Raw genomic sequence first — 288358 nt, forward strand, 5'->3', positions numbered from 1 at the left:
GCTCAGTTGGTGAAGTGTCCCCATTCTTGGTTTCTGCTCGGGTCATGATCTCACAGTTTCGTGAGTTCAAGCCCTGCATCAGGCTCTGTGCTGGCAGCAAGGAGCCTGCTTGGGATTCTCTCTCTACCCCCCCCGTCCCTCCCCCACTCGTGCTGTCTGTCTCTCTCAAAATAAATAAACTTCATTAATTAAAAAAGAAATCCTTGAAGTTTGAGACTATAGAATACTAAATGTATATGCCAAATAATAAGTTTTCAGAACGAATTCTTCTGGACACCCACTATTATTACAAATGAGACCTCAAATTAAGTATAATTTATATCATTTTTAAAAAGATGGCAAATTTTAACTAATTTCATAATTTTCTTTAAAACTAAGGGCATTAGGGGCACCTGGGTGGCTCAGGCATTTGAGCATCCAACTCTTGATTTTGGCTCAGGTCATGATCCCAGGGTCGTGGGATTAAGCCCTGCGTCAGACTCCGTGCTGAGGGTGGAACCTGCTTGAGATTCTCTCTCTCTCTCTCTCTCTCTCTCTCTCTTTCTCTCCCCTTCTGTCCCTTCCCCGCTTGTGTACGGGTGCATGCTCTCTCTCTCTCTCTCTCTCTCTCTCTCAAAAAATAAAAATAAAATAAAGCTAAGGGTGTTAGGAATATTGAATGCATTTTAAAAATAAGACAAATTACCAAATTATAGACTCTGAGTGCCTAATATAAATAATAATAAACAGCGAGTCTTTTTATGTATCAGGGATTATGCTAAAACTACAGATATCATCTGGTCTAATCCTTTTACTAGCCTTTCAAGTATACGTCTTTTTTATTCCTGTTGCCCAGATGGGGACACTGAGGCAGAGAGAAGCTACCTTGCCGGTTACTAAGTGGCCGCACCCAGATGTGAGCTGCTGGTCCAGTACTCTTTCTTTCAGCCACTATCCTCTGCTGCCTCCATGTGCCCGGCGAGAAACTTGGGTGCTGGGAAGGAGCGATGTTTCAGCCAAGTTCTTCACTTCAGGGAGGTGACTCTAGAGGTGAAGAAATCAAACAGCTCAACCCAGCCCAGCAGCAAATAGTATAGACCATACTTGGTAAGACAGGCTTTTACCAGTTTGGGGTTAGATAAATTCACGTGACCTTTGTCTTGACAGAATTTTGGGTTTAACATTGCACACTTTCAAACTTAGCCAAAAGAGGAGAGAATAACATATTGAACCCCCATGTACCCATCACACAACCACCCAGTTGACGGCTCATCTCAGTTCCTCTATACCCCACCCACTTTTTCCTTCCCCCACCTCTTCCCTGCTGGATGTTTTGTAAAAAAAACAAAAACAAAAACAAAAACAAAAAACATGTTTAAGATTTTATTTTTAAGTAATCTCTATGCCCAACATGTGGCTTGAACTTACAACCCTGAGATCAAGAGGTGCATGCTCTATGGACCGAGCCAGCCAGGTTCTGCCTTACTGGATTTTTTGAAGCAACCCTCAGCCACCCTATTCTTTTATCCACAAATACATCAGTATGTATCTTTTGAAGATAAGTAATCCTTATAAACATAACAGCAATACAAATACCTCCCGTCAAATAATTAACAATGAGACCTTAATAATCATTCAGCCTGTAGGGGAGGAAAATTCATTTTCCCTCTACCCTTCTAGGTTCTTGGCTGATAATAAATAATAATAAAAGAGTAACAGGAGAGAACCAAACATGTCTAGTAACGTGTATACATCCTATATACATGGGAGAGATTCAGGAAAACTGAGTAACTTCCCGACACTGGGGAAGGGGAAGGTCAGTTATGGGCAATTATCAGGCAAAGCATATTAATCAAGAGTATGGTTGTTATGCAGATTTAGGTCACTGCCTTCCCCACTGATCAATTTCTAGAGACTGAGTCATCCTAGTATAGAGAGGGTGAAACCCTTACAAATGGAGATTTCCCTTGTACACATGATTTTCTCTTACGAGACGGTAACTTTCGCTGGACTTTCAGAGCTTTTCTTCTGTCTGCTCTTTCTTAAAAAAAAAAAATAAATAATAATCAGCCTAATGTAATCCTTTTGCCAAAGACACTTTTGGGGATGGCAAATTCTGCTTCCCTTACAAGTCACTTACATATTCAAATTGACTGCTTGGGGGGTCCAGATGAATAAAAGCCCAGTTTCTCTCTTGGGGCTCCTCTTTTGGTGAATTAGCCAAGACACCGGTCCAATTCCATTGTGGTCCTGCTTCCAAACACGTGGAGGAGAAAGAACTGGAGAATCTGAGCCATCCGCTGACAGGTACCCTCTTTATTTGCTGCCATGGCTGCCTCTGAGTTTTGCTGCTGGAAACCAGTGATCTTGGTCAATCCAACCACCCTGACTCACCGCTAGTCAAGCTTCCGTCTAGGCCCCGGTGGCTCTCCCAGGAAGGCCGACCCTCTTCCTCTGGGGAACCCTTGGGATAGGTGCCCAGAGTGGGGATTCCAAGTGTCTGGCTCTTCACTTTCCCCTGAAACACTCAGCCCTTGTTTCTACAACACATCTGGGGCTTGCAGGCCCAGCCCCGACCCTGACCAGAATCCACCTTCCCCAACAACGGCCAACACCAAAGGTATTGATTGCAGTCAGCCTTCTTCCTTCTTGGTGCACTTCCCCAAGTGTTCCCGTGTCCCCTCTTCAGCCAATAGACACCCAGCAAGGACTCTTTCAACCCATCAGAGAGGGGAGATGTCTCAGAAGTGAAGGACTGAGACCCAGTTCCCTGTAATGTCAGGAACCTCTCGAGCCCCACACAAGTCTGCCCTGGGACAGTCTCTGCAACCCAAGGCCTACTGGAAGAGGCAGGCCACATCCAGTCACAAAGAAAGGTCATGTTGGGGCGCCTGGGTGGCTCAGTCGGTTAAGTGTCTGGCTTCGGCTCAGGTCATGATCTCACAGTTCACGAGTTCCGGTTCTGCATCAGGCTCTGTGCTGACAGCTCAGAGCCTGGAGCCTGCTTCGGATTCTGTGTCTCTCTCTCTCTCTGCCCCTCCCCCACTTGCACTCTGTGTCTCTCTCTGTCTCAACAATAAATAAACATTAAAAAAAAAAAAAAAGAAAGGTCATGTTATACCCCTCCCCTGGGCTACCTGTCACCGTGCATTTACATAAGTAGGAGAGGTGGTTTAAGGATCTCTTAGACACCGGTCAACTTCAAGGTGACCTGTTGCCTCCTCCTACACAGCTTGTGCAGTTGTTTCGCCTTCCTTTTGTTTTATTGATTTCCATTTTGTTCATTTATTTTTGGAACAGGTCAGACATTGGCATGGTTCAAACTTCAAAAGGTATCAACGGAAATGTAGAGAAAGCCCCCCACCCTGCTCTCGACCCCCCAGGTCCTCCCCCCAAACAGCCAGTTTTATCTGTTTCTTGTGTTTCCTTCAGAAATATTTTCTGTAGAAGCCAATATACGTATATCTCTAGATTCCCTTCCTCTTTACATAAATGGTAGCATACGTTACACAATGTTCTGTACCTTGATTTTTTTTTTTCTTCACTTTACAGTATAATCTTTACAATCAATCCAGGGGGCTTTCTGGTCCTATGACAGCTGCAGAGTATTCCATAGTGTGAATGTACTGCAAATTATTTAACCTAAACTCTTGCATCGGTAGGCTCTCTGGTTGTTTACAATCGTTTCCAATTATGAATAACGCTGTACTGAACAAACTTATAAACAGGACCCAGACAGCTTTTAACAAGCAACTTCTCTTGCCTGGAAACAAATTAACATTCTAACTAAGTAGGCACCCTGCTGTATAAGATAAAGGATGATAAAATACTCTGGAGGACCAGAAAAGATAGAACTTACTTTTTAGCTGTCTGGGGGCCAGGGAGAAGAGATGGGTGGGGTGGGAAAGACGGAATCTACACGAGGGGAAATCACAGAGGAATTCATTTGGGAAAAAATTCAGTTACATTGGACTGTGTATAGAATGTACAATAAGGAGGGGGGCAAGTTGTTATTTCAATTAAAAGAACAAACCTCCTCGAACTTAAAAACTCTAGTGTTAACATGGCATTATATATACTGCTGGCCTAAGAATGTAAATATCAGGCACTCCAAAATAAATTACAGACATAATGCAAAATCTGACCCAGTTCTTAGGGACACAGACCATAAAACACTATAATGAAGGCAAAAATCCACATCAAAATCTCCATTGTCTCAGAAAATGGAATTTAAAGAAGTCCCTTCCCTATTCAGCAGCGTCATCACCAGCAAATTAGAATAATGCTCTTCCTGCCCTTTGTCATTAATATATGCTTGCCACTTCTTGGCAAATGTCTCTGGTTTGCCTTTTGGTTGGTGGGTGAAAGGTGATTGTAATGCAGTTAAGGTAGCAAATTTTCCCACAAACAGGCAGTGCAGACATAATATCTTTCCACACTGCACTTGATGCTCTGAATTATTAATTAGGACGTTAAATATATTGCTCAGTGCATGAGGTTATATTTAACTCCATATACTGACAATCTGAGCTTTGCACCTTCCTGGGTTTGAAAATCGGATTTGTAACATACAGGATTTCTTGTGTTTGTTCAGAAAAATCGTATCTGTAACAAGGGTGGAGAATCGTTCCAAGCTGCCCCCAACAGGTGAAAAGTCAATTGAGGTCTGGGATGAAATGTCCACATAGGAACTGGGAAAAGAGCAACATCCACAATTAGTTCCTGGCTCCTGCACTCCCGGGTTCAGTCTTCTCAAAAATTCTGTCGAGAGGTTTTGGGAAAGACTTGAGCTTCTATCAGCCGAAGCCAAATTCAGATCTAGATTCTGCCAAAATCTAAGATACAAAAATAGGGGATTAGATCGATAAATTAGGGTACATCCACACAATGAAATATACAATTATTAAGAAAGACGTGTGCAGTTATTCTGTTAAATGGATGGTGCTGCAGCTTTCCATGTAAAGGCAAAACATTGAAATATTAGAAATGTCTGTTGAAATGGGTTTGGAAAATTGCAATACATCCATAATGTTGTGAACTGACAAAGGCCGATTTGGTCAAGGCACTCATTTTTTTTTTTTTTAATGTTTGTTTATTTATCTTTGAGAGAGAGAGAGAGAGAGAGCACAAGTGGAGAGGGGCATAGAGAGGGGGAGAGAATCCCAAGCAGGCTCTGTGCCATCAGCACGGAGCCCAACTCAGGGCTCGAGCTCACAAACCATGAGATCATGACCTGAGCCGAAATCAAGAGTCGGAAGCTTAAACTGACTGAGCCCCCCCAGGCGCCCGGTCACAATACTCTCATGCCTCACCTTGCCACCGGCTTTTGAGGAAAGTGGGTCTCAGGCCCACATCAGCCAGGTATATATTAACAAGCAGGCCTAGCAACACTGGCACAACATCTTCTGTGTATGCAAAAGAGTCCCAGCTCTGTCCTCAAGTGCAAGATTCATTGCAGGTGAAGGCTGTAGTATCCTAGAAGCTGTATTCCGTTAGCCTTGTAGGCTCTGTCAAGCAACCAGAATGTCCAAATTCATGGTTAGGTCAGGCCCCTTTAGAGATCAAGACTTAGGGGCCACTGAGCACAGCTATACGCCTGCCTAGATTCAACCACCCTGTGCGTGCAAGTGTTAGGAGCATCTCCCAAATAGTTCAGCCGATCCGTATACCTTGAATACCTCTCAATTCAATGATAAGAGCCCCTTTGGAAAAGCATAGCTTAAACTAAATAACACACACATTAGTAACACACTGCCTATATTTAAAGTATAATACAGGGGCGCCTGACTGGCTCGGTTGGTAGAGCATATGACTCTTGATCTCAGGCCCATGAGTTCAAGCCCCACGTTGGGCATAGAGCTTACTTAAAGAAATATTTACAATAAAGTATAATACACTGTAACACAGCGGAATATTATGCACCTATTAAAAAGAATATATGACATCTCTACATCCTGCATGGGAAGATAGTTGAAACATTTTAAAGTAAAGCAAGCAAGAATATATAACATTTATTTTTATTAAAAAAATAAGAGATATTGGGGCGCCTGGCTGGCTCAGTTGGTGGGGTGTGCGACTCTTGATCTCGGGGTTGTAAGTTCGAGCCCCACGTTGGGTGTAGAGATTACTAAAAAATAAATAAAAATCTTTAAAAAAAAGAGAGAGATAGAGGAAAGTCTAGAAAGACATAGAACCTATTGTTACCCCTAGAGAGTGTGATTAGAGGGAAGAGAAGAGGGAACTATCTGCTTTTTTCTTCATGCATTTCTTTATTGTGAATTTTTTATAGTGAGTATGTATTTGATTACATGAATTTTAAAAATGCACACTTTTAAAAACAAGTTTCTTTATTTTTCAAAATTTATTTCGAGAAAGAGAGAGTGAGCAGGGTTGTAAGTTTGAGCCGCATGCTGGGTATAAAGATTACTTAAAAATAAAATCTTTAAAAAATTTAGAGATTAGAGGGGTGCCTGGGTGGCTCAGTCGGTTAAGTGTCTAACTTCGGCTCAGGTTATGATCTCACGGTTCATGGGTTCAGGCCCCTCATCGGGCTCTGTGCTGACAGCTCAGAGCCTGGAGCCTGCTTCGGATTCTGTGTCTCCCTCTCTCCCTGCCCCCCCTCCACTCAGCACTCTGTCTCTTTCTCTCTAAAAAATAAACATTAAAAAAAAATTTTTTTTAAAACCTTGGAGATTAGAAATGTAGAGATCACTAAAAAAACAAACAAAAAACCTCTCTACACCCAACGTTGGGCTTGAACACATGACCCCAAAATCAAGAATCTCACACTCTTCCAACTGAGCCAACCAGGTGCCCCCCAACAGGCAGTTGAATAACTGAATTTGTGCTCTTATGAGTTCTTTACCCAACACTGTTGTTACATGCCCTTAGATTCTGCCAATAAAGGACCCCTGTTTTTGTTCAGATCTTAATGTGAGTAAATTCAGGAGAAGAGGATGGAAGAAAAGACATCAAAACTCCAAGCTGGATTAGGTAAAAACTGAGGGAGTCTGGAGTATGGGCTTTAGTTAATAATAATGTATTAATATTGGTTTATCAGTTGTGACAGGTATACGACACAAATATGAGATGTCAACAATAGGGGAAACTGGATATGGGACATAGAGGGAACTCCTGGGGCGCCTGGGTGGCTCAGTAGGTCAAGCGTCCGACTTCGGCTCAGGTTATGATCTCATGGATCGTGGGTTCGAGCCCCACATTGGGCTCTGTGCTGACAACTCGGAGCCTGGAGCTGGCTTTGAATTCTGTCTCCCTCTCTCTGCCCGTCCTCTGTTCATGCTCTGTCTATCTCTCTCTCCCTCAAAAATAAAAATAAACATTAAAAAAAAAATCAGAGGGAACTCTGTACTATCTTTGCAACGTGTCTATAAGCCTAAAACTTTTTTTTTTTTTTAATTTTAGAGAAAGAGCGAGTGAGAGAGTGTGAGTGGGGGAGAGGGACAGAGGGAGAGAGAGAGAAGCCTAAGCAGGCTCCATGCTCAGTGCAGAGCCTGACATGGGGCTCAATCCCACAATCCTGAGATTATGACCTGAGCCAAAATCAAGAGTCAAATGCTTAACTGACTGAGTCACCCAGGCGCCCCTAAGCTTAAAACTATTCTAAAATAGAAAATATCCTGGGGCATCTGGCTGCCTCAATCACTAGAGGGTGTGACCCTTGATCTCGGGGTTGTGAGTTCAACCCCATGTTGGTCACCCAGAGACAGGTCTGACTGCAGAGGAAAAGAGAGAGTCAACCAAGAAGTCCGAATGCAGGCTGAGTTAGGACTGTAATGCTGGGTCTGATCCACCTTTCTCTCCCCAACCCCAGCTCCACACCTAGCCCAGGACACTTGACGCCCAGATAGGGCCACACGTGAGCGCACGGACAGTGCAAGACCAGGCTCCGATGCTCCCCTCTCGACTCTCACTAATCTCGTTAACGACCGGGAGTGGGTCAGTACAAGGCACCCCACACGCTGCTGTGTGCAAGGTTCTTGGTGTGGTCCTCCCGAGGGTGAGGGAGGGTATCGCAGCCTGGAGATTTTTCATTCATAAGTCATCGCGTTCATAAGGGGAAGTAGCTGCCAGAAGTGATGAGAGAAGACAGAGCACAGTTGGTTTCCTGATGCTGGTAATGGATCGGTAATGACCAATTCACGCTTCTCAGTCTAGACTCTTTCCCCTTATGGTCAGGACGATGGATGCCCAATGGCTGGCTGGAGCTAGGTGTGTAGTCTCCCAAGGGATTGGGGGGCGGATAGGGGCTTGAAGGCATTGCTGGAAGCTTTAAATAGCTGTAGAGGTGGGGGAGGAGGGAGGAGGCAGTGAGTAGGTCAGGGGAGAGGATGGTCAGGCAGGTCTGAGGGCCCAGCTGAGAGCCAATCCTAGGGGTAGGGGCATTTCCACAGCAGCAATCAGCAGCCTGTTATAGGAAGAGAAGGCAGGCAGCTACATGGTTCCAGGATCAGGGTTTTGTCTAATAGGTCCAAGAGAAGACAGAGAGGAAAGGGAATCGGGGCATGTTTAAGAGAAAGAGTGAGGAGGGGTAGTCCAGAGACAATCTTGAAAACACTTGTGGCCGAGGCATGGTCTTGCCCTGTTTTTTGGTTTTTTTCTGAATCTTGTTTTTTTCTTTAAATGTTTATTTATTTAACATTTTATTCAAATGTTTATTTTTGAGAGAGAGAGACAGAGAGAGAGGAAGGAGCAGAGAGAGATGGAGAGAGCGAATCCCAAACAGGCTTCCCATTGTTAGTGCAGAGCCAGACATGGGGCTCGATCTCACAAACCATGAGATCATGACCTGAGCCAAGATCAAGAGGCGGCCGCTTAACTGTTTGAACCACCCAGGTGCCCCTGCTTTGTTTCATCTTGGTTTTTTTTTTCTTAAAGTAATTTCTACGCCCAATGTGGGGCTTGAACTCATGACCCCGAGATCAAGAGTCACATGTTCTTGAGCCAGGCACGCATCCCAGTCTTGCCCTAGTTTTGCCTTTGTAAAGATCTGGAAATTGAATTTACTGTGATCACTTCACTAGCAGAAGATTCCTTCCATTTCATTCTTCACAGATAAGTAGAAGCCATCATTTGTTAATTTGTTCACTCATTCATTCGTCCCTATATCCAATGTTGTGTTTGCAATGTGCTCTGTGAACATGGGTCCCTGCTAACATAGAGGTGAGCCATATGAAAGGAAGCTTTTTCCCCTCTCTCCCCGCAAATAGGACATAAATTCTCAGCTTATTTCCCCAAGGTTCAGCTCTAAGTTAGCAGAGCCCAGAGTTCACAGAGCACATTGTAAGTGTACAATGTTGGACACACGAATGAATGAGTGAGTGAATGAACAAACTAAGTGAACAATGGCTTTTATTCACGTTAGTTTCAATATGATCATCCACTAGGTGCAAAGTGTGAATACTCTAAAAATATTTCAGGTATAATTTGCATGTAAAATGTATGAATCTTAAGTGAACAGCTTATTGTATTTTCATTTATGTATAGCTTCCATATAACCACCATCCAGATCAAGATATAGAATATTTCCATCACCCTAAAAGTTTCCCTAAGCCCTTTATGAGTCTACCTCCCTCACCCTCAGAGATAATGAATATTCTGACTTCTATCATAGATTCAGAGGACACAGTGTTTTTGATTAGAGTTTTCAGGGGAGTTGGAGAGAACTATCCTAAAGTCACTGTAGTTAGTATCCAGTGGCTCAGTGAGATAAAGTGCCCACTAAAGCTTGGAAATGAGATTGCCATGTCTTGGGGCGCCTGGGTGGCTCAGTTGGTTAAGCATCCAACTCTTGATTTCAGGTCAGGTCATGATCTCATGGTTTGTGAGTTCAAGCCCCGCATCGGGCTCTGCCCTGCATCGGGCACTGACAGTGCAGAGCCTTCTTGGGATTCTCTGTCTCCCTCTCTCTCTCTCTGCCCCTCCCCCACGTGTGTGTGTGTGTGTGTGTGTGTGTGTGTGTGTGTGCGCGCACGCGCATACACACACATTTTCTCTCTCTCTCTCTCTCAAAAATAAATAAACATTAAAAAAAAAGATTGCCACATCTCAGTCAGGGTTTAATCAGGGAAACAGACATGGTGGGGAGTATGGAAGGGGGTGGGGAGCTCTCATGAACGGAGAGGTATGGTCTGTGCAGTCACCCCAAAAAAGTGGCTTATTACAGTGCCCTTTTAGTCTGACACAAATATCCAGCCTACCCAGGGAGTATATTCCAGCTGTGGAGATGGGCACAACAGAATGCCATGCGTTAAATATTTGCTCTGATTGCAAACTCACCAAGTTGATTTTGCATGACTGGGATTCCTGTGGCACTTCCATTTTTGGAGAGAATACACTGACCCGGTTGATATGAATATGCAGATTACCACATGCTTATACCTCATTGTAAATTAACAAAATGCTGTTTTCAACATTAAGATCTTCCAAGTTTTTTTGTTTTAGGTCATTGTCATAAAGTCAGATTCACTCTTGAGACAGTCACAGAACAGGGGTTCTCAGGCTGGAAGGCTGAGGGCTAGATTCTGTCCTGTGGTGAACTCCCACGATAGATACCACCTCTAAGATGCCAACCGAACTTTCTTTGGAAACTTCCACACTCACTGAAGACATGTTTTGTAAACACAAGATTCTCCAAACATACACTGAAATCACATACAGGGGCGCCTGGGTGGCTCAGTCGGTTAACCATCAGACTCTTGACTCCGGCCTAGGTCATGATCTCACGGTTTGTGAGTTCAAGCCCCGCATCAGGCTGTCTGCTCTCAGCACAGAACTCACTCTGGATGCTCTGTCCCCCTCTTGCTCTGCCCCTCCCATGCTCGTGTTCTCTCTCTCTCTCTCTCAAAAATAAATAAAACATTAAAAAAAAAAAAAAGAAAATCACATACAAACAATTCCTACCAAGTCAAAGGAAGATACATCTTCTTAAGGTTCAAAAAAGCAAACTAGATTTTTTAAACCTTTTTATGGTAAAATATAACACACAAACATACAATATCAATGTTCAGAATACGGATAATTATGAACTGAACACTAGTGAAATAACCACCATCTAGGTCATTAAGAAACAGCCAGCACCCCCACATCCTTGTGCATGTCCCCTTTAGACACGTCCCTGTCCCTACCACCCCATGCATAGGTAACCACTATTAGATTTTTATGATAATCACTTCCTTGCTTTTCTGTATACTTTGAACGCCTATGCTATATCCCTAAACAATATACTTTCTTTTTGCCTGTTTTGGAACGTTACATAAATGGAATCACATTGTTCATTTCTTATTTACATTTATGTATAATATAATATATATGATATATAATATATATTATTCGTATTTCTTAATTTTCATTGTGGTAAAGTATCCCATTGTATGGAATATACCACAGTTTGTTATCCATTCTATTGTTAATGAACATTTAAATTGCTTCCAGTTTTTGGCAATTATGAATAGTGACCAAATGAATGTTATGAACATTTTGTACGTGTATTCTGGCACATGTAAGTGCATATTCCTATAATATTTAATACATGGAATGGAACTGCTGGGTCACAGGGCATGTATATCTTCAACTTTAATAGAATAGGCAATGTTTTAAAATTTTTCTTTAATGTTTTATTTATTTTTGAGAGAGAGAGAAAGACAGAGCACAAGCATGGGGGAGGGGAGCAGAGAGAGAGGGAGACACAGAATCCAAATCAGCCTCAAAGCTCTGACCTGTCAGCACACAGCCCGATGCAGGGCTTGAACCCACGAACCGTGAGATCATGACCTGAGCCAAAGTTGGATGCCCAAGAGACTGAGCCACCCAGGCATCCCAGACTAGGCAATATTTTTAAAAAATCATTGTACTTGGGGCACCTGCCTGGCTCAGTCAGTAGAGCACGGGACTCTTGATCTCAGGCTCGTGAGCTCAAGTCCCACGTTGGGCATAAAGCTCAGTTAAAAAAAATTTTTTTAAATCATTGTACCAATTTATGCTCTTACCAACATGTTATGAAAGTTTCCGTTGATTCACATCCTTGTCTACACTTGGCATGGTCAGACCTTTTAACTTTTGCCCATCTAGCAGTGTGTTGTAATTTCCCCTGGTTTCAAATTTGCATTTCCCTAACTACTAACGAGGTTGAGTGGTTTTTTTTATATGTAGATTTACTGGCCTTTTGGATTTCCTCTTCTGAAAAGTATCTGTTCAAGTCCATTTTTCTATCAGGCTGACTTTTTCTTTCTCCTTTTTTAAAATATTTATTTATTTATTTTGAGAGAGAGAGAGAGAGAGAGAGAGAGCAGGTGCAGGCAGGGGAGGGGCAGAGGGAGAATCCCACACAGATTTTGAGCGGTCAGTGCAGAGCCTGACATGGTGCTTGATCACACAGAACCGTGAGATTAAGACCTAGGAGCCAAAACCAAGAGTCCGACGCTTAACTGACTGAGCCACCCAGGTACCCCAGGCTGACTTTTTCTTATTGATTTGTAGGAGTAATTTATATAGTCTGGATACAGCTTATCTTTTATTTTCCCATTTTGTGGTTCGTATTTTCTTCTTCTTCTTCTTCTTCTTCTTCTTCTTCTTATGTTTATTGAAGTGAGAAAGAGAGAAAAGGGGGAAGGGGCAGAGAGAGAGGGAGACAGAGGATCCGAAGCAGGCTCCGTGCTGACAGCCTGATGTGGGGCTCAAACTCACAGACTGCAAGATCATGACCTGAGCCGAAGTCAGACGCTTAACCAACTGAGCCACCAAGGCACCGCTGTGGCTTGTATTTTCATTTACTTTACTTTCTGGATTTTTTTTATTGACTTTATTTTTTATTTTTATTTTTTTAATGTTTATTTTTGAGAGAGAGCGGGCGAGCGCATGAGTGGGGGAGGGGCAGAGAAAAAGGGAGACAGAATCCAAAGCAGGCTCCATGCTGTCAGCGCAGAGTCTGATGGGGGGCTCGAACTCACGAACCATGAGATCGTGATCTGAGCCAAAACCAAGAGTCGGACGCTTAACAGTTTTAGATTTAGAGAAAAACTGAGAAGATATACAGAGAGTTCCCATATGCCTCACACCCAGTGTTCTCTATTATTATCATCTTACATTAGTATGGCACATTTGTCACAATTAATGAACCAATATTGACATATTATTCGGTAGAATCCATACTTTACTCAGATTTTCTTTTTCAGTTGCAGGATCCCATCCAGGAACTCACATTACATTGTCATGTCTCCTTAAGTTCCTCTTGGCTGTGACAGTTTCTCAGACTTTCCTTGTTTTTATGAACTTGAGAGTTTTGAGCAGTACTTGTCATCAGATATTTGGTAGGATGTCCCTCAGTTGGGATTTGTCTGATATTTTTCTCATGAGTAGACCGGGGTTATGGGTTTGGAGAGGTAGGCCATAGAGGTAAAGTGCCATTTTCACCACATCGTATCAAGAGTACACACGTGGTTTGTCACTATTGCCATTGACCTTGATCAGCTGGCTGAGGTGGTGTTTGTCAGGTTTCTCCACTGTAAAGTCCCTCTCCCCTCACCCCCTCCCCTCCCCTTTCCCATTCTGTATATGGTATCTTTTGAAAAGAAAAAAAAATTTTAATTTTTTAATGTTTATTTTTGAGAGAGACAGAGTGCGACTGGGAGAGGGGCAGAGAGAGAGGGAGACACAGAATCCAAAGCAGGCTCCAAGCTGTCAGCACAGAGCCCGACATGGGGCTCGAACTCACAGACCATGAGATCATAACCTGAGCCACAGTCGGACGCTTAACCAACTGAGCCACCCAGGCGCAGCTGAAAGAAATTCTTAATTGAGTGGGGACTGCACGTTCTGGGGCATGGCATGATCTTGGGCTCCACAGGGCTCCTGGATGGCTGATTTGCAGGGACCGAGCCACCTCAAAATGCTGCCTCTGGGATCGCTCAGAACTTCCTGCTGAAATTAATGGGTCAGGGGGACAGAATGAGGGAAACAAACTGAACTATGTATTCTTTCAAATCCGAATCCTGGACCTCTCCTTTGAAAATTCAACAGCAAAGCATCAGCCACCTTTGTCTACTGGTTCGTCTCTGAGAATCCTCCCCTCAGGGCAGCGAATGACAGGAGTCTTGGCTATCTCGCCTGGGAGGAGAGGTGGGACGGAGGTGGAGGGGGCTTCTTTTAGGCTAAATGCGGGTCATTAGTTCCTGTATTATCCTGACACACATATATCTACCTCTAAATGCTTCAACGAGAAAGTTAACCGCACATCCCTGATTGTTTACCAAGTGCAAAAGATGGAATCGGAGGGGCTACACTGAGGGAGCACAACTGCTGATGATTCAAAATGTGACCTTGAGTACCTACACCCTTCCCCAGGTTTCAATCTCTCAATCTGTGAAACAAAGAGAAAGCTTCCTACAGTGTTTATCTTGCTGGATTCCAAGGCTATAAGGAGCAGTAATGCCCCTTGGAGGCCTCAGAGGAAAGGGGGCTTTAAAGGATAAGGCCAAAGTCGGCCGCTTAACCGACTCAGCCACCCAGGTGCCCCTCCTTTTCCTGTTTCTTTAGGCTGGATGAAATGGCAGGAGTTCTCCACTTTTAGCTGATTATGCTCCTAAATAAGGTTTATTTTTTCTTTCAGGGCCTTTGGTTAAGAATGTGTTCTTGGGTATGAAGCAAGATGGACAAAGAATACAATTTTAGTTGATGCAAAGAGAAATAATTCCATCATGCGTAAAAATGAATTTTTAGGGGTGGCAAGGTGGCTCAGTTGGTTAAGTGTCTGACTCTCGGTTTCGGCTCAGGTCATGATCTCATGGTTTTGTGAGTTTGAGCCCCGCATCGGGCTCTGTGCTGATGGTGTGGAGCCTGCTTGGGATTCTCTCTCTTTCTCTCTCTCTCTCTCTCTCTCTCTGCCTCTCCCTCTCTCTCAAAATAAATAAACTTAAAAAATTTTTTTAATTAATTTTCAAAAAATGATTAAATTCTTATCGATCTTTTTTTTTTTCCAAGCCAGTCGTTTCAGAGTTGATGCTTTGGAAATTAGCTGCTTTAGACATTTTGAGGAATCTAGTAATTTCACTTTCCTAATGGAAAAATTTCCCTTCCCCTTTCAGATTTCTTTAAAGTCACTTTTGTGTAAATTCTCCTCTGAAAGAATGCAAATTTGAGAGTCAAAAGTTTCCTGAAGTTGAACGAGGAGATTCAGATTCCATTCTATAAATTGAGAGTGGCTTTGGTGAGTATAGTGGGTTCCATAAATTGAAAACTGAGTATTTGGGGAGTGTTCTGATTCCAGTTTTGAGTAGGGCAAGTTTTTCCTGGGGTAGGTCTGCTACCTGAACAACTCCTGGGATCACTGCTTCCAACTCACCTCTTTTTTTTTTCCCCCTTCAATTAATCCCAAGAAGAAAATGGAAACGGGAAACTGTAAACAGTGGGGTATTTTACCCCCAACAAGTCTGTCTTGTTTTTGTGCACTTTACAAAGCTCAAACACCTTCCATGGCTCCCCATTTCCTGCAGGTTGATGTGCAGTTCTTTTATTTAGCATTTAATATTCTCAATAAACAGGTGCATAATTGAACATTTTAGCTCCATGTCCCCCCCCCCCTTCCCCATATAATCTCTTCTTTCATTAAATCAAACAGTTAATGCTCAACCTGACAGGCTTTCTCCATGCTGCATCTCACGGTTTTTGCTAACTGCCAGAACCTCTTCTTCTCCTGTACTTGCATATTGAAACCACAAACATCTTTCAAGGTCTTGGGCTGGGGCATCCTTTTCTAACCTTAGGTGTTAAACTGTGTCTCTTCCTGCAAAAAAAAAAAAAAAAAAAAAAAAAAAAAAAACTAGGCAAAAAAAAAAAAACCTGAAAAGGGGGAAGAATGGATGCAGGTATGATTAGTAGGTCTAGCCCTCACCTAACACTGAGCAAATGGATGAAGGAAATAATTAATATTCTTGTCCCATCACTCCTGGTGACAGGAGGGTCTTAGGAGATAGGGTTGCCAGATTTAGCAAATCAAGATACAGGATGCCCACTCATCTGTGAATTTCAGATAAACAACAACAACAAATTTTTTTAAGTAGGCTTCACGCCCCATTGCAGAATCCTAAGTGGGGCTTAAACTCACCATCTGAGATCAAGACATGAGCTGATATCAAGAGTCAGAGGCTTAACCCCTGAGCCACCCAGGGTCCCCTATGAATACTTAATTTTTTTTAAGTTTATTTATTTTGAGAGAGAGAGCAAATGGGGGAGAGGCAGAGAGAGAATTTCAAGCAGGCTCCGCACGAGCCCAATGCCAGGCTCAAGCTCACAAAATCATGACTTCAGGACCTGAGCTGAAAGCAAGAGTCGGCACTTAACTGACTGAGCCACCCAAGCGCCCCCCAATACATATATATTTTTAAGTATAAGCATGTTCCATGAAATATTCATGACATTTATAATAAAAAGTATTCGCTGTTCATCTGAAATTCAAATTTAACTAGGCGTCTTGTATTTTATCCGGTACTCCTACTTGGAGGGCCGGGGTTCCAAGGCGCCTGGCTTCCAGCAGGTGCTCAGCATCTGTGCAATTGTTAGAAGGAAATCCAAATCAGCCCGTAGCTTCCACAGCTGCACTCGTAGCGGGGCGGAGCCATGCGACCAGGAAAGACAGACACCCCGGTTGGAGACCGTCACCAGAGATCGGCCAAGGGGTCCGCACCTGGGAGCCAGTCCCACCCCGTGGGCACTCAGGATCCCTCGACTGGCTCCGTCATCCCCCACATCCCCGACCCCCTGCCCTACCCTCAATCTCGTGACTGGTGGTCACGGGCCGGGGGGCGGAGCTGCTCGACTCTTCAATCGCTGCCTACCATTGGCAGGTCCTCCCATCCATCACGTTAGGCCCCGCCCAAGAGCCTGACGCTCCCCAGCCTACGCCTCTCCCGCAGGCCGCGACGTAGCTGGCGATTGGTGGAGAAGGCGCCAGCCGTCCCAGCGGAGGCGACGACGGGGCGGTCTCAGGCAGTCGGGACGAGCCAGAGAGCGTCACCCCCTCCCGCTGCGGTGGTCGCTCGCGTTCAGCCGGCCGGGTCCGTGCCGCCCTGCACTGCTGCGGCCGCCGCGGAACCATGGCTGTGCTCGTGGTGCTCCTGCCCTTGTTGGCGGCGGGTGAGGACCGGGGCGCGCTCGGGGTGTCCGTGAGTCTCGGGGGTCGGGGGCGGCCTCAGGTGGGCGGCAGCGGGGTGGGTGCCGCAATGCGGGCAACCGGAGGCGGCCTCGCCCCAGACGCCTCCCCCTCGACCTTCTCTTCGGACCGACCTGTGGCGGCGCAGTCTGGAGGGCCGCCGGGGCGGGGCCGGGCCGGGCCGTGTGGGGGGCACCTGAGCCGGCCTCCGCCCGCCGCCTCTTCCAGGAAGGCGCGTCCGCCGGTCCTGCCGCGGGTCTTTTCCGGCTCCGGAAGCACGGGGATGCATTTCCCAATTAACTGTGGAGCCGCAGCCCTCTGCGAGAAAGGGAAGGCAGACTTCTTAGCTGCCATCAGATGCTGCGTTTCTTGGCATTTTTCTGCCGTCTTCCTTTCTAGCGGTTGTCATCAGTAATTGATGAAATCCCCTCTCTTCCCTTAACGTGTTTCAGGATACAAAAGTTGGAGGTGGAGTAATTGTTTCTATAGGATTCTTTCTAAAGGCAAATTCAGAGTACCTCTCAATAGTTTGTCAGGGTTCTCCATTTTAAGGATTTGGAAACTAAGATGTGAGTCACGTTCTTAGGGTCACATGTCAGGTAAATGGTAGCTTTCAGGGTAGAACCGAGGTTCTCTTGTATTCAGCAAGTCAGCTAATGTTTGGCGTCTTTCTGTGTATCATGGAATTCATTTAATTTTATAGCAGTTCTTAAAGAGGACATCGTCCTCGCTTTACAGGGTGGTCAAGCCTAAATAAATTACCCAACACCATGCAAGTAGTAGGCAGCAAAGCTGGAACTGAACCCACGACAGCTGGCTTCAAAGTGTGGGTCTTTTCCATTATGTGTGTTGTGGTACAGGTAATGGAAATGCTGCTACTGCGTGGGAATGATGGGGCCTGGGGGCTCAGACAGTGGCCAACAAGAGGCCAAGTTGAGAACAACTTAGAGAAACGGGGCTCTGTTCCCCAGTGTGCCTAAACCTGTAGGTTAAAAATCTTTGTGAGGTGCTGGGGTGACCCGACCCACTTTTGGAATGGTGGTTTAATTCTGCATGAGGGTATAGACCACTGATGTTCTTGAAATCTGTAGGTCTTGGCCATCCCTGGAGGTGTGCTCAGGGTGGTGTGTTGATGATAGCTATACTTATTTTCATACCCCCAAGTTTTAGGGTTGTCTTGTTCTTTTCGTTTCTGCTCCTGGCTCTGGAAAATTCATCCTGATCTATCTGTTACTTTTTTCTTAAGGGTTGTTTATTTCTTTTGAGAGAGAAAGAGTGCGCGTGTGTGCACGAGCGGGAGAGAGGCAGAGAGAGGGAGAGAGAGAAGCCCAAGCAAGCTCTGTGCTGAGCCCAACACAGGGCTCAATCTCACGAACCATGAGATCATGACCTGAACTGAAATCGAGTCAGACACTTAATTGACTGAGCCAGCCAGGCACTCCTAGTAAGTTACTTTGAGGGATGTTTTTAATTCAGTTTTTGAAATTTCTTCTTTAAAAAAATTTTTTTAATGTTTTAATTTATTTTTGAGAGAGGGCAAGCACGGGAGGGACAGAGAGAGAGTGAGACAGAAACCGAAGCAGGCTCCAGGCTCTGATCAGTCAGCACAGAGCCGGACATGGGGCTCGAACTCGGGAAGTGTGAGATCATGACCTGAGCTGAAGTCGGCTGCCCAACCGACTGAGCCACCCAGGCACCCACAGATTTTGAAATTTCAGAATCTTCCCTTTGATACTGGGATTTAACTGAGTATCTGTTGAAATTCCGTCTTTTTTTTTTTTTTTTAACGTTTATTTTTGAGAGAAGAAGAGCATGAGTTGGAGAGGGGCAGAGAGAGAGGGAGACACAGAATCCGAAGCAGGCTCCAGGCTCCGAGCTGTCAGCACAGAGCCTGACGCGGGGCTCAGACTCACCAGCGGTGAGATCATGACCTGAGCCAAAGTCGGCGCTCAACCGTCTGAGCCATCCAGGCACCCCGAAATTCCATCTTTTAATGTTGTGACTGATACTATTTTGATTCAGTGAAGTTTAGGTGTTTTTTGTTTGTTTTTGGTCTGAGGCAAAGTAATTGCTTCTGTACATGGTTTGAATATGCTTTCCTAACTAGAATAGTCTAGTTCATACAGACTAAGAATCAGATCTTGTCAGCTCTGCATTGCTTGGTCTTGTCATGTGAGGTTAAATTACTATTTTCCACAATGACTAAATGTGATTTAGTGGAAAACATCTTTAAGAGATTGGGCTTCTCTATTTGAGAAAAAATAGAAGTCCTTTAAGATGGTGTTAACTAAACTGGAGAGAGACTAGAGGAAGGGAACTAGGGTTATCAATACCATGTCTTGAGGGGTGTTTGAAAAACTTCAGGTGTTTAGCCTGGAGAGGAAAGGCCAAGGGCAAACACGTGGAATTTGAAGGAGTGTCCTGTAGAAGAGGGGTGTGATGTGGTCAGTGATGCCCCAGAGGTCAAAAGTAGGACCTATGTATTATTTTTTTCTGAAAGTTTATTTACTTATTTTGAGGAGGGGAGAGAGCTCAGTTGGGAGAAGGGCAAAGAGAGGGGGAAAGCGAGAATACCAAGCAGGCTCTGCACTTTGAGAGTGGAGCCCGGTGCGGGGCTTGAACTCACGAACTGAGCCGAAACCAAGAGTCAGACGCTTAACTGAGCCACTCAGGGGCCCCTATTTATTTTTTCTCTTACTGATTCCATCCACCTTTCATTGATCACAGCATAGTATGGTGGGAGTTCTAGAGGGAAGGATACTTAACCCTTTCTCCCAGAATGGGGAAGCTGAGGGAAATTTCCCTGGGGGGAGAGGGGGCAAATGTGTGAAAGGTTGGGGTGGGGGCAAAAGGCAGTTTAGACAGAAAGGCATGTGTAAGCACAGAGATGTGAGTGCAAAAGAACCAGTAGTTTGGTGGGGCTTGAATGTATAAGAGTTAAGTTGGGGACATCCCAGAAGAAGTAAGTTTGGTGAAGTTCCTTGGGTGTTATGTTTTGGGTTGTCTCCAAAGCTCTGGGCAGCAAGTGAAGGTGATTAAACTGGTGGGTGAATGAGCACACCCTTATTTTGAAAAGGTTCTAGAAAGGCTGGCTCGGAGAATGGTGTTACAGGTCATAAGGCGGCCAGTTCTAGCAAACCCGGTAAGGACCTGGAGGAGAAGGGATATATGAGATAAGAAGAAAAAAATCCACAGAATTTGGCAGTTGATTGGCTGTGGTGCTGAGGAAGGATTTAAAGACCTGTTTGAGCAGCTGCATGAAAGGTGGTGTCATCCTTTGAGATAGAGAATACTGAAGGAGCCTGTGAAAAGACGGTCAGTTCAGTTTGGAACCTGTTGAGTTTGAAGGGCCCGTGGGACTTAGAAGGAACTGCTCAGCTGACTGTTGGGTCTGTGGGTCTCAGGCTCAAGGGAAGAATCTGGGAGCCATCGGTGTTGTAGTGTTTGCAGCCTGAGGAGTAGCTGGGCTCAGCCAGGGACAGGGATATAGAATAGGAAAGCGGTGAGGGTCAAGAATGGAGCCCTCAGATCTCAAAAGAGGGGTCTCTTGGGATGCCAGAGGAGGGTACTAGAACGTCCATTTTAATCTCCTGTGTTTGTTTTTTTGTTTTTTTTTTAAGTATATCTATTTATTTTGAGAGAGACAGAGACAGCGTGAGCTGGGGAGGGGGAAGAGAGAGAAAGAATCCCAAGCGGACTCTCTACTGTCAGAGTCCGGTGCGGGGCTTGAACTCAGGATACCCGGAAATCATGAGGTGAGCTGAAATGGAGTTGGACACTTAACCAACTGAGCCACCTAGAGTCCCCGTTGTTGTTTTTTTTTAATACTAACGGTCCAATATTTCATAGAATGTCCCTCCATTTGAGTTTGATGTTTTCTCATGGTTGAATTGGGAAGAATATTACACAGTTACCTCATCCTCTTAGAAAATTTTCTGTTTTGGGGGTACCTGGGTGGCTCAGTCGATGAAGTGTCCAACTCTTGATTTCGGCTCAGGACATGATCTCACAGTTTGTGAGATTGAGATTTGTGTCAGGCTGTGACCTGACAGTGTGGAGCCTGCTTGGGATTCTCTCTTTCTCCCTCCCTGCCCCTCCCCTGCTCCTGCTCTTTCTCTCTCTCAAATAAACATTTTAAAACATTTCTATTTTTGTGTGCTTTGTAATATATTATCAATGTATAGTCTGTCCTACACGTGTGTACTTTATGTGTATATTGGGGCTACTTTCAGATTTTGTACTGAAACAGTTGAAATCTAAAAAGTTGGGACATCACTGTTTTAAAGGATGGAAGAGAAAGAAACCAGGTCCCAGAAGGACTGGGGAAAAAAACAAACAGTAGCCCGGGCTTCATGAGGGTCAAGGCAGGAAGATTTTTAAGGAGGGAGTTGCTCAGTATCAGGTGCTTTGAGAAATTAAACGAATTAAGGGCTGAGAATTGTCTTTTGGATTTGGTGAGTGGTTTCAGTGGCATGGGGGGGTTTAGGTAGTAATGTGAGATGAAGTAGAGAAGCAAATGGTGGTTAATTACTCTTCTAGGATTCTTCCTCTGAAGGGAAGCAGAGGCTGGTAGGCCCAAAGGAGGGTTTTTTGTGGTTGTAATTTTAGAATGGGAGCACTCTAAGTGTATTTTTATGCTGAAATGAAAGAGCCAGTTGAAAAGGGGAAGTTGGTAGTGCAAGGTGTGGCTTTTATTCATTAACTCAGCAACTATTTCTTGAGCACCAATGTGTCCGCCACTGTTCTCCCGCTCATGGGGATATTGTGTGAACAAGACAAACTGAAATCCCTGCCCTCGTGGAGCTTATATTCAGCAGGGCCAGCTTTTTATGCTTACAACCACATAGCCGCCTGACTCCTGATCGGTTGTCTTCCCAGAATAGTGGCATAATAAACATTGAATGACTAATAGGTGAGCAGATGAAGGTCCCTAAGAAGGCTGAATGCCAGGATAATGTCAGACTCTTGGAGGGACGTCCCTGCCAACATCTGGAGGGAGAGGAGATAAGGCTAGGAGCTGGTGCAGATAAATTTGTGGTAGGGAGAGGAAGCAGGCAGTGGGAGGGATTCCTCAGTTTTCTCTTGAAACTGGAGGTGAGGTTATCTGTTAAGACTGAGTCGGGGTGATAAAGTAAGTTGCAAGAAGCTGGGAGGCTCATTTCAGTTCAGTACAAGGAAGGACTTTTCAGGGGACTGGAATGTTGGCACAGTGGAGATGACTGCTGGCAAATGTAGGGTTTGTAAGTTCAGGTGGTGTCCTCCCTCCCTGGTTATATTCTGGTAGAATTTCTCAGTCTGGGAGCCACAGCGTAAGGTTTTCTAAAGCTCAAGACTCCTGAAGGACTGTTGTACAGGCACAGAAGTGGGGGATCTGCCTACAGTGTTGGGGGCAGGGGCGCCTGGGTGGCTCAGTCGGTTAAGCGTCTGTCCGACTGCAGGTTGTGATCTCCTGGTTCGTGAGTTCGAGCCCTGCATCGGGCTCTCTGCTGTCAGTACAGAGCCTGCTTCGGATCCTCTGTCTCCCTCTCTCTCTGCCCCACCTCCCCCCTACCCTGGTTCTCGCTCTCTCTCAAAAATAAGTAAACATTAAAAAAAAAACAACAACAACAATGTTGAGGGGCAAAGTCATTCCGTATAGCTTTCTTTGCCAGGGTTGAGTGATTAGGGTCATATTGTAGAACAGGACTGTCTCCAGACCCAAATATGTGTATGGAACTTGGAAAGTATATGTCTCTTGCTGCCCCATTTTCCTTAGTGTTTGCAGTAACCACTACTTGAGTGAACCAAGGTGTCCATCAGTTACAGACAGCCATCCCATTCTGCTAATTTTTTTTGCCTGCCTTCGGCTAGAACATTTTGGAAATTCCTGCTCTGGCGGCTGCGCTGAATTGAAACTCATAACTCTTCATGTTGTATCAGCACCATCCTGAGGCCTTTTATTTACTGTCAGTACTGCAACACCAAAACATTTATTGTTGCTTCCAACTTTATTCCCATACCCCATAAGTGATACTTTCCTGAGGTCAAGAGAATAACAGTGATGCTTTATTAAAGTCTAATTTTCTCATACGAGGTAAGCATGGCTAAGATTTGTTTTGGACTTGGAGCTAATCTTTTCATAGGAATCTGAAAGTTTCCATTAGTTACATGTTCTTGTGTAAGCTAGACATCATGGGTTAACACAAAATGGCTGAAGAGGCCAAAGACCTCATCCTCAGCCCCCGGAGGGCTTATCAAATAGTCCCTTTATTCTCATCCTTCACCTGTTAATCCCAGGCTCCCTAGCTAGACTAGTGGGCTTTATTATTACAAAATACCTTTTCTCAGCCTCTTGATACACCCATCGGAAATACTATTTCATAGACTACTTTGCTTCTGAAGTCTGACGTGTTCATATTCTGTCTGGTTCATATGACGTGTTCGTATTCTGACTGCCTCTGCCCGGTGTCTGACAGTCCTTATTTGCTTATGAGATGTAAAGAAAGATCTCCATCCTAGGATAGGCGAACTTGCTAAAGTTTCAGAGTGGAAGACTAGGAATTTTATGAGTTTGCATTTTGAAGACAGGGTTGAGGGCAGACATAGGGATTTCAAGTTTCTTCCTTTTTAGTCTGTGCCAGGGTTTTGTTTGCATTTTTAAATGCTGGAGAAATCCCATTGATTTCTAATTCTTGCTGAAGTACCACATGCCCCCCTGTTTAAGGGCCACCTGTAGGAAGACATGTAGATCATTAGGAGAATCCTGTTTCATAACTGTGCCTCTGTTAGAGCAGAATGTATCGACTTAGGTTCTGAGAGCAGTACTTTGAAAAATAATTTGATGTTTTTGATTCAGTATTTTGTCTAATAATATATAGTATGCTAAGTCAAGAATGGGGAAACGTTCTATATTTAATAATTTTCAACGTGGGTGCAAAAGATTTATGATGTTGATCACTCATTTATTAATCTGTTTTCTTCCAGGTGTTTTGGGGAACGAGTTTAGTATATTAAGATCACCAGGGTCTGTTGTTTTCCGAGACGGAAATTGGCCTATACCAGGAGAGCGAATCCCAGACGTGGCTGCATTGTCCATGGGCTTCTCTGTTAAAGAAGTATGTGTATTTAAAAAAAAGATATTGGGAGCTAATTCTGAAAGTATTTTTGCTGATTTCTGCTAATAGCCCAAGAAAGCAACAAGCAAACATAGGTATATTGGGTACAGATTAGAGAAGTAAAAAAGCTCATTTGTAGTTGGGGAGATTTAGAGATGTGCTATAAGCTTGCTTATGAAACCCAATCATCATAAGTCATTAACCATGTAATTTTTCAGAGTAGTGATGTTCTTTGTATATGAGAGAATGCCTCTGTCCAATTCATAGGATGTATAGTTGTACCTATTTTTCAGTACACGATATATTTTTTTGTCTTAGTTCGGGCTATTATAAAATGCCATAGACTAGGTGGCGTATAGAAACAACAAACATTTATTTCTCACAGGTCTGAGGGCTAGAAGTCTAAGATCAGGGTGCCAGCCCGGTGGGATTCTTTGTGAGGGCCCTCTTCGAGTTTGCAGACCCCTGGCTTCTTTTCATGTCCTCAGATTGGCGGGGGGAGGGCTATAAGGCACTAATCCCACCCTGAGGGCTGCGTCCTCATGACCTAATCAGGTCCCTGAGGTCTGTCCCTAGTACTACCACATTGGGGAATAGCTTTCAACCTGAATTTGTGTGTGTGTGTCGGGGGGGGGGGGGCACAAACGTTCAGCCTACTGCAGTTTATTATGAATGATAAAATGCATGTGCATCTTGCCTGAGTTTAAGAAGATAGTGCGGTCAGTAGCTGTGGGATAGCCTAGGACCTTGGTTTCCCACAATGAAGCCATAACCTGTTGAGTAACTGGCTGCTTACATGATGTAGTAGAGGGGGCCTAGATCCTGTCAGTGTGAGAGATCTGAAGTTAAGGGCTAGAAGATAGGAGATGCAGTTTGCTCTGTCTTGCTGTCATTATCTCTTCCCACTTCATAAATTTGGTGCTTTTGATGTGGCCTCTAGATACCATCAGTTACTCAAAGGAACTTTCCTCCTAGGTGCTGAGTGCCCTTGAAACCAGAAGCCACGCTTGGGAGCTACTCTCTACTGGGCCTGTGGGTGGAGCCCCTGAGCTCCCTGTGTGGCCGGGACTGGTTGTTTACGTATAAGGATGAACTTTGTACCTAATTCTTTACAAACTTAAAATCGACTACAATGGCTGTCAAAATAACCCTTAGAAATAATTATTAGTAAATTAATATGGGTTACTTCCAGCAGGAATTTTTTTTATGAAGAGCTTAGTCTATAGAGAAGACTTTTGATGATAGTTTTGCTGCATCCCTGTGAAAGAGAAGCCATGCTGTAGATAAGGGCAAGTGATGATGTGGGGGAAGAAAACGTCCATGTTTATATGAAGAAGGAATAGTTTGTAATCTGGAATTTGAAAAGTGCCTGCATTTTGTTTACTTGTCTGTTTTCTTCCACAAAAGGTGTGAGATGACTGACTTTGTCCTCTCAGATCCATAGAAGTGTACGAGCATGAAGGAGCTTGAAATCTGTATCCTCCATTAGATTACGAACAAAACCTTAAACGAAACCTTTGCTCTCCCTGTGAATTTTCATTGCCAGTGTCATCCCAGAACCCCTTGGCTCTGCTCAGTAGATGTTACTGAGGCAGTGGTTTCTGGACTTAATAATTAAGCACCGTTTCATGCTTTCCAATGTTTAGGACCTTTCTTGGCCAGGACTTGCGGTGGGTAACCTGTTCCATCGACCTCGGGCTACTGTTATGGTGTTGGTGAAGGGAGTAGACAAACTCGCTCTACCCCCAGGCAGTGTCATTTCATACCCTCTGGAGAATGTGAGTATTTATTATAAAAAATTAAAGGCATGCATTTTTAATCTTGTCAGCTGTCGTTATGAATTGTGTTCTAAGCACACTTCTCTTGTCTACGTTTTCTCGAGCATTATCTTGTCACTTTCCCTTCCGAATTTTACCTGATTTTTGTGTAAGAAGGAGACTGGAGGCTATTTTGCTGCTTCACTCTTTCCTTCACTGGCTCTTCAGGCAGTATGGCTGGCTGAGCTGTTGTGAGAGACCCTCCTTCCACTGCTGGCACGTAGAAGTCACCAAAATGCTTTTATGTGCGTAACTGAATTTTCAGACAAGGAAGAAATACACCCAGCTGCCAGATAGGAATGGGAAACTCAGACGCCACAGCGGTGAGCAAGAGCTGAAGCTGGAGTTATGTTCCTTGCAGAAAGCCAGGGGCTGTAGAGTGCTGTCTCGTCCTCAGAAGGAGGACTGCTAAAGCCCCAACTGCCCCAGGGCTGCCATAGAGGGGCTGGCTTACTGCTCTCGGCGGTGGGACCCAAAGAGTCTCCCAAGAGAAATCAGAACTACAGGCTTGTGCTGTGCAGAGTGCTGTGCTCCAAATTCCCATGACCCACTGCATATGGAACCTCCACAGCCCGGGGCTGGTTTGGTTAAAAAAAAAAAAAAAAAAAAAAAAAAAAAAAAAAAAAAAAAATTGAAAATGAGTTGAATTTACAAAGCCCTTGCAAGAAAAAAAAATGTCATGAGAGAGTCAGCAGGTGCCACAAACCAAATTAATCCCTAGAGCTACAGATAATTGACCAATCTCAAAGACATTTGAAAATACATACGTTAAAATTGTGAAGGAGTTAAAGGAAGGGATACAAACTATGACACAGTTAGATGATGCTTTTGATAGGTGATGCATTCATTGATAATTCACTTCTAAATATTTCATAATTTATATTGTGATTTCTTTAACCCATGAGTTATTTAGAAGTGTTTAACGTGTGGGTTCTTTTCAAGTAATTTTTGATTTTTCAGTTTCTAATTTCATGGCATTGTAAGACTGGTCTGTATGATGGTTTGGGAGGAATTTTGCAGACTTTCTGTGGTCTAGTATTTCCAAAGCACACGTGACGTGATTACAAAAGGCCATGTACTAGACCGCGAGGCAAATCTCAACAAGTAATAATTAGTATCAAACCACTCTCTCTGACCACAGTGCACTTAAATCTGAAAACCACATAACAATACCTTAAAAATGTATTTGGAGGGCATCTGGGTGGCTCAGTCAGTTAAGCGTCCAGCTCTCGGTTTTGGCTCAGGTCATGATCTCATGGTTCGTGAGTTTAAGCCCCGCATCAGGCTCCACGCTGGCAGTGTAGAGCCTGCTGGGGATTCTCTCTCTCGCCCTCTCTACCCCTCCCCCACTCATGCGCTCACTCGCTCTCTCTCAAAATACTTAAAAAAATGTATTTGGAAGGGTAGGGGGGATGAAGGAAATAGGTAAAGGGGATGAAGAGGTACAAACTTACAGTTATGAAACAAGTCATGAGGATGTGAGGTAAAGCAGAGGGAATACAGTCAATAATATTGTAATAACTTTGGTGACAGATGGTAACTAGACTTGCCATAGTGATCGTTTCCTAATGCATATAAATGTCAAATCACTGTACACCTGCAAACGAGTATGGCGTGTCGACTACGGTTCAGTAAGAAATAATAAATAAATGAAAATGTATTTGGAAGTGGTAAAAACAAAATAGATGACTCCTCAGGCTTAAAGCACACTGAAAATCATATAAGCTGTCACAGAAAAGACATTGACATTACAAAGGAATGAGAGTAGAAAGATAGCAGATTTCCTATTGCCATTAGGGACTAGAAGAGCAAAACCGAAAAGCAGTAATTGTCTAGTATAAGGCTGGGCTGAGAATATTGTGTAATCATCATAATAATGAAATGATATGGATCCAGTGAAAGTTATGACTGTTGGGAGGGTGAAGATAGAGAAATGGAGTGCATGTATGGGGCTGTGTGGTTGGTGACGTGGGAGAGGTAAATCCTCATTTTCTTTCTTTCTTTTTTTTAATTTTATGTTTGAGAGAGAGAGAGAGAGAGACAGAGAGAGAGAGAGAGAGAGCATGAGCAGAGGAGGGGCCGAGAGAGGGAGACACAGAATCTGAAGCAGGCCCCAGGCTCCCAGCTGTCAGCACAGAGCCCGACGCAGGGCTCAAACTCACGAACCATGAGATCATGACCTGAGCTGAAGTCGGACGCTTAACAGACTGAGCCACCCTGGCACCCCTAAACTTTGTATATGGTTTTCTATATATCTCTTGAAAAAAAATTTCTTAAGTCAACAGGAAAAGTTAGTTGGAATAGATGTACTCCCAAATAATTCATGAGTTGAAGAGAGAATCACAGTGGGAGTTTTGAAATTATTTGGAACTAAATACCAGTGAATGTACCATATATTAAAAAATAGTGGGGTGCAGCTAAAGTGATAAGGAAAATTTATAGCCTTAAATGCTACATGTTAGTTTAAACGATTGGAAATCAATGAGCTAAAGAAACCAGAAGAATCTCAGAACAAATGGAAGAAAGGGAACAATAAAAATCAAAAGGCAGATTTAGGGGCACCTGGGTGGCTCAGTCGGTTAAGCATCCAACTCTTGATCTCCACTCAGATCTTGATCTCAGGGCTGTGAGTTTGAGCCTCGCATTGGGCTCCACACTAGGCATGGAGCCTATTAAAAAAAGGCAGGGGTGCCTGGGTGGCTCAGTCAGTTATGAGTCCAACTTCAGTTCGGGTCATTATCTTGTGGTTTGTGAGTTCAAGCCTGATTCGGGCTCTGTGCTAAAAGCTCAGAGCCTGGATCCTGCTTCAGATTCTGTGTCTCCCTCTCTCTCTGACCCCTCCCCATTCATGCCCTGTCTCTGTCTCTCTCTCTCAAAAATAAACATTAAAAAAGAGGCAGATTTTAAAAATGTTTTAATCATAGTAAGATTATTAAGTATGCAATTTCTGTGAAAATCATTGTGGAAGATCCTTTTAAAATAAATATATAGGGGTGCCTGGGTGGCTCAGTTGGTTGAGCATCCAACTTTTTATTTCAGCTCATGTCATGATCTTCTTGTGGGAATCAAGCCCGCATTGGGCTCTGTGCTGACAGCATGGAGGCTGCTTGGGATTCTTACTTGCCCTCTCCCTCTCCCCCATCCCCCCATTCATACCTCTCTCTCTCTCTGTCTATCTCAAAGTAAGTAAATGGTAAGACATTTTTTTTTTTAATGTTTATTTATTTTTGAGAGAAAGAGCGTGAGGGAGGGAGGGAGACACAGAATCCAAATCAGGCTCCAGGCTCCGAGCTGTCAGCACAGAGCCCAACACGGGCTTGAACTCACAAGTAGTGAGATCATGACCTGAGCTGAAGTCGAACACTTAACCAAGTGAGCCACCCAGGTGCCCCTAAATAAATAAACTTAAAAAAAATTATTAAATATCCAAAATGCTACTAAGAATTTAAATCACATACAATCTGAAACTCAACATTTTTAACAGACCAGCCTCATTTTACATGAGTAGAAGCTGTAAAAAGAGCTCATGTTATTGCTTGACCCTGACTGACTGCTCCTAATACTTTTCCTGGCAGTAGGTGGTGAATGAAATCCAAGGCTCAGAGGACAAAACCTACAAAAGCAGAATGTCTTAGAATTCCCCTTAATGAAGCTTCTATTTGATTAGCCAGCTGTTCTCATTAGAATGTCAAGTCTAAAGATACAGGAATTTCATTTTCTCCGGGACAAACACACACATCCTTCTAATACAGTGGAAGAAAATGAGCCAGATTTTAAGCAGCTGAGCCTTTTCCTTTCTGAGCTTAGTGGTCTGTGTGATTTTCCCTTTACAGTTTGGCTCTTATCTGACTCTAGCTTCTCCAATTTGATTGCTAAGGATATGTTACCTTTAATCTTGCACTTTCCTGACACAAGTGCCATTTGACAAGGGGGAATGAGGCTGGAGAGTGTGTCACGGCTCCTGTGTTCCCTCCAGAGCCTGAGGTGAACTGTGTGACTGCAAGAGGAGAGCACTCGGGGCCGCCTCGGGCACCATGACAGTGTGCATTTGCAAGTGTGACTCTTCCTCCTTCTTCAGTGTCTCCAGAACTTATTTTAAGAGAATTTTGCGAAGAATTAATACACAGCTGGAGTGAGAAAAAGTTGGTTTTATTTCACAGTGTCATGAAATTGATCGATTTCATTTTGATGCTGGGATTTCATCTAAGATTTATTAATCATATTTCTTTCTGCCTGTATACCATGTTAGCAAAGGGAATTACCGGAAAACAATCACTGTAAGAAATCTCCATTAAAAACAAAAATGCTATTATAGTGCTGTTTTACTATAGTAATACTGAGGATAGCATAATTTTTTGAGGGGAAATGTTACTGTAACTTATTTTTAAAAATAACGTGGGGTTGGGGCGCCTGGGTGGCTCAGTCGGTTAAGCGTCCAACTTCAGCTCAGGTCACGATCTCGCGGTCCGCAAGTTTGAGCCCCGTGTCGGGCTCTGGGCTGACGGCTCAGAGCCTGGAGCCTGCTTCTGATTCTGTGTCTCCCTCTCTCTCTGCCCCTCCCCCATTCATGCTGTGTCTCTCTCTGTCTCAAAAATAAATAAATGTTAAAAAAAAAAAAAAAAATAACGTGGGGTTAAATTTATGCGGATGGAAGTCAATTTTGGTTACCCTTGGGCGTGGAGAGAGTGGATGGGGAGCCTTCTAGGGCTCTGATAGTGTTCTCTCTTGATCTGCCTGGGCTTTATGAGCATATCCATTTGTAAATATTCCTCGAGCTGTTACCCCAAGATTTGTGCCCTATTATATGTATGTTATACTTTTAGTAAAAACAATTTCAAGAAAAAAGTAGATTTTGCTACAATTGGTTCTTTTAATTTGATGTGGTCCCAAGATAGAGGCTTCAAAATTCTTATGACATACTTTATGCCTTGTCTGAGTCTTCATTCTATCTGGAGATAAACCCTAAATTCAGCATTTTAAAAATTTTGAAATGGAAAATGAAGTCTAGTTCTCTTTCAATTAAATTCTTCTGACCTCCTCTTACATACAAGTTAATACCTTTTAGTAGAATATACATTCATTGTGACACACTTAATCCATATTGAAGCCAAATTACTTCCTGCTTAAAATACATGACCTATGACCAGAAAATGATGGTTTGTGCAAGAGTGTTGTGTCCTTCATGTTGGCAAGTTATTTCCCATTAAGGCTTATTGGGAGATACGTACTCCTGGCCCACTAAGGGCTGTTTTGTCTGCACCCTCAAAAGGCTGTTTATGTTTCGAAATGATGGGGGTCTTTTGAATTTACATAGGAAATGATGGGGTTTTTGTTTGTTTTCTTTTAAGGCTCTTTTGTTGCTGAATGATTTTTCTTACCCCTTGGGTTCCAATGATAATTGAGGTCTTACTCTTAAATTTCAGGCAGTTCCTTTTAGTCTTGACAGCGTTGCAAATTCCATTCACTCCTTATTTTCTGAAGAAACTCCGGTAGTTTTGCAGTTGGCTCCCAGTGAGGAGGTAAGTGATAGTTTTTACTGAAGATGCTTTAAAAACTAAGCTTCCTTGGGGCGTCCGGATAGCTCAGCCGGTTAAGCCTCCAACTTTGGCTCAGATCGTGATCTCACAGTGCCGTGAGTTCAGGCCCTGCATCGGGCTCTGTGCTGACAGCTTAGAGCCTGGAGCCTTACTTCGGATTCTGTGTCTCCCTCTCTCTGCCCCTCCCCTGCTCGTACTTTGTCTCTCTCTCTCTCTCTCTCTCTCTTTCTCTCGAAAATAAATAAATGTTTAAAAAAATTATTTTAATAAGCTTCCTTATTTAATGAAAATTTAAAACTACTTTTATGGAGGTGCCTGGGTGGCCCAGTCGGTTTAGCGTCCATTTTGGTTCAAGTCACGATCTCACAATCCATGGGATCGAGCCCCATGTTGGGTTCCATGCTGACAGTATAGAGCCTGCTTGAGATTCTCCCTCTCTCTGCCCCTCCCATACACACGCTTTCTAAATAAATTTTTAAAAACCTACTTTTATGAAAGATTGCATATGCTCTGTATATATATAGTATATATAGCCTATATTGTATTTTGTATTTACTTTGTATATTGGAATTAATCTGCCGACTGTAAAAAAAAGTTTGGATTCTTCTTGCAGAGAGTGTATATGGTGGGGAAGGCGAACTCGGTTTTTGAAGACCTCTCAGTAACGTTACGACAGCTCCGCAATCGCCTGTTTCAAGAAAACTCTGTTCTCAATTCACTTCCCCTCAATTCTCTGAGTAGGAACAATGAAGTAAGTGGTGCTGTCACCGAATGAATAAATATCATTACTAATTTCCCATTCCTTATGCTCTCTGACATGAGAGCAAACTTGCAATTTTAGGAAATGACAAGTTTTACAAATTGACTGGAGTAGATTCTTTTTTTCCTTTAGTGTAATTTTTAAATGAATCTCCTGACTAGACAGACTCTTTTTTGTGAGTTGAGCAAATGAGTATCGCGTTCTCGTGCGAGGGCTGCCACCAGTGAATGCAGACGGCCAGAAGTCACACAAACCACCCGATGGGTGGAGCTGTGTTGATCTGGTTACGTAGAGGCCGATACTCGTTACTCGCTGCCATTTCTGATGCGGTGCCTCCTCTTCCTGATTCTCAGCAATACGGTGGAGGGAGGCACTCACTCTTCACTCCCATCAGCCTCCGCACGCGGCATGCCACCTCTGGCAGCCTCCCCTCTTCACCTCCCGTGGCTGAGCAGGGCCACCATCTTTTCTGCTCTGCTGCGGAACATGTTCAAGGAAGGGGAGCAGGCGGGGCCGCTGGCGGGATCTCACTGCAGTGTGTCAGAGTACTGTGATGCCCTGAGGGAAGGCCCCTTGAGACTTTGGATGCTTTCTCGTGCCTTTATCAGAAACACAGCTGTTGAGTGGTAGTCCCTGTGCTGGGAACGACCATCACCTTTTTGTTAGGAAATAATGTTTTTATGTGCATTTTCAATTGAAGTGAACCTGCCAAATGGAGGACATTTGTTGCATGAAGTCACGTACTGTGCTTAACATTTGTAGTATCTTGTTCCTTACGTGATAAATGGCAAAACGCAGATCTCTGGTGCCGATTTAAAATAATGCTTATTTCCTTTGGTTCTCTGCAGGTTGATCTGCTCTTTCTTTCTGAACTGCAAGTGCTACACGATATTTCAAGTTTGGTAAGTAGGCTACTCTCGTTTTTCAGTTTCATTTATTTTGGTTCCAAAAGACATTTCCTGAGAATCCTTGAATGATAGTGAAACCAACTGAAGTTTGATTAAGTATGCCCTAGAGTTATGATAGCACTAAAATTGAGAAATCAGTGGTGTTGGGAATTTTGAACTCCTCTCTTGTTACAGTGAAATTATTTTGCATTTTTGCTTTTAGGAGAGACAGGGAGTATATCTTCTAAGGACACAGGCCTGGGAGTAAGGCCACCCTCACTGTAGTCCTGACTTGGCTGTTGATTTCTTGAGAGACATTAAGACCCGATTCCTCTATCTTTATCTTTGGGTCCAAAATAGAAATAACAGGGGTGCCTGGATGACTCCGTTGTTGAGCATCTGACTCTTGATTTTGGCTCGGGTCATGATCTCACGATCATGGGGTTGGGCTCTGCACTGAGCGTGGAGCTTGCTTAGGAATCTCTCCCCGCTCTCTTGCTCGTGCATGCACGTGCTTTATCTAAAATAAAATTTAAAAAACAAAATAGAAATAACAGTTTGGACTAATAATGCTGTCACAAGGAAGGAAATAAATATCCCTGCAGTATATTGTGTGTGTGTGTGATTTTTTTTTTTAAATACTTTTGAAATTTATTTATTTTGAGAGAGTGAGCGAACAGGGGAGGGGCAAAGAGAGAGAATCCCAAGCAGGCTCTGCACTGCTAGCGCAGAGCCCGATGAGGGGCTCAGACTCAACGAATTGTAAAATCACGACCTGAACCAAAATCAAGAGCTGGATGCTTAACTGAGCCACCCAGGCTCCCCTGTGTGAATAATTTCGAAAAGATCCTCCTGTTACTGAAATAAGAAAACTTACCTGTATACTGTCTTCTGAATTTATTGCCCAAAGTTTTCAGCAGGTTGGTTTGGGGAGTCTAGAGGTGTATTGCTAGGGGTCAGCCCAGGTGGTCTAGGAGGGCATCTGGGAGGTATCTGCCCTCTGAGCACTGATGGCTCATGCTCTCTTGGGATCGAACTGGTCCAACTATCTGTTCTTTCATACACCGGCTCATATCTAAGGTTTTTTTTATTTCGAGTTAGCTCTGCGTAGGCCTGACGTGGGGCTCCCAACTCCCAACCCTGCGATCAAGCACTGCATGCTTTACTGACTGAGCTAGCCAGACATTCCCTCCTATCTGAGGTTTTTTAACTAAGGAGTTTTTTAAAGAGTTTTTATTAAATGTTCAAGGAGTCTTAAAACTGCTCTTAAAAATGAGATTTGTGTTGGGTTTCTCGGAAACTCCCATTTCAACTGATTCTGTCTGCCACCATTTTAGTAGACTATTTGTATGTTGTGGCACACTGGTATGGTTCTGTTCAGCCTAGTCTAGGTATAAAACTTCAAGTGGCTGTGTCTGACATTACTTTATCCACTTCCTTTTGTTTGTTCTCCTAAGTTGTCTCGACATAAGCATCTAGCCAAGGATCATTCTCCTGATTTATATTCGCTGGAGCTGGCAGGTCTGGATGAAATTGGGAAACATTATGGGGAAGACTCTGAACAATTCAGAGATGCTTCGAAGATTCTTGTCGATGCTCTGCAAAAGGTAAGTTACTGAGCAGTTAGAATGTAACCATCTCACTTTTAGCCTCTCAATGGAAAAATCCATTTAGTGAAGTACCATTGATTGAAGTTTCCCCTTCTTGGAGGACCTCTCATTTTCATGTCCCAGGGTAGAGTGGGTCAGAGGTGTGTGCCAGGAGGTCTCTCTCTAATGTTGGCAGATCACTAACTCCAGCACAGTACTTTTTTCTTTTTTTATTGTGGTGAAATACACACAAGACTTGCCATTTTGACCATTTTTAAGTGTCCGTTTCTGTAGCATTAAATACATTTACACTGTTGTGCAACCGTTACCACTGTCCATTGCCAGAACTTTCTTCTTCCCTAACTGAAACTCTGTCCCCATTAGCCCTATGGAAATCATCGAAGGAGAACACTTAGCACAATCCCAGACACTGAGTAGATGTGTGGTGCATGTGTAATAAATGCTAGTTTTTCTCTGCCCTTGGAGTCGCTCCCCTGCAAGTCTTCGGTGAGTTAAACTTTCTAGGTGTTTGTGATGAACCAGAGACCACTTAGGAAGATTTTCATTTCCCTTTCCCACTTCCCTTCCCCCAATTTACATGCCAACAACTTGTCTCTTCTTAATTTCATTTTGAACATTTGAATATATGTTGAAGGTGAACTTTTCTGAATATTTTAACATAATCAAACCTTTAAGACATAGTGTATTTCATTAGCCAATAGGCAGGTGTTCTTGTAGGTGCACAGGGCTTTAAAATTATTTTAATAAATACATGTTTGTGATTCCTAGTGATGGCAGTACCTCTTCAGTTTGCAGATGACATGTATAACCTTTACGGTGGGAATGCTGTGGTAGAGTTAGTGACTGTCAGATCATTTGACACATCTCTTGTGAGGAAGACAAGGACTATTCTTGAGGCAAAACAAGAGGTGAGTACATTTTTAGGTCCTGTTTTAAAACTATAAAGTTAAGAAAACCCACAAAGTCCTAGATCACCTGTGGGAGACATGGAAGAACAGTCAGGAAATCTGAAAAACGATTTAAATGAAAACACAGGTTGCTTATTCACATAGACATATGTGTTTTGCCAGGATTTGGGGGTTGTAATCAGATAAAGCAAGAATTTGAGTTCGGGATAAATGTGTCAAAGCCGGTAAGAGAATTCAAATATTGCTGTCGCAAGGAGTGGTAGGATTCAGCACGTGGAGTCTGCTTTTCCAGGAGGTATGCCATCTGTGTGGCATAGTCCCTCATTTGCTACGATCTGCTCTGTATACTCCTGATAATGTACCACAAGTTTTTGGCCTGGATCTTGCTTTAAGCGTTTAGAGGGTCCTGGGCAAGAGTGCCAGCCATAGCAAAACATGTGCTTTACATGTTATACATGCACCTATACGAGAGTAGCATCGCGGATACTCCCAAACGTCATGTGGCCAACGTTATTAACGCTTGGCTTCATAGCGTGGAGCAGTTAGCTACCCCGTCATTTGTAGACACTCCCTTTTGGACCCATTTGCAGCTGCCACCGTGCTCAGTTTTACTGAGTGCGGTGTGGCACTTAAAGATGGTCAGAGGTAATGCCTGTTCAAGGTAAGCTAGAGGTGCCTGGTTTGAGGTGGTTTCATTCTGTAATTGGAGTTGGAGGACCTGATTTAAGACAGCATGGCAAGCTAGACAATCCAACAATTTTTCCACTGCAGAGCACTTAGAAATACTCATAAAACATAAACAGCTTTTTGAATGCACAGCTTAGCTCTCAAGACAGGGAAATTCTTAAGGAGCAAATAAAGAAGAGGTACTTGGAAACTAGTAAGCAGGCTACCCTAGGCACATTTCCAGTTGGGCTACCAGGAGACCGGAAACAAGGCCCTTGGCTCCCTGAAAGGGTGGGGTTTGAAACCGACCCCTCCATATAAAACTGTGAGACTCTGTCAGGGCTCTGCCCTTAGGGAGAGGGTAGACCAGAAAACCGTCATCTGCCCACCAGCAGGAGACCGAAGGGCAGCTTGGGCCCTATGTAGTCGGGGTATATGTTGGGGATGGAAATGTCTCTTAGGGAATTCTTAACCACAGGACCACCTTCCTGTTGGTGTGCGGCTCAAATTTCTATTACCTGCAAGTTCTGGAAAGCCCCAGGCCAAGAAATTAATACAAACCCTGGTCCCAAGCTGGTAAAGACCCGCGGTGCCCAGCAGGAGTCTGTGTAAAACCTCCAGTAGGACATTCCCTCCCCACGAGCCACAGTGGAGGGGGCATCCCCAGATGTGAACTCAGAACACCGTAAAGCAGGGGGAGCCAGTCCACCGTGAGTGCAAGGTAGCTACCAAAGCGTCCGTTAGACCACCAAAAACCTCAGAAGAATATGGGTATAGGCTACAAAACAATTGAAAGAAATAAAGGAGTCAAGAAAAAAGAACTTTAAGTTTGTTTATTTTTAGAGAGGGACAGAGAGAATCCCAAGCAGGCTCCACACTGCAGAGCCCGATGTGGGGCTCAAACTCACAAACTGTGAGATCATGACCCGAGCCACCCAGGCAGCCCACAGGACACTGTTTTTAAAGGAAGATTTGAATGTAACCAGAGACTTTAAATACTAGATTCTTTCAACATTGTCCACGTCAGGCCCGCTAGTTTTATGTGAAGCAGTTCCAAAGACAAGTGTGCCAGTTTGAAGAAGGTACCCTTGTTTGGGGAGTTTGACAAACCAGTTTTGTAGAGGTGAATTGGCTCTGAGGTGTTAGGCTGAACTTATAATGGATAAAGTGGGTTTATTAGGAAGTAGTTTCTGAAATTATTATGCACGTGGTGAGGAGCAAGAACCAGGTGGTGGTTGTTGGATTTTCTTTACCTACAAGGTTGTGAATTAACATTTTACATATGTAATCTGAATTTTTAAAGTTTCCTATCTGTTAATACTAATAGACGAAACCACTTGGAGATGGGAGACTGGTACCAAACATTCCTGGGAATAAATACCATTCTGCCCAGACCCGTGGTCTGTGTCCAGCGTCTGCCCCTCAACTCTGTGCTGACAGTCTTGCCAACCTCACTGGAAATGAGGCCTTGAGCTTGAGGCTCTTTTTACGGTCATGGGAACGTTCTACAATTCGATTGTGGTGATGACTGTGCGTGATGACCTCTGTGAATATATGAAGATGCAGGGAGATGTACACAGGGATAGGGAACCCGTTTACCCCGAAAAAAGAAAGGTCTTCGAGGGTGAAACCCCTTAACGTTTGCCTCCTCTCTAGGCTCCCCCCATGTGTGTGTACCCACCCTCTCTCTCCCAACGGAAATCACTAGCTTGCTTTCTTAGTTTGAAGTGTTTAAGGAAACGTTTGCGTGCTTACAGCACGCCAGGTGCTGGGGCTGTGGGGCTACAATCTCTTCTCTCTCAAGACAAACCTGGTCCTGTCACTCACTTCCTGCTTGAAACGGGTCAGTGCCTCTTCGTTGCCCATAGGCTCCGGGCCAGATTCTCCATACTTTCCCTCGAGCCACATCTGCGGTTTCCCTCCTTTTGTTCTCTAGTCAGAATGAACTGTTTCCCAAACGGTGCCTTTGCACAGGCCTGGAATAGAGTCCACCTCCACCAAGCCCCAGCTGGATGAACATGCGCACAAACATGTGATGTGTGTGGTACTAGTTAAGGAAAAACATTTTAATACTGTATAAAGCGGAAGGGAATATTTGTTCCTAGGAACCTCGTCTTCTCTCTCTACCCTCCCCATCTACAGGTAATTGCTGCCCTGATATGTTAATCATGCCCTTGTTTCTTTACGGTTTGACCACTTAATGGATTTATCCTTAAGCAGTGTTGTTTGGTTTTGCCTGTATTTGAATTTTACATAAATGGAATCACACTATCTGTATTTTTCTGTATCGTTTGCTGCTCATTCTTGTTTCCAAGGGTCACACAGGCTGTAGTTCAGTCTTCCCTGCTGTGGGTTCCGTCGTGTGGATGTGCCGCATTTTCCGTGCTGTTAATGGATGTCCTTGTGCGTGTCTCTTGGTACATACAGCAGTGGTTCTTAGGGTGTGGACTGGCCAGATCATGGGATATTCACACTTTCAACGTTACTGGTGTTGCCCCATTTTCTCAAGCAGTTGGACTGGTTTATACTTCCACTGACCATGTGCTTACCTTTTCTGGGAAAGCTCCCCTTCTTGGTTCCTCCTAGTATAAGCATGTCTTGATTCCACCTAGAAATAAGTGATCGTCAGATAAATGAATCATAGCTACCAAACTGGGATAATTTCCTATCTTAAAATTCTTCCCTTTTGATATCTTTCTTTTCTTCATTGTAGAGGAACCCACCAAGCCCCTATAATCTTGCATATAAGTATAACCTTGAGTATTCAGTGGTTTTCAACATGGTACTTTGGATAATGATCGCCTTGGCCTTGGCTGTGATTGTCACCTCTTACAATATCTGGAACATGGATCCTGGATATGACAGCATTATTTATAGGATGACAAACCAGAAGATTCGAATGGATTGAACTTTCCTTATGCCAGACTTAGAAAAGGGGTTTGGAAATTGGCTGTTTTGTTAAATCTTTTAGTGTAGTTGAAAGTAGATGGTATACTTTAAATTTATAAAAAAGAAAAAAATTTTTTGTTCTGTGTGCCTGTGATGTTCTTTTAAAGTGATTTATAATATTGATGTGAACTGATTTGTGTGATTAGATTCCATAATATGCTCTAATATGATATAACCATTTAATATAATTTCATTCCATTTAACATTTGGAAATGTGCACTGAAATAAATGTAAAACATTTAGAATAGCTTGTGTTATTTATGTTGGGAAAATGCACTGAATTAGAGAAACTTATGAGTGTTTAATAACTTCCTTACACAGGATAGGTGAAAATATTTCAGTTGTTACATCCTATGAACTATGTGTAAATGTCTTAGTTTGATGTAAATATCTCTGCAACAAGATAGAAACTTTTTAACTTCAAGTAGCCCTAAACTATAAGAGTGCTTCTTACACAGTTACTTAGATTGGGCGCTGCATCTGATGGACAGAGGATAGCTGTTTTTTAACCTCTCCTGAAAGTTGGGTGATGCAGGTCATGGTGTGGGTGTTAAAAAATACTACACTGATCTAAAAAGAAACTAGCTTTGTGCAGTTATAGATACCTATAATTATACCCACAAAAACCAATATTTGGGGGACATCTTGGGGCTTGAATATAAAATCTTTTAGTAACTTTTCCCCCTGTGTAAGTTACTATTAATGGTTTGTGGTACAACGTCATTCTCTAGAATATTAAGTGGAAGGAGATGCTCCCTACTTTTCATGCAGAAGTGGACCAATGTCTATAAAGAGTGACAAATAAAGTTAATAATGATTCCAAATTTGTGTCATTTCAATACTAAATCTATTTTGTATTGTAAAAACCTAACTAAACAGGGTTTTATTTAATCAGAATTGGCAGTTTTGTTATACAAACGGTTTCGTGGTGTTTTTGTTTTTGTTTTTTTTACATTTGTTTATTCTCGCTGCCTCTGAGATTCGGTATCAAGACAAGGAAGACATCTGAATTACCATTCTTGTTACTGAATTTATACAGGATATGTGGTGAATTCATACTAGAGGTAGGAAAAGCTTAAATTTCCCTATGGTATTTAAAAGACGAATAAGTAATCGGTCAAAATAGGAAGGACTAAGATAAAGTCTTAAAGGTTATAATTTTATTTCTTAAAAGACTTAATAGAATTTCGAATTTCATGATTATGTAGCAAGATTACTTGAGTTGGAGAGTTATGCTGCCCTGCCCCTGGGAACCCTACTTGGATTTAGTGTGAAACGTTTCTGTGCCTCTTCTTCGGAAAGATCATCAAATCATTTCTAAGTAACACTGAAGTTGGCAGGTTGGAAAAGATGGAGTCTAGTTAGTGTGTTTTCTACCACCTAATGCAAGACGCCTTTAACAGTTACAGCGTTAAATGTCCATAGAGGAAGGTTTTCTTCTTGCCTCTCATTTAACCATAAACAGTCAAGCTGATAACTTCACCAAGAAAAGAAACGACACTGTTCTAAAATCACATGTGTATTCTCCACTGTTACTCCCTGGCAAGTTTATGGGGGTGAAGGTGTTTTCAGCTGCTTAGCCCCAGAACACTGACCTCCACAGAACTCAACAGGGCCTGTGTTTGGGGAGCCAGGAATGTATAATGCTACAGAGTAGTTAAAATCCACGTTTCTTTCACAAGTTTCTTATATAAACATTGCCATAGAAGATTACGATTTTATAATGAGGTAAACCAATGCCTTTGTAATTTAAAACTGATGAGACTAAGTTCTAGGGGAGAAAAAAAATTACATGACCGCACTAATCCTTATAGGGTAGATGGCATCAGCACCCTTCTGTTAGGCAGAAAGCAATTAATTAAAATAAATGTTCTGCCAAGATTATTATACCTGTTGCTGATGATTTGCTCTTAAATTAAGTCTAATTTGTTCAGGAACATAAATCACAGTGTCGAGATTTGTGTGAGAGGCAGGAAAGCTAGACTCGTGACAGACTATCTACTGACAGATGGGAAAAAAAAAAACCCAATCACCTTTTATGTAATTAGAATATTCCAGGTTTATAAAATATCTGAGATTCTACATGTGTTAGGTACTGCTTAAGGCCTAATTCTATTAGGAATGATATAGAACTGATTTTTATTTTCTTTCGCTATGCTGTTTGGAAGTAATGGTAATCTGAATACATTTTCATTGATACCAAATAATGGAGAAGCCATGAACTTACTTTTTAATGGATGATCAAACCAACAATTTGCAAAGGACATAGGAACTGGGGTCAGTGAGCAGGCCTTCTAACCTTAGGCTCAGGCAAAGTTTCTAGCCTTTTTGTGACGGAATGACTATGCAATGGTTTCTTGGAACAACAGAGTTGTTGGAGAAGGCCGTTAGTAAGAAGTACTGTGATTAAAATGCATCAAGGGTCCTACAGATGAATTCAGTTTGCCATGTCACCATTTAATTGCTGAACGATCTTGGGCAAATCCCTCAATCTCTGAATTAGTTTTAAATCTACATCATGGGGATGGTAATACTCCAAGTTTGTGGGAATGAGCATTCAGTACACTATCATGTTCTAAGGGTTGTGAATGCTTTCTAAAATAACAGTGCTAAATCCCAGGAACGCTGCTTGGGCCTATGGTTGTACCTTTGATGTGTCCTCGCCAGTTTCTTGGTTGCAAACAATGGTAACAGTGGTTTGGTTGAATTACACCAACTGTCCTACTAAGAGCCTTCTATTGGCTCAGAATCCAATTCAGGAGCACACAATGCATTTAGCTCTCCTGTTTGCATAGGCTCCGTTAATCTGGAACAGTTTGTTTTTGAAGTGTAATGGACAGTTATTTTATAGAATGTCCCTCAGCTTGAGTTTGATATTTGCTCATGATGAAATTCAGGTTATATGTTTTCAGAAAGAATACCACAGAAGTGGTGGGTCCATCTCCGCCTGTCCCTGTCAGGAGGCGCATGGATGTCAATGTCTCATTTCTGGTGACATTAGGTTTGTTTAAGGTGGTATCTGCCAGTTTTTTCCCCTAAACAGTTGTTTATTTTTTCTTTTGTAATTAGACACGTTAAGACTATTATTTAGAGGCACCTGGCTGGCTCAGTTGGTGGAGCGTGTGACTCTTGATCTCAGGGTCGTGCATTCAAGTCCCACGATGGGTGCAGAGATTAAAAAAATTTTTTTAACATTTATTTTTGAGAGAGAGAGTGAGCGAGCAGGGCAGGGGCAGAGATGGAGACACAGAATCCAAAGCAGGCTCCAAGCTAGCAGCACAAAACCCAACACGGGGCTCGAACTCAAGGACCACGAGATCATGACCTGAGCCAAAGTCGGACACTCAACCGACCAAGCCACCCAAGTGCCCTGAGCTTACTTAAAAAAAAAAAAAAAAATAGGTGTATATCTCATTATTCATTTTACTGTCACCCGTTCTAGCATCCATTGATTCTTGCCTGAAAGAATTATTACTGTGGTATTTACCAAATAATGCTTTTATTATTTTTATTTTAGTGAGTGCATGCAAGCAGGGGAAAGGGGCAGAGAGAGAGAATATCTCAAGCAGGCTCCATGTTCAGCATGGAGCCTGACACAGGCCAGCCTGGAATCATGACCTGAGCCAAAGTCAAGAGTCAGATGCTCAACCAACTGACCCACCCAGGCGCCCCCAAATAATGTTTTATTTCCATCATTCCCTTTTTTTTTTTTAATGTTTATTTTTCAGAGAGTACAAGCGGGAGAGGGACAGAGAGGGGGGAACAGAGGGTCCGAAGTGGGCCCCGCACTGACAATAGAGAACCCCAATGTGGAGCTTGAACTCACAAACTGCAAGATCATGACCTGATCTGAAATAGGATGCTCAGCCAACTGAGCCACCCAGGGGCCCCTTCATTGTTCCTTCTTACTTATTAACTGGAATTCTATAAAGAAGAGCTTTCCCTTCTCCCCATTTATTTATTCCATTATTTATACCAGCACGAACTCATGGATATTTTAGGTTCTGTGTTACTATTATTTATTTTGTTCCGTTGTCCTAGATTTGGCCATTGGGAGACCCTTGAGTTGGTTCTTACGTCCTTTTGACATGTCCCCATCATTTTTGGGGCACTTGTTTACTTTCTGGCACCACATATTTATGAACTAAATTTTCAAGTTCACCACCACCAGCATACCTTTATGTGACGGGGAGAAAGATGGGTGGGGAGAGGCGCAAGTAAGGAAAGAAGCGGTACCAGTTGGAATATGTAAACACATACATAACAAAATGAGGAATTAGGAGAGAGGGAAGTGGGACTCACCCAGGGCTCACGTTTTCACCCAAAGTGGGGCTAGAACTCACATGACATGGGATCTGAGAATCATGACCTGAGCCGAAGTCGAATGCTTAATGACTAAGCCAGGTGCGTTTTGTTTTATTTTTAAGCACTCTCTACACCCAACGTGGGGCTTGAACTCACAACCCTGATATCGAGGGTGGCATGCCCTTCTGAGCCAGCCAGGCACCCTAGGCAGATGTCCTTCTTATAAGAACAGTCCTATTGGATGAAGGGCCCGCTCGACTCCAGTATGATCTCATCTTCACTAATTACATCTGCAATGACCCTATTCCCAAATGAGGTCACTTCTGTGGTACCAGGGGTTAGAACTTCAACATCTATCTTTTTGGTGGACAAAATCCAACCCGTAACAGGATCATAAAAATGTCAGCTCTCTCCAAGTTAATTTAATGCCATCCCAATGAAAATAAAAATGTTTTGGGGGAGCCTGGGTCGTTCAGTTGGTTAAGCATCCAACTCTTGGTTTCGGCTCAGGTCACGATCTCACAGTTCATGGGCTCAAGCCCTGCAAACCATGGGATTTTCTCTCCCTCTCTCTGCCCCTCCTCTGCTTGCACTCTCTTTCTCAAAATAAATAAACTTAAAAAAATGTTTTTATGGAACTAGAGAAGTAGATCCTAAAGTTTATGGAAAACAGAAAACACCAAAAAGAGGGGTTATAAGGCTGAACTAGTGCTACCAGATATTAAAACCAGAAGCCTCTATCATAGAAACAGTATGGTACCAGTCCATTAACAGGCAAACCAATGGAATAGAATAGAAAGTCTAGAAATAGAAATTTAGTATATGATAAAGGTAGCATCTCAAATCACTGGGCAAAGGTAGACTTTTTGATAAAAGGTGTTGGGGCAACCCAACCCATTTGAGAAAAGAAATTACATCCATATCTCCTAGCACATATAAGAATAAACTCCAAATGGATTAAAGATCTAAACTTTATTTAGGGCCACCGAGGTGGCTCAGTTGGTTAGGCGTCCGACTTCGGCTCAGGTCATGATCTCGCAGACTGTGAGTATGAGCCCTGTGTTGGGCCCTGTGCTGACAACTAGGAGCCTGGAGCCTGCTTCAGATTCTGTGTCTCCCTCTCTCTCTGCCCCTCCCCAACTCACTCTTTCTCTCTCTAAAAAATAAACATTGAAAAAAATAAAATTTTTATTTATTTTTAAAGACCTAAATTTTAAAGAGAGAAACCACATAAGTACTAGAAGAAAACACGGTTATTTTATAGCTCAAGTGTAGGAAACAACTTTTCTGTTGGTATTGAATCAAAATCCAGATGCAATAAAAAAAAAATGTTGATAAACTTGGAGATCTAAAAATTTGAATTTTAAAAATTTTACTGAGGCATATATGAGATACCACATATCTATTTCAAGTATATAATTTAATGCTTTTGTAAATTTATCAAGTTGTACATCACTATAAATCAGTTTAGAACATTCTCATCAACCCAATAAGATCCCTCATATACAGTTACTGTTAATCCTATCCCTGCCCCCCTCATCCCTACAACCACTAAACTACTTTCCATTCTACAGATTTGCCTTTTATGGACATTTTATATAAGACATCATATGATATGTGGTCTCTTGTGTCTGGCTTCTTCCACTGGGCATAATGTTGCTTTTTTAAATGTTTATTTATTTATTTATTTAGAGAGCACAAGCATGCATGTGTGAGGTAGGGAGTGACAGAAAGAGGGAATCCCAAAATGCAGGGCTCCCAACTCATGAACCGTGAGATCATGACCTGAGCGGAAATTGAGTCAGGCACTTTTTTTTTTCCGGGAGAAGCCAAGGTGGCAGAACAGCATGGAAGGTTTTTTTTTGCACCTCGTGTCCATGAAATACAGCCAGATCAACACCAAACCATCCTGCACACCTAGAATACTGATTTGAGGATTAACACAACAATCTGCACAACCTGAACCACAGAACTCAGCAGGTACTCAGCGTGGAGAGGTGAACTGGGGGAGAGAGAAGCCACGGAGGGCAGGGAGCTGTTTTTGCTTGCGGAGAGAGGAAGGAGATTGGGGGGTGGGGGGCAGGGAGAGTATGGGAAAAGCACCCAACCCAAAAAGCGGCTGGAGAGAAAGTGGAAAAGTGGAAACAGCTGCAGGGATTGAACAAAAAAGGGAGAAAGGAGAAAAGAGAGAGTTTAAATTCCATTAAGACTATATAAACAGGGGGAGTGCAGAGTCTGAAACTCCGCAGATCGATACCTGGCTGTGCTTTGCTGGGAAGGGCAAAACCCCAGGAGCAGAGTGAAGTCTGGGGGGTGCTCAGGCCACATGGGGAGAGGCGGCTCCCCTGCTGGAAGGACATTTGGTAGAGACTATGCAGCCACCCAAGCAGACCCCAGAGAACAACCACATTTGCTGGTACTGGAACAAGGTCGTTAAGGTGAAGCCTGGTGCCAGATGTGTGTTGTGATTTTCCATAATCTCTGAAATGCTCCTGCTGCACGATCGCACAAACTTTTTCTGGGGCAGGCTGGCACCCAGCCACAGTCTCTGGGTATCAGCAGCAGCACGATCCCGTGAACGTTCCTGGGTGAGGCCGATACCCAGCCATTGCTCAGTGAGACCCTCCTGCAGAGGGTCAGAATGGATCAAAACCGCAGTCCCTCAGAAGTGAGGGGTCGGGAAACACAGCCCCATCTGAGAGAAAACTCAGGAAGGTGGTGCTGCCTGGCAACCTGACGACTTGGTCACGGACAGCGTAAAAGCGGGGAATGGACAAAAGCTGGAGACAAAGAACGGGTGCACAACTGTTGATCAGGGAGAACAGAGTTCTGATACTAGAGACTGGGTAGCTGGGTGATGCCATTTTCACCCCTCCCACGCGTGCGCATACACACCTACAAGTGCCACAACAATCCACCCCAGTAAGCTAAGCAGCGCCATCTAGTGGAGAATGGAGCCGTTACACTAAGCCCCACCCAACTGGGCCAACCTCACTCTTCAGGAACACCACCAGTCTCTCCGCCTGCTTACTTTACGGCCTATAAAGTGCTTCACAGTCTGACTTCTAGGGGAAAACAATGTAATTTCAATTGTATTTTAGTCCGTTCATTGGTCCATCTATTCAATTTTCTTTTTTTTTTTTTCATTTTCGCTTCTTTTTCTTGAATACAGAAAGAAAAAATTCATTTTTAATTTTTATTTAAAATATTTTTAATTTTTTTCTACTATATTTTTTACTTTTTTGTAAATTTTTCAAATTCTATTTTACTTTAATCATTTCATTTTATTCTATTTCATTGTATTCATTTTTTCAAATTTTCAAATTTTTTTTTTTTTGCCCTTTTTTCTCTAATCTATCAAGCCCCTTTCAACACCCAGACCAAAACACATCTAGGATCTAGCATCATTTATTTGATTTTGTGTGTGTGTGTGTTGTTTTTAATTTTTTAATTTTTTTATTTCTTGCCTTATCAATTCCTTTTCTTTCTTCAAAATGATGAAATGAAAGAATTCACCCCAAAAGAAAGGGCAGGAAGAAATGACAGCCAGGGACTTAACACAGATACAATCAAGATGTCTGAACCAGAATTTAGAATCATGATAATAAGTATACAAGCTGGGGTCGAAAATAGATTAGAATCCCTTTCTGTGGAGATAAAAGAAGTAAAAGCTAGTCAGGATGAAATAAAAAATGCTATAACTGAGCTGCAACCTGGAATGCATGCCATGGCGGCAAGGATGGATGAGGCAGAGCAGTGAATCGGCGATACAGAGGACAAACTTATGGAAAATAATGAAGCGGAAAAAAAGAGGGAGACTAAGGCAAAAGAGCAAAATTTAAGAATTAGAGAAATCAGTGACTCATTAAAAAGGAACAACATCAGAATCATAGGGGTCCCAGAAAAGGAAGAGAGACAAAAAAGGGGTAAAAGGGTGTATGTGAGCAAATCATAGCGGAAAACTTTCCTAACCGGGGGAAAGACACAGACATCAAAATCCAGGAAGCACAGAGGACCCCCATTAGATTCAACAAAAACTGACCATCAACAAGGCATATCATAGTCAAATTCACAATATACTCAGGCAAGGAGAGAATCATGAAAGCAGCAAGGGAAAAAAAAATCCTTAACCTACAAGGGAAAGCAGATCAGGTTTGCAGCAGACCCACCCACAGAAACTTGGCAGGCCAGAAAGGAGTGGCAGGATATATTCAATGTGCTGAATCAGAAAAATATGCAGCCAAGAATTCTTTATCCAGCAAGGCTGTCATTCAAAATAGGAGGAGAGATGAAAAGTTTCCCAAACAAAAATTAAAGGAGTTCATGACCACGAGACCAGCCCTGCAAGAAATTTTAAGGGGGACTCTGAGGGGAGAAAAGATGAGGGGGGGAAAAAAAAAAGACGAAAAGCACCAAACACTAGAAAGGACGAGAGAACACCACGAGAAACTCCAACTCTACAAGCAACATAATAGCAATAAATTCACATCTTTCAGTACTCACTCTAAACGTCAATGGACTAAATGCTCCAATCAAAAGACAGAGGGTAACGGAATGGATAAGAAAACAAGATCCATCTATATGCTGTTTACAAGAGACCCACTTTGGACCTAAAGACACCTTCAGATTGAAAGTAAGGGGATGGAAAACCATCTATCATGCTAATGGTCAACAAAAGAAAGCCAGAGTAGCCATACCTATATCAGACAATCTAGACTTTAAAATAAAGACTGTAACGAGATGAAGAAGGGCATTATATCATAATTAAGGGGTCTATCCACCAAGAAGACCTAACAGTTGTAAACATTTATGCTCCAAATGTGGGAGCACCCAAATATACAAATCAATTAATCACAAATGTAAAGAAACTCATTGATAATAATACCATAATAGTAGGGGACTTCAACACCCCACTTACAGCAATGGACAGATCATCTGAACAGAAAACCAACAAGGAAACAATGGCTTTGAATGACACACTGGACCAGATGGACTTAACAGATATATTCAGAACATTTCATCCTAAAGCAGCGGAATATACATTCTTCTCCAGGGCACATGGAATGTTCTCCAGAATAGATCACAACTGGGACACAAATCAGCCCTCAAGAAGTACAAAAAGATCGAGGTCATACTGTGCATATTTTCAGACCACAATGCTATGAAACTTGAAATCAACCACAAGAAAAAATTTGGAAAGGTAACAAATACTTGGAGACTAAAGAACGTCCTACTAAATAATGAATGGACTAGCCACGAAGTTAAAGAGGAAATTAAAAAGTACATGGAAGCCAGTGAAAATGGTAACACCACAGCCCAAAACCTCTGGGACGCAGCAAAAGGTGGTCCTAAGAGGGAAGTATATAGCAATCCAGGCCTTCCTAAAGAAGGAAGAAAGGTCTCAGATATGCAACTTGACCCTACACCTTAAAGAGCTGGAAAAAAAAAAAAAAAAAACAGCAAATAAAATCCCAAACCAGCAGAAGACAGGAAATAATAAAGATTAGAGCAGAAATCAATGCTATTGAAACAAAAAAAACAGTAGAACAGATCAATGAAGCCAGAAGCTTGTTCTCTGAAAGAATTAACAAAACTGATAAACCACTAGCCAGTTTGATCAAAAAAGGATCCAAATAAATAAAATCAAGAATGAAAGAGGAGAAATCACAACAAACACAGCAGAAATAAAAACAATAATAAGAGAATATTATGTGCAATTATACACCAATAAAATGGGCAATCTGGAAGGAATGGAAAAATTCCTAGAAAAATATAAAATACCAAAACTGAAACAGGAAGGAATAGAAAATCTGAACAGACCTATAACCAGTAAGGAAATCGAATTGGCAATCAAAAATCTCCCAAGAAACAAGAGTCCAGGGCCAGATGGCTTTCCAGGGGAATTCTACCAAACATTTAAGGAAGAGTTACCACCTATTCTCTTGAAGCTGTTCCAAAAAATAGAAATGGAAGAAAAACTTCCAAACTCTTTCTATGAAGCCAGCATTACCTTGATTCCAAAACCAGACAAAGACCCCACTAAAAAGGAGAACTATAGACCAATTTCCCTGATGAACACGGATGCGAAAATCCTCAACAAGATATTAGCCAACCAGATCCAACAATACATTAAAAAAAATATTCACCATGACCAAGTGGGATTTATACCTGGGATGCAGGGCTGGTTCAATATCCACAAAACAATCAATGTGATTCATCACATCAATAAAAGAAAGGACAAGAACCACATGATCCTCTGAATAGATGCAAAGAAAGCATTTGACATAATATAGATCCGTTCTTGATAAAAAACCCTCAAGAAAGTAAGGACAGAAGGATCACACCTCACACCTTGAGATCATAAAAGCCATATACGAAAGACCCAACACTAATATCATCCCCCATGGGGAAAAACTGAGAGCTTTCCCCCTAAGGTCAGGAACGAGACAGGGATGTCCCCTCTCGCCACTGTTATTCAACATAGTATTGGAAGTCTTTGCCTCAGCAATCAGACAACACAAAGAAATAAAACGCATCCAAATCGGCCAGGAGGAGGTCAAACTTTCACTCTTTGCAGATGACATGATACTCTATATGGAAAACCCAAAAGATTCTACCAAAAAACTGCTAGAACTGATGCATGAATTAAGCAAAGTTACAGGATATAAAACCAATGCACAGAAATTGGTTGCATGCCTATATACTAACAATGAAGCAACAGAAAGAGAAATCAAGGAATCGATCCCATTTACAATTGCACCAAAAACCATAAAATATCTAGGAATAAATCTAACCAAAGAGGTGAAAAACCTATACACTGAAAACTATAGAAAGCTTATGAAAGAAATTGAAGACAACACAAAAAAATGGAAAATGATTCCATGCTCCTGGATAGGAAGAACAAATATTGTTAAACTGTTGATACTACCCAAAGCAATCTACATATTCAATGCAACCCCTATCAAAATAACACCAGCATTCTTCACAGAGCTAGAACAAATAATCCTAAAATTTGTATGGAGCCAGAAAAGACCCCGAATAGCCAAAGCAATCTTGAAAAAGAAAACTAACGCAGGAGGCATCACAATCCTGGACCTCAAGCTGTATTACAAAGCTGTAATCATCAAAACAGTATGGTACTGGCACAAAAACAGACAGATCAATGGAACAGAATAGAGAACCCAGAACTGGACCCACAAACATATGGCCAACTAATCTTTGACAAAGCAGGGAAGAATATCCAATGGAATAAAGACAGTCTCTTCAGCAAGTAGTGCTGAGAAAACTGGACAACGACATGCAGAAAAATGAATCTGCACCACTTTCTTATACCATACACAAAAATAAACTCAAAATGGATGAAAGACCTAAATTTAAGACAGGAAGCCATCAAAATGCTTGACGTTGGCCACAGCAACTTCTTACTCAACACATCTCTGGAGGCAAGAGAAACAAAAGCAAAACTGAACTATTGGAACCTTGTCAAAATAAAAAGCTTCTGCACAGTGAAGGAAACAATCAGCAAAACTAAAAGGCAACTGATGGAATCGGAGAAGATATTTGCAAATGACGTATCAGATAAAGGGTTAGTATCCAAAGTCTATAAAGAACTTATCAAACTCAACACCAGAAAAACAAATAATCCAGTGAAGAAATGGGCAAAAGACATGAATAGACACTTCTCCAAAGAAGACATCCAGATGGCCAAGTGACACATCACAAAATGCTCAACATCACTCATCATCAGGGAAATACAAATCAAAATCACAATGATATACCACCTCACACCTGTCAGAATGGCTAACATTAACAACTCAGGGAACAGCAGATGTTGGCGAAGATGTGGAGAAAGAGGAACCCTTTTGCTCTGTTGGTGGCAATGCAAGCTGGTGCAGCCACTCTGGAAAACAGTATGGAAGTTCCCAAAAAACTAAAAATAGAAATACCCTACGACCCACCAATTGCACTACTAGACATTTATCCAAGGGATACGAGTATGCTGTTTCGAAGGGGCACATGCACCCCAATGTTTATAGCAGCGCTATCAACAATAGCCAAAGTATGGAAAGAGCCCAAATGTCCACTGATGGATGAATGGATAAAGAAGATGTGGTATATATATACAATGGAGCATTACCTGGCAATCAAAAAGAATGAAATCTTGCCATTTGCAACTATGTGGATGGAACTAGAGGGTATTATGCTAAGCAAAATTAGAGAAAGACAAGTATCATATGAGTTCACTCATATGAAGACTTTAAGATACAAAACGTGAACATAAGGGAAGGGAAGCAAAAAATATATAAAAACAGGGAGGGAAACAAAACATAAGAGACTCATAAATATGGAGAACAGAGGGTTACTGGAGGGGGTGTGGGAGGGGGGATGGGCTAAATCGGGGAAGGGGCATTAAGGAATCTACTCCTGAAATCATTGTTGCACTATATGCTAACTTGGATGTAAATTAAAAAAATAAAATAAACACTTCAACAACAAAAAAAAAGAAGAAAAAAGAGTCAGATGCTTAACTGACTGAGCCACCCAGGGGCCCCTGGGCATGTTTTTGAGGTTCATTTATGTCATAGCATGTGTCCACGGTTTGTTATTTTTTACTGATGAATAATATCCCTTGTATGGATATACCACATTGTGTCTATCCATTCACAATTTGGGGCTATTATGAACAATGCTGCCAAAAACACCATAAAAATGTCAAAAGACAAATGATAAACAAGGAGAAAATACTTGCAACATACACCACAAAGTACTAATATGTCTAATACATAAAAAAAACTTTCCAAATTTGAGGGGAAAGTCCAAAATTCCGATTTAGAAATGAGCCAAAGACATGAATAGACAATTCACCTAAAAAGATACTAAAATGACCCTTAAACATATGAAAAGAAATTCACTCATACTAAGAGTGCAAATTACAAATGTTATCGAGAACAGTGACTAGGATGGGCATGAAAAAAGGCAGGTAATTACAAGTGTTGGCAGGGATGTGCAGAAACGAACCCTTGTGCGCTGCTGGCAGGACTGTAAAATGTGGCAGCCTGTTTGGAAGACAGTCTAGCAGTTCCTCAAAAAATTAAAGAGTTACCATATTATCCAGCAATTCCACTCCTAGGTATCCAACCACGAGACACGAAAACACACACCCACACAAAAACTTGTACGTAAATGTTCACCGTGGCATTATTCACAACAGCCAAAAGTAGAAACAGCCCAAACATCCATCCCCCGATAAATGGATAAACAAAATGTGGTCGATGCACCTAGTGGAACGGTCTTCTGGCACAAAAAGGAATGGAGTATCACTACATGCCACAACATGGATGAACCAAAACAATATGCTAAGTGAAAGAAGCCAGACATAAAAGCCACACTGTATGCTTCCATTTATACAAAATGTCCAGAATAGGCAACTTCTTAGAGTCATAAAGTTTACAGGTTGTCAGGGGCTTCAGGGAAGGAAGAATGAGGGGTGACTTACTACTAGGTACAGGGTTACCTTTTGGGGTGATGAAAATGTTCTAGAATTGATTGTGGTGATGGAGGCACAGCTCTGTGAATATTCTAGGAACCACTGAATTGTGCACCCTAAATGGGTGGATTATACAGTATGTGAGATATGCCTCGATACGGCTGTTATATATATATATAAAAAAAAAGAAACTACCGGAAAATACCATTTCTCTACTGTCACAGCAGCAAACATTCTAAAGCTTGATAATATACTCTGTTGACAATGCCGTGGGGTAATAGACACTCCTGTACATTGTGAGAATGCAAAATGGAAGGCAAATTTGATCATAGCTAACAAAATTAAATTTATATTTACCCTCTGACCCAGCAACAACAGTTATAGGGCCTTGCTCTTTTTTTAAGGTTAGTTTATATATGTATGTATGTATGTATATAATCTCTACACCCAATGTGGGGCTCAAACTCATGACCCCAAGCTCAAGAGTTGCATGCTCTTCCAACTGAGCCAGCCAGGTGCCCCTCTGGGGCCTTACTCTTAAAATACACCTGTAACAACAAGAAAATACACAAGCATATTCATGATTACTCACACCTGCAAAACAGTAGAAACTACCTAATCATCTAAATGAAGGATACTGGCTACATAAACTATGACACATCCACATAATGGAGTACTTTGTAGCTGGAAACAAAACAAAAAAGATGTTGGGGGGCACCTGGGTGGCTTAGTTGCTTAAGCATCCAACTTTGACTCAGGTCACGATCTCATGGTTCACATGTTTGGGCCACACATCGGGCTCTGTGCTGACATCTCAGAGCCTGGAGCCTGCTTCAGATTCTGTGTCTCCTCCTCTCCCTTCCCCTCCCCCACTCACGCTCTGTCTCTCGCTCTCTCAAAAATAAACACTAAAAAAAATTTTTTTTTTAAAGATGTTGGAAGATCTCTAGAAGATGATATGGTCATTTCCAAGAAAAATTGTAAAGTGAAAAAGAATATAAATAGTCTGTTCCCATTTGTGTAAGAAAGGGGAAATAAGTAAAAATGCACTTTATCTCCTTATTTTTGCAAAAGGAAACACAGGAAGGATGAACCAGAAAAAAAAAAATGAAAGTAGTTACCTATACGTAGTGTGTGTGTGTGTGTGTGTGTGTGTGTGTGGTGGGGTGGACAGCATGAAATAAATTGGGGAGGGAACAGCCTTTGTAGGGTATATCATTTTGTGTAGTTTAATGCTGGGGTCAGAGGGGACAGCTTCGAAGGGCTGCCACTATCCAAATATGGACCAACTGGAGCATCAAAATTAAGATGACAGTAAAGGATTCTAATCACTGAATAAAACAGGAATCCCGGAGACCAATTTAGTAATAAACAGGTAAGTATATACATGGGGGGAGACGGGAGGTTCTTCCTTACAGTAATGCTGACATATATATGGAAGGACTGGTAGGATTGGAAAATCTTCACCTTGCTTCCATCGTAGTAAATATTGACTTGGATGAGACTCATCCATGGATGCTAAATCTCTGGGAGATAAAGTCTGATAAGGAGCAGGGTATTTATATAGTTTTGAAGTATCTATTGACCACTTATTAGCTCCAAGGGGCAAAATTGTAACTACAGTGGGGAACCTGGCCAGTGCTTTGACCAGCTGATCAAAATGAACATTACAACCATGGGCAGGTGCACACATGCTTCTGGATGCAATCATCGCGGAAGGACACAGATCACTGATAGTATTTTGGCTGAGAAAGTATAATCTTTCTGAATCTGTGAGGAAACATCAGGCAAGCTCCGACTGAGGAACAGTTCTATAAAATATCTGGCCTGTGCTCTTCAAAAATACCCATGTCATAAAAAGTGACCAAAGGCGAAGGAACTGTTCCAGATAAAAGAGGAATATGAAATGCCCTGCATGACACTGGACAGGATCCTGCATTGAAGGAAAAAATGCTATAAAGGACATTATTGGGACAGTTGACAAAACTGAAATATGGACTAAAATCATATAAAGCATTGTATACAGTGTTACATCAATGAGTACTGTGGTTACATGAGAGAATCTATTTGTTCTTCTCTCAAATGGTTCAGACAAAATACACAGTAATGTATGCTTGGACATACATATGTAATCTAACACACACACACACACACACACACACACACACACACGCCTAGAAAGAAAATGATAAAACAAACATGGAAAAACTTTTTTTCTTTAACATTTCATTTTTAAGTAATCTCTACACCCATCATGGGACTTGAACCTACAGCCCTAAGATCAAGAGTTGCACACTCCACTGACCAAGCCAGCCAGGTGCCCCAAACATGGAAAAGTTTGTAATTGGCTGGAATGGTCTGTACTGTGTCAACCTGGTTAAGCCAGAACCCTGTTTCCCAGAGTCACCTTTCCCATATGTTTCCATGTCTGAGACTGGACATACAGAAGTAAAACACGACTCTCCAAACGCATTCGGGGTTAAATGCAGTGCAAGAGGCAGAGGTGTTGGCAGATTCCAGCTTGTTCTATTCTCTGCTCCATGGCCAGCTCTTCTTCCTAACTGCAGGTCTTACTGACCAACAGTGCCGCCCTCCCCAGGTCCATCACCGGACTCTTGGCTGTAGCACCTCAGAGGCAAGAGTCCCCCAGGCCTGTCTGCCAGCCTCCCTTTCAGTGCCCCAGGCCCTGCTTTGGCAGCTGAATGGGCCAGAGTCTTCACGATGACCTGACCAGTTGGTGACTCCTCACCCTCCAAGTTCCCCTTTCAGACACAGTCACATCCCCAGCTCCTCCCACGGCTCTGTTCTTTTCCCTATAATAAATCCCTTCTCACTCACAGTGGCCCTGCCTCCCTGACAGAACCCTGCCATTGGTGAATCTGAGTAAAGGGTATATGAGAGTTTTTTTGTATTCTTAAAACGTTTTGGTAAACGTGAAATACTTTGAGAACAAAGTTTTCAAAATTCAAAGTTCTATTTTGGTAAAATTTTAAATATTGGATGATCCATTCACTAAAAGGTTAAAAAAAAAAAAGGTTTTTCGTTTCTGGCGCCAAGACTATGTAGAAGTAGGCACAGCTATTTCTGATGACAGGTTCCTCCAACGAGGCCCTGGCAAGAGAGTGGGTGGAGGGTGGCTTTGCAGCCTCCTGCTCTGTTCTCCACAGACTTGATGGCAGGACACGTGAATAAGGCAGACATCACAAAAGATTGTAAGCAGTTCGCTGGAGGCTGGACCCTGGACCCAACCTACCCCCTTCCAGCGATGTGATTGCACCGAGGTACCCAGACCAGGCTATGACATGCTTTACAGCTGGAGAAAGGGGGACACAGCACACTTAACTGGTGTTCTCATGGCTACTGAAAGATGCACCCACCCAGCCTTCAGCCACTGTATTCACATAAGGAAAAAAGAGCACACAGAAAGGCAAAAGATTAGAATCAGGGTCACAGATGGCTCTAACATTACTTTCAGCAGTAACTGAAAATAGCGGAGTCAATATATCCACCTACTGTTTTATTCATCTAGTTTTAAAAAAATTTTTTTAAGTTTATTTATTTTGGGGAGAGAGAGAGAGCGAGCGAGCGCACATGCAGGGAGGGGCAGAGAGAGAGGGAGACACAGAATCTGAAGCAGGCTGTGCTGACAGCACAGAGCCTGACATGAGGCTTGAACTCACAAACCGTGAGATCATGACCTGAGCCGAAGTCGGACGCCCAACCGACTGAGCCACCCAGGCACCCCTTTTTAAATTTTTTTTAATGTTTATTTAGTTTTGAGAGAGAGAGCGCACGCAAGCACAGCTTCTTTTGAGGCACTATGCTATTTATTCCCTTTGGTAGAATTTAAGAGCAAATACTCCAAGGAGATCAGCATAGATGTGGCAAAAAAAATTTTTTTTCATAAAATACCCAAGTCCTAAATGTTCGGTTTTCGTAGCCATAACTCAGGAATAGTCCTATGTTTTGTAAATGTTGGCCAGCATTCCAGGACAACTTTAATGAAATACATTTCTGACTTTTGTTTTAAACCAGAAGACTAAAATTGTTTTAAAAAAAAGAATGCTGCCATCTTTAGAGTAATACTGAATTCAGGCAAGAATCGGCAATGGGTGCTAAAATTAGTAGCTTAAGTATTTGATGAGAAAATAGATATTTACATAGTCTCAAAGTACCTCCCCACAAATTACTTATTACAAAGGGGAAAATACTGACTTTACAGTGATGAAACCTGGCAAAGACTGCCTTACTATTACTAATAACCAGACACAGATATCACATGCCTGCCTCCTCAGGTGACGCACTGGTGACAAAACATCCCCTTCGTGGGGTTCCTGCCCAAAATGAACACCCTGAAGATGGGCATGAAGAAACATCAAATAAACCCATAATGACAGACATTCTATCGAATATCTGGCCCGTACTCTTCTAAAATGTCAAGGTCATGAATGGCAAAGAAAGGCAGAGAAAGGTGGAACTGTTCTAGATGAAAGGAGGTAAAAGAGACACCACGATGAAATGCACTGTATCATCCTGGTCTGGATCCGGGACTAGGAAAACGAAATTGTGAGCAGGACATTACTGGGACAATGAACAAAGTGTGAATAAGGACCACAGATTATGGTATTATATTGTTAAACGTCTTGATTTTGATGGGTGTATTGTGCTAATGCAAAACAAAGTCATGGGTGTCCATGTGCTGAGGAAATACACACTGACATTCTTAAGAAATACCCTTAGAGGTAGAGAAAACTTTACAGGGACTGTTGCAAAATGTTAGAGTTGGTAAACCTGGGTGAAGGATAGGAGGGTGTTCTTTTGACACTTCTTGCTTTGTTACACTTGCTTTAAGCTGTTTTAACTTTTCTGTGAGTTTGAAATTATTACAAACTAAAAAGTTAAAAAGAACAGGTAAAATAAAAAGGCATGCTCTCTATGGTCCACTGCATTGGAACTCACTGAAGGGTCGTGTACTGCGAGAATTGTTAACATCAGGCAGATTTCACAGGACCTTGTGAGCTGGCATCTTGGTTAGAGGAGAGGACTGGGCAAAGGTCTGAACCCACCTTTGTATTTGGTTGTCTTCTCCCATCGTTTTCCTCTGAAAGAGGATAGTGAACTGACTGATCAAGTTCACGTAAGTGTCTCCAGGCTGAGTCACACAGTAGACCCTGACAGCTTTATGCTGGGAGAGGCAGCACGGTGGGGAGAAACACCACTTCCAATAATATTAATGGTAAAGAGATAGTATTTAAAATAATGATAAACCTTCAGCTGTTTAGTCCCAGCTGTTAAAACACACTGGGATACACAGCAGGGCTCACTTACCTGTGGGGAAAGGTAGTCATTGGCCAACATTAACTGTAATAGCACCCGGCTGGTCTTAAGGGTTAACCTGCTTTCAAGTTAACACACTCCTCTCTTGCTGACCTAAGGCCTTTGATCTGTAACAGAATTGATTTACTTTCTTTGAGATATGCAGACCACTGGCCTTGGGAAATGAAGGACCAGAACTTTCCCAGGCCATAGAGGCCAGCAAGTGTGTTTGAGGCTGCGTCAGCTTTCCGATTAGCCCAGCAATTTTTTAGCAAAATGTTTTCTTTTTTTAAGGTCACATAAATGACTTTACTGACCTCCCTTTGTGCATCTGTAGACCTTGCCCTCCTATGCAGAAAGAACAGGATATTCTTGCACAAGACCCTGAGTACCAAGGAACCAGAACTTCTTGCACAGCCCGCCCTCCTGCCTCCCGGGCACCAAGGAACTAGAACTTCTTGCACAACCTTCAAACACCAAGATAACTCTGTAGCTGGCATCATCGAGGTGCACATAATCAAGGAATGCCACAGACCACCTCACTCCCTTAACTGATTAAACTCCTTTAAAAATTTCTAGGCCAGGCAGAAACCTTGGAGTTGGCTTTTGGACAAGAGTCCACCTTCTCCCCAGGCGGCAGGCCGTGTGAATACAGCTATTCCTTTCCAATCAACGCTTGTCTCTTGAGTATTGGCCTTTCAAGCGGCAGGCAGCCAAACTTGGGCCTGGTAACATCACTTATGTTCTCTAATCCTAAGATTGTTTTGTCACCATCTTTGCTTCAGCCAGGAAGAAGTCTCTGTAGCTGTGCTCACTCCTAGCCCTGTATCTTTCTCCAGTTTCCCTTCAAGTGCTGGCCAAGCTCCATTACTATGTCTTACCCTCCGCCTGGGCCACTCTCATAACTGTACCAACCAACACGTATCTACCAGGCACAAACCTTATACAAAGACATTATTTAGCCCGCATCTACCAGCCTGGAATCTACCAGGAAAGCCACACATTGCGTGTACCTCCATTTCTCTAGCTGTAAAATGCTCCACTGAAAGGCAGACCCTGTCTTGTTCAATTTGTTTTGGGCCATATCCAGTCCGCCTATTAAAAGGGCTCACGGGGAGAAGGAACAGTTTCTTTGGTGATGTCTTCCCTGGTCTGAGGGAACTCACAACATGGTAGGAAAGACAGAAACACATCAGATGTTAAAGTGATTTGTGCAGAGGACTGATGTGGTCTATTGCAAACTCACTGTATCACCATGGCAAATGACATGATCTCTTAAGGCTTCATGCCTCATTTGTAAAATGAGGGGGTTACAGTGGATGATAAAAAGGTAACAGAAATTCACTGAACACTTGTTATATACCAGATCCTATACTAAGCCCTGAACAAGGATTATCACATTGAAATCTCACAATACTGCTGTGAGGTAGGTACCACTGTCCACATTTTACAGATAAACTGGGAGATCCTTTCAACTCCAATGTTCTATAATTCTGTGATTACAAGTAACATGGTAAACTCTGTTTTCCAAAGGCGGCCACAGTATTTCCCATCCCACATGCTCTTTTTTAAGTTTATTTATTTTGAGAGAGAACCAGCAGGGGAGGGGTAGAGAGAGAGGGAGAGAGACAGAATCCCAAGCAGGCTCTGTGATGTCAGTGCAGAGCTCAACGTAAGGCTTGAACTCACGAACCGTGAGATCATGACCTGAGCCCAAACCAAGAGTTGGATGCTTAACCGACTGAGCCACCCAGGTGCCCCTCACATACTCTTCTTAAAGTGTGACTTTGGCACTCACACTCCTGCCTTTGCGAGGTGGGTCTGTGTCCTCTCTCATTGAATTTGGGTGGGCTTATGATTGGAGAAAGCGATGTTATGTGACTTTAGAGACTAGATCACAAAAGCCAATATAGCTTATATTAGTTTTCCATTGTGGCACAACAGATTACCACAAACTTAGTGGCTTAAAACAATACCCACTTATTATCTGGGTCTGTAGGTCAGAATTCTAGGCACAGCATGGCTGGGTTCTCTGCTCAGGGTCTCACAAAGCTGAACTGAAGGTGTTGGCTGGACTGAGTTCTCACAGGGTCTAGGGGAAAATCCACTTCCAGGCTCACTCACATTGTTGACAGAATTCAATTCTTTGTGAGGACAGAGGTCTGCCCCTCTTTGCTGGCTGTCAGCTGGGGCTGCACTCAGCTCCTAAAGGCTACCCAAATTCCTTGCTAATATGGCCACCTCCACCCTCAAAGCCAGCTGCAGATAATCTCCCTCACGTCAAATCCCTCCCACACTTCAAATCCCTTGATATCCTCTACCTCTGGCTTCTAGAATGGACCCAGATTTAAATGGCTCAAGTGATTACTTGAGGCCCACTTGTAGAATCTCCCTAACTTAAGGTCAATTGATTTGGGACCTTACTTACACCTGCAAAATCCCTTCTGTCATATAACCATGGGAGTGAAATCTAATCATATTCATAGATTCCACCCATCCCAATGGGAGATGTGCCAGGGCAAGGGTCATTGGGGGTAAAATTCTGCCTACCACAGGGCTTCTATTTGATTCTCCTGTTACGCTTATTTTTGAAGCACAGCCACCATACTGTGAGGAAGTACAAGCAGCTTGTGGGAAGGAACTGAGGCCTTCCAGCCAACGATCCCAGTGGAGCTCCCAGCCAACAACCGGTATCAACTTGCCAGTCATGTTAGTGAGCCACTTTGAAAGTGGATCTTCCAGCCCCAAACTGAGCTGCCCCAGCTAGTGATGCTTGGAGCAGTAAGCAGTCCTTATGGAGTCCCACCCAAACTGCAAATCTGTGAGTAAAATAAAGGACTGCTGTTGTTCTAAGCCACTAAGTTCTGGGGTGATTTATCACACAGCAAGAGTTAATCAAGAACGAAGTAACAACCCAAGTTTAGATGATCTACAAGTACTGAAAGTTTTTTTATGGACAAGGAGTGGTAGCTTACATTTCTTTCAGGACACTGGAGCATCTGACGGTGTAGGCCTAGAATGTCACTCAATTCATGGTTGCTGATGTGTTAATTCAAACTAGTGCTGAACCAATTTAGTATTCCAGTCATCCATATTTGGAAGCCCAACATTTTAAAAAGGTTATCTAAAAATGATGCTGTTTTCCTTTTGAGCAATGGCTATATTATATACTTGAAGCTATATTTGCAAAATATTTGGGGTGTAAATAAACATAATTAATGTACTAATTTTTAAAGCTACCATGGTCTTGTTTATAAATCACTAAAGTATTAATATTTCAATGTATATTTAATTTTCACGTTATTTTTAACTGGAAAAATAGGAAACACTTGTAAGATAATTATCAGTTGTGTCATTAAGAATTTTCATCAATGTATATTAACTATTAGGTGAAAGACTGTTGAAACAGAATTTCCGTACACTCTCAGAGAGGCTCCCCCTGTATTATTTTGTTGATTACAGAGGGCGAGAAACCTGGCAGATAACCCCTTAACCAGATAATCAAACTTAATATCACCAATGATGGAACAATGGGATATCATGTGCCTTCCACTGTGATGCACTAAGGAGACAACATCACATGTGTAGCATTCTTGACCCAAAATGTTTAACCTAAATCGAATTATGAGAAATCGTATAAATCCAAATTAAGGATATTCTGAAAAACCCCTGACTTGTACTTTTCAAAAATATCAATGTCATGAAAGACAAAAAACGCTGAGGAACTCCTCTATACTAAGGGAGATTAATCTAAAAGACGTAACTAAATGTGAATCTTAACTGGATCCTGGATCCCCCTTCTCCAACGTGAAAGAAAAAAAAAAAAAAAAACAGCCCAAAACTATAAAACTTAAATATGCACTGCATATTAAACAGTACTGTATCTATTAAATAGTACTGTATCTAATGTTAAGTATCTGAGTGGATTATTGTACTGTGGTTAAGTAGGAGAATGTCCTTGTTAAGATCCAGATGCTGAAAGATTTAGGGGTGAAATGTCACAGTATCTGCAATGCTCAGGCAAACTGTATAAGGACTAAAATTGTGTACTTGGTTGAAGGATTCTGTATCAACATCTAGTCAACACTGTCCACAGACTGGGCAGAACAAGCCAAGTTTTCCCCTGGATAGTTGAAGAGAAGCACACAGCTGGACGGACACTCACCTCCCTGCGTGCCACGTGGAGCCCTGAGAGTTCTACGATGGCCACACCCCAATGGCGAGTGAAGACGAGGCTGCGGTCTCACCTTTGTTAGAGGAACGAACGAACACACACACACACACACACACACACACGAGCACGCACGCTCTGCATCCTTTCTGGCAGCGCTGCTTACGGATGATGGCGAGGCTACGCCTTCCATCTCCAAACGCAACGGAACCTCGTTACGTGCTTGCCAGATACACTTTACGGCCGTCACGTGAAGACGGAAGGGCGTGGCCGCACCTCCTGCACTTAAAGGCACGTGCGACAGAGGCATGCGCTGTGTGGAGCACTTTATGGCAGCCACGCGAAGGCGCGAGGCCAGTGGCCGATGCTGCGTGGGGCGGGGTCTGCGTCCACGTCTTTGGAGGCTGGCTGTTATTCCGTTGGTGCTCCCACCGCTCGGCGATCATGGCGACGGTGGCAGCACTGTGGCGGAGGGCGAGGGACTACATGAAGACCAAGGAGTTCCGGGAATACCTGACCAGCGTGCACTTCTGGGGTCCTGTGGCCAACTGGGGCCTGCCGCTGGCCGCCTTTACGGATATGAGGGCACCGCCCGACATCATCAGTGGCCGCATGACGACGGCGCTCATCTTCTACTCGATGGCCTTCATGCGCTTCGCCTATCGCGTACAGCCTCGAAACTTGCTGCTGTTGGCGTGCCACACCACCAACGTCATGGCGCAGAGTGTGCAGGCGGGCCGCTTCGTAATCCACCACTACGGTGGCACCGCCACCACCACCGCTGCCACCACCACCACCAACGACCCCACCATGGTTCCCACCGGCGACCGTGTGTGTGCTAGCCACTTTGAGGATGACAACTCCTGCTAGGCAGCCGCCAGCTCCAACCCGTCGTCCTCCAAACCTGGCTGAGCGGGCCCGATTGAGTTTTTGCAGCTTGCAAGCACTGAACTGTTACTCTTCCTGAAGAAAAGGCCAGTGAAAAGTTTGGTTTTGACTCAAATAAAACAGTTCGAATCTGATTTAAACCTGCAGTTTGGTTAATAAAAAAAATAGAAAGTAGCAAAGAACGGAAGCTGCAGAGTGTTTATTTCGTGCTCTGAAAATACAGCGTTGTTTAGGGGAGGGTAGATTGGCTGGTCTTTCTCTTCACGGGACCTGCACACACCTCGAGGGGTAGTTTTTACAGGGGAGGAAGACTGAATGAAAGCTCTTTTGGGATGTTCTGTTACTTGTTTTGGGGTGTCCAGGCCAAGTAACGGTGCCTAATAGCATTCATGATTTTTAAAACTTGGTACAGGCATTAATCTCTTACAGCAAAAATAACTCGGGGGCTATGTCTACCAAGGGAAATACTTCGAAGTGGGTTTAAATGAGTTCAGTGAAACCCAGTTTGGACTTTTAAAAGGGGTACTTATTAAGAGAACCTAGAATCTCTTGGTGGCTGGAGAGCAATGACAGACTCTACCATAGAAACAAGATAAACAACTCTGAGGTCTGTTGCTGTCAGCCCCGGATTTTAGGTAACTAGAGAATAAGAACGACAAAATCCTAACCCTTTCCTCTTTCCTTCATGCCTAGAAATGGGGGCGGGGAATGGCAGCTGGTAAAACTGGTAAGCCTATTGCCCTGTATTAAATGCTAGCTAGGGGTGGGGGTGGGGGTCAGTGGTCAACAGTATTAGCCCCGTGTTCCCCTAGGAATCCCATGGGTACTAAGAACTTGCCAAACCAGGTTGCATGAAGTGGGGAAAGAGAAGGGTGGGGATGTGGATGTGAGGCCACTACCTCTGCAGCAGAGGCTACCCTCTAGGATTTGACCCTGAATCTCTGGCCTCTGGAAGATGCAGGAAGTTCCAGAGTGGTCTGCTGGGTGAAGACTATTTAAACCTTACTTTGGTTAAAGATTTCAAATGTAAAGAAACTGAAGACAACTCACTCAAAGGTTCTGAAGACCTCAGGTCTTGGACAAGACAGGCACAACATTAGTGGAACTCTGGAAGATTCCCCTTTATCTTCTTTTTTAAAAATCATTATTTTTTTATTTTAGAGAGTGCAAGCTGGGGAGAGGGGCAGAGGGAGAGAGAGAGTCTTAAGCAGGCTCTACGCTCAGCACGGAGCCCGACACAGGGCTCAATCCATGACCCCGGGATCACGACTTGAGCTGAGATCAAAGAGTCTGATGCTCAACTGACTGAGGCACCCAGGCGCCCCCACCCCCCCTTTATCTTCTGTGGCATCTAAGCAGTAGTCCTTTTTGTAGGCAGTTTCTGCATTTCACACTCTGCATTCAGGGGGAGAACAAACTCTGGAAAACTATTGTGTATCAGTAACAAATCACCCAAAACTTAGCTTAAAACAACAAATACTACCTCACGATTTCTGAGGGTCAGGAATCTGGGAGTGGCTTAGCTGCGTGTTTCCGGCTCAGGATCTCTCAGTTGTCGGCTGGGGCTGCAGTCTCTGGACTTGCCTTGGGCTGGCGGATCCATTTCCAAGCTCACTCACGCAGTTGTTTGCAGGTTTCATTCAGTTCCTTGGCATGGGGGCCACAGGGCTGCTCATGACAGGGCTTCCCTCCACGTATTCCAAGAGAGAGAAAGCCCAAGATAGCCATGGTCTTTTGTAGCGTAATCTGGGAAGTGACACACAATCACTTCAGCTGTGTCCTGTTGGCCCATTTCTGGTACACTGTGGGAGGAAAATACAAGGGTGGGAATACCAGGAGGCAGGGATCTTTGGGGACCATCTTGGAGGCTAGCTACCACATATGGTTCTGAAATAAAAATCCTCACGCCTTTCTGAAAGTCAGTGGAAGGTAATAAAGCATGTCAGGTCAGCACCCACCTTCCCCCAAAGATGTCACAAAATGCTCAGTTTACAGTTTTGTGGTTGTAACTAACATGCACATATCAGAGAGCATGGGTTTGAGAATCAGGAAAGAAGTCTCTGGAAGATAGTATTTTAGATAGTTCAGACTATAATGTAATAATAGAAACCAGTTCTGAAAGTTTTGAAGTGGGTCATAACCTTCTTTCAAGATTTTTATTAAAACTTTAAAGGAATTTTCCCCTTCACTAATGTCTGAGTAGGAATTAATATATTTTTAGATCTGTCTTACAACATGTATTTTGTAATTTGAGTATATTCCAATAAAAGGCAGGTAGGTTTCTAATTAACCTGGTAAGAGAAAAGTAGGTAATAATCCTTACTGATAATTTCCTATCACTTTACAACGTTTATAATTTAGAGGGCAAAATGATTAGAGAAAAAATCCAAAAGATTGCAACGCCTCCTACTCTAAGGCAATGCTCCACTTACAGGATCTAATTTGCAGTATGCCCACCCAACACGTAACCCTTTGTCGCCTAAGATATTCATGTTTCAAGCCATATTAAGTGACTAACACTTTAATAGAAATGAGCATTTCAGGGCGCCTGGGTGGCTGAGTTGGTTGAGTGTCCAATTCTTGATCTCAGCTCAGATCTTGATCTCAGGGTTGTGAGTTCAAACCCCACATTGAGCTCCAGGCTGGGCATGAAGCCTACTTAAAAAAAAAATAAAAAATAAAATTTTAAACCTTAGGGTAACAATCATTTCATAATCTTCCCCAAACTCTCAAACAATCCTTTCTGGCCCTGGCAATTTAACCTGTCTACAGATCTCTTCCACTACTTATGAAGCCATTAACATTTTCTGAATTGGCAGAGCTATTTTTCCAGAAGTTTTTGTTACGGACACACTTTGGTTATTTCCCAGAATTCGTGTTTTATACTGAGTTTAATAAGTAATGTCTTTCCCCTTAGGTCCTCTGAGCTCCCTGGCAAAAAACGGGCTAAAATCCAAAGAACTACCTCACCTTTGCAACCATAATGCTGAAATGATTTCTCTCCTCTGAGTCTTTCCACATATCGTGTCCCAGGGAGAGGCTGAGAGAGTAAATCATATTGCTGGACGAAAACCAGGCATTCCGAGATGAAACAGCCCCGTGTGGAAAGGAGACCACTTCCTGGGCTTCTCTGGACCCTGATGCCTCACAAGTGCCCCTGGAGGTGAAGCTGACCCCCACAAAAATGGAGGCTACAACATATTCCGGGAAACGTAACACATAAGTCATGGCAGTTTGAATTTATATTGTTTACGCCTCTTTATTGTCTTGAAATGAAAAACTGTACTTAAAAACTTTCAAAATACCAGGAGTCCATGTTTGTTGCAAAAATTTCATGCAGGGGTATGCGAAGAGCAGGAAAGCCAGATTTCTAACTACCCCACTCAACCCCAGTTCCTTTCACAGAGCTAACACTGCAAAAGAGCTTGGGAAAAGCACACAACTTTCAAGACCTTTTGTTGAAAGATACAAATAGTTTAACAGCATGCCACGCATTGTTAAACATTCTGCTTTTCTATTTAGTAGGTGTTCGAGAGCATTCCACGTTACTGCATTGCAGCATTAGTTTATACTTCTTAGCAACTGCATAATGCTCTGTAGCATGGATGTGCTGGGATTTAACCCGTCATCTCGATGGCTGGCTGCCAACGCCGCTGTGAGCGCCCTTTTGTGCACATCCTGTGCCGCGCGCACAGATCCGTAGAGAGGCCCACAGGTTGATGTCCCTGTACACGCTACATTTGCTTTAAAGCTCTCTCTGGGCATGTCTTCCTTTCTTCAATTTCAGTGTAATTAAACGTTGCCAGCATAATGTTTTTCTGAACAGTATCTTGAATTTATCAGAGCAGACAATAAATCCAGAGAGGACAGCATGTATACCATTGTCCACACCCTATGAATCCTCACATTTGCATCTCTTCCAGGGCCTGACCCGTGGCTGACACGTGGCTGACACGTGATAAATGTTGGAGAGAGAAGGAAAAGCTAACTAGATACAAGGGGCATGAAATGAAAGTGTTCATAACCCTAAGTTCCTAAAGTTAGAAATCAGGTCTTAAATTGGTTAGGGACTCAAAATTTAATTTGATCCCAACTCTTGTACCTTGTATCTAGAAGCTAGGAAATGTTTCAGCAAACTTCTTAGTTTGGGGATAGTTGTGAGATGAATGAAAATTCTTACTTTACTGTTGATGTCTTCCAAAGGAGCTGCATGAAATGAAGGGAGAAAGAAAATGTATGATTCAAGACCAAATAGTTAAGTTACAGGCACGTTTGTATTTATCCAGGGTTTACAGCATTATATTACACTCATTTTAATATAAAAATATACCAAATACACCTCACCCTCTCCCCATTCTCTAGAGACCACATCCTTTTTTTTTTTTTTTAATGTTTATTTATTTATTTTGAGACAGCGTGCACTAGCAAGGAAGGGGGGAGAGAGAATTGTAAGCAGGCTCCACACTATCAGTTGTCAGTGTGGGGCCCAGTGTGGGGTTCCAACCCACGAACCACAAGATCATGACCTGAGTCAAAATCAAGAGTCGGACACTTAACTGACTGAGCCACCCAGGTGCCCCTACAGGGTCACATCCTTGATGGGCAGCTCAGTAAGCAAAGGAGGATGGCTTCATTTGGGGTTGGAGTGGAAGCATCTCCTCCAGGAAGCAGGGAATGAGGCAATTCTGTTCCTGAAGGTCAAGAGGTGACATGGCCCAGTTAGGCACTGCTGGCTTTGAACAGGAGCAGAGGTAGGGAAGGGTGAGGCTGATCCCCCGGACCACTGCATATGACTGGACAGTGGTTTTGCAGTTTAGGAAACAGACAGGATAAAGTCAGAAGTAGATGACTTTTGGGGATAGAGGAAGTACAAATGAATCTGTCAATCTGCTGAAAGAAAAATGATGCCTTTGAATTTCTAAAAGAATGTTGGTATTTCACCCTTAAATCTCATAACAAAGGACCAGGTTGGTTTAGTTAATGGTCTAACATTCATGTGTATGAATAAGCGATCTGTGGATCCTTTGGTCAACAAATATTCATGGAGCACATGAGGGCTAGGCCCTGTGCACTCAGGATATTAATGAGTGGAAAGAGGGGACTGCCACGGGAGTTGACTTTTCCCAGGAGTACCATAAACAGGTCAGTAACTGTGAAGCTATCCCCGACATTCCCGTTTGTGAGACTGGCATGGACCTTCTGCCTGCTTTGGTCAATCAAGTCACTGTGTTCTCTGGTCCCCACTGACCAGCCTGGGCCCACCTCCTTGCCCTAGTGCCCGGGGCTACCAGAAATAGGTAGCAACAGTTCTGTACTAAATTGGAAATGGCTAGAAAACGGGCAATCTCTTTTCTTGCCTTCTTTCAAAAAGGAAGGATTTACATCACAGCCTGCCCCTTGGGCACCCCTCGTAAGCGAGACTTTTTTTAGGAGGGGGGTAGGGATAGGGCTTGTGTGCCAGCTGGCAGAGAACTCTTTGTGACCCTTCGCCCAGGGCTGGCCAAATAGCCTTTACTGTGTTAAGCAGCTTAAGTTTAGGATCGGAAGAATAGCAAAAACCTTCCCGCAAAACCAATAAACCAAAAAAAACAAAAGAAAAAAACAAAAAAAAAACCCCTGGGTGACAGCAAGTTTTGGCACAACAGTATCTAACATTTTTTGGTGGGTTACAGATAACACAACACCAAGCTTACGAATATTAAAAAAAATATTCCCAAAGAGTCAAAGGAAAGTCCAAGAAAAGACAACAAAAATTCCTTTTTGTTTGGGTGGTGCACTCTGTTAAGTTTTTCCTTTTGCACAGAAAAGAAGGGCTGAGATTGAAGCCACGCCGACCTTCACATAACATGCCTGGGTTTTGTCAAAGGGCAGCCTAAAACAAGAGAAAATGTTTAATTTTCTTTATTTGAAAGGAAAAATGTAAAACACCAAAGACAGTTATTTTAACAAGTTTTTCTTATGGAAATTAACAAGTTGCTAGTAATGCCACAGGGAAGAGCTAGGGATCCCTGGTGTCATTTTAGGGCTGATGTGCTTTTGGATTATGTTAGAAAGTTGATTTACTTCAGACTAGACCAATGACGTCAGGTATATTTGACTAAACACAGCTGACAGGCAGATTATGTTGAATTACTTCACAGATGTGAGAACCATCAATTAGAAAGAGTGCAGGGCTCAGTGTCCTTTCTTTCAAATAATAAGGACACAGAAAAACTTCAGGTTAGACTAAATTGTGAGTTCATTATGGCCTTACATAAGAGAACACGCATCAGAGAGATGAGGTTATTCTATCCTTACTTAACCTCATAGGTCTAAACTCACCTCAGGCCTTCCCTTCAGGTGTCTGTGCCCCAGGTTCCTTTGAACCTGGTTTTTGATGCTGTAGATGGAGGCTGTCTAGCTTCTGTATATCTTCAGTAAGACCATTTCTAAGATCCTCATTGTTTCTCAGAAATTCTTTCACTACTTCCAGTCGATTTAAGATCTGCAAGAGGAAACCACACAATGTATGGCTTAGAAAATTTTATAGCAGGCTTATAATTCTGATGAAAAACTTACTAGCTTCAAGACTGTCTCTTGCTCACGTGTCCACCAGTAGCTGGTTCTGGGGCTACACAAAGGGGTGTCTGCTTGTCTCAAGTTTTTTTTTTTTTTTTTTTTTTTTTTTGCTTTTAGGGGCCAACATCCGAAATATATAAAGAACTCGTACAACTCAGGTACAACAGGTACATGAAAAGGTGCTCAACATCACTAATCATCAGGGAAATGCAAAACAAAACCACAATGAAATCTCACCATGTGCCTGTCAGAGTGGCCATCATCAAAAAGACAATAGGTAATAGATGCTGGTGAAGATGTGGTCAAAAGGGACCCCCTGTGCACTGCTGGTGGGAATGTAAACTGGTGTAGCCACTATGGAGAACAGTATGGAGGTTCCTCAAAAAAATTAAACAGAATTACCATGAGATCCAGCAATTCTACTTCTAGGAATATATCTGAAGGAAATGAAAACACCATGTGGAAGAGATATCTGCAGCCCCATGTTCATGAGCAGCATTATTAACAACAGCCAAGATGTGGAAACAGCCTAAGTATCCATCGATAGATGAATGGATAAAGAAGTTGTGGTACATATATATACCACGGGATATTATTCAGCCATAAAAAAAGAGGAAATCCTGCATTTGTGACAACGTGGATGGACCTTCAGGGCATTATGCTAAGTGAAAGAAGTCAGAGAAAGACAAATACTGTATGATTTATACGTGGAATCTTAAAAAAAAAAAAAAAAAAAAAAAAAAAAGCCCCAAAAAGCAAACTCAAAGACCAAGAGATCAGAATTGTAGTAACTAGAAGGGGGGATGGCGTGGGGCAGAAAGGGAATGGGAGGGAGGGGATCAAAATGTAACAAACTTTAGTTATAAGATAAAAAAGTACTAGGGATGGAATGTACAACACGATGATTACAGCGAACACTGCTGTGTGATATACAGGACATTTGTTACAAGAGTAAATCCTAAGCGTTAGCATCACCAGGAAAAGTTTTTTTCTTATTTTTTGTTTGTATCTGTATGAGCAGATGGATATTAACTAAACTTACCGTGGTAACCATTTTACAGTATATGTAGGTCAAATCATCATGCTGTATGCCTTAAGCTGCATGTCAATTACATCTCATAAAAATGGGGAAAAAATTTTTAATTCTTTTTGCTTTAAAACTTCCTGCATTTGAAAAAAAAACAAAAACTTCCTGCATTTGTAGGAAAGGGCTATATATCTGTCTCTATCTCTATATGTGTATGTACACACACACACACACACACACACACACACGGGCACACATGTATGCACACATATATATGTATACTGTAATATTAAAACAAAATGATGCCCTTTCATTTGGAATTTAGAGCTGCACATTTATTACTATTGATTATGTGTATATTAAATACTTATAAAATATATGTATGTTTAATAGTAATAAATGTACATGTACAGAATTCAAAATGAACACAGGGGAACAAGGTAAAAAGTCAGTCTTCTTCCCCACCCTGTCCCCAGTCACCCAGCTCCTATCTTCAGAGGGGACCACAACAAAGTTTCTTGTGTTTCTTCCAGAGACTTACATGTGAGCACACATATATACATGTATACATACACATTTAAAAGTTTTTTCACAATAACTATGACACATACACATTTTAAAACACACAAATGGCAGCATACTAGACGCTGTCCCTCAACCGAGTTTTTTTTCTGTGGCAGATTAGAAAGAGTGGCCTCATTATTTTTTTTAATGACTATACAGTATTTCAGTTATGGATGCTTCACATTTTAACATATTATTTCAAGTCTTCTGTTAGGAGCAATAATGCTGGAGTAACCAGAGAATTCATAATTGATTCTGATGCAGTAGATGTGGGGCATAAGCTAAGCCCGCACTCAGGTTATTGTGATGTAGGCACATGAAACAGCCAGATGCTGGATGATGGCGGGATGGGAGGGAGGGAGAAGACTGGCTGTGGCTCGTGGCTAGGACGAACAGGGATCCGGGAGGGCCAGCGAGGAGCTAAAGACTGCCAGAGATCTCCAGACAGGTTAGTTAAGTAGAGGGGAACAGGCTGTTTATTACACAGCTGGAAACAAGTCTACTGCTCCTCAAAGTTACCTGGGCTTTAAATAATAAATCTGGAAGCCATAAAAATGTGAAAGATCACACTGACGACATTACCCCCAGCACACGTTGGTAACTGTGGATACTGCACTGTTAGCGCTTATGCCTGTGCTTGGTACTGGGTTCCCATCAGATGCCCATGACACCGCTGGCTGGGTCTGCGAACTGCACACACTCCAAGATGGAGTGGGGGCCTTCCTCCCCCTCTCCAGAGACCTTCTCATTGGATGACTTGGGCACTGTGATTCTTTTGCTGTGACCTCTTGATCCTCTGTGCCCTCGAAATGTGCTTAAGAGGGGTGATTATTTTAGTTTGGTGGGGTGGCGGGGGCGGTGCAGAAACACAGTCAAAAATTTTTTTAAATTAAGAATAGGAAGACTTCTGCACGTATATATGTAAAGGGAGAAGAGAAAATAGAGATGGAAAAACTGAAAGTACTAGAAAAATCACGGAATGTAGTCAGACAGACTTGGATTTTGAAGCCCAGCTTTACCACTTAACCAGCTGTGTAAGTTTGGGTAAGACACTTGACCTCTCTGATCTCACTTCCACATATGCCAATGAAAGATGAGGCTACCAACACCACCTAGGATTCTTGTGAGCACTAGAAATAATCTACTCCGGGGCGCCTGGGTGGCTCAGTTGGTGAAGCATCCAACTGCGGCCCAGGTCATGATCTCGAGGTTCATGAGTTCAAGCCCCACATCAGGCTCTGCGCTGACAGCTCAGAGCCTGGACCCTGCTTCGGATTCTGTGTCTCCCTCTCTCTCTGCCCCTCCCCTGCTCATGCTCCGTGTCTCTCAAAAATAAACAAACATTAAATACAATTTTTTTTAATAAAAAAAGAAATAATCTACTCCAAGAACTTAGCATTGTGTCTGGTACATTCATTCCACAAATACTTATCAAGAGCCAGTCTACTATGTGCCATGTGCTGCTCTAGGCAAAACATGCTTAGCATCCCCATTCTTCTGCTTAATCCCAAACCCTTGGACTTGTCTTTGACGTCTCTACGTGCCCCCATGTGCGCACCTTCTCACCATACCATGTCTACACTTCTGTCCTGGTCTGAACCCGGTAAGTGCAGGAGCCTCCTTGTGTGTCTCCCTGCTCCTGTCCCACAGCTGCCATCGCAGGACTAAGAGCCTACGTCCTTCTGATGGCTCACGGGCCAATATGACCTGCTTCCTTCGCCTTACTTTCTCTTACCTCCTCACATGCTTTTCTTTCTCTATCCGCACCCCAGCCATCCTGCTCACATCGCTGTCCCCCCTGCCTGAAGGCTCTCCCTGCACATGTGCACATGGCTAATCCTCACCTTTTCCAGGGGGCCAACCTGACCACCCGGTTGCAACCTGATACTCGTCCCCACTCTGCTACTCCTCGTCCCCCATTCTGTGCTTGACACAGTACTTCTTCTAAAGCTGAGAAGCACCGTTTGCTTACTACACTGACTGTTTACTGTCTCCCCCTACGGGGATCTTTGTTTTGGTCACTGATGCACACCAAGCTTCTAGAACTGTGCCTGGCACATAGTAGGTACATGCTCCGTAAGTATTTTCGGGAATATAATAAATGAAGGGTCATTTCAATCCTTTTTCTGACTGAGTCAGGTACATCTGACACTGTCCCTTCTGCTTATGTCTCCCCAGGGGTCTCTGTGGAGATGGTCCCTTCACCAGGGTTTAAGATATCAGGAATGGTTTTAAAGAATGCACAAATTCCTTACATGTTTTTTAGCCACTTACTGCGCTTGACATGCTTTAGCTGAATTAAAAAAAATTTTTTTTTAACATTTATTCATTTTTGAGAGAGGGAGGGAGAGGGGCAGAGAGAGGGACACAGAGGATCTGAAGCAGGCTCCGTGCTGTGAGCGCAGAGCCTGATGTGGGGCTCAAACCCATGAACCGCGAGATCATGACCTCAGCTGAAATTAACAGTCAGCCGCCGTTGATGACATTTTCAATTCACTGCCATTTGGCTTAGCAAATCTTCAGACTTTGGAGGCTCACCCTAAAGAATGTGGATAACCATGTATGGTGTGGAACTTTCAAAAGAGATCAGTTCCACGCATCATGGAAAGCCAACCTTCAAATTCTTTGAGATAATGTGCCAATCAATCCTAACTTACATTTTGATCAATTGAAATATCAAGAGAAATGCCATGGTCTACTGAACAAAAAGCAGGAAAAATGCAAATTTATCAATTCTGTATAGAGGCTTTGGGATGCAGAGGACAGGCCACCCAACCCCAGTTTCCTCTCTGTAAAGCAGAGGTAATGAGGGTTCAGAATTGACAGCTGCCAGCACCTCAGTGATACGACATCTGCAGTGCCGCATGTGGAAAGACACAGGACCAGAGGAGGGAGACCCCTGCGCCAACCCTCACACTCATCTGTTCCTGCCTGCTCCTTGGGGTTGCTGCCTGGCATGTAAAGCAGGGGATATGGTGACCGCCAGGTTCCCTTCCAGCTTCTAAATTACACAGACTCCTGGCTTGAGTGTGCTCCTGTACAGATGCATTTTGCTGTGTGTTACACAGAAAAAAAAGAACCACAGATCTCTCAAGAGAGAAGACAGAGCTAGTGACCACTCAAGGAGCTTGAGTCTGACCCCTCCTCTCCAACCCCATTGTTGTCTTGTTCCGTTCTACACTGCTTCTAACAAAAGCAGCAGAAAGAAAATTGGGGCCGGTTCTAATGGTATTTTATTTTTTTATGTTTATTTATTTTGAGAGAGAGAGAGAGAGAGAGAGAGAGAGAGAGAGAGAGAGAGAGGGCAAGCACACAAATGGGGGAGGAAGAGAGAGAGATGGAGAGAGAGGATCCCAAGGAGGCTCCAAACTGTCAGTGCAGAGCCCAACACAGGGCTCGATCCCACGAACCTTGAGATCATGACCCGAACCGAAATCGAGAGTTGGGTGCTGAACCAACTGAGCCACCCAGATGCCCCTGGTTCTAATGGTATTTTAAAATAAAGTAAGGTAAAACACCCGGGTTTAGAAAATACAAGACTTAACTGTCCTCTTCATCATTGTAAACACCTATGCTGTGCTGGGGTGGGAGCATCCAGAAACCAGTGGTACCCGGTCCCGCTGCTAAATTAGGAGCTCACCAGGCTGAATGAATCATCTAGGTCAAGGTCAGAATGATTAACATATGCATATGGACCAGTAAGGAGCACGGCTTAATGAATGAAATACTTTATAGTAAATAAACACTCTGTGTTTAAAGAGGCAACCAGCAAAACTACTTTGCTTGGATAAGGTACAATGGAGAGGAAAAATGATTTGTCCAAGATTTCCTGGTGATGTAAAATTCCAATCCGGCAAGTACTGGAATACGTCTGAATTTTACGAGAACACTGTTTGCTTTTTTATACCTTGCATGTAACAAAGGGGATTCATTTCTCCTGTATTCCCTATCAGGACTTACGGCCATCATTAGCCTGCAGGGGCCTACGCTGGAAACCTTGTTGATCCTTTGACCCCCTCCTTCCCCACCTCCTTCCAGCCCCATGCCACACTCCAAGTAATATAAGCATCCACTAAGAGCCATCAGCTCTACCCAAGCAATGCCTCCAGAATGCGGCCCCTCCACCGCACCTCTAGTTTCTGTCCTTTCTCCAACCTCGCATGGCTGTGACACCATCCTGCAAGTCTCCAACCTCCAACTACCATGAGTTAACTTTCTAAAAGCCATACTGGATCCATTAGATTAACTCTTTCTGGCCTAAAAACACCCATTGGCTCCCTACTGCTTTTTAGGAATAAGGTCCAAGCCCCTTGGAACAGCACAACAAACCTTTCAAAATACGGCTTCAAGCTACCTGACTGCCCTCGCATCTGACATCTTCTATGCTGGCCTTACCACTGCTCAGGCCCAAGTTATTCTTCTATACCTCTGCAAGTGCTGTTCCTCCTGCCAAGAACACCCTTCCACTCATGCCAGTTTGCCAAACTCTTACGTGATCCTCCTAGTCCTGGCTCAACAGCATCTTCTTAGCAAAGTCTTTTTTTGCAATCCCCTCTCGACCTGCAGAGAATCCCCAGAGCCTTTTGTTCAGAAACCTGTTGGAGCCCTTACCGTGTTGTGCCACTCTGTGCACACATTAGGCACTCAGATGTCTGCTGATTGAGGGAAAATATTTGTTTAAAGGTTGTGTTAGTCTGTGTCAAAAGAACATGCATTTCTGGAAATGATCGGACTTATAAATCAGAAACATAACTGGCAATATGTTGAAACAAGGTACTCTTCCTCCCTGGTGCCTTTCTTTGGTCTACTCGCACAGAGAATAGGATACTTTTTTTTTTTTTTTTTTTTTTACCTCTTCAGGCAACACGTCTTGTTCTTGTGCTTGAAGATAGATCTCTTGAAGTTTCTCCTTTAGTAATTCCACTTCTATTTCATTTACTTGGCTCTCACTCAGGTAAACTCCTGTTTCATATTCACATCCATCTAGCTGATCTTCTGCAGGGATGTGAACAGCCCAGTCAGATGTCAACAGCTGTTTGAATCATCGAACAAATATATGAATAATGGAATGGAAAAGATGTTTCACCGGATTGCTCAAAGAATTTATAACTAAACCTCTTTGACTGTGTCCATTTTAGTAATATCTTGTGACCACAGAAAAGCTTCTTAAGCCCAGCACAATTCCGCATTTCGTATCAACATTTTTCCCCCTGCTTACATTTTAAAATTTCATTTAAATCTAACAAACTTCAAATTCTAAATGAGTGACTGGAGTTGCTTTTTTCCCTTAGTTTGTTTTTTTTTTTAATGTTCATTTATTTGTTTTGAGAGAGAGAGACTGTGCATGCACGGGGGAGGGGCAGAGACAAGGGGAGAGACAATCCCAAGCAGGCTCCACGCTATAGCATGGAGCCTGACGTGGGGTTCGATGCCACCAACCTCAAGATCATGACCTGAGTGGAAATCAAGAGTCAGACACTTAAACCAACTTAGCCACCCAGGTGTCCCTCTCCTTAGTTCTTTATGCCAGAACTGTTAAATCTGATTTTTACCTGTTCTATTCTGGCATAGGCTGCCACAATCTCTGGAATATTCTTGAATTCATTCAGAAAATTTTGGATCTTCATCTGAAAATCTCGAAGCCACAGAGAAGACACTTTCATCTCTGAAGAATGCATGATCTCATTACGACATCTAATCACCTACAGAAAGGCAAAAAAAGAAGGTTTCAAAGTCAAATGATGGGGTAAATGGAAATTCTGGACTTCCCAAGAAAAACTGCAGAAAGGCTTTGTTAATTACGAAATCCACAAGGCTTGAGGGGGATGTTTGACCGCCTGCTACTTGGAGCAAGGAGTGAGAAATACAAACAGGCCTACAACTATTGTCGGCTCTTGAAATCTTGTGACTGGCTGGTTATCTCTTACACAACCTCCCAAATCTCTAAACTTAAAACCACCTGCCAAGGGTGCCTGGGTGGCTCAGTCACTTGAGCAGCCGACTTGGGCTCAGGTTGTGATCTCGTGGTTTGTGAGTTCAAGCCCCACATTTGGCTCACTGCTGTCGGCGCAGAGCCCACTTCGGATCCTGTCTCCCTCTCTCTCTGCCTTTCTACTCTCTCGCTCTCTCTCAAAAACAAACAAATAACTAAAAAAAAAAACAAAAACAAAAAAAACCACTCTCATCAAAAACAAACAAACAAACAAACAAGAAAAACCACCTGCCAAAGACAAGAGAATTGGTTACTGGCTCTACGTATACCCAAAGGCTGAAGCAGACAATGCAAAAAACTCTTTTAAATATTGTTGGAGCTCCAGGAAGGTGGGCGAAGGGGGTGTTTTGATGTGGCAAGTCTGATGAAAACAAAATCAACTTTTGCCTATATTGTATAACAAATGCTTCTGTCTCATTGTGTATTAGTATACAATTCACATAAAGTCTTCCACGTTCTTAGCTAAAAGATATGAAGAGGTCGACTTCGTACTGTGACAGTTTTTGTCTGCTGATATTATGAAAGATTCTCAGTTCTTCCAGCTGCTAGCATGCCAGCAAAATACACGTGCATTTTCTCTATATGTTATATATAATCCAGGTACGTTGTATACTCTTTTCGACAACCCTCAGACTAATCAATGTGCGAGAGCTTTTCTCTGGTGAAACAGAGAAAGTCTAAATCCCCCAGAGGAAATCTGACAAGCATAGTGATCTATTCAGAGACTGCTTGTCTGTTAGGGTTAGCCAAAGAGATTCAGAAGGGCAGGATTCAAATGCTGGCACATGACCGACAGAGTGATGCACTCCTCTCTGTTTTATTATTTTTTATTTTTTAAACGTTTTATTTTTTTAAGTAATCTTTACACCCAACGTGTGGCTCGAACCTACAACCTCGAGATCAAGAGTCACATGCTCCACCGAGTGAGCTGGCCAGGCGCCCCTATTTTTTTTTTTTAATATGGAAAATTACCTGACTTCTGTTTATGGCAGACCAGGGGAGAGAAATTGGTGGCTCATCTATTTTAGTAGTGAACAGAAGATCAAGGTGTTGGGAAACTTCAATGAGGGAGAACTCAGGGGCCAGTCTCGTACCTGCATTCTCATAGGGGTTCTTGGACACACAGAAGGTGCATGCGACGTGGGCCCCACTAGCCCGCTTAGTGTTGCCAACCTTGAGCCAAAGTCTAACTTTCCCTGCACGACACTGTTCTGGGGAGAGACCGTCTGCTACGTGGGTGTGCGCACGGCTGCTTGAGCACCACAGGGTGTCTTTCTCAGCTGCCCTTCACAGCACCGACCCGACTGACTCTCACTGGATGACTTTATTTTTATTATTATTTTTTAATGTTTATTTATTTGAGTGAGAGAGAGGGAGAAAGAATGAGTGGGGAAGGGGCAGAGAGAGGGGGGGATAGAGCATCTGAAGCAGGCTCCAGGATCTGACCTGTCAGCATCTGAGCATGATGTGGGGCTCGAACCCACAAACTGTGAGATCATGACCTGAGCCGAAGTTGGACGCTTAACCAACTGAGCCACCCAGGGGCCCCTCACTGGATGGTTTTACATGTGACAGCTCTTACCTCTGTGACTTTCTTTCGATCAATCATGAAGTGATCACAGGAGTTGATGAGGCTTAAAAGGGCAACGGCATCACATTCCTCAGGGCCTGTTTTGTCTGCCAGTCCTCGGGGCATGAAGGCCTAGAGTAGGGGAGGCACAAGGGACACCTGAGTCTCCTCCAACCCTAGGAACCGGTGGGCAAATGTTACTTGCCTGTTTCCCAAATGCTGATTGGAATGTTCTTACTGCGGTTTCAAGGTAGAGCCTCGTGAGTCCAAAACACAGGTTGGGAAAGAGTGTCAGAGCTAAGGCTTGGCCAAGTGTGATAACCGAAGCGTTGCTCTATCTATCCCTCTGCTATCAGAAATACTTCAACACTTGGCATAACTGTCCTTTCCTAATGGTGGACAAGCAGGAAGCATAGGTAGAAAGCAGCCCTTTTTTTCCCCCCTCTTTTCCTTCCTGAGGTTTCAGTGGCTGAATTGTTAAAGAAGATTTAAAATTTAAAAGTGATAGTTACTCCCAAGTGAGCCTGGGCTTTGGAGTGTGATAGAGCCAGGTTCACATCCCACCTCAGCCACCTGCCAACTTGGGTGACCCTGGGCGAGTTACTTACCCTCAGAGTCCTCATTGGTAAGTAGGGGATAACTGTCCTCGTCTACTTCGAAGGATGTTGTGAGAATTACATGAGTTAATGCAGGTGAAGGACGGTGTCCGGCACACGGTAAACCAACAGGCCATAAATGTTGGCAATTACCGTGCTGATAGTGCAACGTGAGCATGACCTACCTAAGAGTTGCAGATGGGATCCTAGGGTTTGAGATACTAGATATATCAGAAGGGCCTCGTTCTAGTGTGATCTTGCCTTCTGTAGGATTTTATGGCACAGACCCCCAAAATGGTGTCACAGCAAGGCTTGGGCATATTTCTCTCCTGCAACAGTTCCAAATTTACATCTGAATGCAATAATTTTACCAAGCTCAGCAGCTCAAGAGTACATTCCTGCCAAGGAACTAGAAACGATGACATAAGCAAAATTACTTGCAATAAGAACTCTAAATAAAGAGACCTATTTTCCTGAAAACAGACACATTTCAGTAGGCAGGCAACCACATTTCCTATAGTGCTGCTCATAACGGTATTACAGAAAGGGCTTGTGGTCGGTGCCAACACACCCCAAGGAAAGTCATGGCTATGTTCCTGATGGTGGTGGAATCCTCCACTGGAGCCTCACACAATTAAGAACTTTGGGGGACGCCTGGCTGGCTCAGTCGGTTAAGCATCGGACTTTGGCTCAGGTCACGATCTCACAGTTTGTGAGTTCGAGCCCCGTGTGCTATGTTGAGAGCTCAGAGCCTGGAGCCTGCTTCAGATTCTGTTTTTCTCCCCCCCCCCCCCCCCCCTTCTCTCTGCCCCTCTGCTCATGCTCGCTCGCTCTCTCTCTCAAAAATGAATAAACATTTAAAAAAAAGATACAGTAGCCAGTACCACTGTCTTTTCATGTCTTAACAGCCACTGACTTGCTGATCCTCTGAAAGTCTATAGTGGATGCTACAATGTTTACAAAGAAGTTAACTTATCACAGCCAAAGCAGGGCAGTAAAACTGGAAAAAAAAAAAAACCAAAAAACCCACCACCATCATCAACAAAAAACACTTCAGCTCCTGCTGGGAGGATAATCCCAAAGTTAAGAAGGGGTCTTAGGTGCCTCAAAACCAGGCATAGTTTTTCTATTACAAGGAATGTCCCAGCTGGCATTTTCTTGACAGTATAAAACTGTCTTTCCCACGTTAACGTTTTATTCTAGGACTTATTCCCTTTCTTCAGAACTAGAAGCCAACAGCGAGGCTTTGCTGCCTCCTTGCCACTGAAAGGAGTTTCTTAAAATGGTGTTGCATGCCACCGTGTTCCAGATGTCAAAGGCACGTGGTGGGAAACACTGGTTACTTGCCTCTCACTATCCTCTACTGCGTGTTCAGTGAGTAGGGGGAGATGAAGTTGGAGAAACAAACGGGCCAGATTGTGCTCGGCTTTACTGGCTCTGGAAAGGGGTTTGGAAGTTTATTCGAAGGATATCAGGAAGCCATGTGAGGGTTTTAGGCAAGGGAAGAAAATAAGCCAATTTACCCCTGAACACCACACATCCTGCAGTGTGGAGAATGGACCAGAGGTGACCACACATGACCAGAGCAGCAAAGGTGACTGGGATGGAGGCTGCAGCCAGAGGCCAGGCAGGAGAGGTGAGAGTTGTGACGTGGAGATGGAGCAAAGCATCCAAAACTATTGTGCAGGTGTAAACAAGGGGGTGGAGAGGGAGAGATGAATTGAGGGTGGTTGTAGGTAGTTGCTGCTGGAGTGTGGCCGTGGGTTTGGTGGTGGGGGTGGGGGGTGGTGGTGGTAGAGATGAAGAATCCTGCTCGAGGAGTAAATACAAAGTCCCCAGGAGGGAATAAGGAGAGGGGTCGAGCACGCACTTGCATATGGGAAGGGCCAGGGGTACGAAATGGGGAGCCATTAGCATAAGGGTAGTCTTTAATGGTGAACTCCATGGCCGGGGTGATATCACCAGCAGAGGGGGAGGGGGACAGAAGAGGCCTGAGAAATGTCCACCGAGGACCAGGAGGAGGCCGAGGAGGAGGAAGAGCCAGAGAGAGATCAGGAAACCTGTGGGGGAGAATGATGTCACAGAGCCACAACTGTTTCAAGAGTGGCCAGGGGAGCCAAATGCCTGAGAGGTAAGAAAGATGAGGCTGGAGAACTGGAGGTCAAGTGTGCCGACAAAATAGATGCAGTGTGCTGGGAGGGGCAGAAGCCACGGTGGAATGGGTTGAGGAGTGACCGGGAGCTGAGGGAAAGACAACAGGCATAAAACCCTTTCTGAGACGCTCTGCTGGGCATGCACATGGGAGGCAGGCAGAGAGATGGGGAGAGTGCTAGAGGGAATGGCTCAAGGGAAGCATTTCTTTCTTTTAAAATTTTATTTTCCAAGTATCTATTCAAGCTTTTTTTTTTTAAACGGCTTTATTGAGATATAATCCACATACCATACAATTCACCAGTTCAAAGCATACAGTTCTTTCCAACAATGTGAATGGATCTTGAGGGCTTTATGCTGAGTGAAATAAGTCAGAGAAAGACAAATATTGTGTGATCCCACTTCTATGTGGAATCTAAACCAAACCAAAGCAAAAACCCAAGCTCAGCGATACAGAGAACAGATCCAGAGAACAGATCGGTGGTTTTCAGAGGTGGGGGGTGGGAACGGGCAAAATAGGTGAAGGGGGTCGAAGGGAACTGACTTCCAATTATAAAATACATACGTCCTGGGGATGTATTGTACTGCATGGTGCCTGCAGTTAATAATACTGTGTTGTATTTGAAAGTAGCTGCAACAGCAGATCTTAGAAGTTCTCATCACAAGAAAATAAACTTTTTGTAACTATGTATGGTGATGTGGCCAATCACTCCATACTCCTATCAAACCCTTCTGTTGCACATCTAAAACTGATACAATGTCATATGTCAGTTACACCGTGATACAAAAAACGTACAGTCCAGTGGTTTTTGGTATATTCACACGGTTGTGCAACCATCACCAGTTCGTTTTAGAACATTTTCATCACCCCAAGGAGAAGCCCTCTACCTCCATTCGCTATCACTTCCCTCTTACCCCCAGGCCCTGGCAACCACTAACCTTTTATCTCTACAGATCTGCCCATTCTGGACATTTCATATAATATATGCCTGGCTTCTTTCACTTGGCATAATGTTCTCAAGGTTCAACCAACTTCATTCCTTTTATGGCTAAGTAACACCTCATTATATGGACAGGCCACATTTTGCTTATCCATTCATCAGCTGATGGACATTTGTGTTGTTTCCACATTTCGGCTATCGTGAATAGTGCTGCTAGGAACACTCACACACAAATGTGTGTGGTTTTTGTGTGGATGTATATTTCTAAATTCATTCAGTACAAACCTAGAAGTGGAATTGCTAGGTCATGTGGTAACCCTATGTTTAATCTTTTCTTTCTTTTTCAAAAAAAAATTAAATAAACTGAGGCAACGTTAAAGCTATTTGTATGGTGATGGGACTAAGCTGACAGGGAGAAAGAGTGGATACTTGAAGACTGAAAGTCTGTGGGTAGGTGGGAGGGAACGTGGTCTGACACACAAGTGGAGAGCCAAGGCGGTAAGAGATGCCCTTCCAACTCTAGCAGAAGGAAGACGGTGCACATGGAGATAGGCTGATAGGTCTGGCAAAAAGATGCAGAAGCATGTATCTGAGGGCATGCATCAACTCCAGGAAAAAAGTCAGCAGCTGGGGGTGAGGGTGGAGGAGTGGAAGCTTACAGAAGGAAAGGCAGCAACAGCTGTCTCCAGAAACAGGAGCCCTATACACAGGCGAGGCCAGAGCGTTGGGACTCGTGATCAAGAACTAAAAGGGATACCAGTCAGCTAACCTTGGGGTGCCTGGGTGGCTCAATGGGTTAAGCGTCTGACTTCTGATTTCTGTTCAGGTCATGATCTCATGGTTTGTGAGTTTGAGCCCTCTGCCCTTCCCACACGCTCTTTCTCTCAAACTAAATAAATAAACTCAAAAAAAAAAAAAAAAAAGAAAGAAAGAAAGAAAGAAAAAAAAAGCCTGGGTGCCTCAGTCGGTTAAGGGTCTGACTTCCACTCAGGTCATGATCTTGCATTGACTTTGGACCCTGTGTTGAGCTCTGTGCTGACACCTTGGAGCCTGGAGCCCACTTCGGATTCTGTGTCTCCTTCTCTCTGTCCCTCCCCCGTTCACACTCTTTCTCTCGGTTTCTCTCAAAAATAAATGAAAGAAAGAAGGAAAGAAAGAAAGAAAGGAAAGAAAGGAAAGAAAGGAAAGAAAGAAAGAAAGAAAGAAAGAAAGAAAGAAAGAAAGAAAGAAAGAAAGAAAGAAAGAAACCAGTCAGCTCCCTCAACAGATTATTCCCCTGAGCACAAACAGATTATAGTGTTATCAGGGTTGGGGGTGGGTCATGCAAGTTCAGAGAGGAGAAAAGAGGAGGGTGTGGCTGGGAAGAGAATATAAATACTCTGGTAGGACTGGAAGGTCTTTTGATGACAGCAACAGAAAGGGGCATGAACAGGTGGCAAGGGCTTCAAGAGGATTCCAAGGGTATGAAAGCAGCAACAAAGACCAAACAGGTAAGGGACAGTCACAGTCAAGGGTAGAATTTTGGGTTTCTTTCTTTTCTGGGTAAAAGTTGGCAAGTCTATGGTGGCAACAACAACAACAACAACAAAAAAAAAAAAATGGGGAAGAGGGTGTAGACGTGGTGGGTTTATGGGTCCACAATAGCCACCAGCCTGGTGGCCACTGATCAAGTCCAACTTCCTCATTTTTGAGGTTAGGGTACAGAGGCTGGGCTACTGTCACACAGCAGCAGCTGAACTGGGACTCTGATCCCTGCTTTCCAGGCACCAAGCCTGTGCCTGGCTGCTAATTAGTATGTAGATTGACTGCAAAAATTAATTTGTGTTAGGAAGTGACGTTGCCCCTCCCCACTCCCTACAGGGCTTCTGGCAAACATCAAAAAGTTCTTAAAAATTCCCCAATTGTCTCAGCTAGTAAGTCATAGTGCAAAGATCTGAAAACAGGCCTAATAGTCTTCTATCTGGCTGCTCACCGCGACCTCCTCAAAGTTTTACTCCTTAGCTGGGCCTGTGCTCATGATGCTCACTCTACATCTGGTGTCGGCATCTCTTGTCGAAATTTTCCTTATAGCCAGTAGCAAACTCAACTGCCTTGTTGGCAGAAAGGTAGAAGAAAGCTTCTACTTCCCTAACCTAGGTTAGATCCAGTACAACAGCCCTGAACCTCGTAAACACTAGACCCTATATCAAACACCCTTTCCTCTCTCCTGCATCTGTTTATGAGGCTCTGGGCTTCAAGTGACCAGTTACCTGGTGGGTCACCTCCTATCCTCCCGAGCAGGTGCTTACCTTGGCCACCTCCCAGGCGTCGACGGGCCACCGGCCCGGTCGGCAGTTTCCCCAGTGGACGTCTCCATTCCTGTTGGTGTGGTGTTTCAAAATCTCCTGTTTCCACTCTGCGCATACCTGACACTGAGGCTGAAACTACAGGGGGCGGCGGTGAGAAGGGGTCCCGGGCGGAGGGGTGCTGTTTTGGGCAAGTGAACGAGGACCGTTGCGGTCGGCCCCGCCCCAGGGAGGGCTCGGGACACCGCGCTCGGGGACCAGGACAGGGGATAGGGTGCGGCGGTCAAGGTCCCCGGGCCGGGCCTCACCTGGCGAGCGCGCGGGCTGCACCGAGAGCCGCTGCAGCAGGTGGCGCGGGGGCCCAGGTTGGGGGCGGCGGCGAGCAGGCCGCGGTGGAAGGCGACCACCTCGCGGGCGACGAAACCCTGCAGACAGCCGCGCAGGAGCAGCAGGCAGTGGCCCGCCTTCACCCAGTTCTTGTACTCGGCGCAGTTGAGGCGCGCTGCCAGCTCAGACAGCACCATGTCCCGCTCGAGCCCAGGAGGCAGCGGGGCGAGGGGCGGGGCGGGCGGCAGTGCGCAGGCGCGGAAGCCTGGGAAGACGCCGTCGGCGGCGGCTGCGCAGTGGGCGGCGGCTGCGCAGTCGGCCTGGCCCCGCCTGGAGGCAGGCCCCATGTGCACGGCGAAGGGAGGGGGTTGAGCTCCTCGCGCAGCCTCCTTGATCCCTGGGCGGAGCCTTCTGGCTTAACCCGTAAGTGCACCACCCCAGCGTTAGGGGACCGCAGACGCCTAATTCCTTTATCAAGTGCTTGCCCAGAGAGCCTGTACCTGAAACTCTTCCGCCCTCTAGTCTATTTCCCCAAACTGAAACCCTGCCAGTCCCCGATTCGACTCCCCCTCCTGGTGTCCGTGCCTCTTTTATTGTAGAGATGTGTAAGGTGCTCAAGGTACACTTCTTGAATTACAGATGTTCCTTGCATTATACAATTCTATGAAGTTTATTTAGTTCCTAAGCCCACACATTGGCTGTGGCAAATAAGGGCATTAGTGCGGTGTGACCGCCGGCTGCCTGTACCACGCATCTACCATGCTCCTGCAGTGTGCCAAGGTGACACAAAGTTCAAAAACATCCGCCACTGGGCCATCTAGCAGAGGCAAACAGGGACGACGCATGCCCTGGATCCTGGAGGGCTGCACTGCCCTGAGCCCGGTAAGGGCTTCTTCCACTATGGTCCTGAAGCATCCAGCTTAGATGATTATTTAGTACTCTCGGTTATAATTAGCGCTTCTTACATAAGGCAGTCTTAGTTAAGCTCCGAATACGTGTAATGAGGGTCAGAAGGTAATGGACTGTCAACCCCATGTGACAAGAGGTCCTTTCAGTTTTAGTTGCTTTTTAGTGAGCTTCTTGAGCTTGGAAAAGTGTTAAAATTGTGTGGGGTCAAAGGCTCTGGCGGAAGAGCCTACACAAAACTTTCCCCTGACTTCATGGTTAAAACAAAGTGGCACAGTGTGTAGGAATGCTAGCTCTGGACTCAGACTGCCCCCTTTTAGCTGTTTGATGTTAAGCAAACTTAATTTTATCTCAGCAAATTTGAAACTTCATTTCTCTGGGCCTCAGTTTACTCGTGTGTAAAAGGAGGATATTAATACATATCCCACTGAGTTGATGGGAGGATTAAACACACACTGAAATACTTAGGCCAGTGCCTGACAATAGTAGCTCTCGGTGAATATTAGCTCTTATTTTATATTGATCTAAATGTGCCTTTCCATCAATGTCATATTCCTGGGCAAGGTATTTGAATAAATCACTTGGCCACTTGGAAGTGGAGGCGACTTAAAGAAGATTGTGAGATATGATGTCCTGGGGTTGTGCAGCACAATGCTGTCTGGCCTCTTATTTTCTCTTAATAACCTCGATACTAAATCCATCCAAAGTAAACTTCAAATCATTCCCTTAGACATACTGTCCACTCCCATGAAAGGAAATGAAAGAGAAAATTCCACAAGAAATAGTGAAACACACATGAACATTTTCCCTTTCCCTTAAGTTTCTGGTAAGTTCTTAAAATTTTCTGTATACTGATTTTAGATCAAGAACACCTGGCAGGGGGGCACGCCTGGGTGGCTCAGTTGGTTAAGTGTCTGACTTTGGCTCAGGTCATGATTTCACAGCTCATGAGCTTGAGCCTAACATCGGGCTCTCTGCTTGTCAGCGCGGAGCCCACTTTGGATCCTCTGTCTCCCTCTCTCTCTGCCCCTCCCCGGTTCATGCTCTCTCCCAAAAATAAACATTAAAAAAAAAAAAAAAGAACACTTGGATAATAAATATTAAAGTAAAATATAACAGGTAGTACTTGGAGGGGAAAAGTCATGAAAGAAAGGAACTTTTTATATAGAAACTAGATTCCAAATTATAGCAAAATTATACTTCTTGAAGTTATCAAATTAATCATGGTCCAAAGAATGACTAATAGACTGTTAGTGTCCTGTGGCTGAACGAGTTACTGTATTAACTGCAACACCGTTATTAGTGGTATTTACATTCATTATCATGTATATTTTAGTTTCTGCTTGCAGTAGCTGAGGGTAAACTTTCAAACATTAAGGTTCAGCCCCTGTTACTAATAACTTGATATGTTCTGTTGAATTTTTCGCTTTCTTCCTAATTCTGAAAGTATTTCTGTACATTCCAAAACATCATTTCCACAAATGAAAAAAAGAAGGTGGCAAATCAGGACCAATTTCTTCTTTTGAGATCAAGCTAATACTAAACCAGACTATTATCCAAAATATCCCCGTGAAAATTAACTAGAGAGTTGGTAGTTCTCTGAAACTTGTATAAATTTATTACCAAAATTACTAAAATCACATTGAAAACACCTTAAAGTTAAGACCCAAACCACCTATCAGAAAAAAAAAAAAAAAAAAAATCACTATAGGCATCCAGTCCCTTTGATTGAACCTGGGTAACAAAAGAGGCAAAGGACATGGTTTGTCATGGAACCTAAGATTTGAATGCTAGTATTTTCAAAGCTTTAATAAAGTATATACCGATTCCAAGTCCCAAGCATATCAAAATTCATATCATGGGTTTACTCTTAAGCAGCAAAAGCAAATTCTGCTCACTGAATCCTATCTTTTGATTTGCACAAGGCATTCAGAGATGAGTTATAATCAGGAAAAAAAGTGTCCACTGAATGCATCATGTTTAAAAATACAATTAATGTCTTGAAACCACTTAAAAGGGAGGATACCTGAAAAGCTTACTCTACTTGTAAAATTTGAGACAATATTGTCCTGCAGATAAAAATACATTTCTTGTACATACATGTAGATTTCTACATGAAAGAAAGGACTCAGCTCCAAATAGGAAAGTGCTGACCCTTGATAAAGACATCGTAGATTGCCAAACTGACGTGATTCCCATTATAAGGAGAACTGAAAACTGAAGGATAAAGGTTAAAGGAAGGATAAAGTTCAGTCACCTGCTCCTGAATAGCACAGAGCTTGGCAAGAAGGAGGGGATAAAGGTAGAAATAAGACACAGAAGAAAGGCAAAGAAGGCCTCAGTTCTGACCAGAAGTGAATGGAGAATCAAGCAAAGTTGAGAACAGACATAACTGCAGTGAGATGTTTGAAACTAGAATTTGGTAGTTGATAGTTAATAGAAGCTCGAATCATCTTAAAGGGGAATTAGAACATCTAAAATTTACTGGAGGGTCAATATTACAGTGACCAGATAATTCAGTGTAGTATTATCATATAAAAAAACTTTCCCAAATAACATTTAAGTCACCAGAAGACCTTTGCTTCTGATTGCATTCTTTGAAGCTTAAAAAGGTTCCTGACTGGGAGAGAGCACAGTGCTCCAAAAGGAAACTCTGCTGAGATGTGTCAGCACCAGAAACTCCATGTGACCCTGGATGGGCACTGGATCTTGGATTCTTCAAAGTGGGGGGACTGTGCCAGGTTTCTTCCAAGCAAAACATTGTACCGTTTTGGTGACAATGAATTAAGTTGGGATTGTGTAGAATAACCCCAATTTTGGTGGGGAGGCAAGGGGGAGAGGTTAATAAGCAAGATAAAGAAATGTCACAGAAATTTCATGCAAGGGTAGGACATCCAAGTTCTGTGTTTCCTATTAAATGCTGTATGCAGAAGCATCCTGTAAGCTAAATTTGCCTAACAGAAAAAAGTTCCCGTATCTTTAATGGATGAGAATGACTGCAGTAATTTGGGATCCTTGATCAATATGAACTACTCACTGTCTCTTCTCAAAGACTGGTTCCTTCTTTTTTACCCAAATCCTACACTAAAAGACAACTAAGGTGCAAAATGTTCACCATGGGTCAAGTTAGGAATGTTTGAAGAAAATAAATTAACCTTGAAACAAAGAAGCGGATGTTTTTGGTAAAATTCCAGACATGTATCATTAGAAATTAACTACTGGCCCCACCAGGTGAAAGATGAAGGGAGGCCCTGAGAAGTCTATAGAGCTGATATACACACAAGTGAGTGTCACTGTTTTTTTTTTTTAAACCTAGTTTTATTAAATATTGCTGCTTTGGGATGTGTTTATAACAACTCCCAGAACATTTTCATGTAAGGATTCAAAGCGGGCATATTAAAATACAGCTTCAATATAAAGTTTATCACAGTTTTACAGTATTCAAAAAAGACAGACCTGCCTTAAAAAACAAACAAAAACCAAAAGAAGGACTATTACACCCAAAACATAAGAAAACAATTAAATAAACAAGTTTGGCATTTCCATAACTTTATAGTATAAAACAGAATATTAAATCTATTACTGGCAAGCGGACACTGATGTTTTACCTAGTTTGAAATGTGTCCCATTTAAACACACTATACAAGTTCACTATACAAAAGATTGATGGTCTTTTTGATCAAAGAAGTGCACCCTGAAAATTTTTGCCAGTTTAGAATATTTATCTCTAAAAGTCAAAAAAGTCCTTTTTCTTTTTAAACTGAAGGCTAAATTCAGATTTTTTTTTTTTTTTTTTTTTTTTTTTTTGCTGTTTTGTCTCATTTGTCAGCCTTCCTGGTTTAAAAACAATAGTGTCTATGGACGCCCACCAGGGGGCAGTGTAAGATTAGCCATTAAATCACGAACAGCTGCAAATATTGTGCATTCACCTGCAACAGAGAAAAATGGTCATTAGCTATTCGCAATACAGGAAAGATGATGTCAACACACCGGTGGGGGTAGGGATAATTAAATCTAAAAATCATATTAAATTAAATTTAATTTAAATTTAATCAAATTAAATTAAATCTAAAAATCTAAAATCAGAAAGAACTTTAAGGGTCAAAATAAAAGACTAAATTTTAACTGCACAGATTATAGGGGATTAAGCTTTTGTGTTAAGTATCAAATGATACTTGGTTAGGGTTTTGTTTTCCTCATGGGGAAATTCTGGGTAAGTCCCAGTTAGGTGTGAACGTAGTAAGATAGGCCTAGAGTTTCTCCATAGAAACACTGGAGCATTGGATAAGCCTTTAAAGTTGGGTTTCAAGGCTGCGGACAGCTTGTTTATGCATTTTGAAGCTAATGCAAAGATCTAGTTCATATTTGTGTATCAGCTACAACATCTACGATGTCCTTCTAATGTCGCTTCAAAGACCAGATAAAAATGTCTAACGATAGCACTGTCCAGTAGAACTTTCTGCACTAATGGAAGTATTCTAGATGTGCACTATGGCTAGTGTGACCGAGGAACTGAATTTTAAATTTTATTTCATTTTAATCAGCTTAAATTTAAAAAGCTACATGTGGCCAGTAGTGACAATTATATTGGACAGTGCAGTTCTGTGACATATATTGGATTTTTCTCAAAATTAACGAAAATGACAACTTCTGGAGTTCAACATTAAATTCAATGGAAAAAAAAGTGATTTTTCGTAAAAGCACTTCACTGGGAGGGGAGAAGTAATGGGTTCGGAGGGGGGGAGGGGCGCTGAAGTATGGCACACCAACAATCCAAAAACAAGACTTGCTTGCGGGTGGAGGGGAGGCTAATCATTCATCCTTTCGATTTCCCCTTTGCTGAAAGAAACCAAAGACCCTGCCTCTTACTTCTTGTGAACATGACATATATTTAGACATAATCAACTGAAACCAGCTGTAAATAATATAAACCAAAAGCTGGCTCCCTGTCCTGGAGCATGGCCTGGTGCTACAGTGGCTACAAGTGAGAGAACCAGGGACCCCAATTGAATAATGAATGGCCTTTTGGCCAAGGGTGGGATGTGCAGTGACCCTGTGCAAGTTACTGCACGCTTCTTTCCAACCGGTACAGAAAGAAAATGAAACCCAAAGTTTGCACCGTCTAAGGTAGAAATTAAAAAAAAGGAAAGAAAAAAAAAAAAAAAGAAAAAGAAAAACCCTCCCAAAACATCCCAACAATTTCTCAAATAAAAGGAAAAGTTATATCCTTCTTTTTCGTTTTTAAAAACACATTTTCATTATTGGTAGGTAGAAAAACTTGTTTGATCCCAATAGGATCAAAACATTCTTTCCTCTTAATTGTAAATTCCACAAGACATAATAATGATAATCATCTGCTGGTGAAGGAATGGCGTTATCATCAAAGTTCTACTGGATTGCTACTTTGAAAATTCTTTTAGCTTTAAACTTTGATTTTTAAGGACCTATTTTTAGCTGAAAGAAGAGATAAGTCAAAGGATGAAAGCAGAAAATTGTAAGAAGTGGAAGAAGTATTACAACAAAAGAAGCATACCCTTCTCTACTGCCCAGTTCATTCCTTATAAACTATGCTTGAGTGAAAACTTGCCGATGTTATACAATATGGAGAAATAAATGGCTACAAATAGAATTTCTCCCATGATTCCTGTCTCTAGTAAAATTTTGACACTGTGGTACCTAAAAATGTTTCAGAGAACAACTTTCCCTCATTTAAAAACATAAATCTGTTATCGTACTATTCTGAACAGAAAGCTACACAGGACCTCCTTAATATTAGATATAAGCAAATTTAAATGTAAATTTAATTTCCTGAAAATCAGAAACAAGGAAAATGGAAGAAACGTTCTCTTTGCTGAGCTTTTATGTGTTGTAACCAAAAATTTAGCACTGCCAGGAGGTGTGTGTTAAGTGTAGGCTACTATGGTATCGAAGGGACCTTGTTTATCTGCCAGAAACATTCAGGTTTCCTTGAAAATGTTGTTTGAGAGCTTCCTTGTGCACTTGGTGAAAAGGTTCACTTGCACCCACCTGACACTTATATAAGAAGCCCAAAAAGCAGTGATGCCATTTGTATCAGTTTTTATTCTTCACAAAACATTTAGAAGATACAGAACTTTGAATGATAATATTCTATTCATGATTGAACCATGAAGTATGAGAAACCGACATGCATTTCAACTGGTGATGTACAGAGTGGCAGGTTATCGATGGTAGTAGGGCAGGAATTCACGGCCATGAAAAGTCTATCATCCTAACCTAGGGCTCTGTGGCAATGTGTGCTATGAACACAAGCTTCTGGCATTAGCAGCTGGGTCAGTCCCGATAGTAAATCACTAACGAAAATGAAGTCCAGGCAGCAGAGACATGGACAAAAATGAAGAACCAGTGAGAAAGGAAGAAAGCGACAGGCAGACGTTAAGAGGGCCACAGCAATCAGCGCTCTAGTACTAGGATTGGGGGTGGGGTGGGGAAGGAGGTGGGGTGGGGGGAGGAGGAGGAGGAATCTCTCAAAAGAACTCTTATAACATATATGCAATACAATAGCATGTACCGGTCATGTACCTTGTCGCGGTGGGTTCATCTCTGCAAACCTCTTCAGAATGTTGCTGACCATCATGGGCGCAGCAACAGAAGAGTTCTGCTGTCTGGGAATGTCTGCCTGTTGGGTGGTGCCTGAGGCCATGTCATAAATGATTGGAACTATAATACTAACAGGCTCTTGGGGAGGGACCGATGTTTTCTGAGTTAGTTGAAGCTGAAGACACACAACACATACAAAGAGAATAAAAACGTAGTAAGAAAAAACATTTGCCTAAATTTATCAAGGGTACTATCATGCACTCTATCAGATTAAGTTACCTCAGGCAAAAGAAAATGAAGTAGGACAAGAAAAGTGACAACTGAGTATTATGCTTAAGATACAACGGTGCCACACAATTATCTGGTTCAGTAAATTTCTGTTCTTACTAAAGGAACCAGGATTACGTCAAGTCTAAACTGACAATTAAGGAATCTGAGCCTATGTTTGGCAGCAAAGGGTAATCCTGCAGTTATCCCGAAGTTGTTCTACTATCCTCGCACGGCTTTTGCCTCAGGGGCTCTGCGCGTGCGCGTACACACACACACACACACACACACACACACACACACACGCGCGCTGGACGGTACTTACAAAAAAAAGCATTTTGGATTTCAGCACCACAGCAGGCGTCCCGGGAGGCGCGATCGGTGGTGCACTGGGAGGAATGGTCAGGCAAAACTGAACGTTCCATTTTAGCTGTGTTGCCTGGTCAGGAAACTGTTTTGAAAAGAAATCATGATCAAGTCATATGAACATTTAAAATTATACTTTAGTACAGGAATCTGAAAGGTTAGCATTTTATCTTATACTCCATTATTAACAGGACATAAAGATGACAGCAGCCTGTATTATTTCAAAGAAAACGCATCCATAAAGTTACTAAATAAAAGTCAACTCCAGATTTCTGGGATGTGTTCCACTTTCCTTCCCTCCCACTCCATTAATTCCTGAGGCCTGTGGGTTCTGTTTCCTTGGTGGCTCTGACATCTGTTCCTGCCTCTCTATTTTCACTGATGCCACCCAACAAGTTCCAGGGTTCGTGACTTCTCCGGTAGCCCCTAATGGTCCCTTCTGGTGGCTGCCTCTCCCAGTTCCTCCTCCCACTACTGCCAGGCAAATGTCCTAGAGCACGGTTCTCATCAAGCTCACAAATGATCAGTGACACACAATGACACATGCTGTTCCCTTCCCCTCCCAGGACCGAGACCCGGCATTCAAGGCCCTTCTTAGCTGGTGCCAACCTAGACTTCCCAGTCTCATTTCCAACCCCTTTCCTAAAACAAACGAGTCAAACTGTCAAACTGTATTAATAATTTTAAATTGTATTCAGTGGTGTCTTTTTTAGCTACATGAATACTTATTCCTTTAAAAACACAAAAGGGCATCCTTTTTGATATAAATGTTTCCTATAGGCTATTGGAAAGAACAGAAGCAAATGTTGAGACTATTAGCAAAGGAACACTGCCATCCCAATATTAAATTTTTTTTTTTTTTCAACGTTTTTTATTTATTTTTGGGACAGAGAGAGACAGAGCATGAACGGGGGAGGGGCAGAGAGAGAGGGAGACACAGAATCGGAAACAGGCTCCAGGCTCCGAGCCATCAGCCCAGAGCCTGACGCGGGGCTCGAACTCACGGGCCGCGAGATCGTGACCTGGCTGAAGTCGGACGCTTAACCGACTGCGCCACCCAGGCGCCCCTGCCATCCCAATATTAACAGTAAAACACCAACTGGAAAAAGGAGTGAGGTATTTGGAATTAACCAAAGCAATACTAGAAACATCTGAATGACAGTGTTGTAAGCTTGGAAAAATATAATCAGCTGCCATCTGAATTTCATCTATATGATACACTTTCACAGGAGAGAAGTGGAATTAGTCTCCCCAGAGAAGACAGGTTTTTTTTTGTGTGTGTGTTTGTTTTTTGTTTTTTGTTTTTTTAAAATAAATGATATTAGGGCAATTGGGGGCATCAGAAAAAGCTAGATTCACACCTCACATTTGACGGTAAGATTTATTTTATTAAAAAGTTTTTTTAATGTTTATTTATTTTTGAGAGAGAGAGAGAGAGAGAGACACACAGAGACAAAGACAGAGAGTGAGTGGGGAATGGGCAGAGAGAGAGGAAGACACAGAATTTGAAGCAGGCTCCAGGCTCTGAGCTGTCAGCACAGAGCCCGACACAGGGCTCAAACCCATGAACTGTGAGATCATGACCTGAGCCAAAGTCGGATGCTTAACTGACTGAGTCACCCAGGTGCCCCAACACTAAGATATATTTTAAATGGAACAAAAATTTAAATAAGTAATTAAAAAAATGAATCTATAACAGTATTAAAAGAAATATTAAAAGAAGCCACGGGAGCACCATCTCAGTATCCAAGAGCAGGAAGAGTGTATTAAATACATTTGCTTTAAATTTTTTTTTATATCTTTTTATTTATTTTTGAGAGTGAGAGAGACAGAGCGTGAGGAGGGGAGAGGCAGAGAGAGAGGAGGACAGAATCCGAAGCAGGCTCCAGGCTCTGAGCTGTCAGCACAGAGCCCGATGCGGGGCTTGAACGCACAAACTGCGAGATCATGACCTGAGCCGAAGTCGGACGGTTAACCGACTGAGCCACCCAGGCACCCTTAAATATATTTGCTTTAAAAATTTTTTTGTGTGATGTTTATTTATTTTTTGAGAGCGAGAGAGAGAGCATGAGCAGGGAAGGGACACAGAGAGAGGGAGACACAGAATCCGAGGCAGGCTCCAAGGCTCTGAGCTGTCAGCCCAGAGCCTGACGCGGGGCTCAAACTCAAAAGCCATGAAATCATGACTTGAGAGCTGAAGTCGGACACTTAACCGACTGAGCCACCCAGGCGCCCCAAATGTATTTGCTTTTATAAGAGGTACAACTCGGGTTGCCTGTGCGGAGGGAGACTGGATGGCTGGACAGGGAGAGATGGGAAATTTTCCACTGTATCATCTTGATCTAAATTCAAAAGATACAGGAAGATTGTATTACTTACTCAAAGATAAAATACAATTCAAGTTAAAAATTAAGAAGAGTTTAAGAGAAAAGCAGAGTACATAAAAAGGGGAAAACCAATAAACATTGCTCCCACTAACTCCAACCCCTTCAGACAGATCTTGCTATGCATAAAAGTGTGTATTTCTCTGTAACTTACCAGCTCTAGCTTCATAATATGCACACAGTCCCTGAGGATGTGTGTAGGAGCTCCTAACAGCTTGGTGAAGGCTATTAAAGTATTGGCTTTAAATGGCGGTCCTGCAACCTACAGGGATAAAGAAAGCAGGTTACTCTGCATTCTACGTCAACTCTTCTCTTTTGTTGATTATACAGGCAGACCTTAGAGATGGGAGTTCAGTTCCAGACTGCAATAAAGCAAGTATCGCAATGAAGCGAGTCGAACGAATCTTCTGGTTTCCCAGACCATATAAAAGTTATGTTTATACCATAGTGTAAGTGTGCAATGGTATTATGTCTAAACAGGGTACATATCTTAATTAAAAAATACTTTACTGCTAAAACATGCTAAGCATCGTCTGAACTTGCAATGAGTCATAATCACTGATCACCATAACAAAAATGAAGAAGTCTGAAATATTGCGAGAATTACCAAAATGTGACAAAGAGACTTGAAGTGACCAAATGCTGTTGGGAAAATGGCCCCAACAGACTTGCTCAGTGCAGGGTTGCCACACATCTTCAATTTGTAAAAAATATACTATCTACGGAACGCAATGAGGTAAAGTGCAATAAAACGAGGTATGCCTGTATTAAAATTACGCGTTAATAAACACATACTCTTGTTTCAAAGAATTTCTCTAAAACTTGAAGTTCATCAGGTTTCCACTGTCCTGCATTTTCAGGTGTCACTTTTAGCTGAAGTGTTTGGTTGGTTTTGGGACTAAGGGCTACTCTGCATTTCAGCGCATCAGTTTTAAACATGATCACTCCAGGTTCGTTGGAGTTTATCAGCTGCAGCTGCAAAACATGAAGGGTGCATCAAGTGAACATGTGAGACAGCATGTAAGACAAGAGAAAATGAAAATGCTGCTGAGAAAACGGTTTCAAAGGGAAAACAGCTAAGTTGATACCTGTTCCCAAACAAAAATATCTAGGCAGTGAGCACCACCAGCTGCTAACATCCTCAAGAAGAAACTGTACATGATGTGTCCTTGATGGAAGAACAGAACACAACCTATGGAATAGTTTTGTAAAATAACAACAAACTTGAGCCTGAACTCAGTAGTTAGATCTGTGGATGGACCAATATTATAGAAATATGAGGGTCGAAAGAACATGTTAAATAATTCCAAAGGGATGCAATGTTAGATCTGGACTGGGACCTTACACTGGCCCAGGGGTTGGCAATTTTTTCTGTGAAGTAATGGAGAATAATTATCTTGGGCTGTATGGTCTCCGTTGCAACCACTCAATGATGCTATTATAGCTGAATTTACAGACAGTATGTAAACTAATGGGTGTGACTGTGTTCCGGTACAACTTTTATTTACAAAAACAGGTGGTGGATAGGACTTGGCCCCTGGGCCAGTAGTTTATTGACCTCTGCTCTAGCTTAATATATTGATTATGCAGATGAGCAAAATGAAGTTCAAAGAGCTGAAAGCTTACACGGCTCATAAGTGGCAGAGGTAGGGTAGATTACAGATCTCATAATAATCATTTTTTAAAATACTAATTTATTCAACTTACGTTAAAACCTCGATTTTTCAAAACATCTGAATATAAAGGTTGCAAATTACCTTGGTGCCATCCATGGAGTAGATATTTTAAACATTCACCATTCTACTTCATTAAAACATATATACATCAACAGTTACCAGTAACTAAAATGTACTGAAAAACACTAAGACATTATGCTAAGGGCTTTCTATGAAATACCTCAAATTTCCCCAATTGTTATGAGGTAGGTAAATACCACTATCTACTCTTATCAAAAAGGGGAAGAGATCTGCCTTAGCTTGTACTAGCACGTGGCATGGCCTGTGTACAAACCCAAGTGGCCGGGCTCCAGAACCGGTGCCATCAACCCTGAACTATCTCATAAGGGTTATCACCACAGGACAGAAGTTTTTTCTATAAAAATTTTACCTCAATTCAATCGCCCATGTACTGAAGAAGTTTTCCACCTTGTGATCATAAATAATTTTATTTCAGTGGAGAAGCCAATTCCAGAGGGCAAATAGTCACTTGTACGCTAGTCTCTCCAGAGCCAGATCTTGGATACATTTGTCCTATGACATTGTAGGGACCCTGTGGGACCTATCTCCAGATCCATGTTAGCCACAGCAGAACAAACGTAAAATGCAGGAATATGTTAATGTAAGAATGGAAAATAAAATAGTGGAGTGCATTTTTAACACCAGAGCAGGGTGAAAAACATAGTTCTAAACGAGCTAGTTAAAGGAGGTGAAGCAGTATCAATTTCATTCAGATCCTGTTCTGTGGGGCAGCTTAGCACCCGCCTTCGACAATCACCCCTTTTGAGCTCACTAGGTACCCGTACCGTTTCTTGTTGAATAATTCTTTGAAGGTGTCGTCTCATGATGACGGATCCAAGGAATCTCTCAAGCGGAGAACAAAGGTAACTACCTGCCAGGCCAGGCACAAGGCCTGGTGTTGGAGAGGGCAGCAGTAAAATGTTCAAGGCACTGTGAGTGAGGATGGTAGGTATGGAGGCTGCCCAGGAGCGCTGAGGTAGTTTACGAGGTGGAGGCATGTTTGTTGGCAAAGTCTGGGAACCTGGGGGAAGGAAAACACGTCATTTCATTTACAAATCACACTGTCTCGTTCTGTTTCGCTTTTATTATAAACCTTTGATATTCTAAAGCAACCCATACTGTTCATTACTCCTTGTGCTATAACAATCATATTAGCTTCCTGTTAGCAAAATGGTCAGACTTACTCTCCCCATAGCTAGGTCCATTGCAAAGTGGCTTTGTAGCAAGTCTTTCAAGGGATGGAGTCTACTTTACCTGGAATCTGGGCTGGCCTTGTGACTTGCTCACTTACAGAATGTGGTAGAAGGGACACGGTGCCAGCAGCAAACCTAGGGTTCCACTCACATTTCTGAAACCCTGTCCACCCATCAGGTCAACGAGCCTGTGTTCGAGTATGAGACCACATGGAACAGAGGAAGCTACACCAACTGGGACCATTTTAAGCCAGTCAGGCCCCAGCCAACCCAGGAGCTGAGCACAGACGCGTGAGTGAGCAGAACAGAGTCTGGAAAACTTGCCCCAAATCACCAAGCTACACAATGGTGAGCTAATACAAGATTGTTTTAAGTCATGAAGTGTTACGTGGCAAAGCTAACTAACGTACGTGTACAATTTTTCTCTTCTGTGTTAACTTGCATAACCTTATCAGTCAACTTTAGGTGTCTTTTAAGGTCTAGTAGCTAAGTTAGTAACAGAACAAAGGGGGTCAACCTCACAAGATTTCTGGAGGAGACATTTCTTTCTTACGTTTTGCTTAACTTTGCAAACTGACTACTGTTAACCAATTTACTAAGTGGATAAAAGTTTAAGTTATTAAGTATCCCCATTTAACAAGTAGGTCATGGCTTTCAAATGTGAGGATGGAAAAAAATAGGTCATTTGGAGGTTAGACTAAAAATGAACACAAAAATGGTGATGACACTCACTTGTTCCAGCTCGAGGGGAATGAGAAGCATCTGGAACCGGAGAATGTAGTGATGGGTTGGCTGGTGACATTCCAGGCATGCGCGTTGCTGGTGAGGGGCCGGACACTTGAGGAGACCCTGGCCAGTTCCCGGCTCGTCCACTTGGTGACACCATAGTGTATGGAGAACTAGGGTCCAGGGTTCCTGTAAACAAGTAAACAGATGGTTTTCAAAACCTGTATTTTAATAACTGAAAAGTACTTGACAGCACTGAAACACTCGACACTTTACAAGGTGACTGCTTTATTTTTTCTTTTGCTATTTCACTGAAGAATGATGCTTCTTAACATGATACAAAATTAGAAAAATACAGACCGAGGCAGGATAAAATTTACCTTCACCCAAGCTTCAACATGGACATTGTGTAACAACCTACTATTTTCAAAGCCTATTTGCAAACATGTTTGAAGATGTTGAGCAAAAAAATCTCAAAGCTCATTTAAGGGCAGAAATCTACTTTTCAAGTAACACTGACAAATTACATTTTCATTCTACTCAAGGCTGAGGACAGGAAAATTTTGTTTTATTCGGTAAAGGCTACACTGAGAGATGAACCAAGAATCAAGTTTTGAAAGCAGCAACTTCCTGAACAATTTGATATTTAAATTTCATCCTGCAGATACCGTTAACATATTATATATACACCCCTCCGTAACCAAACGACAAACTGAGAAAACACTTTTACCATGTATCAGAGGAGAGTAGATGGTCCCAACTTCAAGTCTTATAAATAGTTCAGAAAAAAACACAAGAATATATAGGCAGGGCATAAAATGAGAAACACCAAAGATCCGTGGGGGGCAGGGGGAAGGTTCAATTTCATTAATAATCCAAGAAACTTTCACCTATCAAAATGACTTAGATTTTTGAAAATCATTAATACCCTGTGTTGGCAACGATGCAGGAAAATAGATACTCTTGTTTGATGCTACAGGAAATTGACACAGCCTTTCAGGTGAGCAATTTGCAGTATGCTTCAAAAGCTTTAGAATTTCTCAAACCCTTTGAAACAGCAATTCCACTTCTAGTAACTAACCTAAGGAAATAATTAGGTGAGCAGAGATGATACCATTTTTAGTTGTTAAAAAAAAAAAAAAAAAAAAGGGAAACATTCTAAACATATGATAGGAGGACAGTTACATTACAGTATGCCGAGACAAGGGAATACTATGAAGTCATTTAGTATGACGATGTAGAGTTCTTACTGACAGAAATGTTCCTACAAATATTAACAGTAGAGAGTAAAACCACAGATGCTACATAGCTGTAATTAACTGGGAAAGTTCTTCATGTTGTGATTTGGCATGGCATTAGAATAAAATAAATGACGAAAGTAAGGCACTGAAGTGTGTTGTCATGAGTGTAAAAGAGAAGGGGAGATCTCGTACACTTACAGGTATCTGCTTCTGTACGCATAAAGCACCTCTGCAAGAACACACGAAAAATTAATAACACTAAATGCCTCTGGGAAGAGGAACTAGGTGGTTGGTGGCATAGAAACCCTTCACTGGCTACCTCTTCTTTATTTGAACCAATTCAAAATAGATTATTTTTAGTTAAAAAGTTAGAAAATCCAAGTCTCAATACATATGGTACAGTCCCAACTACCGGGGGAGGTGTCTGAGGGGAGAGACAAGCAGACAGGTGGAGGGCAACAGAGATGCAAGCAGGCAGGCAAGCAGGGGGTGCGTGACGGGAAGAGCAAGGCAGGGCGAGGGAGAGAGAGACAGAGGGTTCAAAGCAGAGAGGCCAACTGGTAGGTCTCTGCGTGGTGGGATTAGGACAAATTCATTCTTTTGCGATTTCCCCAATAAACAGAGTGCTACTTTTGCAATACGAAAATAATTTATTTAACAAAACAACGACTTTCACGTCAAATTCTTATGCTATCGCGATTTCCATGTACAGACTCACCATGTGGACTAGCAAAACTGGCCCCTGGTCCTATTGAGATTCCATGCGAGGATGGGGGAGGAGTTGGAACAAATGACGCTGGTGAAGGGGCTCTCAAAGCCCCACTGGGGGAGCTGGCGGCATGCAGATTCCCTAATGAAGGAAAATAATTATAGATGATCTTGCAGGACACATATTATGTCCTGGCCGAGGACCTCAAGTTAAGACTCTCTCAACAGACTAAAGAAATAGGTAGTAAAGCTCCCATAAATAGCATAAAGAAAATCTGGAATGATGTTGTTATCGAACGAGAGAGAGACAGAGAGACAGACAGAGAGAGAGAGAGAGAGAGAGAGGGAGAGATCAATTCCCTGGGGCCCAAATTCTAGCCCTTATATTGACTGAGTTCTACAAAAATATCCAGTGTACTTTTTTTTATTCGCTCATTCATTCAGCACATGGGCATGAATGTCAATTTCACGCCAAGCACTGTTGTAGGCACTGGGGATACAGCAGTTCACAAGAGACAAAAATTCCTGCCCTCACGGAGCTTATATTCTAGTAAAATGAGAAAGACAAACCAATATATGTCAGTGATAAGAACTATGGAGAAAAACAGGGCAAGGAAAGGGGGCAATTTCATGTAGTGGCGGAGGTGGGTGCTATTGTTGATATAAAGCAACCCGAGAAGACCGCTCTGAGAGCATGTGGGCCTTGTCACAAAGAAACTGAAGGGTAAGGCATGAAGATACCCAGGGGATAAGGTATTCCAGGCAAAAAGAAGAGCCAGTGCAGAGGCCCCAGAGGCAGGAGCATAAATACCAGGGAGGAGGCCAGTGTGGCTGATCAGTGGGTGCACAGGGTCAGTGGGAGGAGATGAGGACAGAGAGTGGCTGTGGGGGGTGTCCCCAGATCACACGGGGGCTTATAGGCCCACTCTAAGGACACAGGGTTTACCCTGAATGAGACGGGAAACCACTGCAAAGTTTGGAGCAAAGGAGTCATAAACTAGCTTCTGTTTCCAAAGGATCACTCTAGGCGTTGTGTGGAAAATAAGACTGTAGGGCAAGGGCAGGGAAACCAGTTAGAGGCCACATTAATAATCCGAGTGAAAGACGGTTAATGGCTTGGGCGAGGGCGGAGGCTGAGGAAGTGAAAAGCGGTTAGAGTCTGGATAAATTCTGAGTACAGAGCGGACAGTGACCGGTAACTGCTCAAGTGGGTGCGCGAGAAAGAGGGGTCGGGCACGACTCTAACGGCTCTGGCCAAGCGGCGGGAAGGAAGGGGCTGCCGTTTCTGGAGATAGGGTGGGGGCAGGGGCGGGTGTTAGGAGTTCAAGTCTCAGCCACTGTCTAGACGTCTACAAGGACATGCTGACTAGACAGCTGGGAGATACAGGACTTGAGTTCAGGGGAGAGGTCTAGATGGCAGATATTAAAAAACTGAGAGCCAGAAGCTTAAAGATGGGATTTACCACAGGACTAGTTTCAACTGAGGATCAGGAAAGGGGGAACCATGCTACCAAAACTATAAATAAATTCAACACTGAAATACTTGCTACATTACCATAACTATCCTCCGTACCAGCAGGTTTTAAATTCTCTACTGCGTAAGAGAATTTCATATTTTTTATGTTCTACACGTAATGTAGTGCCTTACATTCAGTAAATACGTTCATCAACTCGACTAACCTTTAAGTGTCATACTTAGATAGTTAGCTGTGGGTTTGCTGTGGGGATTAAATGGATGAAGTGCTTAGAACATGGCCTGGCACACAGCAAATTCTATATACCTGTCTGCTACTAGAATTACTTCAAAATTATTTCTACTTCCTTTTATATAAAACCTCACTCATCTCCTAGAAACACACTCCCCCTTGGGTTCTATGCTCATGTCTCCTGTTTTTCTCCTTGCTCCCTGGCAGCATCTTCTCAGGCTCCTGCTCCTGGGAAGCAGCTGCCAGTACTCGTCAGGGTCTGCGCTCACCCACCGAACTCAGCCTTCGGTGACCTTAGACGACAGGACAGTAACTTCCAAATCCTCATCTGTAGTCCCAGCACCTCTGATGAGCACGTAAGGGATCATCTACCCAAGAAATGTGATACCTATCTTCCATGCTGGATGATGAGCTGGAGAGTGGGGCCGGTGTCTGGCTCACTGCTGAATCCCCAGCACCACACAGCACTGGCACAGGGCAAGAGCTTAAGCAACACTAACAGATCGTTCAGTTACAAGTAAAAATTCGGCACCCTCAAACAATTTCACAGCGCACTTCATGAGGCTGCCAACAGAGCCATTTTGATTGGACGAGCAGGCTGCGCCCCCCTCTGAGGGGCACGTCTCACATACCAGGGCTTGGCCAACTTTTTCTGTGAGGGGTTCCAGCACAGCAGGAAAGCAGCCTCGACACTGCACGAATGGGTGTAGCTGGGTTCCGAAAAAACTACAAAAACAGGTGACGGGCAGGACTTGGCCCAGGGCCTTCGTTTGTTGGCCTCTGACATAGATCATATTGTGATTAGCACTTCTTGGAGCTGTGCCGTGAGCCTGGCTCTGGGTGACAATATCTCCACTTAATTCAAACCTGAATCGTGAACACAGATTTCACAATCCTGCCATAAGGAACAAATGGCCAATGTTTAGCCAGAGATAAGAAGTTGTTTCTGAAGTCAAGGCTACATGTGTGGTGCGTGCGTGTGCATGTGTGTATTCTGGATGTGAAAGTTGAATGTGACAAGAGCACAGGTAACACCTTACCTGGAGACTGTGTGTGCATCATAGAGGGAGACTGATTAACTGTGCTGTGGTAAGATGTAGGGGGTGAAGTAAGAGGATAAGCGCCTGATGACCCTGGCTGCTTGGAAAATGGCTGAAAAGAAAACAAGTAAACGTTGGTCAAACGGCCACCCAAGTAGAGTATATAGTACATACAGCACACAGCCTACAGCTCAAGTGTTAACATTTACACATTTCACTGGTTACAAAACAGGAAACATGACATGAAAATGTGCAAAATACACAATAATTCAGAAATTTAATAACTCTCTGACTTTCGAAATGTTTAAAACACAGCAAGAATCTCACTCCTGACCTTGTCATGCCCTTGCTTATATCCCTCAAAATGTTTTTTGCTCATCTTATCTACCATATCACTGATTTATCTGTATCAGTGATCTACCATTTCACCGATTCTAAGATTTTCTTCCCCTCCACGTTTTCACATCTCTGAAATCAGGGTGTGTCTTTCAATTCATGGCATGGCATAGCGAAACTGGCAGTGTTGTTTCTGGCAGTTCATAAAAAACAGTGCAACTCCCATTTGGTGGAGATTTAAAGGCAGTGAAACATGGTAGTTCAGCCTATCTCTACTCACCTTTACCTTCATCTCCAGCAAAGAAAAGCCTAGGACGACGTAATTCTTCCTAATCCGGTTTTTTACTTGAGTTACAAATCACATATAGTCAAGTACACACATCCTAACAAACGCACGGTCTGATGGATTTTTACAACCGTAACTGCCACATGGATCAAGACACTGAAGAACGCTCCCAGTGCCCCGGAGGCCTCCCTCATACGCCTCCCAAGTCTTTAGCACCTTCCCAAAGGTAGGCACTATTCTGACCTCGGTCACTCAAGCTTGATTTTGCCTCTTTTCACATTTTACATCAATACTGAATGTACTTATTAGTGTCTGGCTTCTTCTGTTCAACATTATGTCGGCAAAATTCGTCATGCTGTTGCATGCAGCAGGAAGTCTGTTTTTTTATTTCTGTAAAGTATCCCATTGCATTAGTATACCCCAACTTATTCACTCATTCTGCTGTTTGATATTTGGGTAGCTTGCAAGTTTTAGATAAATCAGGCTGATAAGGATATTCTTGTGTTTTCTGGGGCATTTCTGTTGCTCATACCCCTAAGAGTAGAATTGTTAAGTCAGAGGTAAGCGTAATGTTCACATTTAACACCCTGGAGCACTTCTAAACACCACTGCAAGGGAGCTGTACCATTTTATGCACCCTCTACTCGTAAGTGAGTTTCCGTCACTGCTGATACCTAATGTTGGCAAGAATTGTCAGTTTTCTCCTCCAAGCCATTTTTGTGGGTGTGGAGTATCCTCTCACTGTGCTTTCAAGCTGTATTTCTGTGATGCCAAACGATGTGGAACACCCTTTCTGTGCTTACTGGCCAGCTGGATATCATCCTCTTTGTGATCACATGGGTGATCACCTCACAGCATTTTAAGTCTGAGGTTAGAGCTAGTTGTGGTACTAATTCACTTGCCATTACTAGAAGCTTCCTCCTCTCCCTCTGTCTCTATTTTTTCATATGGACGTCCTGGACATCTTGGGCTCACCAAGGACCTCCTTGCCTTTCAACAGAGAAGCCCAGACACCCGTAGAAGCCGTGAAGTTAGGCAAATGTGATACCATTTGTAATTTCAGCTAGACATCACCTGTTGCTGGGGTGGTGGCTGGAGCTGTGAGATTAAAGAATCCATCATATCTCCCCCTATGGGAGAAGGGGGATTATCATCCTCGTTTACAGACCTTCTTCGAGCATCCTGATTGCTGTCAACAAACATATTCAGGAATGTCTATGGATATAAACAGGTAGAATTCAGATTATTTTACCTACCTTTTGTAAGAGATGTTTAAACATTTAGATTATTTTAACACAAACAAATACACCACACCCAACTCTGAAAGGTAAGTTTGATACGTGGCCACTTCCAGGACAAACTGGAAGACATATTGATAATTTTGAAGGAAGGCGGGGAAAGTGAGGAAATAACATCTAAGTTAAAAGTCCTCTCGAGAAGTATTGTGCAAGTACAAAGTTGAAGAAAGAAGTATACCCTGGTACCTCCCCACACCAGGTCCAAGTATTTTCTTGTTAACTTCTGAATCAGAAACGCAGGAAAAAAGAGAAAAGTTGTATGTTGGCCATATAAATCACTTCAGTGACTTTGTGAAATATCCTATTTGGTAAGAGTTCTCTACCTTCTGAGCTAGAAAATATGACAGAAGAAAACTGAATACAGAAACCAAGCTATCTTTCCTCTTTTTATCTTTTTTTTTTTTTTTTTTTTTTTTTAAATTTTTTTTTTTTAACATTTATTTATTTTTGAGACAGAGAGAGACAGAGCATGAACGGGGGAGGGGCAGAGAGAGAGGGAGACACAGAACCGGAAGCAGGCTCCAGGCTCTGGGCCATCAGCCCAGAGCCCGACGCGGGGCTCGAACTCACGGACGGTGAGATCGTGACCTGGCTGAAGTCGGACGCTTAACCGACTGAGCCACCCAGGTGCCCCATTTCCTCTTTTTATCTTAACGCGACTGAAATCTTGAACCACCAAGAGTGGGACAATCTTGTTTTATGGTGTATTTCATCAAAATTTCAGCAAGGCGACCAGACTTTGCATCTCAAGCATTCTCTTCCTTTTAATACGCTCCACCTTCCCAATCTTCAAAAACATAGATCAAAAGCTTATCAGGATCACTAGAAAGCTTTTCAAAGTATGCTGTCTGATATCTAATAAAAGATGATGGATTGACAATGCACATTTTATCTTTTCCCAGTAACCCACTGAAAGTCCTAAAACTTTTTTTCAAGCAGTAAGTCACAAAGACAGAACGAGAGAAGAGAAAAATAGCCATGAATTCTGGAGGCTGCAGAGCAGATGGCTGAGTGGTAACTGAACTATCTGATGTGAGGAAGTTGTAGCCTAAAGCGAGCAGTGGGGAAAGCCAAGAAGCAAAGCTATTTCTGTCCAGATCCCCAAGACATGTAGGAACCGGCAGCACTAGACACCTCTGGAAGGGGGGATGAAAAGTGAGACTAAAAATAGGACTGCCCGAAAGTCTTTTTAGGCGACATGGAAAGCCTCCCAGAACCTCTGTCAGTCTCACTGGGTGACGCTGACCTCTACCACTCTGGTGGAGAGTCTCTGACTAGGGGGGTTCCGGCGCCAATTGAGAGGAGTGCCATATTAAAAATGAAGACCACGGGGGGTCTGATGGGCTCACTCGGAAGAGCATGTGACTCTTGATCTCAGAGTCGTGAGTTTGAGCCCCACGCTGGGGGTGGAGATTACTTTAAAAAAACAATGAAGATTAAAGCTTACATACTGAATGTTGAAAATAGTATTCTCCTTCTCTTATTTGACTTGCCAGAAACTGGGGGCCAGATGCATCCCATCTATGCAGAGACTTGAATACTCCTCCCCTGGCACTCCCACCGGCCCAACAGAGAGACCTAAATCTACTGACACTGGGAGTTAGCCAAAGAAATGGCCCAAGCAGGTCATCCTGCAGTGAAAACCACAGTCAGCAAGTCTCACCTTTAAATAAGAACAGCAAGGGGGCACCTGGGTGGCTCATTCAGTTAAACATCTGACTCGATTTTGGCTCAGGTCATGATCTCATTGTTCGTGTGATAGAGCCCTGTGTCGGGCTCTGCACTAACAGCACAGAGCCTGCTTGGGATTCTCTCTTCCCTCTGCCCCTCCCTTGCTTGCGCATGCGTGCACTCTCTCAAAAATAAGCATTTAAATAAACAAACAAATAAATAAGAGCAGTGAGTTAAGAATCACCAATATGAAAGAGATCAGAACAACAAAAAAGCAAGGTGGATGAAATGGAAAGTATGTAGGAAGAAAAGAGGTACGAGAAGATAAGACAGCCATTTATGACAAGGTATCATAAAATGAACATTTAATGACCATTTAGAAACAATAGAGAACTCCTGGGAATGTTTTAAAAGATCACAAAAAAAATTATCAAAAATAGAAAGCTTGAAAGAAAACATGAGGAAATCTCCCAAAAATAAAGAGACAAAAACAGGGAAGATAAGAAAACTAGAGGAAAAGTCCAGGATACCAATCAGAATAGTAGGGGTTCCAGGAAGAGCTAACAGAGAAAACAAAGAAGAACTGAGAAATGATACAAGGCAATTCCCCGAGCAAAAGGATGTGGGTTTCCAGAGTGAAAGAGCCCACTTAATTACATAAGGTTCAAGAACTGGAATGAGATTAAATCCTTCAGTGGTCACAACGGAAGTTAGAAGACAATGGAGCAATGTCTTCAAAATTCTCACAGAAAATGATTATAATCTCAAATTCTACACTTAGCCATTCTCTCAATCAGATGAGGGTAAACTAAAGATGTTTTTAGGCACACAAGGTCTCAAAGGAACCTCCCACGTACCTTCTTCCAGGAAACTATGTAGGAGGTTTTCTACAAAAACAATGGAGTAAAGCAAGAAGAAGACCTGCGGTGCAAAGCCACAAGGCATGCAACACAAAAGAGAAGTAAAGGACTCTCTCTCCCTCTTCACCATCCTTCTACAGATTCCTGAATCAAAACTGTGCAACAGGTCTGGAGCACTACCATTCCAGATTGGAGGTCAGAGGATTAAAGAAGAGATTTCTTCAAGATGAAACCAGTGAGGGAGCTGATATATGAATGCGCGGAGGGGAAAGTTACATACATGGGAGAGACTCTAAGGTTGAGTTAGTGATAAGTACAGAGAAAGCTAAGAAGAAAAAAAAAAAGTGAATTAATAATTCCCAGGAAAATAAAATGTTGAACAAGAAAGGAAAAGTAATCATAGTAAGCTTGGTGGACAGTGTTTACATATTTATAATAATGACAACACTGAAAAATTATCTAATCATAATTGCTGCCTAGCCATACTGCAAGGATAGGAGGAAAGAAAGAAGGTATACCGGGAGCAGCCTGGAAGGAAGAAGGAGCATACACAAATTAAAAAAGAATTAAATCCTCATCTTCCATTGTGAGAATCAGATAATGCCCTCAACCAAGAAGTCCACGAACAGCAATGTAAGCATTTCATTTAGGGACAGGGATGTAAATACCAGGAGAATCCTCATATAAGAGCTGAAAACAGAACAGGAAAATGGCAAGAGTGGGTTGCAAGGGACTAATTTTCAAAACAAGCCATTTGGAACCATCTGACTCTAAACTAGAAGCATATACAATTGAGCTATTATACCAGAATCTGCAGATATTGTGGCCCAGGATCCTACGTTAAAAACAAACAAACAAAAAAACCCCTCATGGTTGAACTGATGAATCAAACCTTCTCAATAATCAAGGATAAAGACATTGCTGAAGTTCCTTGAAGTTCCAACTAGCAAACGGGACTCTCTGCACTACCCTCCACCTTACTCATTACAAGGAAAGGAGAACTTATCATCTCATACACATAGGCGCAGCACCTCATGAGAACTTCCTGCTCCTTCAGAATGAAGTTGCAGAGATGACGAACTAACACAGCTGCTTATTAACTTTAAGCAGGAATCTGTTGCTTTTCCCCATTATTTCCCCCTCAAAGCAACTGTTTTAGCGATGTCTATGTTTACTCATGCTAGAATACCGAAGTCGGTTACCTTTAGTCCGGGTGCAGGATAAAAACCTTCAACTAACTTGCTATTGTCAAAAAGACTATAGGCACCATCCCGTATTGCCACCACGCCTCGGCTCCGGCAGTAAATATCAATGCAATACATGTTCCTGAAGGCCAGTCTGATGTGGGTGGACGACTGTGGCAGGATGGAGAAGCACTGGTAAGCAGTATTGGTTCTCTGGGTCAAGCCCAACATCGGCACAGTGGGGAGTTTGTTGATGGCATTTAACGGAGCCTGAGTATCAAAGAGTACCTAAAAGAGACACAATGAGAGCAACCAGTTTCCATACAAATGCTAAAGCCTCAGAATCTCTTATGGTCATAAGTGAGACAATGTCTTTCTGGCACGTTCCATACAACGTTCCCTTGAAGAGAATGCAAATTATATCACTGCATCTACTTTGAATCAAAAGAAAATTCCCCAAGAAGAATGCAATATATAAAAGACAAAACTACACATCCTTGTCACTGAAGACAAGACCACATGATTTTTTGAGGAGCCTTACATGAGACCCTGACACTGACTCTTATTTTTACACAGAAAGTAAACTTAATTACCTGTAATAACTGAACCACATTCGGTGTTTTGTTGAACATTTCTTGAAGCTGATGGAGAATGGTATTGTGACAGTTACTGCAACCTGAGTTTGGACCAACAGTTCCCAAAGAGATGTGAAATTTCTGATGTATGGAATTCCACTGGATACTAATCTAAATCAAAGAGATTACAGGTTTCAGAAACTGAGAAAGTAACAGATTCCAGCAGAAGAAAAAACAATGTTTCAACAGTAAGGCAAAACGCCAAAGATCTACATGAGGTCTTTTTGGAAAGCCAGCCAGAAGCCTGGACTCTGTGAACTCCAGATGTACTGGTACTATGGGCCAGTACATTTGCAGACTATGTATTAGCCCACTTCCATGAAATAAAACAGAAAGAGAAGGTGCTAAAGACGACAATTTGGATTAAATTTTATTTAAAAACCATCATGGGGTGTTTCTTATCTAGGACTGAAGAAAAGTCACCCTCTGGGTGAGCACTGTCGTAAAGGGAAAGGAAGCCACCTCCAACACAGATGCCTTCAGTTAATAGATTTTAAAACACTCAAGGAATTTCTGATATTACTTGATGTAGAAGAGTCCTGAACGAAGCCAGCTGGCTGAATTTTTATGCGAAATTTCTAGGACTTTACATATGGGGTGGGAAGAAAATAAGGAAATAAGAGATTACAGGGAATACCTTCAAGACTGAGACAGGACCAAACAATGTTGATAGTCATGTGACCAAAAGCAGAGACATACTGTATTGTTCAAAACCATTCATAATCTTTCATTAAAGTGATCCTGCTGCTAACCAGATTTGAAATCCGTGAGGAAAACAAATACAAACACCAAAAGTACATTACCTTGTCCGAAACTCATCAAGATTATATACCCCATCAAAGAGGGCATAATTTTTGCTTTTGATTTTAAAGAGTTAAACATTATAATACATTAAATTTCATCAAAGTACTTAAAGTTTATCATTTTTATCCCCAATATTTATTTGAGTCCTCAATTATTTCAGGGTAGTTTTCATAGTTTTGAAATTCTTGCTTTTTAGAAGATTTAGGAGATGGGGCGCCTGGGTGGCTCAGTCGGTTAAGCATCTGACTTCGGCTCAGGTCATGATCTCACGGTTTGTGGGTTCTAGCCCCGCGTCAGGCTCTGTGCTGACAGCTCAGAGCCTGGAGCCAGCTTCGGATTCTATGTCTCTCTCTCTCTCTCTCTGTCTCTCTGCCCCTCCCCTGCTCTCTCAAAAATGAATAAACATGAAAAAAAAATTTTAGAAGATTTAGGAGAGGAACTTCAGTTTTACTAAGTTCACAGACTTACTGAGCTTCCCTTGGTGGTTCCATAACACAAGATAAGTTTTCGATAATTATAAACACGAACTTCCGAGAAAATATTTAGATGCGCAGGTATGTCTAGAGAGAGAAGAAGCAAAAGGGAGATTAAGATAACTCGCAAAACTTTAAAACACACATGGTGGCAGTATCATATGCCCAGACAGGCTGAGAGCTCTAAATATGTGATTTCGTTACAAAAGAATTAAACATAAAACGAGGAAAGCAACAGCATAGATAGTGGGCTTCCATTTCCATTTGGAAACAAGGGGTGCAGGGCAGGGCAGAGAGATACTCAGGCAGTATACAGCACAATGGTCAGGAAGCTCCAGTTGCAGCTCTACCCTTCACTAGCTATGCGACCTTCAGCAAGCTTCTCAGTGACTTGTTTCCTTCATTCGTGAAATGAGGAGTAATAAATTACCTACCTCACAGGGTGATTGCAAGGATTAAATGGGTCAACACAAGCAAACTGTTTATTACATCATATAGCATGTAGTAAACTCTCACTAAATACTACCTATTACTATAATACGGTATAGCTAGGAGTAACGATTTCTGGATACCTAAGAAACTGAGTTGAGAACTCAGAAACTGGGGGAAGGAAATAAAAGCCTGAGGTAAAAGGGAAACTTATTTTTTCATTAGATATTCTCCTGAAAAAAAAGAATTTTTTTTTTTTTTTATAATGTGCATCTTTTACTTCTTCAGTTAAAAAAAGGAAGGGGGGGCTTCCCCCCGACAAAAGGAAGATCATCGCACGTACCTGGTAGAGAACGTGCAAATTCCAACACACACTCATATAATCGTGCAATGCTATTCCAGTCATTCAGGAACATTTCAACAACTTTTCTACCACCAACTGGTTCGGACAGCAGGTTTTCATATGTCAGATAAACATGCCGGGATGGCCCTACAGGATTTAAAAAACAAAAACAAAACAAAAACAAAAACAAAAACAAAAACAAAAACAAAAACAAAAACAAAAAAAAAAGAAAGAAAAGAGGATTAATAGCTATCAATATGAAAAAAAAAAAAAAAAAAAAAACCAAGAAATATGCAAAGACAAAATGTGTGAAGCATCTCACCTTGCTCCCTGGTAGAAGTGCCATTAAGTGGGCAATTTGCAAACACTAGCTCTGCCACCCACGTGCGGTTATTTCTACCTTGCAATCGGAAAGTGCAATCAAGGAGAGAGCGGTCCAAAGCCTTTTGGGTTTCCTCATTCACACCCTTACAGGGAGGAATTCTGGCGGCGAAAGATAGCACATGAAGTGTACTTGGCATCACAGAAAGACAAAAGCACAATCTACACAACAGGCAGTTCAAACTCCACTACTAGGCACCTTCTGCAAAAGAAGGAAGTGATCCATAGCAATTCACGGCAATACACAGCATTTAACCCGTCTCCATTCACGCCAACATGGATTAGGACCTCTTGGCTGAACAAAGTGTGTGTCTGAGTGTTTTAACAGTGTTTGTCTTCATCCTTAATCTCGTTTTTAGAAACACCACGATTCTTCAGAGTGAAAATCAAGGATGTTGGCTTTCTATGAAATCTACCTAGAACATCCTCAAGGAAAACCTAAGGAGAACAAAACACTCGTAAAACCCCTCTTCCAGGGCAGAATGATACAGTGGAAACAATGTGGGCTTTGGAGTCATAGACCTGCATTCTACTTCTGACTCAGCCACATTTAACCTCTCTGAATTTGTTTCCCTGACTACAAAATGGAGATAGATAATTACCTTGTGGGTCACTGATCTTAAAACATGACACAACATATGTAAAGTGCTCATGGCAGCCGATACGGTCGGTATTCGTATTTGTTAGTTCCCCTTTGCAGTAAAACCAAGTCTCGCTCGCTGACTGCCAAGACAAAACGCCAGGTTCACTATCTGCCCCCTCCTCTCCTCTTCTGTAGAGGGAACACTCATGGGATGCAGCTTTGCATGTCTCAACTCATTTGACATATTGTTACTTACATGTATCTCATATAGAAGAGGAATGTATCAGTTTTGGTGTCATAAAATACCTACCTACTAAAATACCTACCTACCTACCCGTTTTCTTGCTACTTTGTGGACATTTTCACTGGTTTTTCAGTAACAGATGAAATAATGAGAGAACAGATTTTTAAATTACACATTATACTTTAACTCATAAGGAAGGTAGATTAATTCTCAGACTTGGTATAAAGATTATCTATATCTAAGTCAAAAAACAATTGGAAATACGGAATCTTGATTCAGGCCTCTTATTCAGAAACACCTAGAACAGGGTTCTCAACCTCGGCAATACTGACATTTTAGGCTGGATAATTTTTTGTTGTGTAGCCTTGGCCTCTGCCTACCAGATGCCAGTAGTAACTCCCACCCCCTCTTCTCAGTTAATAATAACAAAAAATACCTCCAAACATTGCCAAATGTCCACTGGAGGGCAAAATCACCCTTGCGTTGAGAACCACTTGCCCAGGATAAACAATTTATGAGAGCAAAAGAGGGACAGAGATTGCATACGATAAAAAACAAAATTTGTAGGAGAGAGAACAGCTACACAGGTTACACAAAAACAGAATTCACATAGTACTAAAATTTTCTCATTGACTTAAAAATTCCACCACAGCTCCTCTTAAGTGTACGGTTTTTTTTTTTAATGTTTTCCAAAGTTATTCTTTCATACTACATACGTTTATCACTCATTACCAGAAAGATTTTGTCCAGTGTTGCTAGGGGTAACTATATATAGTAACTGCATACGTTACATATATGCTTCTCATGAAAACTTCGTAGGTATACTGAGGACTTTTGCCTGTCCTTATCCCTGAAAACATAACCCCAACCATAAGAGATATAAAGCAGCCAATTCAGACAGATTTTTAAATCTTGATTTAAGAAATGTAAATGCAGCACATTATCTTCCTTTCACATAAATAGGTGTTTCACGAAATCCATCTGGTTAGAAAATGAACACACAGAATCCGGCATGTTTTCAAAGAAGAAAAGTAAGACTCCTTTCGATTTATGCTCTGAGGGACAGCATGAGCCTGACAATGCATTCTATGTCACCTTCTTCATCTGTGATACAGATAGAATTGGCTCTACTTCAAGGAACCTGTAACCTTTCACTTGCTTTTAAGGTTACAAATGTAACAGAACAAAAATCAACTACAATTATACCTTTAATCCTCCCCCATGTGAGGAAACCTGACAAATTTACTACAAACTCAAAATACTATTATATTCACCAAAAATTAAGAACCGTGGAAGAGGTTTCCTGGACCATGGGTTAAATTTATCTGAAAATTTCTACCAATCCAAAAAAGTTTTTTGTAATGTCAACAGCTACCCCTGGCTGATTTTTCTCCTAGAATTCTGAGTATGGAAAAAACGTAGGAACTAGGCTCTGGTCTTCCGGGGCAAGGGTGCGTTAGCGCCACAGCGTGCCGCATGTCGGTTCCGTTCTGAGGGGTTTTACAAACGTCAGGGACCACACTATGGTCCTGTGGTGCACAAGCGGGGAGGTCACCGAAAGTGCTAGTACAAGAAGCGCCACGGTGCCTACAAGGAAAGTGAAGAGGGTTTTATAAAGGCTGCACCTGCATATGCAAAAGGACTGAGTCACTCCATTGATGTAAGCTAAGTCCCACAACTTGCAAAAATGAGCTGTGCCTATGCATTATTTGCATAAGCTGCAAGAGGCAAAGAAACACAACGGACAAGACAAAAAAAACCTTGTGGGTACGGACAGCAGACCGGCACCAACCATTGACTGATACTGTAATGTTAGTTCAGAAGAAGGGAAGTTGGCTCAAGAGCTCAAAACTAGGCACTGTGAGCATGCTGCTCTGGCGATCTGTGTCATCTGTGCTGTCAGATCAAGGCTCTTTGGAATCTACACGAGGCAACACACCCATGAGCCCTAGCAATCTAAGGTGTTTACCATGATACTTTCACAGATAGATCAGGGAAGCCTGCTCAACAGATTTTCAAAAAGTTGTACAAGAACAGAACATATTTTTAACAAAGCGGAGAAAAATGTCCTCAAATTTAAAGCTTTGAAGTATCAACGACTCATATACGCATTTAATATTAATGTATCTAGGACTAAGGCTTAGGACCCTCTAAAGATTAAATGCGTTAAAGCAATTATATACTAATTAGACCTTTGCCAGATTTTAATTTCATAAAACCATGTTTACACATTTATTGCTTACTTTTTCCGTCATTTCATTCTACTACCCCCATAGTAGACAGCAGGCACCAGACAGACTGATATCTTTAATTTATCCATCTCTATATTTTTTCCTTTTAAGTTTTGAATAAAACAATAGCCAGGATATTATAAAGACTTTTAAAAAACTATTATAAGATGAAGCTTAAAACATAGGAAATGCTTTCTTCCTAGGTAGGACTATATTATGGGTTCTCTTGAATTCAAGAAGGAAGGGGGTTGGAATTTCTTTGTAAATATGCTGAGAACAAGGTATTTTAAGACTTGCAACACATGAAAAACATAACTAAGAGAGTAGAACACAAATGTTAACATTATCTATTTATCTGCAGTTACCAAGAAGAGTGAAAAGATTAAAAAAAAAACAAAACCAATCCCCTATACTTTAGGCAGAAGTAATTCAAGACCAAAAGCCATTAAAAGTATCACATTTCTCTACTGATTTTCATTACAAGGCCAGCTCTCTCGAGACCCTGAGAACTTTTTGTAGAAAGGGTGTTTACACAGCCAGGAAGGGAAAGCTATTCTTTCACCTCCAACTCAAGTGAGCACCATGACGCAAGGGTGGAGAACGTGCTATTTGCTAGCCCTTCCCATCTTCCACAGAAACCAACTGATTCCCAAGGAAATAAAAATTAAAGACCCACTGGCTCAAATCATAGAGCTGCCATATTTTGGCAGACAGAGAAATTCGAGAAGTAAAAACTGCTTCTGTGATTTGTATTATTAAGCAACACCTAAGAAACAATGCAACACCCCCCCCCACCGACACACACCCTGAGAAAAACTGTTTACTGCACCAAAAAGGTTGGTCTCTTAAATGGCACGCTAGCTTTGCAAGTCCATCCTGGTCACCTTATGTAGCACATGCACCATCTTAGCTTTCCTTCTAAGCATCCTTTGGCCTCCTGTCCTCGATCCATTTAGAACCAAGCCCTCTGCCCAACTCCCTCGTATACTCTTTCCTGGCAATCTATTTTAATATCCCAGCTCAATTACTATCAGCTTCGTGATGACTCATCTACTTCTCCTGCCCAGGCCTGTCACCTGAGCTTGATACACAGCCCTGCCCGGCCAAAGGCATGTGTTGGCACCTCAAACCTAGCAAAGCCCCTTCAAACTCACATCTTAGGTATCCCTTATCTCAGGAAACACCACAATCATCCATCACGTGCCTAAGATGAAACGAACAGGCCTCTGTGCCATCTTCTCTTTCTTACCTTCAACATCAATCTCATCACCAACCCTTGAATATTCCATTCCCTGAGTCCTTGTGGAAGCTTACGAGGTCTAAGCTACTAACAACTCTGGCGTGAACCGCTTCAGCGACTGGTTTCACTACTTAGTCTTGTTCTCCTGCAATTTATTCTCTATATGGCTCTCAGGATAAGCTTTCAAAAACACCTATCTAATGATGTCAGCTGCTGCTTAAAATCGCCGTTAGGATAAAGTCTACATCCCTTAAGGACACTTCCAAAGTCCTTCGGGATCTGATCCCTTTTCCCCCTTCTGGCTCCAGCTTCATCTCTCTCAACTCCTGACACTCTGACCTCCTTTCGGTTCCGGGACATAGAGCTTTCTTTCTCTTGCCTCCAAGACTCCACATCAGCAATTATCCCTTCTAGTTAGGACTGCCCACTCCCCCCTCAGCTCCCTCTCCTCTACCTAATTCTCACCTCACTTTCAGTTCCAGTATGACAGGTACTCCCTCAGGGCTACCCTTTCTGGCTTCCAAACCAGCTCAGATCCTCCCACCCACGGCATCCTGAAGGGCCCTAGCAGAATTCAAACCTGATACACCGTTGCACTCAGGAAACATCCATTAAACGAAGGAAAAGAAATGCAGAGGAAAGACATCCTCAAATACCAAGTGGTGCTGGACCTCCACTCGGCAGGTGAAAAGAGAATCCTCCCCCAGACCTCAGTAATTCCGTGCAGAAATCAGTGATGTGCACAAGTTGGGAACTCTGCTTTATGCAGTCTCACAGTAGGAGAGGAGCGGCTCTAGCAGATGTGACTTCTAATGCGTGGCCCTGAGTGAGACACAGGACGGAGACTTACTTTAGTAAGCGTATTGCGTGGCTGAAGCCATCACCTTCCATCTGCACTCCCTGATGGGGAATCTCCAGATTGGACAACTGGTAAGACAGAAGTAGTTAGATCAGATCAGCAATTTTACAGAGGAAACTTCCTTTTCTAAGTACTACTGTCCACTCTCATGGCACCTCTTCTAGAACTACTCTGTTCCAAAGTTACAACGTATTAGGCATGCACACTGTCCTCCATCATTTGATTTCCTGGGCAACTATGTCAAGTCCAGTGAAACTCAAAGGTGACCCAGAGCTTCTAGTTAAAAAACAAAACAAAACAAAAAAAACCTCCAGGTGGCAAATCTTCAGAATTCTGGAGATTGATCTACTTTGGCAGCGAGCCAAAAGTAATCCAGAATCAATCCTGATGGTTCCAAATGAGGCAACTGCAAAATAAGACTGGTTTTCTTGTGTAATTCAATTATGTTTGGTCAAAACATAGTGTTCAAAACACTAGGTCTAAGGCCTAGTCACATCTCACTTTTAATCACAAACAATAGTTTGTAGTTTGTAACTTACCTGGAATACATTTTTAACAATTAAACCATTTCCTGGGTGAAACCAAAGAAAAAAAAGATTTCCAATTTATGCAGTTTTCCAATGAGATATCTTTCTCAACTGGAGGATTTGGAAAGTGAGTTGAAAAGACCAACGCAGGGATAGTGCCTGAGGCCCCGTGAGTGGAACTGCAGGTTATGTAGGTATGCCAAAAAGTCATCTGATCTACCAAAGAGAAGACTGCCTTTGGCTCATATTCCTGGGTCTTCTATGGCAGGCTATTTATTTATACCCACCTTGTTCCAGAAAGGATTTAAAACAGCTCTAAGTATTTGACTGAGCCCTGCTTTGGGCCTGGAAAGGGCACATGTTTAAGAAAAATAGCTGCTGACCAAATAGGCCACAGGAGTTCAGGTTCAAAAGGAAGCAACGTGTGGGAAGACTCAAAAACATGGTCTCTATCCTATGGATCAGTGATATAAACATCCCTTGTAAGATGAGATTTATTCACATCTCAGTATAAATTAAGCAGAAAATGTGCTTGTCTTTTGTCTTCAACATGGCTTTTTTATTGAGAAAAGAAAAAGTAGATTGTTTAAGAGTTTGACCGAGTTTGACAAAGTACTACAGAATGTTCTTACATGTCCTATATGTGCAACAGGTATAGGCACACAGAGAAGGGGGACAGAGAGGACATATGTCTATAGGTGTTCGTCTTTGTGGGTATTACAAAGGCACAATTTCTTGCAATCATGAGCCTGTAGGTGGGGAGGGAGGAGAGCAAGCAGGGAGACAGACATCACATTGCCCCTGGGTACCACGTAGCCTCCCTTCCCATGAGAAAGGTAGTACGTGGATGACATTCGTGTAATCAATCCACAGGGCACAATAAAGAAGTCCAAGAACACAGTCAAGTAGATGGGAAGCATGGACCCTGTCTGTACAGTTTAGGAGCTATGGCTAGTACCCAGACAAGACATTTATCAAGCTCACAGTTCTAGGAGCTAGGACATCAAGGACACGAGCATCTATTTTAGGTTTCTGGGCCTCGATTTCTCTGGGCTATTCCTGCTCTTTATAGTTTTACACCTTACCCTCTGCCTTCAGATCCCAAAGCTCGATAAAACAGGGGTCAGCATACAACAGCTCATGGGTCAAATCCAGCCCACTGCCTGTTTCTGTAAATAAAGTTTTACTGAAACATAGCCACACTCATCTGTTTAAACATCAACTATGGCTGAGTCACACTACAACAGCAGATCTGAGTGGCTATAAGAGACCATGTGACCCCCCCCCCAACACCTAAAATACTTACTATCTGGCCCTTTATACAAAAAGTTTGGTGAATTTGCAACAACGTGGACAGAACTAGAGTGTATTATGCTGAGCGAAATTAGAGAAAGATAAATATCATTTCACTCACATGTGGAATTTAAGAAACACAACAGATGAACATAGGGGAAGAGAAGGAAAAATAAGATAAAAAGAGAGAGGGAGGCAAACCATAAGAGATTCTTAAATATAGAGAACTGAGGACTGATGGAGGGGAGGTGAGTGAGGGGATGGGCTAAATGGGTGATGGGTACTAAGGAGGGCACTTGTTGGGATGAGTACTGGGTGTCATATGTAAGAGATGAATCACTATATTCTACTCCTGAAATCATTATTACACTATATGTTAACTAAGCCGGATTTAAATAAAATTTTTAAAAAAGAAAAAAAAAAAGAGAAAGTTTGGCAATTCCTGCTCTAAAGCATCAAAGTGTTCAACAAGTCTTCCTTCCCAAGATTACCATCGTCAGTTTAACTGAAATAATTCACTTCCACATTGTCAGGTCTCTTCTTCTTCTTCTACTTTTTTTATATCCTCAGTTGTTTCACTCATAAACATGTTTTTTTTCTTTTAAAAATTTTTTTAGTTTTAATTGTGGTAGAAGTCTCCACTTCATTCATAGTAATTTACAGAGGGAAGGAGTCTTACAAAAAGTAAAACTTTAAAATAGAGCAAAATCATTAACGTCGTGGTGTATCCCTTTAAAGGGATGCCAATCCTTGGCCAAAGCCTTTCTTGGAAATGTAAAAATGCAGGTTCTGTTACCTCCCTTTCCTCTCATGTTTGTGGATCATGCTGGATATCACAACTGCATATTCTTGAAAGACACTAATTATATGTAGGTCTGTTCCTTACTCCATGTGACAGAGTAAAAATTGGGTTTAATAGTCTTTCTGGTCTGCTTTTCAAAAGGAACCCAGGTTTATTAGTGTGTAAGCAGTATGTATGGCTTCAACTCAAAAATAAGCACCCCATCATCAACTAACTACCACAAAGAGATAATGCTCCTACTAAGAGGTATACAAGTTAAGATGTTAATTTTCAAAAGATGTCTTTTTTTTTTTTTTTTTTAACTTGGGAAGAATTTACTTTCCATTTCCATAAAGAACAGAATGCCCACAATTTGGAATCAGAAAGACGAAATAATGTGTGTTTTACAGGTACACCATGAGATGCTATGATTTCAACCCCATCCCTCCTCAAATGAACAAGATCACAGCTATTCTGGTTTTTCTTAATGGAATCCACATAGCTGTAGCAAGGCATTTTAGAAATTAGTCTTTCATATACTCAAAATTGTTCCAAAAAAATTACCTCCAACCGAAGTCCTACGAATGGCATATTTGTATCACACATAGCAACAAAGTGAGCTAGAACTTTATTGAAGGCACACATTTCTCCTGATCGTTTGGTTTTCTTAGGTTCTACTGGACACAGATCATCAGACAGCTAGAATGAAGAACACAAGTAGGCAAAAAAAAAAAAAAAAATACAGGTGATGCAATTAGTTAAGACAGTTAAAATGACTATAGCTCAAGATTAATCAACAAATATTATTCATTCAACAAATATTTACTGAGCAAATATTTTGATGTAAATACTGGAAATTTAAGTAACTACTGTGTATTTGGCAAACTTTCTGGTGGAAATGGCATATAATTATTAATTAAAAGACAGGCATTTTCAAGAAAACATAGACAATTGTTATTTAAGCCTTACTGCCACCCAATCTCTTAAAAACCGTATCTAATTCTTATTTTTTAAACCCTATCTAGTTATCTCCCATATTAAAAATGGTTGAAGAAAGCAACAAAGTTAAAACACACAAATTCTGTGCTCATTTCTGTATGTGATCATACCTTGCGCTTGGTGCCGGTTTTAGGTGGTTTCCCAGATTTTGTGCGAAAAACCAGCTCCTGGACGTTTTCCTTGAACTGCTGCAGCAAGAGCGCCATCACAGGGGCGTCCTCACGCTCCGCAGCGTTCACAGACATGAAGTAGTACTTGTATGACAGCTGTGTGGGCTTATTGGGGACCTCCAACATCTCCACAACCTAAAAAGGCCCAAATCAGAAATGAGACTCAGAGAATTAAGTGTGGTAGATTTGCCACCTTACAGCAAGTAAGGCTCAGAACTGTGAATCTAACATAGATGGTTTTTCTTCTTTAAACAAGGACAAATCAGGATTCTCAACAAAAAAGGGATTCCTGTTAAATATATATACTTTGTTTTCTAAAAAAATAGAGCAGACTGAAGGACAAGAAAAGCAAAAACCACCATAAACTATAGCAAATGGAATATTTAGACTACTACAGCATTAACTGTTCTTGATATTCATACCTGAGCTTAAAACACTGTATGCTTAAGTCTAGCAGGTATGCTAGATTTTCTAGGATGGGACCTATTGATTGATTTTTTAAAGCTTGAGAGAGAACAAGAGCGGGGGAGGGGCAGAGAGAGAGGGAGAGAGAGAATCCCAAGCAGGCTCTGTGCCTACAGCATGTGGGGCTGGATCCCAAGAACCGTGAGTTCATGACCTGAGCCGAAGTGCATAGCTGGATGCTTCACAAACTAAGCAATCCAGGTGGCCCTAGCATGGTATCTATTTTAAATTGCCCTGTTGCCCTTAACCATCAAAACATCTTAAGAATTCCACTGTTATAGCAGAGAAAAATGACAACTAACTCTTACAACTGGAAGCATATAAAAATAAACCCTGATTTTCAACTAAAAAATAGGTCACGGTGAGGATAAAGACCACCACCACCACCAATAGTCAACATGGAGGGGCGCCTGGGTGGCTCAGTGGGTTAAGTGTATGACTTCGACTCACGTCATGATCTCACGGTCTGTGAGTCTGAGCCCTGCATGGGGCTCTGTGCTGACAGCTCAGAGCCTGGAGCCTGCTTCAGATTCTGTGACTCCCCCTCTCTCTGCACCTCTCCTGCTCACACTGTGTCTCTCTCTCTCTCAAAAATAAACAAACATTAAAAAAAAAAGTCAACACTGATATAGAGCTTACTACACGCCAGGTACTGTCCTGATATTGGACAAATGTTAACACATTCAATCTTCCTAATAACTCTGTAGAGAAGGGATTATTATCTTCATTTTTCTGATGGAAAAACTGAGGTGCAAAATAGTTTGGTTACTTGCCCAAGGTCTCAGAGCTGAGAAGTGATGGACTCATGCTCTGATGCCAGTTTGGCTCCAGAGACCTTGCTCTTAACCACTATACCAGCTTACTATTTTCAATGTCTACCTAAAATTTAAGAAAAGTCCCCTAAATACTTTAGGGAGAGAAAGAAATGCCATTGGACCATTGCTCCGACCAACACATACTTGCCTGTCTCTCTTCTCACCTCCCTTCTCTGCCTCTCCCCCTGCCTCCCCACACACTCTCTTCAGGAAATTCTTAGGCTAACACCTAATATCACACTGATGAACCTGAGGAAATAGAACAATTAAAAGTAAAATGGATGCTTCACCAAAGAAGATAAAGGGATGGCAAATAAAACACATGAAAAGATATTTGATATCATCAGTCATTAGGACAGCATAAATTAAGATGACAATAAAATACCACTACACAGGGGCGCCTGGGTGGCGCAGTCGGTTAAGCGTCCGACTTCAGCCAGGTCACGATCTCGCGGTCCGTGAGTTCGAGCCCCGCGTCGGGCTCTGGGCTGATGGCTCGGAGCCTGGAGCCTGTTTCCGATTCTGTGTCTCCCTCTCTCTCTGCCCCTCCCCCGTTCATGCTCTGTCTCTCTCTGTCCCAAAAATAAAAAAAAAAAAAAAAAAAAAAAAATACCACTACACATCTATCAGAATGGCTAAAATTTTTTTTAGCCAAGGGCTGGCAAGAATGCAGAGCATCTAGAACTCTCTTGTATTGCCAACAGATATGCAAAATGGCCCGGCCAATTTGCAAAACAGTTTGGCAGTTTTTTATAAAGCTGGACATACACTGATCATATAACTTAACCCAACAATCCCACTAGTTATTTATCCAAAAGAAGTGAAAACTTAAGATCACAAAGAAACCTATATACAAACCTATATAGCAGCTTTATAATTGCCCCAATTGGAAATAACCCAGATGTCCTATCACCAGAGACTGGTTAAATAAACCATCCATACCATGAAATACTACTCCAATTAAAGGAATATTTGTTTTTATTTTTTAAAGTTTACTTATTTATTTTGAGAGACAGACAGAAGGAGGAGAGAGAGAGAGGATCCCAAGCAGGCTCCACACTGTCAGCGCAGAGCCCGACACGGGGTTCAAACTCATGAACTGCGAGATGATGACCTGAGCTGAAACCAAGAGTTGGACGCTTAACCAACTGAGCCACCCAGGCACCCCAATTAAAGGAATGAACTATAACACCACCACAGTATGGGTGGAAATCAAAGGCATTATGCTGAGTGAAAGAAACTAGATCGATGGGCAAACCCATAAAGACAGAAAACAGGGGGCGCCTGGGTGGCTCCGTCGGTTAAGCGTCCGACTTCGGCTCAGGTCATGATCTCGCAGTCTGTGGGTTCGAGCCCCGCGTCGGGCTCTGTGCTGACAGCTCGGAGCCTGGAGCCTGTTTCAGATGCTGTGTCTCCCTCTTTCTCTGACCCTCCACTGTTCATGCTCTCTGTCTCAAAAATAAATAAACATTTAAAAAAATTAAAAAAAAAAAAAAAAAGACAGAAAACAGGTCAGTGGTCACCAGCTGAAAGTGGGAGGAGGGTTTAATTATAGAGATGCAGCACTAGGGCATTTTGGGGGTAATGGATCTGTGTTCTGCTGAGATGGGGATTACAACAGTGTATGCATTTATTCCAACTCAAACACAAAAAGTCTAAATTTTTCCTGTATGTAAATTACATCTTAAAGCTGACAAAAGTAAAATGGCAGAAAGACATTTAAAGGTAGCAAGCCTTGGGGAGCCTGGGTGGCTCAGTCGGTTAAGCATCTGACTTCAGCTCAGGTCACGATCTCACGGTTCATGAGTTCGAGCCCCGCATGGGGCTCTGTGCTGACAGCTCAGAGCCTGGAGCCTGCTTCAGATTCTGTGTCTCCCTCTTTCTCTGCCCCTCCCCCGCTCACATTCTGTCTGTCTGTCTCTCTCTCTCTCTCTCTCTCTCTCTCAAAAATAAACATTAAAAAAAATATTAAAGGTAGCAAGACTTTCCTCTGTACTTCTTAATGTCCGTGGTCATTTCCACTTCTATGAATGTATCACCCCTACGTGAGAAATAAGAAGGATGAAGAGAATGTACATTCAGTTTTGGTCTAAACCATGTGAAACAACTTACTGCTTTTCAATAAGACATTAGTCACTGAAACTAACATTTGGCTTCTGGTGATACTAAATAAGATCAGAAATACTAAAACCATTTTGTCCGTGGCTGTGTGTAAGGATCTTTGTGTGTTCATGGGTTTGATTATTATGCATCTATTCTGAATATCATTTTATATGTAGAGTAGGCAGCTCACCAAGAGCGGAAACAATCCTTTGTCATGTATCAAATCTAGTTCTACAGCTGGGGTTTTAAATTCAGAAAAAAGTGAAATTCACATCACTGACAGACTTACTGCTCTGCTCTACATAAATAACACTAACAAGATATGTCAGGGTACACATGGCACTTTTTTTAAAAGATACTATCTTTTTAAAAATTTTACTTATTTATTTAATTTTTTTATGCTTATTTATTTTTGAGAGAGACAGAGCACAAGCAGGGGAGGAGCAGAAAAAGAGCAGGGGAGAGGAAGAGAGAGATGGAGACACAGAATCTGAAGCAGGCTCCAGGTTCTGAGCACAGAGCGTGACGCAGGGCTCGAACTCACAAACCATGAGATCATGACCTGAGCTGAAGTCGGACACTTAACTGACTGAGCCACCCCAGATGCCCCTTAAGATAATATCTTTTAAAAGTACAGCTCAAGACCTTAAAAAACTCACTCCTACGGGCGCCAGGGTGGCTCAGTCGGTTAAGTGTCTGACTTTGGTTCAGGTCATGGTCTCCTGGCTCATGGACTCAAGCCCTACGTCAGGCTCTGTGCTGACAGCTCAGAGCCTGGAGCCTGCTTTGGATTCTGTGTCTCCATCTCTCTCTTCCTCTTCCTCCCTCTGTGTCTGCCCCTCCCCCACTCGCTCTGTCTTTCTCTCTCAAATATAAACATCAAAAAAATAAAATAAAATTCAATCCTATTGCCTTCAACCAACAATCTCGAATTAAGTTTTTTAAACATCTTATATTCTTTGCCAAAAACATCTACTTAGTATAAACAGAAATTTCTATAAGCAGGGAAATATATTTAGGGTGAGTTCATATTTCAAATTCTTGCAAATTTTAACCAATTCAAAGATCTCAAAGAAACTAACTAGAAGACACACAGAAAGAGTGAAAAAAGAACGAGAAAGGATCTTACCATGCCCTGAAAGGTACATACATCAAAAGGATGAGAATATAAAGCTACTTCACTTCAGCCAGCCCATATTTTAAAAAGCTGCATTATGCAAGTTAACATTTGATTAAAACCAATCAAGTTTCTCTGACACCAAGATATCCAAACATTCACAGTAGTTGCTTTCAAAATTCTTCTTATATAGAGATGCTTCATCCAAAGCAGAAACTAGGCCTCACTACAGGAAAGATCCAAGAGTGAGGGATAGAGGCACACCTATATTCCCCAACCCTGCCTGATCATCGTACCGTTTCTTACACACATGATTTTCCTCTCTCCCCTACCCCTACCTCCTAGGTTGAAAATCACTAAACTTAAATATCCAATAAAATATATTTGTAAATTAAGTTAAGCAATAAATCATTTGAGATACTAAGAGAATGAACTGAATTCGATCACCCAAATCACCCCTTTTCATACTTACAATGTAGTACTGTGGAAGACGGGTAAGTTTAATGAACAGCTTATTCTTAGAAAGGTTTCCAATAGGATGGGTTGAGTAATTGGACAGCTGCAATGTTTCACTGGTTAATGTAGGCAAATGTTTTATAGATTGTTTGCAACGCTGTTGTCCAAGCCAAAACCTTAATTGAAAGAAAATAATTTACGTCACAAAATCATAGATTCTTCTGTGTGCAACTCATTTGTAAATTGATTACTGAAGACCACTAAAAAATAACAACCTGAAACTTAACTGCTAGTAAAAAGACACATAACCGTACCGATGAATCATTTCTCCAGTTTTACATTGGTCTGTTAGTTCTAGTTCTTTTTCTTTGTTTTTAGAGACAGAGTGACAGTGGGGGACAGGGGCAGAGGGAGAGAAAGAGAATCTCAGGTAGGCTTCACACTCACCACAGAGCCCGATGCAGGGCTTGATCCCACGACTCTGGGATCATGACCAGAACCAAAATCAAGAATCGGATGCTCAACTGACTGAGTCACTCAAGCGCCCCTGTTAGTTCTAGCTCTAGTTTAAGGAATTGAAACTGCAATGTGAATGATTTTGATTAGTTATAAGGAAGAATTAACTAGTATTAAGGCTGGGACACTGTAGAAGTTTATTACAGAGGAGGACAGATTTCCTAGGGTTTATTAAGACAGCAATAACTAACCTCAACATCTTTCATAAAATGCCTTTAGTGTTTATAAAACAAAGAGAAAACAATAAATAGGTATAAAGGTGCCTAATTTTTCTTAAAAAAATTTTTTTAATGTTTATTTTTGAGAGAGCGTGTGCGCGTGCGCAAGCTGGGTACCGGCAGACAGAGACAGAGACACAAAATCTGAAGCAAGATCCAGGCTCTGAGCCGTCACCACAGAGCTCAAGGCGGGACTTGAACCCACGAACCGTGATGACATGACCTGAACCGACTGAGCCACCCAGGTGCCTCAAAGGTGCCTACTTTTTTTAGTATCACTGGAGATATACAGTCCTAGTTGTTATACTGTGTATGTGTAAAGTGATAGGTACATATAGCGGGTGCCAGGAAGGTATTAATTACCTTCTTTCCCTCCTCTCTCTCAGTTCAGCCACCAGATTTCAGTTTGAAGCTTTTTATAATATTCCTCTCACTTATTTCATTAGCTGTCCTTGAGGCTAGACACTGTGTGTGTGTGCGTGTGTATAAGATACGTGAAAAAGAGATCAAATGACTGGGTCACAAACTTTCACTGATTCACAATGAAGTAACTACAGAAAATAAGAATACGCATTTAGAAACTTTTCACAGCAATGTAACAATTATCACAACATCCCAGCTCACGATCAGTAGGCTCACCTTGCTGAACAGGGTACAGACCCGTCCGGGTGCTGCTGCACTGGTGTGGTGAGCTGCGTGTGGCACCGACCCTGTGCTAGTCACATGCAGTAAAACCTAACATATGATGTTTGAAGGCTAGCTTGTCAACTATTACCCAAAAATGTAGAAGGTCGAGGAACCTGTGTTTTTCCCCACCGAAAAAACAAATTTAACTGCAACATCACAGAATCAATTGCTAGAACTGGCCACAAATGAAGAAATGAAGAAAAATCTTGAAAATACAACCATACTTGCTTCATTTTAAGGTAGAAGTTAAAAATGGATATTCTGAACTTGCTAAAACTGCTTTCAAATCTCTACTTCCAGTCCCATCAACAAGTGAGACTGTGAGACTGGTATCCCTATTATGTTTGTTTTTAAAAGAAAAACAGAAAAAGATACACATTATCTCCTGTGACGAGCATCATCATCAATCCAACTTAGATAAGTTACAACAAGCATGAAACAAGCTCATTTGTCACCTTAAAAATTCTACACAATGTAAATTCTAAATATATATAAACGTGTATTCATACGAATTGTAAACACAACATACTCTTTTCAAAGCACACATGGAATGGCCATTTTACTCAACCTTTTGTCTTATTACGATTTCATGGGACAAAAGAGTGACTTTTCTACATTAACTGCCTGTGTACACTTCCAATGAAAAACGTGTAGAGATTTTTTCATTTTTATATTGTTTGTTCTGATTATATTTGTTGAGATGCAATTCTGTCTGTTGATCCTTACAATAAAAAAATTGGGGCTTTTATTTATTTTTTAAGTTTGTTTATTTATTTTGAGAGAGAGACAGAGAGAGCAAGCAGGGGAGGGGCAGAAAGAGAGGGAGAAAGGGAATCCCAAGCAGGCTCCGTCGTGTCAGTGCAGGCTTGATCCCACAAACCGTTGAGATCATGACCTGAGCCAAAATCAAGAGTCATATGCTCAACCGACTGAGCCACCCAGGCGCCCTGGGGCTTATATTTTATACATGTTTTTTCATTTCCTTTTTCTACAATTTGTTTTCATTGCATATGACAAGAAAGGTGATCACATGAACAGATGCTCAGAATCATTTGTCATTAGAAAACTGTAAACTAAAACCACAATGCAATACCTCATCACACTTACCAGGATGGCTATAGTCAAAAATGGTAACAAGCTTCAGCAAGGACTCAGGGAAATGGAAACCCTCAAATATTGCTGATGTGATTTTAAAATGGCATAGCTACTCTGGAAACTAGTTTGGCAGTTTCTTCAATAAGCTAAACATAAATGTACTGTATGACCCAGCAATTCTACTCTTAGTGGAATGAAAATGTTAAGTTCACATATAGACTTAGACATGACTATTCACAGCAGCATTACTCATAACAGGCAAAAAGTGAAACAACCCACATGCCCATCAATTTAGGAATGGATAAACAATGTGGTATATATCCATATAACAGAATATTATTCAGCCACAAAAAGGAATTAAGCATCGATAACTGCTACAACATGGATGAACCTCAAAACATTATGCTAAGTGAAAGAAGCCAGTCACAAAAGACCACATACTTTATGATTCCCTTTCTATAAAATGTCCACACACACAAAAAAATCTATAAAAGCAGAAAGTAGATTCATAGTTGCCAGGGGCTGAAGTTGGGAATGAGGTTTAACTGTAAATGAACACCTGCTTGGGGTGATGAAAATGTTCCAAATGTTCTAAAAATGGATTGTGATTATGGTTAAACTCAGTAAATTTACTACAAGTCATTGAATTACACACTTAAAATGGGTGAATTTTACGGTACGTAAATTATACCTCAATAAAGTTATTTCAAAAAATTAATGTCCCATGACAGATTAACAGATGAGCAATAAGCTGGTCATTCACCAAAGATCATTTGAGAAGCATGATTACAAGTGATAACCAGGGGACCTTTCTTATAAATTATGTGTTTAAGTACAGAGACACATTTGATAAGTTTAAGGCTTTGGGGACTTGGCCTTCTGGTTTTAGGTTATATTTCCTCTCGCTGGAACTGCCAGATAAACCACCTCAAGTTATGCAAGCTGTGAATTATTGAGCATTTAAGTATTTGAACCTTATTTGTTTAGCCAGAATGCACAACAATGCACCAAAAAATGCCAAAGCGCTAAAAATTTTGGAATTTGTTATTAGAGTATTCCTTACTCAGAGTAAGGAGTATCACTTTTCATACACAGTTAAACTAAACTGTGTTTAGTTTATTCAAAAGGAGGCTCATATAATATCACCAATCTGGTTGGCATTAAAAATCACATCTCGTTAACGAAAACACTACTTGATTATAGTGAAGCCTTCAAATATTTATACAACTCAAACTAGCAAAAGGAGAAGGGGTAGGCTAGATCACAAAGAACAGTCTAGCCCTCACCCCTTCTCCATTTGACAGTTTGGGTTTTGAGCTCCGCAATTTATTTTTATCCCTTGGAATTTTATTAATTTTAAAAGCGAGTTTGTTAGAGTTGCCATAATGGCACCTCTGTGTACCAGGGTGGCAATGAAACCTCACAGAATTGTCTTTAGCTCCATTTTCAATTTTATTTAGTTTGACAGTATGAAGCATTCAAAGGACTTTGAGACAATATTGAATGACAGTATTAGAGAAGCAGAAACAACTATTCTGAAGGGTCAGCTGGTAGATTCATACCATGAAGATTATCCTGGGTAAGAACAAATAAGACTATTGCAGAGAACACTAGAGTCAATAAAATCCATTGTGTAAGTGATTTGCAGAGTGCTTTTCCAGGAGGAACCATGGCGACGAGTGAAAGTTGAGTGTCATGCCCTTCATACCTGTATTTGCCCTAGAGGGGAACTGGATACAAAACATTGCTATCTTGGGCCTATTCCAAGACAATTTCGATTCCAAGTACCAAAAGGTGCTCAAGTTTCATGTCATAAACATTAAGGACAGTGACTGATCAAGAGTAATGATGGAGAAGAAAATATATCGTGTCAAAATAACTTTCCATTTTTAGTCTTGAGCTAAATAAATAAGCTTACTTAAGTTGTTGAATCCAAGGAATAATTCGTTTCATATCATCGTTCACAGACTTCTCCATGTCATCCAGCGTGGCCTGGTCTATAGAATATAGCACTTCATTAATTCGTTGCTTACACGAGGCACAAAATATTTAGGTAGCCCAGAACTTAAATGAAAATTATTGTTTTAGGCAAAAATTAGTGTTATTTTTGAGTCAGAGAAAAACTAAACTAAATCCATCATTAGGCATAAATTAACCTAATTTGTTTTCTCTCTTTAACATTTAGGGAGAGTTATAGTTAAGACAACTGATTAATAGCAAATATACATTAGCAGGAAGAACAAGTAACAAACACATGAACTCATTATCTGCCTGCATTTCAATTCCCAAACCCTAGGCCTAGTTAATTAATATTTTTAACTTGCATGTATTTCTAACTCATAGTATTACCAAACTTAGAACCTTAAAAATGTAAAAACTGTAAAACTCCACTAAAATATTTATTTATTCAACACAAATGGTTTCTGGCATAAGCAAGAGCTGTTGGCTGAAGTTCAGCTTCCTAAATGTCACCTAGAATTTTTAATGACACCGAAAAAATGCTAACAATAGCACGTTTTGAACAAAAGCAAAATATACAATGATTTCAGCTCAAGAAAAAAAGTATAAGAAAATTAGTGCAGCATTGCCATGGTTTAATTGTACCCCCCAAAATTCGTATGTCGAAGCCCTCACTCCTAATGTGATGATGGTATTTAGAGATGGGGTCTTTGGGAGATAATCAGGTTTAGATGAGGTCATGAGGGTGGCACTGTCTTGATGGGATTAGTGCCCTTATAAGAAGAGTCACCAGAGAGCTTGCTCTCCTCTTCTGCCGTGATGACAGGGAGAAGGCCTGGGCCTACGAGCCAGGAACAGAACCCTCACCATAATCTGACCATGCCGGCAACCTGATTTTATGCTTCCAAACTCTAATACTATGATAAAATAAATTTCTTTCTTTTTAACAACCTACTCTGTGGTCCTTTGTTATGGCAGCCTCAGCTAAAATAAGCATATATCCCCTAAAACAAGAATGACTGCCAACAGGTAACTTTTTTTGGTTTCTCTCAGTTTTACATGGTCATCTTCTTTATCTATGAGTGTGTACTGTGTAAACAGTCAAGAAAACAGTAAAGCAAAAAAAATTCTGAAGGATGAACAACAGCTGCCTTGTGGTTCAAAACCACAGTTAAACGGTAGTTCATAAGTGTGTCACTAATAAGCCATCATAAATGCGATGTGATTCAAAGTAATGAAGCCAGTTTTCCATGAACGGTTCATAGAAAAAGCTATCTTTTTTTTCTTAAGTTTATTTATTTTTTTAGTAATCTCTACACCCAATGTGTGGGGCTCAAACTCACGACCCCGAGATCAAGAGTCAAATGCTCCTCCGACTGAGCCAGCCAGGCTCCCTGAAACACTTACCTTTACAGCTATATGAGCAGAAAATCATTTATTTTCACTCATCTAGCTTAATATTAATTTCAAATGGTAAATGTGCTAATATATTCAAGAACACTGTTCCATTAGCAATACAAAAACACTACGTTCCAAGTAGTTCATCATTTCAGAACACCAACTTGGTAACAGAACATGGTAAATCAAACTTTAATTTCGACTGTGTTTAACTCAGAAATATAAACATCCTTTCTTTCAGGATTCTGTACCCTAAGTCATCTTTTAGATGTTTATACTGTCATTCGTATATGTTCTTTAGCCATTAGAATCCCTTGTAGTCATTTCCATGTCACCTGACTGTTAGTGGTAAAACAGTTCATCTAAAAACCATCAGCCATCACCATTATTACTTCTACATAAGAGAAACAACATAAATGTACTTCATACTGGGAAATTTAACTTCTGGGAAGAGAAAATCCCAGGCAGGGTTAAAATTGGCCCCAAGGAACAGACATCAGCCAGAGTCATTCCTTCCACATCTACTTTCTGTACTGCTGATACCACCCCTTCCCAATACCTAATGGCAGAAAAATTTTGTTTTGCTTTTGTCAAAATATTTTTCCTTACACTGAGTGACCATGTCATTGGGTAACTTACCAAGTCCATAAAGCATCAATTGAAACATTCCAGAATGCAAGTCCACAAAAATGTGTAGACACTCCGAGTTACCGCAGGGCTCCAAGATGGGAACGACAAGAGCTGGAAGTGCAGTCTCTATGGAGGCTGAACAGTTAAGAATGAAAAAGTGTATTTCTATCTGAATATTTTCCACAAAACATCATTTCTCCGTGTGTAGAAACAAACCAACTATCAAACAATCCTGAATATCAGAGGAAAAACATGATTTTGCAAAACTGGACTGGTACTATTATGTCAATTAGTAGCTCAAAAGGAAGAATGTATTCCTCAGGGTGACTTGAAACGAACATACCCATCTCAACCGCTGCAGCAAAAAAAATCCCAGGATTCCTTTAAAAAAAAGGTTAAAATAGCTAGGGAAAATATTAACTTCGTCAGTGAGCCGAGTTCTAGTTTTACTTTTCACTCAGTAATTACTAATAAGTTAGTTTTTAAGGATTTTCTTTTTGATACAGTGGGAAGAAAATGGTTTGGTAGACAGAATAAATTTCATCAACGGCCTAAATATTTTCAATGTCATTCCTCACAAAGAGAGGTTTTCTGGCAATTAGGGCCCATGTTGTTTAAGAAAAACACTTGAAAACCATTAAACATTATTGTTTATATAGGAAAAACATTTTTTTCTTCACGTTACTTCTATACCTCATTTTCAAGTCACAGATGAAATAAGAACATAAGCAATTGTTACACACAAGGTCCCAAGGCTGCCAATATACTCGTTCTCAAGTTTCACAGTATTTCCACCTGGCCCAATTAACTCTTCCCTTAATCCCACAAGCTGGCATAACGAAATCCACTAAAGGAGCAGAGCATTCATTGAAATCACACCCCGTGCTGATCAGGTGGAGGAGTTCTAAAGAAATATGCTCTTCTAGTTATCATGGTCCTCTAATGCTACAGCACAGAAAAAAGGCAGACAGTGAGGAGAGTGGTTACACAGGCCCAGCCTTTCACCAGGTGTGACTCCTCTGTGCTACTCTGTTAAACAAGAACAGTAACATCTTCCTGTCCATGCCTTGGGTCCTTAGGAGGAAGAAATGACAAGTTTGAAAAGGTGCCTTACAAAGCAAAGTGCTCAACAATGTACATTGTCTATACCCCTTTCATGAATCAAAGAAACAAGCCAAACCCTCTCATCAGGAATCTGCACAATAATGAAAATGGGCAGAGTTACCACTGGTGCTATCAATACAAAGAAATTATCAAACGAGTTAATAAAGCAAAGAGAGCTGCAGGAGACATATTTAATCAGATGAAAACAAACTGCTTTCCAGTCCATCTACTACATTTGTGAAGAACTGTTGAACATACAGGGCCAGCAGAGCTCTCACCTAAAACACACACACACATACACACACACGAAAGAACAAATAGGTACAAACAGAAATTCCTCTTACAATATCTTATAACTCAGAGCAGGAGGACAAATTAGTTCAAATGATGTTTTGCTGAATTTACCAGGTTAATATAATAAATGGTGCTTACAGATCTGAAGCAGGGTTGCTAGGTTTCCACACCTATCTGGACTGTTAATAATTCCCAATGGAGAAGGAATGTATTCTTAGTGTAGTAATGGTGTAAAACTAATTCTGACAATTGGGATAACAATGATCATTCCAATCTAATTATCAAAATTGAGTATTCTTGAAAAGACAGGGCATTAGAGAAGAATATAGAAAGCACAGTCCAAAAGATAAAACATACTTTGATGTATCTCTAATGACTGCCAATGTCCACATTTTTCTTTGCAAAAAATAAAATATATAAGGCCCTAAGCATTTAAAGGCAACTGGCTTGAAGGTATCAAAAATGGCAAAACTTAAAACACAGAAGGGAGAGTTAAAGGTTGTGCAAGATGACAGGATGGTACACTGCTCTTTCCTGAAACAGAAATATATACACATCTCCTTTTTGATTTCTCCCTATTTATCAAGGACAAAATGAGGAATGGACCAATACATAGTAATGTAAAGTGTGAAGACTAAAGAGAAGCAACTAAAGCCCAGGTAGGAATAGCTGCGTGTGGTTCTCGGCTTCTGAACTGCCCTGGATACCTTGATTCTGGCTCTGACAGAGCACAACACAAGGGAGACTCCCCTGGCTTTCAAGAGACAGGAATGCTGCAAGCGAGGCCACCTGGGGCAAGTGACCTGAAGTGCCTTGTACTGCCTTTTTTGACCTTCTCTCCAAAGTTCTGCCTACTCTCCCTTGAGACATTCCCACCCCCATGAAACCACATGCTGCCATCTAGACCGTCCAAACCTGCTATCTGTACATTCCCCTAGCCCTCCCTTGAAATGCTCCATTGTCCAAGCTACTCACTTCCTTGGCTTATTCCAGGGAGGAGCTGGAAGAAAAGCCAGGTGATTAAGGGTGATTGCACAAAGGGATTCCAAGAACAGCCCTAGGTCCCAGTAAAGGATTTGACTAAAGCATGCTTTCCCATCACAAAAGGGATCAAGTAAGACTACACGAAGAATACAAATGCATGAACATGAATTTTAAAAACAAGCTAAAGCATAGGTAATAAAATGGTGGGTCAGCAGGCCCTTTCCTATAATGGCCCTCATATCCACAACTGTTCTGATTAAAGCAGGTCTGAGGGGCCCAACCCCACACACAAGCACCGACCTCTCCTCCAAAACACAGTCTCCAAAGCACCCTTCTCTCACACCCAGAATTCTACAGACACCTAGAACTAGAAAACCGATGCTGGAGCACACTCCCACTAGAGTCAGAGATCTAGGAAGAGCCTGGACTAACATCCTTGAGTTACAGATGAGAATGGAGCCCAAAGAATGCTACTTGTTCAAGAGCATGCAGCTCAACTCACACCTTCTGGCTGCCCAACCAGTGAGATCGCTACAAAATGGTGCTAAAGAAAAATCTTTGCAACTTACATTAACAAGACACAAAAGTACGTTTCTTATGTAAACACCTGGTCACTCTATTTTTCAAAGTAATTTAAGTATCTCCTGGGCAAACATACTGAGTTTTTACTTAAAACAAACTAAACCTTGTTTACAGATGATACTAAATTAAACCAGAGCTTATCAAAATATCAAAAGATCACAAACCCTGATTTTCTACAATCCCAACAAATGAATTTTAGAATTTTACTATTTTGAAAAATCAGAAATAAAAAAAAAATTGGTACCTAATAGGGTTCTTTACGAACGAAAGGTATATTTCAACAGGGTGCCAAGACTACTAAATGGGAAAACTTTATTTTTTCACCAAATGTTACTGGAATGACTGTGTATCCCCCTACAAAAGAATGCAGTTGGACCACCACTTCATACCACATACAAACATTAACTCAAAAAGTAATCTAAATGTAAGAGCTAAAACTACTCAACAGAAGATGTTTAAGAATCATTAGGGAGATTCAAATCAAAACCACAAAGAAATACCAGTTCACACCCACCAGAACGGCTAAAAACAAAAAGGACAATAACAGGTCTTGGTAAATATTCAAAGAAACTGGAACCCTCAAACACTACTGGTGGTGGGATTAAGAGGTGGTGTTAAACATGTAAAAAGGTAAAACAGAGTCACCATATGACCCAGCCCTTCCACTACTAGGTACATGGCCAGGAGAAATGAAAACAAGTCCACACAAAAACCTGTACAAGAACGTTCATAGCAGTGTTATTCATCATAGGGGGGAAAAAAAGTGGAAGGAACCCCATCAACGATGAATGGATAAATAAAATGTGGTATATCCATGCAATGGATTGTTTGACAATAAAAATGAAGTACCAAAGCATGCTTTAATATACACAAACCTCAAAAACGTTATGCTAACAACAATATGCAGAAGACCACACATTATATGATTTCATTTATCTGAAATGTCCAGAACAGGCAATTCTATAGAGACAGAAGGTAGATTAGTGGTTGCCAAGAGCTGAGGGGAGGGATGAATAGGGGAGTGACTGCTAATGGATACGGAGTTTCTTTGGGGGATGATGAAAATGTTCTAAAATTAGACTGTGGAGACAGTTGTACAACTTGAGTATGTTAAAGAAAAAAACCACTGAATGAGTGAATTGTATGCAAATTATACCTCAAAACTATTACTAAAAAAGAACAAAACAGGAGGGTGGTTATGTGTGCTTTCTAACCCCAATGAAAGTTTTTGTTTGTTTTTTTTTTTGAAAGTTTTGATTATATTTCCTAATCAGAAAATTTAGGTCTGTATTTATAACATCTTTGCTTGAGGGATTCAAGTGGGGGCAGGGGGATGAGGACTTCCATGTACCTTATAATTAAAATCATCAAGACTTGATAAATCTAATGTTAAGCCCTGTTGGGGCTAGTGAACATGCCCCCTCAAAATAGATTAAAACACTACATTCATTCATCAGATGTCTAGCATACTTTGTATTTAAGGCCTGCACTTGTTTAGTTAAGCTGTTTCCACTTAGTCTTTAGTCTGTCTCAGACCCTCTTTCACACCTCTGTTCTTTCACTTTCTTTGAATGACTATGTATTCTGAATACAAATTTATTTTCCTGTCTGTCCTCTCTTCAGGCAGTATTTTTAGCTAATTCGTCAAAGTGGTACCGAAGAAGCTGCTTTTTTAAGTATAATGGATTGAGCCGGGCTCTGTGACGATGCAACGCAGTACTTTAGCTACCACAGTTATTAAAGACATCATTTTTACGGCACTTCACATACATCGTTTCACTTAATTAAAGGCTGTTCACTGTGGGCACAAGGTCATCACAACCAAAAACTGAGGTAGGGATAGTGTATGCTCATAATACTGTGAAACTATTACTAGAATGAAAGCACTTACTTTCTAAATGATTGTTCCCCGAAGCTCTAAACGTACTTACTAAGTGAACTTAGAAGATTTTTCGCTATGAGTGTATATGTGTTTCTTATTTGAGGCCTGCTCATGTATTAACAACTAAATAAAAATCTTTAAAAAGACAAAGGATAAATTCTGCTTCACTCAAAGAGACATATTTTATAAATAACATCATAAGTATCTGCAAAGCTACCTTATTCTTAGAAGATGACCTAAAAGAAATGATTCATATTCAAATGTTAAAATAACTTCCATTTCAATAGGAAAAAAAAATTTAAGGAGGTTCAATATGCATACCTTTAAAAAAGAAGGCCAAACTAAATAATTAAAAAGAAAATTAGAGAAAAATTTGGACAAGCTTGGTAGATCACAAGTTAAAATGCAGAAATGCCCAACTCCACAACAAAACCAGGAAAAAAGTCTAATTAAGAAAGACGTTTCATAAAATAAAAGTGGATACTAATGAAAACAAAAGAAAGGTGGAAATGCCAGTTTAAAAGAACCTACAGTTTTCGTTGGCATTGAAGCCTCTCAGAATGGCCTTCAGCTCCTGGAGCTTCTGATGAGCTCGTGCATGGACGCTGTCAATCAGGAGCTTTTCTATTGATAAGTGATCAATCTGCATAAATAAGAACAGAATCATATGTGCAATTTAAACATTTTCACTTCAAAAGTCTGAGAGTAGATTACTGTGGCTCAAGGTAGTTCCTTTTAGAATCACAGAGTGTTAACCAGTAGAAGAAAGCAAACTTAAAGGTAAAAAAGATAAACTTAGATGGTATTGGGAGCTTAAAGACTACAGCTAACATTTTGGCAATTACAAATCAAGATAGGTTATGTACTGGTTATCAGTGATTAAATGTCAAACCTTAACAATAAAATGGTGATATGACCTAAATTTTAAAATGTGAAAGAACATCTTACGAATTATACATAACATTAGTTATTTAAAAAAACAAATGTGGGGCACCTAGGTGGCTCAGTTGTTTAAGCATCCAACTCTTGATTTCGGCTCAGGTCACGATCTCATGGTTCCTGAGATTGCGCTGATAGTGCAGAGGCCACTTGGGATATTCTCTCTCTCTCTCTCTCTCTCTCTCTCTCTCTCTCTCTCCCTCTGCCCCTCCCCCACTTGCATGCGTGTACTCTCTCTCAAAATAAATAAACATTAAAAAACCCCACAAATGCAAAAGCATAACATTTACATAAAACAAGTTTAATAAAGGGTTTTAGGAACAATCAGGTATTTTATCTTTTTATTTTAATATTCATTTCTTTTTGAGACAGAGACAGTTGAGAGAGACAGACAGAGTATGAGCAGGGGAAGGGGCAGAGGGAGAGGGAGAGACAGAATCCAAAGCAGGCTCCAGGCTGTCAGCTGTCAGCACAGAGCCCCACGTGGGGCTCGAACTCACGAACTGTGAGGTCATGACCCCAGCCGAAGTAGGCGCTCAACTGACTGAGCCACTCAGGCGCCCCCTTTATTATTTTTTAAGTAGGCTCCATGCCTGGTGTGGAGTCCAACACGGGGCCTGTGCTCATGACCCTGAAATCAAGACCCGAGCTGAGATCAAGAGTAGGACACTTAACTGAATGAGCCACCCAGGTGCCCCACCATGTATTTTAAAGAATGTGTTAAAAGTTTAAGAATAAAGTGTAAGTTATATACATTCATTTAATCAAACCAATATTAAAATACATTGAGATCTCTTACCTTCATGGCTCTTTCTACTAATTTGGAATCAGAAGCTGGCAAAGGAGGATCATGAAAAATCTGTAAAGGCTTAGAGACATCATTTTCATCAATTTTAATTGTAACTTTGTGAACAGATGCCGTCCCTGTTTTTCTCCCAAGAACCTGTTGACTAAAGAGAAAAGAAATACTAATGATTTTTTTTCAACACAGCCTGTTAATTTTTGGAATAAAACAGAAACAATCTATTGTATGCCTTAGCCAGAGCCTAGAACATGATAGGCCCTCAATGTTTGTGGAGGGAATAATTTAATATTGAGAAGACAGCTATTCTGTAATCCAACGCAGTATTTGATTTACATCCTTTTTAAAAAAAACAGACACAGAATTTAAAAACAAAACACACGTGGGGTGCCTGGGTGGTTCAGTCAGTTAAGCTTCTGACTTCGGCTCAGGTCATGATCTCACGGTTTGTGAGTTTGAGCCCCACATTGGGCTCTGTGCTGTCAGTTCACAGCCTGGAGCCTGCTTGGATCTGTGTCTCCCTCTCTCTCTCTGCCCCTCCCCCGCTCATGCTCTGTCTCTCTTGCTCTCAAAAATAAACATTAAAAAAAATTTTTAATAAATAAAAAATAAAAACACATGCACACAAAGAAATCTGAAAACAAAACAATCTGTCTTCTACATGGTGTCTATTTATCTCTAATTCCTTTACAGAAAATGAGAATCAAGCAAAGTTCAAACAGGGAATTGAGGATTATAAACAGCCTAATACTGATTTTCCCCAAAACTCTCCCTCAAAAAAGACATTAAGAGGCACAGTTCAAAATATAAAATTGTGATAAGCAAACATGTTTTAAAAACATACCCAACAATCTTAATGGTCTTTCAGCAATCTGGTATAAGGCCAGAGTAATCTAACTTTTTGAGAATAGCAAGTCTTAGTACAAACAGATGTCTACATATTTAAAACATGCCATGTTCTTTTTTTTATTTTATTAAAAATTTTTTTTCAACGTTTTTTATTTATTTTTGGGACAGAGAGAGACAGAGCATGAACGGGGGAGGGGCAGAGAGAGAGGGAGACACAGAATCGGAAACAGGCTCCAGGCTCCGAGCCATCAGCCCAGAGCCCGACGCGGGGCTCGAACTCACGGACCGCGAGATCGTGACCTGGCTGAAGTTGGACGCTTAACCGACTGCGCCACCCAGGCGCCCCAAAACATGCCATGTTCTAAGAAAGGAGTCAATTACAGATGTCTTATGTGGTTTATATGATACCATGGGACTTTACTATATAAAATCATGTTGCTAGAGGTACACAGCTATTGGTCTATAGTAAATCAGATGTAGGAAAGAAAAAGAGAAACATAAAGGATATTTACAGTCACAGCATGAACTTGCCAGAATCAATTTCACTTACTTCCAAACTGAGAGGGAGAGGCACTTGCCAGCATGGTACCTTTCCACCTGTACAAGGTCTCCCCACCGCTCTCGGATTAACATTAGAGTTTGGGAATGTAGCACTTCTAACTGAAGCGACAAGCAGAATGAATCTGATGGGGTTTGTTAAGCAAATTTAATAAATCACTACAAGGGCCAGTGAACTACAAGCAAACTTCATTTAACAACAGCTCTATTCCCCAAAAGCTGGCTATGAAGGAAATTTCTGGAATTCTATTTCTTTGATGACATATACTAAAAGGTGTGATCAACTGTGGCACAATTTTAGAAAAAGGTTTTATATTTCATTTTGAACCGACATAAACAAACTATAAGGCCCAGGTTGCCTGTGAATTCATCATGGTTTAGAGAATATGAGTAGAACAAATGGCACTATTTTCTCCCCTCTAGATTTCTTACTCATTTTTTTTTTACCAACAGTAAAATTTAAAACTTGGTCTATTACAGATGTATCACTATTCTCCACACTCACCAGTTCCCCAGCCCCATTTCTACTCCAAAAAAGGAAAGTTCAGGATAGGGGGTAAATGGAAATATGGGGAGGACAGGGACACACGAATTCCTTACAAACACAGGTCTCAAATTTCAAAAGGATACGTAGGCAGTTGTACATGTCCTGAAGAGGTTTTTCATCAGCAAAGAGTCTAGACTGCACCAGCTGATGGATAAAGTTGATTTGCATACTATGAACCAAGGCTCGCCCATCTTCCATTGGCAGGAGAAAAAAAGGCGGTAAACCAGAAAAGTGCATAGATCATATCATAGTACCAACTAAGGAAGAGTACACCGACTAACAATAAATTAAACAAACAAAAAAAGAACTGAAATTATCCATGGAAATCAGAGAACATTATACTTGAGAAACACTAAAATCTCCATGGAAAGTAAGTATGATTATCATAACATCTACTTCAAATTACAGAATAAATTGCCAAACATTTAGTACTCTGTAAGAATGTTTCAATAATATAAAAACACCAAACATCTGAATTAATATTTATGATTTAAATCAGTATTTATGATTTACCTCCCGTTTCCTTATCCTCAACTAGAATTTCTAGCTTGAGAAGACGCCATGGTACATCCGGATCATCTCCCATCACGGTCAAGGTGGCTTCAAATTCTCCCTCAACTCGAAACTTCACCCGGCCATTTGCTTTTAAAAGAAGAAGAAGAAGAAGTCTACTTTGCTAGAAAATAACCAGCTTCGGGGCGCCTGGGTGGCGCAGTCGGTTAAGCGTCCGACTTCAGCCAGGTCACGATCTCGCGGTCCGTGAGTTCGAGCCCCGCGTCAGGCTCTGGGCTGATGGCTCGGAGCCTGGAGCCTGTTTCCGATTCTGTGTCTCCCTCTCTCTCTGCCCCTCCCCCGTTCATGCTCTGTCTCTCTCTGTCCCAAAAATAAAATAAAAAAATAAAAAAATAAAAAAACGTTGAAAATAACCAGCTTCCCGCTAGCCTAGAACGTTCAATTTTGCTTACAAGAAATTTTAAATAGCTTGAAAGTTCTTTCAGAAGTGTCCAAAGAACTCAGTATTTCCTGGATAAGCAATAGCCAAAGGCAATGAACACTTCTAACATCAACTGACAATTTTCTCTTGAGGTATAACTCGGGCATCATCTCTCCTCCAGCCCCAGGTGATCTCCCTGTTCCCAGCTTCACATACCACCATTTTATCTCCAGGTACTAAAATTTTATCCCTTGGTACTAAAGAGAAACGATCAGTTGACAAGTCACAGATGTGAACACTACCTGAATTGCAGACCAAACCCTCAAAATGAGAGTTCTTTGAATGAAACCCCAAAAGCTGTTTGAAAAAAATTCTAACAAGTCAATTCTTAAAAAAGATAAACTTCCGGTACATACCAACTGTAAGATTGGCTAACTGAGGAGGGAGATCTGTGGTCACAAGCCTATGTCTAAGAATCTGATTGAGCTGGTGAAGTGTGGCTTGTTTCTCAATCTTGGTAATTGGGTCTGGAGGAATAATTTTATCCTACAAAAAAAATTCAGTGATTTTATAACAATGTACAAAGAGACACAACTCTTACCTGCACCTGTCTTAACATAGTATTTTCTCACTTTGCCCAAGAGGATCTCAACACTCATTTCTTAAGTCGACATCCAATAATAGTGATATGCCCCTTAACTATGGTGCATCAGAGTGCCACCCAGCTGAGACAGTAATGCAACATGATCTTCTTCACGCTCTATTTATGAAATCAAGTTCATGTCACTAGATGACTTTCACCACTTCTTAAAAGTATAAAATACAATAGCACCACATCAGTAAAGTATTACCGCACTACTTAAAAAAAAAAAAGCTTCCAAAAAGCAACTAGCATACCGTATTTTCATATATGAAATAGATGTAAGTTAATTTACACCTGTTTACCGCCCCCCCCCCCCGATTTATCTATTTTGATAGCTATTCACATTTTGGCCTCAATGTATTCCAAAAAAACACAATTCTAATTATGGAGAAAAAAGTGAATTACATGAAATCTTTTAAAATATAGAACAGGGGCACCTGGGTGGCTCAGTCAGTTAAACGTCCAACTCTTGATTTCGGCTCAGGTCATGATCTCATGGTTTGTGAATTTGAGCCCCGCCTTGGGCTCTGTGCGGACAGCTTGGAGCCTACTTGGGATTCTCTCTCTTTACCTCTCCCCCATTCTCTCCCACTCTCTCTCTCAAAAATGATTAAATAAACTCAAAAATGTATATATAGAACAGTTGTTTTGCTGGACAATTTAATAACACAGTAGACTCCAATGCCAAAGCCTTTAACTTCTAAGAACAGGAGTGGTGAGCAGTGCACTTACCCTAATGCAGGTGGGCAGTCGTGGGTAAGATCCAGTGGTCAGTACATCAATGGCATACGGGATGGCAAAACTAGGCAGGCGTGCATGGACTAGGGCATCTCTAGCTAATGAGGCCAGGCGATCAGCAGTGTCCACGAACAGAATGGCTTGCTGATCTAAAAAGCTTGAAATCATCTTTAAAGCAAAGGGTAAATGTATTAAACTTCATCGAGAGCTAGCTACTTTGCACTTCAAATATCATTTATTCATTCCAAAGTAAACTCTGAGGGACATTAATATAAGTTTTCCACATTTCAAAATATTTCCTCAAAAAATTTTCCAGTAATGTGAAGAAATATTTAATACGTTTAGATTTAACATTAAAAAGAATAACTTCCTATCACTTTAAGTAAAACGTTTTCCAATTTGTTTCTCCATCCTTAACATTACACATACATATACATTTCTGTTAGGAAAAACAGAACAAAATGCTTTTTCCTCTTACAGATTTCTAGAGTTGGCTGGTAATGAAGTAGTTAAAAGCATGGCCTCTTGGACCCAAACTACCTTGGTCTCAATTTTAACTCTGCAACTTACTATCCCTGTAACCTTAGGCAAGTACCTCTCTGTGCCTCAGGTTTTTCAACTGTAGAATAGAGATAATGATTTCCAACCTTACAAGGTTGTTCTGAGGAGCAAGAGTTATTGCACACAAAACCTTAAGAACAGTGCCTAGAACACATAAAATACTCCATAAATGCTGTTATAAGACATCTAGGCCATCTTCATGCCCCAAACAGAAATCCTTTCCATCAGTTCTCTATTGAATGCGTTTCTGAATAGTAGAGCTCATCACGGAGCTGCAAACTCCTTCCTTGAAACTATTCTATTCTGGAGGAGTAATGTCTCTCGTGTCCTTCCAACACGGGGAAGCCCACCCTATCTTCAAAGCTAAACATTCCAAGTCACTTGAATTTAGTCTTTACATCTCCAAATTTCTACCTCACCACCCTTGTTCTGCTGCCTTGGAAAGGCTCCAATTTATCAGTGGCTAACTTAAAACATGGTATCCAGAATTAATACCACATCACACCCACAATTAATACCAGCACACAATGCCCTACATTTATTTTCTCAGTATTTCCATACTCATTTTATTATCTGATCTTCACAACTCCAGGAAACAGACAAAATCAGATAATTCCTATCACTTTAGAGATGAGAAAATTGAGACTCAGGTTAAGACAGGGGCACCTGGGTGGCTCAGTCAGTTAAGTGGCCAACTCTTGATTTGGGCTCACGTCATGATCTCACAGTTCGTCAGATCGAGCCTCGAGTGAGGTAGCAGATTCATATAATTCAACTATAAAAAGGAATGAAGTACTACGACATGAATGAACCTTGGAAACATTATGCTAAATTAAACAAGCCAGTCACACAAGACTCCATCATGATGCCATTTATATGAAATGTTCAGAATAGGCAAATCTATAGACAGCAGATTAGTGGCTGCTTAGGGCTGGGATGGGGGCACTTGGGGTGACAGTGAAAGGGTACATGTTTTCTTTTTGAGATGATGAAAACATTCTACAATTGACTGTGATGGTTGCACATATCTGAATACACTAAAAACCATTGAATTAGACACTTTAATGGGTGGATTGTATGGTATGTGAATTATATCTCAATAAAACTGTTTCTCAAAAAGTTCTAGGAATAGGATTATTTCCTCTTTTTCTTAAATAAAACATTATCCAGACTGTTTCACCATTAGAATTCTACAAACTATGTATTTACACACTCAGCTACACACATAATATGTCTGGTATGGCTAAAGATCATTATCTATGAAGAACCTCAAATGAAACTAGTTAAATAATCACTAGGTTGAGAACAGAAGAGTTAAAACATGAATAATCTTCTAATTCTTCAGTTGATGGACCTTACACCTGACATAAACACATCTGTGTCTACATTCACAAAATACCAAAACTTTACAGAAGTTCAATATGAGACTTCATTCAGAATGTGATTTATTTGAACAGCCAACTCAAGAAACTAATAGAAGAATACTCTACTTTGAATTAATGAAAGATGAATTACAATATGGCTCAATATTAAAACCAAGAGTTTTGGATTTTCCCTGACACTATGTTATTGAACTCAGTAGTATTAAACAGGTAACTGAAATACCCATGATATAATTAGGAATTTAACACCAGATTTGAAAAATTGAACACTTGGATTTGATTTACTTCAGTGACACCTAACTTTTCACTGCAAGTTTGAACATCTTTAAGAAAAGATTGCTCCAAATTAATTATTGAGAAGAAACCCCAGGCTTTTCAGAAACAGTATACCATGCTACCTCATTTCAGCCAAAACAGATTTACTACATTTGGTGTCCAAATTTCCAGAACAATGAGTTGCAAAACTTTCTCATAAATAAGCTTGGAATGAGTCTGTTTGTTAATATTTATAATCAAAACCATTCTTTGTATGATGCTTTACGGTGTACAAAAGACCCTCTGAATATAAACTTTAACTTCCCTATCATACCAACAGACAGCCGATGAATGAAAGAAGGTTTTCCCCCATAAGGAAAATGTATGGTACAAAATACTGTCCCTCTAAATAAACCCTTGATCGATATTATATAGAAGGATGACAGCTTACTCCTACAGACAAAAGATATGTGACTAGAATGTGTCTTGGTAGAATTCTTCCAGTCTGATCACTAGCTTAGTTGGTAGAGCTGGAATGGAGTATCAACTTCAGTGAAGATCGGGTTTTATTTTTAACTTAAAAACCATTATTCTCCTAGAATTTAAAATTCTCAACTTCTTCACAGCCCCTTTTCTCCTTTCACTTTAGCAACTTTCACACAGACTTGGGGTCTAACGATAAAGGAACCTAGTAAAACCGAGGGCAGTGAATGCAGTGGCTACAACAGAGGCGAGAAGTCAAGAAATCACGTGCAGAGACACAACTGTGCTGTAGATTCCTTTCTGAAGTGGGATTTTATGGAATAGGTAAACCCTGACAGATTTGCAAATATAAAATTACTCTAAAAATATTCTAGACTTAGCTTGTCAGAATGCTAAAAATACACTTGTTATGGTACCTCTATACTAAGTGGGTAGCTGCTAATTTATCCAGGAAGTCTAGTAAACTTTAAGAGAATTTAAAAATGACTCAAATAAAATTTAACCAAAGTAAAGTTGTTTTTCTGCCTTCACCTATTAAAACTGATAAAAAATTTTTAATGTTATTACATAACTGAATGGAAAAAAAAAAAGAGTATGAGCATCAGTATCAAGCTCACTTAGAGAGTCTACCCACTTTCCAAATAAAACTGACTAGTGGCTAGATTACTTGACCTTGTAGAGCAGACCTCAATTAAAGTGAGTAAATGCTCTCATTATTTTAGGACTTTATTCATTTTATGATAATTACCCTCCCCTTTCCAGTATGAAAAGGTACTCTACTCTTTCCATTCTCCTCACCGGAAATGACCAAAGGAAAACAGAAGGGAGTAATTGGGAGGCACCATCCTCCCCAAGTTAGGAGCTCAAGAGGCTAACACAAGACCCCTACTGATGTTTTCCCTCAACACTTCTTGAATACAGCTTCAAAAAATTTTGTTTGTTTTGGTGGGGGAGGCGGGGAGGGAGGCACAGATTTTAGCATCTCTGGTATGTAACAGTCAAAAGACTATGAGCTTTGGGGCACCTGGGTGGCTCAGTTAAATGTCTGACTTCAGCTCATGTCATGATCTTGTGGTATGTGGGTTTGAGTCCCGCGTCGGGCTCTGTGCTGACAGCTCGGAGCCTGGAGCCTGGAGCCTGGAGCCTGCTTCAGATTCTGTGTCTCCCTCTCTCTCTCTCTCTCTCAAAAATAAATAAAGATTAAAAGAAATTTTTTTAAAAGCTATGAGCTTCTTGAGGGTAGGGGCTGTGCCTTACTCGGGTGTCATCCACTATACCCTATACTCTGTGCTCACTAAGGGTTTGGAGAATGAATAGATGAACAGCAAACAGATAAATGCTGTCATCAGCTCTGTGGCCCTGACTGAAGCCAGTTAGTTTCTGAAAACCTTATTCTCTCATCTGTAAAACAAGACGAAGATACCGACTCTGCCATACTCTGAGGGTTTTCAAGAATAGGCAAAATTCAAGAAGCACTTTGCAGACTTTAAGGAAGTGTACAAATGTAAGGCTGTTTCCCCCCTTTAATTCAAGTCTTTGTCTTTAATATCTTCTAGAGTAATGTCTTCAGATACGGCCTACTCTTTTTTCTAGTCAGGTAATCAAATACTAAGTTTCTACAGAAATATATTACACATTTTCATACAGAAACAGAATTACTTAAGTAATGTCTCTCAAACAAATCAGCATATATAAATTTAAGCTAAAATCAAAAGTTATATCTATTACAAGTTAACATTCCAAAAAGTTACTTAATATAAAACATAATCAAAAGTTTAACTCACCGCACATTTTTCCACCTTGCCAGCGTTATTAGCCCATTTGACTAAAGCTAATAATCGAACAAAGAGTTGACGTGTCCGGCTAGCAAACTGCACTATTTCTATTTTCCTATAAAATAAAACAATTCTTAATGAACCAACAAAGTTGAAAAGAATATTTAACAATTTATTTCATCTGAGCTAAAATATGACTCAATCTATGTTTATAACCATTACAACAAAATGAATCACCTAAAATATTTATAAGTATGAATTATTGTCACATTTTGCATACTGGCTGCATTTTTAATTTTCTACTTCAGGGTAATAAATCCAATAGTATCAGAGTAACAAATCAGAATCACATTTTAAAAACGAATTTTGCAGGACAATAAAAGTTGCTAAAATATACCCAATTCACAGATATAAAAGTACAATATAGAAGTTAACCAGGTCACAGAGGAGATCAAATTAGGAGTTAGGAATTTCATAACTGTGGTTATGAGTTATGAATTGGCAACATTTTTGGTACAAGAAAGGAACCGAAATAGATCTTTACCAAAGCTTGAAACTGTCTTACTTCTACAAAAGCAAGGGTCCATTTCCCATCTTGTAAGAGCATGATTTAAAAAGCTGAATAATCAAAGAACTATCCAACTCTTTACCAAACTAATTTCAACGACAAGCTTAGATATTAAATTATCTAAACAAAGTTAAGGAAAGTAAGTTGACTACTAAAAGTAACAGCTAGATGGTCAGTCTGTATCTATTTTTATGCTATACCCACTATGATGCTTTTTCTCCCAATACTCATCCGTATTTTTATCATCTCCTCATAAAGCCTTAAAAGCTTTACATTGTCAATCAATGTGTGAACTAGACCTCTCAATTTCCTGTCAGCTATAAAACTGAAAATCACTTTCATAGTTTACCTTAAGATACTGAAAAAAAATATTGAACAGGCCAGGACTGATGACAGAAGCCAGCAGGACATCAGCCTCCCGCCAAGTGGACTCTAACCTGTATTAGTCTCAGTACAGCTGTTCAATGACCTGCAGATCCAAACCACATCCCTGCATCTCACCAACAGCAACACCATGAGGCAATGCACCCAACCAAAAGTTTCTGTTGAAGTATAATCCTGACTACAGAGTCTAACTCCTAGTGAAAGCATGTGTATGGAGCCCACAGACAACGTGAAAGGCTTAAGATTCAGCCAGCAATAGGATCAGTGGTAGTACAAAGAAAAGAATCAAGGACACAGATACAGTTAAGACTCTTTGCCAGTGTCTGTGAAGGATCTTAAGAGATAAAACTACCAGAGCGTCACAGGCAAGACTGGAACACAGAAAAAATATTCAATGCACATTACAACCTGACAGCCACCTCCATGCTAGGAGAATTAGTACCATCATTCTAACTGAGCAACAACTTACAGAGCTGCTGTGAGGTTGCTCTCCTAGAGCAAGCATATCTGTATATTATTAACTTGCTTTCCCAAATGAGCTCCTCTACTGGAAAGCAAACACCCACCTTTGTAAACTACCGTAACTTGATCTTTTTGACACCATGCAATCTCAGGTGATAAGCAGCATGAGTCTGTTTTCCCAAGGTCCAGTTTCCCTTCCTACCCCAGAGTGGACAGAAGAAATCTGGATTTTCATTTCCTTCCTTTAAAACTGACCAGCCAAACCATAAAAAAGGTATGTTTCAACTGTCTCCCCCATCTCTGCCTTTTCAGTCTAATTCCATCAGAAAGAGAGCTGGTGGTGGGGGTGGAGCATAGTCACTAATAAATCCTCCCTAGTGACTCGGTCTTTAGAAAAAAAAAAAAAAAAAAAAAAAAAATCAAGGAGCATTAGTGCCAAAGATGCAGTCAAGTAGTCTATACTATAGCCACAATTTAAATCTCTACCACAGGATTGCCTTGAAACCTTAATTTATCTTGTTCCCTTGGCCTATGGAAACATTGGTGTCTAGTTATGTCTTAAGCTCCCAACTCCAACTCAATAAAAATTATCTCAACTATAAAGCAGCAACGGAGTAGGCAAATGTCAATTCTCTAAAGATATCTGGCATCGTGGTAAACTAGCAGCCAACTTTCTAAAGTGAATCTGTTCCTCAGCTTCTTTATTAAGTTCTAAGTTTTCTACATCTTTCTACCCCCCTCAGGGACTTGACCTGGTCAGTGACTCAACAAAGGTTTCTAGAACAGAAGGTCCAGAGCTGGTCTCACACCAAGAACTGTCAAAGATGAGGAAACCACATTTCCCAGGGCCCCCTAAACAAATGGAGTAAAACGTCACCCTGGGTTCCCTGGGCCTAGGTTTCCAATCCACAGCCCTGCCACCCACAGACACACAAACACACACACACTTTCTCTCTCTCCCTCTCTCTCATATACCATACACATATACACACTCCCATAGATCTAACAACACAGACACAGATTTAAGGTTTTTTTCATACTTACCTTTCCACATCAGATTTCCTTGGCAGTCTAAGAAGGAAAAAACACAAAAGAAATTGACTAAACATATGCATACCTTCATCAAAATGATAACGGTCTTTATTCTGACTCTATTACATACTTTAGCATTTCAGAAAAGCTGGATCAATAGCCACTACAAGCTTGTGTGGCTACCTACTCTTTTTTGAGTTTCCAGCAATATGGCCATAAGGGACAAAAATCAACAAAGGAACATTCCTCTCCATTCAAAATGCTCCAAAAGGTATTGCATGAGCCTCAAACATTGAAAAAGCTCAAGTCTTACATTACGCACACTACTATATCACAGAGTCATAGAAAATACTCTTTTAAAACCAAAATAGTCATGGATGCAGAATACTAGTTGTCAGCCTCCCTGTATCCAATGGAACCTTGCCTCCAAGCAATAACCTCTCCATGTTTTGTTAGGGTGGGCAAAACTGGAAGCTAAGCACACAAAAGGACCAGTGTCAGCCAAGGGTTTTACGGTAATTATAATGTTGCATGGTGGTTAGCTGTAAATGATTACTTTATAACAGCTCCAATAAGGTTTTGATTTCTTTTTGCTAGTTTTCCAGTACAACAGCCAGCTACCAATGTCACCATTTTCCCTGTTAAATTATACTATTTAACACTCTCACATCCACTGATGCTTACAGAGGTCCCGATCTGCCTCATGAATCACCACATTCTAGAAACCCCTATCCCATGGCCCAAGATTCAACTGCCTGAGCAACTCTAAAACCACCTCTACATCTAATCACTTCTTTTTTTTTTTTAATTTTTTTTAATGTTTGTTTATTTTTGAGAGAGAGACAGAGCGTGAGCAGGGGAGGGGCAGAGGGAGACACAGAGTCTGAAGCAGGCTCCAGGCTCTGAGCTGTCAGCACAGAGCCTGACGCAGGGCTTGAACCCATGAACCGTGAAATCATGACTTGAGCCGAGGTCTGGCGCTTAACTGACTGAGCCACCCAGGCGCTCCACATCTAAGCACTTCTTGAAGAACACACACTGAACTACTTAGATCCTCTCCCCCACCCCACCCCCACAGGCCACAGGTGCAGAAACAATAAAACCAGAGATTCAAGGCAGAAGGAGGGGAAACTATTAAAATGAGCTCTGGCTTGTAGATAACTACAATTTGGAGAGTAGACAGTGACATAGAAGTTGAAGTTATGATCTGGTGATAAAGGAAACCGGGTAGAAGCTGGATGAGCCAGCAGATCAGATGAAGCATACATTAGGCCTTGTAAGACTACAAGTAAAAACAACTACTGGTAAGTTCCTCTACATGTGAAAGCTCCTAACACTCCCCGAGGAGCCACAACCCTCATCCTCAAGGGAGGGAAAGAATAAGAACCATGGATGCTTGTGTGTGCTTAACAGACACAGAGAAACAAAAGAGGAGAGATTTTGCGGGTAGAAAGAACAGGAAACATTGTTCCAGCTCTTTCCACCTGCCCCGGACACCCTAAAAGGATCACCTCATTTCAGAGGTGGTATCATTTTGGGGACCAAGATTATAAGGCTCTGTTGCCTGCACCACCACCCCCCCCACCCGCCCAATTCCTCCTAATCTATTTAAAATTCCTTTATGGATAATGAATCCACCATTTGGGGCAAAAGCCCTAAAACACAAATTTTTGGAAGTCACAGAAACTTACACCAAAGTGTGATAAGACAAGTTTACGTGATGGAGATCTTAGCATTTTCTAATTTTAATTAAAACAGGCAAAAAAAAAAAAAAAAAAAAAAAAAAAAGAAAGAAAGAAAGAAAGAAGAAAAAAGTAGGACCTACATCTCTAAAAAGTCAAGGCAGAGTATAAACTCTTAGATGAGAGTGTGTAAGGAGGTTGGGATAGATAAGGAGAAGGAAAAAAAACCAGAAATCCATGGCCCAAAACAAACCACTGAAATTGTCAAGGCGGTCCTTTTTACTTTCAATAGTTCACAGACAAGCATCAAATGTGGCAGAAATAAGATTCGTATTAAGTATACCTAGAACACTAGTTTTACATCAATACGTTAATTCTGACAGCTTCCAGCTGGAACAAGGGAAAATACAGGATTTAGGAACTCCAAAGTAAGTTCTTAAACTAATTTTGGCTTGCACAAATCAAAAGAGAAAAGAGTTATCTTACTCTTTTCTAAGTATTAAGAACAACAGTGTATTTTCCTGTTAAATACTCCATGGTCTGCAATTACAATTCTAAAAATTCATTTGTTGATGTGTTAAGTCAATAAATACTTAATCCCCGATTATGTGCCAGACACTGTTCTAGGCCCACCGAACATAGCAAACAAATCAAAATCCCCATTCTCATGGAGCCTCCAGTAAGGAAGAGACACACAATAAACTAAGAGTACCCACTAGTGATTAAGAGAAAAAGTGAGTTAAAAATGGACAGCAGGGGCAGAGTGCTTTTCATGGGTGGTCAGAGAAAGTCTTTGTGATAAGTTCTATCTGAACAAAGACCTAAAGGAAATAGGAAAGCAAACCACACAGATTTCTGGGGGAAGAGCAAAGGCTCTAAGGTGGGAGTGTGCCTGGCACTATGAAAAAACATCAAGAAGGGCAATGTGGCTGAAACAGAATAAGCAAAGAGGAGCGTATTTGGAAATGAGGATAAAGAGGTAAGGGAGAGAGAGAAGGCTCAGACCACGTATCCTTGTTTGCCCAAGATAGTCCTAGTTTGTGCCTGTTGCTCCAACATTATTAACAGCACCACCTTTCATGCTCAAAAGTGTCCTGACTTGGACCATAACTTTTATGGTCACTCCATATATAGGTGACTATAAAATCTTTTTACTGTAAGTGAGATAGATGGAGAACCGCTGGAGAGATGTGAGAAGTTTTAAAAGGATCATCCTATTTTATGGATGACAAAAACTGTAAAGGGGCAAGCTAGCAGTAGAGATATCAGATGGCAGACTACTGCAGTTAACAGGGGCAAAGGAATCACACTTGATGGAAATGTTGAAAAGTGGTCAGATTCTGAAGTCAGAGATGATCAGTACTTGCTGATGTACTGGGTGTAGGATTGGAAGAAAGAAGAGCCAAGAGTTACCCCCAATTTTTGGCCTAAGCAACAACAGGAAGAATGGAGATACTCTTTAGAGAGACAGGGAAGGTGGTGGGGGGGATCAAGTGGAATCAGGAGTTTGAGTCTGGACTTGGTACACTGAAATACCCATTAGGTATTTAAATGTAGGCGTTTGGGTATAGTCTGGAGTTCAGTGGAGAGGTCTCTGCTGAAGATAGAAGTATGGGAATCATCATCATATAAAGGGTGCAGGATTAAAATTATGTACTTATTCTACAGCAGTAAAACAGATGTTTCTTCATAACTAAACTGTAAAATAGTAAGAACGCAGTATAGCTCGAAGAATTTCTACAAATCCTCTACAAAAAAAACAAATTATACAACCACTGATAGCAGTTTTCAACATTTTTCCCTAGCTATACATTGGGTAGGTGACCTTTACATGTATGAAATTTTCTCATGGATACTCTTAAATTTTCATGATATCCACCAGTAATTGGCTCAGACAGGTATATTACTACAACACCTAATCATGACAGCTATTTAAGTTTCTCATTAGGCAGGGGTAGTCTTCTTTCTCTTCCATTCAATAAAGTACAACATATCCAAATTGAGAATGATGTTTTGCAGGAATAAGGAGAACCTATTCTAACTCTTTCATTCATCTGCAAACAAATATTTTTAGTCTCTAGTAACAAATTAATGTTCCACTTGAAAATACTGATCTGCAATCTAACAATAGAGCGAAGATAAAAACTATAATTAAAAACTTATAATTCTTACTTTTTCTGAACCTGGATTTAAAAATGTAAAACAGTAAAGTATATATACCCGCAATTTTATAATGCCTTTTCTTCACACACTAAAAATCATTAGTGTAGTCTGATCCTATTCTGAAGGGATTAACACCCTAATCATGTCCCATGGCATTTCATTGGTAACTTAGTGATCTATAAACTCCCTTCATACTCCAAGAGACAATAACAGAAGACCAGTTACAGCTTTTACTTACACTGTTAAGACTCAGAACACTCTCAAACATTCCAGAAAAAAAAACCACACATACACACACACCTTGGATTCCAAATTTTTGGATTATCTTATACACAATACATCTCCTGAGTTCAAACTTTGCCAGAAGCAATTACAACCTTCGTTTAAAATGTACCGTCAAGACGCTGTAAAACAGATTTCCTGTCTTTAGGAATTCGAATATTATGTATTCCTAAACCCTAAAAGTGGGCTTTCGGCTAAAAAGCTTCCAACCAAGAAATTAATAGGGTTCGGTTGGCAACTCGAGCAAAAATCCCAAAGATGAGATTTTCAGTGCAAGTCTAACATGCATAATTAACAAGTGTCCGTTGCTTCATCTCCAGAAAGACCACAAATGCAAAGCTTTTCCTCCACCTCCGTTGAGCCCCAAGAGTTCAAAAATTCTAGATTAGCCCAGAGGAAAGGAGAAAACAGCAGCCCCTTGGAGAGAGGGAGGTGCGAGCCTATCTAAGCCGGTTGGGCGGGAAGAGCGGGGGGGGGGGGGGGGGGGGCTGGAGAGCAGGCATGGGTTTCGCGGCACTTACAGATCCGTCAACACCATGAGCTCCGAGTAGGCCCGGTGCAGCAGAAATTCGATAAGGGTGCTCAGCCGGTAGCCGGGGCTGGCCGCAGCTGCAGCTGCCGCCGCCACGGCAGCTCCGGGAGGAGGAGGCGCCGGGGCTGAGGCGGGACCGCCGCTGCCCCCGCCACCGCCTCCGGGAGGGACCAGCTGGTGGTTCTCCAGTTGCACTGGGGCCATGGCGGCGCAGGGCCGGGCTTGGTGCAGCGGCACAAGATGAAGCCCTCGAGCTTCCCGGGCGCTTGGTCACCGCGCCGAAGTGGGCGCGGGCAGAGTCGCCGCCGCCTACCGCCAGGCCGCCTCCGAACAGGAAACCGTGAGCCGGCCGCGGAGGCCCGCCCCCATGTAGCAACGAGCCCGCCGGCCCCAGGAACTGGAGAGAGGGGCGGGGGAGAAGCGGGGAGGGCGGGGAAGCGGGGAGGCCTCCGCAGAGAAGCTGCGCCTCCGCAACCGATCAGAGGCCGCTTCGCCAAGCAGCCGCAGCGTCCATGTTGACGGCCCAAAGCGGAAGTCGTTAGGCAGAGCGGAAGGGGAACCTGCAGGGGGACTTCCGACAGCAACCTGTGCCTTTTCTCCGGCTGTCCGGTGCCGTGACGCTTGGGGGCGCGTGGGAGTGGGGCGGGGCCGGAGCGCGGGTGGGGAAAGCGGAAGCGGTAGCCGCGCGTCGCCGGAAGCGGGTGTGAGGGCGGAGCCATGGACGTCACCGTGAACGTCAGTAGTTGCCCCGCCCTTGCCCTCGCCGCCCTCCGGTGTTTAAAAGGCTCCAATGTACCCTGAGGTATTTATCAGCGCTCCCCAGTGCGGGGCGAACGTGGCTGGGTAGGTTTCCTTCCTAGATGTTCGTGAGTTGTGGTTCTGGAGTCGCGAAGAAATTGTTGCGGCTGCGCTCTCGTGGCTTCTCAGACCTTTGCTCCTCCCACAGTCTGCTCATGCGCCTTTCGTGGGATAGAAAACGTTTCCGTCATTTTTTTTTTTTAACTGTGGGAAAAGATGCGAGAAAATATGATGGGGGATAAGAGCAGGGCTGCTGGCAGAATAACTTCACTTTAATGGAGTTGGACATATGCCGACCTCGTTACCGAGCCCCAAATCCGGGGAGTTCTACCACAGAGACAGCCTTTAAATCCTCTACCGCTGGCTCTCACTCCCTTCTTTCTTGTCCCTGCCCTTGCAGTAGACGCCCTGCCCTCCCAGGGTTTTCAGTTTTTCTTCCATGTTCTGCCTCCACTTTTCCCCTTCAAAATTTTGCTTCCTGCTTTAAAACAGTGATTCTCAACGTAGCCTTCACGTTGGAATAACCGGGCGGGGGCGGGGTTTAAAAAAATACTTATGCCACGCTCGTAGATGCGGCTTTAAGTGGTCTGATGTGAGATCTGGGCTTCCAGGTTTTAAAGATTCCTAGGTGACTCATGTGCAACTAACGTAGAAGTCTATTGTTAAAAAGCGTCAATGGCTCCTACCCTTTTTTCAAACATTTTTGCAGATTCCTATCTGTAACTCCTAGGTGGAAGAGATACTCTTGCTGTTCTTTAAGGTTAAACCAATCTTACTCTTTTTAAAAATTTTTTTAAGTGTATTTATTTTTGACAGAGACAGAGTGCGAGCATGAGCTGGGGAGGGGCAGAGAGAGAGGGAGACACAGAATCCAAAGCAGGCTCCAGGCTCCGAGCTGTCAGCACAGAGCCTGACGTGGGGCTCCAACTCATGAACCATGAGATCATGACCTGGGCCGAAGTCGGACGCTTAACTGACTGAGCCACCCAGGCGCCCCAAAATAATCTTATTCTTGTCCGCTTGTGTAATTCTCAGTAATTCTTGAAGGCCATTCACCTGTCTTCTGAAGGTGTAACCTTTGGAGTATAGTCGCTTGCTCCCTCTTTTGGGACCTTAAAGAACACTTACACGCAATATCATCATGATACTTATCAAAACGCATTAGTGTTACACCCCTTGCTGGAGGGCAGAGATTATCATTCCTCCCTATGCAAGCTACCTTAGGGAACAAATTTTTATGTTAGCTAGAATGGTACCATTTCTTTTGCAGTTGTTTTGATTTGTTTTACTGAAGATTTTCCCTCTTTGTTGAGAACTACTGACTTAAAACCAAACAAAAAAACCTGGTGATCACATACCCAGGAAAGTTGGTGGTTGTACAAGGTGGTCTTTAAGGTCTTTTCTAACTCTCAGATTCTGATTCTGTGTGATGTTGATAGGATTTTAACTCTGCCTTATTGCATATATTAAACACAGTTATTATACACCATGTCTTTTGGTATACGTTCAATTTGGCAGTAAGGTTCTACCTAGAGACAGCACAACCAGCTTGCAAATGAAAGGAAAATAATTAATTGGATGAAAAAATTGTTTTAGGATAGAGAACATTTCACTCACATCCGTCAGATTAAAATCTTTGGAAATTTCTGTTTCAATAGATATCTTTAAAAATTGAAAAGTACCTTTTAAAAAGGATATTCTAAAGGAAAATAGGGCAAAAATCTTACTAATACAACTGTGAGATGTGCTATGTTTGAGTTGTTGGTGATCAGGGAGGTAACATAAATGAAAGCTCCTGAAAGAAGTGATAACCCTCCCTCCCAAGCTGATAATGTAGCCACTAAACAAATACAGGAAGTGCAAATAGAAGAAATGAATGGGGATGGAGGAAGAATGTTAGCATGTTTGGCTGAGTTACTAAAGGAATGACTCACATCCAAATCACTTTTGGAAATCCTATAATTTATCATTTTAAAACTTACAGTACAATGTTTGGCACTATAGTATATATACATAATTCTTTCACATTTTTCAATTGTTCCTCTATTTGGTCATCACCAGATTCTGTCACACTTCAGATAGTTTCAGAACTAGCAGCATGATACTTCCGTGGCTCTTCAATTGAACTAAACACTTGAAATCTTTCATGAAGCCAGTCCAATTTTAATAAAAGAAATTGATTGCAAAATATGGAAAAATAAAATAACATTTCCGTTTAAGCCCTTTTGCTGGAAAAATGAAATTGTGATAAATATAGTTTCATTTTGAAACATACGGCTGCCCCTCAGACACAAATGAGTAGGAAAGGGATTGAAAAGTAGTTTGTTTCTTCCTTTTTGTGAGGTACTACAATTAATTCCTCTAAAACAGAGCAAAAGCAGTAACTGCATTCATTCAATAGATGCTCCATTCATGGTGAAGTTGAGGGAAGGTGCTCACAACACTCTGAGTATGGTCTGACCAACCTAGAAAAAATGAGAACACTTTAATTGTTTTGCCTATAAAAGAAAACCCAAACTTCTTACTGTGGTCTCCAAAGCCCCTAAGAGAGTGATCCTTGTCTGCTTCTCCACTGCTATCTCCTACTACTCTTTCCTTCACTCACTACACCTGTAACCACACTGGGTCTAGCACATGCTGTTCCTTCAGTGTTAAGGCTTGTCCACTGTTCCAGATATGGGAAACACTTGTTTCCCAGCTCATCACATGTTTCTGGCTTCTCATCCTTCCAGTGTCAGCTTAAATGAGAAAATCCTTAGGGAGGCCTCCCTTGGCTATTTGATATTAGGAATATATAAGGAATTCCATTGCAGCATTGTAGAAGCCAAACCATATGATCTTAGCTGTCTCAGTAGAATGGTTAAGTAAATTACTATATTTCCATGTAACTGTTCAAGTGAAGGAATTAGACGTACATGTACCAACATGGATTCATCTCAAAAACAATACTGAATGAAAACACCCATCTTTTTTGATACCATTTCTGTCCATTTTTATTTTTTTTATTCTTTAAAATTTAATTTTAATTCCAGTATAGTTAACATACACTGTTATATTATTTTCAGATTATACAATATAGTGATCCAACAGTTCTATACATTACCCTGTGCTCATCATGACAAGTTCACTCCTTAATCCCCATCACTTATTTTATCCATTACCCCACCCACCTCCCTTCTGGTAACCATCAGTTTGTTCTCTATACTTAAGAGTCTGTTTCTTGCTTTGTCTCTCTCTTTCTCTCTTTTTTCCTTCACTCATTCGTTTTGTTTCTTATCTGTCCATTTTTTTTTTAATTTTTTTTTTAACGTTTGTTTATTTTTGAGACAGAGAGAGACAGAGCATGAACGGGGGAGGGTCAGAGAGAGGGAGACACAGAATCCGAAACAGGCTCCAGGCTCCGAACAGTCAGCACAGAGCCCAACGCGGGGCTCGAACTCACGGACCGCGAGATCATGACCTGAGCCGAAGTCGGACGCTCAACCGACTGAGCCACCCAGGCGCCCCTCTTATCTGTCCATTTTTAAAGCACACAAAATAACTGTAATTTTATATACTGTAGTCAAGGTAAAAAATGTCAATGAAGATGATAGCACTTTCAGGATGGTAGTTACTTCTAGGGAGGGGTAAGGGACGAGGTAGTGCTTTATTGGATATTAGCTATTAGTTATATCTAATGGGTTTACTGAAGAAAAACCTGAAGGATATGTGACAATATTAATATCTATTAAATCTGGGGAGAGAGAGATGATTGTAAATATGTTCTGTACTTTTCAATATTTTTATAAAGATTTTATAATTAAAAAATGTTTAATGTGTTTATTTAATTTTGAGACACGGTGTGAGGGGGAAGGGGCAGAGAGAGAGAGGTAGACAGAGAATCTGAAGCTGGTTCTGCGCTGTCAGTGCAAAACCCCACATGGGGCCTGAACTTCAGTAAGATCATGACCTGACCTGAAGTTGGATGCTCAAACAACTGAGCCACTCAGGGGCCCCAAGATTTCATAATTTTTTTAAGTTGAAATTAAAATGTTTCTATTAGTATAATTTATACAAGCTGCCATAACAAACCCCCAATCTCAGTGACTTAACATGATAAGAGTTTATTTCTCGTGTTCACAAAGTTCAGTAAAGATGTACCTGATGGAGAGGCTCTAAGTAGTAACCCAGAGATCTAGACTCCTTTTTTTTTTTTTTTTTAATGTTTATTTATTTTTGAGAGAGAGAGACAGTGAGAACCAGGGAGGGGCAGAGAGAGAGGGGTAGACACAGAATCCAAAACAGGCTCCAGGCTCTGAGCTGTCAGCACACGGCGCAACGTGGGGCTCGAACTCACGAACATGAGATCATGACCCGAGCCAAAGTCAGACACTTAACCGACTGAGCCACCCAGGTGCCCCAGGACTCCTTCTATTTTGGGAAGCCATCGCTCTAACTGGGAGATTTTTTCTATGTCCACCCACATTCCATTAGTCAGAATTAGTTACATAGCCCTTTTAAATGCTAGGAGCTGGGTCGATCCATGTTGTCTCAAATGGCAAGACCTTATTCTTTTTTTATGGCTGGGTGATATTCCACTGTACATATACCACATCTTATTTATTCATTTATCAGCAGACACTTAGGTTGCTTCCATGTCTTTGTTACCGTAAATAATGCTTCAGTGTAGGTCAGGGAGTGAGGGGTAGATGAACTAGGTGAAGGGGATTAAGAGGTACAACTTTCCAGTTATAGTAAGTCACAGAGATGAAAAGTACCACATAGGAAATATTGTCAACAATATTATAATAACGTTATATGGAGACAGATAGTGACTACACTTCCGTGGTGAGCACAGCTTAGTGTATAGAATTGTTAAATCACTATGTCGTACCCCTGAAATTAATATAATATTGTATGTCAATTACACTTCAATAATACATTTTTTTAAAAAATAAAGGCTAGGGAGCTGGGAAAGACAGTCTTCTTGTGTGCCTAGGAAGAAAATGAAATGGTTTGGCGGACAAAGAATATTTCTTTTTACCACAAAACTAAAGTAGTCTTCTCTCTCTCTCTTTTTTTTCCCTTAGAGCATGGTCTCTGGAATCAGACCACTTAGATTAAAGTCCTAGCTTGACCACTTGCCATCTGAATGCTCTCCAGCAAGTTATTTCACTTCTCTGGGTCTCAGTTTCCTCATCTGTAATAATAGTATTTACCTCAGAGGATGACCATGAAGAACTAATGAGTTAACATTTGCAAACAGTAAGTGATCTATAAATATTAACTATTACCACCATCATCACTTAGGAGTAATAATTCTTATATTTGGTTTTTCACCTAATAACCTATGAATTTACTGTCTTTCCCTGCCCTCATGTGGCTCTCGCTCTGATAATCCCAGCACCTAGCATAGTGCCCTAGCTATCTGGTTTTAATGAATGAATGGGACAGGTATATTCCTTCACCTATACACTGTAGTTCTATTTATATTGCATTAACCTATTTGGGATTAAGATTGACTCACGTGTATTTACGTGTGAAAAAGAAGTGTCTAGGCTTTCTACAAAAACACTTAAGAAAAAAACTTGGTGGAGGTAGATGAACTACAATTGGCAACATGTTGACAGTTATTAAAGTTGATGATGGATACATGGAAGTTTCTTACACTCTGTTCTTTCTCCTCTTTTCTGTATGCACGAGAATATATATAATAAAAAGTTTTGAAAAATCAAAACTGGGTACTCAACTAAAGGTCCAGATCTTTTTTTCTTTCCTAATCGACAGCTTTTAATATATGTATCTACTCAATCTTTGAGAGTTTTTAAAACATTTTTGTAATTTATGGAGTGTTTAACATTAAAAAAACTACAAGGAAATTTAAATTATAACTGCTTGTAAAAGAAATGAATGTGTCAAATATTTTAACAATTTTGGTTTCAGGCCTTGGAATAAGAATGTTTGCAAGGAGCTCTAAAAAAAACTTATCCAGATTTATAATCTTAAGAATTTCTAGCTGTGCTAAAATTCAGTATCTTTTTTTTCACCTCACAGTTACTTTTTAAAAAATTTTGTGGTGAGAACATTTAAGATCTACTCTCTTAGCAACTTTATTTATTTTTTTTTTATTTAAAAAAAATTTTTTTTTATTTTTTTAATGTTTTTTATTTATTTTTGGGACAGACAGAGACAGAGCATGAACGGGGGAGGGGCAGAGAGAGAGGGAGACACAGAATCGGAAACAGGCTCCGAGCCATCAGCCCAGAGCCCGACGCGGGGCTCGAACTCACGGACCGCGAGATCGTGACCTGGCTGAAGTCGGGCGCTTAACCGACTGCGCCACCCAGGCGCCCCAACAACTTTAAAATATACAGCACGTGTTAACTATAGTCACCATGCTGTATATTAGATCCCCAGAACTTATTCATTTTATAACTGGAAATTTATACCATTTGACTGTCTCCCCATTTCCCCCACCCCCGGCCCCTGGCAACCACCAGTCTACTCTCTCCTTCTATGAGTTTGGCCTTTCTGGGTTCCCACATGTTAGTGCAACCATACAGTATTTGTTTTTCTATGTATGACTTACTTTAGTTAGCATATTGCCATCAAAGTTTTATCCAAATAGCAGTGTTTCCTTCTTTCCTTCTTTCATGGCTGATTAATATTCCTCTGTGTGTCTTTGTGTGTGTGTGTGTGTGTGTGTGTGTGTGTGTGTACATAGATAGATGAGTATCACATTTTTTTAATCCAGTCATCCATTGACAGACACGTTGTTTCCATGTTTTGGCTATTATGAATAATGCTGCAGTGAACATGTGGGGTGCAGATACCTCTTTGTAAAATTCATTATCTTTTAAACAAATGATTTCTAATGGATGAACAAAGGAAGAAGAAAAAGAATTATAAGAACTATATTTAGAATGCTGGTATTATATTCATCACTAAGATAAAAATCTTATCTTGCCTTATTCTATCTTCATTAGGGAAGAACGCCAACCTCTGGATGCCAGGTGTTGGTGCCATCCATAGGTGGCATCCATAGGTGCCAGAGTAATCCTCAGCACAGATCAGAGTGGCCAGATTAAACCTCAGCACAGCAAATAGCAGGGACATCAGCATGATAGCTCTGCTTCTCATGCCCCCAAGTCCCATGAAATGATGTGATGGACGCAGATGGAGACCCTGTGCTCAGCGAGTTGCATCATGGGTGAGAAACCCAGGGCCAAGGGTTCAACACCTTAATTCTCATCAGTCAGATTGAGAGCTTGTTTGGAGGTTCCAGCAGGGAAGCACAGATAGTCGTATACCTCTGACTGATGAACAGTCCTCCTCTATCGGAGAAGGTCGTCCTCTTCAACCAAGTGTGCAGCTTCGGGAGTGATGTACATGGAGTGGTGAGGTAGGAAGGGAGGCCCGCCTAGCCAGCCAGATCAGCCGAATCAACCCTGGCGGTCAATGGAGTGACAGATGTCACAGCCAGATCACCCTCATATCATCATCAGTCAGACTGAAACAAGATTACACTGGTGCACACGTGAGAAGGGAGCTGAAGTGTCAGGCACAGCCGAGCAGTCCTGCTTTCATCGGGGCATCGGACAGAGCTGAATAGTGCTGCCATCCCGAGGGTGTCCAGCACAGGGGAATAGTTCCAATGTGGCCGCACCCACAGGAGTTTTTCTGTTTTCCTAGCTCAAGGATGAGATGACAAACCCAGCAGCAGGGTCATAGTGTCAACTGTAGCTGCTGCTTGACTCATGTGAACCACGTGATTGTTTTGTGATGCTGCAGTGCTGGATGAAGGGGACAAAGAAAGCATTCGGTGTTCCCACCCCTTCCCCCCCCACCCCCCCACCCCCCCCGCACACACCTCACAGGGATGCAGGCGTTCCACCATCAGGTACCAGGGTTATTCTCTTTCCATGGCCGTGAAGGTCATTTGTTCTAAGTCAGCAGCCACCGTGTCTCTCTTCACTCACCTGACTCCTACCTCCATGCAGACCTTCTTCCATTTCAGATGCGTGCTGTGATGGAACTTGGTAGAACCAAGAGTTCCCCCACCATCAAGCAGGCCACCGTAGGGATACTCCAGGGCTCATAAGTTTCACCAACTGACTCTTATCCTCATGGCCAGCAGTCTTCCTCCCCCAACAACTGAAACCGAGTGGTAGCAGAAGCAACAGATGCAGTCACCTTCCCTTTGTGGTCCAACTGCCACCTTAAGATGAAGCCAGTGAGGCTTCCCAGGTACTAGAACCAGAGGGGGAAAACGGTGACGAGTGACTAGAGATTGTCAGGGTGGAATCACAAACACAGAGCCCAGACTCCCGTTGCTCCCAACCTTTCAGTCCTGACCTTCCCTACACGGCTGTTCCAAAGGAGATGCTCCCTTGGAAGCCTAATAGGCAATATGGCTCCATTCAGTCTCACCCAGGTGTGGACTCTTTCTACCAGTGTCCGCATGGGCCACATGAATGTGCTATTGGCCTATAGCAATGGCTTTTCAGAGTTCACAGCCCCACAGAGCAGTGTTTTTACTACTAGGTGCCTGACCTGAGAGCTAGAGCATTAGCCACAGCCTGAGGCAGTTGAACATATAACATGGGTGGTCCTTAGCAGTACCGAGTAAGAGAAGAGTAATACCTATAAGCTTGGCCCATTGTACTGACCAGTCCTTACCACAGTTTTTCTTCCAGACCTGTTGGGGACACACAGGTGCTGCCACCCAGGACACATCATCAGCTTTTAGTTTGGCTGAACCATCAGTAAACCAAGCCCAAGGACCCTTAGGGACACTCTGGAAGTGGGGTCCCTAGGTAGCTGGAGGCTGGCCCTGTGAGTGATCTAGGAGGGGGAGCTACGATGGCCCCTAAACCTGTGGCCCCAATATCTTCATGTGAGGAGGACACACCTGTGGGGCTAAGCACGCTATTTTCATTAAGTAAGAAAAGACTGTTGTGCCTTTCCAACTCTGTTACCATCGAGTGGGCCCAACCTAAGAGAATATCTAGGTGCAGTGTTACCTGGAAGTACTGGGTAAGATGCTCAGTCTCCCCAAGTGCCCACCTAATAGCAGACCAGTAGCTGTTTTGCAAATGGAATGTTGTGGGTAGGTGCTAGGGTGGCAGCAAGTCCAGAGTCCCAGGGGATGCCTCCAAGCAGAAGCAGCCTCCCTTCACCAGAGGTGTACGACAAGGGTCCAAAAAGCCAGACTCAGATGGTTACAGTTAATTCCCTTCCTCGTATTACTTCATTTCCAATTCTGGCCAATTGAACGCATGGCTGTGAAAGAGCTCTGGTATTCAAGTCATAAAAATTTTTATCCTGCTTCCTTGCCCTCCCTTCACCTCATTGTACCCTCATTAGAGACTAAGGCCTCTGGTCTGCCCTGGGGGTGGAGAAACTTCAACCCCCACCCTTAGTCCCCTTTCTCCTTAAAGGCAGTTAAATCAGAATACATAGTTCATGGTCAAGTGGTAAAGGTGCTGAAGGAAGAATTTGTTTTAAGGCAACCACTTGGCTTCTTAGTTCCTCCAGTAGAGAGAATGATTTCTGTGGAGGGATCTGGTTTCACAGAGGCACTCTCAGTTCCAACTGGGTCGATGACTAACTGGCTGCTGCCCCCTCCCCCATAGCTCAATATCCGGACCAAATCTCTTTGGTCCTCACCCTCTCCATGTCTTCTGTGCTTAGCCCCTGCTTGAACAGCCATATCCACGTTGCCTTATGGGTCCCTTTGGAGGGAATTTGATATTCCCTTCCTTAGTTTTGTCTTGCATTGCAGTCTTTGCCTTGTTTGGGTTGCCCATCTTTATCCCAGGCATTTTTTTGGCTCAGGGTCAGCAGTGCCCACACAGAGGGCCTTCGAGTACTAAAAACAAAGGTAGTGGAGTCTTCCACCTGCGGGGGTGCAAACCACAACACCCTTTCAGCCATTCTCTGAAGTGAGGGGCTCATCATGAGGGCTTTCATTGTGTCCATTTTGCAGTCAGTCTGGAGCATCTACAGCACTCAGGCTTTGAATAACTTCTTCCATGGTGTTCCATGGCATTTTTAAAATCAGCATTGGGGAAAGCTTTCTGGTTTGGCCATAATGTCATCATTGAAACAGAAATTCACAGGTGCCTGGGTGGCTCAGTCGGTTGAGCGTCCGACTTGGGCCCAGGTCATGATCTTGCGGTTTGTGGGTTCAAACCCTATGTAGGGCTCTGTGCTGACAGCTTGGAGCCTGGAACCTGCTTCGAATTCTGTGTCTCCCTCTTTCTCTGCAACCCCGCCTTCCCTGCTCGCGTTCTGTCTCTCTCTCAAACATAAACATTAAAAACTTAAAAAAAATTTTTTTTTTTTTATCATTTGTTCATTTTTTAGAGAGAGAGACAGAGCATGAGCAGGGATGGGGCAGAGAGAGGGAGACACAGAATCCGAAGCAGGCTCCAGGCTCTGAGCTGGCTCCAGCACAGAGCCCAACGCAGGGCTCGAACTCCCGAACTGCGAGATCATGACCTGAGCCAAAGTCGGACGCTCAGCTGACTGAGCCACCCAGGTGCCCCAATATTTAAATATTTTTAAAAATTCAAAGTAGCAAGCCTTGTTGAGGGCATAATTGTGTCCCAGTTACATAGTAGCTTAAAGCATGTGAGACAGCCTAGCTGCTGCCATTCATTCTCGCTCCCTCATCACACAGACATACCAGCCAGGTCTTCAACAGCTCTCCAGTCTGTCAGCCAAAGCCATCCCGGGTGTCCCTCGCCAGAATGGGTGGATTGAAAACTGATTTTGTTGGACTCCAGGTTTGTCCCTGGTGATCTTAGGCTGATTAGGGTAGGATCATTTGGAGTTTCTACCCAGGTATGGTCAAGCCCCTCACTGCTATGGACCAGCACCCTTCATTTGGTAATAATGTACACATCTGCAGCCCCTTGCATCGCATCCACTTGAGGCATCTCTATCCCTAATAACATGGAGTTTGCACTGAATCTGGACCCTGATGATCTCTTTGGCTCTTTGGTTGTCAGATTTGTTATACCATCCTGGGATTTTAGAGTTCTGATCAATCTGTGGTGGCCTCTGATGAAATATGCCTTTTAATACCATCCTCTGTGTTCTGCATGTCCATCATCTTGTATGTTGTCTGAGAACTTAGAGAGTGGCCTTGGGAGAGATCTTTGTAAATATTCTGTCCTCCAGGAGGCTGCTGATTTCTCCAGTCAGCAGTTGAAGTGATTTAACATTAGAGTCAAGGTCTCAAGTCATTCGTAAGTGATATTTTTATGTTTAACTGAGTGTCAGCTAATGTCCCATGGGGTTTTTGGCTAATGAACATACTAACTTCTGGCATAACTTCACTGAGGACAATTTAGAATTGTAATGGCCACTTTAGGCAACTTTGACACGAATAAGATTGTTCGTCTGAGAGGGGCTTTAGAACAAAAAAAAAAAAAAAAAAACTCACGAGGAGACTACCTTGTCTAAAAAAAAGAAATCACGTTATTTTCCCATGCATTGAGTATTAATAAGCACTGAATTTTCCTGGTATGACTTGATAAAATTACCAAGGCCGTAAGTTATTGGTTAAAACATCTCCAATGACTGTTGTGGGTAGGTGTATATAACTGTCAAAATGGGTGTTTAGCTTTTGCAGTGATAATTTCATTCTGAAACCGGTTCCTTCTCTCCTTTTACAGTTTTTCTTTTTCTCTTTGCCTCACTTGGGAAATTTTAAAGATTATCATAAAAATTATTTTGTCATTAGGTGCATATTCTAGGAATATCTAGTACAGATAGTCATAAATGTCTATGAGAAAGAAAAAGCATAATAAACTTTCTTTCGCTTTAGAAAACATGACAGACTTAAATAGTGGCCTTTTTTAGTAGACTTACAAGGTGAGAAGAGTGTCTTCTTTTGGTTTTAATCTGTAAAATTATTGCAAGTCAGTGTTCTACTTAAGCAGGCTCCATGCTCAACACAGAGCCCAATGCAGGGCTTGATGCCACGAGTGTGGGATCATGACCTGAGCTGAAATCAAGAGCCGGATCCTCAACCAACCGAGCCACCCAGGCCCCCTATGAATATAATCTAAAAAGTGTATCCAGGGAATCTTGGCTAGAAGGTTCTTGATTTCCTGTCTATTGGTTTTCTCTGGGTCTGGAGAAAGCCAAAGTTGGCCGGGGAGATTAAAGGAGATAATAAAAATAATTATACTATATGCAATATAATAATTACGTAAAACATGAATACGTATACAGGAAAATGGATATTATTTGTCTGTTGGGGAAATTATTAAGTTTATTAAATTATTAAACTTATTAAAATAGTAATTTCAATGTAATTCATATTTTGTTTAATATGTCAACACTAATTATGTCTTAAAATTAAAGCCCTTAATTTTATTGTGTATTTACATTGCTATATGTTTACATACAAACACATTCATATGAAGGTATATTAAGGAGTGATGTCACTGCACGTTGCAGAGTAGGGAACTCCAGGGCTGCATCCTCCCCAGAAGAAACCAATGAGCTGGCAAAAGCTATCATAATCAGCTTTTGCAAAACACTAGAATCGAGTCAGTTATAACTACCAGAGGAAGGCTTGATGAAGGCAACAGCTGCTGTGCTGTGGAAAGAGAACATAGTGGCCTTTTAAATTGCCCACTACGGTCCCCCACACCCTAGATTGGGAGCACCAAGAGGACAGCCGTCCACACTCTTACTGCAGGTTGCTAGTGCCTAGGAGAGCAATATGGACCTTATTCTCAAATAATTGTGCTTGTGGGTTTAGAATTGTCTGGTAGCTCTCTAAAGGACCTGCACAATGTTTACCTTTGTTTCTGTCAACTCAGAGCATTCCTGGACCTGGGGCACCTTCCCGAGCAGCTTTTACCAAAAACATTTAAAGGCCCACATATTGGCTATAGCAGCCTGGGAGCAAGGGACAACAGTCAGGACAACAAATAGACCATAAAGCCTAGGAAGGAAGAGATTGGGAAAGGAGATACATGGAGAATTAGGGACTTTTAGAAGCTCCCACATATACCTGGGAATCAGGAAGGCCTCATGTGTGCCCAGGGCTGGATACATCCTCAAAAAAACCCTGAAAAGACCCTAAGCTTTCACCTCCAGCTCGACTTCAGGCTCCATACAATCGGGATGTGAAGGCTAAGGCAGAGTCACAAATGGCCTGACTAAGCATTGGAGAAGTGCTCCCACATTGAGCCAATCGTAGAAGACTGGAAGAGTAGTTTATTTTTTTCTTTTTCCTTCCTTCTTCCCCTTTGTTCTTCTTTCTTCCTCCTCTTTCTCTTCCTCTTTCTTCTCTCCCAGTATTTACAGAAACTCTGTACTAACTGACCACAAAACTAACAAAACAGAGGCTTAGGTAGCCATATGTGACAAAGAATACAGATTTTACAAATATAGTTTAGAAAAGTTACTAAACAAGCAACAGCATAGATCAATGGAATGGAGTTGAGAATTCAGAAAGAAACCTGTATATCTATGGCCAACTGATTTTTGACAAGAGTGCCAAAACCATTGAATGAGGAAAGAATTGTCTCTTCAAAAAATGGTGCTGGGAAACTAGGTATACACATGCAAAAGAATGAAATTGGACCCTTACCTTATACTATATACAAAAATTAACTCAAAAATGGATGAAAGACCTAAATGTAAAAGCTAAAACTATAAAACTCTTAGAAGAAAACATAGGGGTAAAATTTCATGACTTTAGATTTGACAATGGATTCTTAAATATGATACCAAAAGCACAGGCAATAAAAGAAGAGGGAGATAAATTGGACTCCATCATAATTAGAAACTTTTGCAAAAATGAACTATTGGGACCTCATCAAAATAAAAACTTCTGCACAGCGAAGGAACAATCAGCAAAACTAAAAGGCAACCGACAGAATGGGAGAAGATATTTGCAAATGACATATCGGATAAAGGGTTAGCATCCAAAATCTATAAAGAACTTATCAAACTCAACACCCAAAAAACAAATAATCCAGTGAAGAAATGGGCAAAAGACATGAATAGACACTTCTCCAAAGAAGACATCCAGATGGCCAACAGACGCATGACAAAATGCTCAACATCACTCATCAGCAGGGAAATACAAATCAAAACCACAATGAGATACCACCCCACACCTGTCAGAATGGCTAACATGAACAACTCAGGCAACAACAGATGTTGGTGAGGATGTGGAGAGAGAGGATCTCTTTTGCATTGTTGGTGGGAATGTAAACTGGTGCAGTCACTCTGGAAAACAGTATGGAAGTTCCTCAAAAAATTAAAAATAGAACTACCCTACGACCCAGCAATGGCACTACTAGGTATTTATCCAAGAGATACAGGGATGCTGTTTTGAAGGGGCACATACACCCGCATGTTTATAGCAGCACTATCAACAATAGCCGAAGTATGGAAAGAGCCCAAATGTCCATCGATGAATGAATGGATAAAGAAGATGTGGTATATATATACAATGGAGTATTACCCGGCAATCAAAAAGAATGAAATCTTGCCATTTGCAACTACGTGGATGGAACTAGAGGGTATTATGCTAAGCAAAATTAGTCAGAGAAAGACAAATATCATATGACTTCACTCATAGGAGGACTTTAAGACACAGAACACGTGAACACATGGGAAGGGAAGCAAAAATAATATAAAAACAGGGACGGGGACAAAACATAAGAGACTCTTAAATATAAAGAACAAACAGAGGGTTCCTGGAGGGGTTGTGGGAGGGGGGATCGGCTAAATGGGTAAGGGGCATTAAGGAATCTACTGACCCAGCAATAGCACTGCTAGGAATTTATCCAAGGGATACAGGAGTACTGATGCATAGGGCCACTTGTACCCCAATGTTTATAGCAGCACTCTCAACAATAGCCAAATTATGGAAAGAGCCTAAATGTCCATCAACTGATGAATGGATAAAGAAATTGTGGTTTATATACACAATGGAATACTACGTGGCAATGAGAAAGAATGAAATATGGCCTTTTGTAGCAACGTGGATGGAACTGGAGAGTGTGATGCTAAGTGAAATAAGCCATACAGAGAAAGACAGATACCATATGGTTTCACTCTTATGTGGATCCTGAGAAACGTAACAGAAACCCATGGGGGAGGGGAAGGAAAAAAAAAAAAAAGAGGTTAGAGTGGGAGAGAGCCAAAGCATAAGAGACTGTTAAAAACTGAGAACAAACTGAGGGTTGATGGGGGGTGGGGGGGGGGGGGAGGGTGGGGGATGGGTATTGAGGAGGGCACCTTTTGGGATGAGCACTGGGTGTTGTATGGAAACCAATTTGACAATAAATGTCATGAAAAAAAAAAGGAATCTACTGAAATCATTGCTGCACTATATGCTAACTAACTTGGGTGTAAACTTAAAAAAATTTTTAAAAAGAATTAAAAACTTTGGTACATCAAAGGACACTATCAAGAAAGTGAAAATACAACTACAGAACAAAAGAAAATTTGTGCTTTGTGAATCATAAATCTTAGAAGAGTCTAGTATCCAGAATATATACAGGACTCTTACACCTCACCCAAAGACAAACCATACAGTTTTAAAATGTGCAAAGGACTTGAATAGACATTTCTCTAAAGAAGACATACAGAAATGGGTGCCTGGGTGACTCAGTCAGTTAAGCCTCCGACTTCAGCTCAGGTCATGATCTCACAGTTCGTGAGTTTGAGCCCGGCTTTGGGCTGTGCTGACAGTGGGGAGCCTGTTCAGATTCTCTGTCTCCATCTCTTTCTGCCCCTCCCCTGCTCATGTGCTCATGTGCACTCTCTCTCAAAAATAAATAAACATTTAAAAAAATGAAGACCTACAGATGGACAATAAATACATGAAAAGATGTTCAGCATCACTAATCATTAGGGAAATGAAAATCAAAACCACCATGAGATACCACTTTCCACCTAGTAGGATGGCTGTTATTTAAAAAAAAAGAAAAAAAGAAAGAGAAAGAAAGAAAGAAAGAAAGAAAGAAAGAAAGAAAGAAAGAAAGAAAGAAAGAAAAAATAGCAAGAGTTGGTGAGGACATGGAGAGTTGGAGTCCTCATGCATGGATGATGGAAGTGTAAAATGGTGTAGCTGCTGTGGAAAACAGTTTGGTTGGTCTTCAAAAATGTTAAACGAACAATTGCCATATGACCCAGCACTTCCACTCTTATGTAAATACCCAAAAAGAACTTAAAGCAGGTAAACAAATACTTGCACACGAATGTTCAGAGCAGCACTATTCCTGATAGCTGAAAGATGAAAACAACCCAAATGTCCATTCAACCAGTGAATAAACAAAATGTGATACACACATACATACAAAGGATGTTGTTCAGCCATAAAAAGGAGTGAGATACTGGCATATACTACAACATAGACGAACCTCAAAAACATGCCAAGTGAAAAAAGCCAGACACAAAAGGTCATATATTGTGTGATTCTACACATATGAAATACCCAGAATAGGCAAATCTGTAGAGACAGAAAGCAGATTAGTTGTTGCCTAGGGCTGGAGGGAGGAGAGAATGGGGAGTGAGTGCTTAGTAGGTATAGGGTTTCCCTTTGGGGTAATGAAAATGTTTGGAACTAGATAGAGGTGATAGTTGTACAACACTGTAAATGTGCTAAATGCCATTGAGTTGTACACCTGAAAATAGTTCATTTTACATTATATGAATTTTACCTCGTTATGAAAGTATATTAATTTTTAAAAGGTCTGTAAATCGCAAAAAAGGGTATGTCCAATGTTGATAGGTTTACTTATTTAAAAATGCATATATGGGCGCCTGGTTAGCCTAGTCAGAGGAGTATGTGACTCTTAATCCCAGGGTTGTGAGTTTTAGCCCCACATTGGTTTGAATGAATGAATGAGTGAATGAATGAATGAATGAATGAATAAAACTTTACAAAATAAAATAAAAAGGTATATAAGTACCTTGCTGCAAATTATTACATAGATGACATACAAAAAAAGTAAAATTAGATTTGTTTTTTAATAAAACAACCAGCTACTTCTCTGCGTAGATAACAGAGGGTTTCTGTTGTGAGTTATTTAAAAATCATAGAGCATATTTTGTTAAGACCAAAAACATTCTTTTTACTTTTTGTACTTCTAGCAAAGTCTTGAATAATTCTGACAAAAGTTTTTTTTATTTTTTTTAAGTTAAATTCCTTTTTAAAATAACACTGCTAATTATTACTGTGGTTTAAATATATATATAATATATATATATATATTATATATATAACTGAATTTGGGGTTTAAAAACTATGATTGCACAGTTAACAGGAAATAATATTTCTCCCAAGGACATACTATAGGTATAGAATGTCATAATAACCACCTTCTTTGGGTGACTAATGCTGCCATACTAATGGAGAAACTTTAGTCTCTAAAATTATAGACTATCAGAAACTTTGCTTTTTGAAAATATATCTTTAAAAATAAAGCATCCCAGGGGCGCCTGGGTGGCTCAGTCGGTTGAGCGTCTGACTTCAGCTCAGGTCATGGTCTCGCAGTTTGTGAGTTCAAGCCCTGCGTCGGTCTCTGTGTTAATAAACAGTTCAGAGCCTGGAGCCTGCTTCAGATTCTCTGTCTCCCTCTCTCTCTCTCCACCTCCCCTGCTCATGTTCTGCCTCTCTCTGTCTCTCAAAAATAAATAAATGTTAAAAACAAAAAAATAAAAAAATAAAAAGCATCCCAGGGGCACCTGGGTGGCTCAGTCAGTTAGGCGGCCAACTTTGGCTCAGGTCATGATCTCCCGGTTTGTAAGTTCGAGCCCCCGTGTTGGGTTCTGTGCTGACAGCTTATAGCCTGGAGCCTGCTTTGGATTCTGTGTCTCCCTCTCTCTCTGCCCCTCCCCAACGCTGTCTCTTTCTCTCTCTCTCAAAAAATAAATATTAAAAGAAATTTAATAAATAAAAAAAATAAAGCATCCTATTCTTGCTTGGAGAATCTTAAGTCACTTTGATCTAGAGAAACAGTTGCAGTTTTCACCCTAGGTGCAGAGCTTCAGGTAAGGGCTCTGGCTTCAACATTCTGCATTTATCCTAACTTGGTAGATTCCAAGGAATCCAAGGGTATACTTTGCTGCTTAGAACTGATGTTGGTCCCTTTACACACAACCTTGCTTTAAGCCTCCTGCTTCATTTAAATTTCCCCTAAACTCTAACCTCCCCCCAAATTCTATAAAGACTCTATCTTACCCTTCCTTTTTTTAAAATGTCCCATGGTTCCTCTGATGTGACCTCCCTCATTGCAGTGGGTCAATGAACCTGATTTTGTTGTACTCTAAGCTTGTTTTTGGTAGCCTGATGGGGCTAACAGAGTAAAATTCCTACTTCCACACATGTCAGAAAAGTAGGCAACAAGATTCAATCAATCACAAGACATTTTATTACAGCATAGCAAGCAGTAGGAGCATCTGCATAGCAGTGGCAGTTCCCGTGCCCCCAAGTCTCATGTTGTGACGTGAGGGGCTACACGCATAGTGGATCGTGCCACGGCTGAAAAACTCAGTGCCAAGAACTCAGCATGTTCTGTAGCAAGCATCAAACAGGGCAGTTCCCCTTTCCCAGGGAGCAGTGACATCGCAGTCATCTTTCGGTCACCCTGACCAAGCTAACTGTGTGTGTGACTCTATACAAACCAGTCGGTATCAGGGGATGGTTAGGCCTTAGCAAGGCAATGTAAGGATGCGTCAGCCCTGTGGTGACCACCTCTCCTATAAACCAGTGAAAATATTTGTATTGAATGCATTTTGACTTCAAAAACCTTTAGCCCATTATTTCTAGAGATTTTTGAAGAAGATAGAATGAGCCAAAAGGGAAGGAAACTCCTAATTCTAAGCCAAAAGCAAAGTTTAGAGAGAAAACAATGCTCCTTGGAAAACGTGATTTATAACTTTGGTTTTTGTTTGATACTTATGAAGGATGCCAAACTTACTTCCTCTGGACATTATCAAAAGATTGTTGAATTGGTTACTATCAAGAGATAGGTAGTGGTATAGCAGCGTATTCATTAAACCAAAGGTCCAAAATACGATTGCCAAATATGATGACATTGTTGATTCTTCACTAATTTCCTTTATATATGTTTTCTTAATCTTTCAGAGTTTTCTATTTTTGCCAACTCAAACAACCAGAAATGTATGTGTTGTGTTGGAACCTAGACTACACTGAGCCCAAACGATTTGATTTTGAGGGCCACCAAGATATAAAAATACACGTGGATACATCTATACCTTGAAATCTGATTTTGGGTTAAGCTTATATCATCCCCTGGAATCACTGTAGGTGACAATATTTTCACTGCACGAAACTTAGAGCACATTGCTTTACATGTGGCAGTGGAGTAACAGTTCTGTCATGCTGAATTTCCATATTGGCCATTTATTTCCCCTTTATAGATGTTGTGTTCAATTATTCTGATATTGTAGGTTATTTTTTTTAAATGTTTATTGATTTTTAAGACAGAGAGAGTGTGCAAGTAGGGGAGGGACAGAGAGAGAGGGAGACACAGATCTGAAGCAGGCTCCAGGCTCCGACCTGTCAGCACAGAGCCCAGCACGGGGCTCAAACTCACAAACCGCGAGATCATGACCAGAGCTGAAGTCAGATGCTTAACTGACTGAACCACCCAGGTGCCCCTGTAGGTCGTTATTTAATGCCAAAGTATTTTCTCTTTGACAACAGAACACTTTTGCAGATAGAACAAATAATAAATAGATTTAAGAGACCATGCAGAAACTTGTATTGATGGATAGTGCCACTGAACAGTAAAGCATCTGTCTTTGGTATGTAGTTGTCACAGCCCATTCAGCCTTTCCCACATCTGGTCTTACCTCAGCCAAATACTAGATTAGGTTTTGAAATCATTAGGACTGTGGACACTGACTTGAGAAAAACAGAATAAATGAAACTCTGCCCAAATAAAAATGAATTCTACTTTCTTTTTTTAATTCTCAAAGCCAGAGTATCTTCCATTGTATCAGCTAGGAATGATTTTGGCTGCAAGAACAGACAGTGTGGCTAATGATGGACAGGAGTTCATTTCTTTCACATAACAAGGTGTCTGGAGATTTGTGGCTGCTGGGGAATTGGTTTAATGTCTCAACTGTATCAGGATCCTCTGCTCTATAAGTTCATGTTTGCAAGATGGTTGCTGTAACTCCAGACATGGCATGAAATAGAGAAAAAGAAACGGACACAGGATATTTGTCCTTTTCGTTATAAAGCAGAACTCTTCCAGGAGTCCTCCGATAGATTTCTGCTTATAGTTCATCAGTCACACAGTGAAACATGGCCACTAATGGCTGCAAGGGAGACTGGGAAACCAAGGCTTTTTGTAGCCTCTAGAATGGAGACAAGGAGGGGGCAAAAGCAGATGGGTACAGACCTGGGGTTACCCTATCAACACATGTGAAACACATGTAACTTCTCTGCTATTCAGTTCTATTCTGTGTGACACAGGGCAGCAAAATTAAGGAGAAAATCAAAGAGTTTCTGTCTGCCTGGAGTTCATAATGTCCTTTCATCTATTTTCCCAAAATAGAAATCAAAGCTACTATTCAAGCTTTATTTACTAATATTTCCTTTAGTGTACTGTATGATCTGACCCAATTTGATTTCCTGCCTCCATGCATTTTCTCACGCTGTTAGCTCAGCCTGAATAGACCTCTTCCCATTTCTACAAATTAAACATCTTATTTGTTCTTCAAAACCTAGCTCAAATATTATTTCTCTCATAAAGTGTTCCCTACTCTCCCCAGCTTGAAATTATCTGTGAGCTCCAAAGACACATTCTTATTGCCTAAAATAACAATAGCTTGAGTTCTTTACATAGACCATCTCAATCTTCACAACCACCCAGTGAGGTAGGTACTATTGTTATTCTATGGTTGTTGAAACTGAAACTTAGGAAGATGAAGTAATTCAGTCAAGAACACACTGCTTGTAAGTGCTAGTGTGAAGATTTAACCCCAGTTCTATCTGATGCCCAAATCCATTCTCTTAACACTATGCCATACTACTTTCTTTATCTACCCACTGGTTGCAAGAGGGTAAATTAAGCTAGGAACAGAGTCTTATTCTCCTCTAACTAGCCTCCCCTCCTTTACTCATTCACTGCCTTGATATTCAGAGGCACTCAGAAAGTTATTAAATAAATAAGTAAAGCTGGGGGTGCCTGGGTGGCTCAGTCGACTGACTTCGGCTCGGGTCATGATCTCACAGTTTGTGAGTTCGAGTCCCGCGTCGGGCTGTGTGCTGACAGCTCAGAGCCTGGAGCCTGCTTCTGATTCTGTGTCTCCCTCTCTCTCTGCCCCTCCCCCACCCATGCTCTGTCTCTGTCTCAGAAATAAATAAACATTAAAAAAATTTTTTTTTAAAAATAAGTAAAGCTGAAGGCTCTGCCAATACGGCAGCAAAGTAGTACGTAAGAAGGAGATTCAAAACCAGACTGTCTGGGTTTGAATCTTGGCTTATTTGAGCAAGTTATTTACCCTGCACCACAATTTTCTTGCCAGTAAAATAGAAATAATGTCTCTCTTACAGAGTTAGTTTTATTAGGTTTAAATAAAATAATACATATAAAGTACTTAAAACAGTGTTGGCACAAAGTAATTGCTTGATAAATGTTAGCTATTATTTATTTTTTCAATAGCCCTTTTTCAAATTGAGATTAAAGATGGTAAGAATAGAGGGACCATTTTCAGATGGGCCTACCTAACAGGCTGTAATGTAAATGGATTGCTACAAATAATTTACTGAGTAGTTCTGTTTGTTTAATTCTGGTTACATTATTTCAATGTATTTTTAATAAACAAGTAGCATCAATAAATACCTATATCTTTCTAACTCCACTCCCTACCCCGACAAAACAAGAACTCTAACATGCATTCAGTTTCCTCTGCTACCTGTGCTCCTCACATATAGAAATCACCTGGGGATTTAGTTGGACTGGTTTCTGTTGGGTTTTTTTTTTGGGGGGGGGTGGTGGTTGTTTTTGTAGTACACAGCAATATTGACTTAGATTTGTTTTCTTTTTTCTTCTTGCCTCATTTTTATTTTGACAAAGTACATCTTGAAATAATTCTTTCAAAAATAGTTTACATGTCTAGACACTGAGAAATTTTGCAGTTGTTAGGGTCTGGGAAAAACAATTTAGAGGTGCTAAAGAGAAATGTTTCATTTAGCTCTCAAGGTTGAATGCTAGTGAGGCTTGGTATAAAATTCTAGGATCAAAACAGTTTTCCCTCAGAACTTTCAAGATATTGTCTTATAGCATCCATGGTTGTCAATTTTATTCTCATTTCTGTATTAGTAACCAGCTAATTTTTCTCTGAATGCTTTTGGATTTTCTTTAAATTATAAGATGTATATAGGTGGAGGATTTTATAAAAAATCCATGTGTGTGCTTGGTGGGACCTGATGGCCTGAAGACTGACATCCTGAACTCTGATAATGTTCATTATTTCTTTATATATATAGTTTGCATATGTGTGTATATATATATATATATATATATATATATATATAAACTTTATTATTTTGAGAGACACAGTGCATGAGTGCTGGGGTGGCGGTGGGGGGGGGGTGCAGAGCAGAGAGAGAGAGAGACAGAGAGAAAGAATCCCAAGCGGGCTCCATGCTGACAGCAGGGCTCAATCTCACGAACTATGAGATCATGACCTGAGCTGAAACCAAGAGTTGAACACTTAACCGAATGAGCTACCCAGATGTCCCCATTATTTTTTTTATTCCTTCCCTTCCCTTTCACTGTTTTACCATGAATCACAATCATGTGGATATTTAAACTTCTGAGTCTATTTTCTATGTCCTTTGGTATGTCTTTTCATTTTTTTGTCCCTATGCATTGTATTCTGGAAAAATCATCTGGCTCATTCTTCATCTGTGTTTAAGACTGAAATTAAGCCAGTATACACTGTTAGGTCATACTATTCCAAGTCTTACTGGTTAGGCATATATTCTGATTATTCGATAACTGTGTCATATAGTCAGTAAATATTTTTAAAATCATTCTTAGGTGTGTTTGTTATTCTTTTTAGCCCATCTCTTGAGTTTTTTATTTCTTTTTTTTTTAAACATTTATTTATTTTTGAGACAGAGAGAGACAGAGCATGAACGGGAGAGGGTCAGAGAGAGGGAGACACAGAATCCGAAACAGGCTCCAGGCTCTGAGCTGTCAGCACAGAGCCCGACGCGGGGCTCGAACTCACAGACCGTGAGATCGTGACCTGAGCTGAAGTTGGACATTTAACCGACTGAGCCACCCAGGCGTCCCGAGTTTTTTATTTCAATGATCATATATTTCACTTCTAAAAGCTCTAGCTATATCTTTTCTCTCATGTATATCATCTAGAATATCTCTGGGATATTATACTTAATTCTAAAGTCTTCTTTAGTTTGCTGTGTTAATTATTTCTAACATTTGGGGAGTTGGCTAATTTTCTTTCATGGTTGTTCTTGATTTTGTGCTTATATTTCCTTCAGATACTCTGTTATTCTGTCTATGGATTTTTGTTCCATGTAATGGATTTGGCATTGTTAGCAGTAAGGGGTTCTAGGTAGGTTTCAGTTGTGTGAATTAATCTGTAGCACAATTCTTTCAGTACTAAAACATACAAGTATTTTTGCATAAACATTATCATGGCTATATAATTACCTGCCACATAGGATTAAGGCCTCCTTTATGAGCTGGCAATGCTATATGGGAAGTTTTGAGGGGAGGGAGTCTCCCTGAAAAATCAAAATTCCAGGAATATGCCTCTTCTGGATTTGAAGTCCATATTTACACTGCCCACATGGTTTGGTAATCCCAAAATAGGCAAAAAATGTAAAAAATTAGACCTGGTCCTAAAGGACCTGTTGCACCAATTATCAGTTTATTGACTTTAAGCTTTAAATCTACCTTTCTTTGTCGTGTTTTGTGATACCGGACCTTGTAAACATTTCTCCTTGGCTGGACAGTATAATGTTAGGCTTTGTCAGGTGAGGGTGCTGGAGGAACAGTGCAAGGAAGCAGAGGCAAGAGCTTATCTTTCTGGTCTGGAGTGGGTTTGTTTTTTTTCCCTGAATCTATCATGCAACTGCCCGTGGTATGCAGAAGACCAAGTGGTGCTCATTCAGCAATTTACAGCAGATTCCAAGCAGGCAGCATCCTTGCTAGCAGTGTATAGGAGGCCCAGGGGCAGCCTGCGTCCAGTGAATTTCCCTTGCACCCAAACAGGCAGGTGCCTGTCTTCTAGCTCTAGCTCACTAGCCCCAGCACACCAGCACCCTGGTGAGCAGCTCCCCATTTGCCGGCCTTGGCCTACCAGTTATGGGCCAGCTCTGATCTGTTCTACCTCAGAGGACTCCTTCACCGTCCGGTGGGCTGCAACCCACCCTCTCTGCCAAGGTCTGAGTCCCAGCCTGAGTTGGTGGTAGAAGGGGCAGTGCTTTTTCAAGTCCTTGAATCTTCTCCCTCAACTCTAGAGGTAATAGCTGCTCCCTGCAATGCTATTCCTATATTCTTCAGAGTTCTCTTTTATCCTTTTAGTAATAACCTCTAGCTTGTTAGTAATTCTTTGTATTAATTATGTTCCAATTACTGGCATGGTTTCTGTGTCCTGACTGGACTCTAATTGATACACCTGGCAAAAGTAAATGCCAAGAGCCCAGGTTGCATTGGCTACACATAGAAAAATAAATGCTGCCAACACACACATTGAACTTAGAATAAAAACGTATAAAACCTCACAGGGAAACAGCCCAGCACAAGCAGAAGTCAGCAGACATAATCAGGGGAAGGATTAAAGCCCCTCAAACCAGGGATAATAGAATAAAATTTGAAAGAGAATATAAAATCAGTATGTTTTAGAGACTTTAGAAGCCCAGAAGAAGGATCAAAACACTAAGAAAAGAGCAAGACGCTATGAACAAAGAACAGACAGATTAGGAAAAACAACCACAGAAATATAAAGATAAAAAATACAGCCACCAAAAAGCAATTTAATCGATGAGTTAAAAAGCAAATTAGACACAGATAAAAAGAGAATAAATAACCTGTAAAATTGATTTAAGGAAATGTCCAGAATTCTGTGATACAGAGTGACACAAAGATTGAAAATACTTTAAAAAGTTTAAGAGGCCTAGAAGATAAAATGTATAAGACCCAGGGGAGCCTGGGTGGCTCAGTGGGTTGAGTGTCCGACTTCAGCTCGGGTCATGATCTCACAGTTCGTGGGTTCAAGCCCCGCATCGGGCTCTGTGCTGACAGGTCAGAGCCTGGAGCCTGCTTCCAACTCTGTGTCTCCCTCTCTCTCTGCCCCTCCCCCGCTCATGCTCTGTCTCTGTCTCTCTCTCTCTCTCTCTCTGTCAAAAATAAATAAACATTAAAAAAAATATATAGACCCAGAGCAGTGTTTATACTTTGGTACCATGTGTGTAAGAAGAAAGTAAAACTGTGTATTCATATTTTATTATATTTCCATAAGAAAAGGCACACACAAAAATTGGCAAAACGTACATGTGCGCGAATATGGTGGTGATGAGGGAAAATGGTAGATGTGGGCAAGGGTGGGAATGAGACTTTTATTACTTGGATACATTTTATATTCATTTAATTTACAAACCTTCTGCATTAGTTTAGGTCCTCTGCAAAGCAGAAGGCAAGATGAGATTGGATATGTAAGAGCCCCATTGGGGAAATTGCCTTTGAGTGTAAAAGGGGAGGGAGCCCCAGAAGGTGGAGTGTTCGATGACCATGCAGATCTGACCCCCTGTCAAAGAAGGAGGGTTGCCCAGGCAGATTGTAAAGACTGCAGTGCGGTTGTAAGACAAGTTCAGCCAGGCTGATGAGGAATCCTCAAGTCAAAGTAGCCTGTCAAAGGAATCACATGTCTTGCAGGAATGGGTCTGCCTTACTTTCCTTGACATGCTTAGTCACTGACTGTGAGCAGCCTGTGTGAAGTGTGGCCTGGTGTGGCCTCCATGCTAACATGGTGGTGGATTCAGAGTGCAGCAGCTGAGGCCATCTGTCAATTACACTCCTGTAGCAAGAGAGCTGAGTGGCCTATTTTCATAGCCACCACACCGCGTGATTCAATTTTGTATTCAAAGGAGCAAAATAAAGACATTTTCAGACAAAGACTGAAGGACGTTATCACTCACAGAATGTCAGTCTAGGAACCCCTGAAGGATTCACTATGGAAAAAAAATGTTGAATCCTGAAGGGTAGTGCAGGATGCAGGAAGCAATGATGAGCAAATACATTGTGTATAAGAGGTCCAGCTTCTCTACATCCTCACCAGCATTTGGTATCATCATTGTATTTTCTTTTTGTTGTTTTAATAAGTTTATAGTGATATCTCATTGTTGTTTAGATTTGTATTTCTCTAGGGAGTAATGATGTTAAACATCTTTTCAGGTACCTATTTGCCATCCACATCTCTTTCTGGGTGAAATGTTTGTTCATGTCTTTTGCTCTTTTGTAATTGGATTTTTTTCCTGCTAAGTTTTGAGAGTTCTTTACTTACTCTACAAAGAAAGCTTTTGCTGGAAATGCCATTTGCAAATATTTTGACCACATTGTAGCTTGTCTTTTCATCCTCTTACTAAAATATTTCACAGCATAAAAGTTTTTAATTCTGATGAAGTCTAAATTATTATTTTTTCTTTTATGAATAGTGCTTTTAGTGTCATTTTAAAGAACTCTTCAACTAGTTCTGAGTCCTGAAGATGTTCACGTGTTTTCTTCTAAAAGTTTCAGTTTTACATTTTACATTTAAATCCAAGATTCATTTAGAATTAAGTTTTCTATATGGTAAGGTGTCTAGGTCAAGGCTTAACTTTTTCTTCTTTTTTCCCCTGTATGCATGCCCAATTGTTCTAGCACAATTTGTTGAAAAAGCTATCCTACCTTCATTGAATTGCTTTTGGACCTTTGTCAAAAATCAGTTGGACATTTCAACAAATGATGCTGGGAAAACTGGATATCCACATGCAAAAAAATGAATTTGGATTGATACTTCACCATATATACAAAAATTAAAACATCAGAGACTGCCTTCTCCCCAGCAGTTCAGCAAAGTACAAAGATTCAAAAGCATCCCTTTTTTTAATTTTGTAGTTCTTTACTGTGGAATAGCTCAGAATGTCACTTCTGTTTTAAATAACAGAATTGATGACTGAGCAAGGAAATATAACCTGGATTATAAAATTATCACCTTAATAAAAATTCCTTAAACAGTAAAAAAAAAAAAAAAATGTATCAAAGACCTAAATGTAAGATCTCTCCATTGTTCAGATTGTGTAAATTCTATTGATTTGTCTTTGAGTTTTCTGATTCTTTTTTTGTCTTCTCCAATACACTGTCGAACCTAACCAATGAGGTTTTTTTTTTTTTTTTTAATTTCGGTAAGACTTTCCAGTTCTATAATTTCTGTGGTTTTTTTAAAATATCTTCTTTTTTTTTGCTGAGAATTTCTATTTCATTTGTTTCAAGAGTGTTCATAATTGCTCACTGAAGCATTTTTAGGATTGATGCTTTAAAATCCTTGTCAGATAATTGCAACATCTGAGTCATCTCTGTTGGCATCTACACAATCGTCCTGATTTTTGGTATAATGAGTCATCTCTGATTGTATCATGGATATTTTGGGTATTATGTTGTGAAACTCTGGACCCTACTTAATCATTATAGGCAGGCTGTACTGTTTAGTCGTAGGGAACAAGTCCAGCTTTTTGTCCATTTATAAAATTGGTTTGTTTTCTTATCAATGAGTTGTAAGAGTTCTTTGTATATTCTGGATATACAGGTCCTTTATCTGGGTATGTAATTTGCAAATATTTTCTCCCAGTGCTATGGCTTTTATGTGCATTTTCTTAGGGTGTTAACTGGTGTTTCTTAGTGGTGTTTTGAGCTTAAGAGTTCAAAAACTTTCAATTTTGATGACATTGGATTTATTAATGTATTCTTTTATGAATCATACTTTTGGGGTCATACATAAGAAATCTTTTCCTAATTAAGGTCCTTAAGATTTTCACCTGTTTTCTGTTACAGGCTTTATAATGTTAGCTTTTACACTTAGATCTCTGATTCATTTTGAGCTAATGTATGAGTGTCATGTCATGTGGATATCCAATTTTCCCCGCACCGTTTGTTGAAAAGGCTATCTTTTCCCCCAGTGAAATGCCTTGGCACCTTTATCAAGCATCAATTGACCATGAATGTAAAAGTTTATTTCTAGATTCTCACTTCTTTCCTTTAGATCTATCTGCCTGTCTTTGTGCTAGCATCCTGCTATATGGATAACTGTAGTTTATAATAAGTTTTGAAATTGGGAAGTGAAAGTCCCAATTTTCATTTCAAACTTTATGTGTGTGGGGGAGTATTCTAGGTCTATTTCATTTAATTTTAGGATCAGTATTAAGTCAACAACTGTGAGGGGTCTGAGATTTTACCCTACTTTCAAACTAAGTTAGTCACAGTTTCACATGCATATACTGACAAAGGATGTCAGATCCCTGTGTCAGGGACAAAGATGGTAGATTACTCCTGGTAAAAGTGGCGTCCAGAGTAGCATCTTGCATCAATTCCCCATGCAGCAGTTCTCCACAGAGAAACACAAATGAAGGTCAGATGTTTGCCTGTATGTGCAGTGGGGTTCACTGCAGGAATGCACGCCCCCCCCCCCCCCATTATGAGACTCTAAGTTCATATAAGGTTTGCTGGCATATCTGCCCATTCTTCTCTTTTGGAAGAGAGAATGACTTTGCCTTTACTCTGGAATGTAAAGAAATCTTCTCTGGGGAGGGGAGGGAGAAGGTCTCTAGATTTATAACCTTGGAATGTGAGCAAATGTCTCTTAGGGAAACATATCTCTCAATCGCTAGCTTCCAAGGTCTTTGCTGTTCAAACATGTTCTTTGCTCAGAAGACCTACACTGTGCAGAACTGTAGAATATCCACGGAGAATCGTCTCCCAACAGTCAGCCTATCAATTTCCACATACACAAAAAAATTGTTGGAATTTTGGTAGGGATTGTGTTAATCTGTAGATCAATTTGGGGATGTCACAGAATGTCTCTCCATTTATTTCAATCTTCTTTGATTTGCCTCATCAGTGTTTTTAAATTTTCAGTGTACCTGTTTTGTACTTATTAAATTTATTCCTACGTGTTTTTATTCTTTTTAGTGCTATTGTGAATGGAATTACTTTCTTAATTTCATTTTGAATTGTTTATTGCTTGTAAAGAGTAATACAATTGATTTTCACATACTGATTTTACATCCTGAGATTTTGCTGAACTGATTTATTAGTTCTAATAGTTTTTTGTTTGTTAATTCCTTACAATTTTCTACATATAGGCTCATGTCATTTGCAAATGAAGACATTTTTTCTTCTTCCTTCACAATCTCGATGCCTTTTATTTTTCTTGCCTGATTGCACTGGCCAGAACCTTCAGTACAATGTTGAAGTAGCCACAGTGAAGTGGCAAGAATGGACATCCTTGCTTTGTTCCCAATTTAAAGAGGTAATATCCAGTCTTTTATCATTAAGTATCATGTTAACTGCAGGGTTTTTGTACATGTCTTTATCAGCTTAAGGAATTTCTCCTCTATTCTAGGTTTCTTGAGAGTTTGCATTATGAACATGGGATGCTTGCTTCTATATCTATCTAGTGATTAGGTAGCTTCTGTTATTTATTTTATTTTGTTGTTCATTTTCCACTGAATTCCTTTTCCTGAACTTTTAGAAATGATTTCTAAATTTGTGGCTAGGGCCCTCTCCTACTGTCTTTGTGAAATGTCAGAAACTATGGTGGCTTAATTGCTGGGGTTTCTAGACTCTGTTCCCCTCTTTTAATTTTTCTGAATCTGTTCTTTCCTGTGTCTCTATTGTCTCTATCCTGTTCAATTTAGATTCACCAGTAAAGATCCTCAGTGTGGATCTTTACCCTTAAAGGACGCTTTAGCTGGTTAGTTCTAAGAGTTTGTATGTGTTAGCCAGACTGTTTTAGCCCTCTTAGACCTTATTGCAGGCCCATGGTACTCACTTGACATTGGAATATTAAACCCTTTACAGTTTTAACTCCTGTCCTCATGTTGGCTCTATGAGCTTTCAGTGAGTACTTGTTCGTTGTTTTGTTGTTCTCAGGTCAGTGAGAGGCCCTATTGCTTCCCTGTGATTCCTTCTGGATATAAAATAATAAAATAATAATACTTTTGGACAGTATTGTACTTGTCACTAGTCTGTCCCCACTTGCTCATATTTTGGTTTTTTGGTGGGGGGATAATTTATCAGCTTGTTTTGTTTTGTACAAATAACTCCTATTTAGAAAGAAAGCTAGCAGCTACATAACTTGAACATGAAAACGAGAAACCAAAGAACAAAAGTAAAACATGTCAACTCCTGGGACCAGGACTGTGACAGATGTATGTGTATGTGTGTGAGATAATCCCTTTTGTTGGACCACATCTTCTGTGCACCAGGTGGCAGAAATAATTGGGAATGGACAGGGAGTAAACAACCAAAAAAAAAGTGACAGTCTTCACCTCCACTGCTTCAACTTACTAATTTTCTTTTTAAAAGATTTAATGAAAATTAAGTTACACGAGGGAGCCTGGAATTATATTTTACACAGGTAGTTATGAGTGGAGAAGAAAGGCAGTTAATGAGCTGGTGCTTTGGTGTTGTAACAGATGTTATTTGAATCCTTCAAACAAAGATTTTGGACTTTTTTTTTTTATCATGGTGAAATAATGAGGCTTGTTATTATGGTATATTCTCTCTTCAAAGAGGGAGACCTTGAAAATGGATTTTACTCCCATGTGCCATCAGTAGACAAGTAAAATAAACAAATACTCATAACCTAAGTATAAGTGATTACTCGATAAAGTCCAACAAATTTGAAACCCGGAAAAATAATCTAGAGGCTCTAGGTAAATACTTGAAAACCAAATAACTGTGCCTTTTAGCATACCATAAGATGATTTATAAAAAAGACAAATATATAGATTCAAATTTAAAAATAAATATTTTTAAATCTGGCATGCTATGTGATTAGAATTCTCAGTGACTAAAACAGGGAATTTCCATTTTTAAAAAGTAAGATGTTGGACTTTTGGATATTTCAAACCCACCTCCACACACACTATTCTTATCCCAAGAATTTTATTTCAACCATTGTGTAACATTTTAAATTTCTCCACAAATAACTTTATACTTTTGTCTTAAATTCCCCAAATGCTTAAAATCATGCATTTTAAACCTTAAAAAATTCCTAGTACACTTAGTAATTTAATGGTGCCCAAGTGTGGAAATGTAATTCTAGTTCATTCGCTGAGAGTAACTTCTTAAAAGTTACAATCAAAAAAATAAAGATTAACAAAAGCATTTATCTTGAATATTGAGCCTTCATAATAAAAAGTAGGGGATGTACTTCTTGTCATTATATTTTATTTAGGAGCCGTAGAAGGAAACACACACACTTACAAAATATTTTTAATATTAAAATTTTTTTTAATGTTTATTCATTTTTTGTTTTTTTAAATTTTTTTTTCAACGTTTTTTATTTATTTTTGGGACAGAGAGAGACAGAGCATGAACGGGGGAGGGGCAGAGAGAGAGGGAGACACAGAATCGGAAACAGGCTCCAGGCTCCGAGCCATCAGCCCGGAGCCCGACGCGGGGCTCGAACTCACGGACCGCGAGATCGTGACCTGGCTGAAGTCGGACGCTTAACCGACTGCGCCACCCAGGCGCCCCTGTTTATTCATTTTTTGATAGCGAGCGGGGGAGGGGCAGAGAGAGACAGAGACACAGAATCTGAAGCAGGCTCCAGGCCCTGAGCTGTCAGCACAGGGCCCGATGTGGGGCTGGAACCCATGGACCGTGAGATCATGACCTGAGCCGAAGTTGGACGTTTAACCAACTGAGCCACCCAGGCGCCCCAACACACTTGCAAAATATTTTTAATGTGCATGCATTAACTTTTAAATCAATCTAGTTTCAAAAATTTTTCTGACTGCCTAATATATTCCCATTAAATACCATAATGACTGGCTATGCTTTAAAATTACAGGAAGAGGGGCACCTGGGTAGTTCAGTTGGTTAGGTGTCTGACCTCGGCTCAGGTCATGATCTCGTGGTCCCTGAGTTCAAGCCCCACCTTGGGCTGTGTGCTGACAGCTCGGAGTCTGGATCCTGCTTTGGATTCTGTGTCTCCCTCTCTCTCTGGCCCTCCCGTACTCGTGCTCTGTTTCTCTCTCTCAAAAATAAATAAACATTAAAAAAGTTTTAAATTATAGGAAGAATAAGTAAAGGTTTTAGTCTGGAAAATTAAAAATATATTGCAGAGTGATATGTCCAAATAATTTGAAAAAACAACCTAAAATTAATGGGCAAGTGCCTCATTAAACATCATCAAGTAATTCTGATATTTAAGGAAAACAGATGCTAGTTCAAGAAGCCTCCCCTGCCTCCTTCTTCATCCTGCCAGTGCAGTCTGTACATGTTGTCAACAGAGAGAGCTTTATAGTAAGCACAGCCTGAGGAATAAAACTGTATGTCTAATAATACATATATCTAAGAAATGTTTATTTTTTTCAACTAAGCCTGTTCAAAATTGAGATAACACTGAAAAAGAGATCAAGGTAAAAGATGAAAGGTTTTCCTGGATATCAACTACTCTCTTAAATTTTTTAGGGCAAAGAGTGGGGAAGGAAGATGAATGACACAAGAAAGGAAAGAGATCACAAAGAAATTTCTAGAAGAAAGAAAAATATATACCTAAGAAAAAACTAACAAAATCCTGGCTCATTAAGATCTGTAGCCTGAAGAAGAAGGAGGAGCCTATATTCACAATTCCTTTATATGCTTTGGATGGGGATCTAAGAGACAAAATTCTCTTTCATTATTTAGAGTTATACCTATTGATATAGTGAAAATGTGATTGAAAGATGTGGAAGAAATAGGTTATAGAAAATATTTGCCCCGTGACCAGCACTTAAAGCATAATAGTCAACCAGTCATTCCCTTTTGAAACACGAAATAGGCAACATAATTCATTTAAAATGCTTGTTGAGCACCTACTATGTGCCAGAGTTGGTTCTAAACACTGAGACCAAAGAGAAAACAAAACAGACAACAATTCATACCTTCATAAGATTATATTTTGGTGGGCAAAACCGATAAAAACAGGATAAATAAGTAAACTTCTAGAATACAGATATAAAAAGAGCTATCAATCAATAGTGCTACATGCTATGGAGAAAAAAATAAAGCCAGGAAGGAGGATAGGATGTCTCAGTCAAGAGTGATAGCAGTGGTGGTGTGGAGATGAATAAGAAGGTGACATTAAGTAATATCCAAAGGAAATGAGACTATCTGGGGAAAGAGCATTCTAGGTAGAGGGAAGAAGAAATGCCAAAACTTTGAGACAGGAGCTTGTCTGATGTGCTGAGTGAATTACCAGAAGGTCACTGTGGCTGGAGCAGAGTGAGTGAAGGAACGAAGAATGAGAGTTGAGGTCACCTGATACAGTTACAAAATCTTCTTTTCTTTGTGGGTACTTCTAGGATCTACTATTAGCAACTTTCAAATATGCAATACTGTATTATTAATGGTAGTCACCATATTATATATTACATCCCCAGAGCTTGTTTCTCTTACAAACTGGCAGTTTATACCTTTTGACCACCATCACCCAATTCTCTCACTGCCTAACCCCCGCCTCCAGCAACCCACAAATCTGATCTCTGCTTCTATGAATTTGGTTTTTTTTAGGTTCTGCATGTAAGTGAGATCATATGGTACACAGCATACACAGAACTGACTTCTGTGGCATGACCAGATGGATAAATGATGGCTATTAACTAAAGCCATCGTGGTAATTATTTAGCAACACAGGTATCCCCCGCATTTCAAAAGTTCACATTATACCAGTTCGCTTTTACAAAAAACGTGCATCAGTACCTATTTTTGCTAACCAAAAGAAATCCAAAGAGGATTTTTGTTTTTTCGAAAAGAGGTGAAAAGCGAAAACAGCTTTCAGCATTTGTTTTGCAGAGAGCCATTAAAGAGAGCACACCCCGAGAGCAGTGAGAGCGGCCCCGCCAAGCTCCTTCCCCCAGAACCACTCTCAGCAACTCCACATCAGGCCCCCAGAGTTTTCAACTACATCTGTGAGCATCTGTGCCTTATCTCGATTTATTCTGCACATCCATTGGCAAGATGTGTCCTAAGGTATCAGACAAGCCTAAGAGAGCGATTTTGAGGGGCTGAAAACACTCAAAATTTTTCCATGTAAATAATGGTAATTATGCCATTTTGGCTTATGAGAAGTTTCATAGGAACACCCTACTTTTGGATAGTGGAGGGAAACTGTATATACATATTATCAAATCATTCTGTTACACACCTTAAATCTATATTCTGTTACATGTCAGTTATATCTCAAACTGGGAAAAAATGATGACAACATCAAGTGCTGGTGAGGATGTGGAGAAACCGAATCTCTTATACACTGCTAGTAGCATGTAAAATGGTACAGCTACTCTGGAAAACAGTTCGGCGTTTCCTTTAAAACCTAAACATACACTTACCATATGGCCTAGTAATCACACTCTTCAGCATTCATCCCAGAGGAATAAAAATTATGCCCGCATCAAAACCTATACATGATTATTCAAGCAGTTTTATTTATAGTAGCCTAAAATTGGAAACAGCCCAGATGTCTTTCATAGGTGAACGGCTTGTGGTACATCTGTGCCATGGAATATAACTCAGCAATAAAAAGAAGTAACTATTGGTGTTTACAGCAGCTTGGAGGAATTCCAAGGGCACTATACTCAGTGAACAAAAGCCATTTTTAAAAGGTCACATATCGAGGCACCTGGGTGGCTCAGTCTGTTAACCGTCTGACTCTTGATCTCAGGTTAGGTCTTGATCTCGGGGTCCTGAGTTCAAGCCCCACATGGGGCTCCATGCTGGGCATGAAGCCTACTTTTAAAAAATACATAAAAAAATAAAAGGCCACCTATTATATGATTCTATTCATATAACATTCTCTAGTGACAAAATTATAGAGATGGAGAACAAATTAGTGGTGGCCAGGAGCTAGAGTTTGTGGCATGAGGGGGGAAGACGTGGATGTGACTATTAAGAGGTAGCAAAAAGGGAGTTCTTTATGGCAATGGAAATGTTCTGTTTTGATTACAGTGGAGGGTACACAAATCTGCACATGTGATAAAATGACATAGAGCTGCACACACACACTGTGCGCATGTCACTTTACTGGTTCTGATACTGTTCTTCAGGTAGGTGGGATGCACTTTGGGGGAAAATTAGTGAAGGGTACCTGGGATCTCTCTGTACTGTCCCTGCAACTTCCTGTGAACCTATAATTATTTCAAAATCTGAAAACCGTAATTTTTTTTAATTTATTTTTGAGAGAGACAGAGACAGAGTGTGAGCAGGGGAAGCAGAGGGAGAGGGAAACACAGAATTCGAAGCAGGCTCCAGGCTCTGAGCTGTCAGCCCAGAACCTGTCGTGGGGCTCAAACTCACAAACCATGAGATCATGACCTGAGCTGCAGTCTGACGTTAAACCGACTGAACCACCCAGGTGCCCCTGAAAACCATAATTAAAAAACCAATACAAATAAAACTTTATTGAAAGACATTGAAGACCTTAAAGAGAGAGAGAGAGAGAGAGAGAGATATGAAGCCGGAGAGGTACTTCAGGGCAGCTCATCCCCAGCCCATTGTGACATCTTACAACCTGACTTTGAGTGAGCAGCACAGGAACTGGAAGGTTTTTGGAGGAGTGGTATCATCTGACTTAGGTTTAAACAGGATCACTCTGACTGCCATAATGAGAACAGAATGAATCAAGAGACGGCGTCCTTTCAAGATTAGAGAAATAATAGCTTCTTTGCAGGTACACTGGTAGCATAGTGCAACAGAGAAGGGGAAACTGATGCACAAGAGAAGGAGGAGAATGGTAATTTACCAGCAACTCAGCAAAGCTAGCTAACCAGGCACCTTAAGCAATCCAAATGTATCTAACATACTATATAATTTACTGATTTATCATATTTGTTGTTTGTGGCCTGTCTCCCTCCACTAGAATGCAAGCTCTATGAGGGCAGGGACTTTTGTTTGCTTATTTATGCAATAGTATAGACTATTACCTGGCACATAGTGGTGCTCAATAAATTTTTGCTGCGTGAACATGTTTTTATAGGCATAAAGGGAGAAGAGGTCTATCACCTGAGTACAAACACTTAGTTTGGAGTGCAGGGCAGCGGTTGGGGATGATGGGAAGAGATGGCCTCTAAAGAAACAGCGAGAAGTGCCATGCCAGCCACTGGTATAACACCATCCTGCAAGGACAGAGAAAATTCAGTGTCTTTTCATGCTTCATGTTTGATGCTCACTTTTGAAATCCTTTTGTGTCCAGAGTGAAATGTAAGGAAAGATTTCTGTTATATATCACATGATTACCTGAAGTATATACTTTTTTTTTTAATATATAAAATTTATTGTCAAATTGGTTTCCATACAACACCCAGTGCTCTCAAGTATATACTTGATAAATATAGTTTGAAGGACTACCCAGATGAAAGATTTTATACTGTTTTCCAAAGGGATTACCAGGCCAGTGGCTCTTGTATTAGGTCATATAATTTCCCAACGCACCACTGACTCTGAGGTATGCAACCCACCACCTTGAGAATCACTACTAAAGATTAAATATTTTTATTCTCCTAAAGGCTATTTTTAGGGAGACATTAAAAATTTATTCATTTGGCCAGACCACAGAAGTCAGTTCTCTGGCTTTTTTTTTTTTTTTTTTTTTTTTAATATAATATGCTGAGTATTCTCTCTGACAGTAAGCGAGGCCTGTGGAACAGTGCTACTGGTGTGGTACAATGGCCCTGTTCTCCAGATAATTCAAGTAAATCTCAGATTCTCTTCTCTAATTTGGAAAAGTTAAGAAAGGGCATATTCTCTATAACACAAGTTATAATTTCTGGCACTTACAAAGGCGCCTTATTCGAAAACAATTCAGCTTGAATTACTGTTTGCAGGCTGAAACTCACATACTGCTTTGAGCTTCAATGTTCATTGCTCAGCTAATAAACTGGACATTATTGTAAGTGCTAAATACATTTATGTCTCTGTAACCGAGAATAATCAACACGTGCCTTTCCTGTCCTCAAAGAAACAGTTGCCATCACCACAACCTAATAACGTATAATAGAATTCAGTATCACATTTGAACAAGAGTTCCATTTTAATTGAGGGAATCACTACAGTAAACAGTTTTATAAATATTGAATAGATAAGCAACTATATCTTTAAAAAGGTTTCTTGATCTCTGTATCTTAGGGAAAAGGCAACCTTTGATCTCTTGTACCAGAGATGAACAGATTTGATAGGTTACTGAGGTCTTTTTATCTTAATTAGCATACAATATTATTGACATTTTTGTGTTCTTGCACTTCTATGAGTTCTGACACATCTGTAGATTTGTGTAACTACCACTACAGTTAGGATACAGGACAATGACATCACACACCACATTCTGGATTCCCTTGTGCTATCTCATTGTAGTAGGAGTTGGCCAACTACATCTGAGTCACATCTTGCCCATTGCCTATTTTCTTAGGGCCCAGAAGCTAAGAAGGGTTTTTATATTTTGAAAGTGTTGCTGGGGCACCTGGGTGGCTCAGTCAGTTGAGCATCCAACTTTGGCTCAGGTCCTGATCTCGCGGTCCACAAATTCGAGCCCTGCATCGGGCTCTGTGCTGTGCTCAGAGCCTGGAGCCTCCTTCAGATTCTGAGTCTCCCTCTCTCTCTGCCCCTCCCTAGCTTGTGCTCTCTCCCTCTCTCAAAAATAAATAAACATTAAAAAATTAAAAATAAAGCATTGTAAAAAGAACAAAAGCAACAAACAAAAATAAATAAGAATAATATAACAATAAAATAAACACAGACCCATATGCAGTCCACCACGCCTAAAATATTTACTGTCTGGCCCTCTGCAGAAAATGTTTGCTGACCTTCTGTTTTATAGCCACATCCATGCCCCACCCATACCCCCTGGAAACCACTAATCTTTCTCGTCACTATAGTTTTATCTTTTGGAAAATGTTATACAAATGGCATCATACAGTATGCAGCCTTTTGAGACTTTGAAGCACAATGCCTTTGGGATTTATCCATGTTGTTGCATTCATGAATAGTTCTTTCCTTTTTACTGCTGAGTAGAATTGCATTGTATGGATGTACCACCGCTTGTTTATTCATTCACCTGTTGAGGGACATTTCAGTTGTTTCTAGTTTTTTGGCATTTATAAGCAGAGCATATATGAACATTCATGTACAGATTTTGGGGTGAATGTAAATTTTCATTTCTCTAGGGTAAATACCTAGTAGTGAGATTGCTGGGTCATATGGTAAATGTATGTTTAACTTCGTAAAAACTAACCTGCCAAAGAGTTTTTCAGAGTGGCTGTATCAGTTTGCATTCCAACCAATAACATACGAGAGTTCCAGTTAGTCTGCATCCTTGTCAGCACTTGATATTGTCAGTATTTTTTATTGTTGCCATTCTAATAGACAGGTAGTGGTATTTCCTTATGGTTTTCATTTGCATTTCCCTAGTGGCTAATGATGTTGAACATCTTTTCATGTGCTTATTTGCCATCTGTATATTTTCTTTGGTGAAATGCTTGTTCAAGTCTTTTGCCATTAAAAAAACACAAAACCCTTTGGGGTGCCTGGGTGGCTCAGTCAGTTAAGCGGCTAACTTCAGCTCAGGTCATGATCTCACGGTTTGTGAGTTAGAGCCCTGTGTTGGGCTCTGTGCCGACAGCTCGGAGCCTGGAGCCTGCTTCGGATTCTGTGTCTTCCTCTCTCTCTGCCCCTCCCCTGCTCGTGCTCTATCTCTCTGTCTCTCTCTCTCAAAAATAAAAAAAACATTAAAATTTTTTATTTTATTTATTTTATTTATTTTTACATTTATTTATTTTTGAGAGACAGAGAGAGACAGAGCACAAGTGGGGGAGGGGCAGAGATAGAAGGAGACACAGAATCCAAAGCGGACTCCAGGCTCTGAGCTGTCAGCACAGAGCCTGACGCGGGGCTCGAACTCAAGAACCGTGAGATCATGACCTGAGCTGAAGTCGGACGCTTAACTGACTGAGGCACCCAGGCACCCCTAAAAAAAGATTAAAAAATTTTTTAAAAACACTTCTATTATGAAATAACTATACATTCCTGGGAAGTTGCAAAGGTACCATAGAGATGTCACATGTATCCTACACCCACTTTCCCTCAGTGGTTACATCTAACATAACTATAGTGTAATACCAAAACCAGGAATTGACATTGGTATGATGTGCGTGTATAGTTCTATGCCATATTGTCGTGTGTGTAGATTTGTGTAATCACCACAGTTGGCAAGATGCAGAACTGTCCGATCACCATAAATATCTCCTTTGTGCTACCCCTTTATCCTCATAGCCACGCACCTCTCCCCAGCCAACACTAACTCCTGGCAACCAGTAATTTGCTTTCCATCTCTATACTTTTGGCACATGGAAAATGCTAGATAGGTGGAATCACACAGTATGTGACAGTTTGAGATTACCTTTTTTCTCTCAGCCTACCTTTGAGATCTATCCAAGTTGTTGCATATATCAATCACGTGTTGATTTTTAGTGCTGTGTAATCATTCTGTGGTCTAGATGTACCACAGTATGTGTAACCATTCAACTATTGAGGGACATTTTAGTTGTTTCAAGTTTTTGGCTATTGCAAATAATGTTGCTGTGATCGTTTGTGTGGACATAAATGTTCATATCTCTGGGATAAATGCCCAGGAGTATGATTACTGGGTTGTATTTTAAGGTTTTTGCTGGGCTGTTTATTGTCTTATTGTGTAGTTTTAAGAGTTCTCTCTTTGTATATACAAGATATAAATCCTTTCTTTTTTTTTAATGGATCATATTTTTGGTGTCAGGTCTAAGATGTCTTTGCCTAACCACTGACAATGATGGTTTTCTCCTGTCTTTCTTTATATATGGTTTACTGTTTTATGTTTTACATTTAGATATGAGATCCATTTTGAATTAATTCTTGGATAAGGTAAGAGGCTTAGATCCAGGTTATTTATTTATTTATTTATTTATTTATTTTTTGCCAACAGATGTCCAGTTGTTTTAATACGATTTGTTGAGTAGCCTATTCATTGTCCAATGAATTGTCAAATGTGGCATTTTGTACAATGAAGGTTACTTGGCAATAAAAAAAAGGAATGAAATACTGATACAAGCTACAATAAGAATGAACCTTGAAGACATTATACTAAGTGAAAGAAACCAGTCACAGAAGACCACATACTGTATTCATTCCATTTATATGGAATGTTCAGAAGAGGCAAATTCAGAGAGACAGGAAATACATCAGGGGTCACCTGGGGCTACTGGATTCAGAAGGAAATGAGTGACTGCTAATGAGTACAGGTAATAAAGATGTTCTAGAATTGGTTTTCTGGTAAGGGGCACCTGGGTGGCTCAGTCGGTTGACTTTGACTAGGGTCACGATCTCATAGTTTGTGGCTTCAAGCCCTGCATTAGGCTTGCTGTTGTCAGCACAGATCCTCTGTTCCCCTCTCTCTCTCTCTGCCCCTCCCCCACTCACACTCTCAAAAAGAAATAAACTTGAAAAAAAAGACAATAAATAAAATTGATTCTGGTGACAGTTGCCGAACTTTGTTAATTTTACTAAAAACCATTGAATTGTATACTTTAAATGGATCAATTGTGTGGTATGTGAATTATATTTCAATAAAGCTGTTATAAACATTTTTTAAAGAAGGGAGAATGTTTGTAAAATGAAGCACAGCATAGCAACAAGCAAAAATTAGGGGTAATTTGAGAAAGAGGTAAGTAGTTTCAGATAATTTTAGAGCAGGGCAATAGTATTAGTAAAGGTTGCTCAGAAAGCAAAAGAGTAAATTTATGAAGTGTTCAATGAGTTTTTAACATAAATTTCTTTAAAATGACCCAAGCCTATAATTCCTACAGTGATGGTAGGAGTATAAATTGAAATAGCCTTTCAAGAGCTTTAAAAAAAAAAAAACGCTAAGAATCTTTTACCCAGCAATTCCACTCTGAGGAATTTATTATCCTAAGAAAATAACTTAAAATGCATCCAAAGCTTTATGAACAAAGAAAATGCCAAAAGTTTGGAGATAACCAAAGAGAACATAGCTAAGTATAACAATGCAACGAATATTGAACTGTTATTGAAAAATCCTATTTCTAATGCCTTTATTGAGGTATAATTGATATATGAGAAACTGCAGATGTCTTCACATACAGCTTAGTAACTTTTGATGTGTGTATATATACCTATTAAACTATCACCACAATCAAGATAATGAACATATTCATCATACCCAAAAGTTTTCTCAGCCCTCTTCCTCTTGCTCCTCACCAACCACCATCACCCACCAGGTGACCACTGATCTGTTTTCTGTCACTATAGATTAGTTTGCATTAAAAAAAAAAGTTATATGCAAATGAAATTATACTACCATGTACTCTTTTTGTCTGGGTTATTTCGCTGAGAGTAATTATTTTTAGATTCATCCATGGTGTTATATGTATCAACAGTGTATTCCTTTTTAATGGTGAGTCGTATTCCATTGTGTGGATGCATCAAAATTTACATATTCATTCACCTATTGCTGGATATTTGAGTGGGTTTCCAGTTTGGGGCTATTACAATAAGGCTGCTGTGGAAATTCATGTATAAGTCAAAGTATGGACATATGCTCTCATTTCTCCTGGATAAACACGTAGAAGTGGAATAGGTGGGTCATTTGGTAGGTGTGTGTTCAACTTTCAAAGCAGCTTCTAAGTTGTTTTCCAAAGTGCTTATGCATTTTACATTCTAATCAGCAGTCATGCAAGTCAGACAGTTCCTTCACACTCTTACCAACCTCTGGTATGGTGAGTCTTCTTAATTTTAGCCATTTAAAAAGGTGAGAAGAGGTAGTTCAATGTGGTTTTAATTTTTATTTCCCTGATAACTAGTGATTTTGACCATTTTTTCACATGCTTATTTTCCATATATCTTCTTTGGTGAAGTATCTATAAACACCTTTTGTTCACTTTGTTGATCAGGTGGTTCTCTTATTATTGAGCTTCGAGAGTTCCTTATATATACTCAGTACAAGCCTTTTATCAGATATATGATATGTATATATCAGATATATTTTTTTCCCTGTCTGTAGCTTATTTTTTCATTCATCTTTTGAAAAGGAGAAGTTTTAAATTTTGATGAAATTTATCTTTTTTTTTTCATGGATAAGGTTTTTGGTGTTATTTCAAGGAAGTCTTTTTGTAATTCAAGGCCATGGTTTTTCTCTTGTGCTCTGTTCTAGAAGTTCTATAATTTCTGGGGCACCTGGGTGGCTCAGTCGGTTGAACATCCGACTTCAGCTCAGGTCATGATCTCACAGGTTCTGAGTTTGAGCCCCACGTCGGACTCTGTGCTGACAGCTCAGAGCCTGGAGCCTGCTTTGGATTCTGTGTCTCCCTTTCTCTGTCTGCTCCTCCCCTATTCGTGCTCTGTCTCTGTCTCTCTCAAAAATGAATAAACATTAGAAGTTCTATAATTGTTACATTTAGGTCACTGATCTATTTTGAATCCATTTTTGTTTATGGTGTAAGATATGGTTCTAAATACATTTTCTATTGCCAGTTGTTCCACCACAATTTGCTGAAAAGACTATGCTTCCTCCACTGAATTGTCTTTGCACCTTTGTCATCGATCAGTCATCCATATATGTGTAGGTCTAATCCATTCCATTGCTCTAATTGCCTACCTTGACATCAGTCCCCCACTGTCTTGATTACTATAGCTTTATAATAAGTTTCGGAAGTTCGTTTTGGGGCACTTGGGTGGCTCATTTGGGGGCACCTGGATGTGTCTGTCAGTTGAGCATCCAACTTCGGTTCAGGTCATGGTCTTACGGTTCGTGGGCTCAAGCCCCATGTCAGGCTTTGCACTAAAGTGAGGAACCTGCTTTGGATTCTCTCTCTCTCTCAAAAATGAACATTAAAAAAAATGAAGTTAGTTTTAATCTTCTAGTTTTGTTCCTCTTGTTCAAAGTTATTTTGACTATTCTAGGTCCTTGGCACTTCTGTAGAAAATTTAGAAGCATCTTGTCAATTTCTACCAAAAAGCCTGCTGGAATTGGTGCTTGCATATAATAGACAGATCAATTTGGAGGGAGTTGACATATTAATAATAAGTCTTATGACCCATGGATATAGTATATCTCTCCATTTATTTCAGTGTTTAATTTCTTTCACCAGTAGTTTGTGGTTTTTAGTGTACAGTCTTCTCATCTTTTGTTAGATGTATTGACAAGTTTTTAATATTTTTTAATATGTTGTTGGATTCAGTTTGATAAAATTTTGTTTAGATTTTGCATTGATGTTCATGAGGGATACTGACCTTTAATTTTTTTCTTTTGATAATGTCCTTGTCAGGTTTTAGTATCAAGGCAATGCCAGCCTTAGAGAATAAGTTGGGAAGTATCACTTCCTCTTCAGTTATTTTTAAGAGTTACAAAGAATTGGTGTTCCTTCTTCCTTAAATATTTCACAGAATTCGCCACTGAAGACATGTAGGCCAGGTATTTTCTTTGTAAGAAAGTCTTTAAAATTTTCATTTATTCAATGTAGGACATTTCAAGTTTTCTGTTTCGATATTGGTCATTTGTATTTTCTTTTTTTTTTTTTTTTTTTCTGGATCAGTTTGGTTAAAGGTTAATAATCAATTTTATTGTTCTCAAAGTAGCAGCTTTGGGTTTCATTTATTCTTTAATTTTTCTGTCATCTATTTCATTGATTTCTACTCTGATCTTTATTATTTCCTTTCTTCTGCTTAGTTTGGACTTCATTTGCTCTTCCTTTTCTACTTTCTTTTTTTTTTAATTTTCTTTAACATTTATTTATTTTTGAGAGACAGAGCACAAGTTGGGGAGGGGCAGAGAGAGAGGGAGACACAGAATCCCAAGCAGGCTCCAGGCTCAGAGCTGTCAACACAGAGCCTGACATGGGGCTCTAACTCACAAACTGTCAGATCATGACCTGAGCCGAAGTCAGAGGCTCAACTGACTGAGCCACCCAGGCGCCCCTCCTTTTCTACTTTCTTAAGGTGGAAGCTGAGGTAATTGATCTGAGGTCTTCTTTTCCAATGTAAGTGTTTAGTGCTATAAAATTTCCCCTACATACTGTTTTAGTGACATCCCACAGTTTTGTTATGTTGTGTTTTCATGTTCATTCAATTCAGAATACTTAATTTTCCTTTTGATTTTTTTCTTTGATTCCCTTTTTTTCTTTGATTTTATTCTTTTGATTTTGTTACTTATATGTGTTATTTAGTTTTCAAATGTTTGTGGATTTTTCAAATACATTTCTGTGATTGATTTTTAATTTAATTCTGTTGTCCTTGGAAAATGGATTCTGTATGACTTCTGTCCTTTTAAATGCATTGAGACTCATTTTATGGCTCATAATATAATCTCTCTTGGTAAATGTTCCATACGCAATTGAGAAAGATGTGTATTCGGCTGTTGTTGGATGGCGTGTTCTATAAATGTCACTTAGATCAAATTGGTTGGCTGTGTTGTTCAAGTCTTCTGTAGCTGTACTGATTTTCTTTCTGCTTGCTCTTTCAATTATTTAGAGAGGGGCATTGAAATTAACTATAATTGTGGATTTGTCTATTTCTTCCTGCAGTTCTCTCAGATTTTGCCTCATATATTTTGAAGCTCTGTTATTTGATGTATAAGCATTTTGGATTATGTGCTCCTGATGAATTGACTTCTTTATCAGTTTAAAGTGATCTTTCCTATTCCTGATAGTATTTTGTGCTCTGAAATCTACTTTGATATTCATATAGCAACTCAGGCTTTTTTTTTTTTTTTGACTAGTGTTAGCATGATAATCTTTTTCCATCCTTTTAATTAGTTGTGTCTTTATCTTTAAAGTATATTTTAAAACTCATACTCTCACGAGAAACAAATTTACCACTTAGAAATATAATGACAATGTAGTTCCTTTTGTCCATAGCCTTAGAGTTTTCAGTCACATCATTTTCCAAAGTTAGATAGATCAGCTTTTTAAAAATTTGCATACAGTAGAATTTACTCTTTGTAACATATAGTTCTATGGATTCTATGCAGTTCAAATGTAGTCATATATCCATCACCCCAACACTATACAAAACCATTCATTTACCCTAAAAGCTGCCCTGTGTGTCCCCCTTTGTAGTCAACAACTTGCACCTTCTCAACCCCTGGGAACCACTAACTGTTTTGTCCCTATAGTTTTGCCTTTTCTGGAGTATCATATGAGTGGAACCATGCAATGTACACAATATGTAGCTTTTTTTTTTCCTGCCTTCTTTCACATAGTAGAATGCACTGAAGATTCATCCGTGTTGATGAAAGAATCAATAGATCATTTCTTTTTACTGCACACAGGATTTCATGGTATGGATGCACCACAGTTTGTTTATTCATTCCCCTGATGAAAGACATCTTCCTTGCTTCCAGTTGTTAACCAATGTGAAAAAAGCTGCCACAAACATTTGTGTACAGGATTTTGTATTGGTATAATTTTTCAAGTCACTTTACATGTAAAACAAGTTAAACAAGTAAACAAGTAAATCATGGTGGATAGTATGTCCAAGTTTCTCACTGTCAGAGAGGAAACTTCTAGGTAAACAAGTAAAACAAGAAGAAACCCTCTGATACTAGATTAGAGTCAGAGACATGAAGTATGAACTTACATTTAGCTTAAGATAGGTAGATGATAGATAGATAGATAGATAGATAGATAGATAGATAGATAAAGGAAGAATTAGAGATACGTGTGTACACGTGGGTTAGTGCCCATGTGTGTATTACATAGCTCTATCCATGAAGAGGGCCTAGAATCAATGATACCCAGTAGAAACAAGCCTAGTCAGTACCCAGACTTTGTTTTCTAAATACAGTCTTCAATAAAAGGAACCAGGGATTGTTAGAGAAACAGCCGATTTTAGGACCAGGGAAGAGAGCATCTTGTAGTATCAGAAAATGAGAAAGTGCTCCAAAAAACCCCCAAGATATGAGGGCTTGTCAAAGTGACAAAGAACCAACCTGAAAGAGCTACCACTGACTAAAGTGGGAACAAACTGAGTGTTTTTTATTATTTCATTTTATCTCCTTTTTCCCCCATATTATCTATACCTCTTTGTTATGTTATTCTGGGTTTGCTTTTGGGTGTAAGTATACATTTTTAATTTGACACAGTCAACTTTCTAGTAATGTTATACCACTTAATGCATGGTTTAAGACCCCTATAATAGCATATTTACATTTCTCCCCTCCGGGACTTGGTGTTATTTTTGTCCTGCATTTTACTTTTACATGTATTATAAACCCAACACTACATTGTTAATTATTTCTGTTTACACAAATGTCTTTTCCACATATTTAAAGGATAAGAAAAAATATTAGACATTTACCCATGTCGTTACTATTTCCAGTGTTCTTCCTTCCTTTGTGTAGATCTGTATTTCCTTTGGGTAGTATTTTTTTTTTCTGCCTAAAGGATTTCCTTTAACATTTCTTATAATGATGATCTGCCGGTGATGAATTATTTCACCTTTTGTAAGTGTAAAAAAGGTATTGTTTTATCTTTGTTTTTGAAAACTGTTTGTTCTGGGTGTAGAATCTTATGCCGACTTTCTTTTTCTTTCAGTGCTTTAAGGATGTTCCATTGTTGTCTTGCTTGCATTGTTTCTGATGATAAATATGCTGTAACATCTTTGTTCCCTAGGACGTTGTTAGGAAGGTAAGATCACAGAGTGGAACTCTGTAGGCACAGGCCAAGCTGTTGTCCACAGGTGGAATTTCTTATTTGTTTCAGGGAAGCCACAGCCCTGCTTTTAAGAATTTCCAACTCCTGTTATCATTATTCAGTACTTTGAGCAAGTGCTAAAGGTTAAACTTCCAAAAGGTTGTGTTCCTAATAGCATAAGGGGATATATCCTTATACCCTTGAGTGATGGCAGCGGAAGTGACCAGCCACAAAATTAGAAGCCTTTTATGTGAATTCTCTTCCTTTGCCCTACCATTAATTCACCACTTTTATTCATTACATCATTTAGACTATCCCTCTTCCTCAGTCAGAATTTTAACAACTATGTATTTTAAGTGAAGGATGGTTGTTTTAGATAACTGGGTGATGAAAAGAAACCAGAAAAATTAAGGGCCCGACTGAAAACACAAGCCAATACAATAAGCATCTGCTCTTGTACTTACAAATTTGTAAGTACTCACAGAGCTCTTGATTTTTTGTTCTTGAGATCTTTCTTTACAGATATTGGTGGTCAAATGACTAAGTTCTGGCTAATGAGGTAGAGGCAGAAGTTTTGGGGGGGATTTTGGGAAAGCTCTTTTAAAAGGAGGTTGACTGGCCTGGAGAGTAGCCTTCTGCCCCTTTTCTGTCTTCCTCTTTACCATCCAGCCTGGAATGCAGACTCAATGGCTAGTGTTGCAGTGGCTCCCTCACAACCACGAGGCAAGCTTCAGGGTGAAAGTTGCTGCTGAGCAGGGCAAAGCAGCAAGATAGGAGAATCCTGGGACTTGGATGAGTTCACGGACTTGTCAGGCCACCACTAGATTACCTACCTCTGCCTGCAAAAAAGACAAATAAATTGAAACCACCCTTTATTGAAGGGCTGTTATTAGCATCTGAATAAAATTCCAAAATGAGGTACCCACATCCATGTGGTAGGTACCATCTTCTTCTCAATATCCTTCTTCAGGTGAGGCCGATGTTAACCTGACATGGAATACTTTGGACCACTAAGTTAGGGTTGTGCGTCAGTCAGTCTTTCCCTCCACTTCCAAACGTGATGGCTGACAAATAGTAGATGCTCAGTAGAAGTTGATTGACCAATCAGAGGCCTGGCTTAGTTTGGATCTGTTACTCTCATACCCTTTTCTCCAATTTGGTCAGGCTAGACATGTTTTATATCCCTTCTGATTCCTGCTGAAAAATAGCAAACAAACCTTCCTGCATTTTCAAGGTAGTGGAGTCCAAAACAATCACAGTGGTATTTGAAATAGTGAAGGGCTATTGAAAACAAGAGATCAGGGCAGTTCCAAAAATTAAAAAAGGCAGATGATGATGGAAGTACAAGAAGAGAGTCCAGGCCTGTGTCAGTCTTTCTTTCCTAATCCAGCTGTCTGTGGCACAGTTTGTGTCTCTTGTTCATCTCCTGCCCTTTAGAGTATAAATGTTCATCTGCTTAAACATTTGTAAAACTATCATTTAAAAAAAAGTGACCTGAAAAATAAATAAAAAATAAAATAAGTGACCTGCATTAATAAGTAATTGTGATGGATGAATAAATAATAAGTAAAGGAAGAAGGACGCAATACATATGCAAGTTCATAGGTGACACATATAAAGAATCAACAGTAGCATCCAATGAGGTCACTAGGATAGGGGAAAACCATGAGGGAAGAGAGAGGAGTCAGATGCAGAATATGCCCAGAAAAGGGTCACATAAATATTAGAGGACGGAAGCCTTACAAACCAGATAAACATTTCTCTCTTACTTTCGAAGATGCACTTCAGAGTGACTGGAATTGCTGGCATGGAGCTCTTCTTCCCGTCTCTGGGAACTGGCTTATCCCTGTGACAAACCTACAGCCAAGGAGAACAAAATTCAGTCAGCCCTCCAAATAAGAAGGGCCTTGGTGACCATGTCTGTAGGAAAGACGACATGAAGCAGTTGAAGCTATAGAAAGTTTGGCTTTCTCGTACATCTTTTTCTTGTGACACAAGGTCAAGAGCTTATGATCCTAACATGATGGAAGGCTGTTTGGTTCCTAATGTGAAGAATAAGTAGCATATGATAGACTATTCTGAGGCAGCAGGGTGGACTCATAAGAATAGAGCCATGAGGGGCCATAGACTTAGACTTTCTATCCTCACTCTACGTCTAACTTTGCCCATCACAGCTTGGTGTCTTGCATTTTATCTTTGGTTCAGCCTATCTTTTTAATTTTATTGTTTACATGTTGTTTGTTTTCCTAACTTTTTTTATTTTGAAAAATGTTAATCATACCACAAAGTCATAAAAATACTACAATGAATACCCACATACCCTTTACCTAGATTCACTAGTTATTAACCTTTTTTGTGAAAGATCCAAGAGATTTAAATGTAAGTTTCAGACATCTTGACATTGTCCCCATACGTACTTAAAGCATATTTTTCTTTCTATTGTAGGGAGTGCGCATGAGTGGGGGAGAGTGGCAGAGACAGAGAGAATCTCAAGCAGGCTCCACTCTCAGCGTGGAGCCCAACTTGGGGCTCGATCCCACAACCCTGGGATCATGACCTCAGGTGAAATCAAGAGTCAGACACCCCTGGGCGCCTGGGTGGCTCAGCCCCTTGGGCACCCAACTTTGGTTCGGGTCACGATCTTGCGGGTCATGATCTTGCAGTTCATGAGTTGGAGCCCCGCGTCGGGCTCTGTGTTGACGGTTCAGAGCCTAGGGCCTGCTTCAGATTCTGTGTCTCCCTCGCTCTCTGCCCCTCCCCCGCTCACTCGCGCACTCTCTCTCTCTTTCTCTCTCTCTCTCAAAAATAAATAAAACATTAAAAAAAATTTTTTTTAAAGAATAATAACTGTAAGACATTGGTCACACTCAGGAAGAATATCACACTCAGGAAATTTGAGATTGATATGATACTGTTATCTAATGTGCATTCTGTTCTCATATTTCTTCAGTTGGACTAATTACAATAGTGTCTTTTATACTGGTATTTATTTATTTATTTATTTATTTTAATGTTTATTTATTTATTTTGAGAGAGAAAGTGTGAGCAGGGAGGAGCAGACAGAGAGGGAGACAGAATCCCAAGCAGGCTCCACTCTGTCAGAGCAGAGGCTGATGTCGGGCTTGAACTCACGACTGTGAGATCATAACCTGAGCCAAAATCAAGAGTCAGATGCTGAACCAACTGAGTCACCCAGGCACCCCTAGACTGTTTTTTTAAAAATCCAAGATTCAATTAAGGTTTGCACATCGCATTTAGTTGTCATGTCCCTTTACTTCCTTTTAAAGATAATTTCTGTACCTTTCTATCTTTTATTACATTGACATTTTTGAAGAGTACAGGTCAACATTTTGCACGTTCCTGAATTTGGTTGGTGTAATTAGTACCTTATGATTAGAATCTTTTTTTAAAAATCTTTTTAATGTTTATTTATTTTTGAGAGAGAGACAGAGAATGAGCAGGGGAGGGACAGAGAGAGGGAGAGAGAGGCTCCAGGCTCTGAGCTGTCAGCACAGAGCCAGACGCAGGGCTCAAACTGATGAACCGTGAGATCATGACCTGAGCTGAAGTCGGACGCTTAACCGACTGAGCCGCCCAGACACCCCTAGAATTTTTTTTTAACAGGAATACTTCATGCATGATTTGTGTCCTCAGTGTGTCACATCATAGAAAACACGATGTCAATTTTTCCCATTTTGGTGACGTTAAGTTTGATCATTTGGCTCAAGTGATTTCTACCAAACTTCTCCATGTATAAAGTACCTTTTTTTTCTCTTTTATTCTCTTTTTTCTTTTTCTCTTTGTAATTGTAACTAGTGGTACTTTGAGAATGTGTAAATATAGTCTTCCCTACCATCTTTCACTCACTGATTTTACATCTATTTATGACTGTTGCCTGAATCAAGTATTATAATGGTGATTGCAAAATTTTGTTTTTCTAATTCTAACAATCCTGTACTTATTAGTTGGCATTCCTGTGTAAATGCCTTTTTTATTATTTCTTCCTCACCCTTAATGTTTTTAATGAATAGTGTCAGTTTGAATTTTTTTTACTCAAGGTATTATAATCTATTCCAGTCATTATTTATTTTGATACTCAGATTGTCCCTTAGTTATCAAGTGGGAGCCCTTTCAAGCTGGCTTCTGTCTTCCTTTTACATGCCCCATCAGTTTTTGAGCACTTCTGTATTTTCTGGCACAAGATATTTCAAGACCACGTAATACTTTCTCTACCTCAGACTAGAATCATCCACTTTTTCAAAGAGCCCTGGCTCTTTTTAGTGGGATATAATCCGGACACTAGACATGGTCATGGTGATTGAGGTGTTATTTATAGACATTTTAAACCGAAAAGAAATACTATTGAAAACAGTCATTTCAGATGACTGTATAAAGATGAATTCAACAAGAATGTGAAAAATACAAGAATTTTAGCAGGTAGGTAATAATTTCAATAGTGGTTTTCATTTGTATAAGACAGTCTAAATGCATGACATCTGGTAGTGTCAAAATTGACACACAAATATCAAAAAGGTATATTGAATATGCTCACATCAGCACAGTAATATGTATTTTCCACATATTATCTGGAATGTGATCTGCTCCATTTAACATAATTTTAACCCCAAGTTTATATTTATAATAAATTTTTTTTCCTAGGATCTCAATCTCATTTACACTTAACACTGTTTTCTATATTTTATTTGAGAAGAGGAGGAAAAAGATGAATTAAGAAAGAGAAAAGAAACACAGAATGTTTTATTAGAGGAAATCGCTGGATTTCTGGTAGTTGAATCTCTCATCTGAATGAATCCTGACATAATGCTACAAAGGGATTCCTTAATTCTTAGGGTATCTGTGTGATACAGGTTATAAACAACTATATGGTACTTTCCACTTCCCCTAGAACTGAGCAAAGTAGGGGCTATTGTCAATTATTTTAAAATAAATAATGATCGTATATATAATGTATATAAAGCTGAGCTGTACCAAGACCCAGTCTTAACGTAGTGCACTTTTCAAAGAAATGTCAGTTGAACATTCAAGAAACAATTTCTAAAACAATTTGATTTTTTAATAAAATAATTTGTAAAATTCCAGAGGGGGGTTCTATTCATATTACATAGGAACACTTTTTTCCATCTTTATTGAGATATAATTGACAAATAAAAATTGTATATACTTAAAGTATGTGACTTATTTTGTTTTTAGTTCCAATATAGTTAACATACAGTGTTATATTAGTTTTTAGGTGTACAATATACTGATTCAACAATTCTATACATTACTCAGTGCTCATCATGATAAGTGTACTCTTAATCCCCTTCACCTATTTCACCCCTCCCCCCCCCACCTAAACAGACCTCCCCTCTGGTAACCGTCAGTTTGTTCTCTATGGTTAAGAGTCGGGTGCTCGTTCGGCAGCACATATACTATAGTTAAGAGTCGGTTTTTTGGTTTGTCTTTTTTTCTTCATTTGTTTTGTTTTTAAATTCTACATATGAGTGAGATTGTACGGTATTTATCCTTCTCTGACTGACTTATTTCACTTAGCATTGTACTCTCTAGATCCATCCATATTGTTGCAAATGGCAAGATTTGTATTCTTTTTCGTGGCTGAGTAATATTCCATTATATCTATATCTACATCTACCACTTCTTTATCCATTCATCTATCAATGAACTGTACTGCTTCCATAATTTGGCTATTATAAATAATGCTGCAACAAACATAGGGGTGCATGTACCATTGTGAATTGGTGTCTTCATGTTCTTCTGGAAAATACTCAGGGAATTAATTGGTCATATGGTACTTCTATTTTTAATTTTTTGAGGAACCTCCATACTCTTTTCCACAGTGGTTGTACTAGCTTGCATTCCCATGAACAATGCATGAGGGTTCTTTTTTCTTCACATCTTCACCAACACTTGTTGTTTCTTATGTTTTGGATTTTAGCCACTCTGAGGTGTGACGTGATATCTCATTGTGGTTTTGATTTGTGTTTCCCCAGTAATTAATGATATTGAGCACCTTTTCGTGTGTCTGTTGGTCATCTCTATGTCTTCTTTGGAGAAATGTCTGTTCATGTCTTTTGCCCATTTTTTAATGGGATTATTTGTTATTTTGGTATTGGGTTGTATAAGTTCTTCATATATTTTAGATACTAACCTTTATCAGATATGTCATTTGCAAACATCTTCTCCCATTCAGCAGATTGTAGTTTTATTTTGCAGATTGTTTCCTTTGCTGGGCAGAAACTTTTTATTTTTATATAGTCCCAATAGTTTATTTTGGCTTTTGTTTCCCTTACCTTAGGAGACATACCTAGTAAGATGTTGCTATAGCCCATTAATTGTTTAGTAACATGTTATTTAACCTCCGTATATTTGTCAGAAAAATTATCACCTGTGCTCTCTTCTAGGATTTCTATGTTTTTCGGTCTCACATTTAAGTCCTTAATCCATTTCGAGTTTATTTTTGTGTATAGTGTAAGAAAGTGATCTAGTTTCATTCTTTTGCATGTATCTGTCTAGTTTTCCCAGCAGCATCTGTTGAAGGGATTTTCTTTTTCCCCATTGCATATTCTTGCCTCCTTTGTCGAAGGTTAATTGATCATATAATTGTGGGTTTATTTCTTGGCTCTCTGTTGTCTTCTATTGCTCTCTGTGTCTATTTTTGTGCCAGTACCATACAGTTTTGATTACTCCAGCTTTCTAGAATCTTCTGAAATCTGAAATTGTGTTACTTCCCATGCTGTTCTTCTTTTTCAAAGTTGCTTTGGCTAGTCGGGGTCTTTTGTGGTTCTATACAAATGTGGTGTCATTCTGGTTTCGTGAAAAATGCTGTTGATATTTTGATAGAGATTGCATTAAATCTGTAGATTTCTTCAGGTAGTATGAACATTTTAACAATATTTGTTCTTTCAATCCATGAGAATAGAGTACCTTTCCATTTGTTTGTGTCATCAATTGCTTTCATTGGTGTTTTATAGTTTTCAGAGTACAGGTCTTTCACCTCCTTGGTTAAGTTTATTCCTAGGTATTTTATTGTTTTGGGTGCAATTGTAAAAGGGATTGCTTTCTTCATTTCTTTTCTGCTGCTTCATTATTAGTGTATAGAAATACAACAGATTTCTGTACATTGATTTTGTATCCTGCGACCTTACTGAATTCCTTTATCAGTTCCAGTAGCTTTTTGGTAGATTTTTTAGGGTTTTCTATATATAGTATCATGTCATCTGCAAGTAATAAAAGTTTTACTTCTTCCGTACCAATTTGGATGCCTTATATTTCTTTTCCTTGTCTGATTGCTGTGGCCAATGTTGCCAGTACTATGTTGAACAAAAGGGGTGAGAGTGGGCATCCTTGTCTTGTTTCTGATCTTAGGGGAAAAGATCTCAGTGTTTCACCATTGAGTATGATGTTAGCTATGGGTTTTTCATATATGCCCTTTATTATGTTGAAGTATGTTCCCTCTAAACCTACTTTGTTGAAGGTTTTTTTTAAATCAGGAATGGATGCTGGACTTTGTCAAATGCTTTTTCTGCACCTACTGAAATGATAATATGGTTTTTATCCTTTCTCTTGTTAATGTGATGTATCACATTGATTTATGAACATTGAATCACCCTTGCATCCTAGGAATAAATGCCACTTGATCGTGGTGAATGATTTTTTTAATGTATTGTTGGATTCAGTTTGCTTATATTTTCTTCAGGATTTTCGCATTTATGTTCATCAGAGATATTGGCCTAGAATTCTCTTTTTTTGTAGTGTCTTTATCTGGTTTTGGAATCAGGATAATGCTAGCCTTATAGTGTGAATTTGGAAGCTTTCCTTCCTCTACAATTTTTTTTTTTTTTTTTGGAAAAGTTTGAGAAGAACAGGTATTAACTCTTTAAATGTTTGGTAGAATTCCCCTGTGAAGCCATCTGGCCCTGGACTTTTGTCTGTTGGGAGTTTTTTGATTACTGATTCAATTTCATTGCTGGCAATTGGTCTGTTAAAAATTTCTAATTCTTACTGTTTCAGTTTTGGGAGGTTACATGTTTTAGGAATTTATCCATTTCTTGTAGGTTGTCTGATTTGTTGTCATATAATCTTTCATAATGTTCTCTTACACTCCTTTGTATTTCTGTGCTGTTGGTTGTTATTTCTCCTCTTTCATTTCTGGTTTTGTTTATTTAAGTTGTCTGTCTTTTTTTATCAGTCTGGCTAAAGGCTTATCAATTTTATTGATCTTTTCAAAGAACCACCTCCTGGTTTCATTGATCTGTTCCATTGTGTTTTTTTCAGTTTCTGTTTCCATTATTTCTGCTTTGATGTTTATTATTTCCTTCCTCCTACTGGTTTGGGGTTTTGTTTGTTCTTTTTGTAGCTCCTTTAGGTATAAGGTTGGGTTGTTTAGTTGAGATTTTTCTTGCCTCATGAGGTAGGCCTTTATTGCTATAAACTTCCATCTTAGAACAGCTTTTGTTGCATCCCAAAGATTTTACACTTGTGTTTTCATTTTCATTTGCCTCCATATATTTTTTTATTTTCTCTTTGATTTCTTGGTAGACCCATTTATTGTTTAGTAGCGTGTTATTTAACCTCCATGTATTTGTGTCCGTTCCAGATTTTTTCTTGTGGTTGATTTCTAGTTTCATAGCATTGTGGTCAGAAGAGATGCATGGTATGACGTTGATCTTTTTGAATTTGTTGAGACTTGTTTTGTGGCCTAATATGTGATCTGTTCTCGAGAATGTTTCATGTGCACTTGATAAGAATGTGTATTCTCCTGTCTTAGGATGGAATGTTTTGAATATATCTGTTAGATCCGTCTTGTCTGATGTGTCACCCTAAGCCACTCTTTCTATTTTATTTTCTGTTAGGATGATCTATCCACTGATGCATGTGGGGTGCTAAATTCCCTTACTATTATTGTATTGCTATGGATTACTTCCTTTATGCTTGTTATTAACTGCTTTATGTATTTGGGGGCATAAATATTTACAGTCGTTATATCTTCGGGTTAGGTTGTTCCTTTATGATAATACAGTATCCTTTTTTGACTCTTGTTACAGTTTTTGTTTTAAAGTCTATTTTCTCCGATTTAAGTATTGCTACTCAGGCTTTCTTTTCGCTTCCATTTCCATGATAAATGCTTTTCCGTCCTTCACTTTCAATATGCATGTGTCTTTAAGTGTGAAATGAGTCTTTTGTAGACAGCATATAGGTGGGTCTTTCTTTTTTATCTATTCTGTCACCCTATATCTTTTGATTTGAGCTTTGTAGTTCATTTACATTCAAAGTAATTATTGATAGGTATATACATGTTACCATTTTGTTACTTGTTTAATGGTTGTTTTTGTAAATCTTCTGTGTTCTTTTTTTGTTCTCTTCTCTCATGGTTTGCTGGCTTTCTTTACTCATATACTTGGATTCCTTTCTCTATATTTTTTGCATATCTATTACTGGTGTTTGATTTGGGGTTACCATTAGGTTTGTATATAGCATCTTATACATATAACAGTCTATATTAAGTTGATGGTCGCTTAAGTTTGAACACATTCTTTACTCATTTTAGATATATAATATCATACTTTATGTCCTTTTATTTTGTGAATCCCTTGACTTGTTTTTATAGATATCTTAATTTTACTGCTTTTGTGTTTCTTACTTTTCTTACTCCCATTTATGGTCTTTCCTTTCCACTCAAGGAGTCCTCTGTAACATTTCTTGTAGGGCTGGTTTATTGATTGTGAATTCCTGTAACTTTTGTTTGTCTGGGAAACTCTTAATCTCTCCTTCTTTTTTATTTATTTATTTTTATTTTTTTTAATGTTTATTTATTTCTGAGACAGAGACAGAGCATGAGCGGGGGAGGGGCAGAGAGAGAGAGGGAGACACAGAATCTGAAGCAGGCTCCAGGCTCTGAGCTGTCAGCACAGAGCCCGACGCGGGGCTTGAACTCACAAACCATGAGATCATGATCTGAGCCAAGGTCGGTTGCTCAACTGACTGAGCCATCCAGGCACCCCTCTCCTTCTATTATGAATGGTACCCTTGCTGAATAGAGTATTCTTGGCTGCAGGTTTTTCCCTTTTTTCCCTAGTATGTAACTGTTTTCTTTTCTCTTGCTGCTTTTAAAATTCTTTCTTTATCACTAGTTTGTGTCATTTAAATTACTATGTGTCTTAGTATGGACCTCCTTTGGTTGATTTTCTTGGGGGCTCTCTGCGCCTCCTTGGCCTGATTTCAGTTTCCTTCCCCAGATTTGGGAAGTTTTCAGCTATTATTTCTTCAATTACATTTTTTGCCCCCTTTTCTCGTTCCTCTCCTTCTGGGGTCCCTATAATGTGAATATTATTACATTTGATGGTGTCATTGAGTTCCCTAAGTCTGTTTTCATTTTGTATTTTTTTTCTTGCTCCTGTACAAGTTGATTGCTTCCCATTATTATTTCCTCTAGTTTTCTGATCTGTTCTTTTGCTTCCACTAGTTTACTATTTATTACCTCTAGTGTATTTTTAATTTCAGTTATTGAGTTCTTCATCTCTGATTGGTTCTTTTTAATGTTTTCTGTCTCTTTGTTGGGGTTCTCACGAGGTCCTCCACTCTTTTCCCAAGTCCAGTGAGTATCCTTATGACCATTACTTTAAATTCTCTATCAGACATATTACTTATCTCCATTCTGTTTAGCTCTCTTGCTGTGACTTTGACCTATTCTTTAAGACATATTCTTTTGTCTCCTCATTTTGTCTAACTCTTTGTATCTGTTTCTATGTGTTAGAAAAGTCCACTATGGGGGCGCCTGGGTGGCTCAGTTGGTTAAGCGTCCGACTTCGGCTCAGGTCACGATCTCGCGGTATGTGAGTTCGAGCCCCGCATCGGGCTCTGTGCTGACTGCTCAGAGCCTGGAGCCCGTTTCAGATTCTGTGTCTCCCTCTCTCTCTGACCCTCCCCCGTTCATGCTCTGTCTCTCTCTATCTCAAAAATAAATAAATGTTAAAAAAAAAAAATTAAAAAAAAAAAAAAAAAAAAAAGAAAAGTCCACTATGTCTCCTCCTGAAAGTAGTGAGGGGTCCCCTGGTGGCTCAGTCAGTTAAGCGTCTGACTCTTGGTTTCGGCTCAGGTCATGATCTCAGAGTTCATGGGATCAAGTCCCACCTCACGCTTGCACTGACAGTGCAGAGCCTGCTTGGGATTCTCTCTCTCCCTCTCTATCTGCTCCTCCCCCACTCGCTCATGCACACTCTCTCTCTCTCAAAATAAATAAATAAACATTTAAAGAAGAAAGAAAGAAAGAAAGAAAGAAAGAAAGAAAGAAAGAAAGAAAGTAGTGGTCTTATGAAGAAGAGGTATTGTAGTGCCCTGCAGTGCAATGTCCCCTGTTCACCAGAACCTGGCACTTCAGGGGTATCTCTTATGCATGTGCCCTGTTGTTGTGGCTGAATCACTTTTGCCTTCAGTCCATTCATCTGCAATGGCTCTCTCTGCCTGTTGTGGGTGGGATTTGGTCCCTGTGTTGTTAGTGGGCCAGTCTGAGGCCACCTTTGGCTTAAGTTGAGTCAACACCATGCATTTGCCAGAGATACAGTAGCACTAAACTACAAGAGAACACAGGGGTATGGCACACAGTGCCAGTAAGGTCCACATGGGTGGGAGGGGCCCTATAGCTGCCAGGGACCAAGGCAGGCTATGTTGGATGGAGCAGACCTGCAGAAGCTCATGGGGGTGGGACTCACAGTGTTATAGCAAGGTTTGCTCTAGTCCTCTGCAGGAGGGGATCTACAGCCACTGGGACCAAGGCAGGTTGGATTGGAGGGGGCAGATTCACAGAAGCAAGCTGGGCACAGTGTTAGCATGGTTTGCAGAGGTCTGCCATGGGAGGGGACCTGGAGCTGAGGCCTGGCTGGTGGGGACATGTCTGCAGGAGAATGCAGGGGGCAGGGCAGCAGTGTTAGCACATTAGATAGTAAGTTATGTGGTGCTGGTTCCAGTAAGTGTCCATGTATCTAGGCTGGGGGGCTGGGGAGGGAAATGCCACCCACCAGCTCCTTTGTTCCTACAGAAGTCTCCCAACAATCCCTGCCCCTCCAGCACTCACTCTGAGTTTAGTAAACAAATCTCTCTCATGTATACCCCAGGCGTTTTTCAAACTTTTCAAATAGCTGCTTCTATGCTGTGTCTCCATGGGGCTGGCTGTTTGTAGTACTGTCTCTTTAAAGGCAGGGATTCAGTTTCCTCTCGTTCTCCTTGCTGTTCCACAAGCCAGCTGATTTTTAAAGTTACACGTTTTAAGCCCTGCTGATTGTAGGAACTCACGGCCCCTCTAGTTTTCAAAGCCAGATGTTGTGGGGATTCATCTTCCCCCTGAAGGCTCGCTGATGTGACAGTCTGTTTCTCTCCCTTCTCTGCACCTGCGGCATCCTGCCCTGCAGTGGATAGTTCCATGCGTCCATTTAGCTCCCAAACACATCTTCGATCTTCCCACCCTCTCCAGTACATTCAACCGTGGAGAGTCTCTACATTCAACCCCTCTCTACATTCAACCGTGGAGAGTCTCATCTGCCAGTCTTCAGGTCGTTTTCTGGGGCATGTACACTGATGTGTCTCGATGTTTTGATACATGTATACATTGTGAAATAATCGCCATAATCAAGCTGATTAACATATCTACCACCTCACACAGTTACCCCTGCTATCTCACTGGATCCTAGAAAGAATGTCCCAGAAATTCCCTGAAAAAGGTCAGTTGTGGACCCCACATACTCTTATCCGACCTCCTCTCCACCATTTGTCCACTTCCTTGCATAAATTAGCAATACCAGCTGGGGGCCAAGGACTGTTTGAACTTTCCAAATGGATTTTCTTAGTTCACAGAATCAAAACTACAGCTTTGCAAAGATATGGCATTACTTGAAGGAATGTAGGGTGATCTCTGTGCTGGAGCCTTTTAGAGAAAGCCAATACCAGAGCCAGCCCTTTTGGCTTTATAGCTGAACGACCTTTCTCCCCAAGGTAGAGCAGCCAGCGTACCTGAGTGTGGAGGCCCCCAAGTAACAGCCATCACACTATACCTCTACCAACTACTTTCTCTAGGCACACCAAGCTTTTTCTTCCTTCGCGGTAGATACCTTCAAAGGGAACCCAGTCTCTTCGTAATGTTTATTTCTGGCACTTCTCCCTCAGATGTCTGAGTGTGTGTCTGAACCTAATCACTGACATTATTCACAGTCTTTTCTCATGGCTCTGCATTGGCTCAGCAAATGAGCTGATGAAAATCAATGCCGGGATGGGGGCATCTCGATGCCCAGTCTCTGATTAGGCTCTCTTAGAATATGCAACTGCAAGAGCCGTTATGTGTGGATCTTATTTGGCAAAATAAATGTTTTAAAGTTCATCTTTTTAACACGTTAAAGAAATGGTGGTAGCCTGTAAACATTGGGTTGTAGGGCACTCTTAATTATCAGCTTAAGAAAAGCAAGAAATCAAGTAATAGTAAATACTCTAAAAGTCACATAATGCTTCTACTTCTTTAAATTTTTTTTTTTCCAACGTTTTTTTTATTTATTTTTGGGACAGAGAGAGACAGAGCATGAACGGGGGAGGGGCAGAGAGAGAGGGAGACACAGAATCGGAAACAGGCTCCAGGCTCCGAGCCATCAGCCCAGAGCCTGACGCGGGGCTCGAACTCACGGACCGCGAGATCGTGACCTGGCTGAAGTCGGACGCTTAACTGACTGCGCCACCCAGGCGCCCCAATGCTTCTACTTCTTGAGAGAGAAGCAGTAACCAGATGGATTTTGTAATGTGTGGAAGTTGCTTTGATGTGCTGTCTTGATCCCTCTTCAGTGAAGGACATGTTGCCCTAGCTGCTGGGAATGTGTGTATATGTGTCTGCATTTTAAGTATATCTACCAAAGTCACACCCTTCCCAGGGCAGCCCACATCCATTGACTAATAGATGCAGAGGTATGAAGGCTTCACCATCTCAGTTCATAGGGAGACATTTCTGAAGGACTATTTTAGCTCTGGAGCTTTCCTTGGGTTCACTGAAGCCATCAGCCGCCTGTTACAGCTCATCTTCTCTCTGCCTGTGCCTGCTTGCTTCCATGGGTGTAAGTCCCAAGGACACTTCTTTTTTTTAATTTTTTTTTAATGTTTATTTAATTTTGAGACAGAGACAGAGCATGAATGGGGGAGGGTCAGAGAGAGGGAGACACAGAATCTGAAGCAGGCTAGAGGCTCCGAGCTGTCAGCACAGAGCCTGATGTGGGGCTCAAAGTCACAGACTGTGAGATCATGACCTGAGCTGAAGTCGGACGCTTAACCGACTGAGCCGCCCAGGCGCCCCTTTAATTTTTTTTTAACATTTGTTCATTTTTGAGAGTGAGAGAGACAGAGCATGAGTGGGGGAGTGGCAGAGATAGAAGGAGACACAAAATCAGAAGTAGGATCCAGGCTTCGAGCTGTCAGCACAGGGCCCAATGCGGGGATCGAACTCACGGACTGTGAGATCATGCCCTGAGCTGAAGTCAGACACTTAACCCACTGAGCCACCCAGGTGCCCCCCAAGGGCACTTCTTAATAAATAGCCTACACAATAAATTTCATCTCATCTCAAAACTTGCTTCCTAAGGAACTCAACCAGCAAAACAATGCTTTGCTTACTTAGGTAAGATTCTAGATATCTGCTATCTTAATATTCACACTGTGTGGAACCTTACTGTAAGTGATGTTACTGTCGCCCCTCTTATTCTGTAGATCCAGTCTCATATTATTAATCACCTCTGAGAAAATCAGTTTGGCAGATTAGGTATAATGGTGACAAATGACACAGTGAATTTTCGTCTGTCCTCTGTCCATCCATCCATCTAGCTGCTTGGTAATAAAAAAGCAGGCTTTGTGAACTATTCGTGTTCACCAAATAGTTCATTTTGTTCCTACATTTGCAGCCCCCTTGCAGATAGGCAGTCATGGGACTAGTTTTGGCCAATGAGCTGTGAAGGGGGGAGTCACCCTTGGGCTGAGGAAGTGAGAAGTCCAGTGTGATTCTCCTGTCTCTCTTCTTCTGCTAGGGGTACTGAGGCTGCATGTTGCAGACAATGTGGATACAAGATGCTGAAGCTCTGACAGCCTAGATTCCCTGTGAGAATCTAGGGTGACTGTGAGAAGCAGACTTCTGTTGTGTTAGGACACTGAGATTGGGGTTGTTTGTTACTTCATTCCTTATAACCAGCCTGTCCTGACTAATACACTTTATAAAATGTATTCACTCTTAATAACATTTATGCTAAAGTATTTGAGTAGGTGTATATTAAATACATATACATCTACTAAGATAGGCATTAATTGTGTATAAATAATATAGAATACTGTATCATATGTATGAATTATAAAATTATACATATTAAATATGCATATTGTCTATACATCTACTAAACATTTACAGTATATACCCCATGCCCTAGCCATGACAGCTATTAGCAGTTGATTCATAGACTTCAAGATTTTTTCAAAATAAAGTAAGATGTTAAAAGATTAAACATCTAGGTTGCATATGGCAACTTTGTCACCAGTGTCAAGCTTTACCCTTATGAACTAACTCCAAATCCCGAAGTGGAGTTAAAAGTCCTTTCTAGAAGTTTATTTTCAACATTTCATTCAAAATAAAAGCTGTCCTGGGCTACTTACCTCTCCTTCCTCTGCCCCAAACAGTTGTTTCTTCTTAGATGAGTAATCATTGGGAGGGCAGGAGCCTTGACACTCCCTGCCTCTTGATAACTGCATCCTTTTGCCACAAGGGTTGAAGTCAGATGTGAAAGGAAATTCCAGGGCACTGCATATCAGAGTACAGCTCAAGCACGAAGAGGTACTTTTCCAACGGACTCTTTTAGTTTCCTCACTTCCCACCATCTGGTTAACCTTTTCAGCTTGACTACTGTTGCAGATGTTAGCAGGCTCTACACTTAATCCCCTTTTGTCCCCCCCACAGGGTCCCTTGGACACTCCCAGTGCATGCTAATGGCTTCCTGCATCTCTGTGCTTTGTGGATGAGGAAGCATGCTGAAAATGTCTGCATTTCCTAGGAGCGATCTTTGGGTCTTTAATGAGAGATGGGAATAGATGCATACTCTGGCTTTCTTGCCCCTTGGCAGGGCAGTTCTGAGGTATGTTGTACTCAGTGTCTCAGGGGCTCCAGCTGGATTGAGCTCCAGATACCCAAAGTGATAACCTGCTCATTGACACACCCTCTATTGGCTTTCCTCCTCTCCTTGTCTTACTTCCTCAGTCTCTCACTCTGCTTCTTGGGCTCACCTCTCAACTACTTCTCTTCAAATCTTTATCTCAGGCTCCATTCTGGGGAGAATCCAAATGAAGGCAACCCCAAGGAAACTTGATCATCTCCAGCACTAGCTTAGATCTCTGAAGGCCAGAACTCACAGATTCTGCCTAGACCAGGGTTATGGTCTTACACTGACAGGTCAAGACCAGAAAGTATGTCAAAAATACTGACGCTTGTGAATGATTTTCTTTATAAGTTAGAGTAAATTTAAGGTTGCCCCGTGACTAGTGCAGTCCTCTCTCCCAGAGACTAGGTGTGGAGTCACAGGCAGCTCACTGGGAATTGGTTCCCCCTGTGTCACCTATCTTTTGTGTTTCGGTGAAGAAATTCCTAGGCAGGTTTTCAGAAAAAAAAAACTTTTTTTCTTGAAGGACCTGTATTCAGCCATTGAACAGGTATTCATTAAGTGCTTGTTAAGTGCCAGGATATCATGTTAAAGACATTGGATATTGTGTGAAAGTATTAAGATGTTGTATGGGTAACTGATAATTATGATACTTGAATTTAGAAACTTCAGTGGGATTTTAGTTAGTTAATTATGTTCTTTAAACAGACTAAAAAAGAAATAGTGACTATATTGGTCAGGCAGATACTGTAAGTTGGATCACTTAACACCAATTCCAATGTTGGTGGTGTCTCGGGCAGGATTTGTCCATGGGGTGATTGCTTCTGGAATTTGAGTGATAGTTAGGAAAGTTTTGTCACTCCCAGGCTATAAGGGAATTCACCCATATTTTGTCTTATTATTTGTAGTTTCATTTTTTACACTGAAAATTCTGATCTATCTGGAATTTATTCAGTATAAGAAATAAATTGAATTTTATCTTTTACCATATGGCTATCAAGTTGTTTTAACGCTACTTATTAAAAAGTGTTTCTTTTCCCATGCTTGAGACTGTTTTTATTACATACTCTATCTCCATGTACATGTAAGTCTACTTCTGGGGTTCTTTTTGTTGTTGGTTTTTTTGGGGTTTTTTTGTTTGTTTGTTTGTATTCTGTCCCATTGGCCAATTCATGTGCTGATATCATACTGTGTTAATTATGAAAGCTTAATAATATGTTTTCATATTTGTTAGAGCTAGCTTTCCTGGCTGCTTTTATATTTTAAGGAATATCTATTCTGGCTTGTTTATTCTTTGAAACAAACTTTGTAATCAATATTTCCTGGCTCCAGGAAAGTGGACTGACGAAATTCTGTTAAGATTGTGTTAAATTTATAGATTAGCTTACAAAGAATTGGTATCTTTATGCTGTTAAATTTTCCTATCAAAGAACATGGTATGTTTTTCTACTTATGTAGATCTATTAGGAATGTTTCACAGTTTCTTCATAATGATTTTTCACTTTTCTCATTATGTTTATACCTAGGCACATTATTTTCTTTTATTTTGCTCTTGTAAATGGTGTCTTCTCTTTCATTGTTTCTTCTAGCTGGTTATTGATTATATGTGTATATAAAGGCTTTTGGTTTCTGCATGTTAATTTAATATCCTGCTATTTAAATGAATTTTCTTCTTGTTTGTGGTAATTTTTTCACTTTTGTGTTTTTCACGTAGATAAAAGTATCAGGTACAAAAAAATACAAATTTTCTCTTCCTTTCCCATTATTATGCCTCTACTTGATTTTTCCTGTCCAACTGCTAATTGGCTAATACTGCCAATACAATGTTTAAAACTAGCAGAGAGAGGGAGTGCCTGGGTGACTCAGTTGGTTAAGTGTCTGACTTCAGCTCAGGTCATGATTTCACAGTTCATCAGTTTGAGCCCTGCGTCAGGCTCCCTGTCTTAGTCCTCACTTTAGCGTGAAAGCCTCTATTATTTCCTTATTCGATAAGATGCTGGCCTTTGGGATAATGTGTATATATGTATGTATGTATGATATATATGTATATATAATCATCATAAAGAGATATCCACTAAGTCCTATTTTATTGATCATTTTTAACATACTTGTCAACTTGTAAACTTATAAGCAGAGAAAACAGTGAGTCACATTATTTATCTAAAATACAAAATCTGTGAATGTAGAATGTCACACATAATCATAGTGGCATCAGAGGCAAATGTTCAAGAATATCTGTCCTGGGAAGTTTATAATCCAAGGAGAGGGCACTGAATGAGTTGATCACAGACTAATTCAAAGGTTCTACCATGTGGGGCAGGGGCAATTTAGTATAGTGGGTCTCTGAATGAAAAGACTCAGGTTTGAATCTTAACTATGCAACTCCCCTTGTGATCTTGGACAAGTTACTCAGCCTTGCAGTGCCTCCATTTCCTTTTATGTAAGTGGGTATAATGGCAGTAGCTACATTAAGGATTGTTGTGTTTAGTGAGGCAATGGCCCCGGAAGATTTAGTTCAGGACTTGGCACATAATAAATGCTCACTAAATGGTAGTTATTATCATTAAGTGCCAAAATGAGTAGTAAAGATAATAGATGCTATGGGGGGGGTCTTTGGAGGAGGGTGTTCTTAAGCTGATTCTTTGAAAGCTGAATAGGGTTTGAATAGACTGAGGGTTGAAGAAAGAGAAAGACTTTCCAGGTAGGAGGGAAAAGATCTTTAAAATTTAAAAGGTCCTGGCAAAGCAGTAGTTGATTTTAATTTGTATTTTTAAAGAGGTCCAACTGCCTTTTTTGGCCAACTGCCTTTTAAAAGAATTGTTATTTAAAATTTGATTTGCTTTCCTCATTACATTTTGCAGAATACTTGAATATGAATAACTTGTTTTATTATGCATAGGAGAGAAAAACATTTTGAATCAAATTCCATGCTCTCTCTTTGAGGTCTCCACTGGCTTTTCCATCCTTTATAGTTTTTTTGTCTAGTTGCTGTTTTGCATTTTAATTTGGTCCTGCCTTTTATTTATTTGCTTCTATTACCAGAATGCTTTTCTAAACTAAATATTTTGTGGTGTTTTCTATTTAGCATTTGATGAATGTTTATTACTATAATTCATTGTTCAGAAAAATGTACCATATCCCACATCAGTCATTACACTCCATTATCCATGGGGTCCAAACCATTTCACAGCCATTAAATGAATATGTTATTTGGGAATTAAATCAGTGGAAAGAAAGGGAAAGGACAGCCAAAGGTGGTGAGGAGGTAGGGTAGGCAGTAGTGAGGCTTATGCAAAGTGCTCCTTTGCTTGCAAGCAAGAAACACATAAAGCCTCAGACTTTCCCTTCTCTGCCTCCCCCTTTCTGCCCCCTTTTCCTCCAGTAAATGTAGTAGAAACTTGCATCAGTCTAGTCTTCTAGACTAGTATGAGGAGTGTGGAGAGTGCTTGAGAAAATATCTATGGGACATATTGGTTGTCTTCGGTTGTGTTGTCTAAGAAGACCCCAAATCAATAATTTGAGTGCCAGTTGTTTATTTGGGAAGCGAACCTAGAAAATGCCAGTAGGGGGATGGAGAAATGAGACAGGAAAGGGAAAGGAAGCCAATAAAGGGCCTGTTACTGTCAAGAACTATAAAGGGCCATTTATTCATTTAAAATATTAAAAATAATAAATGCTTACAGGAGAAATTCCAGAAAACATGTGTATACAGAGAGATTGTATACATATATAATATTATGTGAATTTTTCTTTCTTTATTTAAGTAATCTCTCCACCCAACATGGGGCTTAAACTCATCTAAGATCAAGAGTTGCATGCTCTACTGACTGAGCCAGCCAGACGCCCCATATTATATGATATAAATGGCAAGAACTGTGAAGGCTCTGAGGTTTTACCTTACTTATAAGCTAACAAGTTGGCCTGCCACGGATTCATAGACGTTGGCAGAAGACAGTAGATTCTTGGGTTAGAGGGAAAGGGATGTGTCATTTGTGGCACAGCGGGCAGCCCCTGTGTCTCCCGGGATGGTGCAGAAGGACTCGGGTAGATGTTGCACATGTAGCTTGTCTTATCGACTGGGGCTGTTCCTGGGAGCACTGACTCTGTGGCACTTCTGGCCCATTGACTATTCCACCACACAAAGGTTGCCAGAGCCAGTCCTGACCAGCAAATAGAGTTGGCTTTAGTTAGCAGCCTCTTCTCCAAACTTTCCCCAAGGCGATTCTGTCTCCATCTTCCCCAGGAGAAGATGGGTCCACATTTTCGTGTGTCTTGATCTCTTCTTTTATTCCCAGTGAAGTCTGCCTTTGTAAACTCTCTGTTTGCATTAGGGAGGAAATGACTGGGAGCAGTCATGCTAACATTGGGACTGGGATGGATGTCCTAAAACTAAAGATATAAACACCCTATCTGGGGAGACTTAGGATATCAGATGGCAAAAGGAGGAAGCTATGAGATGGAGGGAAAATGCCCACTTCTTTAAGGCTGAGATTTCCTGGGTGATCCTCAGGTTGCCTGGGAAGGTCAGTATCCTGCTCTGACTGCAGCCTCCTGGGTCTTGGGAAGAAGAGCTCATTAACATCCCTGCAGCCTCTTACCATTTCCTGTGACTCAGCTCTGTACTAAATCACTCTGAGTTTTTGGTAACATTCACAAGGGACCAACAATCTTCCTACATTTACATTTTGTCTATTTCCCTCTTCCTCCTCTCCCTAAATGATGGATCACTGGACTGAAAACAAAATTCATTTGTTTCAGATAGATGGGTCACAGCATGACCAAAGAACAGAGGCTTTATTCTTCCTTCATCCCAGAACATTCTAATGAGAGGCCCTGCCCCCATTTCCCACAATTCCTAGCCAGCTACCTCAGAGGATAGACAGCTCAGTATAGGTTACACTGTTGTGATCAGTTAGCACTACCCTCCAGGCCAGGGAGCAGCATGAGGTGGAGGGGACCTCAAGTGCTTAAGAAACAAAAAGAGCCTCCTGGGGCTTTGCTCCATGTGTCTAAAATTAACACTGCGGTACACACTGCTGAGCTCAGTATCTTTCCACCCTTGCTGAGATCTATCTGAATTTCATTCACTCCACTTTTCTTTTCTCTAAGCTTCCTCTGGGCAAAATGAACGAATGAATGAATGAATGAATGAATGTGTGTGCGTGCCTATATACATATGTGTTCTATTTTCCAATGCCTTTTCATATCCATTAGATAATTATTTATGGCACGTAGCACCTTGCTAGCATTACTGTTGTTAATGTATCCTGTGACTGTTCAGAAAAAAATATGATGGTTTCAGAAATATGTCCTCATTTTATGACATTTATCTTTCTCTGACTTGCATTAGTTATCTATGGACATTTCTAATCATCTCTTCTAGACTGTCAGAGGTCAAGTTATGCATCTTTATATCCCAGACAGTCCTCTGCTCTAAACTTAGTATGTGCTCAATTCATGTAGCCGAATTCACATTTTCAAATGAGGTTTTAGAGAGGTTGAAAGAGGGACGCCTGGGTGGCTCAGTCGGTTAAGCGTCTGGCTTTGGCTCAGGTCATGGTCTGGTGGTTCATGGGTTTGAGCCCTGTGTTGGGCTCTGTCCTGACAGCCCAGAGCCTGGAGCCTGCTTTGGATTCTGTATCTCTCTCTCTCTGTCCCTCCCGTACTCACTCACTCTCTCTCTCTCTCTCAAAAATAAACAAACATTAAAAAAGAGAGAAGTTGAAAGAGTATCTGAAGGCTGGTATATCAGCTGGTATATCAGTTTCTGGTCAAGAACATACAAAGTACTCTAGATATTTCAAGCACAGAGGGCTTTGATGCAGGGGATTGGCTACAAAGGGGTTGGAAGGGTTAAAGGAGTAAAAAAGGGTCGGTGTGACTCAGAGGCAAGGAAACTGCTACTATTCCAGGGGGAGAGCAAGTGTTGGCCTGATATCAGGAAGCTGCTACCACCCGAGAACTGCAACTCATAAGCCCATACTTACTATTGACATTACCCGGCCCACGGCTGCCACAGCTACTCCACAAACAGAATGCGTCCTACCTTCTCACTGCCTTCTAATTTGACTTGACTGACTCCTGTTGTAAGAACCCAACCAGAACCCATCTGGCAAAGGAGTCTGGGAAGTGTGGTTTGTAGACCACCAGCCGCCATGGTAACAGGGAAGGTGAGCATGAGCTGAAGGTCAACAGAGAATGTCTGGGATAGATGATTGCGCTGGTGCTGACTTAACTGCACCCCCTGCAATGGAAGCAGTCTGCAGGAGAGAAGTTAATTCCCATACCGGAGCTTTGCAGCAGCCCCACCTTTGGGTCTGAGGAAGGAAGTGTCTGGCTGCTATCAGCCCTGGGATTCCCTTGGAAGAGCAGAGCCATGTTGAGAGGCAGGATTCCCTCGTCCAAACAACAGTCAGTGGTGCCTCCTTTACTTGAGAGCCTGCAACTCTGAAGTGAGTCATCATCTTTTTCCTCAGAAGTTCATCACTTCAATTAAGAGGCAGAAAAAAAGTGACAGATGGGAACCAAGCAAGTACAGCAACCCCAACCTATTGAGAGTCCAACCCACTTAGGAATTTGGACTGTACTGGTTGTCTATTTTGCTCCCTTTCTACCATCTCTGAGACTGAGACGATTGGCCTTTATTGAGTGAATTTGAGCTGTAGAAAAGGCCAGATCTGATCCCACACAGATTTATTGACCAGAATTACCCAGTCTCGCTGTCTTCCCTTGACACTGTTTGGGTGGACATGGCTTTGTGGAATCAATTCTTTTTTGCCGAGGCTGGGGGCAGGGAAAACAGAACCAGGAGCGGTTACCCTGCTATTGCAAGCAGAAATGGTTCTCCCTTTCTGTCCCTTCTACCCACCCCCACCCTGGCAACCAAACATGTCCCACTCTAGCTCATCATGAGAGAAAAAAGTTGCATAAATTTGTTTGGCAGTGCCTACCTGGAATTAATTGTTGTGTGTAAGATAGAAGTCTGATTTTTCTTTTTACACACAGGTATCCAGTTGTCTCAGACCATTTATTGAAAAGTGCATCCTTTCTTACTGATCTGGAATGCCGTCTCTGCTGCACATCACATCCATGATTGTGCAGACCTATTTGTAGGCTTTCTACTCTGTTCCATTGGTCTCTTTGTGGTATGATACCATACTGCCTTAATTACCGTACCTTTATATTGACTTTTTAACTGATAAGGCAAAACTCTTTGCCTTGTTATTCAGGAGTAATTTAGATATTCTTGTCCATTTGCATTTTTATATAAATTTTGGCATCATCTTCTCAGGTTCCACAAAAGTATGTCTTGGAGTTTTTATTGGGTTTGCATCAAATCCATAGATAATTCAGGTGAGAACTGACATCATTATAGTATTAGTCTTCTAATCCATGAGCATGGTATATTTCTTAATTCATTTAGATCTTTATATCTCCTAATAAAGTTTTATAATTTTTTCCATAGATAATGAAAACATTCTGTTTTCTTTAATGTTTTTGAGATTGAGGGGTACTTGTAGTCCACCTTTACATTAAAGGTATAAATTCTTTGAGTGAGATCTCCATGTTATTTAACTCCTAAAGGCACCATTCACATTTTCGGTGAACAAGCTGTAGACCACAGAGTGAATGAAGGTGCTCCCTGTAGTTGGGCAGCATGATGGTCCTGCTTGTAGGCTCCCAGCATCATAGAAGAAAGGTTTCCTATTAACCTTCCACTTTGGGTGTGCCCTGACCACAGTCTGTTCCCTACATTCCTTGAGACAAGGAGTTCAAAGAATTGAGTAATGTTACTAATAACAAAACTCCTTCCATTACTACTGACTTATTTATATGAATAAAATTTCTCAGTATTTTCATCTGTAAAGGTGACAAACAGGAATATAATTGATTTTGAACTTGTCTCATTTTAGCAATAAGTACTAGTTACCCATAGATACATGGACTGTTTTTAAAAGTTCATCCAGGGGCGCCTGGCTGGCTCAGATGGTAGAGCAAGCAACTCTTGATCTTGGGGCCATGAGTTTGAACCCCACATTGGACTTAGAGATTACTTTAAAAAGGGGGGAGAGGGGTTGGGGCACCTGGGTGGTTCAGTGGGTTAAGCCTCCAGCTTCGGCTCAGGTCATGACCTCGCAGTTTGTGAGTTCCAACCCCATGTCAGGCTCTGTGCTGACAGGCTCTCTGGAGCCTGCTTCAGATCCTCTGTGTGTGTGTCTCTCTCTCTCTGCCCCTTCCCCACTCATGCTCTGTCTCTCTCTCTCAAAAATAAATGAACATTTAAAAAATAAAAAAATAGGGGGATGGGGGACAGGGGAAAGTGGGCGATGGGCATTGAGGAGGGCACCTGTTGGGATGAGCACTGGGTGTTGTGTGGAAACCAATTTGACAATAAATTATATTTAATATAAATAAATAAATAAATAAATAAAAATTGAAAATCAGAAAAATATTACAAAGGTGTATGAGGGAGGAGTTAAGATGGCAGAGAAATAGGGGAACCCTAGGCTTTCCTTGTCCCTCAACCACAGGTGTATTGAGGTCAGATTACTTGGAACACCCAGGAAATAAATCTGTGGAGTGGCAGAAGGATCTCCACAGTTGGAGGGAGACAGCGTGGAATAGTGTAGAGACTTCCAAGGCGCATTGGGAGAGAACATTCTCCTTCCTAGAGTACTTTTGGAAGAGGGTTTATTGCCTCTCAAAAGAGAAAAGACCCTTCGGGTGCCAGCCAAAGGTCTTTCATCAGCTACGGTACAAACAAATAAAAATAAATAAATAAACAAACAAATAAGAAAAATAAAAAGTAAAATAAAAATGTGAGGAGTCCATCCACCTTAATAGGTGATATGTTTTGAGTAAAAGTTTAATAATTAATTTTAAAAATCTATGATAAATAGTTTTGATCAGTTGGGTACTATTTATTACAATGATAACTTAATCTAGAAGAACACTTATTTAACACTTAGAGCCTTTTAGTCACAGAAAACTGAACATTTATTTCAATTTTAAATACACATATATTTTTCCAGTTTTACTGAGGTATATGTATACACATGTATTTTTGTTTCAGGGGAAGTGTGATAGGATGATTAATAAAAGGGTTTTCAAACTTAAAAATATATTACATTAATGTAACTTTTGTGGGGGGAGTGAAATGGAATTATGACTTCTAGGAGAGAAAGTAACTTCAATATATCCAGTTGTTAAAGAACTTGTTCAAGTTTTTTGAAAGATGGGCAATGGTGGATATTAAAAAACTAAAGAATTTAGAGTCCATTGGATACATTGAGAAAGTGATGTACATATTATTTTTAAATGCCAATTATAATAAGATATTGGAAATTATATCCTGTTATGGAAATTGCTTGCTTTCCACCAAAATCCATTCTATTTTTGTAACTGAGATATGAATGCCCAACTAGGGACTAAATTTCCTAATCTCCCTTGAAACTAGATGTGACCATAGGACTGAGCTCTCATCAGTGGAATTTGAGCAGACAATTCCCGGCCCTGAATGACCCTTTCTTCTCCTGTCCCACTGGAAGAAATGGAAATAATTACTTTGACCTTGGAAGTCTCATATTGAAGATGGTAGATGTGTCATCAACCTGGGTCCCTGTTATACACAGACCTAGAACCCTCAGCTCAGAATGGCATGAAAGAAAGGAACTCCTTTGTTTTTTAACCCTCTGAATTTTAAGGAACCTGTCTGTTACAGCAGCTAAGCCTTCCTTAACTAATACAGAAATCGATATCATGAAAGCAGAGCACCACTATGACAAAAACCTAAAATTTTCAGCATTTGCCTAGTGCCTGGAGAGCAAATGATGAAGAAATAAATAGTGCTAGTTAGAAGGCGAGGGACCCCAAGACAACTGGTTAACTGGAAGGCAGACCACATGTTTACCAAGCCAGTAGATCTAGGGCAAGAGCTAGAATGCTAATGGATAGTGGTTTCTTCTTACTGCCTTAGGAAGGCATTACAAGGAAAAGATGAGTTCGGGAAAGAAATAGCCAGTGTGCAAGCAGAGGTGGAAGACAATGGGAGAGAATATTTATATTACAAGCCTCAAAAGCCTCACGAGTTTGGAAAATCCCACCGCTTCTCGACCCAAGAAATAAGTCTCTTATTCAAAGTTTACCTAGAGACTCATTAAAACCTTTATGTCAAGCATTAAGGCAAACAATGAATCCAGCTTGGAGGAAAGAATCAGACTATGGTCATCACCCCTACTCCCATCAAATTTATTGTTTTAGATGGCAACAAGTTAGCTGACATTAAGAGATATGAGCATGAAGACAATCAGGAAGTAAAAAGCAGGCCTAATTACTTTGGTTGTAGATACTGGTATGTGAAAGTGACTGGAAGCAGGGGTCCTGGGTGACTCAGTTGGTTAAGCATCTAACTCTTGATTTCAGCTCAGGTCATAATCTCACAGTTTGAGGAACTGAAGCCCATGTTGGGCTCTGCACTGACAGCATAGAGCCTGCCTAGGATTCTCTCTCTCCTTTTCTCTCTGTCTCCCCAGACTCATTCTAAATAAATAAATAGATAGATAGGTAGGTAGATAGATAAATAAAATTTTTAAAGTGACTGGAGGCAAACTAAATAGACACCTACTTTCATATTTCATCAATTCTTTTCTTTCAGTTTTATTGATATATAAGTGACATATAGCACTATATAAGTTTAAGGTATATAACATAATGACTTGACTTATATATTGTGAAATGATTATCACAGCAAGTTTTGTTAGCATCCGTCATCTTGTATAGATTTAAAAAAGAAAAAGAAAAAGAAAAAATGAGGTTTTTCCTTGTGATGAGAACTTTTAGGATTTCTTCTCTTAGCAATTTTCAAATATACCATACAGCAACGGTAACTATAGTCATCATGTTGTACATTACATCTCAAGTACTTATTTATCTTATAACTAGAAGTTTGTACCTTTTGACTGACTTCATCAATTCCCCCTTCCCCCACCCCCTCCCGCTGGGGGGATCTGATCTCTTTTTCTATGAGTTGGATTTTTTTTCTGGTTTTGTTTTGTTTAGATTCCACATAAAAGTGAAACCACATATTATCTATCTTTCTCTGACTTATTAGCATAATGTTCTCAAGATCCATCCATGTTGTCAAAATGGCAGGGTTTCCTTTTTATGGCTGAATCGTATTCCATCATGTGTGTATATGTGTGTATACCACATCTTTTTTATCCATTCATCTATTGATGGACACTTAGGTTGTTTCCATGTCTTGGCTATTGTAAATAATGATGTTATGAACATAGGAGTGCAGATATCTCTTGGATTCATCAATTCTAAGACATGCTGTTTTCACATTTTAACATTCTAGAAATTAGGAATGTCTTAAAATAGATAGTGAATTACAATCCCCGTTTGTCAAGCATCTGTCCTGATGTATTTGTAATTATCCATACAGGAATTTAGCCATAGTAATTCACATTGCCATCACTTCAGTTGGGTTATTGCACTGTTGATACTATATGTTAAATTCAGTTGCCATTTTTAAAGTTTTCAAAAATACGATGCCATTGTTTGCCATTGAAATGAAAAATTATTGTATTTACGAAAGATACAGAACAGCAAAGCACAAGTTTGATATTAGTAAAGATTCAATTTCTTCTGGTAGGATCAAGAAGTGCCAGCGTTAACACTTGCAAAATGGGTGTCAATGGCTTGGGAAATCAGAGAGACAATAGTTAAGTGTTAATCAGTGTATCACTACCAATCCTCTAGGTGACACAGAGGGTGGTAATGTTTGGAGAAACTTGGAACAGCAAGTAGGAGGTTGTGAAAGTGGTACAGCCCCCAAGAAGAGTATTTCCCCAACCTGCTCTTCACATGTGATCATAGGGAATAATGGACAAAGAAAAAACTCCCAGAGACCAAAGCCAGGCCCCCTGGAGGATAGTGGTCATGGGAATTCTCCCCATCAGCAGAATTAGGACAGTTAGATAGGCTAGTCAAGAAATTTATCCTACTGTCAGAAGTGGGAGTCTCTGCATTACCTATTAGTGGGTTTTATAATCACTATGGATTGATGACTATTAGTGTTCCTTGTTCTTTCTTTTTCTAAATAGGAGTTTCTTTTTTTTTTTTAATTTTTTTTTTTTAACGTTTATTTATTTTTGAGACAGAGAGAGATAGAGCATGAACGGGGGAGGGTCAGAGAGAGAGGGAGACACAGAATCTGAAACAGGCTCCAGGCTCTGAGCTGTTCTAAATAGGAGTTTCATTTTGGTTATTCTCTTCCCACATTATCATTGGATATTGGGTAGGGAGGGAGCAAATAACTTGTCTTTTTGTTTCTAGATATACAGACCATGAGGAACCATGCTCGCTAAATTCCTTTCTCTTTTCTTCCATAACAACAGAGCCATTGCTATGATATGGGTGCCTGGCCTGGGACTACATTTCCCAGCCTTCTTTACAGTAAAGCAATGGCCATATAACAAAGATTCTACCAATGGAATGTGAGCAGAACTGATACAACGTCAGCTTCCCTTGCTTAAAAGAAATTCCTTGGCTCTTGGATTCTGCTTTTTCTCTTTGTTGGCTAGAATAGTAACTAGAATGACTTTAGAAGCCGTGTGTTGAAAATGGCAGAACATCCTACTCAGCCTGAATCTTGGAACCAGTATATAAGAAAGAAATAAACTTCTCTGTTCTATAAGCTACTAAATATTGACAGTCTCTGTGTCATAGCACATAGCCTTTAACCACAACAAATACGCATAATTTACAACTGTTTAAACTTATAATGAAAACTATTAGGGGCACCTGGGTGGTTCAGTCATTTAAGTGTCAGACTGTTGATTTTGGCTCAGGTCATGATCTCACAGTTTGTGAGTTTGAGCCCCACATCGGGCTCCATGCTGTCCGCATAGCCTGCTTGAGATTCTCTCTCTCCCTCTCTCTCTCTGCCCCTCCCTCCCCCACATGTGCTCGCTCTCAGAATAAACATTTAAAACACTATAAATTTTTGTTTTAATTTTTTTAAATGTGTATTTATTTTTGAGAGAGAGAGAGACAGACAGACAGAGTGCGAGCAGGAGAGGAGCAGAGAGAGGGAGACACAGAATCGGAAGCAGGCTCCAGGCTCTGAGCTGTCAGCACAGAGCCCGATGCGGGGCTCCAACCCACGAACCATGGGATCATGACCTGAGCTGAAGTTGGAGGCTTAACCAACTGAGCCACCCAGGCACCCCAAACAACATAAAAATATTAAATAACTTCCAAATGTGTGAAAAGGTGGTAGTTTTTGTTTTCTTTTCTTTTCTTTTAATGGATTCACAAGCAACAAAGTTTAAAAACTCCTGGGATAGTTCATACTTGATAGTCTGCTTCACCTTCTAGTTACTCAACGACCTATTGTATTGTTGTTCCCTTCCTCTTTAAAAAAACAGGATACAGATTCCAAAGAGGTTGATGAATTAATCACTTACCCTACCCTCTACAACCTCTAGCTATATCAAATACCTTCCCCACCCATAGTTCCTTCTAAAGGAACTTACCCTACCTTCTGTTCCTGTTGAGAAAGCCATCCCATGTTTTGTTCCATGTGACCCAGTACACCCCCCCCCCCTTCTCTCTACCATTGCTCATGGTCATAACTGACTGGGCCAGGGTGAGCACCTGACCAGTGAGCAACCAGTTCATAGATCAGAAGCCTCTGCTGTAGCCTGACCCAAAAAGCCAAATTGGCTTTATCATATTACCTCTTTTTAGAAAGCATGAAATTGATGGCCAAGGAAGTTGAGACAAGCACGTGTGTAAAGAGAGGCCATTCTTTACTGGGACTTGCCGGGACTATTCAGGGCAAAACAAACTCAGGATACAAAAAAGCAGAAAGTGTGAATCAGCAAAAGCTAAGAGGTAGAGAAGACCTATGTAGAATAGAGGGAAAAAGTAAACCAGCGAGGGCATTTCTGTCTCATGTATGACATGCCAGCTATCCTAGTTATCCTAAAAACTACAAACACATGGGAATTCTGGATAAAATGTAACAAATATCCTTTAATATGCATAGCTGAGGTAGAGTAATTTAGTCTGGGAGGGGAGGGAGGAGCAAAGAGAAAGCCGAAACCAAAGTGGCAAGCTTGTGCTGATGGAGGCTTTTATTGTTCTTAGTAAACAAGAAGCATGGTGGGGATGAGAGAGTGCGAGCTCCCTCAGTGAAAGGATGGACTATTATTCTACCCGCCAACAAAAGGACATCCGGAGGATACTTGTCAATCTGAGCTTGACAACTGTTGGAGCCCCGAGTGGGACCTTTGTCAGTTGGGGAATGCAGATTATCAGTGTCTCCAAAGCGGCCACGCAGACAGCTGGTACACCTTAAGGTCCCAATTCTGTCTGAATAATTGGGGCTAGCCTTCAGTTTTGGAAAGCCAGTCTGAGGGCAGTTATCCAGTCTGTTCTATTTGTCCATACCACCAGCCAACTGACATTTTTCCACCCTGTGGAATGAGTCAAGGCTATGGAAATGAGGTTGGGGAAGACATCTGGAGGTGCTGACAGGTGTTCTCTACGAAAGTTTAGCAGCTTGGGTCCTCCCCTGCTGTTGCTGATAGACTTCTCAGTAAGATTAAGAACAATGGTGATCAAATTGCCTGGCAGAGGACAGCAGACCCAACAGTCAGTTAAATTATGAAGTACACAAGTAAAACAGTTAAGGAAAGCTACACTGGGGCATTTTCTCTCATAAGGGTAAGACTCCAGGGGGTGGTTCTAAAAGATAAAAGTTCATTAATGTCCCTCCCTTCTCTGCTCATCTTGGCATGTGAGGTGCTCCCTCCCCAGGTGTTGGTATTGCTCTCCCTCTACCTCCACAAAATTGTTGGGGCCCATTCCAGCAGCTATAATTTCACCCTTTTCCAATCATCTATTATTCATACCCACACCTTTCATCCCTAAGAGTCGGGTGCAAGAGGGACAAGGATGTTTTTATAAAACTTACAGAGACCCATTATGTCCCCACTTTAGCCCGTATGGGTCATGGTAGGGAGATTCTGTGAGCAACGTTCTCAACCAAGTGGTCATTATCTTTATGATCTAGACCACGGAAGTCCAATGAGGGAATCCAGATGGCTGAACCAGAATTACGTTTCAATCCCCTAGGCCTTGTTTTGGACTAAGCTGCCATCCAGAGTGTACCAACCAGGCTGGCTTGGGGTTGCCATTAGGAAAAGAAAGAAGCATTGTGCCAAGAATTGGTCAGGAAGGAATCTTAAATTTTCAAAATAGGTGTCTATAAACCCCACCACGTTTTGTCTTAATCATTACCCAGGAAGTAGCTGAGAAGGGAAGATTTCTTTCTGGAGACAACGGTCTTCAATGACTAAACTGCCTTACTAAGATATATAGACCAGGAGGAGGTGAGGGAAATAGAAATCTTTTTAAGTCGATTTTTGAGGAAGCTGGCCAAACTCCACAATACCAGACGCATGTGGATGGGAGGGCACATGGAAGAACCATTGAATACCTTGACAATCAGCCCATTGTGTGTGGCTTTTGCCACAAAAGGGGCATTATTGTCAGCCTGCAAATGGGCTGGGAAGCTGATCACATGACCTAGATTAGCTTCCAGGGCCACAGTAATTTGTTTGGATTCAGCTGATCAGACTGGAACAGCAGAAGAGTAACCTGAAAAAGTGTGAACAGCAGTGAAGCCCTACTGATATGCCTGAGAGGTCAAAGGTCCAGTGTGGTTAATCTTTCAGGAGCAGGTGGATTCAGGGCCCCATGTAATATGGGCTCCCTCATGGTGAGATAATTGGGTCAACTTTTGGCAGGTGTCACAAGTCTAGCATGCAGTGGTAGCCTCTGCATCAGAAACATAAAGTTCTTTATTTTGTGCCCAGTCTGTGAGGGTGGATGTGTTGCCCTGACTGATCTAAGCAGCAACGATGACAATCTGGGAAGTGCAGGCTTAATGAGCAGCTTGATTTTCATTGGTCTCATCAGAGAATTGGCCTTTCCATTGGTATCTGCATGAGTAACCCAACTGGTTTGATCAGAAGTCATGGTTTGTTTCTGTAGTACATGACCCCCAAGAGGGGTGTCCTTAATCTATAGTTTTCCAAGTAACAGACCAAGCAACTAAAGCTATTGGCAATACCCAATAAGTCAGTACAAATCTGATAAGGTTAATCAAAGTGAGTATTGGTCAGAGCTATGAGAATGGCCTAGAGTTCTGCCCAGTAAGTGGAGCCACGTTCATTTTTCATTCTGTATAGCTGGTGATGAGGTTGAGTAGCTACAGCAACCCAGTGGACACCATTGGGGTTAAGTTTGAGCCATCAGTGAACCAGGCCTAGGCATCAGAGGAGTTTCTGTGAATCAAGGGTCCCATTGCACCCATGGCTGTGCTCCAGGCAACAGAGTAAGGGATAAATTATCTCCAAAATAATAGCTTTCATTTTTTCATATAAAGTTGAGATGCTGCTTGTTCCAGGCCAGTTGCCTTCTTGAATGCACCCTTTCCTTTTGACAAGTGAATCTTATTGGGCCCATTCCACCTTGTTAGTCAGTGAATCTGAGTTTACCCATCCTAAAATGTCAGTATCAGGCTGAAGAGTCACAAGGCTTCCATGGTACAGATGTTTAGTTTTGACAAGAGCCCGGTAGCAAGCTAATAGCTGCTTTTCAAAAGGGCTGTTTCTAGTAGCCATGGCAGGAAGGCAACTAGTCCAAAACCCCGAAGGGCATTTCTGGGTGAAGGCAGCCTCCCTTTGCCAGACTTCAATCAGCAAAATCATGATCATTAAATTTATTGGACCCTGAAGATAGAGAGCATGCCATAGCTTGTAGGGCAACTTAAAACATGATCTTTTGATATAAGCCCCACTCAAAGGATGCTGACTAGTAGGCTAGCTAATATAAGAGACCAAGTAGGTGCCTACTTGGGTGAGCCACATACTCCGATATCCAGAGTCCGATAAGGTCCTGGGCTTCCTGTTTGGTTTGTAAGGCCAAAGAGAGCAGTTTTTCCACGACCACCAGAAGGATTGAATGTTCTAAATCCACCCAGATAGTTCTAAGAAATTTTGCTTGTTGAACAGGCCCCTGAATTTTGTCTGGGTTTATCAGATACTCTTCCTGGCTACCCGCATGGTGTGATAGCACCACTGTCAAGGTCATTGAGACCGAGGCTTCTGACTTGCCAATGAGGTTTCATCTCTATAGTGAAAGCTTTGGACATCAAAGGTAGAGGAACTCATCCTGCTAAATCCTGACTCACCAACTGGTGGCAAATGGCAGGGGATCTTAGGTATTCCTAAGGGAATGCTATAAACATATATGGGAGGCCTTGTCACACGAAAGCAAACTGATCTTGTCCCTTCAGTGTTGGTAAGGTGGCACATAAGGTATTGGTAATGTCTCAGATAGCATACCAAGTGTCATCAGCCTGTGTAATGGATTCAGTTGCAGTAACAATGTCTGGAACAGCCAGGGATATGGGAGCAGCAATTGAAATCAATTGACAATAATCTGCTATAAGCTTTCAACTCCTTGTAATCTTCTTTTAACTGCCTTATAGGGCTGTTGTATTCAGTTATTGCATTGTAGTTTTGATTTGCATTTCCCTGGTGACTAATAATGAACATCTTTTCATGTGTTTATTGGCCATTTGTATATTTTTCCCCAGCTTTATTGGTATAATTGACAAATAAAAATTGTATATATTAAAGGTGAATAATGTGATGATTGGTATACATATGTACGGTGAATTGATTACCATAATCAAACTAATTAACACATGCATCACTTCACATAGTTACCTTTTTTTGTGGTGAGAATACTTTTTTTTTGAGTATTGTTGAGACAATGCTACATTAGTTTCAGATGTACAATTTAGTGATTTGATGAGTTTGTACATCATGCTATGTTCACAAGTATAGCTACCATCTGTCCCATTACATCACTATTACAATATCATTGACTGTATTCCTTATGCTCTGCTTTTTATTCTCGTGACTTACTCATTCCATAACTAGAGGACCATATGAGAACACTTTTAAGATCTACTTAGCAAATTTCAAGTATACAATACAGTGTTATTAACTATAATCACCATACTCTACATTAGATCCCCAGAATTTATTCATCTTGTAACTGAAAGTTTGTACCCTTTGACAGACATCTCCCCATTTCTCCAACCCTGGGCCCCTGGCAAATGTCATCCTACTCTGCATCTATAAGTTCAACTTCCTTAGATTTCATGTATAATTAGGATCAGACACCATTTGTCTTTCTGTGTCGAGCTTATTTCACTGAACATAATGTTCTCCAGGTTCATCCATGTTGTTACAAATGGCAAGAACCCCTTCTATTTTAGGGTTGAATTATATTTGAGTGTGTGTATCATATTTTTCTTATCCATTTATCTGTCAATGAACACTTAATTTGTTTCTGTCTCTTGGCTATTGTGAATAATACTGCAATGAACATAGGAGTGCAGATATCTTTTCAAGATACTTATTTCATTTCCTTTGGCTATATACCCAAAGTAGAATTGCTGGATGATATGGTAGTTCTATGCCTAATTTTTTGAGGAAACTCCATACTGTTTTTCATAATGGCTATACCAATTTAGATTCCTACTGAAAGTGTACAGTGTTCCCTTTTTTGCACACCATGTCAACACTTTTTTTTTAATGTTTATTTTGAGAAAGAGAGAGAGAGAGAGAGAGAGAGAAAATGAATGAGTGGGGGAGGGGCAGAAAGAGAGGGAGAGAGAGAATCCCTAGCAGGCTCCTCACTGTCAGCATGGGGCTCAGTCCCAGGAACCATGAGATCATGAACTGGGCTGAAACCAAGAGTCGGAGGTTTAACTGAATGAGCCACCCAGGCACCCCATTGCCAACACATTTTATCTCAACACCATCCTAACAGGTGTGAGGTGACAGCTCGCTATGGTTTTGGTTTGCATTTTTGTAATGATGAGTGATGTTGAGCACCTTTTCATGTACCCATTGGCCATTTGTTTTCTTTGGAAAAATATCTATTCAGGTCTTTTTCCCATTTTTAAATTGGGTTATTTGTTTTTTGCCATTGACCTTTAGGAGTTCCTTATATATTTTGGATATTAAATTATCAGGTGTGTGGTTTCCAAATATTTTCTCCCATTCCACAAGTTGTCTTTCTGTTTAGTTGATTATTTCTTTGCTATGCAGAGTTTTAGTGTAATGTAATCCCGCTTGTTTATTTTTGCTTTTGTTCCTGTGTTGATGGTGTCGTATCGAAAAAATCACTGCAAAGACCAACATCAAGGAGATTTTTCCCTATGTATTCTAGGAGTTTTATAGTTTCAGGTCTTACCATTAAGTTTTTAATCTATTTTGAATTCATTTTATTCTGTGGTACAAGATGAGGTCGTTTCATTCTTTTGCATGTGGATATCCAGTTTTCCCAACAGCATTTATTAAAGAGATTATTGTTTATCTATGATATATTCTTGGTGTCCTCGTCAAAAATTAGTTGACCATATATTTATGGGTTTATTTCTGAGTTTTCTATTTTGTCCCACTGGTGTATGTGTCTGTTTTTATGCCAGTACCAGAGTGTTTTAATGACTATAGCTTTGTAATATAGTTTGGAATCAGGATTGTGATGCCTACAGTTTTGTTCTTTCTCAGGATTTCTTTGGCTATTTGGGGTCTTTTGTGATTCCATATGAATTTTAGAATTGTTTTTTTCTGTTTCTGTGAAAAATGCCAGTGAGATTTCAATTGCACTGAATCTGTCAATTACTTTGAGTAGTATGAACATTTAACAATATTAAGTCTTCCAATTGAAGATTTGGAATATGAGAATATGAGACCCCAAACTATACCTTTTTAGTATAAGAATTATCTTGAGTTGGTTATTTTTAAGAAGCAGCAAACACAGAAAAAGCTCTGAAAGCCTAGTAGGAGTTACCCTTTTGTAATGAACATTTACATTTATAAAGATAATTTCCATTTGTAAGTATGTCTCCCTCTCAGGGCTCCAGGAAGAGAAGGATGGCTGTAAATCACAAAAGCCTCTTATCAGTGGAGAAGGCGCATAGTTAAATCTGCATAATAGCCTTACCCCTGTTTACTGCTTTTTCTGACAACCTCCTGTAATTGGCCTCTCCCCTCCCCCAACATCTTTCTCTTGTTTTGGGTGAAGATAATATTTAAGGTGGTGTCTTGGGCCATGTTGGGGATTTATTCAGTTTTCCTGGGTCTCTCCCATGTATATAGGAGGTATATATGTTATTAAACTTCTGTTTGTTTTTCTCTTGTTAATCTGTCTTTTATTACTGGGGTGGGAGAGTGGTCTCAGCTAAGGACCTAGAAGGGTAGAGGAAAAATTATTTTTCCTCCCTATACAATCCATGAACATGGGGGGTGTTCTACCATTTTCCTGTGTATTTTCTTTAATTTCTTTTATCAATGATTTGTAGTTTTTGGTATACAAGTATTTTACTTCCTTGATTAAGCTTGTTACTATTTTATTATTTTTGGTGCTTTTGTACATGGGATTGTTTTCTGAATTTCTTTTTTGGACAGTTCGTGGCAGTGTATAGAAAGGCAACTGATTTTTGTTTTTTAATTTTATATCCTGAAACTTTACTAAATTCATTTATTAGTTCCAACAATTTTTTGTGGAGTCTTTGAGATTTTTTTACCTATAAGATCAGGTCATCTGCAAAGACAGACAGTTTTACTTCTTCTTTTTTTATTTGGATGCATTTTATTTATTTTTATTGCTTAAGTGCTCTGACCAGGACTTGCAGTACTACGCTGAATAGAAGTGGCAAGAACGGGCACCCTTGTTTTGTTCCTGGTCTTAGAGAAAAATCCTTCAACTTTTCAATGTTGAGTACAATGTTAGCTGTCAGCTTGTCATATATGGTCTTCATTATGTTGAGATATATTCTTTCTATACCTAATTTGTTGAGTTTGTTTTTTTTTAATCATGAAAGGGTACTGTTTTGATTACTTTATCTTTGTAATGTATTTTGAAATAAGGAAGGATGATGCCTCCGTCTTTATTCTTTTTTATGATTGTTTTGACTATTTGGGGTCCCTTGAGATTCCATATGAATTTTAGGAAGGGTTTATCTATTTATGCAAAAAAAAAAAAAATCATTGGTATTTGGTTAGGGATTGCATTGAATCTGTAGATGGGTTTGAGTAGTGTTAACATCTTAATGATATTAAGTTTTCCAATCCATGAACATGGGATGTGTTTCCATTTATTTATGTTATCTAATTTCTTTCAGCAATGTTTTATAGTTTTCATTGTACAAGTCTTTCACCTCCATGGTTAAGTTAATTCCCAACTCTTTTAACTCTGTATCCTGCTGCTTTACTGAATTCATTTATTAGTTGTGACAGTCTTTTTGTGGATTATTTAGAGTTTTCAACATATGATCATATCATCTGGAAGCAGATAATTTTACTTTTCCGTTTCATTTTGTTGCTTTTTTTTTTTTTTTTTTTTTTTCCTAATTGCTCTGGCTAGAACTCCCAGTACTGTGGTGAATAGAAGTGGTGAAAGCAAGCATCCTTGCCTTGTTCCTGGTAATAGAGGAAAAGCTTCAGTCTTTCACCATTAACTTTGATGTTTGCTTTTTTTTTTCTTTTTTTTCATATATGGCTCTTATTCTGTTGAGATAGTTTCCTTCTATTCCTAGTTTGTTGATTATTTTTATCATAAAAGGTTGTTGATTTTGTCAAATGCTTTTTCTGCATCAATTGAGATGATCATGTGGGGTTGTCTTCATTCTGTTAATGTAGTATAATTACATTGATCAATTTTTGTACACAGAACCATCCTTGTATTCCAGAAATAAATCTCATTTGGTCATGGTGTATAATCTTTTTAATATATTGCTGAATTAGGTTTGCTAGTATTTTGTTGAGGATTTGAGCATCAGTGTTCATAAGCCGTATTGGTTTTTAGTTTTCTTTTAGTGCTTTGTTGGACTTTGGTATCAGAGTAATGCTGGCCTCATGGAATGAGCTAGGAAGTGTTCCTTCCTTTTCATCTTTTTTGGAAAAGTTTGAGAAGGGTTCATGTGAGTTTTTCTGTACATGTTTGGTAGAATTCACCAGTGAAGCCACGAGGTCCAGGACTTTTGTTTATTGAGAGATTTTTAATTACTGATTCAATCTTCCATACTAGTTTGAGGTCTATTTTGTGTATCTTTTTTGTGAAGTCTTTTTTCAAATCTTTTGCTGATTTATTACTTGGATCGTATGTTTTACTATTGGGTTGTATGAATTTATTACATATGTTCAATATACAAGTACTTCATTAGACAGTTGTATTGTGAATATTTTCTCTCAGTCTGAGGTTTGTCTTTTATTTTATTTTATTTCTTTTTATGTTTATTTTTGAGAGAGACAGAGACAGAGCACGTGTAGGGGAAGGGCAGAGAGAGAGGGAGACACAGAATCTGAAGCAAGTTCCAGGCTGTCAGCATAGAGCCCAACATGGGGCTTGAACCCACAAACTGAAAGATCATGACCTGAGCCGAAGTCAGATGCTTAACCAACTGAGCCACCCAGGTGCCCCAGTTCAGAGGGGCAGAGGGAGAGAGTGTTAAACCAAATACTTGGCACCCAGGAAGAGACAAGCCACACACACTCAGGGAACCAGAAAAGACTGTTTATTGTGCACCCTTGCCGGCCCAGTGGAGTCACCTCCAAAGGCTGAGCCCTAACCTTGGCATTGGCCTCCTTTTATGGCTGGGATTGTAGGGGATTGAGAGACAAAAGAAAAACAGGAGGGGGCCCTTAGCAGTGGTACTATCCTGGCAGTTGGTGGACACAGGAGGCAAACAAGATTACAGAAGCCAGAAGTATGCAAGGGGAGTATCCAGCTTCAGACATCTGGCTGGCCCCTTTCATCTTGTTTTTACTAGTTTTTCTTAGAGAGAGAGAAAGAGAGAGAGAGAGAGAGAGAGAGAGAGAGAGAGAATCCTAAGCAGGCTCCAAGCTCAGCATAGAGGCCGATATTAGGCTCCATCCCACCACCCTGGATTCATGACCTGAGCCAAAACCAAGAGTTGGACACTCACCTGACTGAGCCACCCAGGTGCCCCCACCAACTATTTCCTCTTATCTCTAGTACCTAGTTCAGTACCTGAAACACAGTAGATGCTGAATTGAACTTTAAATTATTGAACTTAAGGGGCACCTGTCTGGCTCAGTTGGTAGAGCATGCAACCCTGAATCTTGAGGTTGTGAGTCTGAGCCTCACGTTGGGTATAGGGAGTACTTTAAAAAAATCTTTAAAAAAATTTTTAAAATCGAACGTAAAATTATTGCACTTTAACTTTGCTCAAAAAGTGTCAGAAAATGAGCTTCCAGAGGAAATTATTCTTTGTCAGTAGGCTCTAGAGCCCATGGTCCCTAATACAGTCCTTTGTTCATACATTTTTCATTTTGTATTGTATTTGTGTGAGCAGGAATTCATTGCTAATCTCTGACAAACTGGTTTATATTACAGCAAATTGTATTCCCACTCTGAGATTATTTGCATTTAAAAGTGAAGGCTGAAGAGGAAAATTCCTTTTGCCAAGGAGGAATTCCAAGCATCTGTTGCTGGCCAATGGGGTGAACTTTTGTTTGAAAGGGTTAGAAACTGTTTGGGGGAGCAACTACCAAAGCATCCCATAGAAGGAAGTGATTTGATTTTGGTCACAACTGGCGACAAGAGCTATCCTGAAGTCTTGAACAAAGTCCGTAAAGAGGCCTGAATTTGGAAAGACGAGGAGAGTGAAAACACTAGCAGTTAAAGAGTTAAGGAAAAAATATGCTTCTGCCAGCAGTTCCTGGGATTCTGTCCAAACAGCATGCTGTCGGCAGCATCAGCCAGCAGGAACACATAATCTTCCACCCTTTGGTTTTAGTGGGTAATACTAACTAAGAAAACACTCCAGATTTTTTATGTTCGTATGGATAACTCACTTACTTCAGACATAGCTCTTTATCCAATAGTTACCTCCTACACTTGGGAAATTTTCTTTTTTTCTTCTTTTCTTTCTTTCCTTTGTTCTTTCTTTTTTTTCTTTCTTTCAATACAGTATCCAATTCAGGACACCAACCAGCATCTCCTAGGACAAAGAGGCAGCTTTTTTCAAACTATAAGGTCAGTTTTCTTTCATTCCCATCATTCTTTGAGCCAAAAGGGCACAACAGCCTCAGGTTTTAACATTTCTGAAAGTAAATATACGACCCGATTCTTTCCCCACCCTGAAAAGTTCTTATTAAATTGATGGTCAACTAATGACTCATGGCATCTTAGAACGGAGGAAAACGTGCCACAGAAATGCCCTCCCTGTCATTACCTTTGTCCTGGGTCGAAGAATGATCCTTGTATCAGGAGCCTTCCCCATCTCTCCTGAGAAACAAAGGCAAAAAACATCTCATGCACTACACTATAACGTAGTTCAAATCAACAAAATTTATTAAATATTTATTAAATGCAAATCACCGTGGTGTATATAGAGCTGAATAATTCAAAGCACATTGAAGCTTAAATGAAGCTGGCACTAAGGTTACAAAGCATAAATCATGGCCCCTACTTTAGCTCAGTGTGGTCAGGGAGACCATCTACAGATAATTATAAAATGATGTGATAAGCATTGTATTGGAAGCTTAGAGGAACACACAGTAAAAATTTTGTGTGGAGAATTGAACTTTAAGTTCTTTACAGAGCACTGAGGTAGTTTACAAACGCTTTGCCTTGTCCCACAATAATACATATTTTTACTTGCAGTTTCGATTGAGATCATAGTGGCAGTTGTAAGAAATTAATATACAGAGATACCATGTACACTTTGCCCAGTTTCCACCAATTGTAATATTTTGGAAAACTGGATCATTTTTTAAATGTTTATTTATTTATTTTGAGAGAGAGAGAGAGAGAGAGACTCCCAAGCAGGCACCTCGTTGCCAGCGCGGAGCCCAATGTGGGGCTGAAACTCACAAACCAAGAGATCATGACCTGAGCTGAAATCAAGAGTCAGACACTTAACTGAGCCACCCAGGCGCTCCGAGAGGGTCTTTTTAGATACATTCTAGGTGGTTTTCTTTTGTCAGATATGTGGTTTGCAAATATTTTCTTCCATGCTGTGACTTGTCTTTTCATCTTTGTCACGCAGGTTTTCAAGACAAAGCAAAAGTTTTTAATTTTGATGAGCTTCAATTAATCAATATTTCCTTTTATAGTTCATGCTTTTAGTGCCAAGTCTAAGAACCCTTTGCCTGACCATAGATCCCAAAGACCTTCTCTTATGTTCTTTTCTAAAAGCCTTTTACTAATTTCAGAGAAATCACACTGGAGCTTAATGGAAGACAAGCAGTAAGTTAGAATTTAATCAGAGCACTGTATTAGTGTGCTCAGGCTGCCATAACAAAATCCCACAGACTCGGTAGCTTATACAACAGAAATTGATTTTCTCACAGTTCTGGAGGCTGGAAGTTCAGGACCAAGGTGCCGACAGTGTTGGTTTCTGATGTTTCTTTCTGGCTTGTAGACCAGCCACCTTCCTGCTGTATTTTCACATGTTCTTTCATCCATGAGAGCTGGGAGAGAGACCTCTTTGATGTCGCTTCCCTTCCTCATAAGGACACCAGTCCTGTGAGATTAGGTCTCCACCCTAATGACCTCATTTAAACTTAAGTACCTCTCTAAAGGCTCTATCTCCAAATATAGCCCGATTATGAGAGCATCAACATATGAACTGTTGGGGGAACAATACAATTCATTCTTTAAGAAACACAAGGCCCAGAGTGTTGGATTACCTGTTCCGGGTTTCTTGGACCACCTGTGCTAGCTGTCATGGCCGGCATTATATGTGAACATAGGTACCAACACTGCCTGGTTTCAGAAGTCCCAATGAGTGAATGCCAAGTAGTTTATGTGCTTGCCTGCTTAGTGTGTTCCTCTTCCCCCCACCTCCCCGGTTTTCTGGGAATCATCCCTGTCTCTCTCAATCTGGTAATGAGGCTCTTACCCTCAGAACTGCGGACTTAGTACAATATGCCCATAGCACCCTGGGCATAGTTAATTAGTCCAGGAAAGGGACTAGATGCAAGCTGGGTGAGTCACGATCTCTTCTGGGAATTTTGACCTCAACACTGAAACTCACTTTGGCTGCTCTATCTAACTAAAGAAATCTAAGCTTGGGGGCCCTTGATGTTGGCCATTTTCTTCCACTTGGACGAGGAAACAGGGATGGTGGGTTTGCCATGAGAAAGAAAATGAAGCAGATGCCAAGAAAAAGACAGAAACAAGGGACAGAGGACATTCTAGCACCAACTGCTCTCCCACTGTATCCTGTCCTTGGGTACTAGGAAACACTGAAAACCAAACTGCCCTTTTTGCTTTGAGGGAGTTGAAGGCAGGGAAGGAGAAAACAGCCTCTGTGTGGGCAACCACACAGAGTTGCTGCCCAGTCTCTTTTTTCTACCTTTAGTCTCTTCAGAACTGACCATCTCGGTTGTCATACTCTTTAGAGCAGCTCTGTCTGTAAAATATAATGCAAGCTACATATGTAAGTTTTAATTTTCTAGCATCCACATTTTAAAAAGAAACAGGTGAGAGGCACCTGAGTGGCTTGGTCAGTTAAGCATTTGACTCTTGATTTGGGCTCAGGTCATGGTGGTGAGATCGAGCCTAGTATCAGGCTCTGCAGTGACCTCGTGGAGCCTGCTTGGGATTCTCTCTCTCTGTCTCTGTGTGTGTGTCCCTCCCCCACTTGTGCTCTCCATCCCTCTCTTGAAATAAATAAATAAACATTTAAACAATAAAAAGGAGCAGGTGAAATACATTTTAATCATATATTTTGACCCAGTACATGTAAAACATTATCATTTCAACATGTGACTCCATTTTAAAAATTGCCCCATTTGAATGATTCATGTACTGTTGCCTTAAGAGGCCTAGACATTCCTCTGAGAAGTGGGGGCTAAAAGATGGTCTTATGGCCGTGCTAACCCCTGGACTTCTCCATGGTGACTCTGTGCCCTGGGAGCCAGAGCAGCCATGTGAATATTCCAGATTTCGATTTGCAACCAACTTGACTACCTCCCTAAGTCCCTTCTAAATAAGTCTGTGATGCTAGTTAACACTCTGAGCTAAAAGTAGGGACTTTATTCCTCATCAGTACCATCTGTCTATCTATATCTACCTACCTACCTGTCTGTCTATCTACCTATCTATCATCAGATGAGCTCTGGAGTCAGAAATATCTGTATTTGAGTCTTTCCTCTGTGCCTCCCTCTTACTAGCTCTGCGACCTTGGGCAAATTATCTCAGCTTCTCTGAGATCTTCATTTTACACCTGTAGAATAGGGATAATGGCAGTACCTGCCTACCACTCTGAGGATGACAATTAAATGAGGAAAGTATGAAAAATATGACAAAGATGAAAAGCACAGTGTAGCATATGTTAAGCACTCCATAGTTGGTGGCCATTATTATGCACAGACCTCCTGGATAAAGGCCTGACAGCCCTCTAGCAGCTAATAGGAAGAACAGAAAAGGTAACATACAAAGAATTAAGAGAAAGAGTTACTTCAAATTTTAATGTCTAGCAGTACCTGAGGCTTGGCACAAAACCTCTAGTCCACATTTGGGTTTCCACTTGAAGGCCAGAAAAACAAAATTAAAGCCCTTTCTTTGTCTTAGCATCTATTTGCACTGTAAATTTTTGATATGGGTTATTCAAAAGAAATTCTTGTGCAGTAGTTCTTTGTCCTTTTCCCTTAGGTTGACCAATGTCTATAGATTTTTTAGCATCCTCATTGAACACACCCACTCTCCATTCTCCCTACAAGTCATGACCCTTTGCTTCTGTCGTTCTAAGTGATTGTCCTCTAGAGCATACATAAATAATTTTAAACATTGGCCCTGGAAACTACTTTTACCATTAGAAAAAAGAACCCCTAAGGTGATTTGCAAGTGCATTTAGCTGGAATCCACCCACATTCCCACTAAGATAAATGCTTCTGTTATAATGGAAAGAGGACTTCAGAGAGAGAGAAATAAAGAGCAGGAAATTCAAGCTGAGGGAGAATTTAGAAAACATTTAACACAATTCTTCTTAAATATTGTACCTGCGGGATTGGCAGCACATGCTTCCAGAGGGTTCTGTCTTCTGCAAACACCTGCCCAGCCCCCACCTGCACAGTAGCCTTTGCCATGTTGCATTATGGTTGCTAGTATGTCTGTCTTGTCTGGTAACCTCTGAGACCATCAATACAAGGATCAAATCTTACTCATCCAAGTCCCCAGCACTATACTTGACATATAGGTGGTGAGCAAATGTTCAATATATGAGTGAAATGCTTTTGGACTTGCAACAGTCCATCTTGGCCTGGTATCTGGAATTAAGAAAAGATCGGAATGAGGTTTTTAATTCTTATCTTTTTTGTTCCCAGGGCCTGTGTTCTCTGGTATGTATTTGCTCTTCATGGGGCTGAATTTCTGTAAAATGTGTCTGAGTAGGCTGATGAGGGTCCCAGGCATAATGTGAAACAAAATTATCTGATGGGGATTTCCAAACATTATGAGAATTAAAAGCCCTCAACCTTAGAATGGCCACTTTAACTACCAAAGTGAGGAGGCCCTGCCTCAGAATGAAGCCTACCCAGTAGAAATCAGAGTTAAGGGAAGGAGAGAAAGGTATCTTTCTGATGGCATCATCTGAGTACCTGCATCCAGCCATACTCGAATGAAGTCAGTATGCCTGCGCTTATCTCTTATATGAACCAGTGTACTGGCTTTTCATTGAAGCCGGGCTGAGTTAGGCTTCTGTCACTTGCCCCCAAAGAGCATTGATTAGTAAAATAAAGACCAAATAATTAGAGAAGAAAAGCCAACATATATAAAGTGTTGAACTGCATTCTACTGATTATAAATGCAGTAGAAATCCAGAGGAGCAGGACATGGGTAGAAATTAACGGAGGTAATGGAAGTTGGACAGGCCATGATCACTGTTGAAAATTATAAAGTAACATCAAGAAGGGACTGTCTGTGGCTGGTAAACTATAGTAGTATAGTGTAGTTATAGTATAGTATACCATCAGGAATATTCTATAAGAAGGGAAGAAGGCTGTGCCCAGTGCAGTGCTAGCCTTTATCCTGTTAGAAGTTTGTTAAGAGGGCTAATGGAGGGAGAGAAAATCAATGTAGCGTAAGATGTTAGATTTGGATAGTCATCCAAGCCTACCCTAGTGTAGGCTGAACATACTCTATTATTTTGTCTAGAATAGTGATTCTCAATCTTGGCTGCACATTAGAATCAGTTGGGGAGCTTTCAATCCAGATACCATATATACAGGGGAATATTATTTGGCCATAAAAAAGAAGGCAACACTGCCGTTTACGATAGCATGGGTGAAACCTGAGGATATTACAGTAAGTGAAATAAGCCAGATAGAAAAAGACAAATTCTACATGATCTCACTTATATGTGGAACCTAAAAAAGTTGAACTCCTACAAACAGAGTAGATTTGTGGTAAATAGGGGTTGGGGTGTGGGGGAAATGGGGAAATGTTTGTCAAATTTTCAGTTATAAAATGAATAAGTTCCTGGGTACAGCATGGTAACTATAGTTAATAATGCTGAATTGTGTACTTGAAATTTGCTAAAAATTTGCTTAAATCTTATGAGGTGAAGGATTACTATGTTAACCTTAACATAGTAATCATTGCACAGTATGTACACATATCAAATCATAACATTGTACGCCTTAAACTTCTCAATGTTATTATCAAATCTCAATAAAGCTGAAAAAAAAACCAAAAAAAAAAAAAAAAACAGATACCCAGGCCACACCCAAACCAAGTAAACCAGAATCACTGGAGGGGAAACCAAGGTATCAGTATTTTTAACATGTTTTAATGTTTATTTATTTTTGAGAGAGAGAGAGAGAGCACATGAACACGTGAGCACATGAGCGGGGGAGGAGGGGAGGGGCAGAGAGAGAGGGAGACACAGAATCCAAAGCAGGTTCCAGGCTCTGAGCTGTCAGCACAGAGCCTGACGTGGGGCGCAAACTTACAAACCACACAATCATGACCTGAGCCAAAGTCAAATGCTCAACCAACTGAGCCACCCAGGCCTGCCTCCCCCCCTCCCCCGGTATCAGTATTTTTAAAAACTCCCAGGTGATTCCACTGTGCAGCCAGGTTTGAGAACATGTGCTCTGGAGTGGTGCTTCTCAAAAGTGAATGTGTAATTGAATCTTGTTTAAGTCTAAAGTGGAGTCCAGAATTTTGGGAGTTAAGTGTAGTTTAGGGTGGTGGTGATGGTGGTGGCAAGGCTGTTCTTTCCAACTCATCCAGCCAGATTTCCCAGAAATAATCTGTGGAGAAGCTAAGTGTGATGAAATGTTGGTGGCTACGTGATAATGCCAATTCTGATGCAGGATATAGGGTGACCCACTGACCTAATTTGCCTGGGTCTCAGGGGTTTCTGAGGACCTGGGGTTTTCAGTGCTAACATAAGAAAGTTGTAGGCAAATCGAGATGCTTAGTCAGTCTACCCATCCCTGACCTTCAGGCCAGTGAAATTCTGGCCACAGTTAGGAAGCTTTTCCAACCAGAATAGGCACCATTAATGAAATGGGGGTGAACAAGACCTCAGAAGATGCTCCTGGGAAAGGGAAGGGAATTGCTGAACACATACTCCTGTCCGAGCCCAGCAATAGATACAGGAGCAAGGGAAGGAAAATAAATGCTCTGGCTTTGCCTGGCTCACAGGCACCTATCCAGAAAGGGGGGCAGGGAGCCCTGGAGACAGAATAGTCTTTAATTTAACGTGGAGAAACTGGAAGCTTCCTGCTAATGTGGGAAATTCAAACTAGAATGTACAGAATTACCTAAAGAGCTCAAAGTGCAAACTCAGCCCCTCCCCTCAGAAATTCTAATTCAAAAGGTCAAAGATGATTCCAGGCTACACACTGAGAAACACTGAACTAAGTGGCTTGTCTGCCAGTAGTTTGGACTGTTAAAGAAAACTTTCCTGACCAGGGGGATGAGCTAACTCAAAGAGACTCAGCAGAGCTGGTAGGTGATGGTAAAGTTTCACAAAACAGGAGATCCAGATGGTTTCAGAAGTGAATTCTAGCAAATCTCTAAGGAACAGATCATTCTAATGCTTTTAGAGCTCCAGAACATATAAAAGAAGGAAATATAATTCTATTAAGCCAAAATAACATGGAAATCAAACCTAGCAAAAATAACACACAAGGGGCGCCAGGTGGCTCAGTTGGTTAAGCATCCGACTTTTGATTTTGGCTTGGAGCATGATCTCACGGTTGGTGAGATCTCTCTCTCTTTCTCTCTCTCCTTCAAAATAAATAAACTTAAAAAAATAGCACACAAAACTGTAGACCAATCTCATCCATGAATATCAATGTAAAAATCTGAAATAAAATATTGGCAAAGTTCAGCATCCTATTAAAAGAATAAATTACTGCCACCAGATGGGGTTTATACTAAGAATGGTGGTTCAGTGTACAGGAATTTATTACTTCGATACATGATATTAACAGCAAAAAAATTTGCATGTCTATTTTTGTAGGTCATGTAATAGCATTCAATAAAACTCTATATGTACTCTTAATGTTTTTAATGCCTACTATGATCTGGGTGTTACCTGATCTACCAAACCATAAACATGGACATGCGTAGCAATTTTCCATTATAATTTTTTTTTTTACATGGGCTCCGCACCCAACATGGGGCTTGAACTTACAACCCTGGGATCAAGAGTCGGATGCTCTACCAACTGAGCCATCCAGGGCCCAGCACTTTTTCATTATAAAACAGAAGTAGAATATATGAAAACAGCCCCAAGCATGTCAGGAAAGCAGGAGAAAACTGCCCAAGTAGGTGGCTCAGATTCTTATGGTACCTACTGTTACTGCTACTCTGCCTCACATTCAGTTATACCAGTGGCCTCATGGCCTCCATTCCCTTTGACCTGTTATCAGTGAAGGAAAAAGCTTGGGCCCACTTCCCTAAGGGGTCTACATGGTATGTTGGCACCAGCCAAAAGCTGGATAACTGTTACACTCCAGTCCCATTCAGAAGTAGCCCTAAAAATGTTGCTAAAATCCTTCCAAGAGGCAGAACATTTGGTTGTTTACTTTGTTGGGACCAAGATGGCCAGAGGACTGGATTCACACTGCCTCATGGGCAATGAAAGTTGGGTTATCCAATTGGTCAGGGACTTGGAAAGAACAAGATTGAAAAATTGGTGACAGGATGTCTTGACGGCAGGTATGTGGATAGGCCTGTGGGATGAAGCCCAAAATATGCAAGTTATCGTGCCCACATAAATGCCCACCAGAGAGCATATATTGCAGAGGAGGCTCTCAATAATTAGGTGGACCAGATAACCAAGCCCTGGTTGTCAGTCAGCCTCTTCCTCCGGAGGAGGTGCTCCTTCAGTGTTCTTGTGAACTCAGTGTCATAGCATCCATGACACAAACTTCTCTCATTAAGCCCACTGGTGGACACCTGACCGGCCAACAGCAGAGGCCAACTCTGAGACTTTGATATGGTACCATTCCCTGAGGTGTCCAGGCTTGTGGAGCAGACATCAATAGGACTTGAAGTCTGGAGTCAGCCTGGCCCAGCTGAGCCTAGGCTAAATTAGCTGAATGGTAACCAATCCGCATACCTGTGAGCAAGAAATGAAACATTGGCTCTATTGAGCCCCTGAGGCTATGGTGCTGTTTGTTATGCAGCAGAAACCTAACATAGTCCCTTTATTAATTCTCACTGAGTTCTCCTGATTTGGTCGTGCCATCTGTTTCCTTTTGGAGCCCTGACTGAATCACTGCCTTTCTGCAGATGACTCAAGGATATATAAATCTCCAGTTCATACCTCTCCTCTCAGTCCCACACCCATATATAGTCAGTGGTCTGCTGGATAGCTCTTCTTGGATATCACGAAAGCACCTGAAACTCAACACTTAATCTTCTGTCACAAACCTGGTGCTCTTTCAGGGGCCTTTCCGTCTCACTCAACAGCACCACCCACTGAAGACACCTGTGAACTCTCCTTGACACCCACCTCTCTGTCATCCCTGTATTTAAACCGTCACCATGTCGTGTTGATTTAACCTCCTAAATATCTCTCAAATCTGTTCCCTTTTCTTTACCACCACCCGCAGCACCATCCCAGCCTAAGCCAACAATATTTCTTACCTAAAATAATCTCCTAATTGGCTCCTCTTCAGTTGGTTTTCCATATAGCAGTCAAAAAGAAAATTTTGAAAATTCTATTTCAATTTTGTCCATGCCCCAGTTGAAGCCCTCCCCCCACCCCCGCCAGTGGCTTCCCATTGCTTTTAGGATGAAGACCAGAATATTTAACATAGGTCTCAAGGCTCCGTGTGGTATGGCCCCTGCTCCCCTGCTTTTCTTTCTCCTCTCTGTTCACTTTATTTGCTATAAAAGGCCATATGGCCTTCTTTATTTGCTATGCACCACCTTACCCCTTGCTGTTCCCTCTCCCTGCAAAGCTCTTTCTCCTTTCTTTGCCTTATTAACACTTACTCATGCTTCACATCTCACCCAAGCATCACCTCTTTAAGGAGGCTCTGTCTCAGCTCCCTAAGTCTGGCTCACAGCATGGGGTATTTTACATTTGTGTGATTGCTTGATTAATACTGGCCATCCCCCCTGCCCCTACCCACTGTAACGTGACCTTTAAGAGGGCAGAAGCTGTGTCTGGTTTTGGTCATCGTGGAATCACCTCAGAGTCTGGCATACCCTAGGCATTTGGCACCTATTTATTAACTTAATAACTTGGTAAATCAGGTGTTGAGCTGGAATGTCTCTAGAGTTCATGTCAGCTCCAACCTTCTGGGCTTCCTTTCCAGGTTCTGCCCGTAGGATAGAAGAGTGATAGGGAAAGCAGCCAACTGGGGTGAATTAGCAGCCTCCACGCAGTCAAAGCCATTGGTTAGAATTTGAAGAAGCCTTCTTCCTTCTCCAAAGATCCTGCTAAGAACAATGTGGTATGTGCCAGCACTTGACTGGCCAGACCATTCTCAAGGAATGCTTTTACACAAGTGCCAGAGAACCAAGTGCCAGAAATCTTGGGACAGAATCTTTTGCCAGGAGGTTTCCTGACTTGTGGAGCTGAGCTGAGAGACAGAGATGGCTCTAAATACCACTGATTAATGACCAAGAGTGATGCTGATCCACTCTGGCACTCTGCTGCTTTTTATCAAGTGTTCATCCACCCTGCCCCTTTTAGAAAGACCTCAAGTAACTGCTGTCTCAAAACCTCCTTAGATGGTGGGCTTGGCAGGTGCCTAAATATCTTTTGACCCATACTGAGGTGTTGAGGAAGGAGGGAGAGATAAGTTACTCTTCTAGTTCTTGCATTGTATAATTCTGTTATTTTTAATTCTGAGGATTCCTTTTGCCTTTTAAAGAGTAAACTAGTTACATTTTGACAGCATGGCTTGGATATCACCCAGGGGAAAGAGGTAGGGAATTCCAAGTACATGAGTCATTCTGCCACCAGAGGTAGAGGCAGTTGTTCAAATCCATATCCTGTGGCAAAGGCAAACTCCTTCTCTCAAGGTCAGATGATGTTCTGAGTCCATACTCAATAGGCAGCCTGCCATTTCCAACAAAGCTTCTCCTGAGGCCAGGGAAGGAGGGCTTAGATGAGGGACCTGGACAATTTGGCCCTTAGAAAGAGGTCTTGCTGTGGTCGTGAATTAAGAATCTAACATCCTTTGTGAGGCAGGAAAGAGGAGTGAGTTCATGGCTGGGTTCTGCGTCTGGCTGTTAAGAAAGATGCATCTGTTTGTAAGATGGAATACTATACAACAATTAAAATGGATGACCCAGAGCCTCACTATCAATGTGGAATAATTTTTTTTTAATTTTTTAAATGTTTATTTATTTTTGAGAGATAGAGACAGAGCACGAATGGGGGAATGGCAGAGAGAGAGAGAGAGAAGGAGACACAGAATCCAAAGCAAGCTCCAGGCTCTGAGCTGTCAGCACAGAGCCTGACACGGGGCTCCAACCCACAAACTGTGAGATCATGACCTGAGCTGAAGTTGGATGCTTAACTGACTGAGCCACCCAGGAGCCCAACATATACTAATTTTTAAATCATAATGTTGGGGGCATCTGAGTGGCTAAGTCGGTTAAGCATCCGGCTCCAGCTTAGGTCATGATCTCTTGGTTTGTGAGTTTGAGCCCTGTGTCAGGCTCTGTGCTGATAGTGTGGAACCTGCTTGAGATTCAGTGTCCCCCTCCCTCTCTACCCCTCCCCCACTTGCTCAGTCTTGTGCACGCGCGCTCTCTCTCTCTCTCTCTCAAAAATAAATAACTAAACATTCAAAAAAACCCATAATGTTGGAAGGAAACAGCAAGTTGCAGGATACATAGGGTATGCTACTATTTATAAAATGTTAAAATATGCAAAAATGTTGTAAATCATTTAGTTTAAATGTACATCCCTAATGATTTATAATATGATATAACTTATGTAGGATTTATAATATGTATATATATGTGTGATATGCATGTAATAAAAATACAAAAATACACATAAAAATGATAACATCAAATTTGTGGTTGTCTCGAGGGTAGAGGGAATGAGACTGAGAAGGGGGTGCACAGAGGGCTCCAACTATATCTGAAATGTTTTATACCTTAAGCTGGGTGTTTGTTATATTGTTCTGTATACCTTTTGTGTCTCTGAAATATTCCATGATGATTTTGTAAACTCAGAAAGAAATGTTAGGTTTTAGGAGGCTTGAGTATAAAGTCAAACCATGGACTTGTACATTGATTGGGACAGTCTCTTAGTTACGACCACCCAAGTTACCAATATCCCATGAGCAAAATCATCCCTGTGGCCAGGGACTTTCCTCTCAATTGCAGCCAAAACTATAAATACTCCCACCTCTGCTGCTGCATCACTGCCGGGCCCACCCCCGCTCCTTTTCCCTTCTTCTTTCTGTCACTGCTGGGAAGCCTGTGCCTCTGCTCACAGCGTTCTGGACATCTGCCAACTCCTTTTCCTGCCCGGTACGCTCCAATCCCCCAAGCTGTAGGAACCCCCTCTTCTGACTGCAGAGTGGAGCTGGGAGTAGAGAAGGCAAGCTGTGTTTCTGTTCTCCCAAGTCAGATCTTAGAGTGGATTCTCACTGGGAAATAGCCCTCTATCCAACAGTTGGTTTCCTGATCATCATTAATACCAGAGTCCCACTTCATTAGGGGTGACATGGCTCCCAGGGGCCTGCTTGGGAACCAAAGTCATTCCTAACGAACTAAGGAAAATCTGTTCTGAATTCTAAGACAGATTTTCCTACAAACGTTTGGAACAACACCAAATTTTAAGTTGTCAGTTCCCTATAAAGCCCTAAGGGGCAAAACTGAGTTTTCCTTGGCTAAAGGGGATAAATCCAAGGAAGCAAGGTTGCTGATTGGTGAAGTAAGACAGGGAACTTCAGGGGAACCCCAAAAGAATTTCCTGGGAACAAAATTATATTATGGCTCACCTGCCCAGCTGCCTGAATCCTTTAGAGTGCCCAGTGCTTCTACTGGAAGCCTTTTTCCCTCTGCAGCCCCACATATTAAATATGAACATTATATTAACAGACTCCAGTGAGAAGATCTGACAATTTGCCACACAATGTGAATTCTAATTGCTCGAATAATACCGCACAATGGAATAATTTCCTACCCAGTAAAAATGATTCCTCCTTGCCTGAATGATAATATCCTGCTGAAATATAATGCCGTTCCAGACAGTGACTACATAATGTCTGGAGGCTTTTTTTTTTAATATAACCTTTAAATGCTAAGCATTAGAAATAAGGCAGTAGCAAGTGATAAAACATGTTCCGAGATGAAGAGAAGAATTCGTTAGGTCTGTGTTGGAATCTACTAATTACCCAATGTCCTTGGATAAAATAGTGAGTCAATAAATTTACAATGCACCAGGCAGTCTTTGCTCTGTTCTTTTAGAGAATATCAGTTGTGTGACAAGAATGGTAATGGATTTTTCCACAAAGTTGGCACACAATGTAACACCTATATTTGGACAGGTACACCTGCCATGTTGTTAATTTTAATGCCCCAATTTAATCCTTGTTAGATGCATCACTGGACTCATAAAAGCAGATTTTTTTTTCTTTAGAAAAAATGAAATCGCAAGCCATTTTTTCTCCAGTGATCTTGGTGTATAGAGCTCTAGCTTTGAGTGCTCTCTAGGAATACAGAAGAAAGAGAAGATATGGGCCCTGTTCTCAAGGCATTTAGAACACAGGCAGTTCTTGGAAGTTCAGAGCAGAAAGGAGCCACACATCAGAAAGATGAAAAAAGTGAGGCCTAGAGAGGGGAAGACGACCTTCCCAAGGTTACAGAGCTACATAATGGAATTGTTCTGATGAAAACCAGGTGTCCACAACTGGAGCCTGATAGCTAGCCTCTTCAGCACCAGCCCTTTACAACACCCATGTTGAGACAGGCCCAATGCTGTGCTTAATTTTGAAGTTTCTGGAGGCCAGGCTGTGTTCCTGGGTACATGGCTTCCTACATGGGACTCATGGGAGGCTCCTTTGCTGGGTCCCTCTGACTGCAGCTCTTATAATGGGGACCATACACTGTTTTTCCAACTGCCATCCCGTTTTAGCCCCCTGGTTCTGGGACTGAGGTGAAGGGTAGGGGCAGGGGCACTCTACCCAGACTTTCATTGTTGAATCCACATTCGCTCCAAGAAGTCTTCTTAGGCGAGACTTCAAACTGCTCCAGATTTGACAAATACCACCCCTGTGTCCCTGAAACTCCACTCCTATGTGTATCCACAAGAGAGATGTGTACATATGTTTACTAACAGACGTGCACTCAAACATCCATAGCTATTCATAATAGCCCCAAGTTGGAAATGACTAAAATGCCTATCAGCTGTAGACGGGATAAATAAACTGTGGAATATTTACACAACAGGATGCTATACAGCAGTGAGAATAAACTATCTACAGCTACATGTAACAATATGATGAATCTCATAAATATGATGTGGAGCAAAAGAAGCCAGGCATTCAAGGGTACACACTGTATGATTCCATTTATATGAAGAACAAAAAGAGGCAAAAGTAATCTAGGCTACCAGAGGTCAGGACAGTGATTATCCCTGGGGGGTAGTAGTGACTGAAAAGGTACAAAGGGAAATTAGAGGATGCTGGTAAGCAATGTTCTCATTTCATGGGGATGATCAGTTTGTGAAAACTCATCAATCTGCAAGCCTGTGGTTTTTGCACATTTTAAGGGGTGGGTTGAGTTTTGTTTTGTTCTGAGAGAGACAGAAACAGCACAAGCGGGGGAGGGGCAGAGAGAGAGGAGAGAGAGAGATCCTAAGCAGGCTCCGCACTGCCAGCGCAGAGCCAGATGCAGGGCTCGAACTCACGAAACTGTGAAATCATGACCTGATCCAAAACCAAGAGTCGGACGCTTAACTGACTGAGCCACCCAGGCGCCCCTTTTTGCACATTTTAATGTGTATCATATATTTCAAAAAAGGTTAACAAAAACTCCAGCCAGACTCCCCCACCTCCCCGGCTCCCACTCATGGGAGTGCTGGCTGATTCCAGTGTAGCCACTCTCTCCCACTGCCACAGGCTGTCTTAACTTAGGCTCCAGTCCTGCTTCCCCAACTACGGGGAACATACAGCAACCTCTTTAAGGGGTCCCCCTAGTGCCCTCTCTCATGAGGCTGGAGGTTAGAGGGCATCTCGCCCCTTCCCGGGACTCATCCCAGGGGCAGGGTGAAGGATACGATAGACCTCTCCAAAGAATCCTCCTCACAAATCCTCTTGCCCTCTCCCCTCTTTTGATGCCCTTATAACCAAAATTGTTGAGGGTATTTGAGAGTCATAGAGTTTCTTGTAAAGTCTGCCTCTGTGCACCTGTCCATACTAGTTTTGGAACATAACATCTCTTGTGTTGGTACAAAACAGCATCAGGAAGGCCCCACTTTAATAGCTTGGTACGTAAGTAAGTAAGAAATCCATCTACATGACGACTTATCATATTCACATAGCGCTTGGAGTTTATAAAGAGAATTCAGATCTATTTCCTTAATTTGGTGAAGTGACCTGCCCTGCCTGAAGTCACATAGGTACTGCATGAGGATGCCAGAACCCCAGGCCAGGTATTCTGGCTCCGGATTTATTCTGCAGTAGTTCAGAATTACCAAATATAGGAAACACTGTTGGTTACCTACCCAAACCCATTTCTCCTTCCAGAATCATCTTCCTATGGCCATGTGCTCATTCCCTCCCACTCCCAGACAGTTAGGGTGATTTCATTCCTTTTGTGAGGGATTTAGGCACAGACATATGATCCAGATTTGGCCAATGAAATCTGAGGGGACATCTGCTGAGGAGAATTTGGGGAAGTTTTGCTCACTCTTAGAAAGGAACACAAGGGGCACCTGGGTGGCTCAATCGGTGAAGCGTCTGACTTCGGCTGAGGTCACGATCTCGCGGTGTGTGAGTTCGAGCCCCGCGTCGGGCTCTGTGCTGACGGCTCGGAGCCTGGAGCCTGCTTCGGATTCTCTCTCTCTCTCTCTCTCTCTCTCTCTCTCTCTCTCTGCCTCTCCCCTGCTTGTGCTTGCTCTCTCTCTCTCTGTCTCAAAAATAAGTAAATAAAACTTACCAAAAGAAAAAAAGAACACAAGACAGGAAGCATTCCCCTCCCCCAGTCGCCTTCTTTTGTTCCCTGTCTCAATGCTATTTTGTGAGGGTGCAAATACTTGAAGCTGCTGCAACCGTCTTCTGATCATGAGGCACAAACGTGAAGGTAAAACCCACCATCCCATAAAGAAGAAGTGCTTTGTATATACAATGGAATATTACTCAGCCATAAAAAGAATGAAATCTTGCCATTTGCAACAATGTGGAAGAAACTAGAGAGTATAATGCTAAGCGAAATAAGTCAGTCAGAGAAAGACAAATACCATATGATTCCACTCATGCGTGGAATTTAAGAAACAACAAATGAGCAAAGGAAAAAGAGAGAGAGACAGAGAGAGAGAGAGAGAGAGAGAAGCCAAGAAACAGAGTCTTAGCTATAGAGAACAAACTGATAGTTACCAGAGGGGAGGTGGGTGGGGGAATGGGTGAATTAGGGGACGGGGATTAAGGATGCACTTGTTGTGATGAGCACTGGGTGTTGTATGCGAGTGTTGAATTGCTATGTTGTACACCCAAAACTAATATAACGCTGTATATTAACTTGAATTCAAATAAAAACTTTTTAAAAACCCAGCATCCTAAAGACAGGGCAACAGTAAGAAAAACAAACAAACACCAAATCCTGGATGATATTCTGCCACTAAATTGACAGCTCTGGGACCGCCTCCCTCCAAACATACTATATGAATTAATAAATGCCATTATTTTAAAGCCAGTTTTAGCCACGTATTTTCCCCCTGCAACCAAAACCATTCTAACCGAAAACAGCAACATTTTAGTACCATATTGTCCTTTATAACATTATTAATACTCATTTGTATTAATGAATATTTGGACATAAATGATCCAAATGTGATGATGATGGTGTAGCCACACAGATACCAATCAGAGGAGAGAGAACACAGGGTTCTAGTGTAGTAGGAGACAAATAAGGCACTAGAAATAGAGTGAATAGGTGGCCAAAAAAGGATGGAATCCACTTCGCCAGGTTGGAGACTGAGCTAAAAGAAAGCCATAAGTAGCTAAAGCTAAGCTAAACTACACACAATACATTTCCCCTCATACCAAGCTGATTGTACAGTTTATGGATTAGGCTTCCCCACAGAAGGAGTTGTACTGTTTCAATGTACATCCTCAAACTGGAAAAAAAAAAAAAAAAACTATTAAAGAGCACTGGACAATGTTTCTTATAGTTAGCATTACTGAAATTATCTATTTGGTTCTTTCCATTTTTTTTCTCTTTAATGGGCCAGATAACTGGGGATAAATAGTATTTAAGAGGTTGAGACTTACTGGGTGATAACACCGTACCAGACATCGTGCCAGGGACTCTATAAAATATTTTCTATTTTAATCTTTATGGCAACTGTGGGAGATACTGTCAGTTGCCTGTGTAGTATCCATTTTGTCCTTCTTCCTTGCCCCTCTCACAATGCTTGCACCAGACAGCAGCACCACCCCCCGCCCAGCCCCCGGTAGAAGAGGGGTTACTCAGCATGGCAATAGCCCTCTACAGAGAACTCTCTTCCCAAATCGTCCTTCCTCATGTGGCTCTGGTTTTGTTCAGGGTGACAACATTCCCAAGTAAAACCATGACCTTTCCCGACTTCTTTCGGGGAGCTGGTGATAGAGTCTTAGACAATGAGAAATAGGCAAAATTCCTGCTTGGGGTGCTCAGGAAACTTTTTTTTTTTTTAACATTTTATTATGTTTTTAAAATGTTTATTTTGAGAGAGAGAGAGAGAGAGAGAGAGAGAGAGAGCAAGCATGAGCGGGGAAGGGGCAGAGGGAGAGGGAGAGAGAATCCCAAGCAGCTCTGTTCTGTCAGCCCAGAACCTGATGCGGGGCTTGATCCCACGAACCGTGAGATCATGACCTGAGCCGAAATCAAGAGTTGGATGCTTAACTGACTGAGTCACCCGGGCGCCCCTTTTTTAAACATTTTAAAGGAGCACAAAAATATGTATGCAGCTTGTATTTGCTCCCTGGTGACATTCATAGAGAGGGTATGCACTACGGAGATCTGGGTTTATGAGAAAAATTGGACTGTTTGGAACTCCATTACACAGTTTTCATGGGCATGCATATATGCGGACATATATGCAAATTTTCCAAGTGTTTATGACATGATTTTTAAATCTGACAATAAATAGGTAAGATCAAATTGTACCCACAAGTGACTTAATATTGGTGAACACAGTGCCTTTGCTCTTCTGTACTTACATCACAGAGCCAAGGCGCATGGGGCCAAGCATACTTTGTGAAAGTTACACACATTTCATTTTGTAATGTGGACACTTCACAGTAAGTAAACTGAGAGCAAGAACATTTTGTAAGTAGTGCCAGGGGACTGGTATGCCATTTTAGGTATCCATAAATGTAAATTTAAGCACAGCATGGTCTCATTTTTTTCATACAGTTTCCCCTAGATTTTAGTTTTGTTTTTTGTTTTTTTTTTTTTTTTTTAATTTTTTTTTTTTCCAACGTTTTTTATTTATTTTTGGGACAGAGAGAGACAGAGCATGAACGGGGGAGGGGCAGAGAGAGAGGGAGACACAGAATCGGAAACAGGCTCCAGGCTCCGAGCCATCAGCCCAGAGCCTGACGCGGGGCTCGAACTCACGGACCGCGAGATCGTGACCTGGCTGAAGTCGGACGCTTAACCGACTGCGCCACCCAGGCGCCCCTAGTTTTGTTTTTTTAAAGATTTTTTTAAATATTTTATTTTTAAGTAATCTCTACACCCAACGTGGGGCTCAAACTCATGACCCCAAGATCAAGAGTCACATGCTCTACCAACTGAGCCAGCCAGATGCCCCTAGTTCTTACTTTTTATTTTATCACAAATTGATTTTAAGCATGTTTTAAACACACAATGGCCTGGTTTCCCTTTTTTAAAAACTTCATTTTGGGGCGCCTGGGTGGCGCAGTCGGTTAAGCGTCCGACTTCAGCCAGGTCACGATCTCGCGGTCCGTGAGTTCGAGCCCCGCGTCAGGCTCTGGGCTGATGGCTCGGAGCCTGGAGCCTGTTTCAGATTCTGTGTCTCCCTCTCTCTCTGCCCCTCCCCCGTTCATGCTCTGTCTCTCTCTGTCCCAAAAGTAAATAAAAAAAAAAAAAAAAAAACTTCATTTTGAAAAATGAAAACTTTATTTTTAAAAATTGACACAACATTATGTTAGTTTCAAGTATACAAGGAAAGCCTTTTAATGGAGAGCTAACGGAGCTTGCTTGTCTCTTTGGCCTTTTGCCCCTTGTCCTTTGCCATTCTTCCTGGAGTGTGGATGCAATAATCAGAGGTAAAGCAGACATCTAAGAAGCAGAAAGACAAAAGCCAAGCATGATTGCGCCCAAAACAAGGAGGAGCCTGGTTGCCCATGGTGCTATGGAGACATTATACTAACCCTGGGCTGCCTTCCCCTAAACTTCATTATGAAAGAAAAATATATTCTTGTTGGTTAAACCTCTGTGGTCAATTTCCTATTCTATGCAGTTGAATACACGCTAATTCATATAGTTGTACACTGAAGTCTAACTTTTCAAAATTTATGAAATTTATCATGCACAGAATGGTTGAAATTCATATGTAGGATTTGAATATGATCAAATCTACCTCCTCCTGGAACCCACTTCATTCTGTTCCCCCCTCCCCCACCCAGAGGAGCCGACCATTCTGATTTGTGGCAATATTTTTTCCTGGTTCATTGCCATCCCTTTAAAAAATGAGTCTTTTGTTCTTATTTTTAAAAAAGCAATGAGTTTCCTTTCCCATATTCTATTATGACAATAAATAAGATGTTTAAAAAAGCAAAACCCTACAGGGACAAAGAGATTGGGAGAGAAAACAACAAAATCTCAGATGCAAGAAAGCAGATGGACAAGTCATTGTTGATCCAACAGATCACAAGAGGCTAACTCCCAAGTTTCTCATGGGGGTTAGGGAGACCAAGAAGCAAGATAATTTCTGGTGTGAAACTCCAGAAGGGCTCAGGATTTGGAGGCAACCCATACCTCTGGAAGTGGGGTGTAAGTGGGGCTGGAAAACAAGAGGTTTCATTGAAAGTAGGTGTAATGGTCAGGATCTGGTCAGGAGCCAGAAAAACCCTACCAATTATTTGAACAGAAAGAATTTAATATAAAGAATTGTTAATTAGACATAAAGTTGGACTCTAAGGCATCATGGAGACAGTAACTACAGGAAGCAGCTACCATTCCCAGGCTGCAGGGGGTGGGGGAAGGATGGAATTATTAGAACCTACAAGCTTGGAGGAGGAGCCCATGGGGCTGGGACCCAGACCCCTGAGGAACGATTCCTGTTCAGCCAGTGCTGGTGTCTCTGGTGCAGGGGGCACCATGAAGCTGGTTCTGAGTGTCAGAAAAACTGCAAACTGACTTAAACTTTTGCTGCAGGAAGGAACCCCTGCTGGAGCGAAGAAGCATTGCTGGGAGGCTGCTAATAGCAGTAGGAAGAGAAGAAGCAATGTGATCCTTCTTTCCCCAACCTTCCGGGTTCCCTCTATTGCCCTCCGTGGGTAGAGTCTAACAAGGGATAGCTGGCCGAATTACTATGGTTTGAAGAGTCTCAACACCAGTGATGCAAAGCTGAGTACGGAAAGGTTGGGTTTAGAGTTGAGAGACAATGACATAATAACAGGCAATGTTGGTAGTAGAAGCAAAGTTAAACCCAGATCTCTATCCTCAGCAAAGCAACTGCTGCTCCCCCCAACTCTAGCTGAATACTAAGGTGTATTCTCTGGAGAGTAGAGGGTCTCTGGACTGGGGGACATTAAGCACTGTTGAGGGTGGGATCCTGTATTGAAAATAGGGATTAAACAAAGGCTTACTGAACCTCTGGACCTCAGCCCTCTTCTCCCAAATGACCTTCACTAAAAGTTAGATATATATTCTCCAGACGGGATTGGAAGCTTCTCTGAGAATTTGACAGCCCAAGACAAAAGACATAAATATCCTGGTATCAGTATAAGGGTCTAGCTAGATGATAGTGAAATTTATAATCAATGGCCCCCACCAAGCTCTCTTCCAATCAGGCTTTTCAGTTATAATCTTATTTTTTAAAGGATTTTCTTTCTTTCTTTTAAATATTTATTTATTTTTGAGAGAGAGAGTGGGAGGGGCAGAGAGAGAGGGAGACAGAAGATCCAAGCAGGCTCCGTGCTGTCAGCACAGAGCCCAGTGCGGGGCTTAAACTCATGAACCGCGAGATCATGACCTGAGCCAAAGTTGGACACTTAACCGACTGAGCCACTCAGGCGCCCCTCAGTTATAATCTTAAATGTGAGCAAGATATCCTGGGACTACCACACATCTTGGGAAACTCTCTAAGGTACAAGACAGAGGCCAAACATTGAGGGGGAGAAAGAACCTGGAGGAAACAGAGACTATGCTGAGAGATATCATTTTTGATATTTAATATTTTCTGAAAAATAAGATACTACAACCAAATAAAAAGGAAACCAATCTAAAGGAAACATTTAGAGAATAGGAAAGAACTCTTGGTAATTAAAAATAAGGTAGCAGAAATGAAAAACTCAATAGGAGGACTGGAAGCTAAAGTTGAGGAAATCTCCTAGCATGTGAAGCAAAAAGACAAAGAGATGGAAAATAGGAGATAAAAGATAATAAGAGCACCGCGTCGGTCAAGAAGGTAAACATGTGAATGAGTTCCAGAATAAGAACACATGGAAAATGGAAAGGCAGAAATCATTGAAGAAATAATTCAAGAAAATTTCTCCGACTTGAAGGATATCAGTTTCCAGACTGAAAGGGCTCACTGTGTGTCAAGCACAAAGGCTAAGTAAAAAACACAACTATATCAAGGCACATGGTCATGAAATTTTAGAATACAAGGGACAAAGAAAAGATCCTATAAGCTGCAGGAAAAAATTTGCTAAACCACGCTGGAGCCGACCTCAGGAATCTTTGTTGGAGCCTCAATGTGCTGCCCAAGTACTCTGGCAATAATCATAGGCAACTAAAATAAATAGCTATCATTTATCAAGCACTTTACACATGCAATCTCTCTTAATTTTATAAAGATCCAACAAATCAGATGATCCTATCCCAGTTTTACAGATGGGGAAATTGGAGCTCTAGAAGGTATGTGATTTGGATAAGTTTAACACAACTATTAAGAGTTAATAACAGGGGCGCCTGGGTGGCACAGTCGGTTAAGCGTCCGACTTCAGCCAGGTCACGATCTCGCGGTCCGTGAGTTCGAGCCCCGCGTCGGGCTCTGGGCTGATGGCTCGGAGCCTGGAGCCTGTTTCCGATTCTGTGTCTCCCTCTCTCTCTCTGCCCCTCCCCCGTTCATGCTCTGTTTCTCTCTGCCCCAAAAATAAATAAAAAACGTTGAAGAGTTAATAACAGGGGCACTTGGGTGGTTCAGTCAGTCGAGCATCTGACTTCAGCTCAGGTCATCATCTCGAGGTTCATGAGTTTGAGCCCTGCATCAGGCTCACTGCTGTCAGCGCAGAACCTGCTTCGGATCCTCTGTTCCCCACCCCACCCCACCACCACCACCACATCTGCCCCTCCCCTGCTCACGCTCTCTCACAAAAATAAACATTTTTTAAAAAGAGTTAATAACAATAATAGCTTAACATATATTAAATGCTTACTATGTGCCAGACTCCATGCTGTAAATTGGTGGCCTATCAGCAGCCACATCCTTTACCTGCTAACAGAATCCCAACTTTGTTCAGATATCTGTTCCTCAGGAAAAGGGACCACATCTCCAGCATGATGGTCCAAGCCAATCAAGATGATCTTATTCCCCTTTGTTGGTGATTGAATTAAAGGCAGTTTTCTGAGCCAGCTCTGGCCAAAGATATGGGAAGGGAAGTCAGTGAGAAATTTCTGTGAAATGTTTTTTCATTTTAAGAAAGACACAAAAGAGGGGCACCTGGGTGGGTCAGTCATTTAACCATCTGACTTCAGCTCAGGTCATGATCTCGCAGTCCGTGGGTTTGAGCCCCGTGTCAGGCTCTGTGCTGACAGCTCAGAGCCTGAAGCCTGTTTCGGATTCTGTGTCTCCCTCTCTCTCTGCCCCTCCCCCACTCACTCTCTCTCTCTCCCTCTCCACCCCCCTTTCTCAAAAATAAGGAAACATTTTTTTTAAAAAACACATAAAAGAAAAAGATGACTCTCTTCTGCTACTGTGTATTGTAGTGTTTGGATATGATGCCTGAACCTATGGCAGCCACCTTATGACCATGAGAGGAGACAGCCTAGGAAGGCCTCCAAGCTGAGGCTGGAAGAACATAAAGATGGAAAGAATGTAGGCCATTGATGAGCTAACCAATCATGAAACTTCTCTCCTTTTGGACTTCTTGTTACATGAGATAATAAATTTTTCTTATTATTTCAGGAAAAAAAATTAGTTACATAGGGTCATGTGCCAGAATGGGTCTGAACTTCTCAACAGCAGCACTTGGCACCTAGAAGGCAATGGAATGAGCAATGCCTTCAGAATGCCAAAGAAAATGATTTCTGACCTACAATTCTATACCTGAAAAACAATCAGTGAATGTGAGGGTAAAGATATTTTCAGATATGCAAAGTCTCAATAAATTACTTCCCATGCACCCCATTCTCAGAAGCTACTGGAGCTGCTCCATAAAAACAATGGATAGAACCAAGAAAGAGAGGGGTGACTGGGTGTCTCAGTCAGTTGAGCGTCCAACTCTAGATTTTGGCTCAGATCATGATCTCACCTTTATGGGGTTGAGCCCTACATTGGGCTCTGTGCTAAGCATGGAGCTTGCTTACAATTCTCTCTCTCTCCCTCTGCCTATCTCCCCCACTGATGCTTTCTCTCTTTCTGTCTCTCTCTCAAAGAAAGAAAGAAAGAAAGAAAGAAAGAAAGAAAGAAAGAAAAGAAGAAGAACCAAGAAAGAGAAACCTATGGGAACCAAGAATGTAACAAGAGAGAGAGGGACAGGATTATCAAAGATGATAGTAAAAGGAAACTTCAAGGCAGCAGCTGAGCCCCAGGAGTAAAAAGCAACCAATATAGAGTGGAGTAGATCAGATCTATCCAGGAAAGAGTTCTTCAAGAAGATGAAATTGATGGAGTACTTGATGAATTTCAGCATATTGAAAGGAGATTTAGACAATGAGGGAAGATTGGGGAATGAATTCATTATAAGTGGATAGGGAACAACACAAGTGAGAAAAACAGACAGCTATTAATTACAGGAAAATGAAAAAGTTGAGCAAGCAGAGAAAAGTAATCAATGGGCTGGGGCACCTGGGTGGCTCAGTCACTTGAGTGTCCAACTCTTGATTTCAGGTCATGTCCCAGGGTCATGGGATCGAGCCCCATGTCGGGCTCTGTGCTGAGCATGGAGCCTGCTTAAGATTCTCTCTCTCTCAAAGACAGATACCATGTGTTTTCACTCTTATGTGGATCCTGAGAAACTTAACAGAAACCCATGGGGGAGGGGAAGGAAAAAAAAAAAAAAAGAGGTTAGAGTGGGAGAGAGCCAAAGCATAAGAGACTCTTAAAAACTGAGAACAGGGTGCCTGGGTGGCTCAGTCGGTTAAGCGTCCGACTTTGGCCCAGGTCATGATCTCACGGTTCGTGAGTTCGAGCCCCGCATCAGGCTCTGTGCTGACAGCTTGGAGCCTGCTTCCGATTCTGTCTCCCTCTCTCTCTCTGCACCTCCCCAGCTCGTGCTCACACTCTGTCTCTGTCAAAAATAAATAAACTTAAAAAAATTTAAAAAAAAAAACTGAGAACAAACTGAGGGTTGATGGGGGGTGGGAGGGAGGGGAGGGTGGGTGATGGGTATTGAGGAGGGCACCTTTTGGGATGAGCACTGGGTGTTGTATGGAAACCAATTTGACAATAAATTTCATATATTGAAAAAAAAAATTTTTTAAATAAAGTATCCTTTTCCAAAAAAAAAAAAAGATTCTCTCTCTCTTTCTCTTTCCCTGTGCCCCTCCCCCACTTGTGCTCATGTGCACCTTCATGCACTCTCTCTCTCAAAAAAAAAAAAAAAGAAGTAATTGTGGAGTACTACATAGCTTAGCCAGGAATTACATTTACATAATCATAATAATATAAAGAATGAATATTGGTTTAGCCCAATGATGATATATCTCTATTGGGAAGCTTGGGAAATGGAAAGTGTGGCTATATGTGGTGACCAAGGAGGGGGAATCCATGCAAGAGCAAAAAACCTTCATTTTTCAAATTGAGACATAGGTAGATAATGCCTATACCACACAAAGCAAGAGTTATCATTATAAGTGTGTTATTTAGTGATGTGAAGGGAAATACCAAAAGAAACAGCTAAAAAGGAAGCAAATGGTTGCCTTTGGGGAATGGAAAATGGAGGTGATGGGGTGTGGAATACTGTTCTTTTTTTTCATTATTAGCCTTGTAGAACTGATTGATTGTCTAGGAGTTTGGATAACTCTAGTAAAAATTAAAAATATATTTAAGACATAAAAACCAAACAAATGTTTTTCATAAAAAGAGCCAACCACTAACTCCAAGGCAAATACAAGTTATTTAAGAAAATAAAAAAACACTAAATGTGCTCAGCCGTGAATACTAGTTACATAATTTGCCTTCCAGATTCATCCAACCTTCTCTACCTGCCCTGTGCCCTGGAAGCAGACCTCTATGGACTCCACCAACAGGCCCCCATGCCCTCTGGCTTCCAGGTGAGTTCTTCCCCTGGGAAGCTTCAGCAGGAGATCAGAGGGAGGAAGGAGATTGAGTCGAGGGTATGTGGTTCCCTGTCTGTCTTCCTAGCATGATTGTCTCATGCTAGGGCTGGCCGCATGCCCTCAAAATGTTTACATTTGCTATCAGGTGGCTCTCTCTATACACTTCTAGATCTCCAGGTCCTTTGCGCCTAGGTGTGGTAACGGAGCCCCTACAGTTCTAGCAGCCCTATTCCTGTGGTTTTCCTGTACCCTGCCCACACTTTTACAAATGGTCCCTTATTAAATTCTTCCCCAATTACCCTATTCGAGTGTGCCATCTATTTCTTGCTGGGACCCTAACTGATACATACAACCATGATAATATAAATAATGAATGTTGACTTAATCAGAAACTCGTGATATGTTGGGAGGTAAGGAGGGGAAATATGTGAATATTTGAAGAAGGTACACGAAAGGGAGCTAAGTCCTCCTTTTCCATAAGAAGAAAATAGATATATAATATATATAGATATACAAAAATATAAATATGTATAATATATATAAAATATATATAATATAAATATATATAAAGAATATATTGTTACTTAGAAATATGGAAGTAAGTCCCAGAGGAAATAACAAAACGGAGTCGAGGAAATGAAGATACTTCTGATTTGTAATTTGACTACCTAAGGAACAGATTCTAAAACTGTGTTTTTTGGGCTGTGGTTCAAGACTCATTAGTAGGTCTTTGAAATTGATTTGGTATCAGTCAATTATCTTATTAGAAGAGAGTAGAAATTACCAACGTGTATCACAAGTAGTGAGAGTAAATATTATTTTGTTAAATGGCTTGGTTTTATATTCCCGTGCATGCGTGTGTGTGTATATTCCTGTGTGTGTGTGTGTGCACGTGCGCAATATCAAATGTATTTCTTATTGTGGTTTGAGCTCAGAAAAGCTTGAAAGTCACTATTCTAAAAGATGGATTGGTGGCTGAAGACAGGGCAGAGAAGTAAATATCTTAACCAAGTGGAGTTAAAGGGTCATGTTATTCCCTGTGGATGCAGTCACATTTCAAATGGCTGACAGGAATAATAATTCACTGCCTTTGTGTGAGGCCCTGCCAGGTTAACAGTCCCACATGTAGCTCTTATTATATTCGCCCTGTGCATTATAATGTTCTTGGCTCAGCAGCTAATAAAGAAATAAATCCAGAACCTCTCTGGTGGGATGATATATTGCTTTATCATGGAAGCCACTACCGACAAAAAAGATATATAATTGTTCAGGATGGGGGAGGGGCACCATAATAAGGTTAAGAAGCAAGAATAAAAATTACAATACAGTAGGAAATAGGATGGACACCCGACTTGTTTCCAATGAACCAATACTTAAACTACAAGCCAGGTGATTCCGGGCTTAAGCTAACAGAATTCCTAGAATGTAAAACCAAAAACACCATCTCATAGGCATGAGGTCCAGACTGGTGAAATAAATTGAAAAAGTGTGCTATTTTCAAATTTGCATGAAGATACCATTTTATCATATACAGTTGGAACTCTATATAGTTCTGGAATTCCAACTATATTTATTCTATGAATTATGTAGTTATATGACTACACTGAAAGGAAGGTGAGGAACTAAACCACAGTTTTCCCACCAACTTGCATAAAGTGAATGACAGGTGCCAGTGAAAAACCAATAATTCCCATGAAGCCTTCAGAATTCTAAACACAAATGACAAGTGCAACAGTTTTTAATCATGAGAATAAACCCTTAAAGTATATTTTTGATTGTAACAACTAGTCGTGAAAGGATCATCAATTAAAAGTTGGCCCTTGGGAAGGGAAGGAAAAATAAGATAAAAATAGAGAGGGAGGCAAACCATCAGAGACTCTTAAATACAGAGAACGGACTGAGGGTTGCTGGAGGGCAGATGGGTGGGGGATGGGTTCAATGGGTGATAGGCATTAAGGAGGGCGCTCTTCCGGATGAGCACTGGGTATCCTATGTAAGAGACGCATCACTGGGTTCTACTCCTGAAGCCTGTAGAGTTATTTAACTTGAATTTAAATTAAAAAAAAAAAAAAAAGAAGTTGGCCCTTACACAATGGGATATTCAGGTCTTGTGACAGTGTGAGGGTGAAAGGGAGTCTGAGGGGTTGTCCCCAGAGCTCTGGTCTCAGGAAAATGTTGCCACTCTTCTTGAGAATTCAGAAGCAGCAAGGAAGTTGTGCTCACCAATGTCATCACATCCTTTTTCTTCAGAGGGCAATATGAACAGAAAGGGTTGACTGACGTGAAGGCTGCTTCTCTGCCTCTCGTGCTCTCACATCCATTGGTGCTGCACCATGCCTGTATGCTCACCTCCCAGCCAGGCACCACAAAGAGCCAAGAGAAGGAGGAGATGGGGCTCCAGTCTCAAGGAGTTTTCAGTCTTGTTAGGTATCACTGAAACAACCAGACCATGATGTCAGGCGGCATCTGATAAGGACATTAATTGTGTGTATTAAGAAATAAGTTCAGGGGCGCCTCAGTGGCTCTGTGGGTTAAGTGTCTGACTCTTGATTTCGACTCAGATCACGATCGCACGGTTCGTGAGATTGAGCCCCGTGTCAGGCTCTGCAATGGCAGTGCAGAGCCTGCTTGGGATTCTCTGTCTCCCTCTCTCTCTGCCCCTCCCCTGCTCACTCTCTAAGTCTTTCTCTGTCAAAATAAAGAAATAAACATTTTAAACAGAGAGAGAGAGAGAGAGAAATCAGCTAGAAAGATCTGTGTCCCTGGCACCATTGTGTAACATGTTTGGGGCAGTCCTGCCACCTTTGAGGGGCTGTGGAATAGGGTGAGGCTCTCATTCCTACACCGCATTGGGACAGGCCTCACCAAATGAACACAAGGGCCTACGTGCACTTTTGTACTCATTGCCAAATCCCACCAGCCTTAAGAGCTGATGTGTTCAGGATCTCAAAATCCCAAATTCCTGCCTGTCTTGAGCTACCACTTACCTCCTGATAAGCTATGGAAGGCTGGGTTACGAGAAGTAGGGATCAGGAAAACCAAGTCTCACAGTCCCCACCAGGCCTATCTTGTGTCTGAAGCACCCACACAGTGATGGTGGGAATACACAACCACAAGGCAGACGCATCAGGCAGGTTCTTTGTCGCAAACAACATCCATCCTGATAGGTTAAACAAAAAGGAATATATTGAGGGGTAGTAAGAGGGGGCTCACAGAATCACTAGGGTGGTGAGAGAATCAGGCCTGTAAGCCTGAACTGTGCTGTCAGACTGCTCCCACTGCTGGGCGAGAGCTCTGTAGCTTACAGGGCTGGTGCTGGGCATGGGATGCTCCCCCTAGGATCTCTGCCACCACTGCCCTGGAGGCTGGAAGTCTCTTCTTCAGGCTCTGCTGCCCTCACTAGAATGGATTCTGTGCCATCCCTCCGCCTTCACTGTCTTCCAAAGCAAACGCTCATGGGAGCATCATTGCATACCCACACCATAGCTGCAAGTATATCTGAGAAACTAAGTGTTTGCCTTCTGCCTTGGGAGGCAGGATGTACAAAATCATCCTAACACAGGGAGGGTGGGCAGAGGCACCAGGCAGCCAAACAGCATGGAAAAAGTGTTCGTTTGTTAAATGAGCCTGAGGCAGGACGTCACACATTGTTCCTAGGTCCATGTTGTTGACCTCTCTACACACCACCTCAGTGACATTTGAAATCAGGCATTTCCCATCCGTTGGGACCCAGTGACTCTCTTCTTGATCTTCCAAGGTCATAGGATGGTTGTGTGGGTGGGATAACCCAAGGCAGCAGCGATGGCAGCAGGCAGCAGGAGCTAAAAAGGGACACGTGGCTTAGGAAGTGCCCCCCGACACACGCACCACACCAGTGATGTTCTGTGCTGACGTCAGTCACTGAGGAAAATCCTGGATCACGGTTCAGATGCTTATTTTCCTGATAAAACCACACACTAAAACAGGACTTCGGTTTCTTCTTCAAAGCTGGAACATAAGGTCTCAGCGAGGATCATCGGCTGTATTAGTTTCCTGTGGCTGTTGTAACAAATGACCACAGACTTGATGGCTTAAAACAACACACATTTATTCTCTCACGGTTTTGGTCTGAAATCAGCATTAGTGGGCCAAAGTCAAGATGTGGGCAGGGCCATGCTCTCTCCAGAGGCTCTAGGGGAAGAATCCTTTCCTGTCTCCTCCAGCGTCTGTGGCTGCTGGCGTTTCTTCCTTGGCTTGTGGCCACATCACTACAATTTCTACCTCTGTTTTCACATTACCTTCTGTGTGTGTAGAATCTCCCTCTGCCCCTCCCTCTTATAAGGATAAATGCAATTGCATTTAGGGCCCACCTACCTAATTTAGGACAGTCTCTTCATCTCAAGATCCTTAACTTAATCACAGCTGTAAAGACCCTTTTTCAAAATAAGGTAACATTCACGAGTTCTGGGGATTAGGACCTGATATCTTTGGAGAAGATTATCCAGGTTACTATAGTGGTAGTTGAGAGCTGTAGAAGATAGGACTAGAAGAATCAGGCAAGACAGGGGTTAATAAATTAAGTGCACTATTCTTAGGAATGTAAATTAGTGCAGCCACTATGGAAAACAGTATAAAGGTTTCTCAAAAAATTAAAAATAGAGCTACCTTGGGGCGCCTGGGTGGCTCAATCAGTTGGGCATCCAACTTTTGATTTCAGCTTGGGTCATGATCTCAAGTTCATGAGATCAAGCCCCGTGTTGGACTCTGCGCTGATAGCACAGAGCCTGCTTGGGATTATCTCTCTCCCTCTCTCTCTGCCCCTACCCTGCTTGTGCTCACTCTCTCTAAATATTAATAAATAAATACGAAAAAAAATAGAACTACCTTATGATCCAGCAATTCCACTTCTGGGTATTTATCCAAAGAAAATGAAAACACTAATTTGAAAAGATATATGCCTATATGTGTATTGCAGCATCATTTACAATAGCCAAGATATGGAAGCAACCTAAGTGTCCACCATAGATAAATGGATTAAGAAGATGTGGACACACACATGCACACACACACACACACACACACACACACACACACACACACCGAATATTACTCAGCCATGAAAAAGGATGAGATCTTGCCATTTGCAATAGCATGGGTGGACCTAGAGGGTCCATAATATGCTAACGAAATAAGGCAGACAGAGAAAGACAAATACCATATGATTTCACTCATATGGGAATCTAAAAAACAAAACAAACAAGGAAACAAACAAATAAAAAAACAGAGACTCGTAAATACAGAGAACAAACTGGTGGTTGTTAGAGGGGAGAGAGGTAGGGGGTTGGAAAATAAATGCAGGGGACTAAAAGGTACAAACTTCTGGTTATAAAATAAATAAGTCATGGAGATGAAAAGTACAGCATAGGCAATGTAATCAAGATTGTAACAGTTTTGTATGGTAACAGATGACAACTAGACTTGCTGTAATGTATATAATTGTCAAACCATCATGTTATACATCTGAACCTAATATTGTATGCCAACTGTACTTCGATTAATTTTTTTAAAGAAGCTAAAAAATTATTATGTTGTCAGCTCCTTTCCTAAATCCCCTCAGCCAACCTTTAGCATCCTCAGAGTTTGGCAAAACCAAATGAACCCTGCCTGTAGACTTAGTTCTTTAGTGTGATTAATCCCTTTGACATGAAGTTGGCTTCAAAGGCAGCACAAGTAAAACCGTTTGGAAAGTAAAACAAAGGTCGTTCAGAACATCATCTCTTAAGAAGTATAGACACAAACCAAGGTTCGGTGTCTCATATTTGTTCAGTACTGACTTTAGACAACTGATTTTTGCTGGCTCAGCTATGGCTAACTACAAGCTAGCACCAAGGGTTTGTCTAGGATGCTGGGATGGAGTCTGCCATCCCCAGTGGTGTGACCTTGGGCAAGCTCTTCAGCTCTCTGTGCCTATTTTTCTCATCTCTAAAATAGGGATAATAATAATAATACCTCATAGAGTTGTTATAAGCTTGAAATGAGCTAGTGTATATAAAGAATATGTTGCATACAGTAAGCATTGAACAAATGTTAGCCTTTGTTGCTTTTGTAATGGTTGTTATTACAGTTTCCATGCTATTTTATCTAATTTTTTAATGAAAATATAGTATCTGGGGCACCTCGGTGGCTCAGTTGGTTAAGCGTCTGACTCTTGATCTCGGCTCAGATCATGATCTCATGGTTTCATGAGTTCGAGCCCCACCTGGGCTCTGTGCTGACAGTGCAGAGCCTGCTTGAGATTCTCCCTCTCTTTCTGCCCCTCCCAATTCACACACACTCTCTCTCTGTCTCTCTCAAAATAAACATTATATATATAATATATATATATATATATATATATATATATATATATATATAGTATCTATGAGCCAAACCATATAAAAGGGGATTTTAAAACTGTATGAAATGAGTTTACCAGGGCATATCTACAAAAGCAGAGATTTAAACATTAAAGTTTATTGAACTGAATGAAAGGAAAATAAAAGCCCAAAGTTATGGCCTCAAATATATTAAGTGATATTTTTTGTGTGTCATAATGTCTCAAATACAATGGCAAGAATTCTTCTCCATATGAAAGGCTTTTACAGACCTCAATATGTAGAGTCTATCTCCTGGGCTAAAAATACCTTCTTTCATAATTTTTTCAACATACGCATTTTCATGCAGGACAGTAGGAACAGCTTTATTAGCAACATTTATCAGTTAAATAGGAAGCTGTCCCAAATATCGTGGACTGCACATTTTACCCTAATCAAGTGGAATCTACAAGCAGATATTTAACTTATATTTCTGTTTGTATATTCCCAAGAGTTTTTATTTGTTTAATAGAGCCCACAATGTGGCTGGTAATTGGAAATGTTGACTGAACCAGGTTGCCTTGTACAAAATGGAAGACTTATGAAATTTTATCCTAACTGTGAGTCACAAAAGCCCTTTTAAACAAATTAATGGCCACTGATGGAAATAATCAGGGACTATGAACAAAATCTCAATCATTTCATTATTTTTCTCCCCTATTCTTATCCTACTGTAGTGTTATTGTTTTAAAAATTCAGTACAAGACTTTATATTTAACATTATTTTTGTTGATTGCTGGTATATTCTGACACATTTAAAAAATTGCAACATAGCAAAAATTTCATTAAACTGTGATTAGCATGATCAATACAAAACATAGAACATATCAGTAGGATTTCTACTCTCCAGTGTTTACAACAGCAGCTTAGTAAGTTGAGAGACTGTGCATGGAGACACTATTTTAATATATTTTTGTCTTTGTTGTGGTCTCTTAAAACATGATTTATAAAATATTATTTTCTAGTGAGCTCAGATTTGTGAATGGAAGGAGTTAGGATCCCGCTAAAATCAGGTAACAGATGTATCTAATTTTAACTACAGAGGATTTAGAAAAGCAAAGTTGGGCTCTTTTCAAGCTAATATTTCCGGGTAGACATTTGGAGGGTTTGTTTTTTCCCTTTAAATTAAAAGAGGAAAAAAGGCTTTGATGCCTGGTAGAGTAAGAAATCTCTGGGTGGTGTTTATTATCTTGGAAGAGTTTTGCCTTTTAAAAGATTTAATGTGAGTTTAAATACACATTCTTGTCAAGCCTGGAGAGTTGGTGACTGGCAACAATTACATATTAGTGATTGTTTTTCAGTTGCATTTATATGTTTATATTCTTCTAAATGTTAGTTCTCAGATATTCTATGTTCTTTTTTTTATATCTTAGTTTGGATTCTCCAGAAGCTGGGTGTGGGGCAAGGGTTTAAGAGCAAATAGTTTGTTTGGGAGATAAAGGAAAACATTGGTAGGGGAGTTAGTCCATGAAGGGAGGTCATAAAATGGTGGATTATCCAGCAAGAAACAACTCTGGACCTCTGGGGCCTAATCCCATTGTAGAACTCTGGGAAAAGGTATAGAACATGACCCTCAGAGTCTTCTGACATTGGGAGTGAGGGAGCCGAGGTATTTATACACTAACAAGCCATAGCCTTTGGTTGAGGGTTGCTCAAGAGATTGTCAAAATCCTTGGCACTTTGGCACTTCCAGGCTGCCATAATGTGGACCAAACCCTTGGCAGATTCAGGTAGTTGGAGTACAAGGAAGTGGGGGCCTGAGGGTGTAGGGTAGAGCACCAAGAGCATCTTGTACACAGAGCATCTCTGTGGTGAATGAATTGTTGCATATAAAGAATTTATTCATATTTAGTTAGTTTTTAAAGTTCATTTATTATTTTGAGAGAGACAAAGTGAAAGTGGGAAAGGGGCAGAGAATGAGGGAGAGAGAGAGAATCCCAAGCAGGCTCTGCACCACCAGTGCAGAGCCCTGTGTGGGGCTTGAACTCACGAACCCATGAGATCATGACCTGAGCCATAGTCGGACGCTTAACTGACTGAGCCACCCAGGCACCCTGTTGCATATAAAGAATTTAGAATAATGCCTATCAGAGAGTAAGGATTCAAGGTTAGTTCAGTTGTTTTGATAACATTTACTTTCTTTTTTTTTTTCCTTTTAATATGTCATGAAGCATCCTTTCTTGTTGTTTGAGGACTTCTCTTTCTCTGCATTTTATTTTTATTTTTGGCTTAGACAACAGAAATTTATTTTCTCATAGTTGTCAGAGGCTGGAAGTCTGAGATCAAGGTGTTGATAGGGTTGATTCCGTCTGTGGACCAAGACAGAAAGGATTTCTTCTAAGCCTCTCTCCTTGACTTGTATGTGGCCATCTTGTCCTGTGTCTGTTCATATCATCTTGCCTGTGTACACATCTGTTGTCTAAATTTCTTTTTATTTTTTATAAAGACACCGGTCATATTGCATTTGCACCCACCCTAATGAACTCATTTTAATTTAATTATTTCTTTAAAGAGTCTATCTCCAGGGGCACCTGGGTGACTCAGTTGGTTAAGCATCTGACTTCGGCTCAGGTCATGATCTTATGGTTCGTGGGTTTGGCCCCATGTCAGGCTCTGTGGTGACAGCTTGGAGCCTGGAGCTACTTCAGATTCTGTGTCTCCCTCTCTGCTCCTCCCCCCACTTTAACTCTGTCTCTCTCTCAAAAATAAATAAGCAGTTTTAAAAAAAAGAGTCTATCTCCAAATAAGGTTACATTTTGAGATACTAGGGGTTAGGGCTTCAACACATGAATTTGAGGGGGACACATATATATATACATATATATATATGTATATATATATATGTATATATATATAACTTTATTATATATTGTTATATATATGTATATATATATAACTTTATTATATATTGTTATATATATATAACAATATTGTGTGTGTGTGTATATGTATATATATATAACTTTACTTCCTAAGAGTTATTGTTCATATATGAATGACTTGATCCAATATTATTATATATGTGTATATATATATATATATATATATATGCACAATAACTCTTAGAAAGTAAAGTTACAGATCCGTGTTTAAAAAAAGAAAAAATGTTCTTACCACCCAATTATCTGCTTAGGGTCCCCTGATCACAATAGTGGTGACCTGTGCATAAGAATTGGGGTTCCCTCCAGAGTCATTGGCCTCCTCACAACCCTTGAAGTGATCCCCTCACCTTAGGCCAGATGAAGTTTGTGGTCAGGGCTCCTAGCCCTACCCATGTACAAAGGAAAGACCCAGGGATGAATACAGTTCCACTTAGATGGTGGGATTATGGATGACATTTGCTGTCTTTATCACTTACTCAGATATTTATTGAATATCAGGTACTGGCAATGCCCTGGCCAGGTCAGTGGGAACAAAACAGGGTCCCTTCTTGTCATAACAGATGTTATAGCCAAGGAGACGAGCAATGTGCTCATCATGGCAACAGCAATGCAGCCTGGTCCAGGGTTACTTGCTATCCCAGGCTTGGTGTAGAGCCCAGTCAACAGTACAGATTTGCTCTTCCCCCATGGGGATTATCTCTGCCCATCAGTGGTATTCCTGTGACCTGAACCAGAGCATACTGTGGAGACTGTCTGCTCTTCCCAGATGCCTTTGGATCTCTTACCCTGTCTGTGAGCCCATCTGCAGCATTTGCTACTGGAGCCACTTTTCCCAGATACAGGTGCAGAGGGCCAGAAGGGCCCAGGACTTTACTCCTGCCCCCTACCCCCACTCCCCCATAGGCCTAGCCACGGTGGGATGAATGATGGTACAGGGGTATAATAGTCCAGAGGAGGGATAAGCTTGAAGGAGTATTTACAGTCGATTCTCTAATTCATAGATCCCATATTTGCAAATTTTCTGATGCACTAAAATTTATTTGTAACCCCCAAGTCCACATGTATGGTAGTTCCACATTCATTCATGGACATGCACAGAATGAGGCAACACTCTGCCTCTTTTTTCAACTTTCATACTGTAAACAAGTGTTCTTCTCACAGTCTATTTAGTACTATGTTTTTCTCACTTTTGTGATTTTGTTGGTGATTTTGCTGCTTAAAATGACCCCTGTAGGGGTGCTTGGGTGGCTCAGTTGGTTAAGCATCCAACTTCAGCTCGGATCATGATCTCATGGTTTGTGAGTTCAAGCCCCACATCGGGCTCTGTGCTGAAGCTCAGAGCCTGGAGCCTGCTTCTGATTCTGTGCCTCCCTCTATCTCTGTCCCTTCTCTGCTTGCACTCTCTCTCTCTCTCAAAATTAAATAAACATTTAAAAAATGACCCCTAAGCATAGTGCTAAAGTGCGGTCTACTCTTTCTAAGCACAAAAAGGCTGTGATGTGCCTTATGGAGAAAAGATGAGTGTTACAGAAGCTTTGTTCAGGCATGAACTACAGTGCCATGAGTTCAATGTTAATGAATCAATTAATGATTGATGGCATACATTAAACAAGGTCTTTAAACACATAAAACAAGGTTGTGCGTTGAACAGTTGCCAACATGTGACCAGAGACTTACAGGAACCTAAACCTCGTATTTCACTTGGGAACAATGATTCAGTGTTCGCTAACTCAGTGTTCATGGTGACTTTATAGAGAGAATGAGAATCCACTGTACATTTCAGACTCCCCTGTGTGTTTAGGCTGAGGCTGGTTTCTCCCCATTATCTCTTTAGCATCTCCCACTCCTTTGCCAGTTTCTCTTGGGAGCACTTTTAATAAATGACTTGCACAAGAATTGACATCTCAGGGTCTACTTCTGGGGAACAAGACCTGACACAGAAGGGCAGCACACTTATCCCTTTGCTCCTAGTGCAGTTCCTTAGCCCCTGGGAAGACTGGTTTCCACGTCTCCCCAGACACCAGCTCTGTGTAATGCCATGTAATGGGAAGGCATCATGGTCAAGCCACAAAATAAGGGCTTGTTATATGTCCATCTAGTCTAAAGTGTCATGCAAAGCCACTTTGCCTGAAAACATCCACCCCTGCAGCACAACAACCAGGAATGTCTTTTTACCCCTCCCTCTGTTCAGCTCCTTTTTCCTGCTGACTCTTATTCAATGGTTTTCTCCATTTTAGCTCCATGGTGGGTTAGATACCACTTCTCTGGATCCTGCTAATGCCTTATGTATATCCTTGTGCATATGCATTGTCCTTGTCTCAACTGTGCCATAATTATTTATTTGGGTCTGCCTCCTTTAATAGATTGTGTGAACCTTGACAGTAGGGACCATACAGTATTAATCTATGCACCTCCAGTGTGGCTGGCCCAGAGTACAGACAGAAGGAAGCAAGAGAAGGAGGGAGGAAGAAAGAGAAGGGACTGTAATGGTTTCCATCTACCTAGAAGCAGGCACAAATACGGGATAAAACATACAAGAAATTTATTAATGAAAACACCCGTGAGAGAAAATGCATGCAGGAGATAGAAGAGACATGGGGGGAGGGGGCCTGGGTGGCTCAATCAGTTAAGCATCTGACTCTTGGTTTCGTCTCAGGTCATGATCTCACAGTTTGTGGGATCGAGCCTTGCGTTGGGCTCTGCGCCGACAGCATGGATCCTGCTTGGGATTTTCTCTCTCCCTCTGTCTCTCTCTGCCCCTTCCCCACTCGTGTTCTCCCTCTCAAAATAAATAAATAAGCATTAAAAAAAGAAAAGAAAAGACTGGGTAGCCTAGCATTCCTCACTGCAGGCCTGACCAGTGAAGGAGAAAGGAGAAAAGAAGGAAGTTCAGGTAGAAGCATCTTAGACTGCAGTTCAATCTGAGGAGGGTTTGACAATGCCAAAGGGGAGTCCTTGAGCCAAAGTACCTGTCAGAGGGGTTCCCATGTCTCTCAGGAACAGGCGTGCCTTAGTCACTCGCTGGGAGCAGCCGGTGGGAAGCGTGGCCTGTGGGAAGCATGGCCTCTGTACCAACGTGGTGACAGACTTCAGAGGCTGCAGCCAATGCCCATGGTCGGTTACACTTCCGCGGTCGGAGAGAGATCTGAGAGGTGAATTCTCATGAGGAAGGTGAGGAGAGAGGACATACTCAATCTGAATCTCCAGGGAAGGGTCCTGGGAATTTTATTTTTAAAAGGCCTCTGATGATTCTAAAGTGTAACCATGCAGCAGAAATAACCACAGCCCATCCTGAGGGCTAATCTTACAAACCCAGACTGAAAATGCACCAACAAACCTTTATAGCTGGTCATCACAGGCCTGCATTCTAGTCCCACACTTGTGATTTACTTCATGGCTTTTTTGTACAGTTCTCTAATCTCCCTCTACAGTGCTCACATTAGGAAATGAATTCAAAAGAGATCCTCAAAGAGAAAACTCATCAGACCCCCAAACTCAATCCTTCCATCTGAGTGATAAAACTGTGCTTACTTGACTAGGAGAAATGCCACTAACTTCCATCAAAGCATAATTTGTACCCCTATTGTTCTAGGCATTTCTGTATGTATGTTGGCACAGTTCCCAGCTGGCCTTTCAGGATCACCCAGGATGCTGGATGACAGTTTCGGAGACCAGTTAGAGCAAAGAAGATTTAATTCACTTAGTGCACAGTAAGAATCCACAGATGCAGACGTTTTGATCGTACCAGTTCTTGCAAGTTCCAGAGCTCTCCAGGGAGGCCACGGTTTCTTGACATTTGTATTTCCAGTCTTGTTCAATCCCTGACATGCAGTAGATACTTAAAAATTTTTTTGCTGGTATCTGAGAACTTAGGGCCCCTAACCCAATACAATGTTGCCTTCCAGGATGTAGGATATATATACAGTATATTGTAACAATATATATAACATATGTACTAATAATATATATCACCTAAAATTTACCATCTTAAGCATTTGTAAGTGTATTGTTGTGCAAACTCCAGAACTGTTTTCACCTGCAAATCTGAAACCCTGTAGCCATTAAGCATTTATTCACCATGACTCCCTCCCCCCAGCCCCTGGCAACCATTCCATTTAACGTCTCTATAAATTTGACTAATCTAGATGCCTTGCATAGGTGGAATCATGCAGTATTTGTCTGTATGTATATAAATACATATGTATCAGATACATACACACACAGAGGTGGTTTATTTTAAGAAATTGGTCACCCAGCTGTGGGGGCTGGCAAGTTTAGAATCTGCTACCAGGCTGGAAATTCAGGTAAGAGTTGATGTTGCAATCTTGAGTCCAAATTCCACAGGGCAGGCCAGGCAGGGTTTCTATGTTGCAGTTGCAAGAATTTCCCCTTCTTCAGAGGAAGTCTTTTCTCTTAAAGCCTTCAACTCATTGAATGAGGCCCACCCAGATTGTGGAGGGTAATCTGTTTCACTCAGTGTCTACTGACTTAAATATTAATCACATCTAAAAAAGTATCTTCACAGTAACATCTAGACTAGTTTGATTGAACAACAAGATACCATAGCCTAGCCAAATTGACCCATCAAATTAACCATCACAGCATATAAAAAGATTATAGGGATTTTTTTATTCACTTTTCACCCAAGTGGAATCATAATTTTCTGTGCAACTTGCTTATTATCTTACAATAATATATCATATCATTATTAATAAAATAATAATATCTCATACTTATCAGATCAATCATTGTAGATCTTATTACTTTAAAAAGTTGCATAATATTCAACCATCTGTCCTTTTGAGGGGATCGTTTCCAGTTATGACCACTGCAAAAAACATCTTTACACATGCATACTTATATATTGGTACATTTATTTCTGGAGGCTATAATCCCAAAATTGTGTGGCTGTGCCAAAGAATAGGCGCATCTTTGATTTTAATAGATCCTACTAAATTACTTTCATAATATGCTATACCAATTCTCCCTCTAGCCAGTAATTAAAGCAAGTACACATTTCCATACATCATTGTCAAAATTAGTTCTAAATTTGGCCTGACGGGTGAAAAATGGTATCCTGTTATTATTGTGTGTGTGTGTGCTTAAAATCTCTAATTGTGATAGGGGTGCCCGGGTGCTCAGTCGGTTAAGTGTCCGACTCTTGATGTTGTCTCAGGTCATGGTCTCCCAGTTCCGTTCATGAGATCGAGCCCCATGTCAGGCTGTGCTGACAGCATGAAGCCTACTTCAGATACTCTCTCTCCCTCTCTCTCTCTCTGCCCCTTCCCCACTTGCACTTGCTCAAAATAAATGAAATAAACTTTCTAAAAAATGTGACTGTGGTAAAATATATATATATTGTAACAATATATACAACATATCTAATAATAATAATATATATCACATAAAATTTACCATCTTAAGCATTTGTAAGTGTATTGTTGTGCAGTCAAACTCCAGAACTGTTTTCACCCGCAAATCTGAAACCCTGTAGCCATTAAACATTTATTCACCATGACTCCCTCCCCCCAGCCCCTGGCAACCGTTTCATTTTCTGTCTCTATGAACTTGACGAATCTAGATGCCTTGTGCAGGTGGAATCATGCAGTATTTGCCTTTTTTTGTGACTGGCTTATTTCACTTCAACATAATGTCTTGAAGATTCATCCATATTGTAGAATGGCTCAGAATTCCCCTCCTTTTTAAGGCTGAATAATATTCCGTTGCATTTATCTACGACACTTCATTCGTCTGTCTATGGACACTTGGGTTGCTTTCATCTTTTAGCTATTTTGAAGAATGATGCCATGAACATAGGTGTGCAGCTATCTCTTTGAAACCCTGCTTTCAGTTCTTTTGGGTATATCCCCAGAAGTGAAATGCTGGATCGTAGGGTAGTTCTATGTTTAACTTTTTGAGGAACTTTGATACTGTTTTCCACGGTGGCTGCACTAATTTACATTCCCACCAGCAGTGCAGGAGAGTTCTGAATCTTCCACATCCTCACCAACACTTGTTCTTTTCTGTTCCTTTGGTAGTAGCCACTGTCCTCCTCCAGCTTTAACTTTTACTTTTATATATAAACATATATATTTACTTAGATATTTATAATTATGTATTTATATATTTACACTTTCTTTTCTATGAATTTCCTCTTAGTAATTTATTTTTATTTTTTTTAACTTATTATTATTATTTTTTTTTTTGAGAGAGAGAGACAGAGACAGAGTGCAAGCTGGGGAGGGGCAGAGAAAGAGGGAGACACAGAATCCGAAGCAAGCTCCAGGCTCTGAGCTGTCACACAGAGCCCAACGCAGGGCTCGAACCCACAAATGGTGAGATCATGACCTGAGCTGAAGTTGGACGTTTAACTGCCTGAGCCACCCAGGCGCCGCTCCTCTTTGTAGTTTATAATCTTCACCTTTTTTTCCGTTGGGTTGTTTGTCTTTTTTTTTTTCTTATTTTTTTTAATGTTTATTTTTGAGAGGGGGGAGGGGAGGTGCAGAAAAAGGGAGACACAGAATCCAGAGCAGGCTCCAGGCTCTGAGCTGTCAGCACAGAGCCCGACACGGGGCTCCAACTCACGAACCGTGAAATCATGACCTGAGCCAAAGTCAGACACTTAACCGACCGAGCGACCCAGGCGCCCCTGTTTGTCTTTTTTTGATCAACATATAGAAGCCCTAAAATGTATGTATTCTGGAAGCCCTGTGTTGGGTTGAAATCTGAAATTGCCATTCTTTCTTTCTTTCTCTCTTTCTTTCTTTTTTTTTTTTTTGGCCATAAACAGTTGATGAGCAATTTCATGTAGTTTAAACTGAATATTATGTATATGAATCCTGAATCCTTTGTCTGCAATTTGTTGCAATGATTTTCTCATAGCTTTTATCCTTTGACTTTGTATGGTGTCTTCTACCCCTGGAAAATTTTAATTGTGTCTTTTATCAAATTTGTTTCATTTCCTTTAGGTCTTCTGAGTTTCTTGTATTATTTAAGGTCTCCCTACCTGAATATCATATAAATATCCTCCTAAATTTACTCCTAGAATGTTTTTATTATTTTACCTTTGCATCTTTAATCCATCTGTAATTAAAGAAATAGGGGGCCTAACTTCATATTTTCCCTGTAAGAAGCAATTATTCTACCACTTATTAAATAATCCATCAGTGAATTGAAGTGCCACCTTTATTATACACTGTATTAAGTTCCCATAAAATCTATGTCTTTCTTCTCTATTCCATTGCATTGATCTATTTGTCTATTCCTGTGCCAATTCTCTACTCTTTTGATTGCACTTGCTTTATAGCAAGTTTTAATATCCATTAGGGCAAGACACCAGTGGGGTATTACTGGTCTTGTTTCTCAAAGTTTTATTAGCAGTGATCACAGAATTGCTGAGCTATTGTTCTTCACAGAAATATACAGACACCCCTCATTAACAGTTAAATCACTTACACATCTTAATATTTCTCTCAGCTCATGAAGCTAGTTGGGTTCAAGTTCCCCTTGGGAGGTCCGTACCCAGAGCTTCAGCAATTAGCTGGGAGGATGGAGCGGAGATGGAGGAAGAAGCAAGTCTCTTCAGAAGCCCTCAGTGTAGACCTAAGATCACTCATAATTGTCCCCCACTGTCCTCAGGATGGACCTGTCAGGTAGATGGGGTAGTAAAGGAAGGCGGCAGAGCGGCAGAAACAAATTACCTGCTTCAGACTCTCAGTTAGGAATGGCCTTCTTCTTAACAAATATTTAAATGATCCCAAAATAGGGGCGCCTGGATGGCTCAGTCGGTTAAGCGTCCGACTCTTGATTTCTGCTCAGGTCATGATCTCGCGTTTCTGAGTTCAAGCCCCGCATCAGACTCTGTGCTGATGGTGCAGAGCCTGCTTGGAATTCTGTCTTCTCTCTCTGCCTCTCCCCTGCTTGCTCGCTCTCTCTCTCTCTCTCTCTCTCTTGCAAAATAAATTTTTAAAAAATTAAAAAAAAATAAAACTTTAAACGACCCTCAAATATAAATAACTCCTCTACTTGTCATTCCACAGTATCGCTTATTAAATGAAACATGTGGAAGCTCCCACATGGCGATGGGATCTCAGCAAGCGATGAAGGCACGCTGAAAGCCAGGTAGGTTTGTGCCGACTAGCCGGCATCCCCAAGTGCCTACTTCTGCAGGATGCCAGACCACCATGGAAATAAATCAAACCACCGTGCCAGGTCTCAGGTCTCCAACTTAACTCAGGTCTCCACACAAATTCCTGACATAACTAAGGAAACGTACCCAGTCCCACTCCCCCTGAAGTGAGGCCTACCCTGGGCAGAAATCTAAAAATCTTGGTGGCCTCGCCCTAGTTCTAGCTGTCATTTCTGTGCCACGTGTCTGCATCTTGTTCCATGCTTCTATTATCCGTATCACTCAAAGTCACTGGTCATAATTAGCCTCCAATGTTTTTTGAAATCGTGTTATAAAATTGTAAATGTAATCCATGAACTTGGTTTTTATAGTAAATATGTACAAAGTACATATAGTAAATAGTAAAAATGTACAAAGGGCATAAAAATGGAAATACAGAGGGGCGCCTGGGTGGCTTGGTGAGTTTAAACATCCGACTCTTGGTCTTGCCTCAAGTCATGGTCTCATGGTTCTTGAGCTCAAGCCCCGCTTCGGGCTCCTGGCACTGACAGCGCGGCAGAGGCTGCTTGGGATTCTCTCTCTGTCTCTCTCTTTCTCTCTCTCTCAAAATAAATAAACTTTACAAAATGTAAATATATAGAGAAAACGGATTTAGAAAGTCTCTCGTCAAGGCACTTCAGTCAGATGAAGCATCTGACTCCTAATCTCGGCTTGGGTCATGATCTCACAGTTCATAAGATTGAGCCCCGTGTCGGGCTCTGCAGTGACAGCGTGGAGCCTGCTTGGGATTCTCTCTCTCCCTGTCTCTCTGCCCCTCTCCTGCTTGCTCACATGTGTTCTCTTTCTCTCTCAAAATAAATAAACTTAAAAAAAACCAAAGTCTGTCATTCTTTCTCGTGCCCCCCAGCCCCTCCAATCTCCCCTTACCTTTTTTCATTTGTTACTTGCATGGAGAGAAACTTCCTGCAAATGAACCAAGAATCCAGTCTTCTTAGATTTCTCCTTATAAATGAGTGCCCTGATTTATTAAATTGCAAATTGGTTAAATTTCATAGAGAGGAAAAGCATTCTACTTCAGCAGATCCCACATTGCAGGCTAGGGATAAAGAAGGACTGAGCTGGCTAGAGGAAAGAGAGCTGAGGTCAGACGGGTATGGGGTGTGGAGAGAGCTCAAGTGAGGACACCAGGGAGGCTGACAGGCTAAATGAAGTCCTCACAAATGTGGGGGAAGTGCGTCCTGACTTCTGGCAGCCATGGGGAACCTGAGGGAATCAGGAGGGTATGACCCTGTGCACTGGCCACCAGTAGCGGGAGGAGTGGAGGGTCTAGCAGCCCATTGCAGAGGCAGCTAGTTGTTCGGGACACGAGGGACAAGAAACAGGGCTGGCCGGATGGGTGCAGGAAGCTAGTGAGGCTGGGGCCTGGAGCAGGTTACTTCCTTACTTGACAACACTGCCTTGTGTGGACGCTGGAGGAAAAACAGGGAGAAGACTCAAGAGCCCCAGGCAGACTAGGACAATTCAGGCTGCCCCACTCCTCAGGGAAGAAGACGGACACGACCCCCCAACTTTCACCCCTACTCTCAGGAGTACTGGTGGAAACCACCTTGGACAAAACTGCAGCAGACTATTTCCGAAGTCAGACGGTGTGTCAGATGGCTTCC

General features: G+C 41.1%; 4 protein-coding genes and 1 long non-coding RNA gene across 7 annotated transcripts; 3 read left to right on the forward strand and 2 right to left on the reverse strand.

The window, feature by feature from the left end:
* Positions 1 to 16958: 16958 nt before the first annotated feature.
* ATP6AP2 (ATPase H+ transporting accessory protein 2) lies at positions 16959 to 40207 on the forward strand. 2 transcript variants are annotated; one of them, XM_058712400.1, is made up of 9 exons: positions 16959 to 17124; positions 24104 to 24234; positions 25881 to 26012; positions 31475 to 31570; positions 32202 to 32339; positions 33197 to 33250; positions 34693 to 34842; positions 35634 to 35753; positions 39133 to 40207. In XM_058712400.1, exons 1-9 carry the CDS (start codon positions 17085 to 17087, stop codon positions 39325 to 39327), a joined length of 1056 nt encoding a protein of 351 aa, XP_058568383.1. In that variant the 5' UTR covers positions 16959 to 17084; the 3' UTR covers positions 39328 to 40207. The 2 variants fall into 2 exon arrangements, with proteins under 2 accessions (XP_058568383.1, XP_058568382.1); XM_058712399.1 differs by lacking the exon at positions 16959 to 17124 and having other exon boundaries at positions 24052 to 24234.
* A 22168-nt stretch (positions 40208 to 62375) lies between these two features.
* MPC1L (mitochondrial pyruvate carrier 1 like) lies at positions 62376 to 63669 on the forward strand. Its single transcript, XM_058714408.1, has one exon. It carries the CDS (start codon positions 62693 to 62695, stop codon positions 63515 to 63517), a length of 825 nt encoding a protein of 274 aa, XP_058570391.1. The 5' UTR covers positions 62376 to 62692; the 3' UTR covers positions 63518 to 63669.
* A 4121-nt stretch (positions 63670 to 67790) lies between these two features.
* On the reverse strand, positions 67791 to 85783 carry CXHXorf38 (chromosome X CXorf38 homolog). Its single transcript, XM_058714413.1, has 7 exons — positions 85528 to 85783; positions 85223 to 85357; positions 79259 to 79378; positions 77237 to 77386; positions 76537 to 76716; positions 69857 to 70019; positions 67791 to 69407 (listed from the first exon to the last, which is right to left on the reverse strand). The coding sequence occupies exons 1-6, from the start codon at positions 85741 to 85743 to the stop codon at positions 69858 to 69860; spliced, it is 963 nt and encodes a 320-aa protein (XP_058570396.1). The 5' UTR covers positions 85744 to 85783; the 3' UTR covers positions 67791 to 69407; position 69857.
* Positions 84323 to 142700, forward strand: LOC131503068 (uncharacterized). Its single transcript, XR_009257297.1, has 3 exons — positions 84323 to 84424; positions 99156 to 99325; positions 142564 to 142700. It is a non-coding gene; the product is annotated as an uncharacterized LOC131503068 (long non-coding RNA).
* MED14 (mediator complex subunit 14) lies at positions 89751 to 156243 on the reverse strand. 2 transcript variants are annotated; one of them, XM_058714411.1, is made up of 31 exons: positions 155891 to 156243; positions 151255 to 151281; positions 148806 to 148911; positions 144335 to 144508; positions 143376 to 143505; positions 142539 to 142667; positions 142109 to 142216; positions 141471 to 141603; positions 140069 to 140219; positions 138862 to 138973; positions 133494 to 133619; positions 131416 to 131494; positions 126998 to 127157; positions 121966 to 122160; positions 121421 to 121555; positions 118247 to 118323; positions 113040 to 113200; positions 112718 to 112864; positions 111941 to 112032; positions 110627 to 110779; positions 110052 to 110321; positions 106095 to 106235; positions 104399 to 104510; positions 101663 to 101794; positions 99710 to 99892; positions 98570 to 98805; positions 96844 to 97023; positions 96203 to 96310; positions 93624 to 93749; positions 93014 to 93206; positions 89751 to 90381 (listed from the first exon to the last, which is right to left on the reverse strand). In XM_058714411.1, exons 1-31 carry the CDS (start codon positions 156103 to 156105, stop codon positions 90308 to 90310), a joined length of 4365 nt encoding a protein of 1454 aa, XP_058570394.1. In that variant the 5' UTR covers positions 156106 to 156243; the 3' UTR covers positions 89751 to 90307. The 2 variants fall into 2 exon arrangements, with proteins under 2 accessions (XP_058570394.1, XP_058570395.1); XM_058714412.1 differs by lacking the exon at positions 101663 to 101794.
* Between the last annotated feature and the right edge of the window lie 132115 nt (positions 156244 to 288358).

This window comes from Neofelis nebulosa, chromosome X (assembly GCF_028018385.1).
Source record: "Neofelis nebulosa isolate mNeoNeb1 chromosome X, mNeoNeb1.pri, whole genome shotgun sequence".
Classification (NCBI taxonomy): domain Eukaryota; kingdom Metazoa; phylum Chordata; class Mammalia; order Carnivora; family Felidae; genus Neofelis; species Neofelis nebulosa.

Coding starts and splice junctions, on each gene's coding strand:
- MED14 (XM_058714411.1), bottom strand. CDS start 156,105: ATGGCCCCAGTGCAACTGGAGAACCACCAGCTGGTCCCTCCCGGAGGC. Junction 113,201..118,246: donor CACGCAATACGCTTACTAAA/GTAAGTCTCCGT, acceptor TTTCGCCGCCAG/AATTCCTCCCTGTAAGGGTG. Junction 112,033..112,717: donor ATTTGCACGTTCTCTACCAG/GTACGTGCGATG, acceptor TTCTCTCTCTAG/ACATACCTGCGCATCTAAAT.
- MPC1L (XM_058714408.1), top strand. CDS start 62,693: ATGGCGAGTGAAGACGAGGCTGCGGTCTCACCTTTGTTAGAGGAACGA.
- CXHXorf38 (XM_058714413.1), bottom strand. CDS start 85,743: ATGGTGCTGTCTGAGCTGGCAGCGCGCCTCAACTGCGCCGAGTACAAG. Junction 77,387..79,258: donor ATCGAAAGAAAGTCACAGAG/GTAAGAGCTGTC, acceptor GCCTTTCTGTAG/GTGATTAGATGTCGTAATGA. Junction 76,717..77,236: donor CCTATGCCAGAATAGAACAG/GTAAAAATCAGA, acceptor TGATTCAAACAG/CTGTTGACATCTGACTGGGC.
- ATP6AP2 (XM_058712400.1), top strand. CDS start 17,085: ATGGCTGTGCTCGTGGTGCTCCTGCCCTTGTTGGCGGCGG. Junction 31,571..32,201: donor AGTTGGCTCCCAGTGAGGAG/GTAAGTGATAGT, acceptor TTCTTCTTGCAG/AGAGTGTATATGGTGGGGAA. Junction 33,251..34,692: donor TACACGATATTTCAAGTTTG/GTAAGTAGGCTA, acceptor TGTTCTCCTAAG/TTGTCTCGACATAAGCATCT.